This window comes from Mobula hypostoma, chromosome 27 (genome assembly GCF_963921235.1).
Source record: "Mobula hypostoma chromosome 27, sMobHyp1.1, whole genome shotgun sequence".
In the NCBI taxonomy this organism is placed as follows: Eukaryota; Metazoa; Chordata; class Chondrichthyes; order Myliobatiformes; family Myliobatidae; genus Mobula; species Mobula hypostoma.
This window is the reverse complement of record NC_086123.1, coordinates 21861777-22150134: the sequence shown is the minus strand read 5'-3', so window position 1 is coordinate 22150134 and position 288358 is coordinate 21861777. Positions and strand designations below refer to the sequence as shown.

At 41.8% G+C, this 288358-nt stretch overlaps 7 protein-coding genes across 11 annotated transcripts; 4 read left to right on the top strand and 3 right to left on the bottom strand.

Moving 5' to 3' along the window:
* Positions 1-26556: 26556 nt before the first annotated feature.
* Positions 26557-63685, top strand: gal3st1a (galactose-3-O-sulfotransferase 1a). 3 transcript variants are annotated; one of them, XM_063034288.1, is made up of 4 exons: positions 26557-26893; positions 41418-41480; positions 46454-46602; positions 58539-63685. In XM_063034288.1, the coding sequence occupies exons 3-4, from the start codon at positions 46478-46480 to the stop codon at positions 59692-59694; spliced, it is 1281 nt and encodes a 426-aa protein (XP_062890358.1). In that variant the 5' UTR covers positions 26557-26893; positions 41418-41480; positions 46454-46477; the 3' UTR covers positions 59695-63685. The 3 variants fall into 3 exon arrangements, with proteins under 3 accessions (XP_062890358.1, XP_062890356.1, XP_062890359.1); XM_063034286.1 differs by lacking the exon at positions 26557-26893 and adding an exon at positions 26910-27279; XM_063034289.1 differs by lacking the exon at positions 26557-26893 and adding an exon at positions 40378-40431.
* Positions 63686-83404: 19719 nt separating this feature from the next.
* LOC134338479 (zona pellucida sperm-binding protein 3-like) lies at positions 83405-91424 on the top strand. Of its 2 annotated transcripts, XM_063034318.1 has the most exons (10): positions 83405-83541; positions 83621-83805; positions 83896-84005; positions 84904-84995; positions 89031-89211; positions 89885-89996; positions 90216-90304; positions 90468-90562; positions 90639-90719; positions 90886-91424. In XM_063034318.1, exons 1-10 carry the CDS (start codon positions 83478-83480, stop codon positions 90993-90995), a joined length of 1119 nt encoding a protein of 372 aa, XP_062890388.1. In that variant the 5' UTR covers positions 83405-83477; the 3' UTR covers positions 90996-91424. The 2 variants fall into 2 exon arrangements, 1 of the variants encoding a protein (XP_062890388.1); XR_010016231.1 differs by lacking the exon at positions 89885-89996 and having other exon boundaries at positions 90886-91023.
* A 6659-nt stretch (positions 91425-98083) lies between these two features.
* mtfp1 (mitochondrial fission process 1) lies at positions 98084-117817 on the bottom strand. The gene is made up of 4 exons (XM_063034239.1): positions 117489-117817; positions 109259-109386; positions 105301-105533; positions 98084-100674 (listed from the first exon to the last, which is right to left on the bottom strand). The coding sequence occupies exons 1-4, from the start codon at positions 117559-117561 to the stop codon at positions 100608-100610; spliced, it is 501 nt and encodes a 166-aa protein (XP_062890309.1). The 5' UTR covers positions 117562-117817; the 3' UTR covers positions 98084-100607.
* Positions 117818-120206: 2389 nt separating this feature from the next.
* LOC134338420 (SEC14-like protein 2) lies at positions 120207-183312 on the bottom strand. Its single transcript, XM_063034224.1, has 13 exons — positions 183177-183312; positions 182582-182809; positions 169001-169076; positions 161985-162028; positions 158777-158839; positions 152867-153055; positions 150888-150983; positions 149895-149955; positions 144144-144227; positions 138308-138414; positions 135642-135781; positions 134318-134487; positions 120207-124392 (listed from the first exon to the last, which is right to left on the bottom strand). Exons 2-13 carry the CDS (start codon positions 182633-182635, stop codon positions 124229-124231), a joined length of 1248 nt encoding a protein of 415 aa, XP_062890294.1. The 5' UTR covers positions 182636-182809; positions 183177-183312; the 3' UTR covers positions 120207-124228.
* Positions 183313-185152: 1840 nt separating this feature from the next.
* On the top strand, positions 185153-218553 carry rnf215 (ring finger protein 215). The gene is made up of 10 exons (XM_063034570.1): positions 185153-185472; positions 202346-202480; positions 205093-205164; positions 205435-205520; positions 207779-207833; positions 209021-209125; positions 209807-209926; positions 210835-210972; positions 212722-212824; positions 214888-218553. The coding sequence occupies exons 1-10, from the start codon at positions 185185-185187 to the stop codon at positions 214908-214910; spliced, it is 1125 nt and encodes a 374-aa protein (XP_062890640.1). The 5' UTR covers positions 185153-185184; the 3' UTR covers positions 214911-218553.
* A 5206-nt stretch (positions 218554-223759) lies between these two features.
* ccdc157 (coiled-coil domain containing 157) lies at positions 223760-259419 on the bottom strand. 2 transcript variants are annotated; one of them, XM_063034203.1, is made up of 11 exons: positions 258886-259419; positions 252938-253277; positions 243196-243355; positions 240549-241260; positions 240188-240265; positions 238686-238876; positions 234259-234435; positions 231236-231404; positions 227226-227365; positions 226853-226947; positions 223760-224314 (listed from the first exon to the last, which is right to left on the bottom strand). In XM_063034203.1, exons 2-11 carry the CDS (start codon positions 253183-253185, stop codon positions 224068-224070), a joined length of 2217 nt encoding a protein of 738 aa, XP_062890273.1. In that variant the 5' UTR covers positions 253186-253277; positions 258886-259419; the 3' UTR covers positions 223760-224067. The 2 variants fall into 2 exon arrangements, with proteins under 2 accessions (XP_062890273.1, XP_062890274.1); XM_063034204.1 differs by lacking the exons at positions 223760-224314; positions 226853-226947; positions 227226-227365; ... (4 more) ...; positions 240549-241260; positions 243196-243355 and having other exon boundaries at positions 252773-253277.
* A 307-nt stretch (positions 259420-259726) lies between these two features.
* On the top strand, positions 259727-280152 carry sf3a1 (splicing factor 3a, subunit 1). Its single transcript, XM_063034246.1, has 16 exons — positions 259727-259860; positions 262571-262683; positions 262777-262969; positions 264090-264347; positions 264615-264689; positions 265765-265915; positions 268582-268778; positions 269022-269139; positions 270452-270637; positions 272059-272180; positions 272764-273006; positions 273912-274119; positions 274852-275000; positions 277197-277298; positions 278558-278629; positions 279665-280152. The coding sequence occupies exons 1-16, from the start codon at positions 259810-259812 to the stop codon at positions 279764-279766; spliced, it is 2340 nt and encodes a 779-aa protein (XP_062890316.1). The 5' UTR covers positions 259727-259809; the 3' UTR covers positions 279767-280152.
* The last annotated feature ends 8206 nt before the right edge of the window (positions 280153-288358 follow it).

The following is a 288358-nucleotide window of genomic DNA, read 5'->3' as shown; positions in this document are numbered from 1 at the left end:
ATTCAACCCACAAAAAAAAGGCACCAATAAGGGGCGGCTCTTTGCATGGGAATCATCAAATATTCCTGCTCAAGACTTCTACAGATGAAATCCACAGTGACCGCCATGGGTACTTCAATAAACAACATCATTTTAAGACATTGAGCTGATCTGCAGGGATGATTGAAATGCCAAGGCTTTCGACTCTCAGCCCCAACTATCCTGCTGGCAAGTGTGCACTCTCTGAAAAATAAAATCAAGGAGCAACATTGCTGTACCAGAGGAGCATCAGGAACTGTTGTGTACTTTGCTTCAAGGAAACATGGCTATGCCCTGCCTAGTTGAATGCAGCACTGCAGCTCGATGGCTTCATCATTCTCCACAAAGACGGTGCTCAGTGTTTTAAAGGCCGAGGAGGTAGAGTGTGCTTTGTAAAGGGCTCATCATAGTGCACAGACATTCACTGTCAGTGCTGCTCACCTAACCTGGAACATCTAATAGTCAAAGGTCATCTATTTTATCTGCTGAGGGAGTTTTCCGCTGTCATCCTGGTAGTGGTGTGTATTCTGTCTCAGGCCAGCATCACGCAGGCACTGGAGGAGCTAAGCTCTGTAATCAGCAGGCACGAAACAGCGCACTCTGATGCTCTCCTTATCATTGTGTGGGATATTCAACCAGGCCAGCTTGAATTCGTCTCTGAACAACTACCACCAACATATCACCTGTGGAACCAGAGGAGGCAAGACACTTGACCACTGTTACACCACCGTCAAGAACACTTACTGTGCCATACCTCACCCATGTGTTGGAAAGTCCAATAAACTGGTTATACTTCTACTCCAGATGCATAGGCAGAGATTAAAGACTGCATCACCAGTGGTGAATCCCAGGAAGGTACTGTATGGTCAAGAGATGCAGAGGAGCACCTACAGGTCTGCTTTGAGTTGATGGATTGGACAACATTCAGGGGTCCATCTTTGAATCTGAATGAATATGCCACAGTTGTCACCGACTTCATCAAGACCTGTGTGGATGTGTGTGTGCCTACGAGAACATACCAGACAATCCCAAACCAAAAGCGGTGGATGAACCAGGAGATTCATAGTCTGCTGAGGGCCAGATCTGTGGCATTTAAGACAGGTGATTCAGATCTATACAGAAAGACCAACGTGCACCTACTGAAGGCTATTTTGAGAGCAAAAAAACCAGTTCTGATTGAGACAGAATCAGATGCACATCGGCTCGGGTAGGGTTTGCAGGCCAGTATGTCCCACAAGGTGAAACCTTACATCATGAATGACTGTGATGCTTCACCCCCGGATGAGCTCAATACCTTTGATGCACGCTTTGACAGGGAGAACAAAACTACACCTGTGCGAAACCCTGCAGCATCCAGTGGCCCTGTGACCTCCGTCTCAGAAGCAGACATCAGAATGTCTTTCACCTGCAAGATGTCAGGCCCTGATGGTGCTCTTGGTAGGGCTTTGAAAACCTGCTCCAACCATCTTGTGGGAGGGTTCCAGGACATCTTCAGTCTCTCACTGCTGCAGTCGGAGGGGCCCACCTGTTTCAAAAAGGGTGACGATCATGCCAGTGCCCAAGAAGAGAAGGGTGAGCTGCCTTGACAGCTGTTGCCCAGTGGCACTCTCATCTACTGTGATGAAGCGCTTTGAAAGGTTGGTCATGGCCAGAATCAATTCCTGCCTAACCAAGAACCTGGAGCCACTGCAATCTACCTATAGACACTGTGACGGGATCCTGAATTATCCCCTATGAACTGTGTTTTTAAAGAGAGAGAGAGTTGTTCAACACAAGCACCTTGTAATTAAGATAGAGAGAGGCGAAGACTGCTTTGAGATGGTGTTATAGTTTCTCTGCAGCGTGTTTACACTTGTGCAAGGACACTGGCAGCTTCTAAGTTCCTACAGAGAGAGAAGGGAGGAGCTACTTGATGGACAGCTGATGTTCAGCGCAACAGTATTTAAATCAGCGTAATTGCTTGTTTCACGGGACACGCAGACGTACAAGGGTGTGGTGAAGTTACCACTATCCTGTTCAAGTGCCAATGAGTGTGGGACTGAGGATCGATTCTGAGGGATCAATCTGTGATTACTAGTGCATGAAAAAGCAACCTTGTGGGGTCTACTAGTGTGTCTAACCCTCGCCTGGGTTGGTAGACTATCACTTGAAGACGGTGCTCTTAAGTTGATTAAGTTTAGCTAACTTGGAAGTTTCGGAGGGCAACGGGAAGATCGACAGCATCAGCTCACCTGAAGAACTAAACACCTCTCTCTCTCCATGACTACTCAACTCAATACCACTAACTGAACTGAACTTTACTCATCACCGTAAGACTGTATCTATTTACCACTAGGCTTGAAGAAGCCTGTTTTTCCTATTTCTACACTTATATATATATATATATAATCATTGCTAACCTGTTTGATTTATCTGCAATTACATTACCATATTGCGTAGTTACTAATAAATACCTTTAGTTACTAGCAATACCAGAATCCAAAGTGTTTTCCATTTCTGCTGGTTCATTAACCCATCACGGGGTACGTGACACTACAATAGGTGTACAGTGGATGCAATCTCACTGTCTCTCCACTCGGCCTTGAATCATCTGGACAATAGTAACACCTACATCAGGCTGCTGTTTATTGACTAGAGCTCATCGTTCAGCACAATCATACCCCCGGTTCCAATCAGCAAGCTCCAAAGCCTGGGCCTCTGTATCTCCCTCTGCAATTGGATCTTGACCTCATCACTAGGAGACCACAGTCTGTGCGGATTGAAGATAACATCTCCTCCTCACTGGTGCAGCTCAGGGAAGTGTGCCTAGCCCACTGCTCTGCTCTCTCTACACCTGGACTGTGTGGCTAGGCACAGCTCAAATGCCATCTGTAAATTGACCAATGACGTCAACTGTTGCTGTGTGGCTAGGCACAGCTCAAATGCCATCTGTAAATTGACCAATGACGGCAACTGTTGCTGGCAGAAACTTCGATAGTGGCGAGGAGGGGTACAGGAGCTGGGTCAGCTGGTCGAGTGGTGTCACAACAGCAACCTTGCTCTCAGCGTCAGTAAGACCAAGGAACTGATTGTGGGCTTCAGGAAGGGGAATTTGAGAGAACACATGCCAGTCCTCATCGAGGGATCAGAAGTGGAAAGGGTGAGCGGTTTCAAGGTCCTGGGCCATCAGCATCTTTGAAGGTCTATTCTAGGCCCAACATATTGACCCAATTACAAAGAAGGCACAACAGCAGCTATAGTTCATTAGAAGTTTGAGACTTGCTAGGTCACCGATGATGCTCAAATTTTGACAGATGTACTGTGGAGAGCATTCTAACTGGTTTCATCACCGTTGTCACGGAGGGGCCACTGCACAGGATCAGAAAAAAGCTGCATAAAGTTGTAAACTTAGCTAGCTCCATCACTGGTACTAGCCTCCCCAGCTTCAAAGCACGATGCCTCAAAACGACAGCATCCATCATTGAGGAACTCAATCAACCAGGACATGCCCCCATCAAAGAGGAGGTACAGGAGCCTGAAGGCACACAGTCAATGTTTCAGCTTCTTCCCCTCCACCATCAGATATCTGAATGGACAGAGAACCCATGAAGACTACCTTAGTACCTCACTGATCCTGAAGAAGGGTCTTGGCCCGAAACATGCGCTGTTTATTCATTTTCATAGGTGCAGCCAGACCTGCGGAGGTCTTCCAGCACTTTTTTCTGTGTACCTCACTATTTTGTTTTCACCTCTTTTTGCCCCAGTTAATTGGGCTCGGTTAAACAGGGCAGCCCTTATTTGTGACAAGTCTTAAATAACAAGAACTAATGAGTAGGGATTTCCTTCACTTATTTGGGACAGTATTCTGTTGCTGACCAGCGCCAGTCACATGGACTTGTATAGTCATTATACAGCAAACAGTTTTTAAATAGCATCAGCTGCATGGTTTTGTGCTCAAAGAGCAATGATCTTTTGTCACTGATAGTTGCCGAGAAATAAGCAGTAAGACAATTCAGATCTGCTTTGCTCACTGGGGTTTCAAGCATTCAGGCTTGGAGAGGCCAGAAATGTCTGGGAGTGAAAATGAAACAATTCCACTACTACAGCAAGTTGGGAACTATGAAGAATTAGAGAATGCAACATTTTCTAACTAGCATCAGCGATGTGGACTTGTGTAGCTGTTAGACACGCACTGTGCTTAAAGCAAGCCGTCTTCAGATAGGGTCAGTTGCAATATGCTTGTGTTATGTTATTCATCTGCGCCGACAGACAACAAATTAAAAAGCAGTGATTTTTTACATTACTTTATGCAGGAAGGCAATGAAGACAACCCATTATCTGGACTAGGTGTCTGTGCTAATTTTGTTCATTTACAGTCAATCAAAAGAACACAGCAACGTATACTGGATGAATTCCCTCATCAATAACTATTTCAGTTTTATTGTAATGAGTAGTATTGATAGTGTTCTAACTTGTTCTCCATTTCATTTAAATACATAATTTGCTACTCCTTTAAATGATAGTTTGTCTTTTTTCAACTATTTCCATGAAACTTCAGCTAATTTGGGCAGCCGCTTAACTGGGTTAAAATGTACTAGTCCTGATGTCTCCAAATCACCATAATCCACTGTATACATTTATTATAATTTATTGTTTCTTTTTTTTACTAATGTTTTGTTTTGTACTGCTGCTGCAAAACATCAACTATCATGACAAATGTCAGAGATATTAAACCTGGTTCTGATTCGGAATACATCCAAATAGAACAGCGTTACTCTGGGGCCAAGTTGCAAAACGCAGTACCAACAGTCACACACAGCACAAAGCACACATAATTATGATACAATCACACAAAAAATAACATAGCCCAAGGCCCCAAGTGTCATGTCATGTAGATGGATGGTGAATGGGATATTGTCCTGGAACCACGTTTCTGCAGCAACAAGTATGCAGCAGTTCCTTATCAAGCACTAGTGCAGCCATGGACAAATGCACTCTGACTCGTTTTCCACCGGGTGAACATTGGAAGGCAGCACTGACAGGCCCAACCAACCCAACATAGATACCCACTGTGCCACACCTCCTCAGACATGTCCTCAACTGGGCAGCTGGAACAGGCAACCCCGCGGCATGAGGGCCCAGTCCACAGAACAACCAAGGCCACGCAGCTGCCCCGCCATCGGTCCCACCAATGAACCAGTAAACCAGACAAGCACTCATCTACATTACCAGTGTCCAACAGGGTCTTGCAATCTCAAGAAAAATGTCCAAGACAACTATTTTCACCATTTGTTGGATCGCGCAATGCTTCTGACGCCTTCTTCCCTGAGTTGCAAAAGCAACAACACAACAAGTCCAGCTCCACCACTATCCAGCAACTTGCTAGTGGGGTAAATTTGCTGAACTTGAATTTCTTAATACCCAGTGGTGTTAGATTAGATTAGATTATGAGGACACTCAGTCCTCATTTATTGTCATTTAGAAATGCATGCATGCATTGAGAAATGATACAATGTTCTTCCAGAGTGATATCACAAAAAAACCAAGACAAACCAAAGACTAACACTGACAAGACCACATAATTATAACATATAGTTACAGCAGCGCAAAGCAATACCATAATTTGATAAAGAGCAGACCATGGGAACAGTAAAAAAAAGTCTCAAAGTTCCGATTGACTCCCGATAGTCCCCGATAGCAGGCGGCAGAAGGGAGAAACTCTTTCTGCCATAAACCTCCAGGCACCGACAACTGTCGATGCATTGGAAGCACCTGACCACAGCTGACTCTGAGTCCATCCGAAAAATTCAAGCCTCCGACCAGCCCTTAGACACTGAGCACCGAACACCATCTCTGTTGAGTGCTGCGACCTCCGTCCCGGTCACCGAGCAACAAGCAAAGCCGAGGATCTGGGGCCTTCCCCTCCGGAGATTCAGGATCACACAGTAACAACAACAGCGAAAAAGGCATTTCAGAAGTTTCTCCGGATGTTCCTCCGTTCATGCAATCATTAAAAACTACATCTTCGTTTGGACCCAGAGAGGCTGCTGTTGCCATCTTACTGGAAAGATGCCATCAACTCCTCCCTGTTGATGTCATTATAATCTCTGCACTGCACGTCATAACTCATCCGCTCTAGCCTGATCATGTATTTAACATTTCTCAGGTTCCCCAGCCCAATTGTGTATCTGACATCCCCCAACACCATCCAATTGCACATCCAACACACCAGCTAGGGGTTATATCCTGTCCTCACGTTACTCATTCCACAAGCCCAGTCTGCTGCTACCTCTGATCACTTAGCTCACCATCATCATCATTATCATTATGTGCCGTATCGTATAACGTGGGCGATCACGGTCTTATTCCTGACCATAATTGTTCTTTTCTACAGAAGTGGCTTGCCATTGCTTTCTTCTGGGCAGTGACTTTACAAGGCGGGTGACCCCAGACACTAGGGTCAACTAGGGGCAGCAGGGAAAATCTCTCATGAAAGAATCTAGAAAAATAAGACGGGTATCGCATTGAAACCTACCAAATACTGAAAGGTCTCGATAGAGTGGATGTGGAGAGGATGTTTCTTATTGTGAGTCAGTCTAGGACCAGAAGGCACTGCCTCGGAATAGAAGGATGTCCCTTTAGAGCAGCGATGAAGAGGAGCTTCTTTAGTGAACCTGTGGAATTCATTGCCACTCACGGCTGTGGAAGCGAAGCCAAGGGTGATAGGTTCTTAATTAGTAAAGGTGTTAAAGATTACGGGGAGAAGGTGGGAGAATAACAAATTGGCCATGATGGAATGGTGGAGCAAACTCGATGGGCTGAATGGCCTAATTCTGTCCCTATGTCTTACGGTCTTTTAGGAACCAGAATGTATAGGTGAGGTCCTAAACGGATGCTTTTCATCAATATTCTCAAAGGAAACGGACTTTTCCAGTGATAAGGCAGGTGTAAAAGAAGGGAAATAATGCTGGAAAAGCTCGTTCATTTATTTTATATTTATATAAAATAATTAAGATATAATAAATAATATATATAAAAAATAAGTATTACATAAGTATTGATGAGTAAGTATAAGTATTAATAAATATTATATACGATATAATAAATAATTTTATATCCTGTGATACGTTGTACTTGAAGAATTGAAAGCTTATAATGTAAATATCTATAATGATCAAAATAATCCATGAATCCAAGTGGGATTAAAATTCCATTTTTATAGAAAAATTGGAAAATGCATTGAAAAATTGGAAAATCCCCACAGTTAACAGAGTTCTCATAAAATCACGGTAATCCCCAATTTTGCAACTTGTCAATAGTGTCAATTTGTTAATTGCAGGCAGAGTAAGCCAACTCCCAAGTTTCACTAAATGTTTCTACCACTCTGGCCGTGCTACACTCGCAAGTATGAGCAAGAGTACCTCACCTAGAGCAGGTAGCCCTGTCTGAGAAGCGACTGTCCTGTTTCAGAGTCTGAAAGTAATTTAAAATATTTGTCAGAGGAAGAAATTCTTTCTATTGCCTTTGAAATAAGGCTGTTCCTATCAATCCTATCTAATCTTGATCAGTATTTGTGGATGTAAACTGAAAATCAACAGCTGTCAGTTTGCTACACAGTCAAGTTAAAAATGGTTTGCACTCAATCTCCGCTGTGAATCATTCTCAATATACTCGGGACAGTAGCTTTCAACACTAATTAGTGATCACTGGGGCATGAACTGTAAATGAGTTGCATGTGTCACTATAGAATCATGTAGATGAGGGCACAATATAATTTAATATACTCACTGAGGTGAAAAGGTAAAATGGAAAAAAATTCTTTGCATGATGAGAAACCGGTGGCTTATTATTTCACTCAAACTGAGAAATTCAAACTGTGAACTAGACAACCATGGATCAAGGTGCTGCAACGACAGAAGGTACAGGGAGCACTCAGGGGGGTTAAGCCTGGAGGAAGGAACAGAATCAAGCTATCTGAGACTGTTTTGTTCATGGGTGCACGATGCTACGTTTTGAAGGGAGAAGATGAACTGACATCTGTGGCACACAATCAGTCCAGTGAAGGAGTACTAACAAGTGTAAGTGTTCATCCGTGTGCCCGTCATGATTTGCAATTAACAAGGCAATATTCCAATTAAAAAGTAAATGAGCAGGCTTCTCCGGAGCTGTCCCACTTCACACATCACTGGAAATATATACTTTTCTGTAAAATGTATAAATACTAAAATACAAAACCTGCCATATTAAGTCATCGCAAACCTACATGCTGTTTACATCTCGTACCAGTTTTCTAATTTAACCACGTGGTGATGAAATTTAAGGTTTACAAACATAGAAACATGGAAAACCTACAGCACAATGCAGGCCCTTCAGCCCACAATGCTGTGCCGAAACGTTGATAATATTCTGCAGCTACTCACACAAAACTGCTGGAGGAACTCGGCGAGTCAGGCAGCGTCTACGGAGGGGAGTGAACAGTTGATGGTGTGAGTCGAGGTCCTTCAAGTCCTGGTGAAACATTGACTGTTTGTCCTCCTCCATGGACACTGCCTGACTTGCTGAGTTTCTCCAACGCTTTGTGCGTTGTTCAAGATTTCCAGCTCCACTTGTATTTTCAATTCTGTACTGCCTTTTAATCTATATATTTATGGCCCTAGTACAGGCATAAAAACTTTTCCTTTTCAAATGCTTTCTGTTGGACAGACTAATTTAGATATTACTGATCTAAAGAAGTTCCCTATTCTAGATTAGATTAGATTATGAGGTCAGGCAGTCCTCTTTTATTGTCATTTAGAAATGATACAATGTTTTTCCAGAATGATATCACAGAAACACATAACAAACCGACCTAAAAACTGACAAAAACCACATAATTATAACATATAGTTACAACAGTGCAAAGCAATACCGTAATTTGATAAAGAACAGACCATGGGCACGGTAAAAAGTCTCAAAGTCTCTCGAAAGTCCCATCATCTCACACAGACGGTGAACCTCCAGCGCCGCAAACTTGCCGATGCAGCATCCTGGAAGCATCCGACCACAGTCTGACTCTGAGTCTGTCTGAAAACTCCAAGCCTCCGACCAGCTCTCCAACACCGAGCACCGAGCACCATCTCTGCCGAGCGCTCCGACCCCAGCCCCGGCAGCAGGCAATAGGCAAATCCGAGGATTTGGGGCCTTCCCCTCCAGAGATTCTCGATCGCACAGTAGCAGCAGCAAGGAAGCGGGCATTTCAGAAGTTTCTCCAGGTGTTCCTCTGTGCTTCTGACGGCTATCTCCGTCAAATCCGGATTGTGCACGGCCCCCTAGTTAACACATATCGATATCATTCGGAACGGCCGCGCGTGCTGCGTCACGCCACCATCTTCTCCTCCCTCCTTCTATCAAGTGTGAATCAGCAAGACATGATTGAGGAGCTCAAGTGGAGCATAGAAGGTGAACCAGGACCAGGAGTGAAAGGGCATCTATGCTTCTATGAAGCCTGTGCCTGCATGTGTATATGACAGTAAACTTGACCTTGTCTTTGAACTAAGCATGTAAGGCAGAGTTGTAATGGGGACACACAGTAGGAGAAGGGTGACTGGAAGTAGACCGCAAAAGGCAACGAGGCAGTGCACCGGTGGGCCAAGTGAGAGAACTGGCTTGAAGGCGTTGCGAAGCGAGAGAGTGAACTTCGACGGAGCGGAGACAGCCGGCGATAGGATGATCCGGAGTGGATCAGCGGACTGGGTCTAGGCCTGGCAGGCTCAAGTTCAAGCAGACCAGAAGGGGTGAATAGTGAAAGCCCCAGTGGAATGTGGAGGGTGAGCCAGGAACAGGGATGGAGAGAGTGAAAGGGCAGCTAACCATACGATCTTAAGATGTAGGAGCAGAATTAGGCTATTCGGCCCATTGAGTCTGCTCTGCTATCCAATCGTGGTTGATATATTTTCCCTTTCAACCCCATCCTCCTGTCTTCTCCTCGTAATCTTCGATGCCCTTACTAATTAAGTACCTCTGTTTTAAAAACACCCAGTGACTTAGCCTCCACTACCATCTGTGGCAATGAATTCCACAGATTCACCACCCTCTGCCTAAAGAAAATCCTCCTCATCTGCTCTAAAGTGACGTCCATCAATTCTGAGGCTGTGTGCTTTGGTCCAAGACTCTTCCACTATCGAATCATCCTCTCCACATCCACTCTATCTAGGCCTTTCAATATTCGGTAGATCCCATTCATTTTTCTAAACTCCAGTGAGTACAGGCCCAGAGCCATTAAATGCCCCTCACATGTTAACTCTTCATACCCAAGATAATTCTTGTATGTCTTAGTACTTTGAATTAATTCAATGGATTCACGCCGAAGTTCTGAAGTTGCTTTGTTAAGTCAACATTAACAATATACATTGAGAGTAAAAGTATTTTAGATTGGGTATATTATTACGGTGCAGTTTTAGAGATGAGTAACTCTAGGATTTTCGAAGTTTGCCACTGATGTATCAGAATAGGAATAGTGCTGGAGAAATGGCTTCATTTACTTTTAATTATAAATTTGACATTAATTAAAGAAAATGACAGAATGAATGGGGGGATATAGATTATATTCCCCATTCGTAGATTGATAGGTAAATCTGATTTTGCTGTTTTGGGTTAACCTTTCTTCTTTACGCTTTCCTCCACCAGGTCAGGTACAGTTATTACCCCTCAAACATCAGGTTCTTGATCCAAAGGGGATAATTTCACTCAACTTCACTTGCCCCATCATTGAACCGTTCCCCTCAACCTATGGACTCACTTTCAAGGACTCTTCATCTCATGTTCTTGATATTTATTTCTTATTTATTCATTATTATTTCTTTCTTTTTGTATTTGCACAAGGTCTGTCTTCTGCACACAGTTCGAACACCCAAGTTGGGCGGTCTTCCATTGATTCTGTTATTGTTATTATTCTAAGGATTTATTGAGTGTGCTCACATGACAATAAATCTCCGGGTTGTCTATGGTGACATAAATTTACTTTGAACTTTGAACTGCCGAACTTTTCAAAGAATAGCACTATCCATTCCGCAGTAACAGAACTACTTTGGACAGAGTTACAGTATTTTGCAGTTTTAGCGTGTCTATTATTAACAGAATGGCCGACAGTGTTCTGTCATAGTATGTTTTTGCCTTTCACCTGATGACCAATTGACACATCAGCAATTTGCTAATTGGAGATTCAAGACTGTTTAGTGTAAAGGAGAACAAAGTGATTGTTACTCTGGATCCGATGCAGCATAAAAAACATAATAAGCATTAAAAACACAATAAATATAAATAGAAAAGCAACTTTATAAAATACAATGAAGAATTAGCTGTTGAGTGCGGCTGTACCTACACAAGATTAGCTTATACGCACAGACTGGTTTTATAAAGTGATGTTAGGTGCAGGAGTATCTGAACGTTAGGTGACTCTGACAGGAAATGATCAGGTGACAAAGTGACTCTTAGCAAGAGCAATTCTTCTCGGCTTATGAACCCTCTGGCGGTGGGGTGGGGTGGAGTTGTTGATCAGCCTTACGGCTTGGGGGAAGTGACTGTTTCTGTGTCTGGTAGTCCTGGTGTGGATGCCACCTAGCCTCCTTCCTGAGGGGAGAGGGACAAGCAGTCCATAAGTAGGGTAGGTGGGACTTTTAATGATATTGCTGGCCTTTTTTCCGGCACCTATCTGTATACAGTGGCGTACAAAAGTTTGGGCACCCCGCTCAAAATTTCTGTTACTGTGGTTAGTTAAGTGAGTAGAAAATGAACTGATCTCAAAAGTCATAAAGTTAAAGATGAAACATTCTTTTCAACATTTTAAGCAAAGATTAGTGTATTATTTTTGTTTTGTACAATTTTAGAGTGAAAAAAAGGAAAAGAGCACCATGCAAAAGTTTGGGCACCCCAAGAGATTTGAGCTCTCAGATAACTTTTACCAAGGTCTCAGACCTTAATTAGCTTGTTAGGGCTATGGCTTGTTCACAGTCATTGTTAGGAAGGGGCAGGTGATGCAAATTTCAAAGCTTTATAAATACCCTGACTCCTCAAACCTTGTCCCAAACAATCAATGGCCATGGGCTCCTCTAAGCAGCTGCCTAGCACTCTGAAAATTAAAATAAATGATGCCCACAACGCAGGAGAAGGCTATAAGAAGATAGCAAAGCGTTTTCAGGTAGCTGTTTCCTCAGTTCGTAATGTAATTAAGAAATGGCGGTTAACAGGAACGATGGAGGTCAAGTTGAGGTCTGGAAGATGGAAATAAAAAAGTAATCTTGCTTAAAATATTAAAGAAATGTGTTATCTTTAACCTTATGCCTTTTGGAAATCAGGTCATCTTTTGCTCGCTTAGCTATTCACAGTAACAGAAATTTTGACCAGGGGTGCCCAAACTTTTGCATGCCACTGTATATGTCCCTGATGGTGGGTAGGAAGGTGCCAGGGATGCATTGGGCAGTTTTAACTACTCGTTGTCGAGCCTTCCTGCCCGCCACAGTGCAGCTTCCACACCACACAGAGATGCAGCATGTTAGGATGCTTTCAACTGCGCATTTGTAGAAGGTCCTGCGTACCGATATGCATAGTCCAGCTCCCTTCAGCCTCCTCGGAAAAGCAGAGGCAACAGTGAGCTTTCCTGACTGCAGAGGATGTGCTCTGGGACCACGAGAGGTTGTGTGAGATTTGCAATCGCAGGAGTTTGAAACCGCTCGCAGTTTCCATTGCTTGTGGGAAATTGTCCTAAATAGCAACGAGCCTTTTCACAAGACACAAGAGAGAGTGCAGACGCTGGAAATATTGAGCAACGTACACAAAATGCAAGTCAGGCAGCACCTACGATGGGATATAAACAGTAGATATATTGGTTGAGATCCTTCATCAGTACTGGAAAGTAAGGGAGGAGGCAGAAGCCAGTATCTTGTTTTTTCCGCCTTCTTTTTGCCAATTTATGGCTTCTGTCCCCTTCCTTTTCACAGGTTCTACAAACATTTAAATGCAGAGAGGACAGAATAAAAGCTTTTCAAATAGTTCTAAGCATTAGTACAATTCAAGATGACCTATTATAGTCCATGCCAATTCAGCATAGCAGGAACAACTACAACTCACCTATCGAAAATATTATCCATCGAGTCCAAGAGCTTTTCACTGAGCTTCTGACTTTGTCTTGAATCTGATTCCACTATTTTTTTCAAGTGTTGCACTTTGGATCATAAAAGGCATCCATTAGTCTTGCGAGACCATGGATCTGCGCCTGGAAAGTCTTCACTCGCCAGGGCGCAGGCCTGGGCAAGGTTGTATGGAAGACCGGCAGTTGCCTCCCCTCTTCATGACACCAATGTTGTCCAAGGGAAGGACAAGGGCCGATACAGCTTGGCAGCAGTGTCGTCGCAGAGCACTGTGTGGTTAAGTGCCTTGCTCAAGGACACAACACGCTGCCTCAGCTGGGGCTCGAACTCACGACCTTCAGATTGCTAGTCCAATGCCTTAACCACTTGGCCACGTGCCCACACTTTGGATCATAACTGCTTGTATAAAGATACTGTCATTGTCTTCTCAGTGAGGCTTTGTCTTCAAATTTACTTGGACCTGTGCCCTATGATCACTAATCTACCTACAAGGGTCGCGAAGAAGGGTCTCAGCCCAAAATGTCGACTGTTTATTCATTTCCTTAGATGCTGCCTGACCTGCTGAATTCCTCCAGAACTTTGTGTGTGTTACAAGTGAATATATCTGATTTGTGAGTTCCCTAAGCTCTATTTCAATTCAGTCATAGGACCATAAAACTATCAGAATTAGGCCATTCAGTGCATGAAGTCTGCCTTAGGATAAGATAGAATGTAAAGGTTTAAGGCTGTATTTAAGTTTGTTGGCAGGGAGGCATTCAGTCTTCAGGCTTTTCATCAGTTCATTAGTAAATTTATCACTGGAAGGCAGATACTATCATCTTAGGAGAGCTTCCCGTTATTTAAGTCAGCTTAATCGATGCTACCAAATGGTTTAGATTAATATCAGAGAATGTATAAAGAATACAACCTGAAATTCTTACTCTTCGCAGACGTCCTCAAAACAAGGAGCATGAATGATAGAAGCATTAGAACCCTAAAGCCCATTTTCCCCACCTTCTGCAACAGCAGAAGCTTCGACCCTCCCCCCATCTGTGCCAGCAGAAACACTGAACACCCACCCACTGCCCCCACCATGCAAGCAATAGCAAAAGCTACCCGAGAGACTTTGATCTAGAGCCCACCATAACCGACTGTCCATAACCCAGCACTTTGGTGTCTCAGACAGACTCTCTCTCCCTCTCCTTTGAAGATTGAGGAATATGTGACAAAAATCCGGTAAATTGTCACAGATTGGCCAAGATCTAACTGAGTAGCAAATCTTGGTCAAGGGGATCCAAACTCGCTAAAAGGAGGATACGACAGTACATCAAATAGTGTTCCCATATGTAGTGATAAACAGATTCAAGTCTTTCACATCACCATCGTCCTCATTTGCTTCTCTCCCTGATTCCCCATCACTTCTGACTGATTAACATGCTGCTCCCAAGTTGCTCTTGTAGCAGAGTATCTGGAGGATTGCTTTTCCATCTGCAAGTCTTTGTGTCTCTGAGTCGCGTCATCACACATGAAGTAAACTGCAGCCAGGAAGCTGTGCCACGTCAGGAGAGGCATGTTGAAACAGCCCTGTCAAAGTCCCCTGTGCCTTTTTCGTGTGGGCACCAGCTGCAATGACACCTGGTTTCGTGTCTTTCATAAAACTCTGAGCCAGTAAAACCACCGAACCCTCCCTTTCCCCGATCCCCCCATCATGCAATCAATAGCAAAATCCCCCAAAGAGACCTTGACCTAGAGTTCATCAAAAGCGACAGTCCATAACTCAGTACTTTGGTACTTCAGGCTGGCTTCATGTCTTTCTTAAAACTCCAGTTCCGAAGTTATGTGCTTACTTTTGCTGTTAGCACAATTTGTTGTTTTTTTCTCCCTCTTTGTGCACTGGGTATTTGACGGTCTCTTTTGTTTTTTGGTGGGTTCCTTTGAGGTTCCTTTGTTTTGTGGCTGCCTGTAAGGAGACTAATCTCAGGGCTGTATTGCATATCCTGGACATGATTTGATAGTAAATGTTACTTGAACTTTGAACTTCATGGTACCTGGCATAAGATTCAAGGTGTTTGTGGTGGAACAGGGCTATGAGGTTGAACTTGAATAAAGATCTTTTATCCTGTTGGATTGGGGTGGAGGATTGTTGTTTCTTGTAGTTTAACTTCAGGATCCAACAATCCTCTGCGAGTGGGGGATATCAGTCTAGCCATAGATCGCAGGAGCTGGTTATTGAGATCAGGTAGGACCTGGGATATGTTTGAGGGCATAATTAGGTGATGTTGAGTGGCAGGGTGGAGACATGTCTCTATCAAAGGACATGTAAGGCACTCCTTCCCCCAGCTAGCTTTCAAGTCACCTTTGGGCAAGGTGTAGCACCAGCTTGGCCCATGGCTAAATGTGACCCTGATCAGGCAGGAGGTGGATGGTGGTATGAACAGCTGGTGCAGATCACAAGTCCTGGTTATGCAACCACTGATGCCAGGCAGACAATCTCTGGAGAGTAGTGATAACGGCTGGGGTCACCCGTCTTGTAAAGACACTGCCCAGAAGAAGGCAATGGCAAACCACTTCTGTAGAAAAATTTGCCAAGAACAGTCGTGGTCAAGACCACAACTGCCCACATCATACGACATTCATGATGATGGGTCTTTATACTCCCATCAGCCCCACATTGCTGTTCCTACCATATGCTTCTTTCTTTTGTTTTCATCCAGTCTTCAACATCCTGGCTTCTCTGTGCAGTGAGACCACACCTGGAATATTGTGTACAGTTTTGGTCTCCAAATTTGAGGAAGGACATTCTAGCTATTGAGGGAGTGCAGCGTAGGTTCATGAGGTTAATTCCCGGGATGGCGGGACTGTCATATGTTGAAAGATTGGAACGACTGGGGTTGTATACACAGGAATTTAGAGGGATGAGAGGGGATCTGATTGAAATATATAAGATTATTAAGGGATTGGACATGCTAGAGGCAGGAAACATTTTCCCGATGTTGGGGGAGTCCAGAACTAGAGGCCACAGTTTAAGAATAAGGGGTAGACAATTTAGAACAGAGTTGAGGAGAAACTTTTTCACACAGAGGGTTGTGGTTCTGTGGAATGCTCTGCCTCAGAAGGTAGTGGAGGCCAATTCTCTGGATTCTTTCAAAAAAGAGTTAGATAGAGCTCTTAAAGATAGCGGAGTGAAGAGATATGGGGAGAAGGCAGGAAAAGGGTACCGATTGTGGACGATCAGCCATGATCACAGTGAATGGTGGTGCTGGCTCGAAGGGCTGAATGGCCTACTCCTGCACCTATTGTCTATTGTCTATTACTTGTTAGCCTTGACTTTCCCTCTTACAGGAACATGGCCTCAATACCTCTATGTGCAATTGGATCCTGGATTTCCTTACTTGCAGACCACCCCACCAGTCAGTTCAGATTGACAACGACATCTCCTCCACAATCTCCATCAGCACAGGTGCACCACAAACTGCAGCACACAGGAGGGAGACTGAAAATTTGGCTGAGTAGTGCCATAACGACAGCCTTCCACTTAACGTCAGCAAGACCAAGGAACTGATTGTAGACTCCAGGAGAGGGAAACCAGAGAATTTACTTTTTGGATTAATGATGAGTGATCAAGCAAGGTGGGTGTGTAAGGTTAAGGTACCTACTGCCTGTTACACTGTGGGCGTTTAGGGCGGCAATGAAGGTCTTCCATCTCTGGTGGCATTCAGGCTTTTTTCATCATGTCAGATGCTTGTTTTTCACTACTGTCAGTCATGCAGGTCCCGGGTGGAGACTCAGGAATACCGTCCCACTCAGATGTAGCAGGATTCTTCATTGCTGTTTCCGTAACAGTTCTGTTTGACCAGTCAGAGTTGTTAGCCCTGAGCTAAACCCCTGAACTTGGAGGACCAGTGGACCACACTTAGTCTCTCCTCTACCCTTTGACCTGCTCGGCGTGGGTGACCCTCCCAAAAGCCAAAGCACAAAGCCCTGATTCCAGCCGACATCACTCTCCAAACCCTACGACAAGGTTGTGGTCTACTTGGAGGATAACGTTAAGGTGTTGGGAAGAAAATAGAGGGGGGGGGGGAAAGTCAGAGGTAGGTTTTTTCACACAGAGAGTGGTGGGAGTGCGGAATGCGTTGCCGAGGGTGGTGGTAGAGGCAGATACATTAGGGACATTTAAGAGACGCAGATAGGAGAAAAATAGAAATCTATGCGGGGGTGGGGGGGTGGAGGGTTAGATTGGTCTTGGAGTGGTGCCCAGAGATCTGGAATATTGATCAGGAGAGGTGAGTTTCAATCCCTCTATGGCAACTAGAGGGTTTTAATTTCAACCAACTAAATTGATCTGGAATAAGAGCTGACACCAACAATTATCCACGATAAAAGAAACTTCAGATCGCATTTCTTTCCCATTCTGACATTTGGTCCGAACAACAACTGAACCTCTTGACCATGTCTGCGTGCTTTTATGCATTGAGTTGCTGCCTCGTGATTGGCTGATTAGATATCTGTAGTAATGAGCAGATGTACAAGTGTACCTTATTAAGTGGCCACTGAATGTGTACGAGTATAAATTACCCTGAACACTTTTTGTTTATTGTTGAGATACAGCACAGAATAGGCTGTTCTGGTGCTTCGAGCTATGCTACCCAGCAATCCCCCAGTAATCTTCTGGTTCGACGGAGACAAATTCGCAATGACTAATTAACCTTCCAACCGGTCGGTCTTTGGACTGTGGGAGGAATCTGGAGCACCCGGAGGAAACCCACACAGTCACCTATGATTTCCTTACGGACAGCAGCAGGAAGTGAACCCAAGTCCCTGGTACAGTAAAGCATTGTGTTCACCACTATATTACCATGCATTTGAGAATGCTGAAGTCCCTACTGAATTAAATACTAATTTAACAATCATTCAACTACATAAGCCCAGTATGTGTATGAGCAGTTGGCCATAAAGATGTTGTACGAGCAGCAGGAAGTATAGAACACTTTTCTAGCAGTGTAGGACTTGCGTCAATGGTCAAAATGATCACTAAAAGAACCAGAAAGTAATTCGTTTTTCTGCTGCTTCTGAACGTCTGCCCACTGTGTTACAGAAGTCCCTGTTTTCCACCACAGTGTTTGATGGATGGATGTGAAAGACTGGGGAGACTTGAGACTATTGTATTAATGCACAATGCTCACCTTCATGGCAGTGTCTTTTTCAAAAAAGTCATATTATTTGCTTGCACATGGACTGCAGAAAAAAATCTAGGTCAACATAATTAGCTGCAACATTTGATCAGCCTGAGAATGATAAGCAAATGCTATTTACCATAAATGTTTTACAATTACATTTTCATTAGTATATATTTTCCTTGATTTGTTCTCGTGGTTTGGCAATGCTGACTGTTGTAACATGAACAAAGTCACTGGACAGACACTGAAGCTGGTGAATGTCGAAGTGTTTTATTAACAAAAGTGAGCAGCAGGCATCATAGTGAGACTCTCTTGGAGGAAGAGGCCTCATGCCCCAGTATTACATGACATTTTATATGTTAAAGAGTGAAGGACATTTCTATAGTTGCAATGTATCTACAATGCTTCCTTTGAATTACATATAATATTCACACCTCTTTCTTTGCACCCACACTCCAGACACCCAAAATGAACGTTAATCAGCTTTGTCTGGTTTTCAGTTAACTAGTGTCCACAGCTCGAGGAAGCTATTGTCCAGGGCTGCATTTTAAATCTAATCTACATTCCACGGTCAGGTCTAAAGATTGGCTGATGAAGTTAATATTTTGCTATATAACCTAACTCTGGAGTACACCCTAACACTGACCAAGCATATTAATGTTTGCCTTGAATTGCTCTGAGAATGCAGTGAAGATATTTCTCCTCCTGTGTTGTTATACCTAGCCACCCGCATCCTGCATTGCTTGAGCTGAAATTTCCTCCCAACTAATTTAATCAAGCAAGATTATTACCAATGTTGATGTCAGTCCTACTTACTTTCCACCCTCCTCATTGCTAACTCTCCACATATTCATATTCTTGATTTCATACATCTGACCACATGGTCACATCATTACCTATCATTGCTTCCCCCCTCCCCCAAATCATCTGCTCTCTGAGACCTTCATCCATATCACTGTACCCGGGAGAGTGGACACTCCCTAGCCAGTCTCCCTTATTCTCGCATTTTCACATATATCAATGCAAAAATATGAATAAAGAGCACAAGTAGGCCATTTGGCCCCTCTAGTCTGCTCCACCATTCATTGAGATCGTGGCCTTTTTTGCTGTAACTCAACTTTATATTCTTGATTACCCTGTATAACTTTTCATCCCTGTGTTTATCAAGTATCTACTATTCTAAGACCTATGATCCTCAGGAGGAAAATGATTCACTCCATCTCTGTCTTCAGTGCTGACCCCTTATTGTTAAACAGTGACCCTTATATCTAGATTTTCCAAAAGAAAACATCATCTCTGTGTTCAATCTGTGGAGATTCTTACTGCCTCTCAGAGTCTTATATAGTTCGATCAAGTCCTCTCCCTCTTCTAAATCCAATGGACACATGTTTACCTTCCCTGACTCTTTCTTATAAGGCAACCTAGAATTAACCTACTAAATCTCTACATCCAACCTATAGTTTATTGGGTATACCTGTACACCTCCCTGTTAATACAAATACTGCATCTAATCAGCCAATCATGTGGCAGGAGCTCAGCGCACAATAGCACGCAGACATGGCTGGAAGGGTTTCAGATCAAATGTCAGAATGGGGGAACAAATGTGATCTAAGTGACTTTGACTGTGGAATGATTGCTGGTGCCAGATGGGGTGACTTGAGTATCTCAGCAACTGCCGATCTCCTGGGATGTTCAGCATAACAGTTACAACAGCGGTGTGCAGAAGACCATGTTGAACCTTCAAGTGAATGGACTACAGCAGCAGAAGGCCAGGAACACACAGAATGTCTCTCTGTGGCACCTCCTGTACCACTGACTGTACATCCTTTAAATGAGGAGACCAGGACTGTAAACTGTTCTCTAGATGTGATCTCATCAATGCCCTTTATAAATGAAGCATTGCATTCAAATCTCCCGGTGCTAACTTATAACATGGTGGGAGGCCCCACCAGCCTCTGGGTCCAACATATTATTCTCCGTAACTTCCGCCACTTCCAACGGGATCCCACCACTAAGCACATCTTTCCCTCCCCCCCCCCCGCTTTCTGCAGGGATCGCTCCCTACGCGACTCCCTTGTCCATTCGTTCCCCCCCACCCCCATCCCTCCCCACTGATCTCCCTCCTGGCACTTATTCTTGTAAGCAGAACAAGTGCTACACATGCCCTTACACTTCCTCCCTCACCACCATTCACGGCCTCAGATAGTCCTTCCAGGTGAGGTGACACTTCACCTGTGAGTCGGCTGGGGTGATATACTGCGTCCGGTGCTCCCGATGTGGCCTTCTATATATTGGCGAGACCCGACACAGACTGGGAGATCATTTCGCTGAACACCTACGCTCTGTCCGCCAGAGAAAGCAGGATCTCCCAGTGGCCACACGTTTTAATTCCAACTCCCATTCCCATTCTGTTATGTCTATCCACGGCCTCCTCTACTGTAAAGATGAAGCCACACTCAGTTTGGAGGAACAACACTTTATATTCTATCTGGGTAGCCTCCAACCTGATGGCATGAACATTGACTTCTCTAACTTCCACTAATGCCCCACCTCCCCCTCGTACCCCATCCATTATTTATTTATATACACACATTCTTTTTCTCTCTCTCTCCTTTTTCTCCCTATGACTATACCCCTTTCCCATCCTCTGGGTTCCCCCCCCTTCCCTTCTCCCTGGGCCTCCTGTCCCATGATCCTCTCATATCCCCTTTGCCAATCACCTGTCCAGCTCTTGGCTCTATCCCTCCCCCTCCTGTCTTCTCCTATCATTTTGGATCTCCCCTCCCCCTCCCCCTCTCCCTCCCACTTTCAAATCTCTTACTCACTCTTCCTTCAGTTAGTCCTGACGAAGGGTCTTGGCCTGAAACGTCGACTGTACCTCTTGCTGGGGATGCTGCCTGGCCTGCTGCGTTCACCAGCAACTTTGATGTGTGTTGCTTATAACATTCTAACAGCTTTCTTAATGACACAGCAAATTATCCTGTAAACTTGAAGCCTTCCGAAGCTCTGGAGTCGTAGCTCCCACCAAGTTCTGTAAAAACTTTGTTACTGTGTTTATTGTTTTAAGCATACATTGTTGCTTCTGCCTGGAGTAACAAAATAGCAAAATCTGTTACATACATTCATGACCTTTGATCAATTATTAACACATCAAGTGCATATTTTAAACGCTGTGTGTAGTACCTCGCTGTCGAATTGGCAGTGCCTGTATTTGTTAAGAGAATTCTGACTTCCAAAAGAAAACAGTCCACTCCCATTCACAGCCACAGATCATATATTCCTGCAACAGGCACGGCAATTCAGTTTGATTGAAAAACCTAAAACAACCTAAGGTAGATTGAACGGCCACCTTTTCCCCAGGGTGGAATACGAGAGGGCATAATTTTAGCGTGATTGTTGGAAAGTAGAGAAGGCATGTCAGAAATAGTTTTTTTAAAACTGAGAGTGGTAAGTACATGGAACGCATTGACAGAGGGGGCAGTTGAGGCAGACATATTAGGGAAATTTAAAAGATTCTTAGATAGTTCAGAGTTCGAAGAACATTTATTATTAATTATGTATACACTGTACAACCTTGAGGCTTGTCTCCTTACAGGCAGTCACAAACAAAGAAACCAGGAAGAATGGATTTCATAATCAGAATCAAGTTTAATATCACTGGCATATGTTGTGAAATTTGTTAAGTTTGTGGCAGTAATACAATGTAATACATGATACTAGAGAGAAAGAAAGAAAACTATGAATTACAGTAAATATATATACATAAAGTAGTTAAATTAATTAAGTAGCACAAAAATAGAAATAAAAAAGTGGTGAGGTAGTGTTCATGGGTTCAATGTCCATTCAGAAATCGGATGGCAGAGGGGAAGAAGCTGTTCCTGAATCATTGAACGTGTGCCTTCACCTTTGGTGAAAGGGGTGCTGGTGGTTTTGAAGGGCGCAAGGAACGAGCTTGTGAATCCTGTATCACACCCAGGTGGAATATGGTGCAGGTTCTGCAAGTGAATTTTCCAGTTTAGGTCCTGGGGAAACTCCAGCACTGGAGTCCGGTGATGAGGTGAGCCAGAAAACTGGATCTTTCTTCACTAATGTAAGATAAATGTTGGCAGTTCTCTGCAGAAATCTTGGCATTTCCCAGCATGGGGCAGGTACGTGGATAGGAAAGGTTCCGAGGGATGTGGGTCGAAAATAAGCAATGGGATGAGCCCAGGCAGGCACTTGGATTAGAATGAACAAATGGCCCAAAGAATCACTCACAACACGCTGGAGGAACTCAGCAGGTCGGGCAACATCCGTGGAAACGATCAGTCAACGTTTCGGGCCGGAACCCTTCATCAGGACTGAAGAGAGAAGGGGCAGAGGCCCTATAAAGAAGGTGGGGGGAGGGTGGGAAGGAGAAGACTGGTAGGTTCCAGGTGAAAAACCAGTAAGGGGAAAGATAAAGGGGTGGAGGAGGGGAAGCAGGGAGGGGATAGGCAGGAAAGGTGAAGAAGGAATAGGGGAAAACACAATGGGTAGTAGAAGGAGGCAGAACCATGAGGGTGGTGGTGGGCAGCTGGGGGAGGGGGCAGAGTGAAATAGGGATAGGGGAAGGGAGGGGGAGGGAATTACCGGAAGTTGGAGAATTCTATGTTCATTGAGACTACCTAGATGGTATATGAGGTGTTGCTCCTCCAACCTGAGTTTAGCCTCATCATGGCAGTAGAGGAGGCCATGTATGGACATATCTGAATGGGAGTGGGAAGCAGAGTTGAAGTGGGTGGCAACTGGGAGATCCTGTCTGTTGTGGCGGACGGAGCGGAGGTGCTCGACGAAGCGGTCCCCCAATCTGCGTCGGGTTTCACCGATGTAGAGGAGGCCACACCGGGAGCACCGGATGCAATAGATGACCCTAACAGATTCACAAGTGAAGTATTGCCTCACCTGGAAGGACTGTTTGGGGCCCTGAATGGTGGCAAGAGAGGAGGTGTAGGGACAGGTGTAGCACTTACGCTTACAGGGATAAGTGTTGGGTGGGAGATCCATGGGGAGGGATGTGTGGATCAGGGAGTCGCGGAGGGACCGATCCCTGCAGAAAGTGCACAGGGGTGGAGAGGGAAAAATGTGCTTAGTGGTGGGGTCCTGTTGAAGGTGGCGGAAGTTGCGGAGGATAATGTGCTGGATCCGGAGGCTAGTGGGGTGGTAGGTGAGGACAAGGGGATCTCTGTCCCTGTTGTGGTGACGGGAGGACGGGGTGAGGGCCGAAGTGCGGGAAATGGAGGAGGTGCGGGTGAGGGCATCATTGATGACGGCAGAAGGGAAACCACGATCCTTAAAGAAAGAGGACATTTGAGTTGACCTGGAATGGAAAACCTCATCCTGGGAGCAGATGCAGCGGAGACGGAGGAACTGGGAATAGGGAATGGCATTTCAAAGGATCTGTCTGTGTGTTGTGTGATGATATAACTAAAACTGGGGCAAATTCTAAGTCAGGATGCTGCACGACTAGGAGTAATTTACAATGGTTCTCTTTCTTCCCAAGTGTGTTGTCCTTCTAGTAAGTAAAGTTTCGGGGTTTGAGAAAGGAGTATACCTGTGTGGCCACTGATTAACTCTCTACATGCATGGCATGATGGGAAAAGAGGCCACCTTCATGTGTGTACCTGGTGACTGTGAAATCAGACAACAGAATAAGATGATTCTGAATCTGTGTTTATAAAGGTAATTAAATTAGGGAGAGGCAAATCCTTGGACAATGATCTTAGAATTATAAAGACATACCTCCACTTAGATTTTATCAATGCTGAGGTTTCTTCACAGAACTGCCAACATTTACTATGTTACTAACGTTGAAACAGTACAGAGAACACTTACAAGGAGTGGAGGACCTGTATTATGAGGAAAGATTGAATAGGTTAGTACTTTATACCCTAGAACATAGAAGTCTGAGAGGAGATTTGACAGAGGTATACAAAATTGTGAGGGGGTAAATGCAAGCAGGCTTTTTCCACTGAGGTTGGGTGGAACTACAACTAGAGGTCGTGGGATAAGGGTGAAAGGTGAAAAGTTTAAGAGGAACATGAGGGGAATCTTCTTCACTCAGAGGGTGGTGAGAGTGTGAAACGAGCTGCCAGTGCAAGTGGTGCATGGCAGTTTGGATAGGTACATGGATGGCAGGGGTATGAAGGGATGTGGTCCCCATGCAGGTCCATGAAAGTAGGCAGTTTAAATGGTTTGGCATGGACAAGATGGGCCGAAGGGTCTGTTTCTGTGCTGTACTTTTCTATGACCATGAATGCGGAAATCCATTTTTTCTCCTTGTTATGGGGAACTGTGCAACCTAGTTGACATGGTATGTCTGCAGCTCAAGTTAATGGAAAGCAATATCTAGCTTTTCTCCCTCTGTTCCACCACCTCCACCTCTTTATTCCGGTGTCTTCCCCCTTCCTTTCCAGTCCTGAAGAAGGGTGTTGACCTGAAACATTGACTGATAGTCCATTTCCGTAGATGCTGCCTGACCTGCTGAGTTTCTCCTGCATTCTGTGAGTGTCACTCAGAAAGCAGTCAAAGGGCTATGGGCCACATGGGACTTGCTTGCCGGGCAGGAGAGTTAGCATGGGCAAGTCGGGCTGAATGGCCTGTTGCGATGCTCAGTGACTCCGTGACTCTATGACTCACTCATGGAGGAGGTAGAGGCTGAACTAGTCCATCGGAGGTAAGGGAATGTGAGAAAAATAATCCGGCAGTTTAGTAGAAAAATAGTTCATGTATAGGAATAGCTCTCCTTTTGCGGAGATCAGTGGGGAAAAACATGCAAAAACAACTTTCATGGATTTTCTTTGTTTCGTGGCTATCTGGAGAAGACAAATTCCAGAGTTGTATATGGATACATACTTTTGATAATAAATGAACCTTTGAAAAAAGTTACATCAAACAAAGGCCGGAACAATAATCACAGAAGGACGACCTCGGAGATAAACTACAGCCCATCAGACCGGGTCTCCTTTCACCCAAGCGGTACCTTCGTGCCAACTATAAGCTTCGTAATTTCATGGAACAAGTAATGAAACAGTTAAAAATGAAGTTACCTCAAGGCAGGGGTTTCCGAACTTTTTATGCAATGGACTAATAACGTGAAGCGAGGAGTCCGTGGACCCCAGGGTTGGCAACTCCTGCTTTAAGTGGTTACAATATTAATAGGGACTGGGCCCTATAAAACTTGAGTTTCAGTACTTTCTTTGTCCAGTACGTCATCTGACATCTTGAGATGGCAAGAAGGTTGACTGACGGAAGGTACGGGGGTGCTGCCGCACAGAGCTGGTGACCCTGGCTCACTCCTGCCCTCATTGCTGCCTGTGTGCTTACACATCCTCCCTGTGACCTGAGCGGGTTTCCTCCGGGCTGCGGCGGCGTCCTCCCACACCCCAAGGACATGTGCACCGAGAGGTTCATTACCCACCGTAAATTGCCCCCGGTCTCTGAGTGAGTGGTTGGACCCGGGGCGAGTTGGTGAAAACGTGGGGAGAGAGAAAAGAAATCCAATCTTTTGTGAATAAAACGCAACGTCGTAACTCTGCAGGAAAGGAAGGACACAGCGAGTCGGGCAGCGTCTGTGCAGAGAGGTGGACGGTCGAGATCCTGCAACCAGATGCGGCCAGCTGCAGGATGTCGACTGTCCATTTCCCCTCCACAGATTCTGCCTGGCCGCCGAGTCCTTCCAGTGGTGGGTGGGTGGGTGGGTGTGTGTTGCGTGTGTGTGTGTGTGTGTTGCGTGTGTGTGTTGCGTGTGTGTGTGTGTGTGTGTGTTTTGCCCCAGATTCCAGCAATCCTACTCTCATTGAGTTTCTTTTCAAAGTGACTTCGCACACTTCCCGACACCGAAGCCCGCAGCAGGCGGCTCCGTGATATCCGCTTTTATTTCTCCGCGTCTTCGCCCATGGTTGTGGCTCTGTTGATTTTCCCGGAGAACCACCGCGGATGATATTTAAGACTCGACAGAGGGCGAGGAACTAATGAAACTAAATACGAGGAAATCTGCAGATGCTGGAAATTCAAGCAACACACACAAAAATTGCAGGCAGTAACTATAGGAAGAGGTAGAATCGACGTTTCGGGCCGAGACCCTTCGTCTATAGATGCTAGCCTGGCCCGCTGCGTTCAGCAGCATTTTTTGTGTGCGAAACTAAATCCCGTGGCGCGCACATCGCCTTGCTCCGAGTAATACAGAGATACCAATGAAGACAACTTTCATTGGTTGACATTGTGTGTGCTCGTTAAAGAGTCAGTAAATGGTACACGGGGGAGGTCTTTATTTAGCTCACCGACTAGCGAGTTGATCTGGTAACATGTTGTACCAGTTTTCGTTGAGCTCCGGATCGGGTTCTGCGCCTGAATTATTTCTGCTTTGCTCGACCCGTTCCAATTTCGGGAGCGCGGCTCCAGCGACTGCTCCGCGCCGCAATGAGGAGGAGGGCGGCGGCGGCGACGGCGGCTGAGGTCGCGACTCCAGCTCGCCAGTGAGGTGTGGGGGCCAGCTCTGCAGAGGCCCAGGATTCAGCAACAACACTCCGGAACATCCGGACGGCCCGAGCACCGACCCCGCCCCGGCCACAGTCAGCGTCGCAAGAAACTGCACAGGTAAGCAAGCGTCGGCTATTCCGCTGCCAGTGCCACCAGGCTGCGCTTTGGCTGCAGGGAGGGAGTGCATTAATTATAATTAAAGACTTCGCCTCAACTTCGTTTGGAAAGTGGGCAATTTCATTTGAAGCAAGGCTGCTTTCGAGCAGGAAATTTTAAAGGCGCGAGGAGTTCGGCATACTGTACAAGTCGGACGCCTGACTTTGTGGAGAGGTCCCGTATCAGTCTTAGGAACGAGAGGCAGATCGATGTAGGTCAGGCGCAGGAGTGGAGAATGCCACCGGGGAGGTGCGGACTCGATGCGGAGAAAAGTGTTTCCTCACCTGCTCGCTAGTTCGCATCGGAAGTTCACGGGGACGGGCAGAGCGCCCGAGGGCACCAAGACTGTGAGTACTTCGGGCGGGTTGGAGGGAAGGGCAGCGCGGAAATTTTGGAGGAACTAATCGGCAGGTGCACCGGCAGGCAGAGAGATTGAGTGAATCGGGATGCATCCCAATACGACAGCACCCAAGCAGGAAATGACTCTACATTCATAATATTTTTAACGCGATTCGCTCCTTTAAGTGACGGAGACGGGAACGCGGGGTGAGGGATTTGACCTCCAATGAAATGCCTGGATGCAGATCCAGGTCACCATTTGAACAGAAAATATTCGAATGTAAGGGAAAGAGCGGGGGGCGGGGGTGTTGCTTATTAGTAATGTAACTGGACTGATCTACAAAGATCCAGTTCAAACACTGACGGACCCAACTTGTCTCTTTTACGCGCCGATTGATCTTTGGTGACGAGAAATTCTTGATTGAGGATGAGAGGTAATCGCGTAGTGGTTGACCCGTACTGAGAGAGGGGAAAGGGGGGAGCAGTTTATCATTCCTCAGGGGTGACTTTGCTTTTCCGCGGGGACTGTCCTCATTGTGTTTCTGAGGCACAATGATCTCATTGTGCCCTTTCAAACCTCGTGCGGATATCACCCGGCTGCCACACAGCATCGCAGAATGGTTAGAGCGCGGTTCGTAAAAAAACAGTTCTGTGTAACGGCGCACCGTTCAGCCCCGCCACTACATCCCTGAAAATTCTTCTCTTTCAGATATCCCTCCTGCGTCCTTTGACCCCCGGCAGAGCATTGCAGGCCCTGACATCACCCTTTGCGCCACTTTGCTCAATCTTCTTTAGAAAATTAAGGAACTGTTCTAGTTTTGGACTCTGCCAGAGTTTCTCCCCGACTCTTCCGCCTTTCCTTTGCGATTCCACAAACTTCTGTCGGACCAGGAGCAGAATTAGGCCATTCGGCCCCTCAGGTCTGCTCCGCCATTCCATCGCGGCTGATTTATTATCCCTCTCAACCCCATTCTCCTGCCTTCTCCCTGTAACTTTTGACGCCCTGACTAATCATTTCAACTTCCGTCTATAATTTGGTCTGCACAGCCGTCAGTGGCAAAGAATTCCACAGATTCACCACCTTCTGGCCAGAGAAACTTTCCTCATCTCTGTTCTAAATAGACGTCCCTCAGTTCTGAGGCTGTGCCCTGTGGTCCTAAACTCTCCTACTGTAGGAAACACCCTCTCCACATTCACTCTATCCAGACCTTTCAATATTCAATAGGTTTCAATGAATGAATGAATGAAATTCATTTCGGTCAGTACAAATATAACAAAAAGCATCATTTTCAACGATGATTTCATAGAACAAAATTACAACAAAAAAAATATTCTTTAAAACAGACCGAAAGGGTGTAGGCTGAAGCTACGGCTTTTTACACCTACCCCTCTTACTTATACAAAAATATATCTGGTGTCAATCATCACATCTAAACAAAAAATTTCATAATCTTTTAACACAAATTCCAATTCTGAATATCATTTATCTACATTACTCCCATTCATTTTAAATCATGTATTTTATATTTGTTTATTAAATTATTTTAAAATAATTTTTAAACTTGTTAAGTGTGGTGCATGTTTTTAAATTCTCACTACAACTGTTCCACAGATTCACCACTCTGACTGAGATACAATGATTTTTTTTACTTTTGTTCTTATCCTTTGTTTTTGAAATATATTGTTCATCTCAAATCAGGTTGACTTTCTCTCATTTTAAACAACCTTTGGATACTTTGTGGTAGCTGTCCATTTTTTACTTTACACATAATTTGTATTATTTTAAAATCTACGAAACCTCTGAATTTTAAAGTGTTTAGTTGAATAAATAGTGGATTGGTTGGCTCATAATAACTTATTTACAATTTGTATGACTTCCTTTTGGAGTAGAAAATTTGAAATTGTATTTGTTTTGTACGTATTTCCCCACACCTCTACACAATAAGTCATGTTTGGGACGAAAGTGAACAGTATAATGTATACAAAGATTCCTGATTTAAGAAATCTTGCACTTTGTACAGAATTACAATAGATTTTGACATTTTTGCTTTGACATAATTTATTTGTGGTTTCCAGCTTAATTTACTATTACCACTCCTAAAAAATTTGTTTCAGATACCTTATCAAATTCAACATCATTTATTCTAAGTTTACTATATGAGTTTGGTATACGGTTTCCAAATATTGTGTGTCAATGCAAGGAGCATTCGTAATAAGGTGGATGAATTGAAAGTGCAGATTGTTATTAATGATTATGATATAGTTGGGATCACAGAGACATGGCTCCAGGGTGACCAGGGATGGGAGCTCAACGTTCAGGGATATTCAATATTCAGGAGGGATAGACATGAAGGAAGGGGAGGTGGGGTGGCGTTGCTGGTTAAAGAAGAGATTAACACAATAGAAAGGAAGGACATAAGCCGGGAAGATGTGGAATCGATATGGGTAGAGCTGCGTAACGCTAAGGGGCAGAAGGCGCTGGTGGGAGTTGTGTACAGGCCACCTAACAGTAGTAGTGAGGTCGGAGATGGTATTAAACAGGAAATTAGAAATGTGTGCAATAAAGGAACAGCAGTTATAATGGGTGACTTCAATCTACATGTAGATTGGGTGAACCAAATTGGTAAAGGTGCTGAGGAAGAGGATTTCTTGGAATGTATGCCGGATGGTTTTTTGAACCAACATGTCGAGGAACCAACTAGAGAGCAGGCTATTCTGGACTGGGTTTTGAGCAATGAGGAAGGGTTAATTAGCGATCTTGTCGTGAGAGGCCCCTTGGGTAAGAGTGGCCATAATATGGTGGAATTCTTCATTAAGATGGAGAGTGACATAGTTAATTCAGAAACAAAGGTTCTGAACTTAAAGAGGGGTAATTTTGAAGGTATGAGACGTGAATTAGCTAAGATAGACTGGCAAATAACACTTAAAGGATTGACGGTGGATATGCAATGGCAAGCATTTAAAGGTTGCATGGATGAACTACAACAATTGTTCATCCCAGTTTGGCAAAAGAATAAATCAAGGAAGGTAGTGCACCCGTGGCTGACAAGAGAAATTAGGGATAGTATCAATTCCAAAGAAGAAGCATACAAATTAGCCAGAGAAAGTGGCTCACCTGAGGACTGGGAGAAATTCAGAGTTCAGCAGAGGAGGACAAAGGGCTTAATTAGGAAGGGGAAAAAAGATTATGAGAGAAAACTGGCAGGGAACATAAAAATGGACTGTAAAAGCTTTTATAGATATGTAAAAAGGAAAAGACTGGTAAAGACAAATGTAGGTCCCCTGCAGACAGAAACAGGTGAATTGATTATGGGGAGCAAGGACATGGCAGACCAATTGAATAGTTACTTTGGTTCTGTCTTCACTAAGGAGGACATAAATAATCGTCCAGTAATAGTAGGGGACAGAGGGTCCAGTGAGATGGAGGAACTGAGCGAAATACATGTTAGTAGGGAAGTGGTGTTAGGTAAATTGAAGGGATTGAAGGCAGATAAATCCCCAGGGCCAGATGGTCTGCATCCTAGAGTGCTTAAGGAAGTAGCCCAAGAAATAGTGGATGCATTAGTGATAATTTTTCAAAACTCGTTAGATTCTGGACTAGTTCCTGAGGATTGGAGGGTGGCTAATGTAACTCCACTTTTTAAAAAAGGAGGGAGAGAGAAACCGGGGAATTATAGACCCGTTAGCCTAACGTCGGTGGTGGGGAAACTGCTGGAGTCAGTTATCAAGGATGTGATAACAGCACATTTGGAAAGCGGTGAAATGATCGGACAAAGTCAGCATGGATTTGTGAAAGGAAAATCATGTCTGACGAATCTCATAGAATTTTTTGAGGATGTAACTAGTAGAGTGGATAGGGGAGAACCAGTGGATGTGGTATATTTGGATTTTCAAAAGGCTTTTGACAAGGTCCCACACAGGAGATTAGTGTGCAAACTTAAAGCACACGGTATTAGGGGTAAGGTATTGGTGTGGATGGAGAATTGCTTAGCAGACAGGAAGCAAAGAGTAGGAATAAACGGGACCTTTTCAGAATGGCAGGGGGTGACTAGTGGGGTACCGCAAGGCTCAGTGCTGGGACCCTAGTTGTTTACAATATATATTAATGACTTGGATGAGGGAATTAAATGCAGCATCTCCAAGTTTGCGGATGACACGAAGCTGGGGGGCAGTGTTAGCTGTGAGGAGGATGCTAAGAGGATGCAGGGTGACTTGGATAGGTTGGGTGAGTGGGCAAACGCATGGCAGATGCAATTTAATGTGGATAAATGTGAAGTTATCCACTTTGGTGGCAAAAATAGGAAAACAGGTTATTATCTGAATGGTGGCCGATTAGGAAAAGGGGAGGTGCAATGAGACCTGGCTGTCATTATACACCAGTCATTGAAAGTGGGCATGCAGTTACAGCAGGCGGTGAAAAAGGCGAATGGTATGCTGGCATTTATAGCGAGAGGATTCGAGTACAGGAGCAGGGAGGTACTACTGCAGTTGTACAAGGCCTTGGTGAGACCACACCTGGAGTATTGTGTGCAGTTTTGGTCCCCTAATCTGAGGAAAGACATCTTTGCCATAGAGGGAGTACAAAGAAGGTTCACCAGATTGATTCCTGGGATGGCAGGACTTTCATATGAAGAAAGACTGGATGAACTGGGCTTGTACTCGTTGGAATTTAGAAGATTGAGGGGGGATCTGATTGAAACGTATAAGATCCTAAAGGGATTGGAGAGGCTAGATGCAGGAAGATTGTTCCCGATGTTGGGGAAGTCCAGAATGAGGGGCCACAGTTTGAGGATAGAGGGGAAGCCTTTTAGGACCGAGATTAGGAAAGACTTCTTCACACAGAGAGTGGTGAATCTGTGGAATTCTCTGCCACAGGAAACAGTTGAGGCCAGTTCATTGGCTATATTTAAGAGGGAGTTAGATATGGACCTTGTGGCTACGGGGGTCAGGGGGTATGGAGGGAAGGCTGGGGTGGGGTTCTGAGTTGGATGATCAGCCATGATCATAATAAATGGCGGTGCAGGCTTGAAGGGCCGAATGGCCTACTCCTGCACCTATTTTCTATGTTTCTATGTTTCTATTATGAATTTAGTTTTACTTAGGTTCAGTGACAATTTGTTAGTATCAAACCATTTCTTTATCATTTTTAATTCTTTCTCCGCTGTATCCAAAAGTTGTTTCAGATGTTCCCCACTACAAAATAGACAATAGACAATAGGTGCAGAAGTAGACCATTTGGCCCTTCGAGCCTGCACCACCATTCTGAGATCATGGCTGATCATCTACTATCAATACCCGGTTCCTGCCTTGTCCCCATAACCCTTGATTCCCCTATCCATAAGATACCAATCTAGCTCCTTCTTGAAAGCATCCAGAGAATTGGCCTCCACTGCCTTCTGAGGCAGCACGTTCCACACCTCCACAACTCTCTGGGAGAAGAAGTTCCTCCTCAACTCTGTCCTAAATGACCTACCCCTTATTCTTAAACCATGCCCTCTGGTACTGGACTCTCCCAGTATCTGGAACATATTTCCTGCCTCTATCTTGTCCAATCCCTTAATAATCTTATATGTCTCAATCAGATCGCCCCTCAATCTCCTTAATTCCAGCGTGTACAAGCCCAGTCTCTCTAAACTCTCTGCGTAAGACAATCCGGACATCCCAGGAATTAACCTAGTGAACCTATGCTGCACCTCCTCCACAGCCAGGATGTCCTTCCTTAACCCTGGAGACCAAAACTGCACACAATACTCCAGGTGTGGTCTCACCAGGGCCCTGTACAAATGCAAAAGGATTTCCTTGCTCTTGTACTCAATTCCCTTTGTAATGAAGGCCAACATTCCATTAGCCTTCTTCACTGTCTGCTGCACTTGCTCATTCACCTTCAGAGACTGATGAACAAGTACTCCTAGATCTCTTTGTATTTCTCCCTTACCTAACTCCACACCGTTCAGATAATAATCTGCCTTCCTGTTCTTGCTCCCAAAGAGAATAACCTCACACTTATTCACATTAAACGCCATCTGCCAAGTTTCTGCCCACTCAAATATAGTTGTATCGTCAGTAAATAATATACATTTTAATGTCTGAGAGACCATACATATATCGTTTATATACAAAATGAACAGCAATGGACCAAGCATTGAACCTTGTGGAACCCCACAAGTTACCCTCAAAAGTTTTGAATTCGAGTTGTTTACGTGTACATACTGATACCTGTCTTCCAAATAAAAACTTAACCAGTCATGTGCCACCCCTCTAATCCATATCTTTCTAATGAGATCCGACCTCATTCTCCTAAACTGCAGCGAGTACAGGCCCAGAGCATCAAAGGACGGTCCTTACATGCTAACCCTTCCATTCCCAGAATCATTTTCATGAAGCTCCTCTGGGCCCTTACTAACGCCAACACATCCTCTCTTAGACCGCCCACAATACTCCAAGTGCGGTCTGACCAATGCCTTACAGAGTCTCAGCGTCACATCCTTACTTTTGTATTCTGGTACTCTCGAAATGAAGCTAATGTTGCATTTGTCTTTCTACCCACCAACCCAAACTGCACCTTAACCTTTAGGGAATCCTGCACGAGGATTCCTCTGCGCCTTTGTTTTTTTAATTTTCTCCCTATTTACAAAATACTCCTTCTGCCAAACTGCATGAGCGCACACCATCTGCCCATTCTTTGCCCACTTCCCCAATTTGTCTAAGTCCTTCTGCAGACGCCCTGCTTCCTGAATACTATCTGCCCCTCCAACTATCTTCGTATCGTCCGCAAACTTAGCCACAAAGCCATCGATTCCTCATCGGAATCTTTGACATACAAGGTGGAAAGAAGCGGTCCCAATACCGACCCCCGCGGTACTCCACTAGTCACCGAACAGCTAATCAGAAAAGGCCCCCTTTATTCTGACTCCGCCTTCTGCCGGCCAGCGTGCCTTCCATCAATTCCAGTACCTTTCCCGTAATACCAGGGGCTTCTATCTTGTTAAGCAGCCTCATGTGCGGACCCGAGTTCAGTTCCAGGAGCCCCTCATCCCTGGAATGACATCGGCGAATCTCTCCGCACCCAAAACCTTCATGTTGACAGTGAACCTGCGGTATCCAGTGAATGGGGCGGGGGCCCTTTATCTGGTTTCTGGTGGCTATCCGGAGCTGTGCATTCTGTCCTATAGCACTCTTTCCGCGGACTGGATACTTTGCACATACCAGTTCATTTAATGCGCGAAGTACATTAAAACGGGGCTCACGGCAAGTGTTGTACAGCTGAGACAGACAGACACACACACACACACACACACACACACACACACACACAAAACGGGAAGCAACCGATCTCATCCTGGGAGAGAGCAGACACTGGAACGCCACGGCCCTTCTCCACTCTGGGGTTTGAAGTTTATGAAATCTCAATCTAGTCTGCCGCCCCCACAGATCATGTGCGATCATGTCTGCTGTTGTGTGCTGGGGCAGCAGGCTGAGGGTAGCAGACACCAACAGAATCAACAAACTCATTCGTAAGGCCAGTGATGTTGTGGGGATGGAACTGGACTCTCTGACGGTGGTGTCTGAAAAGAGGATGCTGTCCAAGTTGCATACCAACTTGGACAATGTCTCCCATCCACTACATAATGTACTGGTTGGGCACAGGAGTACATTCAGCCAGAGACTCAATCCACCGAGATGCAGCACAGAGAGTCATAGGAAGTCATTCCTGCCTGTGGCCATCAAACTTTACAACTGCTCGCTTGGAGGGTCAGACACCCTGAGCCAACAGGCTGGTCCTGGACTTATTCCTGGCATAATTTACATATTACTATTTAATTATTTATAGTGCAACTGTAACGAAAACCAATCTCCCTCGGGATCAATAAAGTATGACTATGACTATAGATGCTGCCAGGGACCCCGGCATTTGAACACAAGAGATTCTGGAGGCGCTGGAAATCTTGAGCAACGCACGCAAAGTGCTGGAGGAATTCAGCAAGTCAAGCGGCAGCTCCCGAGGGGGATAAACAGTCCGCGTTTCGGGCCAAGATCCCGCATCGGGGCTGGAAGGGGTGGAGGTGCGGAGAGGACAGAATAAGAAGGTTTGGGTAGGGGAAGCGGTACAAGTTAGAAGGTGAGACCAGGGGAGGGAGAAGGTGGGTGCGTGCGGGAAGATGGGATGGAGTGAGAAGCTGGGAAGGGATACGTGGATGAAGTAAAGGGCTGAAGAAGAATAGGAGAGGACAGTGGACCGTGGGAGAAAGGGGAGGAGAAGGGGAGCAAGAGGGAGGTGTCGGGCTGATAACAAGAGGAGTGAGAGGGTAACCAGAATGGCGAATGGAAGGGGGCTTTATTTCTTAATAAGCAGGCTTAACCATAATTGCCCTGCCTGCCACCATGTTCGCCATGATGCGGAACTTTTCTTCCGCCATCTCCGTCTTCGAGCCTACTTCTTCGGCAAGGACTCTTCCACCCCCACCGATGACCCCTTCTCTCGTCTTCAACCCTCTTCTTCTTCATGGACACCCCGCTCTGGTCTTCTGCCTGCTCTGGATCTCTTTATCGCTCACTGCCGATGGGACATCAACCGTCTCGACTTCACCGCACCTTGTTCCCATTCCAACCTCACTCCTTCGGAACGCTCTGCTCTCCACTCCCTCCGCACTAATCCTAACCTTATTATTAAACCCGCCGATAAGGGGGGTGCTGTTGTAGTCTGGCGTACTGACCTCTACCTTGCCGAGGCACAGCGACAACTCGCGGATACCTCCTCTTATTTACCCCTCGATCGTGACCCCACTAAGGAGCACCAGGCCATTGTCTCCCACACCATCACCGACTTTATCCACTCAGGGGATCTCCCATCCACTGCTACCAACCTTATAGTTCCCACACCCCGCACTTCCCGTTTCTACCTCCTACCCAAGATCCACAAACCTGCCTGTCCTGGCCGACCTATTGTCTCAGCTTGCTCCTGCCCCACTGAACTCATTTCTGCATACCTCAACACGGTTTTATCCCCCCTTGTTCAATCCCTTCCTACCTATGTTCGTGACATTTCTCAAGCTCTTAAACTTTTCGGTGATTTTAAGTTCCCTGGCCCCCACCGCTTTATTTTCACTATGGATGTCCAGTTCCTATATACTTCCATCCCCCATCAGGAAGGTCTCAAAGCTCTACGCTTCTTTTTGGATTCCAGACCTAATCAGTTCCCCTCTATCACCACTCTGCTCCGTCTAGCGGAATTAGTCCTTACTCTTAATAATTTCTCCTTTGGCTCCTCCCACTTCCTCCAAACTAAAGGTGTAGCTATGGGCACCCGTATGGGTCCTAGCTATGCCTGCCTTTTTGTTGGCTTTGTGGAACAATCTATGTTCCGTGCCTATTCTGGTATCTGTCCCCCACTTTTCCTTCACTACATCGGCGACTGCATTGGCGCTGCTTCCTGCACGCATTCAGAGCTCGTTGACTTTATTAACTTTGCCTCCAACTTTCACCCTGCCCTCAAGTTTACCTGGTCCATTTCCGATACCTCCCACCCTTTTCTAGATCTTTCTGTCTCTGTCTCTGGAGACAGCTTATCCACTGATGTCTACTATAAGCCTACTGACTCTCACAGCTATCTGGACTATTCCTCTTCTCACCCTGTCTCCTGCAAAAACGCCATCCCCTTCTCGCAATTCCTCCATCTCCGCCGCATCTGCTCTCAGGATGGGGCTTTTCATTCTAGGACGAGGGAGATGTCTTCCTTTTTTAAAGAAAGGGGCTTCCCTTCCTCCACTATCAACTCTGCTCAAACGCATCTCCCCCATTTCACGTACATCTGCTCTCACTCCATCCTCCCGCCACCCCACTAGGAATAGGGTTCCCCTGGTCCTCACCTACCACCCCACCAGCCTCCGGGTCCAACATATTATTCTCTGTAACTTCCGCCACCTCCAACGGGATCCCACCACTAAGCACACCTTTCCCTCCCCCCCCCCTGTATTCCGCAGGGATCGCTCCCTACGCGACTCCCTTGTCCATTCGTCCCCCTCATCCCTCCCAACTGATCTCCCTCCTGGCACGTATCTGTGTAAGCGGAACAAGTGCTACACATGCCCTTACACTTCCTCCCTTACCACCATTCAGGGCCCCAAACAGTCCTTCCAGGTGAGGCATCACTTCACCTGTGAGTCGACTGGGGTGATATACTGCGTCCGGTGCTCCCGATGTGGCCTTTTATATATTGGTGAGACCCGACGCAGACTGGGAGACCGCTTTGCTGAACACCTACGCTCTGTCCGCCAGAGAAAGCAGGATCTCCCAGTGGCCACACATTTTAATTCCACATCCCATTCCCATTCTGACATGTCTATCCACGGCCTCCTCTACTGTAAAGATGAAGCCACGCTCAGGTTGGAGGAACAACACCTTATATTCCGTTGGGTAGCCTCCAACCTGATGGCATGAACATCGACTTCTCTAACTTCCGCTAATGCCCCACCTCCCCCTCGTACCCCATCTGTTACTTATTTTTATACACACACATTCTTTCTCTCACTCTCCTTTTTCTCCCTCTGTCCCTCTGAATATACCCCTTGCCCATCCTCTGGGTCCCCCCCCCCCCCCGCCCCGCTGTCCTTCTTTCCCGGACCTCCTGTCCCATGATCCCCTCGTATACCTTTTGCCTATCACCTGTCCAGCTCTTGGCTCCATCCCTCCCCCTCCTGTCTTCTCCCATCATTTTGGATCTCCCCCTCCCCCTCCAACTTTCAAATTCCTTACTCACTCTTCCTTCAGTCAGTCCTGACGAAGGGTCTCGGCCTGAAACGTCGACTGCGCCTCTTCCTAGAGATGCTGCCTGGCCTGCTGCGTTCACCAGCAACTTTGATGTGTGTTGCTTGAATTTCCAGCATCTGCAGAATTCCTGTTGTCTGCCACCGATTAAAATGGCTTGTCTTAAAACGGTAACATTGGGACTGTCCGACCTTCATAACAATGTCGGTGTTGAATTTAAAGCGGCGGGGGGGGGGGCGGTGTTCTGCACTGGTAAACAAGAAAAAAAAACGCAGATGCTGGAATTCCAAAGCAACGCACACAAGATGCTGGCGGAACTCAGCAGGTCAGGCAGCGTCTGTGGAAATGGATGAATTCGGGCCGACTCCGTTCTTCACCGGGATCTGTGAGAGCCGGCGGAGGAGGAGAGCCCTGGATTGAGCGCGGGCTTATCTCAACACTTGGCAGTCACGGGATAATTTATAAGGGAACATTAAAATCTGCTCTTCGCTAGGTATGAAAACCACGAGGTTTCTGCACAGCGTTAGAATTCACTCTGTCTATTGTCACCTCACGCTCGCCACGCTGCGCGTTGTAAACACTTTGGAATCGCTGCTCCCTCCGCAATCACATCTGAACTGGACTTCTCCTGGCCAAGCGGGTGTTTCGGTCAGCCCCACAGCAAGACAAATCGGTTTCTGCATTTTCCGATCTAATTTTCTCCTCCGAAAGTACTCTCTCTGGTCTGGTTGTACACTTCCTTTCAATTCTCCCTCTCCCATTCCTGCCTTCCCCCAGCCTTGATCTCCCCCTTCACCTTACCTCTGAGCCACTCCTGCCGTTTTAAACCCGAAAGGTCCACTGAGGCGGCCATCGCTACCTCCTTTTGGACAAGAAATCTCAACCATCTTGGGAGCTGACCACTCAGGTAGTTTCCTGTGTGTCCACCTTGTTGCTATTCAACCAGCCCCAGCCAGTATAGGTTCTGTGGACCAATCAGTGAACGCCTCGGCGTTACCCCCTACCCTCACCCCCAATGTGCATTCACTTACCAGGCATAAGCTAATGTGGGATAAGGCACACAAAATGCTGGAGGAACTCAGCTGGCCTGGCAGCCGCTATGGAAAGGAATAAAGCGTCAACTTTTCAGGCTGAGGGTCTTAATTAGAACTGGGACGGAAGGGGGAAGAAGCCAGGATAAGAAAGTGGGATGAGGGGAAGGTGTTCAAGCCGGAAGGTGATAGGTGAGGCCAGGTTAGGAGGAAGGTGGGTGGATGGGGGTGATGTGAGAAGCTGGGGGGGTGATAGGTAGCAGGACTAAGAGCTGAAGAAGAAGGAATGTGATAGGAGATTAGAAAGGAACGCAGGGGAAGGGGAAGGGGCACTGTTATTCCCTCTCACCCTAATCATTCCTCCTTTCTATTACTCTTATCTGTGCTCCATTGAGTCAAAAGATGTAAAATTGAATGACTAAGGCAGAGCTATTTGTTCCCAGATTAGTCTGGACTACACAAGCCCTGTTTTTCATTATTCAGGGAAAATCTAGAATGCAAGGACAGCCTTTTTTTCCCTGAAAACAACCTTCATAATACCCTCTTCTCAGGCTCCTCCAATCCCACCTCCAGCAAGTGCTATGAGCCCATGACAACTTGTCACTAGATTGAGATCAGCCAGTGAGATGTCTCTGCTGTTTCCCTCTTTTCCCTGGTAGACTGGACCAAACTTTAAAATATTTCATATGACCTGTCCTTGAATTTACACCTCCCTTTGATTTCTCTCTATTCTCCTCTCATGGTCTCCACAAACTTCTCTTCCTTGATCGACTATGCCAATTCTTTGCCCACATTTGGGCTTGCATCCTTCTATACTTTCTCTCATTGAGGCCCATCTTCTTTGCCTATAAAAGGCTGAACTCCCAGCTTCCATTTCTGGCTTTATGTAGGGTGATATTGTTAAAATTATTTTCTCCTCAGATATGCTCTCTGTCCTTCAAATCTGTAGTCCCATTCTCCTCAAGAAACCCACCCTGACCCAATCTCTGCTTGTAAATTATAATCTCATTTCCAAACTGCCTTCCCTTCTTAAACTCCTTGAAGTGCTTTTGATTCCTTAATCATGATCCTATTTCCAAAATTCCTTCCAATCAGGTGTCCACTACTGCTGTGGTGACAGAATGACTCTCATCAATACAACATCCCATGCAAGTCAAATGATGAAGGCCATCTAGTATCTTCATCAGCTCTTCGGTTCTTGATGTGACTGACCACACCACCTTCCCAGTTCCTCTTTAATGTCTAGGACTTTACCCAGTTGATTGCATTCTGGCATCAGCACGATAACATAGTGGTGAGCGTTACATTTTACAATGCCAGCTGTAAAATCAAGGTTCAATTTGTGCAGCTGCCTGTAAGACATTGGTAAGTTCTCCCTGTTTCTGCAGAGTTTTTTCCTCATTTCCTCCCTCGTTCCAAATATGCACCAGTTAGGGTTAGTAAGCTGGGGCATGCTGTGTAGGCACTGTGGAAACATGGCAACACCTGCAGCTGTTCCCAGCTCACCCTTGATGCAAGTAATGCATTTTGCTGAGTTTCGATGTACATATGACAAATAAAACTAACCTTTAATCCTGATATAATCCTAATCTTTATCAGTCATGATCAGACAGCCGCTTGCTGATAGTTTCATAGGAGTAATAACTACTGAGATTAAAGTACTGGGGGAATATCCTTGCCACTCTCATATTCCACGTCCCCTGGCAGCACCTGAAAGAGAGTGAGATTCCCTATGAAACCTCTTGGCTTCTCTCTGCATCTCAACATCACCTCCCTCAACCCTAGCGAGGCTTGACAAGGGCGGTTCCAATATTGATTTCCACAGTGGTGCGCAGAAGAGCATCTCTGAACAAACAACCCATCAAACCTTGAAGTTGATGGGCTACAGCAGCAGAAGATATCGGACATACACTCTGTCTACTTTATTAGGCACCCCCTAAGTATATAGAACTCAATACAAAACTGAGTGTACATAAAACTCAGTTGAAAACCCCAATTAAAACCAGATATGCTTCATTTTGTGTTTTTGTAAAATGTAGTATTTTAAATCCTCCTACCCACAGTTCATGTGCACCTGTTACTGTAGCAAGGCTAGAGGAAATGCTAATAATTGTAGTTTGCAACATAATCATTTCTGGACACAGAAATTGAGTTTTTGTATTTCCTGACATGTTTTTACCATCTGGAAACGTGCTTGTGACTCTACGGTATCTTGGTAACACTTAGGGGTTGCTGTGTGAAATCCATTCGCACTGCACAACCCTTTGATAATTGCTGTTCTCTTTAAGAATGTTCATGTTAACTTTCCCCTCTGCCCTTGCAATTAACTCTGTTAATTTTCTATAACTAAGGTGGAGATTAACACCGGAATCCAGGAGGATATCAGCATGGACATCCTTTGATCACTGTTTAAGGTAGGAGGACCATTCCGCTTTTCACAGAATTGGAATCAGTATTATTATTGCTGATGTAGAACATGTAATTTCTTGCTTTGCAGCAGCTGTACAGTGCCAAGACATAAAAGCCTGTACATGTTGCAAACTATAAATAGTGCAAAACAGAAGGAATAATGAGATAGTAATAGGGTCAAGGGCCATTTAGAAATCTGGATGCAGAGGGGAAGAAACTGTTCCAAGATGGCAGTGATTGTCAGGAACACTACGAAGAGGGAGGTCACTTTCAAGTGGGGGATGCCCCAGTGCACTTGTTCCCAGTGATGGTAATGTCCTTGTGCCCTTATGAGACATGCCGGGGAGAAACTACTGCAAAAGGGGGGATGATTGACCGCTGGGTCATTCAACTTCGGGGACTCCCCGGTTCCTGCAGGATGGAAGTGGGTATTCTGGTTCCTTGTGGTAGCAGCAAGAAGAGGGCATGTCCCATATGTCCCATGTGGCAAGGGTTCTTAGTGACAGATTCCTGAGGCACCGCCTCTTGAACATGTCCCTGATGGTGAGGAAGCTTGTGCCCATGATGGAGTGGAGGACTGAGTCTGCAGTCCTCTGCAGCCTCTTGCAATCCTGTGCATTGAAGGCTCCATGCTAGGCAGTGATACCTGTCAGATCTTAGTACCTTTACTGCCTGGATCATAAACATATGAAGTCAGGAGTACGAGGAGGGTGGACACCCCACTCTCTCATTCAATGAGATCATGGCCGATTCAGTCTTAGTCTCAACACCATTTTCCTGCTCTCTCCCCAAACCCTTTGACTCCCTGGTAGTTTCAGTGTCTGTCCCCCCTCCATCTTGAATTCCAGCTCCTCAGCTCTCCAGGGTGGAGAATTCCAAAGGTTCACAACACTCTGTAAGAAAAGATTCCTCCTCCGACTGCTTTCAGAAACTACTACGCTGGTATCTACTTTCATATTCACCAGGCGACCAAACGACAAACCTGAATCCCTCCTCCAATTTAAATTACAGAAAATGCTGAAAGTACTTAGCAGATCAGGCTGTGTCTCTGGGAAGACGAACCGAGCTAAACCACAAGAGATTCTGCAGATGCAGGAGATCCAGAGCAAAACACACAAAATGCTGGAGGAACTCAGCAGGTCAGGCTGCAGCTATTGAAATGAATGAACAGTTGACATTTCAGGCTGAGACCCTTCTTCAGAATGGGAAAGGAAGGGCAAAGATGCCAGAATAAGAAGGTAGAGGAGGGGGAAGGAGGACATGCTGGAAGTTAATAGGTGAGTGGGGAAGGAGTGATGGAGCAAGAAGCTGGGAGGTGACAATGGAAAAGGCAAAGGACTGGAGATGAAGGCATCTGATAGGAGACGAGAGTGGATCATGGGGAAAAGGGAAGGAGGAGATACACCAGGGGGAGTTGATAGGCGGGTGCAGAGAAGAGGTAAGATGCCAGAGTGGGAAATTGAAGAAGTAAGGGAGAGGGGAAAAAATTACCAGAAGAAATCAATGTTCATACCATCAGATTGGAAGCTACCTAGATGAAATATGAGGAGTTGCTCCTCCAACCTGAGAGTGGCCTCATTGTAGCAGAAGAGGATTCATGGACCAACATGTTGGTATGGGAATGGGAGTAGGAATTAAAATGGTTGGCCACCTGGAAATTCTGCTCTTGGTGGATGGAATGGAGGTGCTTGACAAAAAGATCCTGCAACTTACGACGGGTCTCACCAGTGTAGCGGAGGCTGCATCGGAAGCAGCAGATACAGTAGATGACCCCAACAGATTCACAGGTAAAGAGATGCCTCACCTGGAAGGACTCTTAGGGACCCTGAATGGATGTGAGGGAGGAGGTGAATGCGAAGATGTAAAACTCCGACCACTAGCAGGGTTAAGTGCCAGGAGGGAGATTAGTGGGGAGAAAAGAGTCACAGAGGGAGTGATCCCTGCAGAAAGCAGAGAGTTGGGGGGGGGGTGTAAAGGTATTTTTGGTGGTAGGGTCCTGTTGAAGATTGTGAAAGTTGCAAAGACTGATATGTTGGATGTGGAAGGTCATAGAGTAGATGAGGACAAGAAGAACTCTATCCCTGTTAAAATGGTGGGGAGATGGGGTGAGCACAAACATCTGGGAAATGGAGGAGCTGTGGGTGAGGGCAGCATCACTGGTGGATGAAGGGAAGGGAAAGCATCATCCTGGGAAGACATGGCAGAGATGAAGGAACTGAGAAATGGGAATGCCATTTTTACACGAGACACATGGGAAAAGATATAGTCAAGGTAGCTGTGGGAATCAGTAGGCTTATAAATTATATTGGTAGACAGTTTGTCTCCAGAGGTAGAGATTTGGAGAAAGGGGAGAGATGTGACAGAAATGGACCAAGTGAATTTAAGGGCAGGGTGGAAGTTGGAGGCAAAGTTGATGAAATTGATGAGCTCAACATGGGTGCATGAAGCAGAACAAATGTAGTTGTTAATATAGCGCAGAAAGATTTGGGGAGCATTACCAGGGAGGGCTTGGAATGTGGGCAGTTCCACGCAGCCAGCGAAAAGCCAGGCGTAGCTGGGGCCCACGCAGATGCCCATGGCCGCACCTTGAGTTTGGAGAAAGTGGGAGGAGCTGAAAGAGAAATCATTGAGAGTAAGGACCTATTCCACAGACAGAGGAGGGTGGAGTTGGAGACCCTGTGGAGATACGTTCACAAAACCGGGAAGGAGACAAATGAAGCTTATTAAGCAGCCGGATGGAGGCTGTGACAGGGAAAACTCGGTTGACCAGGGCAGGAAGCTGCAAAGTGGGTTACCTGATCAATGGGTGAGTGGGAACAGACAAAAGAACAACAAGAAAAGGATGTGGGAGTTGTAAAATACAGAGCAGGAGGACAAACCTGGCACGGCTCAAACTCCCAGAAATAAAACCCAATTAGAAGAGGCAATATCACAGATGGATGACTGAAATAAACCAAGAACTCAAATTACCTGAAGTTGTAGAATTCAGTGTTGTGCATATAGGGCTGCAAAGTGCATTCAGCCTCATTGTAATATCTAATTTAAAATCACACAAGGCAGTTGTGCATCTATCTTTTCTTCTGAACTAAAAGAAAACACTTGTTTCAAAACACTGAAGAAATTCAAATGGTATAGTGCACCTAACCAATAGATGCAAGAGAAATCAACACCCTTGATCACCAAGTCTACCACACTGGGTCTAAGACCAAATGTAAATAAAACTAAAGTGATGAAAATAAGCTGCACCAGCAATAGACCCACAGTGATGAGAGATACAACCCTGGGAGATGTAAACCCCTTTATCTTGGAAGAATTGTGAGCATATATAATGGAATGGGTGAGGATGTCAAAGCCAGGAATAACATGACCAGTGCACTTTTCAACATCTTGAGGAAAGTGTGGACATCCAGAGTCATAACAGGGACGGCCAAAATCAGAACCTTCACTCCAGTGTTAAATCAGTGCTCCTATATGGTTCTGAAACCTGGAGAACAACAAACAAGACACTACAAAAACTGCAGGCTTTCATCAACCAGTGCCTGAGAAGGATCCCAAATATCAGATGGACCAGAAAAGTAACCAAACGGGAATCCACAGAGATACAAATACGCCAACAGAAATGGGGATGGATTGGCCACACCTTGAGGAAGCTGACCAATATCATCACCAGGCAGACATTAAAATGGAATCCTCCAGAAAAGAGGAAAAAGGGACATCCCAAGAACGCATGGAGGGGAGAGATTGAGGCTGAAGTTAGATAATGGGGCCACTCTGCTCCATCCTTGAGAAAATGGCTCAGAATAGAGGCTGATGGAGACAGGTGCTCATCGATGGCCCAAGAAGAAGAAAACCGCATCTAAGAATGTAGAATGAAAAGTTTTGCACAAGTGATATATTCCCATAATTTTACACCATAGCTGTTACAACAGCAATGGGATAACGGTTTGATTCCTTCATGAGTATTTTGAATTGTGGAATGACTACCACACCCTCTGGATTTCAGCCAGAACAGAGGGAGCCCATTCTGATAAGTTACTTTAACAACTTTCCATTTTAAGGAAAGGTCATCGACCTGAGGGGGATAATTCTGTTTCACTCACCCCAGCAGACGCTGCCTGACCTGATGAGGACTTTCAGCATTTCCCTTGTTTATTAGTGAAACATGTCGATGGCCAGGTGTTTGAACTGAGACCCTGCTCCACGACTGACACCAATACCCTGAGCAAGTGACAAGTCGTTTGCAGCCAGTTTGATAGCACTGCCAGATCACCTAGGAGAGGTGACGGGGTCCAGATGTTTAAGCCAGCTGTTTGGGGACTGTAAAAAGAGGAGAGAATCTTTGTTAGGTAAACCTTCATGCTGACTGTTGGGGAGAATGTAAGCTATAAGATATAGGATCAGAATTGGGCCATTCAGCCCATTGATAAAAGAAACCCGGAAACAAAATCAGCAAATGCTGAGAACACATCAATCTGAAAAGTGTTGTTCCTCCTCCATTGATGCTACCTGATCTGCTGAGTGTTTCCAGCGTTTTCTGCTTATATATCAGGTTTCTAGCGTTACTGGGGGAAGGGAATCTTATTTTGATCGGCCAATGCAAAACGACTGCCATTGCAGATCACTGGAGCGAAAAGGAAAGGGCGCCTGGGTCCGATTTACAGCCTCCAGGTACATGAGCTCCCTCCTTTCTAACTGGGGCACCTTGTGGCTCGGTGGAAAAAAACAACAACAAGCGGCTGGCCACCTGAGCGCACGCAGTCTCGGCGGGAGCTTTGCGCTCCCACCCATCACCTGGGCTTTGTGACGGTTCTCATTGTGGCGGCCGTGGATTCTCTTCTCTTACAGGGGTGGGGGGTGGGGGGAAGAGACAGCGATGGGGGCCAGGCGGTTGAGAGGAGAAGGACCCTCCATCTCCCTGCGGCGCTTCAGCTGCGTCGCGTCCAAGAAACTGACCGCCGGGCTGTCTTGTTTCCTGCAGCTGGGCAAAGCGCGGCTGCGAACCATGTTGAAGCAGGCGAAGCAATGGAAGTCGATGTGCAAGGGGCTCGTACTGGGGACGCTGCTCACCACCTGCATGATCTTACTGTACTCCTTTGCGGCGCCGCCCCACCAGTTCAGCCTCCAGGAGTAAGTCTCTCTCCTCACTTTTTCCCTAACTTGACTGTTGGGTCACGGTGATGTGTGCGTTTGGCGATGTGCGACACTTTCAGGATGATATATGGGAGGCAGGGTTTAAGGGTCGGCACAACATTGTGGGCCGAACGGCCTGTACTGTGCTGTACTATTCTATGGTCTAGTCTATATGACCCGTGTGAAATGGGGGTCTCCAAATTATTGGTGGCGGGTTATGTTTATTCTCTGCTTGCCTGAACTGAATGTCAGAGAGTATTCATCCCGACTTCCCAACGATTGGCGTACGTTTCACATTGACCCTGAAGACCGCGCAGAGACCGACCTCTGTCGGCTGGTGGGTTAAAGTTTACACAGGTCGAGAGAAATACAACTGGATGTACCTCGGGCCGGAATGCGTCTATTTCGTTATTGGTTCATTTCCAAGTATTTCTTCGCGTTAGTTTGGTTTAAAACTCTTTTTGAAATAAAAGCTTTTTATTAAAAGGCTTTTAAAATTAAAACTTCGCTTTATAATAAGGGTTGTTTTGTTAAAAGTTTTTTTTTAATAATGAAAAGCTTTGGATAGTTGAAGCGACTTTCATTTCTGTAATAATTTATAACTAAATTAATAACCTCACTCCAAGAAGTCCATAACCCTGTCGTGGGGTTCGGAGGCTTGTGTGCCTCAGTGACCCGGAGGGCTATGTTGGCTGGAGTCAGGGCTTTATCCTTCGGCTCTTGGTAGGGTCACCCATGCCAAACAGGTCAAAGGGTAGAAGCCAGACTAAGAGTGGCCTGCCGGTCCTCCAGGTTTGGGGGTTCAGCTCTGGGCTAACGACCCTGTCTGGTAAAGCAAAACAGTTTCGGTAACAGCAATGAAGATTCCTTCTACTTTTGAGTGTGACGGTATTCCCGAGTGTCCATCCGGGAGACATGACTGACAGTAGCTACTGACTTGATCAAAGAAGCCCTGAACGCCACCAGAGATGGGGGACTTTCATTGCTGCCCAAAATGCCAGCGGCGTAACGGGCAGATAAGAAAGTAAAATTAACAAAGGCGATAAATAATACCGACGCATTCAAAGTTATTTTATCTCTATTTTTATTTTTTTTGCACTTCCCTTACTCAGGTTACGGACAAGCGTATTCTAAAACATTTATGCATAGTATCTGGATTTTATAAAAATAAACGTGATATAAGTGCATCACAACACAAGGTGTGATCATGATAAAAACATTGTTATAAACAGTGCTTTCAGAGGGCTTGGGGAGAAAGTTGGAAGTATTCTTATACGCAAAAAACAAAAAAGTTCGAAGTAAATTCGAAGTATCTTTCTATCAATGTACGTATATGTCACCCTATATTACCCTGAGATTAATTTTCTTGCGGCCATTCACAGTGGATACAAATAGAATCAATGAAAAACTACTCACAAAGATGGACAAACAACCAATGTGCAAAAGGAAATAAATTGTGCAAATATATAAAAATATTAATAATGAATAAACAAGTAATAGAGAACATTCGTTTCAGAATCAGTGAAGGTGAGTCTGTCAGTTGTGGAATTAGTTCAGTGCTGGGGTGAGTGAAGTTATCCATGTTGGTTCCTGTTGGCATGATGGTTGAAGGTTAACAACTATTGTGGATACAATAGGGTCTTTTAAGAGCCTCTTAGATGGGTACATGGAGCTTAGAAAAATAGAGGGCTATGTGCTAGGGAAATTCTAGGCAGTCTGTAGAGTAGGTTACATGGTCAGCACAACATTGTGGGCCGAAAGGCCTGTAATGTGCTGTAAATTTCTATGTTCTTTTCCTGGACCTGGTGGTATGGGACCAAGCCCTGAAAGTACAAGGACTTCGTCTGCATTTTAACTTGCTGGTTTCAGTTTAAAAGTTTCAGCATAATTCTACCCTAACCTTAAAATTCAGATTTGACACCTTGCTTGTAGAGGAGAGGACCCCGAACAATTTAGTGAGCAAGTGAGTCTGAGGCATAGTACTGGGTTTGATAATGGCATTGTGCCTTTTCTGGGGATATTGAGGTGGATATCCAAGGAATGGGTCTTTTAGAAAAAGAAGGGTGGTAAAAGATGAAGAAAAGGTGGGTGTAGCAGCAGTTTTAGAAATGTGATATGAACAGTATAAATCACTACTGTCAGCAGACACAAGATCATTAGAATGAAGTGGGGATATGAATTGCCCTCACTTGAGGATAGGAAATGAGGGAGGGCAAACTGTTCAATTTAATATCAGGGAGCATATCAGTGTGCAACATGAAATTCTTACTCTTCACAGACATCCACAAGTCAGGGAAAAAAATGAATGAATGACAAAAACATCTGGACCCCAAAGCCCCCTCCAAGCACAAGCAGCTGTAGAAGCATCAACCCTCCCCCCCACCCACCACTTGCACCAGTAAAAGTACTTCCCCACACCCCCACCATGCAACGAATAGCAAAAGCCATCAAAGTTCACCACATCCATCAAGAACTACAGTCCATCCCAATACTTCAGTATCTTAGAAAGGCATCTGGGGGGAGGAGAAAGGAGGTGTATTAGAATAATTGTTTCAAGAGGAACAAAAGCTTGGACAGGAGTTTCAGAAGCACTCGAACCAAGGATGACCAATGATTCAGCAGGTGATTTTAGAGAAAGTGTGGATGACGAAGTATGATACTCGCCTCAGAGTTAGCACAACAAAGCTTACTCCAGACGGTGGAATAGAACAGATGATTTGGAAGCAGTTTGTAGTGAGAATGGAAGGCAATGGGATTTGTTGCCTCATCTTCATTTGGTGGAAACTTCTCATACATTACTGAGCCCTGCCCATCAGAGGTGGTACTGAGATCGAGCAGGGCTACATCCACATCTTTATATAATTTGACAATTTTGGATGCTGTTACTGGAAGCCTGTGTGTAGATGAGAAATAGGAGAGGTTCAGAGATAATAGTGCAGGAATCAGAAGAGAAGGGAAAAAAATCAGAAAACTGCTGGAAATCTGAAATAAAAATAAATATTTCTGGAACTACTCAGTGGGTCGGGCAGCATCTGTGGGTAGAGAAACATTGAGAGCTGAAGCACAGTGGTTGGATCCAGATCTGAAACTGCAACTGTTCTTTTTTCCTCAGATGTGACTGACCTGCCAAGTGTTTCCAGGATTTTCTGTTTTAATTTTTCAGGAAAGGATGTAGTAGCAGGCACTTCCGTGGCGAGAGCTAAATAAGTGAGAATGGAACAAGTCAGGGAGTTACAAGAGAGATGTGGAACAGTGTTGGAAGTTTTTAGGCAGCTTGAAGGAAGGGTCTTGAGTTTAATCACAGGTTTTTACTGAGAAAATACCCTTAGCTGCAATGGCTAAGGATGTTTTGGGTTCAGTTCATTTGCTCTCAGGTTCTTTGGAATAACAATGGAGGAATTATTTTCAGAGCTGTATCTAGTAACTCACAGAAAGAGGAAAGGTAAGTAGAGATGGCAACCAGAGTTCATTCATAGGAATTCCAACAAAACATCGGTGACTCAGCCAAGCAACACCGCGAGAAGTAACATTCTCAAAACTAGGACCCCGTGATTAGTGCTAATCAGGCATCCGCTTAAATATGCAAGTAACACAGAATTCCTGAGTCTATCAAAATAAACTTGTCAAGTCGAAACAGAAAGCATTAGGAGACTGCATTACAAAGAAAAAAAAAACATACAGAACTCCAAATGATTAATGATTCTCATTAAACAGCAGTTAATCAATTCAGGTGCTCTTAAAAACCTCATAGACCATTGCTGTCTGTCTCCCTGCACAAGCCTGAAGAGAAAGTTCAGTGAATTAAATGAAAACAGCATTGGGCTTAGCCTGATGCATCTTGCGTCAGATCGCTCCCTGTTTGTTTAACAGGATCAGCTGTTTGAAATAACTGTGGACAATCTTTCTGGTACTTTTTTTTTATGAGAATAAACAGATGAGAAGATCAGATTTGTCCTGGTTTTTGTTGGCAGGACATACCTGATCAATTATCTTTTTGGTTGGTTGGCTGCAGTGAAACACAACCAGTTCCAGATCCAAACCTCCTACACTATAGCCTTGCTACTTGTATATCCACATTTGCTTACAGTGTTGAAGACCATTTGAGTATATGCTGGCTCTCAAAGCTTTTCTATCCATCCATTTATGAATCTGTAATTAACTCCCTCAGAAATGCCCACTAAACCATCTGTATTGCCCACCATGCGCCCCATCTACGGGGAAATTTTACAACAGTCAATTAACCTAATAACCAGCTGACCTTTGGGATATGAGAGGGAACCAGAGCAGCCAGTTGAGACCACCGCAGTCACAGGGAGAACATGCAAACTCCACACAGACAGGATGGAAGGTCAGGATCAAAGCCAGGTCACTGGAACTGTGAGATCCTAAACTATCTGCAGCTGCACACTGACACCTTTTGGCCTCCTTTCAACCAGTGCCGTAGTCATAGAATTGTACCGCACATAAATAGAACTGCCAGCCCATCACCTCCGTGTTGACTATCAAGTATCTATCTAAACTAATCCCACTCACCAGCACTTGGCCACTGTCCCTCGCTATTTCACGTCATTGTCTGCTGCAAGAGACTTGGCCTCCACTATCCCCTCAGAGTCAGGAAATTTAGGGGGAGGTTTGGCCCTAATGCAGAGCAGCGGAGACAACTTCGCTGTGAGCGATAATTTTAATAATAAGCTGCAAAACAACATGCCACAAGGGGCCACAAAGCAGGAGAGAATGGATGCTTCAACACAACAAGGCCGCTGAAGGCTTGGAGCAACAGGCTGAGGCTGGCTGGTTCAGTGAGTGAGCAGGGATTGTGGGTGAGAACTGGGTCCAAATAGGCTGCAGGTGATGTGTTGGAAACGAGTGGCAGGTGATTGCTTTTAGCTGAGTGGAGATTGGGAAGTGCCTGTCTGTGCAGGCCTGATGCTCAGGTAGTGTTTTCTAAACTCTAATCACTCCCTTTGTGAAAACAAAACCCTCCTCGGATCCCCTTCGAGCATTTTGCCCCTTATTCTAAACTTATGCACTTGTTTTAGACATTGCTGATGAAAGATTAAGTTTCCTTCCATTTATGTCCCTCATAATTTTGTTTACCTTAAACATATACCCCCCCCCCTCCACTGTCACCCCTTGCTCCAAAGAAAACTAACTTGCCTATCAGGTTCCCAAAACACTCCATTCTGCTACCATCTACTCCACACATTCTCAGTACATGTTTCTCATATAGTGTGGCAACCAAAATTGTCCACAGAATTGCACCTGTGGCCTAAGCTAGGTTTAATGAAGTTATGCCATGACCCTGTTGCCCTCATATTCTGTAATCCTGTTAATAAAGACAAGTATCTTGTATAAAGACTTGAAAGTCTGCAGATGCTGGATACCCAAAGCAACAGACACAAAATGCTGGAGGAACTGAGCAGTCAGGCAGCATCTATGGAAGTGAATAAACTGTCGATGTTTTGGGCCGAGACCCTTTTTCAGGACTGAGAAGGAAGTGGGAAGATGCCAGAATAATAAGTTGGGGGAGGGGAAGGCTAGCTAGAACCCAGGTGGGTGGGAAAGGTCAAGGGCTGGAGAAGAAGGAATCTGATAGGGGAGGAGAGTGGACCATAGGAGAAAGGGAAGGAGGAGGGGACTCAGGGAGGTGAGAGGCAGGTGAGAAGAGGTAAAAGGTCAGAGTGGGGAATAGAGGAAGGCGGGGGTAATTTGTTCACTGGAAGGAGAATTCGATCAGGTTGGAGGCTACTCAGACGGAATATAAGGTGTTGCTGCTCCACCCTGAGGGTGGCCTCACCTTGGCACAAGAGGAGGCCTTGGAGTGACATATCGGAATGGGAATGGAAATTGGAATTGGAATTAACACGTTTGGCCACCGGGAAGTCCCGCTTGTGGCGGATTGTGTGAAGGTGCTCAACGAAGCACCCCCCCCACCCCCCAATCGGTCTCACCAGGCACAATAGAAGATGCAAGCAGATTCGCAGAAGAAGCATTGCTTCACTTGGAAGGACTGTTCGGGGCGCTGAATGGGGGTGAGGGAGGAGGTGTATGGGCAGGTGTGGCACTTGCAGGGATGAGTGCCAGGTGAGCCAGGTTAGTGGGGTGGCATAAATGGACAAGGGAGTCATGAAGGGAGCAATCCCTGCAGAAAGCAGAGCGGGAGAAGGTAAAGATATGCTTAGTGGCAACTTGTATGCCTTCTTCACTGCCTTATCTAGCCACGCTGCTAACTTTGGGGACCTTGGACTTGCTTCTATGTTCAATACACCCTAGGGCCTTAGGGTTGCAGGGAACCAATGCAGAGGAGTTAAGGCCAGCAGTGATCATACAGAATGGCAGGGGAGGCTTCATGAGTCTGGTGACTTACTCCTGCTCCTATTTTCTTGTGTTCTTGTGCCACTGGTCCCCTCTGCACTCCTCTGATTAGCCCTCCGAAAGAGCATCACCTCATCCTCACTAGAATTAAATTCCATCTGCTTTAAATTCTGCCCACCTTACAAACTGACCAGTATCTGCCTCATGCATCACCAGACAGGCACTGAAGCTGGTGATATGGAACGTCTTTATTCAGCAGTACAAGCAGGTATCATTAGAACATAGAATAATACAGCACACAGTACAGGCCCTTCGGCCCACATTGTTGTGCCGACCCTCAAAACCTGCCTCCCATATAACTCCCCACCTTAAATTCCTCCATATACCTGTCTAGTAGTCTCTTAAATTTCACTATTCTGGACACACAAACCCAAATGCATATCACAGTTTATACCCTTAAGATCAAAGGTTATTCCATGCAATTTCAATAGTTACAATTGCTTTGTTTACTTCAGTACTTTAGATTGACTAATGGTTCCTTTGGGATACAGTATATAGTGGAAGCACATTGTAGTTGATAAGACACCTCTGAAGGTCCAAACACCTTTGGGAGTAACTAATAAACACAAATATTCTAAAACCTTTTGAGGACAGAGAGCCAGACACCCAAAATTAATGCCAGGGCTGTTTCTGAGTGCACAAATATGATAACTACACGAAAGTATTGATTTTCTATATCTGTGACCATGTTTGATATGCTAAGTGACAACATCTGTCTGGTCTGCCAGCTTGCATTCAAATCACAATGGTGCAAATAACTTAGCCAGTGTTGCCTGGTTTGATGCAAGCCAATTAACACAGCCCCATTGTCTTAATATTTGGCTCTTGCAGATGCTATCTCAGTCAGTGGAGCATCTGTGCTTTTAACTTCGATTTACTGCTTGCAATTTACAATAAGAACTGAAAGCTAATTGCAAGCTTCCTAGATATTTACATTTACAATTAAAATGTAATTTTGTTTGAATTAATAGCTGCTAAATTCGCATAACACCAGAATACTCCCGAACACCACAGCTGGGGCCTTTAAAATGACTTCCTGCTTCTGTTGTTTGTGCCTATTTATAAAACCGATGATCCCACGTGTCTCAACAGAGATTAGACAACATCCGCTTTGGGATTCTCACTTCGTGAAAAATTCTCCCATTTTGCCCGGGTTACCTTTCCTGTCGTGGCTGATTGACGTGTGCTTAACATGTTTCTACAAAGATAAGTGTTGTATGATGTGGATGCAATTTCCATCTAAGGGACGAGGAGATTGGCTGAAGTCAAAGGAACTAAATTAATGCAAAACAAATGCAGTTGCCGTGTAGTGCTGGGGGCTGGGACAGTTCCTCATCGATAAATTTATGAGTTTTTCATTTCACCTTTTGTTTGATTTGTTTTGTTAACCATTGTCTAGATCAGCATGAAAAGTATTCCATTTGCAAAGCTCAGCTGGAGCAACAGAAGGACAGTTGTATTGACTTATGGCTTAAGTGTTTAAGTACTGTTGGGGTGTGTCGTAGATGGAGTATCCATCATACATAGCTTTTTCAGCTGCTTCTATTTTGTGCACAGTGTCAGGTGGGGTCTGGGTTGCAACATGCAGAATTAGTCTGGAGGACTTACTGGATTGAATTGCTGCGTTTCTTGGTGCTCCTGAGTCATAGTGATTTCATTGTACCCTGGTCCTTCAGAGGACTCAGATACCACCAGTGGCGATGAGGATGCAAGGCCACGAACATTTGAAGCGGAGGAAATGAGACCGAGTTAAAGAAAGCTGCGACAAGTCCAAGGGACAGAGCTCAGCAGGACTGGCGAATTACAAACAGAAATTACCCCTGGGGAACACGGTAGACCTGAATATTCTGGAACTTTAGGTAGAACATGTACCTCAAGGGCTAGACCCTGGCGGACTATAGTCCCAGCGCAGGTCGATGGGAGTAGGCAGTTTACATGGTTTCAGCATGGACTAGATAGGCTGATGGGCCTGCCTCTGAGTTGTATTCCTCTATGACTCTGAGGACATAGAACATTGTAGCATGTACAGGCCCTTTGGCCCACAATATTGTGTGACCCTTTACCCTGCTCTAAGATCAATTTAACTCTTCCCCTACACATAGTCCCCCATTTCTCTTTCATCAATGTGCCAATCAAATCTCTAAAATATCCCCAATGTATCTGCTGTACCACCACCCCTGACAGTGCATTCCATGCACCCACTGCTCTCTATGTCATAAAACTGATGCACTTGCCTACTTTCCTTCAAATACCCTAAAAGTATGCCCCCTTCTATTGGCCATTTCCGTCCCAGGTAGAAATCTCTGGCTGTCTACTCGATCCATGCCTCTCATCAGCCCGTACTCCTCTACCAAGTGACCTCTCATCCTCCTTCGCTCCAAAGGGAAAAGCCCCAGCTGGCTCAGCCATATAGCTGTGTCAAAGCACAAGACAGGTTCCAGTACATATTTGGGTTGAATGGAGGCATTTCCCCATGCAAGCAATTATATAAAATGAGCAGGAGCAAATAACTTCACCTAAACAAAGTGTTTTGCGAGTAGAAGAGGTATTACAATGGAGATGTCGTTGAAGAGTGTTTAGAAGTTATGTCGGTCTATGACCTCCTCTTGTGCCAATATGAGGCCACACTCAGGGTGAAGGAGCAACACCTTATATCCCATCTGGGGTAGCCTCCAACTTGATGGCGTGACTATCAATTTTTCCTTCCGGTAAAAGTATTTCCCTCACCCTCCCCTCTTCCTCTGGCCTTTTACCTCTTCTCACCTTCCCTTTCTCCTACCAGATCCCTTCTTCTTCAGCCCGTGACCTGTACTGCCCACCTGGCTTTGCCTGCCACCTTCCTCCTCCCCTACCCTCCCATCCCTTTGTTCTGGCTTCTCCCCACTTCCCTTTCAATCCTGAAAGGGTCTTGGCCTGAAACATCGACTGTCTGTTCATTCCCATAGATGCTGCCTGACCTGCTGAGTTTCTTCAGTGTTCTGTGTGTGCCATTCAGCGAACGAAGGAGACGTCCCATGCGTCGGTTGATAAACGTAGTAACAAGTGTAACCTCTCATTGGATTCCAAATCACATGAAAGGCAGGACAGCCTGCCACTATCAGCAGGACCACCCTTCATCTCAGTCCTCCCCAGATAAGGCAGCTCACAGTTCCCACCATAACAAAGAGGGATACATGGTGCAATTTTATAAAGGCAGACAAAACTCACGTCCCCTGTGAGGGTGGAGGGTAAGAATGAATCTGATGTCAAGTGAAACATCAGACAGCATGAATTACCAACAAAGCAAGGTTGTATTAAGAGGGGTCAGGTTCTCGTTGGACAGAACTGCTATCTTCTTCTACAGGGCATAAAATAAAGACAACCGTTAGTCTTGCGAGACCATGGATCTGCGCCTGGAAAGTCTTCACTCTCCAGGGCGCAGGCCTGGGCAAGGTTGTATGGAAAACCAGCAGCTGCCCATGCTGCAGGTCTCCCCTCTCCATGACACCAATGTTGTCCAAGGGAAGGGCATTAGGACCCATACAGCTTGGCACCAGTGTCGTCGCAGAGCAATGTGTGATTAAGTGCCTTGCTCAAGGACACAACACATACCCTCGGCTGGGGCTTGAACTCACGACCTTCAGGTCGCTAGTCCAATGCCTTAACCACTTGGCCACAAACCAACAAGACAACACCAGTGAGTATGACCCAGAAGAGATCCTGATGGACTGTTGGCTCAGAGTAGGCTTAAACCTGGTGAGACCAAACCTGGAGCAGAGAATGTTGAATTAAAGGAAATACCCAATCAGTACAGAAAATAAAAGGAAATCACTTTTGAGTGGTTTCAAAGATTCAAAGTACATGTATTATCAAAGTATGTACACAGAATACAACGCTCTGATTCGTCCTCTGGCAGGCAGCCACAAAACAAAGAAACACCTTGGAACCCGTCCAAAGAAAACATCAAACACCCAACGTGTGAAAGAAAAAACAAATTGCGCAAATAGTGAGTGGAGAATATCAAACATCCCAAACCAGGAGTCCAGGAGAAGTCAGTTTAGTTCAGTTCAGCACTGCACCGATAGCCAACTGCAGACCGCAGAGCCAGTCTTCGTCGAAGTGCCCCAATCGCCCCAAATGACAGGGTGTGACGATCTAGATCTCTTGGCCTATGATGGAAGACAACGACGAACACAGGCAAAGGACCTCAGGAAAACATAAAGTGAATCCTGAAGCTAGAGTGAACATTGCGGTGACGTTAGGTGTACAGGAACTGGTGTTAGAGTCCAAGAGCTGAAGTTTCAGATCTACACTTGTTGATATGTTTACTGCTCTTTTACTTAAGTTAAGGAAAGTAGTGTGATTTTTTTTTATTGATTGTAAAAGGGAAATAATTTGTTGGAGGTCCTGAGCCTTGATTAATTGAATTGAATTGACTTTATTACTTACATCCTTCATATACATGAGGAGTAAAATCTTTACGTTACATCTCTGTCTAAATGTGCAATTTATAGTAATTTATAATAAATATTATGTACAACTGGACAGTCAATATAACATAAAAATACAGTTGTGTCAGCATGAATTAACCAGTCTGATGGCCTGGTGGAAGAAGCTGTCCCGGAGCCTGTTGGTCCTGGCTTTTATGCTGTGGTACTGTTTCCCAGATGGTAGCAGCTGGAACAGTTTGTGGTTGGGGTGACTCGGGTCCCCAGTGATCCTTCAAGCTCTTTTTACACACCTGTCTTTGTAAAAAACCATGGACTTTTTACTCTCCTCCCATCCGGTAGGCGCTACAGGAGCCTCTGCTCCTGCACCAGCAGGCACAGGAAAAGCTTCTTCCCTGAGGCTGTGACCCTGCTGAACCTCACATCACAGCTCTAAGCAGTATAGCATCTGTATTGTACTGTCTCAGTACTTTTATATTTGTGTGCTGTAGCACCTACTTTTTATTCGCAGTTATTTTGTAAATAACACTATTTTTTGCATTTCTGGTTAGATGCTAACTGCATTTCATTGGCTTTGTATCTGTACTCAGCACAATGACAATAAAGTTGAATCTAATCTAAAATGTCAACACTTTTCATTCTAGTCAGTGAACCTAACTTCTGGTTTTAAAATTACTAGCACCTTATAGAGGAAACCGTGTTATTTACTTATTGAGATACAGTGCAGAACAGGCCCTTCTGGCCCTCTGAGCCACACTGCCCAGCAATCCCCCGACTTAACCCTCGCCTAATCACGGGACAATTTATAACGACCAATTACAAATTGACCTATGGACTGTGGTTGGTAACCAGAGCACCCGGAGGAAACCCATGCAGTCACGGGGAGAACGTACAAGCTCCTTACAGACAGGGGCAGGAATTGAACCCCGGTCGCTGGTACTGTAAAGCGTTGTGCTAACCACTACACTACCATGTTGCCCTATTGTAAAATTTTAAATATAGTGAAATCTTCAATGATAAATCCTTTTATAGAACAAATGGAACCTTACTGAAGATTTAATCCAGAAGGATGTTAATTAATATCAAAACTTGTAATATCTATTTCTAATAATATGTTTTGTCTCTTAACAGAGTTCCTGTTCCTTATTCCTGCTCGTATAAACCTGCACAATCCAGGAATTTACCCCAAATAAATATCTCCTCTTCCACCCAAGAGCTAAGAAAGACCTGCAGTCCCAAGGAAGATATCATGTTTATGAAGACACATAAAACTGCCAGTAGCACCATCCTCAACATCCTATTCCGCTTTGGTCAGAAGCACCGGCTGAAGTTTGCCTTCCCCAACGGCAGGAATGATTTCTACTACCCGTCCTACTTCGACAGGAGCCAAGTGAAAGATTACAGACCGGGTACTTGTTTCAATATCGTTTGTAATCACATGCGGTTTAACAGCGAGGAAGTCCACAAGCTGCTGCCCGAAGACACCGTCTATTTCACCATCCTCAGGAACCCCGCTTTTTTATTTGAATCGGCCTTTCATTACTTCGGCCGCGTGATCCCTTTCACCTGGAAAATAAGCGGGGAGGACAAGCTAGCCGAATTCCTCAGGGACCCCAACCGATACTATGATCCAAACGGCTTTAACTCCCACTACTTGAAGAACCTGTTGTTTTTTGACTTTGGTTACGACAACAACTTAGATTTTGATGACCCCAGGGTAGAGAAGCATATTAAAGCCATAGACGAAAGATTCGAGCTGGTAATGCTTCTTGAACACTTCGACGAGTCCCTCATCCTTCTGAAGGACGTGATGTGTTGGGATATGGACGACATTCTGTACTTCAAGTTAAACGTGAGGAAAGATTCCACCGTGTCAAGAATGAGCGGAGAGTTGTACGAAAAGGCGACAAGCTGGAACAAGATCGACTCCATGTTGTACGAGTACTTCAACGCTACCTTCTGGAGAAAGGTGGAAGAGTATGGTCTCCAGCGCATGGAGAGCGATGTGGAGGCGCTGCGCAAGCGCAATGACCACATGCAGTCGATCTGCATCGATGGCGGGCGCCCCGTGGACGCGAACGCCATACAGGAGGCGTCCCTGCAGCCCTGGCAACCGCTCGGGGAGCGCTCCATCATGGGCTACAACCTCAAAAGGAACATCAGCAGAAAGCACAGGAAGCTTTGCAGGAAGATGCTCACCCCTGAACTGCAGTATCTGACCGAGCTAGGAGTCAACTTGTGGATAACAAAACTGTGGTCCTATATCAGAGACCTGTTAAAATGGTAGCTGGGCGCCTCTGCCAGAAGGAGTCGCAGAGAATGATTGCTGCCACAGACCTATGGGCGTTACATTGCAGATTGCCCGTAATTGTAAGGCAATCATTAAAAATGTAATATATCAAACACAACTGGATTACAGTCAATTAATTTTCATTAGTAAAATAGTAATTAATTTGGAACTAAAGGTTCCACTGTACTTTGCTCTGTAAAATATCACTCCCTATTTACTGTCCCAGCGATATCTTGTGAATGATCAAAAATTAAATAACTGTGAATTAATAATGTAATCAGAGGAATCAGAACTTCAAGCTGTATGATAGGAGTGCTTAAAGATCTCTGGCTAGTGCCTCCATGTAGACCCATGAAAGGCAGCAATGAGCCATGAACTTGATTCTTAGCAAATAACCTAGACTTTATATAGTAAATATTTATGATGAATTTTCTACTGGCCCTTGAAATCCAGACTGCGTTTATAATTGCAGATAAGGCATTGGTGATTCGAAAAGACTGAATTCAAAACTGCTTTTCCACGTCTTATTACCAGTTTTGAAGGCTTTATGTTATTTCTATGTAAGATCATATCAGTGGCAATTCTATGTCATATGATTATATCTGTGGCAATTCTAAGTCAGATGATCATATCAGTGGCAAATCTATGTCACTTGATCATATCAGTAGCAATTCTAAGTCACAGTAGCATTGCATTACAGTTAACAACTCAGTGCATTCTTACAATAATGTAATTTTCCCTTGGTATGAAGTTCTCAAAAAAATAACTGAACAGATCAAGCTCATGTGCACAGGTCTCTTTTTAAAATTTGTTTATTGATATATATCCCAGGCAAATGTACAATATTTATTGCATTATCTGCAGAATAATTCTAAGGTTTCAGTTTGGCTCGATGGAAACATTGGGGATAAAATGCAACTCATTGCAATGGTGAAATATATATTTCTCTATTTTCTTTTTTTTTCCAAGGTTTGGATTAGCTGAGTGGCTAGGATTGATGAACTGGCTTAATAGGTTAGTCATTCATTCTATCCAGTAGACAGTGATACAAATTTACACTGTGCGGTATTAACCTTATCACTAATTACTTGCAGCTTAATTACATATAAATAGTTAGCAACAAAATGGAAATTATTTTCATTCATCCTTTTTCCTTATAATAAGTTATCAATCACTTATAAAGTGCATTTGACACAGTAAGCTCTTATCAGGAACGTAATCAAAGTTAAGAGTTTATTATCTAAAGTTAGCACTGAGATGAATGTCCCAGTCAGCAGAAATCAGCAAGGTATTCACCAGAAAACCAATACCCTTGTAACAGCAACACTCACAGCAACACTCACAATCATCTATCAGACCTTCATGTGGACCATAAGATATTGGAGCCGAATTAGGCCATTTGGCCCATCGAATCTGCTCCACCTCTCGATCATGTCTGAGACCAAGTTGTACATCTCAAAAGAGGAAACTTGATTTTGAAGCATTAATTTGCCTGTGCACTTGGAACGTGTTTGTATTTCAAATCGCGTAGCAGAAGCAGTGTTATTTTCATACAACTCAGTATTTTGTATTTCTTTCAAAGACTCGGATGTTGATTATATGTATAAAATAATTCCGGTGGAAAGGAGAACAGAATTTGTAAATGAACATCATTAGATTTGAAAGTAGTCTAGATCGATCAGTAGTGGCCTTGTCCTTGAATTAGTTCAAGAACCTGTCCAGATATTTAAGAATGAAAATGTAGTACAATCCTCCAAAGCTTCACGAAGGAAGTGCTGCTCCTTTGAATGGGTCATTAAACCAAATCCCTTCCGGTCGGCATAAAGACTCGCTAGGACAAGCTGAAAGGCCAGAGGAGCTAGGCAAGGTTCATTTGTCAATCAACAAGAGATGGTCAGGCCACTGCGGTTAGCACAACCCTGCTAGTTAAAACCTGCCACATTCCTTAAAATGCAGCAGAAGCTACACTTCGGGAGTAGTTTAGCAGGTGTAAGACACTTTGAGCCGTGAGATATGAATGGCTAACAGAAATGCAAGTTCTTTCCTTGTGCCTTGGTCTTTTAACAGACTCACCAACCAACTGCAGAGCGGATGTAAAACTGAACGTCACCCAAGTCTTTCATTAAAGGTAGAGAACACTGACAAGTCTCAGGGTCAGTCTGCGGAGTTTGTTATCGTCTGGAAGAGGTGGGTGGTGCACAGGGCACCTACTTATTCAGTGTTTTGTGCTTCCATTTCTGGGTTTCTGGTTAGAAATGGTTAGTTACTTTACGATAGAGATGTTCCAGTTTAATTTGAATGGGCATCCATTGAAATACTGAGGAATTAAAATGTTAAAGCAATTGAAATATGGCAGGATGAAGTAGAACAAGAATATTTATAAAGCAATTCTTAAACACTTCACAGTAAGACAGACTTAGCTCATGGTTTGATACTGAAAAATGATAGAAGGCATATATCTGTTATTATCATCATTATGTACCATGTTGTATGACATGGGCGACCGTGGTCTTTCCATGACCGTTCTTGGCAAATTCTTCTACGGAAGTGGTTGCCATTACCTTTTTCTGGGCAGTGTCTTTACAAGGTGGGTGGCCCCAGCAATTATCAATACTCTTCAGAGATTGTCTGCCTGGTGTGAGTGGTCGCATAACCAGGAATTGTGATGTGCACCAGCAGCTCATACGACCATCCACCACCCTGCTCCTGTGGCTTCACGTGACCCTGATCTGAGGGCTAAGCAGGTGCTACACTTTGCCCCAGGGTGACCACCAGACCAGCAGAGGGAAGGAGCATCTTACACCTCCTTTGGTAGTGACGTACTGTTATTTAAGTATAACCCCGCCTACTGTTATTTGAGTAGAACAAAGTATCTGTTATACACTTAAATAATCATATTGTTCATCAAGATAGTACAATTGTTTTGAAATAATATAAACAAATGGTGCTAATTTATCTCAAATTAAAAACTTCAGAATTATAGAATACATTGAATTCCTCTTCAATAAATACACTGAGAAGTACTGCTGTAGTCATGGTTACAAAACACTTAAAATAATAATAATAGTAGCTAGGTATCAGTTAATTAACAATGTGTCAGAGAGGATTATTGCCCTTTATATGAACAATTCAACAAGTTATTAAAGTATGTACATTGGCTGTGCATATTTACTCAAATGTTTTAAATACTGACTGTCAAATTGCATTGCAAAGGAATTTAACCAAAGTGAGCTTACAGAAGTGAATTAATAAATCAGCAGGGCCAGGCTACCATGCCCACATTCCCGCAGGATTTATCATTGAAAATTTGACTGTATTTCAAATTTTACAATAGGGCGACACAGTCAGCACAATGCTTTACAGAAGGGCCCAGCACTGCCTGTAAGGAGTTAGTACGTTTTCCCCGTGGCCTCGTGGGTTTCCTCCGGGTTCTCCGGTTTCCTCCCACAGTCCAAAAACATTCCGAGATATTACCTCTCACAGGTCACATTATACCTTTCATGCATTGGTTCCAAACCAACATCGACCACTGTAATGCTACCAATTCTATTTGTCTTCAACATTTCTTTAAATTTTAATTTATACACATGACAGTACACCCAGCTATGTAATAAACACTATTTATGGTGACACAGTTTCAACATCTGACAGCAGCACATTATTTAATAAAGGATAATTATTACCTACTATTTGTGATCAGACTTTTTACTGACACAAAAGGACTTTGCATTATGATCTTGTTACTGTTTCTTTGCTTTTAAGATGGTTTGATTTATATTTAGCAGAGAAGCTTACTAAGAACCAAGCAGAAATAAATACTCTGACTGTTCCTAGTCAGTGCCCAGCACTTTCATAAAGTGATTCCTGATAATAATAGGAGGAATCGTAATGAGACTTGTAAACAGTATTAATGTTTGTCAGCATTTGCTGTTTAACCACTTGGTATTTGCTTGTGTATTTGCAATGTAATTTATTCAATAAAACAATATTTTACAATAGCAAGCACCTGGAGAATGACTTTGAAAGTGAAATTGGATATTTCATTACAATCAAGACATCTGAATTCTTCCTTAAGTAGTTTGCTTCTCATACCTAATCGCAATATAATGTTCTCCTAATGATTACCTGATAGAGTATCAGTGCCCAGGTAACAATCAAAGCCAAAAAGCTACACAGCAAGTTGTTTTAATGAAGATATCAAGCTGTCTGTAGGACATAATCAAAGTTCAAAGTAAATGTATTCTCAAAGTACATATGTGTCACCATAAGCAACCCCAAGATTCATTTTCTTGTGGGCATACTCAATAAATCCATAGTAGAATAATAGCCATTGTAGAGTCAATGAAAGACCGCACCAACTTGGGCATTTAAGCCATGTGCAAAGGACAACAAATTCTGCAAATACAAAAAGAAACAATAATAATAAATAAATAAACAATAAACATCAAGAATGTAAGATGAAGAGTCCCTGAAAGTGAGTCCATAGGTTTTGGGAACATTTCAATAAAGGGATAAGAGAAGTTAAGTGATGTTATCCCCTTTGGTCCAAGACCCTGATGGTTGAGGGGTAATAACTGTCCCTGAACCTGGTGGTGTGAGTCCCGCGGCTCCTGTACCTCCTTCCTGACGGCAGCAGCAAGAAGAGACTGAATTCCCCGATGATGGATGCTGCTTTCCTGTGATAAAGTTTCGTGTAGATTGAAAAGAAAGATCCAAGTTGAGGGTAAGGTTCAATTTAATGTATAGAGATGTATCTGGGAGACAAGGCTGGCTGATGGCTGCAAATTTGTATCTGGGGGAAGTTGATGAGATTGAGTGGTGAATTAATGTGTAAATGGGTGGGTGATGGTTGTGCCAGACTTGGTGGGATGAAGGGCCTGACCAGACGTCACTAAAAGCATATTGCAAGAGTATTGGCTTGAAAAATGTCACACAAGAATGTTAGCAGATGTACTCAGGACTGAGGAAGGATGATCCAATAAGAGATTTGACAACAAATCTCATTTCTAAACACGGAGCTACAAGGGTCCTCAGAGGAGTGGTCCTGACACAGTTGGTGAAAAGCAATTCGTAATTGTTTAAGGCAACATGCACAAAGTGCTGGAGGAACTCAGCGGGCCGTGCAGCATCTATGGAGAGGGATAAACAGTCGACGTTTCGGGCCAAGATGCTTCCTCAGGACTCGAAAGGAAGATGAGAAGTCAGAGTAAGAAGGTGGAGGGAGGGGAGAAAGAAGTACAAGGTGATAGGTGAAACCAGGAGAGGGGGAGGAGTGAATTAAAGAGCTGAGAAGTTGATTGGTAAAAGAGATACAGGGCTGGAGAAGGGGGAATCTGATAGGAGAGGATAGAAGTCCATGGAAGAAAGGGAAGGAGGAGGAGTATGAGAGGGAGGTGATTGGCAGGTAAGGAAGAAGGTGAGAGAGGGAAACAGGAATGAGGAATGGTGAAAGGGGTGGTATTACCAGAAGTTTGAGAAATCGATGTTCATGCCATCAGGTTGGAGGCTACCCAGACGGAATATAAGGTGTTGCTCCTCCAACCTGAGTGTGGCCTCATCACGGCAGTAGAGGAGGCCATGGACTGACATGTCAGAATGGGAATGGGAAGTGGAATTGAAATGGTGGCTACTGGGAGATCCTGCTTTTTTCTGTGAGATGGAACGTAGGGACTTGGCGAAGCAGACTCCCAATCTACGTCGGGCCTCACTGATATACCGGGGGCCTCACCGATATACCAGAGCCCACACCAGGAGCACCAGATACAATAGATGACTCCAACATACTCTCCAGTAAAATGTCACCACCTACAGTTTGTGGCCCTGAATAGTAGTGAGGGAGGAGGAGCAGAATATTGCTTATAGCATCACTTTCAATGGCTTCAGTCCTCAGTTATCTCCTTGGGGATAGAAAGGAAGGAGAAGATGACAGAATAAGAAGGTGGGGGGAGGGGAGGGAGGCTGGCTAGAAGGTGATAGGTGAAGCTAAGTGGGTGGGAAAGAGCTGGAGAGGAAGAAATCTGATAGGAGAGGAGAGTGGACAATTGGAGAAAGGGAATAAGGAGCTGATAGGCAGGTGAGAAGAGGTAAGAGACCAGTGGAGAGGGGGAGGGAGGGGATATTTTTTACTGGAAGGAGAGCCATCGGGTTGGAGGCTACCCAAATGCAATATGAGTTGTTGCTCCTCCACCCTGAGGGTGGCCTCATCATAGCGCAGGAGGAGGCCGTCCAAAATGTTGGAATGGGAATGAGGATCAGAATTAAAACATCTGGCCGCTAGGAAGTTCAGCTTTTGGGAGATGGAGCGAAGCTGCTCGACGAGGCAGTCCCACTATTTACAACGGGTCTCACCAGTGTACAGGAGGCCGCATCGGGAACGTTGGACACAATAGACGACCCCAACAGATTCACAGGTGAAGTGTTGCCTCACCTGGAAGGACTGTCTGGGGCCCTGAATGGAGGTGAGGGGGGAGGTGTATGGGTAGGTGTAGCACTTTGGCCACTGGCAAGGATAAGTGCCAGAAGGGAGGTTAGTGGGGAGGGAATGGATGGACAAGGGAATCACAGAGGGAGCGATCCCTGTCGAAAGCAGAGAGCGAAGGGTAGGTAAAGATGTGTTTGGTGGTAGGATCCCTTTTGAGACGGTGAACGCTGTGGAGAATGATGTGCTGGATGCGGAGGCTGATGGGGCGGTAGGTTAGGACCAGAGGACAGATCTGTAGGGATTCCAGTGCGGGAGGCATGTGTTTCTAGTTCAGTCACAAGCCGCAGGCTTCATGCTCCTACATATTGGATTCAGACCGCTAACAGATGAAGACCCCAGTAAACAAGGCAATCAAGGTTCTCCCACCGTTCAACAAACTGAAGGCTAACTTATGGTTAGTTCTGTCTTGGTGATTACAGAACTATTCTGAAGCGGCTGCCTTAAAACCAAACTTTACGCGTTAACTAGCTGCTGGCTTGGGGAACAAGTCTGTATAACCTCGGGCACAGTGTGCTGGTGTTGGTAGGAAGGGCTTCACTCTCTCTCATTGGCCTAACGTGAGAGCTCACTGGGATGTGGGGATACTCAATCAGAATCTGTGACCTCGTTTTGGTGTTCTAGGGGCCAGAAATAACTACAGGAAGAGAAAGGGTTATGGGTCCAAAGAGAAAACAGCTCCGAGCATCCCCACTTCCCAGTTGGCAAATGGCCCCTGTTGTATTTACCTTCAATTCTGACTACCCAGAGGTACTGGGGATCCGGTTCAGAGAAGCCTGGATGTGCAGCAAGAATCGGCTAGAGTGGATCGACAAGGTGAAACAAAAACTGGGACAGGAGAAGTTTACCCTTCTGCTGCTCAGGTCCGATGGTGCAAGTCCTGCAGTATGGCAGTCACCCGAAGCATCCTCTGTTTCAACCGGAGATTCCAGGTGGAGTGTGTCTGCCCTGTTACGATGCAGAGGTTCCCAGGAAATGGGGAAAGAAGCGTGCCCAACATTGTCCCCACCCTGGTGGCCACCTTAAGGTGTGGCTGCTCCAAGCTGTGAGTAGAAGTGAAGAATGCCAATGCCAAGCATCACTACGTGCTGAAATTTTACGTGTTCCCGGTGTTGTGAGGGATGGGCCTGGCCTTGTTGCCACACAATGTTCTGTCCAGTCGGACTTGGCTGCGCTACCCACCCCTCGTAGAAAGGTTCCTGCAGAGGAGCACCGTTGTCTGCGAGTGCGTCAGGAGCAGTCAGCGCGACCTTCCTGCACAAGGATGCAGTCGAGGCAGTGGGATCGTTCCCCGATCAGACTGCCAAGGCCATTTTGCGGGACGTCCCATCGCCAGATCTCACCAACAAGTGCCAAGAGCTTGCCTGTAGCAGTAAGAGAGGCTGTCCCTTCCCGCATGGTGGAGGAGACCCGGACAAAGATGCGAGGTTCTTCATTGTGGTTCCTGTTCCCAAAGACGCACACTGAGGCAACCAGCAACTCAGCAAGAGATACTCTTGTTGGACTTCCTGTGCATTGGGATGTCCACACAATGAGCAGTGGATTCTGCTAACTGGAACTTCCTGGGATGCAGGAGGTGCTAAGGAAAGGTTGAACACTAAGGCCTGGTGCAGCCACTGAAAAGGTTTTGCAGGGAAGGACTGAAATCAGACATTTCACAGGCTCTGAACACTAAAGGGCTGGATCCTGTGTAACATCCTCTTAAACATGTAATGGGTGTATTGTTCAACACAGCCACAGAATGTATTGATTGGAATGATACAATGAATGTATTGACACTCTGAGTGAAAACAATGATTGTACTGTTTTTCTTCTGTGTATCTTTTTATGAATAACGCTCATTTTTAAAGGATAATCTCTTATTTATCTTCGACACCAGCTTATAGGAAGAGGTGAGTCTGAAACAAAGGGCAAGCTTAAACCAAGGAGAAGCTATTGTACAAAAGGTCAACAAATGGTTCTCATTTCATCAGGGGTGTTGAGTGGAGCTTTCTGATTGTATGGATTTATAATCCCATTAGGTATCTCTGTGTGAGAAAATGATTTGTAAAATTGACCCTCAAAGCACAATCTCAAGTGATTTATTTATTGAGATACAATGAGGAGTAGGCCCTTCTGGCTTTCGAGCCACGCCCCCAATTTAATCCTAGTCCAATCATGGGACAATTTACAACTACCAACTAGGTAGGTTAATTTGGACTGTGGGAGGAAACCGGAGCACCCAGAGGAAACCCACACGGTCACAGGGAGAACGTACAAACTCCTTACAGGCAGTGACAGGAATTGAACCTGGGCCGCTGGGACTGTAAAGCGTTGTGCTAACCACTATGCTACCAGGTCATGTTAATAACCAGCTAACACCGGTCCTTTTGTTCTGTAACCACTACATAAGAGTAAGTAATAACAATAGCTCCATTGAGTCTGCCATGTATGGTTGAGTAACCGTCTTGAACCTATATACCTGATGCCAGACAGTAGATTAGATGCCATTTTGCTTGGATGAATTTAGTGTTGGATCAGGGGATGTCCACCGATGAACTTAAGTTTTTTTCTTAGACAGTCCCTTGAGATTGAAGGTGGCTCACTTCATGTTCTGTGTGGGTTCGAAGGTGACGGGACCAACGTAGGAATCCAAACCTTATCCACAATGGGGCAGGAGTTGCTGGTATGGCGGGTGAGCGAATAGTTTGTGAAGTAGCCTACTCCTTGCGCCATTTACATAGGACGTTACACGGGGTCTAGCGTTAGGCGAGAAGGTATCTTGGCCGTGCCCAACACAGCTATTTGAACAACATACATCAAAGTTGCTGGTGAACGCAGCAGGCCAGGCAGCATCTATAGGAAGAGGCGCAGTCGACGTTTCAGGCCGAGACCCTTCGTCAGGACTAACGTCTCGGCCTGAAACGTCGACTGCGCCTCTTCCTATAGATGCTGCCTGGCCTGCTGCGTTCACCAGCAACTTTGATGTATGTTGCTTGAATTTCCAGCATCTGCAGAATTCCTGTTGTTTACAGCTATTTGAAGGTGGTTAGGGCCTCAGTCCTGGTGACTTTGGCCTAAAAGAGAACATTGACATTATCCTGACGAAGGGTCTCGGCCTGAAACGTCGACTGCACCTCTTCCTACAGATGCTGCCTGGCCTGCTGCGTTCACCAGTAACTTTGATGTATGTTGCTTGAATTTCCAGCATCTGCAGAATTCCTGTTGTTTACATTGACATTGGCTCACTTGTCCGTCCTGTGGATCTGGAGGATTTTGCCAAGTTGGATGTGGTTGCGTCTTTAGAGTAGAATGATCTCTGCAGAAAAAATACATTTGACCATTAGTCCATCCGTGGATCCAGTGGGTAGTTTTCCAATCTGACGGCAGGATGTCTCATTCCCAGAACTCACCAACAAGACCTCGCTTGTAGCAGTTAGAGAAGAACTCCCTCTCAGATCCTTCCTGCCTGGTCGAGGTGTTCTGGAAATAGATGCGAGGTTGTGTAATTTTCCAGTGTATGGGCTATTCCCAGAGAAGCCTGCATGCTGTTTGTGGCCCAGGTCTCAAAAGAACAGAGGAAGGCAGTGATCATGAGGTTAATGTCAGGTCCAAGGTCTTGAACCTCGAACACCTGTTCCCTTGATCTACCAAAGACTGTGCAGGAACATTGAAGACAATGGTAAATTTCATCATTGAAATCTGAGCTCTGGTGTGCTGTAGCATTTAAATCTAAGAAGGAGATTATGTTTTCCATGTTCTCACTATGAAATTTATGGTTGGGGGTCCATATTGTCCAGCAGGGACAGGATGGGAGAGGACCTTTGTATTGCTGATGTTTGTCAAGTATCAGGCCCATCCTTGACTTTGGGGCGGCTGGGTAGCGTAGTGGTTAGCACAATGCTTTACAGTACAGGCGACCGGGGTTCAGTTCCTGACGCTGCCTGTAAGGAGTTTGTACGTTCTCCCCGTGACCCCACAATCCAAAGACATACTGGTCGGTAGGTTAATTGGTCATTGTAAATTGTCCCCTGATTGGGCTCAGATTAAATTGGGGGATTGCTGGGCGGTGTTGCTGGAAGGGCCAATTTTGCGCTGTATCTCAATCAATCGATAAATGAATGAATGATAGCTTTGAGGTTGCAAATACTAGCATCATCTGCATCAACCATGGTGGCTCAGCTGCTGATGATCTTAGCCCCGGAGAGCAGTTTCCCACTGGTTCTGTTGATTTGTTCCATCCCTGTGGGAAGTTTACCGGCGGTAAGCATTGGAGTAAAAAAAATTGGAAAAGAAAGTGTCAGAGTAATAAGACTAGCCTTCACTGAGGTGGCTCAGTTGGTTAGCGATTAAGCGAGGATAAGATGAAGGATGCTGAACTGAGTGTACATTGCAATGTATGCTCTTCCAAATCGATGGAGTCAAAGGCTTTCATGAGATTAAAAGAAAATGGTCATGTACAGTGACTGGTGCAGCTCGCCGCCTCTCACTTGGAGTCGTGCACTGAAATCATGGCCACAGCACCTCTAGATGGGCAGAACCCGAACTGCAACTCGGGGAAGCAGCTCTTTTGGCCATTGGGTGGATGCAGTTGAGGAGAGCCTGGTAATAACCCCTCTGTATCGACCGGTTTCCTAGAGACGACGATACCTCAGAGGTCCCTGGTACTTCCTCCTCTTCCCAGGCAATGAGGTTGTAGATCTGTGATCTAATTGTTCCTCTGCTGGGTTTTGGATCCATTCAACTGATTAATTAGCATAATATTAAAATATATTTAAGAATTTAATATATTTATTATGCTAATCAATTAGAATAATCAATTCTACATAATAATATTAAAATTTAACATATGTTTGTATTTAAGTTTTGAACATTTTAATGCCATTTCAGCTGTACCATTTATAGAGTACATCTAACAGTGCCATAAGTGACACCTACTGGCCCAATTGTTTTCTTAATTCTCAGGATCTGGGTATCCCTGGAAAGGCAGGGTTTATTGCACATCCTTAATTTCCCCGGAGAAGGTGTGAGTGAGCTTCCTTCTTGGACAATTTCAGACCTGATAAAGGCTCTCCCACTGTGATGCCGAGGAGGGAGTAAGAGCGGAGACAGTGAAGAGATAGGAAGGGATTTTTCCGAGTAACAAGGAGTATACTCTTCAACAGAGCCACCATGTGGTAATGGTTTCATATACCTGGAACCTTTGCCCATTGTGGTGGGTGGCACCAACATCGATTTCTCAGACTTAATTTGGTTTATCACTCTTTCAATCTTTTTTTCGAAGTTTTAGATTTGATCAGAAAGTCTTTCTTTCTTTTTTTTTGGTCGTATCCTCAAAATGGACTGCCCAGTCCCTTTTTTTTTATATAGTGTAGTGGGTTTTATTTCTCTTCATTTAAAACTCAATGTTTTTTCTTTTCTCTTCATAAACTGATAAGAGGAGAATTGCTATTTTCATTTTTTTATTACATATTTTATACTACTTGAACAATATCTGTGATTTTGACAATGTTCATCTTAATCTTGGTTTATATTGTTACTGATATATATATTTGAGATAATTCTCCTCTTGATTGTATTTATGCTCCTTTTAAATCAATGAAAAGATTAATAAAGAAAGGAAGATTTCTCAGACTTCTGGTAATGTCCCCCACCAACCCCCCTTCACTATTTCCCATCCCCTTTTCCCTCTCTCACTTCATCTCCTGGCCCACCCATCGCCTCTCTCTGGTGCTCTTTCCCCCTTTTCTTTCTTCCATGGCCTTCTGTCTCTTTCACCAATCGATCTCCCAGCTCTTTGCTTCATCCCTTCCCCTTCAGGTTTCACCTGTCACCTTGTACTTCTCTCTCCCCTTTCCCCCACCCCACCTTTCGAACCTACTCCTCAGCTTTTTTTCTTCCAGTCCTGCTGAAGTGCTTTGGCCCGAAACATCACCTGTACTTTTTTCCCTACAAATGCTGCCTGGCCTGCTGAGTTCCTCCAGCATTTTGGGTGTGTTGCTTGGAGTTCCAGCATCTACAGATTTTCTCTTGTTTGTGGTACAGGCTGTGGGTTTTTAGAGATACTGCCAGGTAATTGTGGGCAAAGAACTGCAGTATTATTTTACCTGTGTGCATGGGGAGTACAGGGAGGGTTAACGCCTCTGGTGAAGGGGCTTGTTGTGCTCATTCCGGGACAGTTCACTCACCTTTGGCCCCCACTGGACACTCAGCTCTCTCCGGTGCGTCCAAGTAGCCGTTTGCATGCGATGGCGGCCACACCCCGGTACACCGCTGTGACAGGCGGGCCAAACCAGGTGAGGGCAGCCGGTGGACCTCATACCCCGGTGAGTTAGGGACATGCCTGTCCCGGCATGTGGCCGGCTATGGCGGATGAGATCCAACAGCTAGGAAGGTGGTACTGCAATGCCCCGTGGAGATCAACGGGCACGACAAGGTACAGAAGATGTCACGTTCTTCCACTGCAACCGAGGAAGTCCCCAGTTTGTGACGTTTGTTTGTACCACCGGACTTGGATTTCCGAGATCAGGGGAGCGAAAATGCCCCAGTGCAATGGCTTTTCCACTGTAAAATCCCTCCTATGCAGGTTTCCATAAGACCGTAAGATATAGGAGCAGAATTAGGCCATTTGGCCCATCGAGTCCATTCTGCCATTTCATCAATACTGATCCAATTTTCTACTCAGCCCCAATCTCCTGCCTTCCCCCCCCCCACCCCCCCATATTAAAAACATAGAAAACTTACAGCACAATACAGGCCCTTCGAACCACAATGCTGTGTCGAGCATGTGCTTACTTTAGAGATTACCTAGGGTTACCCGTAGCCCTCTATTTTTCTAAGCTGTATGTACCTATCCAAGAGTCTCTTAAAAGACCCTATCGTATCCACCTCCACCACCATCGCTGGCAGCCCATTCCACACACTCACCACTCTCTGCGTAAAAAACTTACCCCTGACATCACCTCTATACCTACTTCCAAGCACCTTAAAACTGTGCCCTCTCGTTCTAGCCATTTCAGCCCTGGGAAAAAAAGCCCCTGACTATCCACACGATCAATGCCTCTCATCATCTTATACACCTCTATCAAGTCACCTCTCATCCTCCATCGCTCCAAGGAGAAAAGGCTGAGCTCACTCAACCTATTCTCATAAGGCATGCTCCCCAATCCAGGCAACATCCCTGTAAATCTCCTCTGCACCCTTTCCTTCATAGTCCTTCATGTCCTGCACAATCAAGAATCTATTAACCTCTGCCTTAAATATACATAAATCCTTGGACTCCACAGCTGTTTGTGGCAAAGATTTCTGCATTCACCACTCTCTGGCTTAAGAAATTCCTCCTCATCTTCGTTCTAAAAGGACACTTCTCTATTATGAGGCTGTGTCCTCTGGCCTTAAATTCTTCCACCATAGGAAACATCCTCTCCACATCCACTCTATCAAGGCCTTTCACCATTCGACGTGTTTCAATGAGGTCACCCCTCATTCTTCTGAATTCTGGTGTAAACAGGCCCAGAGCCATCAAACACTCTTCATATGACAAGCCATTCAATCCTGGAATCATTTTCGTGAACCTCCTTTGAACCTCTCCAGCACATCCTTAAAGATAAGGGGCCTAAAACTGCTCACAATACTCTAACTGAGACCTCACCACTGCTTCATAAAGTCTCAAATTACATTCTTGCGTTTATATCCTAGTCCTCTCTCATTAAATGCTAACATTGCATTTGCCTTGCTCATCACAGACTCAACCTGCAAATTAACCTTTGGGGAATCCTGCACAAGCACTCCCAAGTCCCTTTGCAGCTCAGTTTTCTGTATTTTCTCTCCATTTTGCAAATAGTCAAACCTTTCATGTCTTCTACCAAACCACATGACCAAACACTTTCCGACACTGTATTTCATCTGCCACTTCTTTGCTCCTTCTCCTAATCTGTCTAAGTCCTTCTGTAGCCTCTTTACTTCCTCAAAACTACCTGTCCCTCCACCAATCCTCATACTATCTGCAAACTTTGCAACAAAGCCATCAACCCCATCATCTAAATCATTGACATATAATGTAAAAAGAGTCGGTCCCAACACAGACCCCTGTGGAGCATCACTGGTCCCTGGCAGTCTCCTGTCATTGTCAGGCACGACGGATAACCACCATATTTTATAAATCGTACACAATGCAGCCACTGTGCATTACTGGCAAAGGGAATGAATAAGCATTTATTCAATCCTAACCCAGGTGTTTTAATAACTTATACACAAAAATACCCAACATGTTATCGTTAAAGATATACGCTCCTGAAACCTCTTTCCCATATGGAAAGCATTTTTAATTTGGCATGAATTGTATCAGCTTATTTTAATGTTTTAAATACAGACACTTACTTTACCTTATACTTTACTGTCGCCAAACAATTGATACTAGAAAGTACAATCATCATAGCGATATTTGATTCTGTGCTTCCCGCTCCCTGGATTACAAGTCGATAGTAAATATTAAAAATCTAAATTATAAATCATAAATAGAAAATAGAAAAATGGGAAGTAAGGTAGTGCAAAAAAACCGAGATGCAGGTCCGGATATTTGGAGGGTATGGCCCAGATCCGGGTCAGGATCCTTTCAGCAGTCTTATCACAGTTGGAACGAAGCCGTTCCCAAATCTGGCCGTATGTGTCATTTGCCTTTAAACTCTCTTCAGTTAACCAAGTAATTAACGAACACCAATCTGCAAGAAGAAACTGATCCAACTAGTCGGAATAAAGCTAACAGCCCCAGTAGCATAGCGGTTAACGCGATGCTATTACAGTTCGGGCGTTGGAGTTCGCAGTTTAATTCTCGTGTTTTCTGTAAGCAGGTTGGTAGTTCATTCCAGTATACATGTGGGTTTCCTCCGGGTGCTCTGGTTTCCTCCCACAGTCCAAAGACGCAGCGCTTAGTGTTTATTTAGCGACAGGCCCTCTGAGTGGTGCTACCCCAGCAACTCCCCAAAACTCTGATTAAACCCTAACCCAATCACGGGACAATGCACGATGACTGACTGAGCTACCCGGTAGGCCTTTGGACTGTGGGAGAAAACCAGAGCGCCCGGGGAAAACCCATGCGTTCAAGGACATTCAGCCTCCTTACAGATGATGCCGGAACTGAACTCTGAACTCTGAACTCTGCCGCCCTGAGCTGTAATAGCATCACACTAACCGCTCCGCTACCAGGGCGCCCCGAGGTTAATCAGTCATTGTAAATTGTCCCGTGATTAGGCTAGGTTTAGATCAGTGGGTTGCTGGGTGGTGCTGCTTGAAGGGCCAGAAAGGACTGTTCCACATGGTATCTCTAAATAAACAAACAAACAAACAAATAAATAAATGTGCTATTAATAAGAAAAGAAAAAGAAACTGTAATTCAACTGGCTAAGCTGTAAAGTTGAAGGCATACTATTGGAACATTATACCTAATGATAACATCGGGACCTAGAACAGAAGAGCGCCTCCCAATACCGAGGCCTCTAAACCTGAAGGTCCAATCGTTTGAAAAAAGAGTGAACTGAATTCAGAGGATGGCAGAGAGATTCCTTTGGGCATGTTCATGTTCCCAGCTCTGCCAGCAGTAGAACCTAAGGTTGCTTTCTGTCCTGATTTCAGATAGCTTGCATCAAAGTTTGCACTCCTAGCAAAGGCACAAGAGTTCGATTTTATTAACCCATGTCTGTTATGTCACATTAACTCAAAGGGAGGAAAGGCTTTGGCATCGGCCTTCTGTGGCTGATGGCAGGCTCCACAGTAACACCTGACAGGTCCCAAATGCTGAATAAGTCTTTGTAATGAGGCAAATTATGTGTGGGGTAAAATTAAAATGAGGCATTGCACCTTTGCTGGTTCTTTGTAAGAATTTTCCGTGTGGGGTTTCGTGCCACAGCCAGCAGTGGCCGTCAAGTCATTTGGGATATTTAAAGAAGAAATGGATAGGTTTTTGACTAGTAAGGGTGTCAAAAGAAGGCAGGAGAATGGGGTTGAGAGGAATAATAAATCAGCCACGATTGAATGGCAGAGCAGAACTGATGACCAAATGACCTAATTCTACTCCAATATCATATGCTCTTACAGTCTTCCAATTGGCTTCTCCCTGTTGTGATTTTCCCCTTGTCTATTATGTATCCAACTCCTTTTTAAAGCTGTTGTTTTGTCACCTATTCTGGGAGTGAATTCCAATCTATAAAAACATGGTGCAACAAAAATGTTTCTTCCGAATCCTTCTGGTACATTTAATTATTAATCTAAATTGCCTCCTCTGGTTATAGACCCCCTGTCAGTGAAATAGTTTATCTTTATTTATGGAACAATTTATAACTTGGAGCAAAATGTCTTACAAGTCTCATTGTTTCACAAAATGAATTTGCCTCCATTTGTATGAAAAAAGGTGAAAAATATACAAAGAGCTGAATGAAAGGGGACGTTGGTAAGGATCTAGAAACACACGTTGATTACAATAAAAACTTCTATTTCTTGTTACTCTTGATTTTTCTCACTTATATTTTCTACTTGTTATCTCTTGGCTTTGATCCCCTTCACCAAAGGGTATGGTCTCCCATCACCCAACTCTTTACCTTTCCTACCCACCTGGCTTCACCTATCACGTTCTAGCTATCCTCCTTAACCTCCCCTCAACCCTTTTATTCTGTCACTTACCCCTTGCCTTTCCAGTCCTGATGAAGGGTGTCAGCCCAAAACATGGACTGCTTGTTCATTTCCATAGATGCTACCTGACCTGATGAGTTCCTCCAGTATTTTATGTGTGTTTGCATCGTCCCCTTTGTTCAGATTATCAAATACTCCCCCTCAGAATTCTTTTCTCTAAAGAAAATAGTCCCAGCCCCTTTAATCTATCTTTGTAAATAAATCCTTTTGCAACCTTCTTAAACTACTTCACAAACTTTCTATGAAGTGGGACCCAAAATAAACACAACAATCTAGCTGAAGGTGTGTTATAAAGGCACAGTATAACTTTGCTGCTTTTCCACTCTGTGCTTGTACTGATAGATCCCAGAGTTGTACATACCTTACCAGCTGTATTTTCATTCTGTCTGCCACTTATTTATATTTTTATATATTTTATATATTTATTTTTGTTTAGTGATGCAGCACAGAGTAGCCGAGCTGCCTCAGCACCACCCTATTAACTCTAACCTAATAATGGGACGATTTCCAACGACCAGTTAACCTCCCTGGTATGTCTTTGGAGTGTGGCAGGAAACCAAAGGACCCAGGGGAAACCCACGCATTCCATGGGGGGGACGTACAGAGACTCCTTAAAGAGTGGCCCTGGAAACGAACTCCGAACTCCAGTAAGTCCCGATCTGTAATAGCGTTGTGCTAACTGCTACATGTGTGTGTGTGTGTGTGTGGTGGAACCATCCATCCGTCCATTCCTACACCCCTGTTAGAAACGTACATTATATTCCGCATCGCCTCTCCTTCTTCTGTCCACCAAAATGCATCTCTTCATATTTTCCACTTTAAGTTTCATCTGCCTCTATGCCAGCCTATTGCACCCATCTCTTCATTTGGCTCCATTCAACCAATATCCTCTTCAAACTGCCAGGTTTTGTGCAGTCCAAATTGTATATATATTGGATGAAGCATTCTTGTTCCTTTGAATAATTCATTATGGGTTATATGTAGAGATACAGGATTTGTATATACCATCACATTACCACTTGATATGTGCAAGCCTCGCTTAAAGTAAACCTGAATTTAGACCGCATTTTGGACTCCTGTGTCTTCTTTTGAATTGATTTAAAGTTTTGAAGTTACAAAAAGCAATGGCGTATCTCCAGTCTCAGGGGAACACCACCAATTATCTTCCCCCATTTGGAAAGGTAACCATTAAACACCATTCCTGGCTATCTGTTACTTTGCCAATTTCCTGTCCATGTTATCAATGTCTCTTTTATGCATATACTTCAACTTCGTTAATACACTTCCAGGTGACAACTTATCAAAATCCTCTGGAAGCCCATATAAACCAATTCAACTGCATTTGTCTCATCCATTCTGTTGCTTCATGAAAAAAAATCAATTAAATTATTTAAGTCTGACTTACTCTCAAACCAATTCATACCATTTGCCTTATTTAATCTATTTTCCTCCAGATGACTGTTAATGGTATCCTGGATCAATATTTCTAAAAGTGTTCCAACCTCCAAGGTTGAACTGTCTAGTTTATAGTTCAACAAACTACCTTTATCCACTCTTTTGAATAAACTAACATTTGATAAGCTGGCACCACTTCCATATCCAAAGAGTTTTGGAAGTGGTTGGTCTCCACGCCTGTAAGTTCCTCCACTACTTCTGTCAAAATCCGAGAAGACATCCCTTCTGGTCCTGGTGGCCTAACTTAAGTTCAGCTAATTTTTCTAAAACCGCCAAGTGGTAACATTTAATGCATCCAGCATCTCAGCTATCTCCGTCATCAATAGTACTTTGAAAGTACTCTTAAAAAAGAAGAAAAGAAATAGGAACAGGACTATGCCATCTGTAAACTCAAAATAATCTGCAGATGCTGTTGTCAAAGGAACACTCACAATGTGCTGGAGGAACTCAGCAGGTCAGTCAGCATCAGTTGAAAAGATTAGTCGACGTTTCGGGCCGAAACCCTTCGTTGGGGTAGGTGAGGCAACACTTCACTTGTGAATCTGTTGGGGTCATCTATTGCATCCAGTGCTCCCGGTGTGGCCTCCTCTACATCGGTGAAACCCAACGCAGATAGGGGGACCGCTTCGTCGAGCACCTCCACTCTGTCCACCACAACAGACAGGATCTCCCGGTAGCCACCCACTTCAACTCTGCTTCCCATTCCCAATCAGATATGTCAATATATGGCCTCCTCTACTGCCATGATGAGGCTAAACTCAGTTTGGAGGAGCAACATCTCATATACCGTCTAGGTAGTCTCCAGCCCCTTGGAATGAACATAGAATTCTCCAACTTCTGGTAATTCCCTCACCCTCCCTTCCTCTATCCCTATTTTACATCACCTCCCTCATAGTTCCGCCTCCTTCTACTACTGCACATTGTTCTCCTGCCAATCACCTCCCTGCTTCCCCTCCCCCACCCCTTGGTCTTTCAAATTACTGTTTTTTTCAACTACCAGCATTCTTCAAACCCTCCCCAAAGTTCTTCCTTCTGTCCTGACGAAGGGTTTCAGCCCGAAACGTCGACTAATCTTTTCAACTGATGCTGACTGACCTGCTGAGTTCCTCCAGTGCATTGTGAGTGTTACTATGCTATCTGGTCGATCGAGCCTGCTCCACTATTTAATAAGATGATGGCTGAACTGGCCATGGACTTAAGCTCTACCCACCTGCCTTTTTCCCATAACCCTAAATTTCCCTTCTATGCAAAATATCTATCTAAATGTGTCTTACATATATGTAATGGGGTAGCCTCTACTGATTCTCTGGTCAAAGGATACCACAGTTTCACTTCCTTCTGTGAAAGAAGGTTCTCCTCATTTCTTCTCCCGAATTCATAAATCTATTTCCTTAAATTGTGAGATATGTCCCCTAATTCTAATCTTACTTACCAGTGGAAACAACTTTTCTGTCTCTGTCTATCCCTTTCATAATTCCATATGATTCTACAAGATCCCCTCTCGTTCCTTTGAATTCCAGTGAGTGGTAATCTGAGGCAACTCAAATCTCTCCTCATAGGCCAACTCTTTCCCCAGAATCAACCCGGTGAAGCTCCAATGCACTGCCTCCAAAGCCAGTATATCTTCGCTCAAGTAAGGAGACCAGAACTGGTGAATTTTCCTGGTGGAAAAGATGCAGAGTATTTACTTAGTACCTTAACACCACTCTCCACTCTGCATGCATGTTCACTTTCTTTTCCTTAGTGACTACAATCTTCCATGCACTATCATTTTACTGCTTCTAACTCTGTGCAGCACTTCTAAATTTCCATTTACATTGGCAGCTAATATGCTCTCTTTGCTTCTTTATTTACATTTCATTCATTTGATTCTTTTGTAATCAACTTGGTTCTCACTGGAACTTACAACTCAAAATTTGAGACCTTTTCTTGCTTTTTTTAAAAAAAAATGTGCATCTCTTTCATTTGTCACAGAACTCTAGGTTTGTTTGTTATTCCATTGGCTTTTATGAAACCATGCTTCAAATCCCTAAAGATTTACCTGTCCACTTTCGGTTCCAATTTACCTGGGCCAGCCCCACTCTCAACCTTTTGAACTTAACCATCATCCACTTAATTAACTCTTATTTTGTAATGCATTTTCTCCCTTTTTCGCTAGTGATCATAGCATCTTATTATGCCGTGATCACTATTCCTTAAATGTTCCCCAACCTAGAGTTTGTGTTCTTGATCATTTCATTTCCCATAAAGAGGTCAAGAAATGTCTTCTTCCCTGCTGGACTTGAAAGTTATCCTGATTGTATTTGAGAAACTGGTCACCAATACTTCAATACTGTTATTAACTAAGGTTGCATTAGGCTAATCAATGTCTCTTGTAACAACTACCTGAGAGTTTTTGCATTTCTCTACACTTTGCCTGTATGTTTGCTCATCTATATCTCTCCCATTTGTTTGTGACCTCTAGACTACAACCAATAGAGTAGTGTTCCCACTAACGTTTGTTCTTAAACAAACAAATTCTATCTTTGACCTCTCTCTGTGGATGTAGGGTGTTTGATCAGTAAGTCTGCAGATGACACAAGGATTGGCAGAGTTGTTGATGCTGGGGGTAATCTTGGGCTGCAGGGTGATATTGGTGTGTTGATGAAATGGGCTGAGAAATTGCAGATGAAGTTTAATCCAAACTGATGTGAGCTGAGTAGTCTTGGAGTATCAGTGAGGTAGGACATACACCATGAGTGGCAGTATTGTGGAACAGCAGAATCTTTGTGTAGAAGGTCCTTGAAAGTGGCAGCAAATGTAGTTAATGTCGTTCTGGAGGCTCCTGGGATGCTAGCCATCATTAGTTGGGGCAGTGATTACCAAAGCAGGGAAGTTGTGTCCCAACTGTTGGTCAACCCTCAGCTAGGGTGCAGCACGCAGCTCAGCTCGGCTCACCACACCACAGGGACGATGTGGTAGCACTGGAGGGGTTGTAGAGGAGATTCGCCAGGATGTTACCTGGGATTGCACAGGGAGAGGCTGGGGTTGTTTTCTCTGGCGTGGAGAAGATTAGGAGAGGACATGATTAAGATATATAAATTATGAGGGTATAAATAAGGCAAATTACTGGAAACGCTTCCCCCTATTACAGGTGAATAAAAGTAGAGGACATAAATTCAAGTTAAGGAGTCAGAGACATCAAAGGGATTGGGGGAGGGTCTTTTTCACTCAGAGAGTGGTGAGTACCTGGAATGCTCTGCCTGAGAGAGTGGTGGAGACAGAGTTGCTGACAGTATTTCAAAACAGTTGAGAGGAGGACTTGTGTGACCTCGGCCAAGTGCTGGAAGACAGGAATAATACAGTTGGGTACCCACTGCTAAGCTTCGACGCGATGGGCTGAATGGCCTGTTCCCCTGCTGTTCTACTCTCTGGGTCATGGCCTTTGACTCTTCACCCTCTCGCTTCAAGCTACGCAGTAACATCTTTGGGCCCGGCACCACTGGAGGCAACCGACCCCTCTGGGAGCCCAGGAGCCATGGCTACGGCTTGTAACACAACACACCGCCAGGCGCGTTAGCCCACAGTCATCAGGGTTATCGCTGTACCGGGCTGAGCCAATGTGGGTAGCGGAGCAACTCAGTCAGATCAAACTGGCATGAAGGGCAGTATTAAATGGCACCGCCTGGCAGTGTTCGGATATCCCGTGCCAAGTAAAGAAACTCTATGAGATGAGAGGCTACCCATTTTTTTCAGCTAACAACTGACACCGACAGGCTGGAAATGGTAATGAAGTAACTCATGAGAAAATAGTGGAGTATTTTAGGATGATATCTAACTACTCCCTTTCAATTAAAGTGTGCAAATCCTTCGTGAACAACACGATGTTAATCTCTGTATTACCTATCACTTTGACCTGGCACACTGTTGGCAGTATTACAACAGTAAGGCAACTGTTAACTCTTCTCTTTCCACCTTCTGACTACTTCCACGATGTGTTGGTGGTGGGTCTGTATCAGACCTTTTGCACTGGCTGTGCAAAGCCTTCTCGCTAGCCCCCTTACCCCCTACACACACACACCTTGTTATTCTGGCGTCTTTCCCGTCCTGAAGAAGGGTCTCGGCTGGAACTGCCGACTGTTCATTTCCACAGCTGCTGCCCGACCCGCTGAGTTCCTCCAGCATTTTGAGTGTGAGTGTGAGTGTGAGAGAGTGTTGCTTTGGAGTTCCAGCAAATGCAGCTTTTCTCGCGTTTCGAGGGAACGTGAGGCTGGACAAACTTGAGTTGTTTTCTCTGGACTAAGCATCGGAGGCCGTGGGGAGATCTGACAGAGGTTTATCAGATTCCGAGAGGCGTGGATAGAGAGTTTCTGTTTCCCAGGGTTGAAATGTCGAATACCAGGGAGCTTGCATTGAAGGCGAGAGGGCGCGGGTTCAAAGGGGTTGTGAGGGGCAAGTTCTCTACTCAGAGAGTGGTGGGTACCTGGTATGGTAATAGAGGCAAGTGCATTAGAGGTTTGTGAGAGGCGTCCAGATTGGCACATGGATGCGAGGAAGATGGAGGGATATGGACATTGTGTAGGTAGGAGATTTGTTTTTTTTTGTTGTTGGTTCGGCACAACATTGTGGGCCGAATGGCCTATTTCTATGCTGTACTGTTCTATGTACGCAAACACGAGGAATTCTGCAGATGCTGGAAATTCAAGCAACACACATCAAAGTTGCTGGTGAACGCAGCAGGCCAGGCAGCATCTCTAGGAAGAGGTAAGGTCGACATTTCAGGCCGAGACCCTTCGTCAGGACTAACTGAAGGAAGAGTTAGTAAGAGATTTGAAAGTGCCCACTTTAAAATCTCTTACTAACTCTTCCTTCAGTTAGAGATGCTGCCTGGCCTGCTGCGTTCACCAGCAACTTTGATGTGTGTTTCTGTTCTCTGTACAATAATCAAAAGTCCTGCGCCGTGAGAAAGGGCGACTTTCAGCGGCGACATCTCAGGGACCTCGATGCGCGTTGTCACATTAGGCATGATAGTGAATTAACCGAGGGAGAATTCCTGCGTGCCTCTCCTTCCATCCCTAGACTTAAATGTTTTTGATCTTGACTGGTCCAATAATTGGATCAGCAGCGGTCTAGCTCAGGAATTTTAATGAGCTAGTTAGTAGCGCCTGGTGTTTGCTTGCAATCGGCAGTCTACTCTTTGGTGAAGATGGGTCCGGTGGCGAGTTTAGCGGCGCTCTTGGTGGCCACCGTGATGGGGCAGGAACAGACAGGTTGTTTGGATTCTAGTGCTTTGCATCTTCAAACTGCGGCGTGTTCTCTTCTCCAGCGTCACTTTCCTTTTTTTTTCAGATCTTCCGCCAGGTATCACTTACTCCTGCGGTAACTCCACCCTGACGGTGTTTGTAGAGACAGCTGTGCTAGCTGGCGCTCCTGCCTCGCTTCTGCGGCTGGGAACCTGCCCTCCCTCGGGCTTTAAATCTCCCTACGTTCTCTTCTTCAAGTACGGGCTCCAGGATTGCTGGGGAGGTCAACTGGTGGGTGTCACCCTTCCTGCTTTAGTCAAACTCCAACTTGCGTGCCTTTCCTGACTATTTCCCATTTTGTGTTTTTTTTTCCCCGATCAGGTATCGGATACGGAGATAATTTTCTGGAATTACCTGAAATTTGAAGAGAGCCCAGCCCTTGGGATGGACCGGCCACAACTCAACGTTCTCCTAGAATGTCGCTACCCAGTGTAAGGGCTCTGCACGACAGTGAGACTCCCACCTTGACCAAGAGCTCAAGTTTGTCTGTCAGTGGCTGATTTACAACTCAGTGAGATAGAGGCAACTTGTGATGGGGCAATTTGGTTAAAAATGGGAATATTTATCCTGTTTTACTCAAGCACAAGGGATTTTGCAGATGCTGGGAAATCTGGAGCGTCACTGGCAAAGTTGGAGGAATTAGGCAAGTCTGACAGTGTCTCTAAAGGGACATTTTGGGGCGAGGCTCGTCATCAATCCTGATGAAGGGTCTTGGCCTGACATGTTGCCGATTCATTCCCCTCCATAGATGCCGCCTCCAAGAGGGCAACAACCTTGTAGGGTTTGGAGGCTGCGGACCTCAATGACCCGGAGTGCAAAGTTGGCTGGAATCGGGGCTTTTTTCTTCGGATCTTGATAGGGTCACCCATGCCAAACAGATCAAAGGGTCGAGGCCAGACTAAAAGTGGTCCACTAGTCGTCCAGCTTCAGGGGTTCATCTCAGGGCTAACAACCCTGACTGGTGAAGCAAAGCTGTTAGCGGAACGGCAATGAAGAATCCTTCTACATCTGAGTGTGACGGTATTCCTGAGTCTCCACCCCCGGGTCTTGCGTGACTAACAGCAGTGAAAACCGAGAGGAAGCTACTGACATGAAGAAAGCCCTGACCACCACCAGAGTTGGAGGACCTTCATTGCTGCTCCATAATGGGCATTAAGTTTAGATGTTACCTGACTTGCTGAGTTCCAACAGCATTTTGTGTGTTATCCTGTTTTAACCAGATGATCCATGCGTTTGATGACTGCATTTGCTTAAGTTTGAAATAATATTGTGTTTAAATTTGCCAATGAAACTCCCTTTGCATTGAATTGATGAATCCTCTCTCCCTAGGAATGAGATAGCAATGCCTGAGACAACGGTTCCAGTTATTGGTGTACTATCTGGAGATGGCAAACTGATCTTTTCCATGAATATAATGACAGGTGAGCTTTGCTTTAGATGGTGACATCTCTTGTACCATGTACCTTGAAGTGGCAAGACTTCAATTCTACCTCTTGCACTTCTGTGCTTGGAGTACCTGCCCTGTTGGTATTGCATGGAGTCATCCTCGTGGTCTTTAGATGAGTTTGATGTACTGATCAAATATAAGTCTTTCAAATAGGCCTATGACTGTGAGGAAAATGGCAAGATATAGACATGGTGTAGGCAGAAGAGATTAGTTGGCTGTTTGATTACTAATTTAATTGGTTCTGCACGGCACTGTGGGCCAAAAGGTCTGCCCTATGTAAATTCCCGACCAAACTCAAAATCAATTTTAAAGTTTATGATTGGGTGACTTCCAACCCTTGTAGGTGTTCAGAAAGAGTAATTGCCTAAAATGCCTGCCCTAACAACCTAGATTGCAGTTAATTAGTCTGTTGTAAAACATTAGTAACGAGCAGCAATCCTCCACCCCCCCCCCCCCCAGACTCATGCACTTGAACCCCATGAGTCTGGGCTGGTTCCTTGATGTATCAAATTCTGAGACTGGTGTGAGGGAAGAGACAGTCGAAGCTGGGCCCCAACTGTAGATCAACATTTTGGGTTAAAGATAATTTCCTGGAACTAGGAGGGAAAACCAGTTTTCTGCTGCTGAAAATAGAGTGGGCAAAGATTTGATGTCACTAAAAAGGTGATGAGCAAATTGGTGGACATGTAGATAAACCCCTTGGTCCAGCGTACTGAATGAAATGGCAAAAGTTGTAATAGATGCATATGTGACAATTTACCTAAATTTACTCGGAACTTGTTATTTAAGTATATATGTCACCATATACAACCCTAAGATTCATTTTCTTGCAGGCATACTCAATAAGTCCATAATAGAATCAAAGAAAGACTGCACGAACTTGGGCGTTAAGCCAATGTCCAAAAGACGGCAAACTGCAAATTTAAAAAAAAAATTAAATAAGCAATAAATATTGAGAACATGAGGTGAAGAGTCCTTGAAAGTGAGTCCATAGGTTATGGGAACAGTTCAGTGATGGGGTGAGAGGTTATATCCTTTGGTCCAAGAGCCCACTGGTTGAGGGTAATAACTGTTCCTGAACCTGGTTATGAGAGCCCTGAGGCTCCTATACCTCCTTCCTGATGGCAGTAGCGAGAAGAGAGCAAGTCCTGGGTGGTGGGGGTCCTGATGATGGATGCTACTTTCCTGTGACGGCGTTTCATATAAAAGTGCTCAGTGGTAGAGAGGGCTTTACCTGTGATGGACTGGGTCGTATCCATTACATTTTGTACGGTTTTCCATTCAAGGGCATTGATGTTTCCATATCAGGCTGCAGTACAGCCAGTCAATAGGAGGATGAGAGGAGACATGATAGAGTTGTACAAGATAACAAGAGGAATAGATAGAGTGGATAGCCAGCGCCTCTTCCCCAGGGCACCACTGCTCAATACAAGGGGACACGGCTTTAAGGTAAGGGGTGGGAAGTTCAAGGGGGATATTAGAGGAAGGTTTTTTACTCGGAGAGTGGTTGGTGCGTGGAATGCACTGCCTGAGTCAGTGGTGGAGGCAGATACACTAGTGAAGTTTAAGAGACTACTGGACAGGTATATGGAGGAACTTAAGGTGGGGGTTTATATGGGAGGCAGGGTTTGAGGGTCGGCACAACATTGTGGGCCAAAGGGCCTGTACTGAGCTGTACTATTCTATGTTCTAATATACTCTCCACCACACATCTGTAAGAAATTGTCAAGGCTTTAGATGTCACGTTGGATCTTCGCAAACTCCTAAGCAAGTAGAGGTGTTGCCAAAATTACCAGGGCCTGGCAGATGGGAAGACAGTGAATGCGAGGCCACTTTTTTTTTTAAAAAGGGATACAGGCAAAAGGCAGTTAACTATAGGCCAGTTAGCTTAATGTCTGTAGTCGGGAGGCTATCATTTAGGAATGTACAGTGAGCCGCTTGGATAGTTGTTCCAGCATGCAGAAGCAGCATGGATTCATGAAGAACAGCTCCTCTTTGACAAACTTACTGGGGTCCTTTAGGATGTAACGAGTGCAACTGGTAGTGAAACAGGTGGATATTGTATACTGTACCTGGATTTCCAGAAGGTGTTTAAATGCCCCGTGAAAGATTTATCCACGAGGATGCATGAAGTTGGCTGCAGTTTATTCGCATGGAAGGAGGATTGGTTCACCAGTAGAAGGCAGAGCTGGAAGAAAAGGCCGTTTCTCTCATCGAGCAGAGTGCTGCTGGGCCCCCCAATGGGCACAATGTACGTGATTAGGAAGAGGGATCCAAGTGTAGCCCACTCAAGTTTGCTGAAGACATAACATTTAGTGGAAAAACAAATCGTGAGTTATTTCTGGAGATAGGGTAGATGGGTAAGGGTCTTGAAGATGGAAAGGAAAAACAGATGGTCAGGTTTTTTAAATGGAGAAAGATTGCAGTATGCTCTTGTGCAGAGGGACTTGGGGATTGCATGAAAGTTGGCTTGCAGATATCAAGAAGGCAAACAGAATGCTGACTTTCATTACCAGAGGGATTGAATTTAAGAGCATGGAGGCTGTGCCACAGCTGTACAGGGTACTGGTTGGCCACTACTGGATTCATGTGCAGTTCTGGACAGATCCGTTATGATCTTAACCAATGGTGGAGTGGGTTGGATGGTCTACTCCTGCCATCCCTGTCCTTGAGGGTGGGGACTAGGGGTACCCCTGGTTTGGTCCAGTCGAGTAGTGTCCTTTTCTGCACTGCCTTAGCAGTAGAGAGGCCATGACTGCATTCTTTACCCTTGTTTGGCTACTTTCCTCTCGCAGTTGCGCTATTTGTTGTCCCTGCAGCTAGAAAGCTGAGTGATGAACACTGAGGGGAATTGCTAATCTAAACAGTTGGGTCTGGCTTGGCTTCTTGCTGGAAATACTTGCCTTGTGTCCAATTTGATGTATTTTCATCTGCAGCAACTAGTTTGTCTGGCTGGAACCAACACTTTAGATTAAACTCTGACTGATACTTTTTTTGCCCCCTGTTGTAGGGATAACTTGCATATAGCCTTGTAGCAAAATCCTAATGATACAATATCTGCTGCAGATGACACGAAGCTGGGTGGCAGTGTTAGCTGTGAGGAGGATGCTAAGAGGATGCAGGGTGACTTGGATAGGTTGGGTGAGTGGGCAAATTCATGGCAGTTGCAATTTAATGTGGATAAATGTGAAGTTATCCACTTTGGTGGCAAAAACAGGAAAACAGATTATTATCTGAATGGTGGCCGATTAGGAAAAGGGGAGGTGCAACGAGACCTGGGTGTCATTATACACCAGCATTGAAAGTGGGCATGCAGGTATAGCAGGCGGTGAAAAAGGCGAATGGTATGCTGGCATTTACAGCGAGAGGATTCGAGTACAGGAGCAGGGAGGTACTACTGCAGTTGTACAAGGCCTTGGTGAGACCACACCTGGAGTATTGTGTGCAGTTTTGGTCCCCTAATCTGAGGAAAGACATCCTTGCCATAGAGGGAGTACAAAGAAGGTTCACCAGATTGATTCCTGGGATGGCAGGACTTTCATATGAAGAAAGACTGGATGAACTGGGCTTGTACTCATTGGAATTCAGAAGTTTGAGGGGGGGATCTGATTGAAACGTATAAAATCCTAAAGGGATTGGACAGGCTAGATGCAGGAAGATTGTTCCCGATGTTGGGGAAGTCCAGAACGAGGGGCCACAGTTTGAGGATAGAGGGGAAGCCTTTTAGGACCGAGATGAGGAAAAACTTCTTCACACAGAGAGTGGTGAATCTGTGGAATTCACTGCCACAGGAAACAGTTGAGGCCAGTTCATTGGCTATATTTAGGAGGGAGTTAGATATGGCCCTTGTGGCTACGGGGGTCAGGGGGTATGGAGGGAAGGCTGGGGCGGGGTTCTGAGTTGGATGATCAGCCATGATCATAATAAATGGTGGTGCAGGCTCGAAGGGCCGAATGGCCTACTCCTGCACCTATTTTCTATGTTTCTATGTTTCTAATATCTGCTGCAGATGACTGGGCTGCTGAACGGCCAGATTCTCTGTTCTTCCTGGGAGCTTCCATCAACCTACAAGCCTCGGTCCTTGCCACATATCACCAGGCCCTTCGCCTCTACGTGGATGAATGTATTGCCACACCAACGAGCTCATTGGGAAAGTCTCCAGAGAACTATAGCATCATAAACAATCATGGGTAAGAGTGAAAAGATAGAATTACTTGATTGGTTATTAAATTGACCGTGGCTTGCATACAAGACCACAAGCCATAGGAACAGAATTAGGCCATTTGGCCCATCGAGTCTGTTCCATCATTTCATGATGGCTGATCCATTTCCCTCTCAGCCCCAATCTCCTGCCTTCTCTCTGTGTCCCTCTGTGCCCTGACCAATCAAGAATCTATCAACTTCTGCCTTTTAAATATGCTCAATGTTTTTGGCCTCCAGAGCTGCTTGTGGCAAAGAATTCCACAGATGCACCACCCTTTGCCTAAAGAAATTCCTCATCCGTGTTCTAAATGCACGTCCCTCTATTCTGAGGCTGCCCTCTGGTCTTGGACTGCCCCACCATAGGAAACATTCTCTCCATATCCATTCTATTGAAGCTTTTCGACACTCGCTATGTTCCAGTGAGAACCCCCCCCCCCACGACCACCCCCCAATCTTCATTCCAGTGAGTAGAGGCCCAGAGCTATCAAATGCTGCTCATATAGTAAGCCTTTCAATCCTGGAATCATTTTTGTGAACCTCCTTTGAACTCTCTCCAATGTCAGCACGTCCTTTCTTGCCTAAGGGGCCCAAAACTCAGGTGAGGCCTCAACAGTGCTTTATAAAGCCTCAACATCGCATCCTTCTCGTTCTCTTCCGCAGCTGTCTAATTGATGGGAAAACTGGAAACTCCAAGTTCTTGCCCAGGAATGATGGGTCACTCCTTCAATTTGTTGTGCAGGCATTTAAATTCAACAGTCAAGAGGATGCTGATGTGAGTTGGAAAAGTTGTTCAAGTCTCAAGGGTGAAGAAACTCTTTATTAGTCAATATAACTGACAGTGTTTGAGTTTGTTCTGGCATTGTATCAGAAGGCATTAACATTGATTAAACAGATTCTGACCACTTTATGAATCTGAGCAAATATAGTATTTCAAATCATTATATACACAGTGCAAGAGTTAACATGAGTGGCACTGCATTTAATCTTCCAGATTTTCATTCACTGCAAAGCCTTGGTGTGGGATCCTAAGTGGGATGACCTGTTGCACAAAGCTTGCTTTTTTGACCAGCAAACAAAAAGGTGACTAAGATTTTCAATTTAGTAAACTCCAGCAGGAAAGCCTGCTTTGAGCTTGGTATCATGAAGTGAAGTTCCCCCTGCCAACCCACCTACAAAATCACCAAATTGTCTTCCTCAAGTTCGAATTATTAACATTTTAAGTTTGCTTTATTTTTTTTCTTAGTTGGCAGCTTTTGGATGCCCCATTACAAAGCTCCTTGTGTGACTGCTGTAACGCAGTCTGCCAGCCTATCCAATCCCGTCATAAACGAGCCAAAGGTAATATTCCCATTTCTGATGATGGTTTGGATAATGGCTTTCATGACATTACAATAATTTCTCCACTTTTTTTTAGAAGCAGAGACTAGTGTTGGTCACGTAATCAAAGTGGGTCCCTTGAAAGTAATCAGCAAGCAATCTAGATCCAAAACTTTGGGTAAGAAACATTTAAATCTTGTTTAATATTAAATTTAATTTCATTTTAACCTAGTAAGCATCTGGGTTCATGGAATCAATGATGCTACTGTAAGAGACTTCACAAAAGATCAAATTTTGGATAGATCCATTAAACAATTCTTGACTGACTTTTTTTTCTTTTGTAGAAAATCAAAGGGTTCTGCTTTTGGCTACACCATTGATAGCTTGTGTTTTGGGAATTGTGCTTCTATTCCTGTATAAATGGAAGATCAGGCATGTACAGCGTAGCTGCTGAAACAGCAAAGGCTGAGCTGCAGACAATCTTGATCCTAACTGTGTATTTAATGCTGGTGTCTGAATAAAGTCTCATTTTGCAGACTTGTGCATAGTTTCCAGTGTTGGCTGTGTTTAATCAATCTACCTTTAGATCAGTCAGTGAACTTTACACTATTTGAACGGAGCCTTGTTTCATTACAAACTTGAGGCCAAAGTGACCGTCTCGGCCCGAAACGTCGACTATACCTCTTCCTAGAGATGCTGCCTGGCCTGCTGCGTTCACCAGCAACTTTGATGTGTGTAGGCCAAAGTACTGAGTACTTTCATCTTGCAACTAATTGTTTAATATTGGATTAGTTTTAAATAAGCAGTTCTTATGACTATTAGCAAATATTTGCTGTAAGGCCTAGTTTGAACATAATTTGACTCTGATCATGGCTACCCCTGGGCCTTGACTCCTAGCTACAAACACCAGGCCACCGTCTTCTATGCTGGCACATCTCTTGCACTGCAGGAGATCTCCCTTCATGATCAACCTTAAACTTCCTTCTCTCTCTCAGATTTACAACCAGAACTGTGCCGAGAGGCCCGTTGTTTCTGTCTGCTTCTACCACCCACCCCAACTCCTCTCATTCCTTAACTCCACCCTCTCCCCCTTCTTCCCCACCCCTCCCACTGTCTCTTCTTTACTGTGGATATCCACTCTAAAGCTAAAACCATCTACTTGCTGCAGTGAAGATCTGACTTGCCCTACCAATTACTCTTTTGATTCCTTTCCTACAAATCAAAGATGACACTGGGCCCCAGCTACATCTTTCTTTGGCTACCGGGGATGGTCTTTGTCCCAAACCTGCAGTAAAACTCCAACTGTTAACCGGCCACAGGAGTGGTACTACTGCACAGAACTTGTCAATTGTATCACCAAAACTACTAATGTCCACACTGCTCTCAATTTTGCTTGGACCATTGCTGGCACTCTTGTCCTCCTCCTAATCTTCTGCCACCCTGAGCCAAATTTTGGTAGATGAACTATCAACTGACAGGAGCTATAAATCCAGTTATCTCTTTTTGCCACAAGGGATGACGTCCTTCCTTCTTGGTGTCTGTCTTGGCTCCATCTACTTTCAAGTTGAGACCTTCCATTCCATACATCTGAAATGTAGTTCTTTAATAACTATGGCTATTGGTCTACAGTGAATGTTGCAGCATTCCCCCACAAATTTTTTGCCTGGTTCTCATGCTGCTCATTTCAGATTTCCAGCATTTTTTGACTGATTTCTTTTATTCTTTGATTTGTTACAATTTGTTACTAGACTGGTAGACCTACCAGCTGATGGGTTGATTCTTCATTGTAAATTGTCCTGTGATTAGGCCAGGGATTAAATTGGGGGATTGCTGGGTGATTTAGCTCAAAGGACCTACTCTGCACTGTACCTGAAATAAATAAATTTCCTTTATATTTAGAATTTTCTGGAATTGTATCTCAGCACCATTCTGATAGTGAACCTTGGGGAAATGGGAGATTGCAGTTGGGGCATTTTGCAAGCAATGGTGGACTTTGCACAATGATGTCCTGGTTCTCAGCTGCCCATTAGACCTGGCATATTTTACAACATTCCCTCTAAGTCCCAGTCTCTAGAGAATTCTGCTTGTCAATTGTGGAGTTCCTGATTCAGTAGATTAGGCTTTTTAAAGGCTTTAAATGATTGATGGAGTTGATTAGATTTTTGAGCTAGTGTAGAATCAGTGGGCTGAATGGCCTCTGATAGCATTGGGAGATCTACAAAAGTTGCTTTCAAGTAATCTTGTCCCCTGGGCTGCTGGTCGGTATTAGTGTTTTAGTATACGAACAGAGCTTTCAGCTCACAATGTCTAAGCATGTTGATGCAAATTAATCCTATCTGCCTGTACATATTGTATATACCATCATTTTGTGGTTGTTCATGTGTACCTAAATGCTTCTTAAACATTACTATTGTGCCTGTTTCTCACGACAGCACCTACTACCATGTATACCCAAAAACAAACTTGCTTTGAATCTCCTATACCCGCTAGTATTTTGTATTTCCACCCTAGAGAGGGGGGGAACACTTATCGACCCTTATCTGCGCCTCGTGATTTTTGTATTGTCTATCAGGTCACCGCTTGGCTACTGATGCTCTCTAGAGAAAACAATCGCAGGTTGTCCAACTTCCTCATAGTTAAGCAACACATAAAAATTGCTGCTGAAAGCAATTTTTATTTGTTACTTGAAATTCCAGCATCTGCAGACTTCCTTGTGTTTGTGTTCCTCATAGTTAAAGCTCCCTAATCCAGGCTACACACTGGTGAACTTTTTCTGTGCCTTCCCTCCTACAAAGACCCCATGTCCCTTGTGTAAGGTCGTGATCAGAACTGTGCACAATACCCCAAATGTGGCCTAAGCCAAAGTTTTATATACAGCAGCAACATGACTTCCCATCTTTTATACTGATGTGTATGTGGTATGCCTTTTTTAAAACCACACTATTTGTGCTGCTACTTTCAGAGAGCTTACAAACTTGCATGCCAAGATCCCACTATGTATCACAGCTCCTAAGTGCTCTGCCATTTGCTGTACAGGTTCTGCAACACCTCACACACTTGTCTGGAATTAACTCCATCTGTAATTTCTCTGCCCACATTCCTAACTAGTCCTTTGACAGCCTTCCTCACCATCTATAAACTCTTCCAATTTTTGTGTCATTTACAGCTTTCTAATCAGCTTATCTATGTTTCTGTCCAAATCATTCATATCAAGGTTCAAATATGCCAACGTAGTCTGGTGTGCTTATATTTAGATGACTCATTTCTCTCATTGAAACGACGTTGAAATGACTTCAACATGGCAAATAGCAGCATAAAAGTAACCTGGGACAATGTTTAATTACTATTTTAAAAAAAAACAATTGCACGTCAACATGTTCCAATTGCATAGTGTCATTAAAAGACAGCTGTTAGTCTTGCGAGACCATGGATCTGCACCTGGAAAGTCTTCACTCTCCAGAGTGCAGGCCTGGGCAAGGTTGTATGGAAGACCAGCAGTTGCCCATGCTGAAGGTCTCCCCTCTCCATGATACCTATGTTGTGCAAGAGAAGGGCATTAGGACCCATACAGCTTGGTACCAGTGTTGTCGCAGAGCGATGCGTGATTAAGTGCCTTGCTCAAGGACACAACACATACCCTCGGCTGGGGCTCGAACTCACGACCTTCAGATAGCTAGTCCAATACCTTAACCACTTGGCCACGTGCCCGCATAGTGTCAATAATCTGTGAATGTGGTTTCATTGGCCCTCTGCCTGGTGTCAGCTCCAATATAACCTGTCAATTTTTCAGAATCCAACAATAAGTCAATCAATATCATCAGAACTTTCACCTTCCTCACCTCACCTAATGCCTGTTAAGAGTCGGCAAGTAAATATGCAACTGAGTGTTCAGTAATACAAAAAGCAACACAGCAATGGTGGGAATACTCTGCAGTCAGGCAGCATTTGTGAAGGAGCAAATCTGAGGTAACTTAGACTGATGTCCTTTCATCAACCGGAGAATTTGAGCTGCGTTCCAAATGCATTTCAAGCATTTACATTTTTGACTATCTGCAGTATTTTTTGCCGCAAGCTCAATTTAAACACAAGTGAAAATGTAGAACACACTTTCCTGACATTAGTTCAAATTGTTACAAGTTAATGCATTAGGTCCATGAAATTATTGAGATTTGCTGAGGCTTAAAAATTGAAATTGTAGGCATGTCATCATTCATCATCATGTGGCTTGTCATATGACATGAGGGATCAAGGTGTCCATGATCATGATTGTTCTTGCCAAGTTTTTCTACAGAACTGCTTTGCCATTGCTGCCTTCTGGGCAGTGTCTTCACAAGACGGGTGACCCCAGCCATTATCAATACCGTTCAGAGGTTGGCGTCAGTGGTCGCAGAACCAGGACTTGCAATATGCACTAGCTGCCCATACGACCGCTACCCTGATCGGCAGGGGGAATAAGCAGCCGCTACTCCTTGCCCAAGGGTGACCCGTAGGCTAGCGGAGGGAAGGAGCACCTTACACCTTTTATGGAGACATATCTTCACCCACCACCTAGATGGATTTCCATATTAGGTTGTACTATAACACTGCATCCTCAACAGGGTAACTGCAGCTTAAGCAATTCTTTCCTGCTAAACATTAAAAGATTCCTTCCCTCGAGCCACACTGCACTGGACAGGAAGGACAGGTTGCTTTTGTATGTATCATGCGAACATTTCAGTTTCTTATATCCCTTTTTTTTTGCAATTTACTACTTTCATCTGTTTTCATTGAAAAATTAGTTTACAGGAAGCTATTGTAACTTTTATAAATCTCCATTTAGATTATCTTTTTAATAGCTTTCTCAGGATCTGGTTAGTAGGGGTGATACCCACACCTAGTGCCTATCCTAATTCTCCTTGAAATGGTGGTAGTGAACACGTCCTGTTAAATAGGAGGCTTCTCTATTTGAATGTTGCAATAATGGCTCAAAGGAGTAGATTAATGAACCGTTTTAGAATTCAACAGCATAGGATGGATCTGGAGCCAAATATGGATCCGATGGGGCAAAAAGAGCAAATTTCCTCCCCTAGTGCTGATGGAATACTTTGGTAGATTTGTAGTCTTGGTAACTAAGCAGTAGTTGTTTACAAAATTCCAACTTATGAATCAAATATAAATTCCACCGTGCCGGAGTGGAATTCAAAGTTCTAGTTCAAAGAAAATTTACTACCAAAGTACTTATGTTCCCATATACAACCCTGAGATTCGTTTTCTTGTGGGGCACGCTCAGTTTCCCCAAGAGCCATAATAGATTCAATGAAAGACTGCGCCCTACAGGGCGGACAGACAACCAACATGCAGAAGACAACGAGCTGTGCGAATACAAAAGGAGAACAGAAATAATAAATAAATAAGCAATAAATAGAGAACATGAGATGAAGAGGCCTTGAAAGTGAGTCCATAGGTTGTGGGAACTGTTCGGTGATGGGGCGAGTGAAGTTTGCCCCTCTGGTTCGAGAGCCTGATGGTTGAGGGGTAATAACTGTTCCTGAACCTGGTGGTGTGGGTCCTGAGGCTCCTGTATTTTCTTTCTGATGGCAGCAGCGAGAAGAGAGCATGGCTTGAGTGGTGGGAGTCCCTGATGTTGGATGCTGCTTTCCTGTGACAGTGCTCCATGTAGATGTGCTCAATGGTGGGGAGGGCTTTACCCGTGATGGACTGGGCCTTTTCTATTACTTTTTGTAGGACTTCCCGTTCAAAGGCATTCGTGTTTCCACACCAAGCTGAGAAGCAACCAGATAATATACTCTCCACCAAACGTCTAAAGAAGTTTGTCGAAGTTGTAGATGTCATGCCAAAATTTTTGCAAACTTCTAAGGGATTAGAGGATTTGCTGTGCTTTCATTGTAATCGCACTTGAGTGCTGGGCCAGGACAGAATCCCTGAAATGATACCATGGCCCTCCGTTTCCTCCTCCTGAAGTCAATAACCTGCTCCTGATCTTGCAGACGCTGAGAGAGAGATTGTTGCTGTGGCAGCACTCCCCCAGTTTTTCAGTCTCCCTCTTATATGCTGATTTGTCACCACATTTGATTTGGCTTATGACAAAGTCCCGAGTTCGAATCCGGCTGGCTCTCTTGCACGCTCTCCATCCGTGCCTGGGTTGAGTGTCAAGCTAACAACGCGACCTTGTAAAAAAAAAACCTGGAGAGGGATGGGGTCCACCAGGTTTCAGATGCCCAAGTCACACCGTACAATGAGCAAACCAAAAGCTTGTCATGACGACACCCTGACGACTCCACCAGGAGTAAGGGTACGCGCGTGCGCGCACACACACACACACACAGTGGTGTCCTCAGCAAACAAACATAAATAAGGCATTGCAGCTGTGCTAAGCCACACAGTCATCAGTGTAAACAGAGCAGAGCTGGGCTAAACACACAACCCTGTGGTGCACCTGTGCTAATGGAGATCGTGGAGGAGATGTTGCCAATTCGAACTGACAGGGGTCTGCAATCGAGGATCCAGTTGCATAAGGAGGTACTGAGGTCAAGTTTATTGTTTAATTTTGCAGGGATGATGGTATTGTCTGCCGAGCTGTAGTCTATAAACAGCATCCTGATGTATGCACCTTTTCGTTGTCCAGACGTTTCAGGGTTGAGTGAAGAGCCAAATGAAATGGCATCTGCTGTGGACCTGTTCTGCCAGTAGGCAAATTTAAGGAAATCCAAGACATCGACGTGTTTCAATGCCAAACTCTCAAAGCACTTCATGACAGTGGATGTAAGTGCTGCCAATGATAGTCGTTGAGGCAAGTTATCACGTTCTTCTTAGACACTGGATAATTGAAGCCTTCTTGAAGCAGGCGGGTACTTCAGACTGCCAAAGTGAGAATTTCGGTGAACGCTCCAGCCAGTTGATCAGTGCATGTCTTTAGTACTTAGCCAGATGCTTTCTGCGGTTTCACCCTTCTCCTATTGGCCTCGGTGACTGGAATCACAGGGCCGTCACGGGCTGTGGGAGTTCATGAAAGTTCCTCCATGTTTTGAAGGTCAAAACGAACATAAAAGGCATTGAGCCCAACTGGGAGCAGAAGCCTCTGTTGTCACCCGTGTTGCTTGATCTCACTTTATAAGAGTTGACAGCATTACAGCTGCCGAGTATCCTTCAATGATTCAAGTTTATCTGGAATTTCCACTTCGTATGTGAGATGGCTTTCTGGAGATTGTACTTGGACCTGTTGTATTTCACTTGGTCGCCAGACCAGAATGACACTGACCTGGCTCTTGGCAGAATGTGGATCTCATGGTTCATCCAGGGCTTCTGACTGGGGAGGACCCTGGATGATTTTGTAGGGACACACTCATCTGCAACTGTTTTTATAAAGTCTGTGACAATCAGGTTATTCAGCCACCACCCGAACCACTCTCACAAATCTCAACATAATCCTCTCACCATTCCTCCCCCACCCTCACATTATTCATTCCACTTGTAAATTAGCTTTTCATTGTGATTAATAAAATTGGTCACTGAAGCTCATTGCAGAAGTGAATATATTTGCATTGTAATTCTACTTGCAGTACAATCATAACAGCAGCTATAGGTGTTCAAGGTTTTAATATCAAGTTGTGTCTGAAGTTCAGGTACAGACATACAATCTCCCATTTTGACAATTTAGCTGAACAGAAGACAAAGTTCTACTTTATAGTCAGTGGGAAGTCACAGATAAAGACAAGCACTGAATGTTTTGACTTCAACTGCTGGCTTTTTCCAGACAGCATTTTTGTTTACATTTGTATGATGAACCGACACATCTGTTCATTAAAGCCTGACATAGAGGGAGTCCTGTCTGAATCCTTTTCATGAAATATAGCTGTCTAGAAAAGTAACACAGTCTGAAACTCAAGAATTCGGCTCTGTTCTGAAACAAAAAGTGTTGTCTTCTGATGTGCCTAATTTTATTAAGCTGATAAACTTCTGAGCCTAACAGGCTTTCCAAGGTATTATTGTTCGGAAACAAAATTCCTTCTTAGGGTAATTGTTCAGCACACTACGCTGCTAATAAAACACCTGGTTTCTTTGGCACTACCTAAGAATTTGTCTATCTCCAAAGCAATAACATTCAAACCAAGGGAATAAAGCCCTTCCAATGAAATACACTTAGAAATGTTAACTTTATGATCTTGTGGGTAAATGACTTTAAGATGAGGAGTTCATCAAAACCATCTTTCTCAAATGATATTAGACAAGGATATTGATTTGACTAAGAAACTAATATACATTTACACTAAGACTAAGACAAAACTCTACAGGCTTTATAAGGCATTGGTTAGACTACACGGAGTATTGTGAGCAGCTTTGGGCATTTTATCAGAGAAAAGATGTGCTGCCATTGGAGCGGATCCAGAGGGAGTTCACGGAAATGATTCCAGGAATGACAGGGTTAGTGTATGAGGAGTGTTTGATGGTCTGGGCCTGTACCCTCTGGAGTTTAAAAGAATGAGGGGAAGATCTCACTGAGACCTATTGAATATTGAAAGCCCTAGACAGTGTGGATGTGGAGAGGATGTTCCCTATAGCGGGGGAGTCTAGGACTCAGAATAGAGGGGCACCCATTTAGAACCGAGACGAGGAGGAATTCCTTAGGCAGCCGGTGGTGAATCTGTGGAACGCATTGCCAAGTCATTGTATATTTAACGCTGAGGTTGATAGGTTCACAATTAGTCAGGGCATCAAAGGTTATGGGGAGAAGGCAGGAGAATGGGGTTGAGAGGGATAATATATCAGCCATGATGGAATGGCGGAGCAGACTCGATGGGCTGAATGGTCTAACTCTACTCCTAAATCTTAAGGTCTAAACTTAGCTAAGAGAAGTTAATACAAGTTGATAGTTAACAAAATACCCATGATGAGAAAGTGACATTTTCTTAACTGAATTGGACAGATGTTGTCATCTCTTGAAAGTTTGAATCAATCTTTGGTTTGTTAATATATTGGACGCTAACTATATTTTTTATTCCAACTGCTTATAAGCACTTTGTGACGCTCAGATCTATGTCTGGTTTCTCCAAGGAGGGATGCTGTTACAGAGCAGACTTCTCCAATCATCTCCAGGCGCTACAAGAGTTACGTTTCTTCCAACTTTATTGAGGTATAAAGGCCAAAGTAGTTCATACTGTACAGTGGACAAATTGCGATTATGAGCAGTTCAGATTTACAACACAATTGTGGCATGCTGTTGTGTTTATTTTCTCTTTAACACATTAAATTGTGCACCTTTAAGATAAAGTACAGTTGGAAGCATACTTTATAGATCATAACTTGTGCAAGTTAAGATACCATTTAGAGGTCACTGAGTCTGTGAATTGCTTAAAAGGAATGGAGTAGCTAATGAGAATGGTACAAGATACTAGTTGTCTTTTGTGAAAGCTGATACAGTGTTTCCCCCATTAATAGGTTTGAAAGCATAATGTAGATACAATTGTTTCAGCAGGTTGCTTTGCACAGTGTTAAATCATACAGCCCTAACTGCTTCCATTTTTATTAACATTGGAGTTTTGATCCACACTCGCACTCGTGACTAGCAGCTCAGATGGGCCCCTGCCCCTGGTGTCAGACAAGAGACTGTATAAAACTTTAAAACGGATATGTGGCGAATTCAACAAAACTCTGGCAATTGTGCTTAGATGGTTAAAAGTAACCAAATCTGTACATTTGTTATTTTAATTGCTATATAAACAGAGTATCTTTTAAATAGAAGAGCTCTTCCTGTTCAATTATCTATTTTAAAAAATCATCTTTTCATGAATATATTATATATAGCATATATAATATATTCATTAGAGGCAAAGTTATAATATTATATATAGAAAGGCACATAATTCTATACTTTGGCAACAGACTTCAATAATGTATCAAGCACCCGGATCTCTATTATAAATCACCTCATACTCATTTGATTGGAAAAAATACAAGTCTCCAGAGTTGGAGAACAGGAATCAATGCCTTGTAATGTTACCTAAAGCTACCGTGTATACGAATCTCGCTGTTAAAATTGGCCCACGGCAAAAGTTCCAGTTGCCTTTGGTTATGGCTTGTGTTCTTCCGTTCCATACAACTTTCGTAATGTAGAATCCAAAAGAAAATCTACTGACCTGGAAGTAGCAATAAGAATGTATTTTTAAAAACGCACACACTGGAAGAAGCATTGCTGTAAACCAGGGGTTCCCAACCTTTTTTTATGCAACGGACCCTTACCATTAACTGAGGGGTTGTGGACCCCAAGTTGGGAACCCCTGCTGCAAACAGAGACACATTGGAATGAGGTAATATAATTTTCCAAAGCACTGCTTTCTTAAGGCTTAATAACTTGCAGAAATGACAAATAACTTCCCCTTACCACCACCTACTGGAATAAAATAACTGATCTTCTCAATAGCTATTTACCTGGGAGAAAATTGTTGAAGATACAATCCAAATGCATTCAGGTTCTAAGTGATAAAGCAGCATTCTAACTTCCATATTTATCAGGCAACTTCTGCTTCAAAGCAGACAATTCCAACTATATTTTCTTACAACATAGGGGGCCAGTTGGCCCGTCAAGTCCCTACAAACTCAGATTGATCCCCTTCTCCCACTAATGACACTGTAGCTGTTCTCTTCACGTGTTCATCACCTTCACCCTGACTTGTCTGTTACCCACTTTCACCAGAGGTCATTTACAGTAGCAATTAACCAACCAGTATGTCTTTGGGAAAGACCTCAAAGCTCTCCGCTTCTCTCTCAATAACTGAACCAGCCACCACCACCCTCCTCTGTCTGGCAGAACTGGTTCTCACCCTCAACAACTTTTTCCTTCAGCTCCTCCCACTTTCTCCAGACTTGAGGGGTTAGCCATGGGCACCCGCGTGCGCCCCAGCTACACCTGCCTTTTCACTGGCTACGTAGAACAGACCACGTTCCAAGCCTTCCGCAGTAATGCTCCCCAACTCTTCCTCCGTTACATTGATGGCTACATTGGTGCTGCTTCATGCACCCGTGCTGAGCTCATCAATTTCATCAACTTTGCCTCCAACCTCCACCCTGCCCTTAAATTCACTCGATCCATTTCTGAGAGCTCCCTCCCCTTTCTCGATCTCTCTGTCTCCATCTCTGGAGATGTCAATCGACATCTTTTATAAACCCGATTCCCCCAGTTATCTTGACTATACCCCTTCCTACCCTGTTTCCTGTAAAAATGTTATTCCTTTTTCACAATTTTTTGTCTCCACGCACCTGCTCCCAGGATGAGGCTTTCCTTTCTGAGACATCAGAAACGTCCTCCTTCTTCAAAGAACGGAGTTTCCCTTCCTTCACTATTGATGCTGCCCTCACACGAATTTCCTCCATTTCCCGAACATCTGCGCTCACCCCATCTTCCCACTGTCTTAACAGAGACAGACTTCCTCTTGTCCCTACCTACCACCCCATGAGTTTCCACACCCAACACATCAACACATCATTCTCCGCAACCTTCACCATCTCCAAAGGGATCCTACCACCAAATATATCTTTATCTCCCCCCCCCCACCCCACCGCCACCGCTTTCTGCAGGGATCACTTCCTCCATGATTTCCTTGTCCATTCATCCCTCCCCACTAATCTCCCTCCGGCACTTATCCCTGTAAGTGGCCAAAGTGCTACACCTGCCTATACACCTCCTCCCTCACCTCAAGTCAAGGCCACGAACAGTCCTTCCAGGTGAGGCAACACTTCAGCTGCGAATCCGCCGGGGCCGTCCATTGTGTCCGGTGCTCCCAATGAAACCTCCTCTACATTGGTGAGACCCGTCACAAATTGGGGGGAGCCACTTCGTCAAGCACCTCTGCTCCATCTGCCAAAAGCAGAACTTCCCCGTGGCCAAATATTTTAATTCCAATTCCGAGTCCTGTTCTGACATGTCAGTCCATGGCCACTCCTTGTGCCACGGTGAAGCCATGCTCAGGGTGGAGCAGCACCACCTTGTATTCTGTCTGGGTAGCCTTCACCATGATGGGATGAACTCAATTTCTCCTTTTGCTAATAAAAAATTCCATCCCCCTCCCCTCTTCTTCTATTCCCCACTCTGACCTCTCACCTCATCTCACCTGCCTACCACCTCCCACTAGTGCCCCTCCTCCTTCTGTTTCTCCTATGTCCACTCTCCTCTCCTATCAGATTCCTTCTTCTCCAGCTCTTTATCTTTCCCACCCACCCGGCTTCACCTATCTCCTTCTAGCTGTCCTCCTCCCACCTTCTTACTCTGGCATCTTCCCCTTTCCTTTCCAGTCGCAAAGAAGGGTCCTGGCCTCGACTGTTTCCTCATTTCCATAGATGCTGCCTGACCTGCTGAGTTCCTCCAGCAGCTTGTGTGTGTTGCTTTGGATTTCCAGCAGCTGCAGAATTTCCGGTGTTTTATGTCTCCGAGTTGTTGGAGGAACTGTCAGAAGTGGTTGAGGCATTGAAAGGGCACTCAGACAAGCGCACGGATAGGACAAGTTCAGTGGGTCAAATGCAGGCAAATGGGACCAGCTCAGTGTCGACGGGTTTGACTCAGGGGGCTGTTTGTGCTGCATTTCTCAACGGCTCCAAGGAAAATCTGGTTACAGGGAAAATGTGTAACTTCCACGCAGACAGCAGAGGTCAGGATTGAAAATGAGTCATTGGAGCTACAGAACTGTGACCTGTTTTGCAGACATCCCACCTCTCCCGGAAGTTCCGGGAGTCTCCTGCATATTGATAGTGGCCCCCTGATGCCTGGAAATCAATTTTTTGAGAGAGCGAGAGAGAGAGAGAGAGGGAGAGAGAGATGGCACAGTGGTCCAAGAAAAGAAAATATAAAACGTACGTCACCCCAGACTACACTAAAGTGTACCCCTGTCTAATAGGGGTCAAAAATAATGACAGTGTTGCTCGCTGCACTGTTTGCAACGATGACTTTTCTATTGCCTATGATGGGTTAAGACTGTAAAAGACATGTTGAGGTGAGTTTAACAGGTGTCATTCGTTCATTAGCATCGCTAACATTATTTAAACTAGCTGGCTAGCTGCTAAGGAGCTACTCTATTGCAGACATCCCACCTCTCCCGGGAGTTCTGGGAGTCTCCCGCAAATTGATGGTGCTACCTCCCTGAAATGAGTTTTTGCAGGGTGGGATGTCTGTGTTTTGCCACTGTTCCCAACCTGGGGTCCACGGACACTTTGCTTAATGCTCTTAGTCTGTGGCATAAAAAAAAATGTTGGGAACCCCTGTGTTAAACGGATCCTTTCAGGCTTTGAAAAGCAAAGTTACCAGCTGAATGGGAGGATGGTTTATATAACGTACTAATTAGAATTCCAGTGTGGTTGTGAATAGAGCTTTATAAGGGGGCTGATGAGAGTTCACGTTACATGTGGAAACTTCTTTCAAACAAAAGACAAAATCAGACAATTCCATGTAAATTCCATCACCCATGTCTACTTTAAAAGCCAAGCCTCCTTTTAAGCTCCAGGTCTTTGATCTTCAATTTTTATGATTCAGACAGAAATGTATACCCTTGTCCCTGGTGGCAACTGTAGAAGGATAATGATTCTATTAACAGCATCTACTATTGTCACCTTAACTCGATGATTAGCTGCACTGAGACAACTTGTTTAGTGAACCTGTAACAACAGGATAAAAGACAGAAAAAGATATTCTGTATCCTGTTTAACCCAATTCCAGAATCAATCTATTAAAAGTTTTCAAAACCCTGTTTTGAAGGTTAAAGACCTTGGTAGCAAACCAGCTACCAAGTGGAACGTGGGAGTAAAAATTACTCTGGCATCAGTAGGGAGGAGCTTCATAAGAAACTGAGCATGTAGCAATGTTAGAAATGTAACATGGAATTTCAGCACATCAAGCACATACTTTGGTCCCTCCAGTTTTTTTTTGCCCCTCTTCTGAGCTTAGCCTCCAAGAGGATTACAACCTTGTCGTGGTTTGGAGGCTTGCGTGTCTCAAAGACCCAACAGCTATGTTGGCTGGAGTCAGGGCTTGATGCTTTGGCTCTTGGTAGGGTCAACCATGCTAAACAGGTCAAAGGGTAGAGGCCAGACTAAGAGTGGCCCACTGGTCCTCCAGGTTTGGGGTTCAGCACAGGGCTAACAGCCCTGAATTGTTACGGAAACAGTAATGAAGAATCCTTCTACATATGAGTATGACAGTATTCCCGAGTCCCCACCCAGGACTTGCATGACTGACAATAGTGAAAACTGAGCTCCCAACATGCTGCACTGTAACGCCAGTGGCGTTACGGGCAGTAGGGAGAGTTTAGGTTCTGCGAGTTGGCGAGTCCAGAGTCCTTGAAGATTGAGTCTGCAAGTCCCAGCCAGGGGCTGGGGGCTGGAGGCCCGATGTCTGCGTGTTTGAGAGTTCGAGACCAAGGACTGGAGGCCCTGAGGCAGCCTGTCCGAGGCTGAAAGAATGGGTGATTTGGAGGGTGGGAAAGGGGCTTGTTTTCTTGTGGTGGTCTTGTTCTGTTCTGTTGTTGCTGCTCGTGTTGTTCTACTGAACACTGTGGGCAAGCTATGTTGATGCCAGAATGTACAGCAACACTTGTGGGCTGCCCCCCACAAACTGCTTGGGTGTGTTGGTTGTTAATGCTAGCCATGCACTTCACTGTATGATACATTATACGTGTGAAAAATGTGTCGGAATCTGATGGTAACCTCCGCCAAAAAGCCAAGCTTCGTGGTGGGCTTTAGATTCGTGAGGTCAAGAATGACACAAGACAAGGCCTTACCTATCAATGGGAGTTATAATAACCGGAATGGCAGACAGCCCAATAGCCGTGGTTGTCCACTTCCTCACAGGCAGTGGCCACCTTGTAGTTTTCCCCAGGAGGAAAAGGGAAGCTGCACACAGTCGATTGATGGTGAAACCTGGAATCGCAACTGACGCCAAAGCCTGCCAGATGAAGGTGTCCACGACCGCCGCGCCGACCTTCACAGTTCTCCCAGGCCTGTCTCCGTGAGCCTGGGGAGGGTAGAGCGAGGATGATTAGGATCAGAAACACTATCAAAAATATTAAACCTTCAATCAGTTTTTTTTTGGCAGCAGCACATTGTGACTCTGTGCTACATTATTGTGACTGCACTGCAGACGTTAACAACAGGGAGCTTTAGGATTCCATTACTGTTGAATGGTGTCTATCTTTACTTTCTCCCAGTATAGTGCTTACTTATCAATTGTCTCTTTCCTCTCTTTTAAGCTGGCCCCATCTCATGTTCTTGCTGTGAGGTTGTGCGGCACTGAATATCCCAGTCACTCAGTTCCCTTACGTACTTCTCAAACTTCAATCACTCTCAAGTTAGCTCTTTAACTCTTTGTTAGTCAGCCGCTGCAACAAATCACCGACATTGCTTCTGTGACTTAGCTCACAAAACAAGGAGAATTTGTGAGCGCTATCTCCAGATCAATGTGATTCCCCCATTACATCTAACTCATTACCAGGTGCTGCATGAAAACTGTACAGAATGTCCCATGCCATTGCTGCATCAGTTAAAGACACTACAGTGCGGCAAAGTAGCGGTTAGCCTAACGCTATTACAGAGCCAGCTGTAAGACAGGGGTTCGATTCCTGCCGCTGCCTGCAAAGAGATTGAATGTTCTCCCTGTGACAGAGAGGGGTTCCTCCCACATGCCAAAGACATACCGCTTGGGGCTAGTAAACTGGGGGCATGCTACGTGGGTGCCAGACGCACGGCGACACTTGCTCGACACAATCCTCGCTGGTTCGAGCTGACGTAAAACAACGCATTTTGCTGCATGTTTCAATACAGCAAGTACCGCTAATCTTTAGATATTCTGTGTGGGGTGGATTGTTCAAAGTCAGGTTCATTGTCACTTGAACAAGTACCTGTATGCAAAGGTGCAATGAAAAGTTGCGTTCCTTACAAAATGGTTTGATTTCTTTTTCTTGTGAATGCTGCTTTATGAGTCTGCCTGTGATGCTTAGTGTGAGAGTCCCTGTATCCTGGGGTTGTTTGCTCTTATTTCCCCTGATTTTATGAATTTTCCTACATAATTAAGTTCTGTCTACAACCTATCGTGAAAGACTGTAAGTGTTACAGTTTATGATGAATGCATAAAGCTACACAGCTTTATGTTCACAACTTTGCTTATCTAGATCAAAACCTGTAATGAGCTCAAGTACAAACCATACTCACTGCTTTCAAAGTGTTTAAATTAAAATATTTTAATGTTTTATTAAGATCTATGTTTAGAACCACAGAGAAAAACATTAAAGTTCAAAGAACATTTATAATCGAAGTTTGTATACTTTATACAACCTTGAGATTTGTCTCCTTACAGGCAGCCACAAAATAAAGAACCCATATAGAACCCATTAAGAACAAAAGATCATAAAACACCCAATGAGCAGATTAGATTAGATTAGATTATGAGGACACTCAGTCCTCGTTTATTGTCATTTAGAAATGCATGCATTAAGAAATGATACAACGTTCCTCCAGTATGATATCACAGAGACACAGGACAGACCAAGACTAAAACTGACAAAAACCACATAATTATAACATATAGTTACAACAGTGCAAGAATACCATAATTTGATAAAGAAAAAAAAAGAGAAAGAAAAAAAAACAAATCATTATTTATCAAAGCTAAAATATTAATGGGAATTACCCCCAACACTCTTGAATTTCTGGCATACTGCTGGTGTCTTCCACAGTGAAGACTGATACCAAATACTTACGTTTATCTGTTATTGTTTTTGTCCCCCATTAGCTCGTCTCCAGCGCCATTTTCCAGCTGTCAGACATCCATCTCATCTCTCTTTTACTGTTTATATATCTGAAAAAAACTTTTGCTATTCCCTTTCCCCCATGACATTGACCCATCTACCTGCCTCCTGCATCTCAGGAGTGACTACCTCCCTGTAGCTCCTGTCTATCACCTCCTCATTTTCTTGTATGAGCCGAAGGTCACCCAGCTGCAGCTCCAGTTTCTTACCGTGGTCTCTAAGGAGCTGCAACTCAATGCACCATGCAGATGCAGTTATCACAGAGGCCGGAGGTCTCCTCAAATTCCCACATCTCACACAGAGAACATACCACCAACCCTGGATCCATTCTCAACACACTAGCTATGTGCTAGTAGACAAAGAAAGAAAAAGAAAAACTCACGAGAAACTTATGTAGAGCGTTCACCTGTTCTCACTAAAGCCTGTTGAGCCAAAGCCTCTCACTCCAACCCTACTGGCCCTTGCTAAATTACTAATAACCCAAGCAATCTTCCGCTCCACAGACAAGCTACGCTTGTAGGTTACGGCTCTTCAGGAGCTTGTCTACTTTCTGAATACAACAGGGATTCCTACCAAACCCTCAGCAACTGTTTTTCCATTAAATTAATCACAAGAAGGGGAAACAATATCAGATGGTATACTTCTCTCATCTTGAATGCCTCTTGTTTGCACCAAGATTGGTTCTGGGCAGAGCAAATTTCTCTCTAATGCAGAACGGAACCTATGGCCTAAACCGTTCATGCTGGCTCTCAAGGCTATCAACGCTAATCCCATTTGCTTACAGTAGGCCCAAATTCTATCCAAATACCTTTGTAAATGCTGTGATTTTACCTGCCTCCACCCCTTTCTGGCAGGTTGGTTGGGGATCTTTATTTTGAAGGTGTTAACTGCAAAGTCCATCCTATAATTTGTTTATAGGGAGTAATTTGTTGAGTTACCACACCTCCAGGTTCAGGAGCAGTTATTATCCTACAGCCGTCAGGCTCCCCAGCCAGCAAGAAGTATAAAAAGAGTTTGGGGTCTTTCAGCAGGCTTCAATCATAATGATCTATAAGGCGCTTGGCAACGGCCAATAAAAAGAAATGAGGTGTAGGTGGAGCGGCCATTGTGGGAGTGGACTAGTGTTAGAGTGGTCAGGCTTTTGCTCAGCAGGGAGGTAAATTTGAGACTCTAGTTCCTGTTTGCTAAGGTTTGGAATGTCAGTGGGGATGCCATTGGCTCCCAGTCTCTTCTTTACATTTGATATATGGCTTTTCACTTCCTTGTCAGTCACAGGTGACAGCAAGGCTGGACAAGATAGTTTGCAGAGGGGATAGAGTCAGGGACACATGTAAAGGTCAGTAACGATTAAGGATGTTTTCACCTTCCTTTGTCCTCCAAGTTCACTTTCATTCACGGGTCTCAGCAGAATGAGTCCCTGGATACTTGGACCAGAGACGGCCTTAGAAAATCCATGTACGCCACTGCAGAACCTGATGCGGAGCTGTGGAACTGATCCTGTCGGGATACTTTGAGGCCAGGGTCGGAAGTGATGCAAGCCACCGGAAAGGTGTGTTTGACAAGGAAGTTAGCTCGAGCTGGAAACTCTAGCAGCATTGAGGGGAAGAAAAAGGGCATCTGCAGGCTGAGGCCCAGCAGAAGGTCTGTGATCTAAACAATATACGGTGGAAGAAAAGAGACACAGTAACTTACCGAGTAAACCTACTGAAAAAACAAATGGAATCTACTGAGGTAGAGTTTGGGGACAGGTTCTAAAGTGTGAAACAGTAGGTCCATAGGTACCTCATTTGTACCTCAGTCGCAAGCATCCAAGTAGCAGATGAACAGAAAATGCTGAACCTTGGCCAACCTAACTTAAAACAGCTTGCTGATAGGAATATAAGAAGAAAAACAATAATGTTCAACATGTTAGAATTTGTACCACATCAGTACTTACGGCAGCTGCTTTCTTTCCCTTGTCCACTGCATCAGCTGTCACATATGCAGTTGATATTCCATAACTGGCCCAGACCAGACCTACAGGTACCAGTGCCCGGAATGCTTCACCAACTTCATTAGCATATCCTTAAGCAAAGAGAAGACAGTAAAAAAAAATTGCTGCAATGAACAGCTCTATATGCCTAATAAAATATATTCTGCATTCATGGAGTCACAGAACTGCAACCATCACCACTAATCTTGTTCCCCAAAACAGAAACCAGGAGATGCAACCTCTTGAAGTCCAGGACTGTGGCATTCAAGTCAAGCGACCTTGACCTTTACAAGGAATCGAGATATGACTTCCATAAAGCTATCAGGGAGCCCAAGAGACAATGCCAGTCCAAAATAGAGTCCCAGACCAGCGGTCAGCTCTGGCAGGGCTTACCTGCCATAACGGGCTACAAAGCAAAGTCAGACAGCATTGCCGACAACAGTGCATCGCTTCTCGGCGAGCTTGACGCATTCTACATTCATTTTGAACAGAAGGGGATTGGAACGTCACCACCTGCCCCAACAGCTTCCATCGTGGACCCAGTCTTTCGGAGAATGATGCTACAGAAAGCCCCTGGCCTGGATGGCATTCCTTGATCTTGTTTACATCCGCATGAGGATATGCAGATATTTTCAACCTCTCCCTGTTTCAATCTGTAATTCCACCTGCTTTAAGACCATTATTACCTCGGTATCCAAGAAACACAAGGTAACCTGCCTTATGACTACCACGCAGTGGTTCTGACATCCAACATCCTGAAGTGTTTTGAGAGGCTGGTCACAGCATGCATTAATTCAAGCCTTGCAGACATTCCAACCCTGTCTATACTCCTCTCTGGAGCATCTGGACAGTAAAAGCACCTGTGTTAGAACACTGTTTATTGACTACAGCTCCAGCTTCAAGACCATAACTCCAAGCAGACTCATCTCCAGACTCCTAAACCTGTTACTCAAAGTTCAAAGTAAATTTTATTATCAAAGTACACATATGTCACCTCATACAGCCCCAAGATTCATCTCCTTGTGAGCGTACTCAATGAATCTATAGAATAATAACCATAACAGGATCAATGGAAGGCCACCCAACTGGGACGTTCAACCAGAACTGCTCAATAGCTCCCTTTGTAACTGGATCCTCACCACCCTGAGCAAGAAACCACTGACACGTCCACCATGATGATTCTCAACACTGATACTCCACAAGGCTGCATCCCCTACTCACAATAGATCCCGTTCTAACTCCATCTACAAGTTTGCAGGTGATACCACCACAGTGGGTTGCATCTCAAATAACAATGAGTCAGAGAACAGGGAGGAGATTGAGGCTACGTCCACACTAGATCGGATAATTTTGAAAACGCCGGTTTCGAGTAAAAACGACAGGTGTCCACACTAGGCGTTTTTCAAAATACTTCTGTCCACATTAAAACAGATATTTGGGCGAATCTCCTCCTACTGGGCATGCACAGACACATCTACAGAAAACAAGCAAAGAGGAAACAGTATAATATTTACGTTTCCGCGGCGGTGTTGTGTTATTTCCATTGGTCAAAAACTAGAATACCAAAAACAACAGCAAAACGAAGTTTTCAAAAATGTCTTCGAGGAATACAAAGAAAACCTCTGCTGGAGAAAGCAGACCGGACTTCTTCGTTTAGACAGACAATGAAGTCGAGCTGTTTCTGCGAGTTACAAACAACTACAAAGTCAGCAAAGCAGTGGAGATGTTTAATTCCAAACAAGCTATTAATGTAGACAATAAAGTAAAGAACACATGCATGAAGCCATCCTCTATCCAAGATCAACATTATCAACAATTACAAAATGTTAAATGGTCATAGACTACCAATCCCACATCAAACCCAAATCTATTAGGAGCAGACGAGGGCACTCAACTCAATTTGAAATACTAACTACTAAGTCAAATGTGTACAGCAATTCATTTGTCCCCTGCACAATTAAAGCATGGAATAATCTTAATCCTAACACAGTTACACAACCAAACCCAATTACATTTAAGGCAGCTTTTCTTCTTCAAAAATCTCCTTCTTAAGCCCTCCCTCCGCCACCTCCAGTTTAAATTCCATGCGGAATATTTTGGAGGATCAAGAACCAAGAACCAAGAACAGCTGTCTGGCAGTTCTTGCACAGTCCCAAGCAGAAGCAGAAAAAACATTGTTGCTGTCGTGTTGTCATGACAACGTTTTTAAATCTCTCCGTTTACCCTGTCCACACTACAACGCGAAACAATCGTTTTCAAATTTACACACTCTGGAGAGTGTTCTCGAAAATCTCCGTTTTCGGGAGATGAAAACGCCATTTCAGTGTGGACAGAAGGTCAAAACGAAGAGAAAAAGCTTTGTTTTCAAAATTATCCGGCGCAGTGTGGACGTAGCCTGAGAGCCTAGTAACATGGAGTCATGACAACACCCTTTCCCTCAACATCAGCAAAAAAGGGCTAGTCATGGACTTCGAGAGAGGGTCGGGTGTGGGCAGAGCACATGCTGCTGATTATGTCAACAGCGCTGATGTTAAGAGGGCTGAGTTCCAAGTTCCTGGCAATGAACATTACCACATTACTCTTTACCTATGCTGCACACTTCACATGTTTTTTAAATTACATTTTATCAACTGATTTGTGGTAATATTTTGTTCATGTGCTGTGCATGTTATATGTCGTGTGGGTGCACTGTGATAAGGAGGCTGGTCTGGAAAGGCAGAGCAAAGTGACACAAGCTGTCCTGGGAAAGAAAAACAAAATGCACAAACCACTTCCAATCCTTTTCATGATTAGAAAGACACATTATGTTCCGAAAAATACTTTGGCATACAGTTTTGGGGCTGTAAAGGATACCTCAGAGATTTACATAAAAGCCATTTTATACTTGTAAATTTAGTATCAAAGTAAGTATTTGTCATCATATACGACCATAAATTTCATTTTTTTTGCAAGTACTTCCAGGAAAAAATAACTGCAATATTGCCACCGTTGTCTGTACGATTTCCCCGTGACTGCGTGGGTTTCCTCCAGGTGCTCCAGTTTCCTCCCACAGTCCAAAGACGTACCGGTCAATAGGTTAATTGGTTCATTGTAAATTGTCCCGTGATTAGGCTAGGGTTGAAATGGAGGATTGCTGGGCGGCGCAGGTCAAAGGGCCAGAAGGGCCTCCTCCGCACTATATCTCAATAAATAAAATAGAAATCAATGCAAAACTATACGTAAACGTAAGGAGGAGAAGATGGCAGCGTGACATCCGGTGAATGATATCTGTAATCCGTCAAGTAGGGGACCATGCACAATTCTGATTTGATGGAGACAGACGTGAGAGTACAGAGGAACATCTGGAGAAATTTCTGAAATGCCCGCTTCGCTGCCACTGCTACTGTGTGGTAACCGGAATCTCCAGAGCAGAAGGCCCCGAATCCTCGGCTTTGCTTGTTTCGGCGGCCGGGGTGAGGTCGAAGGCGCTCAGCAGAGGATGGCGCTCGGGAGGCTGTATCGGAGAGGCTGGTCGGAGGCTCGAAGATTTTGGATGGACGGACTCGATGTCGGCTGCTTCCAAGGCATCAGCAGTTGTCGGTGCCTTGGAGGTTTAGGCAGGGAGTTTCTCCCTTTTGCCGCCTGCTATCGGGGACTCGGGAGTCGATCGGGACTTGAGTCTTTTTTTTTTACCATACCCATGGTCTGTTCTTTATCAAATTATGGTATTGCTTTGCACTGCTGAAACTATATGTTATAATTATGTGGTTCTGTCAGTGTTAGTCTTTGGTTTGTCCTGTTTTCTGTGATATCACTCCGGAGAAACATTGTATCATTTCTTAATGCATGTATGCATTTCTAAATGACAATAAAAGAGGACTGAGTGTTCTCATTATCTAAGACCGAAAAACAACCAATGTGCAAAAGAAGACAAACTGTGCAAATAAGAAGTAATTCTGAGAAGTGATATTACTAACTTCAACAGCGGCTATTCATATAGAAGTAATATTTTGTACAAAACTTAGGCATACAAAGTTCAGCTTCTTTAATGAAGATTAATATCTTCAATCAGGAGTTTGAATTAACGTAAAAAAATTATCGATGCTGGTGTTCTAAACTAAAAGCAGAAACAGCTTGAAATATTTACAGTTTTAAAGAGTAGATAAAAATTAATGACATTTCAGTTTGGTTAACTTCTCTATTTCCAGGACGTACCTTAACATTTCATTCTTTTGTATGAGGCACTAAACCCCAAACAGATCAGATACATAGATGTTCTGATGCTGCTTCAAGTTGTTAATTGCAATTGTGCATAGGTGTATTTGTACATTTGACAATAAATGACTTCTGATTTGACTTACTTATGCAATGTAAACTGCTGATGTGATGTAAATTAGTTTGAAAATAAGAGAGGGAACATGAACCGTTTTAAAATCGCTGTGATCTATCGCAAGGGTAATGCTATCTGATTCTATGATAAACTTGCAAAAGATAAATTGGACATGTAGTTAAAAATGATCAAATTATAGGCACATGGAAAAGGTGAAAATTGCATTTTTTTTCCAGTCAGAAGCAAGATTCAAACTTATTGGGTAACTCACCTGATGCACATCTTAAATTGATATCACTTATATCACCTTAGTATCTGGGTATTTTTAGTTTATTTCAGTATTCACCACATACTGAATGATCACAAGGTAATGATGACAGAGGAAATAATTCAGACTATTTTAATTCAAGTATGCAGAAATACCCTAAGTTTCCTCATTGTGCAACTAACTGATTCTTCATAAACACGAGAACGTCTGCAGCTACTGGAAATCCAAAGCAACACACACAAAAAGCTGGAGGAACTCAGCAGGCTGCCTGAGCCATTGAGTTCTTCCAGCATGTTGTCTGTTGGCTTACTTGGTTCTTGAAAGATTCCAAGTTTTCCATTTTCTACTTGGAAGTTGGTGTATTTGTGATTACTTTGTGCCAGGAACCCGCAGAACTTAAATATGAAATTTGCTTTTTATTAGGATGAAGTTCCAAATTAACTTTTGTTTTGTTGTACTTCTAAGATGCTGTCTTATTCTCTACGACTCCCTTAAGTTTCTCTTTAACTGCGATCTGGCTTCCACTGGCAAAAGCGGCAGTTATTTTCCATCCTCAATTGCCATCAAGGAAGCAGTTAAGCAAGTATTCCCAATCTGGGGTCCACGGGCCCCTTGGTTAATGGTAAGGGTCCATGGCAGATAAAAAAAGTTGGGAACACCTGCAGTAAACTTTGTTGAACCTATAAAATAACACAAAAATGAGTTGGTTAAATTATACAAACGGGTTTTCAGTTAAAGAACCTCAAGTTCCTTTGAAGAAGATTCTCTGACAATGCTACTGGATAGGAAGTTCTAGTACTTAGAACAGCTGTAACAGAGGTATATATATATATATTTCCAAGTCAGGATAATGTGTGACCAGAAAGGGAACATGCAAAGAATACTGTCCCCATGTGCTTGTTGAATCTGTCCACACAAGTGGACGATGCCATTAGAATATCACCTGGCTAATTATAGTTTGCTTGTGAAACCTTATCTTGTAATTATACCGTCAGCAGAACTGTGTGGTGATCTTCAAAAATGGGATCACAGATATAGACTATAAATTAGTTAGCATCGTTAACCTGCTTCTTCCAATAACGAGCATGTGGCACCAAAGGTTAATCTTGGGACCACAATCAATATAGCAGGTTCATTTTGGAAGCATCCCAGTGCAAGGGCATTAGAATCAGAAGTGCAGAGAGCAAAGTTGAACAACGTGTACAAGTGGAAAGGTTCTGTTAAAGAATGCTAGAAAAAAATTGCTGGTGTGTTTTGTAAAATCCACACTGCAAATAGATAGATAGATAGATATACTTTTTGATCCCGAGGGAAATTGGGTTTCGTTACAGCCGCACCAACCGAGAATAGAGCATAAATATAGCAATACAAAAACCATAAACAATCAAACAACAATATGCAAACTATGCCAGATGGAAATAAGTCCAGGACCAGCCTATTGGCTCAGGGTGTCTGACCCTCCACGGGAGGAGCTGCAAAGTTTGATGTTTAGTGTGGAGGATCAGGGAGCTGCAAAGTTTGATGTTTAGTGTGGAGGATCAGCTGTTGTCCCCTATAATTCGTAACTCTACAAATTACATTTATGATTCTTCCATGTATTGCACCAGGACCTGGAGAAGTCCTTTGCCTCTCAGCGACAGCAAAGAGACACAGGCAAAACTAATACTACATGTTGACAAACATGAGAAAGTCTGCAGATGCTGGAAATCCAAAGCAACAGACAGCGTCTATGGACGTGAATAAACAGTCAACGGTTCGGGACAAGACCCTTCTTCAGGACTGAGAAAGAAGGGGGAAGACAGGAGAAAAGAAAGGTGGGGGGAGGGGATGGAGGCTAGCTGGAAGGTGATAGGTGAAGCCAGGTGGGTGAGAAAGGTTGGGGGCTGGAGAGGAAGGAATCTGACAGGAGAGGAGAGTGGACAATAGGAGAAAGGGAAAGAGAAGGGGACCTAGGGCGAAGTGAAAAGCAGCTGAGAAGAGATAAAAGAGTGGGGAATGGGGGGGGTTTCCTATATATTTAATATTCTGGCTTTTATGTTTAGCATTGCTGACAAATGCTATTAACTGAGCATATCAAACATAAAACTGTTGCAAATTTTGAGGCCTTTCACGTCTCGAAAAATGATGTGTACCACCCACTCCTCTGAGCTATCCATAGACTAAACACTCAAATTTTGTCTAGTGTTTACTTTTTACAGTATTTCACATCCACTCCTGGTTTTTGATGCAACAAGAGGTCCAGAAAGCCACCTCATGGGCGCATTGTTGTAGGGAAGCAACATCTAACATCAGAGAACCCCAACCATCCAGGTCATGCTCTCTTCTCGCTGCTGCCATCGGGAAGGAGGTACAGGAGCCCCAGGAATCACACCACCAGGTTCAGGAACAGTTATTACTCCTCAACCATCAGGCTCTTGAACTGAAGGGAATAACTTCACCCAACTTTACTTCCCCATCACTGAAATGTTCCCACAACCTATGGACTCACTTTCATGGACACTTCATCTCAAGTTCTTGATATTTATTGCTTAATTATAATAATTCTATCTTTCTTTTTGTATCTGCCCAATTGGTGTGGTCTTTCACTATTCTATTATGGTTATTGGATTTATTCAGAATGCCCACAAGAAAATGAATCTCAGGGTGGTATATGGCGACATATAAGTACAGTAATTTGATAATAAATTTACTTTGAACTTTGACCTGGAGTTTAGTATTTTTGCAAACTGAAGTAAGTTGTATTGACTAGTGGTTTCAACAAGCTTTATTTTGATGCTCCCACACTTAAACAGTTTGCCTCAACAAACATTTTAAACAGCTGAATATACTGCAAAAGGTATCAGTAGATAAGTTTTATTTACTGACTAACACAGTGTTGTTAACTGATACACACAGCTTTGTACTAGTGTTCAGTTCTATCCCAGGAACAGTCATTTTGCCTAAAATATTTAATTTCTCTCTCCATTGATGCTTCCAGACCTTTTGAATCTTTTCAACATAAGCTGTTTTGATTTTTTTTTAAATTCATTCTCTGCTGAGTAACAAGACTCCAGAATTTATAATTACTAGGGAAGCTAAAATAATTGAGGGTTTTAGTTCTGCATATAAAGAGGAAAGAGCGGGATTCTGGGTCGGACAGAGCAAGTGTTTGGTGAAAACCGAACTTCTCAATCACACAATACAGGAACTTTTACACGACAACAACAAGACAAAGAACTGGGATTTCAGAGAAACTATTGCAGATCGCAGATTAACTGTCACTGATGGCTGCTTTCACATTATGTCTTATTAATACATGTTTGTACGCAGTGTTCGGCGCACACAACTGCAGGCAATCTTTGTACGTGAATTACTGTATACAGGGGATGCCGGAGGGCAGGAGGATCGATATGAATTATCCTCTGATTTGCTAGCTGAGGCCGCCAAGGGGTGCGGCGTTGCACTAATTTTACTTGAGGACATTTACTGGGCAGGATTGGGCCGTGAATAAAAATTAAAAGGCGTCCCTTCAGAGGGGGGACTAGTGTTTAGTCAGGCCGAGATCAGCCTGATCTATGACGGGTTCCCTCTCCGGGAACGCCGATCCTTCGCACTCAAATTGCCCCAGCGCCCCTTACCAAGGAAGCGGACCCACGTGTCTCGGTAGATGTCGACCTTCCGCTCGCTAGCCGCAGATTCCGGGCCGTCCATCCCGGTTCCTTTTCACTGGACTCCTCGTCCGGCCCGGAGGGAGCGCCGGTAGAGAGACGGGGCGGGGTGGCGGGGACGCCAGGAAAATGCCGGGGCCGTGGTGACTTCCTGCCCAGCGGCTCACGTCAGAAATATCTCCGCTCTGGAGTGCCGGGGCGTCTGTCTGTCTGTATCTTGTTTTACGGCGGTCGGCAGGTTGGCATCCAGCTTAATGGCGCATTACCGCCACCCTCTGCTCCAGAATGTGCACTAGACATATATTCTAAATCACTTCACCCAATCACGCACGCACACGCGCACACGCACACGCACACGCGCACGCACGCACACACACACGCGCACGCACACACACACACGCTTCACCCTCCCATCTTTGACCATCCTAGTATCCTATTCCTGTTTATTCGTCATATTCTATATAAAAAAAACCCTGTACCCCTTGTGCCGGGGCGTCGCCGAGCTCCCCGGTTTAAAAACTCGGGTGAGTCACGGCGCCAGTGACCCGATGCTGGGCCAGGAGAGCGTGATCTAGTCCAGTCGCAACGTGCCCGCGCACATTTCATCCAAATGACCTTGGTAAACGCACACATGCTGCTCACACACAGCAGCAGCAGTAAAAATAAGACTCACTCAGGACAGCTCGCTGAATATCCTGCTGCAGGAAACGTCGTGTGTCCTCCCTCCCTCCCTCCCTCCCTCATCCCCAGCTCTCTTCCATTAGTGCAGTGCTTGCAAGATCAGTGGAAAGTTACATGCCAACCGGCACCTCTGAAGCTGGTCCAGGGCAATTTCTCCATCATTATTGCACCAGTTATAGGGATGGCATCTCTCACTCGTTTGCTTCCCATTTTCTTTCGTGAGGTAACTCACTCATCGTGGTTGGCATCATTGCCATGACAAGTCAACCTAATTAACACAAGCAACACGCTCCAAATGCTGGTGGAATGCAGCAGGCCAGGCAGCATCTATAGGAAGAAGTACAGTGGACGTTTTGGCATCTGCAGATTTTCTTGTGTTTGCGTAATTAACACAAGAATGCCACTCTTCCCAAGTAGACTTTCCAGCTAAATCGTTGAATTTGTTTCAATGCAGTAGATAGTGTCCGTTGCTCACAATGACACTTCTTTACACCGAGGCGGCCAAACGCAGACTGGGTGGGTTGCCTGTCGTTTGCAGATGTGATTGAGGCGATTTTAATCCGCCGAACACTTCTGCAATCTCAGCAACACACGCAAAATGCTGGCGGAGCTCAGCAGGCCGGGCAGCAGATAAACAGTGCAGTCGACGTTTTGGGCCGAGACCCTTCGGCATCCTGGGAAGAGTTAAACTTCTTCAGGGTGGGCATCCATGAAAGGGACTTAACAGTGTGGTAAACCATCAACTTTGATCTCTCTATCGTCACTCTCCTGTACTACAAAGTTGCCATGAAGATCAACCTTGGGACAATATGTCATCTTTTGACTGGACATTTTGCAGTCCTTTGGGCAATAATGAGTTCAGGAGTTTCGGATACAACCAATGTCTCCATTTTCTTTCAGACTCAACTACTAGTATTTCCATTTTCACCTCTTCCAGGCCTTTACTGTGTTTTAACCAATCTCCCTTATGACCTTTTGCCTTGGAGGATCATGAGCTTTTGAGGTTAATTGAAGTATCATGGCAGATATTTTCTTTGACTGCGACTGAGGTTAAAATCATATTCTGAAATGCACAATAGTACAGGCAGCATATTATTTCAGTGAAATATTTGATGAACTTCCATCAGAATTGGGAAAAGCTAGAAGTACATTAGTTTAAAAGTAAGTTCAGGGGACGTGTCTATCTTGTATTGGTGGGTGGGGGTAGCTGAACACTGGTTCACTCCAACAATGGCCGCTCTGCTTGTCTCTGCCTTGTGTTTATTTGCCCTTGCTAATGAATCGTGATTTGATCGGGCGACCGGAAAATGCCTAAAGTCCATGAACGCTTCCTCTTAAATGTCACTCATGGACCTGTGAGTCACCTCCTCTCTTGCTCCTGTTTTGATTGAGTTACTGGAAAAATGCCAAAAGCCTGTGAAAAGTCCTTTTAAACCTTACTAGCAGAATTGTGAGTCATCTCCTCTCTATCAGCCTTGGGTAATAAATCTAATATTTACACAATGAATAAAAGATTTTTTAGGGGAGTGGTCTTGGAATATTACAGATTCAAAGACTGCCGAATTGTGAGAAGAGTTGAAATTATTGTGATCATACTAAAAACGCAAAATGTTCAAAGTAATCCTAAAATGCAGTAAATCCGAATGGTAAATGCAAACTGATCTATAAGGAGGGGAAAACAGAGGTCATGGCTAGATGTATGGAGAAAAGCTATAAACTAAATGGTCCTGACGAAGGATCTCGGCCCAAAACATTGACTGTACTTTTTTCCATAGATGCTGTCTGGCCTGCTGAGTTCCTCTAGCATTTTGTGTGTGTTGCTTGAACTAAACTCAGCATAAAAGGCAGCATCCTTGCATTTAAAATTGTCTTATTTTGACCAAATACCATCTATTGGATATATTTCTTTACATATTCTTATTTAGAGTAGAAGATTAAAATCAGGAAAATAATGTTGAAAGATTTGATCCTCCAGGGAAAGGATATTAGAGGCCATTAGATCATCTGAATAGTTTTTATTCCACTTCCACATTCTTGTTTTGGTAATCAAACCAGATACAGTAATGATTAATCCAGATCAATTGCATATTATTTCTCTGTAAACAGCAGCACAGATATGACAGACTGATAACCCTTCTGTGACTGTAAAATTGACATACACATACTCAAAACAGCAGTAATTCAGAAACTGGGTTATTTTAGATAAGAGTAAACTCTTTGTGGCTAATATATTAATTAACTGACTAACATAATCCAAAAATGAGTCCAGCAAATACTTTGAAGAGTACATTGTCATTCAACTTTGCAGACACAAGATCATGATACAATGGTTAAGATAACAATTACAGATAACATTACTCAGCCTTATTATAAGTAATGCATTTAAGGATCTGGAAAAAAACAAGCTCAGATTTTTGGAATTCTAATAAATTATTCTTGATATCTGTGATCTTATAAGAACCAAGGCTTTTATACCACAGTATTTCAAAATTACCTGATGTCAATAATCCATTCATATTGTCAAGTAAGAAAGTAAACCTGGAGAAATTCCAAAGTCTTTTTTAAAAAAAAATCTCTTCATTACAAATTACTCTTCAGTTATTTTTAATATTAAATTACAAAGTCTCAGTCTTGATACATAAATATTAGGTACTTATTCTTTTGTAGATTTTGCATTAAATAAACTCCAAAATTAATAGCACTTCAAGTAACAGAGGTACTGAGATGAAAACAGTTATGTATAATGGGATCCTGTCAGTACTGTGCAATGCACATCTGCAGCTTCAAATCAATATACTGACGCAGAACCAACTGTTGTCAATCTTCTGCTCCCATTCACCTGAAGCAAACTTTTGGTTACTTTGGAATGCAGTTGCCAATAAAGAAAATGTTGGCATAAATAATGTGTGTTGTTCTTGCAGGGAGAACTTGTATTCAGAATGAATGGTTACAACATGTTAACCCAAATTAGTGCTCCTGTTAGATGAAAGGAGAGCTGGAAATTTATTATCAGTAGTCTATTTCTTTAAAGGTAATGACTGGCATGCAACTTGCATAAAATGAGGGAAAGTAATAGCCTTTGATATCCCTGGTGTTCCATTTTCTCTTAACTTCTTGATGTTGTGGATGCAGGCTGAACAGACAATACCATGGATACAATCCTTCACCACCTTGCCCCAATGGTCATTCAGTTATGAATCTAGATAGGAAGGTCAGCGGGATAAACAAATAGAAGTGCAATGAGGCCAAAGCAAATCAACTGGCACCATCTTCTGATTTGAGACCAGCCAACTCAGTATACTGCAGAAGAATACTTGAGAACTCCTCTGGGGAAGACCTGAACCATTGAGATTGATAGAATTTTCAATTTGGCCCCATTGGAGCACCAGCAAATTAAATGAACTTTCTCTTGGAAAGGCACAGGCTATTGTTGCTGATTTATATCAAGCAGTTATCAGTTACATAGTCTTGATGAGTAAACAAAATTAGTGCAGGTGTAGATTTAAAGACTTTGAGTACTTGAATCATCTGTGGCAGTCCACTGTTAGAACTTGGTGCACGAGAGTAAACTTTCTCAATCTTCGTTAACCTATTCATTGCAGATCAGCACCAAGGTAAGTATACTATTAGTGCAAAACAAAGTCTGGCTTCCCTTGGAGGTCTCAATACAGCTACAGACCCTGGAAGTTATTAATGCTGTTTGTGCCGATCTACATAGCCTCACCTATCATTTCTTACTGAACAGAAGTAGAGAAAGCTCAGTAAATATTGATGTATCAAACCTGAAAACTAAATCCTTACAGTTTCTTAAAAAGGAAGACACTCAAAACAATAAAGCAGCTTTAAATGTCTACTGAACTAAAATCCTTCATATAGAATAATTCATAGCTAGAGACATGTACTTAAGTGCAGGCTTGTTATGGAGTTAATTCAATACATTTAGTATACCTAGTCAATTATTTCTCATGTTGCAAGCTGTGGGTCCAATAACAGATTTAAATTTTTTTCAATGTATAAAGTTGAGAATGTGAAGATTTTAATGCAGTGGATAATTAATGTAAAAGGTCATAAGTCTGAAGGACCAACTCCAATGCTGCCTGACATTTAGACGGAGACGTAAAGATTTTCACTCCTCATGTATGTGAAGGATGCAAGAAATAAAGTCAATTCAATTCATATCTATGTTTTTTTCAGCATTTCTGTTTTTCAGATCTCCAGCATCTTGGAATTTTACTTTTTGCAAAGCGAGAGCAGATTTCCTAAGGAAAGATGCCTGATAATTTAATCTAGTTGGCATTCATTAAGACTTCAAAAGACAACTGAGCGTATTGTGTATTGCCAATGGTACTGGTGGGTAGAATAAATGGACCAGGCAAGTGCAACAAATAGGTAAGAGGGCAAGCAATATATTGGCCTTTATTGTAAAATGGTTGGAACTTAGCAATAGGGAAATTTTGTAACTATTGTACAGGGTGTTGTGGTCCCCTTACCAAAGAAAGGATGTAATGTACAGTAGTAGCATTTGAGGTGGTTCAGAGATTCACTCAGCTAATTCCTGAGGTGAAAGTATTGTCCTGTCAAGAGAAGCTAACAGGCTGGGCCTGTATTCTTTGGAGTTTAGAAGAATGACTTTTTGAAACACATAAAATCCCAAGAGAGCGTGATAGTAGATATTAAGATGCTTTCACCGATGGGACAGTCTCAAATAAGGGGACGTAGTTTCAAGATAAGGGGCCAGTCATTTAAAGTCAAGTTAGATAGACATGTCTTCTTGCAGAGGGTAGTGAATCTCTGAAATTCTCTACCCCAGAGAATAGTGGAGGCTAAATCCTAGTAAGTATTTAAAAGTAGAGGTAGAGTCTTTTTTTAACAAGATCAAGGGATTTAGCATAGAGGAGCTGAGGCCTGGAGTGGATGAGCATAATATATTAACTGGCATAATAGACTCAAGGGGCTGGATGGTCTATTCTAGGTCCAAGTTTCTTGTGTGACATTGCAGTTACAGTTATTCATGATCTGAAATTTGACAGCAATAAGGGGCATTGAAAGACATTAAAATGAGCCAGTGAATAGGAAAGTTCTGTATCAATAAAGAATTTGATCTATGTGGAAAGATATGTTTATAAGTTACTAGAAATCCATAACAATTAATTGTGGTCATATTTTTGTTCATACCTCCAGACCAATTCATAACTGCCCATTTAATTTGACACAGTAAGATGCATCACTCCTCAGTAATCTTTGTAAATCCTTCTACCTTGGATCATAGGTAGGCCTTCAAGAGAAATGAGAGAGAGGCAATGGGATTGATGCAGATGGCTGGTTGGTAATTAATGGATGGAAGAGCCTATTTCTATACTGAACAACTATGACTGTGGCATTAAACAGTCCAAAAGCCAAATATTCTAATATATCCATAACTGCAGACCAATTTGGCCATTTAGATAAAAATAATAGACTCCATGAAGAACATTAGATGAAGAAATACTTGTCAAAATGGTTTGGTGTACCCTGTTGGTCCTATTTATGGTACAATTAGCATGCATAATTTATATATTCCAATTTTGGCTCGATCTTTATAATCCCTAGCTCTCCCATGGCCGGCCCCAAGCCCAGCTGCAGGAGGAGGAGGGTTGACCATGGGGCTAGCAACTCTATCCTGTAAAAACTCGAGAGCTGCAGGAACACCAACCAAAGCTCCAAAGACCTCATCCCTGGGAGAGGAAGCTCTTTGCCTCGAAGACGTATGAAGTCGCATGGTGAAAGCGGAAGCCACAGAGCCGATCAACCTTCAGCGCAGGACAGGGGGCCCTGGCAAGTTGCTGTCAGCAGCCTATGCCCCAAACAGGGGTGATGTGCTTCAAAAGAAGAATGATAACCCATGGATTATTCAACGGCATCCCATTTAGGACAAAATGTACACGTTACTGATAGCTGTTCATGAATCATTACAACATACCATTGCGTTCACTGTCCACACAGCACTAAAACAAAAATCAATTCATTATAAAATAGCCTCACAGTCTCCTTTAATCATGACTTTGCAATTTTTCATTGACGTCCATTTCTTCCATCTTCTTCCCAAGGTCATCCATCTGTGCTTCCGACCCCTTATCCGGGAGCAGCACTTCCACCGAGTAGCTAACCTTCTTGGAATGGATGATGCTGTATGTATTGTCAAACCTTAAAACATCTGGGGAAAATCAAATCAAAGTGACAATAAGATAAATGCTCTAATTTATCACTTGTAAGGTCATCCAAATAAATCAATGAAATTCTGCACAGTTTTTATTAGGACTATTTATTCCTTTAGTGATACAGCACAAAGTAGACCCTTTGGGCCACGTCGGCCCAGCAATCCCTCAACCCTGATTAATCCAGGCCTAATCATGGGGCAATATACAGCGACCAATTAACGTTAGGACTGTGGGAGGAAACCAGAGCACCCAGGGAAAACACACGTATTTCACGTGGAGGACGTACCAAGACACCTTACAGAACGGCGCTGGAATTGATCTGCAAACTCTGGAAGACCCCGAGCTGTAATAGCGTCATGCTAACTGCTACACCACCATGGCAATAATTTAAAAAAGGAATAGAAAATGATAGTTGGTAAAGTATTATTCTTAAATAACTTGAGTAGTGTGCATAGATTGATGATTAATTTCAATAGTCATACTGTTTGTACTGGAGAGGGTAGGCAATGGTGGTGCATTGATATAGGATTTAAGCTCAATTTCAAATTCATTTTATTGTCATTCAGCCGTACACATGTATAATCGCCAAATGAAACAACGTTCCTCTGGACCAAGGTGCACAACACAGTACATATAACTCACACACAGCACAAAGTAACATTACCACAAATAAATGAATGAATAAATGTATATACAAGTTAAATATAAACACCGTAACACTAAAGATGCTTCATACATGATGAGACGTGGGTGGTGGCTGGGAGTGCAGTAACCCTGTGGGCCGGGGCAAGAAGCTGTTTCCCTTCCTAACAGTTCTTGCCCTAAAGCCACAGTACCTCCTGCATGATGGTAGGGGGTCAAAGAGATTGCTGGACGGATGGGAGGGATCGTTGACAATGCTAAGGGCCCCGCATAGTTAGTTCTCTTTGTCAAGCCCCTGCTCATTTCCTTAAATAGTTTCTTTGATAGTTGGTTTGCCATCACAATGGAGGTATACCTATGCCATATCTACCCATCTGCAGTAATTTAGAATACTGTGCTAAAGCCAGTGATCAATAAACAAAGCAAGAGAAATCAGGATGTAAATCTGTTGTGATGTTAAAATCCAGTTGGACTTTTTCCAGAGGTGCACATTAAATGGCAGCTTTTTGCTGGCAGTTGAGAGGAAATAAACAAAGGTAACTAGAACAAAAAAATATTATTTTAAAAATATTGGGGATGATGTGCTGGTTTAATTATCCTATTAACTGAAGTTCACACCTCGGTGTACTTTGAGAAATTGCAAGATGAAATTTACATTTGTAACCAGCCCCTGAAAAACTTTACTACCTATAAAGTTCAAACTTAATCAGATGTAAAGAAGCATGTTTAGGAAATGGTGCAGGATCTGAAAATAATGAACATCCTGCATCATCATGATTTTCAGCACATGGTGCATTTGGTCTCTATACATCAATGTACAGGAAAATGAAAAATAACAATGAATATCTGGAATTTGGAAAGTAGTGGATCAAAAATGTGCTAGAGACAGTATGCACTGAATCTTTTAGAACACAGAAATGTACAGCTTAGGAACAGTCTGCACAGCCCACAATGTCCACACCCTAATCCTGTCCTGCACATTTCTAACTCCCACCCAACATTCACAAACAGAACTGTTCAGGTAGGCCCATTGTTTCTCTCTGCTGCTGCCCCATTTAACGCTTCTCTTCATAATCATGTCTTGTAGCTCCTTAAATAGTCCCTCCCAGCCCACACCAAAAACACCTCACATGCTCTCCACTATTTCAACAACTTTCAATCCCCGGGCCATCTTTCCCATCCCTATACACTTCCATCCCTCATCAGGAAAGATTTGGGGCTCTCAGATTCTTCTTAGAACATTTCTTCCACTTCAGATGAAGGGTCCCTCCACAGATGCAGTCTGACCTCCTTTCCTCTAGCAGTTTGCTTACTGATCAAATGTATGCAAATTGTTCATAATATTTACATATTATTTGTTTCCTTCCAATCAAATGAATAGAATTAGTTTGACATTATCAGCCAAATGTATGGCAGCTTTTCTGTGGTAAATCTGGGCAACTACTGCAGTTTGATAATCTGATGCTGAACTCCAAGAGGTGTCCTATTTACATATTGACATACCCCCTTTCCAGCCTCTCGAGCCTCATCACCCAGCAATCCCCGATTTAATCCTAGCATAGTCACCCCACAATTTACAAAGACCAATTAACCTACCAACTGTACGACTTTGGACTGGAGGGGAGGGGGGAACCCACACATTCACGGGGGGAACGTACAAACTCCTTACTGGCAGCGGCGGGAATAGAACCTAGATCAGATTTCAAGAATACCATTTAAACCCATTTCCTCATCTGTAGCATAACCTGCAGCTTAAACATTCTACTCCGAGCATTAAACAGTAAACAAGGGATTTTATTGATACATCCCATAGTTCACCCAACCTTAATCTAGTTAATTAAAAAAATTAATTACATTTACTACCAGCAGCTCCTCTGCGCTTGCCAGCACAAGTGAAACTATACACCAAGTGAAACAGAAACTAGATTGAACATGGCTGTGGAATCACCTTCAGAGGTTCCTCTTTCACTTCTTCCCTTCATATTTGCATTTTCCTTTGTTCTATTCACACCCTCTGCAATTTAAAACAAGCTTGTTTCCTCTCTTCCCAATTTTTGACTTGAAATCTTAACTAGATTTCTTTTTCAACATCCGCTGCATAACCTGATGAGTCTTTCAATCATTTTATTTTGTATTAGATTAACATATCTGCAAATATTTTTTTTTCAAATGAGAGAAGAAAGTTGCAGAGGGAGATACAGACGTAAGGACAAAAGGAGTCATCTCTGTGATCGGGTGGAGACCAAAGCTGCTCAAGTGACACAATGCTTTTGCAACACTCACTACACGCTGGAGGAACTCAGCAGGTCGGGCAGCATCCGTGGAAACGATGAGTCGACGTTTCGGGCCGGAACCCTTCGTCAGGACTGTAGAGGGAAGGGGCAGAGGCCCTATGAAGAAGGATTAAAGTGACAGGCAATTGGAAGCTGAGTCACCCACATGGACTGAAAGGAAGAATTTTGCAAAATGGTCACACCCAAGCTGCATTTGGATACTCCAGCGCAGAAGCTCATACATTTTGAGTACTGAATGCAATACACTAAACAGAAAGATGTACAAGCTGCTTCAGCTGAAAAGACTACACAGATCCTTGGATTGTGGGAAAGATCTTATAACTAGTACAGCTGCGTGGAAAGTGTAGAGACAAAGGAAGTAGCTGGTGATGATGGAACAGCAAACCAGGGAGACAAAGTGAAGGGTCCTTTTGGAATGCTGAAAGAGGAGGTGTTTTCAATGAGAGTGAGGTGAATTAGGGAGGATGATTTGTTGAACTTGGAGGCTGGTGGGCTAGAAGATGAGGACAGTGGGGAACCCTGGCTATATTCTACATGAGATGTCTGGAGAGACAGAAGAAGTTGATAGCAGAATTGGAGAAATAGAGATATAATTGAGAGACAAGTTAAGGAAAGGTGAAAACATCTCAGAGACACTGAAAAGAGATATGATGCAGAGAGAGAACCTGGGAGAATAGAGTCTTTACAAGAAGCAAGTGCAGGGGGAAGATGTTATTGAGATGCACATTTCATATTCAATCCTTTTATAATGAAAAAAGATGAGTGGAGTTAAAGGAAAAGTTATTCAAGATATGAATAAGTTCAGCAGATGAAGGAATGTAAAGGATGAAGTGGAATGGCTGGCTGTTGAATGAGTAAGTAAAGGATCCTCAGGCCATCTTTGTGTAGAATAAAGGTGTAGTCTCAAGAAATAGGACATCTTGTGAAGGTAAGCCAATTGCATCCTGAGAAAGGTAAAATGTAGATTGGTGGAGGACATCACAAATGCAAATGAAACAATGACCTCTCCTTGTCCCAGAAAACCCAATACCAACAATAGTCCCAATACCACATTTTATGCTAAAGTTTACCGAGCATTTTCCTAGGAGTGGTCAGATATCCTATCAATTAAATGAAGGCATTAACTTGTAAAACAAGTAGTTGGCTTGCTTTAGTAGTTCGCCCAGCCTTTTGCCTACATTTATGAGGTCACTACAGAAAGAATTAATCAATGAACTGGTCAGCAGGCTAAGGCCTAGGTCCTAACTAGTATGATGGCTGTTTTGACAATTAGATTGCTTTCACAACAGAACTCATTACAGAAAAGAGACGCTCAGCCCAACATTAAATAAAATTAGGGTTGAGCTATGATTTAACTCGCATCATCATGTATTACTTTGGTTAACAAAAATCTACCAGATTCATGCTTAAAGTTAAGAATTGATCACTTGTCATTCAGAAAATGCTTCCCCAGCCTTCGCTACCACAAATTATACCATGCTTTGCAGAATTATGCTCTAAATTCACTTCTGGAAAAATTAACTTCACTGTTTAGACAATGAATTCTAGCCCCAGTGTTTCAGCCAGTGAAGTAGATCCATTGTGTTCTATCAATTAAATCACACCACAATCTTTTACACTCTAAGGAATTCAACCTAAATTTGCATATTTTTTTTTGTAATTTGACTGCTAGGATTCTAAGTATTTTTCACAAATCTACGTCACACTTCCTCATAAGACCAATAAGGTCTGGCACCTAAAACTTTTCCCTGTTCACAGGATATGGTCTAATCATGGCTCTGGATAGTTGTCACAAGAACTTTTTTTTCATTTATTCTAGTCCTCTAAATATATGAATGGCAGTATTCCTTTCCTTTTGATAATTTTCTTTTCCAGTCCATGATCTTCAAGTTTCTATGGATCTCCATATGTTCCAGTTATTTCTCTAGAAAGTATCTGTTCTATTTGGGTCCAAGGTGGATGCCTTTGCACATTCCCATTGACCAAACTGTTCAATATTTATCAGCAGTTTTGCAATCTGCTGTTTACAACATCATCTTTCTCGTGTTGTTAACAAGGTTGGATCTGCAGATTTCTATCCCATCATCCAAACTGCTAATACATGTGGTGTCCCCAGGGAGACCCCATGACTGCAGATGCTGGAATCTAGAATCAAACCCAAATCCTGGAAGAAATCAGTGGATCAAGCAGCATCTGCAAAGGCAAAAGGTGTATGTCGATATGTTGGGTTAAGACACTGCATCAGGATTGAAAGGAAAGGGAACCCCTTCAGACACCAGATAGTTTCATGATGTAATGAGGAAAAGTTATCATTAGTGTCAGTCTTCTATCACTCAGACAGTGTTCCAGCCAACCCATGAACTGGCATTCAATTCCATGAGCTTCAACTTCATCTAATAGTCTCTTATAAAGGACTAGATTAAATATCTTCTAAAGGTTCATATGTATTTATACATATATACACAATGGATTCCAGTTAATCTTGACACATTAGGACCAATACATTTTAGCAAAATTAAGTGACTTCCCCAATTAGCCAAAGTTTCATAGAAATATTTAAAAAGATGTAATAAAACTACTGTTTAACTGATTAACAAATTGTTCATTTAAATGAAATACAGAATAAATTAGAACACTACTGAAACTACTACAGTAATATAAAGTTGTGTATTAGTTCCCAACAATTTTCACTGGAGGAATTCATCCAGTGTACGCTGCCGTGTTCTTCAGATTGATTGTAAATTGACAAAATCAGCGCAGACACCTAGTGCAGGTAGTGGACTACCTTCAAACACTGCTTATGACGACTGCAATCTTCAAATCTTCATTTTCATTTAATGTTCAGCTGATTATCGATACCTTCACATTCTTTGTAGTTTCCAAGTTGAAGGAGTGCAATCGTTTCATTTTCACTCCTGGCCTTTTATGGTTTCTTTAGGAGGGATAACGGCGCCTAACAGCAACTCCTCTGCTTGCATCTTCGGAAGCAGCTCTAGTTTCACCTTTAATATCTTTATTTTTTCCCTTTCAGGGTTCTTTTGAAGACTCTGACCTGGAGTTACACACAGGCTTCGGTTCTTTGTGGGAATAGGACCCGTTATCGGGGTTCCACGACTGGCCGTTATTTGACATGCCAAGGGTTTGGCCTGAGAGTCTCGATCGTGTTCGGAAGCCTAAGATCTTGGGGCTCCGGAGTCGGGCGGATGCGAGGATCGGTGTCACAGCAGGAGACTCGTGCGTCGTCAGGGAGGCTGGAAGATCTTTCGTTGTGGGCCCAAAGACCCGAGATCTTTGCAACCTTTGGACACAGAGCTCAAAAAAAGCGACGAAACGGACTTTTAACATTGTAAACCAGCGGGTTGTTGTTATGTCTCCCGCTCGCTGTGAAAGTGGGGGACACCTCCCTCTCCCTTATTAAGGAGAAAGAGAACCTGTGGTTTGTTGAATGTCGGAGAAATGCGAAGCCTTTGGTCTGTGTCTTTGCTATTGCTTAGCACATGCACGGGCTCGGTGATGGTACCGATGCGCTTTTGTTTGCTGGTGGGGGGAGGGGGGATCGTTGCTCACTGCCGCTTACGCACGGGGGGGGGAACTGGGGAGGGACTTTGGGGCTCTCACGTTTAACTGTCGTTCATTCTTTGGAGCACTTCTCTGTTCTTGTGGATGTTTGCGAAGAAAAAGCATTTCAGGATGTATATTGTATACATTTCTCTGACATGAAATTGGACCTTTGACCATTAAGCCTGAATGCTTGAAACACAGTCAGCAAACCAGTTCTGAATTGTCTTACTGCTTATTACAGGTTGAGTACCCCTTATCCAAAATCACAAAATCCAAAAACGTTTGAAATCTGAATTTTGTTTTGAGCACTGATTTGATGTTACAAATGGAAAATTCCACAAGATGCTGGGAAGGTTGCCGGGACCCTGCACATCACAGACTGTTCTGAGAAATGACTTTGCATATGTAATGAACAGAAGTTAACGAAAAATAAAAAAAACACTGCATAAAGCAAAAAATGAAGATCTTGGTCGTGTATCCTCCACATCAGACTGAACCTATGCCTCTTAAAGGTATGCTGATCATGAAACATGCAAAGATCTATCACAACAAACTGAAAATTGAAAGTAATTGTGAATATTCAGCAGGCTGGTTACAGAAATTTAAGAAAAGGTACAGCATTAATTTTTCAAAGCATCTGCTGACCATGAAAATCTAGTACCAGAACAAGTCTATGATGCTGATTATTTTTATACTTAAGTGTCGTTGATTAAAATCTAACACCAGAACAATTCAACAATGCTGATTGATTTTATACCTTACATAAAACCTAGAAAAAAAAGTAAAATACAAATGCTGTATACTGTAATCTTTTAATAAAAGCACAGTATCATAGGTGGAGACAGAAAACCTGTTGTTGTGTGTTATTGTTCAGGTATTCTCCCGATGCTTCTGTGCTGCTTTTGTTACAATGCATACATTATATTTTCATTCTATTAGTGGTATGTATTAATTTTTACTGTTAAGTACATATGTGTACCAGTGTAAGACAAAGACTTCCTACCAGTCGCACAAAAATTCAGAATCAGAAATGGTGGTGATCCCAAGCTATCTCATTATATGTTCTAAAATCCAAAAAATCTAGAAATCCAAAAGAGCTCAGGCCCCAAGCATTTTGGATAAGGGGTTCTCAAACTGTATCTACCAAGTATCAGTGACAAAAATCACGGCTTTTTGAACACATACACACGCAAGTGACACTATTTAAAAACTGTTCAGTTCAGGTGAACTTCAGGAAGGTGAAAACACCCTGCATTCCCATCTCCATCAAGGGAATGGATATGGAAGTCGTCCGGGACTTTAAATACCTGGGAACTCACCTGGACAATAAACTGGACCGGACTATAATACAGAGGCTCTGTACAAGAAGGGACAGAGCCGACTGTACTTCCCACCATTCAACGTCTGTAGTACTATGCTGCAGATGTTCTACAACTCAGTGGTGGCCAGCATTCTATCGTACGCTGTAGTCTGCTGGGGCAGCAGGTGAGAGCAGCCCATGCCAAGAAGATCGATAAGCTTGTCAGGAAGGCTGGTTCTTTTCTGGGGATGGAACTGGATTCCCTGGTGGTTGTGACTGAGTGGAGCTGCAGAGGCTATGGAGCATTATGGACAATTCCTCTCACCCCCTCCCTGACATACTGGACAAACAGAGGAGCACCTTTAGTACAGACTGATTCCACCAAGGTACACCACAGGAGATCCTTTCTCCCTGTGGCTACAAGACTCCACAACTCCTCCTCCTTAAGTATATAAGTATATGGTTTCAGTGCACATCTGTACTTTGCACGATGACTTTTTAATGCACATTTTGTTTCCTTCGTACCACAATGCTTATATTTTGTATTTTAAAGTATGTATTTCTGATGGTGCAACCTTGCAACAATAATTTCCTTTGGGACAAATAAAGTTTTATCTTATCTTTTCTTCACTCTAGGCACGATGTAGTGTCTACCAGCCACACGACCTGCAAACAACTGACACTAATTAGAAACTGTTAGACAACGGTCTCCTGTCCCAAATGAACAGAACCCCAGCTATTTGCTTCATTCATTTTTGTTCTTCAAGAGTTGTCCTAAATAAGTGACTGCCCCAATTAACCGATAGCCCAACTAACCAGAAACCACTGCACATACAGTGGATTCCAGTTAATTGGGAGACCTTGGGACCAATATATTTTGGCCCAAATAAGCAGCTGCCCCAAATAACTGAACCTTCATGGAAATAGTTTTTAAAAAGCTACCATTTAACTGAGTAACAAATTAAGTATTTAAATGAAATACAGAACAAATTAGAACACTACCAAAACTACTACAATCCTATAAAACTTGTGTATTAGTCCCTAATAGTTATCGATGGCAGATTTAATCTAGTGCATGCTGATGTGTTCTTTTTGATTGACTGTAAATGAACAAAATCAGCATAGCATAGATACCTAGTGCAGATAATGGACTGCCTTCAAACAGTGCTGTCGACAATTGCATCCTCCAAATCTTCACATTTATAGCAACATTCAAGGTGATTGTTGGTGCCTTGAAGTTCTTTGTAGTTCCTAACTTGAAGTAGTGCAGTCATTTCATTTTCACTCCTGGCCATTTCTGGCATCTCCATACTTGAATGCTTGAAACTGCAGTGAGCAAAACAGTTCTCAATTGTCTTGCTGCTTAATGCTTGCAAACTATCAGTGACAAAAATCTCTGCTGTCTGAACACAAACATGTGCAAAAGACACCATTTAAAAACTGTTCACTTTAAGCACAGTGTCTAATGGCCACAGAATTTGCAGGCAAATGATGCTAGTCAGAAACTAAAACACACAAAATGCTGAAGGAACTCAGCAGGCCAGGCAGCATCTACGGAAAAGAGTACAGTTGACGTTTTGGACCCTTGTGTCCTGTCTTAATTAAGTGGCAGAGTGTCCCATATAAACAAGGCGAATCCCAGCTACTTTCTCGATTTTAGTTCTTTAAGACTTGTCCCAAATAAGCAGGTGCCCTGGTTAACTGATAGCTGAATTAACTGGAATCCACTATATATAAAAAACCAACCATAGATACTTCTTTTTTCAATTAAAAAAATTAAAAGTACAACATGCTTTGTCAACTGTAACAATAAAGAATACAATCCCATTGCCACCTTTGACTACAATGGAATCAAAGTTATCAAAACATTACCATAGGTCCAAGAACAATCCCCTGGACGTGCTTTGCTATTATAAGCAGTTAAGCATCAGTGGGAGAAAATGTTTAGAAACTGTAAATGTTGATGATCAAGTATTATCAAATTTTGTAAATACACTATGTCTGGACATTATAAATACACTCAAAAGTTTTTAGAAGTACTACAGTAACTGAGACCTGAAAACACTGAAAGGATCTGGTTTGGAATTGAAAGAAGGCACATCATTGTTAAGCTTACTGACGTACAGATTCCAGGTTCCACGCAAGTGAGTGTTCCATCCTCAGGCACCAGGTGACTATTGTATCGTTGGTTGGCAACCATTTCCACCATTTCACCAGCCTTCTGTCGTTCTCCAATCTTTGTCTTCAGATATACACCAAACCCAATGTCTGCATTCTCAGTCATGAACTGCCACCTAGAAACCCAGAATAAGAAGTCAGAGGCCATGAAACAGCCCATCGCTTTATATTTACAATTTCACCACTGTATTTCAAAACTTCTCTATCCCTTTAGTATTCTTCAGTTCTATAATCTTCCATGAAATGCACTCTTCTAACTCTGTCCACCTGTGCATCCCATAATCCTGTTGCCACACCATTAACAGATATTCATGGATATTTGACTATCTGCAACACAAGTTCTGGAATTTCCCATCAATACACCTACTACTCGTTTTTTCAGAGTGATTCAGTTTTTGGACATTTTCCTGTCATCTCCCTTAATTTGATGTTGACTTTTCTCAATTATAGTACTAATTCAATAAAATATATTTTCAGAACTACTGTATTGACTGAATAAAAACAATGTATAACAAATTAAAAGTCATTGTGTAAATATAACCATGAGTTAAAGCTGTAGTAAATAATAAATTTGTAATTTGAATTCTACTGACACTCCAGTCTGCTACTGTTACTATTCTTCCCCTTAGCAAGAAGTGAAGAATTCTTTGCTCAGAGCTGCCAGCTCTGAACAGTTTTGCAAAAATTTCCATCCTATCTGACTGCGCAATAGGTGTCTCACTATCTAACAGATAAGAACTTTAACTGTGAGAGGTGCTAAGATTCAAGTGTCAGTGTAGGGTAAGATTCAAACTCAGCCACTGTCTATGAGCATTCAATAGCCTTTCAGGGAGTTGAATGGTATTTCTATGGGGGGGGGGGAATGGAAAAATATGTATTGAAAAACAAAGCAACAATTCCAAGCAATACACATCAAAGTTGCTGGTGAACGCAGCAGGCCAGGCAGCATCTCTAGGAAGAGGTACAGTCGACGTTTCGGGCCAAGACCCTTCGTCAGGACTAACACTTCCTAGAGATGCTGCCTGGCCTGCTGCGTTCACCAGCAACTTTGATGTGTGTTGCTTGAATTTCCAGCATCTGCAGAATTCCTCGTGTTTGCGTTTTTAAATTCCAAGCAATATTTAGAGTTTCTCTATCATTTTGATATGATCTTCAGGAAGAGTTTTCATTGTTGATACAGGATACAAAAAACATACATTTTGAGTATCATGGAAGAACATTTATTCTGCCAAGAACTTCAATACAAATAATACAATAGGCTTAATCTCACCTCAAAACACAGCCGGGGAAGAGAATCTCATATTCAGATTGAAAAGAAGATCCTCTGTTCACTGTGACTATATTGTCATATTGTTGTTTAATAGAGTCAAGGATGTAATATGACTTTGGTACATCACCACCAAAGTTTATCTAATTAAAGAAACACAGATTTTTAATTGTATACATTTCGATATTTTTAGAGTCAACTTTTAAGTGAGCATGCATGTTTGCTAATCTGAACACTGTACACATACCATCTTATTGTCCTGTTGCTTTGGGCCTATCTTCTAATTTAAAGGAATCATGTAAATGGAAATCATTTTTTTTAAATACTATTTCTACATTTTTATTAACAGCAATGTTAAAAGTTCCTCACAAAAGAAGCTTATTTGCATATCCATGCTATTTACCAGATTGAAATACTTCACACGAATGATCTTCCTGCATCTTTGGCATTCGGTCTAATTTTTGCTCTAGTTCAATTAAGAGGCTTAGGGTTTTTGTTAAACATAATATCGAAGAATAGTTCCAAAGAAAAAGGAATTAAGCTACACTGGCAATCCGATGCAATGCTAAGGAAGTGCTGCACTGTTGGAGATACTACTGTTTGGATTAGGTGTTGAAGCTTTTTTCTCCCCACTTTCAGATGAATGTAAAAGATTACATGGCATTATATCAAAACCAAGGAGAGCTATCCTTGATTTCATAATCAATATCAATTTCTCAAGCTATATAATTAAAATAATTGTTGTATGGGAACTTGCTATTTGCAAACTGGCCACTGCATTCCTGCACTACATGAATGTAAATCGCCCACAACTGCTCCTTTATTAACTACAGCAAAATGTTATGGTCAGATTTAGTTATCAATAACTAGTATTAAAAACTAATCTGTTCTAAATATTAACCAGAACATGTTTTCAACCAAGTCTACTTTTCCTTCCATTTCTAAAGATAGTACTTTCAAAACCAACAGGTCTGAAGTAAAGTGAGAAAGTTTCAAAGATGTTTATTTCCTGCGAGTTTATTTTATGGATTTCCTAATTTACATTTCCGTACATTCACCATTGAGCAGGCATTTAATTTGAACATCTGGCTGCAGTTCTCTGATAATGTTCACACGAAAGCCATTGGTGCTTCAAAATTTAACTTAAGTATTTAAAGTTCAAACTAAATTTATTATCAAAGTACATGTGTGTCACCATATGCAACTCTGAGATTCATTTTCTGCGGCATGCTCAATAGATCCAATAACCGTAATAGAATCAATGAAAGACTGCACCAATAGGGTGGACAAGCGGTATACAGAGACAACAAACTGTGCAAATATTCAAAGAAAGAATAAATAAATAAACAAACAAACAATAAAGATCAAGAATATGAAGAATCTTTGAAAGTGAGTCATAGTTGTGATTTGAAAAGATAACTTACATATACATAAATTTCCTCTAAAACTAATCAGAATTCCAGTGGATAATTCTTTATTGGCGTGGTTAAGGAGTTTTTGTCCAATCTTACACTCCATCATAAATCTCAAGTTTATATGTTTCCTGATGTTGACAGCTTTGCCCCAGAGACAGAAGGAGTAATGTACAATTGGTAAGTTTAGTCCTCTTTTTCTCATCGTGGGACAGAATCAGACCTCTGCTCACCTAGTGGCACAATCAAAATCTGGAATTCATCAACTGATGAGCGACTGTGTAAATTCCCGTTTTATCACTAGATAAGTTATTGCATCAGTGATTCTGTGACAGACAATTGCATGCTTCCTATCACCTTTTCATTTATATAACTAAATTTTATTGAAACTGTTAGTGCCTATTCTATAGGATGTAAGATTACAGTAAAATTAACTGAATTTAAGGATTAAAAGAAACACTAAAACTTGTTCATAAATGTATACATTATTTAATGAGTTGTCAATTTCTACAAAATCATTCCAAGGAGAAACTAGGTATTTACAGGAGTGAAAAGTGAAAGTTGAAATGCTAAAGTGGACAGAATGGAACTAGACTTGTGAAAAGTTAGGGTTAGACAGAATATAAATACCAGCCAGACTGGTTAGACTAAACGTACCAATTTCTTTGCAGAGACAAATACAAACATATCAAACACTAATGATATTTGTTAGTTTTTGTATATTGAAATACGACACAAGAACAATTTTGGATGCACTACACTGACACAACAAAGGTCTTAGTTTAAACTATTATGAATATTGCTTACCCAACGCATTCTATAAATCTCCCTCTCCACCCACCCCATAAAAAGGCATACCAACACAGGCAATGCTTATATACACAGCTTGGGAAGTGTCATTTCTCAGTTAACTAACTTATGTTGCACAGCAAATGTAGAATACAACATTGAACATCTTTTAAGATCTGTGTCAGGGACATAGTGTATTAGAACTGACTGGACTCTGAGATTTAATTTAATGAAATAACAGGACTAATACGATAAAAATAACAAGGCATAAGGAGTATGGGTTTGGTAACTTGAAACAAAGATGAACATCAATCAAGTCTTTTTCAGTAATATTAATATGGATTTTATTGAGGAAAAATGTACTATTTTGGGTTAGATTCTTCAAAGAGTACAACATAGATAGCACTTCTCAAAATCTGTGGGTATTCTTCTGTCCACAAGGAGCTCCAAAAGGAAGAAAGAAATTACCTTGGATGTACACCGAGGATTGCCATCTGGATCTGTAAGAGTTCCACCATAATAAAGAGGAAGTTGTTCTGCGTCAATATTTTGTAATAGGACCTCCTTCCAATTACCTAACAATCAAACAAAGTACACAAGGACTGAGAACTGGGCTGCAGGTCTGCACAGATAAAACAGTGTCACTTGTTTTTAAATTAGCTGTAACACATTCCTGCCAGAGATGAACGTGCTCACTACTGAGCCCCCATCTGCCTGGAAGTGTTGTTGCCCAGGAGGAGCTGTTCGTATGTTCAAATCCCAACATGAGGTGAAGACATTCCAGTGTAAAAGGTTCAAAAGAAAGGGAATGATTGTTAATGTTGCCTAAATATAAAACTTAAGTTATTGTATTACAAGGTGGTCACAGGCCTCTATTGGATTGTGAGGATTTTATAACTCAGGATTGGTATAAAACTAGATTACACTCTACAATTTCACAAAGAAACAGTTTCACGTTGCACTTCTAGAATCCATTTGACATCCACATGAAACCCAGCTCTCTCTGACTGACGACCTGAAGCCTCAGGTACGTTACCACATGAGCCTTGCCTAACACCTGCTCAAACAATCCTCCCAATAATTATCACCCCCATGGAGTAGGATAAGGCCCAATAACACACAGTTATTCTTGCACTATCCATCCCATCAATCCTCACGTCACACGATCTGGATTGACCTCACCGCACTTTTTTCTTTTTGGGGGACATGGGTATCACGTGTGTTCCCCATCGAAGTTTGGCTCTTTATATTGCAAATGTCAGACCACCTTCTCTTGTCTCCAAGGGACTGTTTGCAAAAGAACAAAGTGACCCTGTGGCCAGCAAAACAAGTCTGTGGCCTGCAGCACTTCTTTTACAACATGACTTAATTTACTCCTGACCCTGCTGAAATGGAACGACTGAACTGAATCATCATGCTGCACTTTCACTGATAGTTCTACACAAATTAATCTGGACAATATATTCATAACGGGTTGGCTGTCAGTTTGGGTAATGTTTTAGCTTCCTTCCATTCCTCCAATCCAGCTTGTTGGTGAAACTGTCGATTTACTGACTGATGGCTAATTGGATTGAGAACATTGGGTGTAACAGCAATGTTATATACAGGAGCCTGTGGTTAAAAGACTAGAAGCCAGAAATCAAAACATTGGTGGAGGGACATCACACACAAAATACTGGAGGAACTCAGCAGGTTAGGCAGCATCTCTAGAGGAGAATAAACAGTTGACATTTCGGACCAAGGCACCTCATCAGGCCATGGGTTTGAATCTCACCATAACAGCTAGGTAATTTAAATATAAATAAATGAATCCAATTTTCTTAAAAAACATGTATTCTCAATAATGGTGCCCATTAAACCTCAGATCGTTGTGAACAAAAACTATCAGGTTTCATAACATCAATCAGGGAAACTAATCAGTAAATCTGTGATACAGACCCCATCAGACTTACAGGTGACTGTAGACCCAGCAATATGTTTGACTTTTAAAAGTTCATTTCAACGGTGGCATAAATGAAACAATCTTGAAAGTTAGATTAGAGACTATATAGAATAGAGTAATTGTGAGAACTAATGGTAAGAAAGTCTGAAATACTTATTGCACAGAAGTATTGACCAAACGGGTTATAACATTTTAGTCCAGCACCCTTGCATCCCACTGGTCCATTGAAAATTCAGACCATAGAAATTGCCTGTAATCATCTTCTACTAAGTTGGAGAACTGTTCTTTTGAAGTATAGCGCAGGTGAGACTTGTGGCCGTAAAGCAACCTCAGGTTCTGGACCTCCTCTGTGGTGCTTGTAGGAGATGACTCTGGGACAGTAGGAAGTGGTTCTGACAGTGCTGTATACCTTTCTTCCAGACGTGCTGGCATCCCAAAAGGTGCATGGCAAGCTGCTCGATCTGCTGATCTATACCCAGGCCACCAGACAAAGCTTTGAGCCAACACTTTCATCTACACACCTAGATGACCGGCCTGTAGCTCCTCTAATATGTTGGCTCTCAGCTTGGATAGTACAACTCGCAATCCCCACATAAGGCAACCACAGTCAAGGGCGAGTTCATCCTGATACTGGTAAAAATAGGGGAAACGGAATTTTTGCTGCACATGGGTTGTCATGTAGACCTCGAACTAGATCACTAGAAGAATGCCTTAACCACTTGGCCACTCACCAACACACTGTATAGATGTACACCACAGATTTCAAAGCATGTCAGACCACAAAATGTCAGTACTGCACTGTACTGTACTGCTCTATGTTATATGTGGTGTTCCAGATGCTTTTTGTATAAAAGCAGTGGTTTGTGCCCCTGACATCAGAGGTCACATTTCCACTGAGAAGGTGGATACAGAAAAAGTAAAGGGAAACCAGTCAGAGTCAAGTCAATTAAGAGCATGAGACATACGAGTAGAATCAGGCCATTTGGCCCATTGAGTCTGTTCCACCATTTCATCATGGCTGATCCATTTTTCCTCTCAGCCTCAATCTCCTGCCTTCTCCCCGTATTGCTTAATGCCCACACCAATGAAGAATCTATCAGCCTTTGCCTTAGATATACCGAATTATTTGGCCTCCACAGCCTGCTGCGGCAACAAATTCCACAGATTCACCACCCTGTGGCTAAAGAAATTCCTTCTCAGCTCCATTCTAAAAGGACGCCCCTCTATTTGGGGGCTGTGTTCTCTGGTCCTAGACTCTCCCACCATAGGAAATATCCTCTCCGCATCCACTCTATCAAGGCCCATGTTGGGTCTTATGAAAGGAATCGTCCAACCAGGATATACTTTGACCACTTGAGTAAGGCTGTATACTCTAACTACATTGTAAAGTTAGGGAGCAATTATTTAGATGGCTGGTAGTTGGCCGTTTGTGCTTGGTTTATTAATGGAGTGAAATAATTAAGAGAGTGATGGACAGACTAACTCTTCAAAATTGAGCATTTAACATCATGCAAACATGATGAAAAGAGCGCAGCCACTTTGGTGCAACTAATGCTAGTTTTGCGTTAACAGTTTAATGGAAATTAAAAGGATTATCAACAATACCATTGTTGCTGCCTCTATTCAACACTGAAAACCAGCAAACTTAATCAGAATCAGATTTAATATCACTGCATATGTTGTAAAATTCCTTATTTTGCGGCAGCTGTACATTGATAAACAAAAAACTATAAATTATTAATATATTTTGTATATAAATATTTATAAGTAGTGCAAAAATAGAGCAAAAAGTGGATGGGTTCATAGAAACAACTATGACAAATGCATTATATCACAAACAAGAGAGAATCTGCTGGAAATCCAAGTAACATCCACAAAATGCTGGAGGAAATCAGCAGGCCAGGCACTCTCTTCTATGGAAGATCCCGAATTCTATGGAAGATTCTATGAAGGATCCCGGCCCGAAATGTCGACTGCACTCTCTTCTATGGAAGAGAGTACAGTCGACATTTCGGGCCGGGATCCTTCAGCAGGAATGGAGAGAAAAAAAAGTATTATATTGTACTGTTAAATTCTGATGATCCACTGTCTAACTACTCAGATATCTCCGTGGTTTGGCATCAGGCTCATCAAGTGAAGTTGGTCACACTCACCATTCACTCACTGAGTCCCAGGTCCTCTGCTCCCTCCCCAACCTCTAGGTCCCTGGTTTCATTATCCCTTTACATTTATTTCTTGTCTTGTTACATATACCTGCTTTTTACTGTGTGAACTAAAGCGTGAAGTGGTAATAAAATAACATCCAATAGTCTGAAATATATTTGGTCCGGTACACTAAAGTCCCAAGCATGCCAGATTAACTGAATCTTACTGTATTGTGATCATTATTCTAAACGTCACTTCTTCATGTAAGCAAATAAATCACTGTATTTCTTAAACCTTTGGATAACCCTTGATCCTTTGTAGAATTAAGATCTTAGACATGACTATATACAATGTGATTGCTGCTGTTCCGGATATACCTTGGCAATCACAGTGTTTACTGGGTTATTTGTTCCAATTAAATCAGATTTTACTTAGAATAACCCTTTTAAGGGGTTTGTCCAGCAGAGTCTGCTTCAAACACAGCAAAATAAAGGGAGCAGATTTCCATGATGAATAATTAATAATGCATTGGAAGGCATGTAAGAAGAACTGTTATTTATTGTTATGCTACTGTGCTTTAAAGTAAGTTCAAGATATCCAGTAATGACAGCAATGTGACCATGAATCCTACATCACAAACTGCTCTACTTTTGACATACATTTTGGCAATGCTCCAACTAATTAGGCCACATTTTATAATGTCACACTGTGTATAAGTAGGCCCTTTGGCCCATCAAGTCTGCACTGACCATCAAGCATCCATTTATGCAACCCCAGTTTATTTTCCTCATATTCTCTTCAATTGTTCTGGATTCTACCACTCACCAACACCCCTGGGCAATTTACAGTGACCAGTTAACGAAATAACCTACATATCATGGTGTGTTGTGGTGTACTAAATTTTGTAAAAATATTAGACTCCGCAGGATTTTGTAAAAATATTAGACTCAGTCCAAAACATCGACTGTACTCTTTTTCATAGATGCTGCCTGGCCTGCTGAGTTCCTCCAGCATTTTGTGTGTGTTGCTTGGATTTCCAGCATCTGCGGATTTTCTCTTGTTTGCGATTTCTTGCACTCTAGGTCTGTTACATGTTTGCTAACAGCGGCTGGATTCTTTTTGGACTTGGGCATTAGTGGCATGAGAACAAAAGACTGAAGAGCTTATCTGTCTCTGCGCATCTCTCAGTGCTGGTGGATTGAAACCCAATTTATTGAGGCATATTCGCTTGGTTCTTGGGACTTCACCTCGACTGAGAGATCAAGACTGGTGCCTTAGATGGACCCGGGGTGATTTCATGGGTCAGAATTTGGCGTTCCCCCGACAACAGTGATAATCGGTTTCCCCCTGCCACAGCAACAATCAAGTGGATACTACGAATCGTGAGCCTGAAATTTTTGTAGCTTGCTACATAGTATTTAGTGTGGTTTATTTGTACTTTCTGTTTTATGATAATAAATTAAGCTTAAGTTAATTTGTTGTGCTGGTATGCTTATTACCACATTTCCTGGACACCCAAATTGGTTTAGGTCTTTAGGGTCTGATCAACACAGCCCATTACATATAGTTAGTTATCTGCGAAGAAACTGGAGACTGCAGAGAAAATCCATGCGGTCGCAAGGAGAATGTGCAGACTTCCCCTGGTCATCACCGGAAGTCAGGACTGGATCTGGGTCAAAGGATCAGTAAGGTAGCAGCTCTACAACCTCCGGACTAGTCTTTGTTCACTCAAAGGAAATGGAGTACTTTGCATTACGGTCCTCTGTGCCTCGGAGGTGGTGAAGAATTTTGTGAGTCACTCACTACAGTCGGCCTTTGGCATTTTCTGCCTGGTTATTAATGGTGGAAGATGTAACAATGATAATGCCAATGGACTGTAGCAGGGTAAGTGGCGAATGGGATTGTTTGAAGTGTCGGCAATTTCTCAATGGTCTCTTGTCTTGATAAGAAAGCCTGATATATGAAATATGAAATAATGAATATGAATGCCATGGGGTGGCATTCATTGCCTTAAGAACCTTGAACATTCATTACCCTACCATTAACACTGCATACCTGGGCCAGTACCTTGCTTAAGAAGCACTACTACATCTTCCTAAGGCTTCTTCAATAGCTCCTCCAAATACACCTCTAGGATACAGGATAATTTATACCTTGACATTCAAATGAAAAGACTAATATGTACAGTTTGCAATAACCATCGCATAAGAAGCTTACCACCTAGAACCTGGATTTTCTTGCGCGTGTCTTCACTAAGAAAATGCTTTATAAGGTTGTAGGCCACAGGGAAAATTTTTGGTGCTGTTAAAAAAAAACACAGGAAGAGTTAGTAACCAAAACACTGAAAATCCGTTAATAATTCAAACCAACATAACATTTGTCTCCTCATGTCTCCTGAAAACAGCGATTCCCATTAGCAACTGCAGTTCAGCATTATTCTCCAGACACTGGACTGGATTTTAAGTGAGCTCACCCAGAGTGGGATAGCTTAGGGCTAAAATTGTTATTCTCTTTCCCAGTTTCTCTATGCACAGATTTCACGTTACCCGCTGATAGTTTCCAAAATTTTCTGGTTTTATTTCAGTTGGATTCTTTCTGCCGTTGATAAACCCCAAACAAAGTTGCACTCATACATGCATCCTAGTTTGCACGCAATATCAACTCTAAATCAAAGAAAGCTCAACACAGCCATGGATTGGAAATTATGACAAGAGGAGATCCAAGTCAATATTTTCGCTTGAAATTTAATTCTGGGCCAGGAATGTGGTTTTCTCACAGCATTTCTCAGACAGCAACAGTACCAGAGGGTGGAGACTTGAGTGAGGAGGGTCATAGAGTAATAGAACATAAATAGGCCCTTTGCCTCAGCTTTTTGAGTGCCTGCTCACATTTGCTTGAATTAGGTCCATATGCTTCTATTCAAATGCCTCTTAAACATTGTAATTCTGCCACTTTCAGCTATCAACTATTCTCAACTTTAACCTATTCCCTCTTGTTTTTGATACACCTACCATGGGAAAATGATTCTGATCATCTGCCCTATTGATAACTCTTATCATTTTATGTGCTGCAGCATCCTTTGCTCCAGCAAAAACAAACCCAGCCTATCCAATCTCTCCCTATAACTAAAATCCTCCAATTTCAGACTGCAGTCTGTTGAATCACCTCTGCATCCTCTCCAGTGCAACCACATTTTTCCAACCAAAACTGCACATAACACTTCAAGTGCTGAATAAGCAAAGTTTTGTAAAGCTGGAAAGTAATATCCCAACTTTTACATTTCATGCCGCAACTCATGAAAGCAAGCATACCTTCTTCACTAGCCTAGTTATGTGTGTTGCCACTTTCAGGAAACAATGGACTTGAACCCAAAGGTCCATCAACGTGCCTTAATTGTCATACATTTTAACAATTTTTTAAAAAGAATTTAGAAAGTAAGATTTGCAGATGACATAAAAATTGCAGTTGGTAACAGTGAGGAAGATTATCTTAGGCTACGGAGCAATATTGCTGAGTTGGTAAAATGGGCAGGACAATTGCTGATGGAATTTAATCCTGATAAATATGCAATGACACACTTTGGGAGGACTACAAAGATAAGACATACACAGTGAAGGGTGGGACCTTAGGTAACAGAGGGACTTGGTATACAAATACTAATATTCTTGAAGGTGGTCGCACAGGTTGTTAAGGTACTGAAAAAGCATATGGGATGTTTGAATTCATTAGACAGGGCAAAGAGTACAAGAACAGGAAAGATACGGTATAATTCTGTAAAGCATTAGTCAAGTGACACTTGTAGTATTATAGACAAAGCTGTACTAGAGACCTATTCTCCATTGTACACATTCACCATTCTATGAGGTGGATGCATTGGACTGCAGAGGTGATCCATCAGGATGTTGTCTGGGTTGGAATGTTTCCTCTACAAGGAGAGACTGGACAGACTGTATTTGCTTTCTTTAGGGCAGAGGAAACAGAGGGGGACCTAATATCATACAAAATTATAAGGGGAATAGGTAGATAGCTGGAGACTTTTCCCCCATGGACTCTAGGGTAAAGGGTAAGAGGATTACTGGGGTTCAGAGGAGCAATGATTTCTATCCAGAGAGTGGTTAGATATTGGAATGCATGGCCTGGGAGGGTAATGGAGCAGGTATCTCACAATGGTGAGAAGTATCGAGACGGGGACTTGAATTGCCGGGGCAGAGAAGGATATAGACCAAGTGCTGGTTTAAGGAATTAGATGGGTACTTGATGGTGAGATTAGACATGGTGGGCTGAGGGGCTTGCTTCTGTGCAGTTTGACTCAATAAGTAGTAGTAGTCCAATAAACAGTTTAACTTATCTTTTATCCATGCCTGATCCGCTCACATTCTGGATCATTGCAACAATGTGCTGTCTCGTGTAAAAATAATCAGCAGAGTTACAGTAATTCATCTTGAGTGAGCATGTAATAACATAATGAATAGGCACAATCACTTTTACATCCTCAAGCTATCCCAAAGAGCTTCACAGTCAATAGAACTGTTGACGTTTAATCAATGTAGGTATTTCATAAACAGCAAGTGAAATCAATTATCACAAAATCTTTTCTGAGTGAGAATGACTATCAGCCCATTATTGAAAGAACACCCATGGGACTCTTACATGATCCATCAAAACATTGTCCTGCAATCCCCATTCATCATAAAAGATAATCGTGTGCTTATTCATTCAAATAACACTGCATGGATTGGGTCAAATAAAGCCTATAGATCTCTTTGACAATACAGTATTTTGATTCTCACTATTCTTGATATTAGCTTTTAAACCTGGATTATATAGTTATTTAATTTAATTTCACCTGTTGCTCTTGAGGCATCTGCCAGTCTCTTAATCTAATAATTTAATCACTTTGTTTGTTATGTGCCATGGTGTATGACATGGGCGATCACTCTCTTTCCATGACTATGATTGTTATTGGCCTTTTCTTCTACAGAAGTGGTTTGCCTTTGCCTTCTTCTGGGTGGTGTCATTACAAGACAGGTGACCCCAGCCATTATCAATACTCTTCAGAGATTGTCTGCCTGGTGTCAACGGTCACATAACCAGGACTTATGATGTGCACCAGCTGCTCATACGACCATCCACCACCTGCTCCCATGGCATCACGTAACCCTGATCGGGGGGCTAAGCAGATGCTACACCTTGCCCAAGGATGAACTGCAGGCCAGCAGAGGGAAGGTACACCTTACACCTCCTTTGGTAAGAATCTATCTTCACCCCACCATCCAAACTAAACTAGCCAAAAGCTCCTCCAATGAATAAATCATCTGAGTGCACTATGTATAAAACACAAACTTTGAAGCTGCTCTCTTCAACAACAAACATCATCCAAGGCAAGTAGCACAGCTGATTAGCAGCCCATTCACTAGTTACACATTCATTACCTACACTGGTTACATACTATGGCTATAGTGTGTACCACTTACAAAATGCAGGATTTGATCAAGTCTTTGACAATTCCCAAACTCACAATCTCTACCTTCCTTGAAAGGCAAAAGAATGGGGTATATGGGAATGCTGTCTTTAGTTGTTAACCATTTTAACTTTGTTTAGCACTGTACTGAAGTTTTATTTATGCATTTATGCTCCGGGAACTTCAGGATATTCTAATGCGTAAGTGATACTACATAAATGTAGGCTGTTATTGGAGGCAAGAGATGCTATTTTCCATTCAGCAGGCTGACACTTAAATTTGGGTAGTAGCTTAAAGAAGTGCTTTTATCTAAACACCAATCAAAGTTTATACACCTTCCGCTGTATGTAAAGCACTGAGGAGCTTGGAACATGGCTAAATCCCATCGTTCATATGCAACTGTATTCATACAGTTCACATTTCTCTTCTCACTGTTTCCGACTCCACCACAAACCTAGTCATTGGTTTATAATTAAACTATTTCTTTTTTCATTTTCTACAGATGGCAAAAGCTTTATTTCCAGTAGGAATGATTCAGTAATGCCCAAAGCTTTTTGCCACTAGTGCTATAGAAATTACAAGTGGGCACTTACAACCAAAATGGTCATTGTCCTACTAAGCAGCAACCACTTAATGAGCTTACATCACTCCCACAGCCCCCCCCAGTGACCCTGTGATTTCAGTCTCTGAGGCCGACGAGAGATCACCCTTCAGGAGGGTGAACCCACAGAAGGCATCGGGCCCAGATGGGGTACCTGACTGAGTACTAAAGACCTGTACTGATCAACTGGCTGGAGTGTTCACCAATATCTCTAACCTCTTGCTTTGGCAGTCTGAAGTAGCCACCTGCTTTAAGCAGGGTTTCATTATGCCAGTACCCAAGAACATGGTAACCTGTCTCAATGATTATCATCCCATACGACTTGCACCTACTGTGACAAAGTGCTCTGACAGGTTGGTGATGAAGCACATCAGCTCCTGCCTGAGAAGTGACTTGGATCTGCTCCAATTTCCCTACCATCACAACAGGTCCTCAGAAGATGTCGTTTCATTTGATTCTTCACTCAGCTCTGAAACACCTGGACAACAAAGGTGCATACATCAGGATGCTCTTTATCGACTACAGCTTGGCACTTAACACTACCATCCCCTCAAAATTAATCAATGAGCTTTAAGGCCTTGGCAACACTATATCCTTATGCAATTGGATCCTTGTTTTCCTCACGTGCAGACCCCAGTCAGCTCTGGTTGGCTACATCTCCTTCACAATCTCCATCAGCCCAGATGCACAATAATCCTGTGTTTACAGCCCTCTGCTCTACCCACCTTATACTTACCACTGTGAGGCTAAGCTCCATTGCCATATTTAAGTTTTCTGACAACACCACTGTTGGCCAAATCAAAGGTGGTGATGAATTAGCACACAGGAGGGGGATTGAAAATCTGTCTGAATGGTGCCAAACAACAACCTTTTATTCAATGTCAGCAAGACCAAAAAGCTGATCGTTGACTTCAGGAGGGAAAAACTGGACATGAGCCAGTCCTCATCAGAGGTGGAAAGAGTCAGCAACTTTAAATTCTTCAGTGTTATCACTTCAGAGGACCTGTCCTGGGCCCAGCACATAAGTACAATTATGAAGGAAGCACGGCAGCACCTCTACTTCCTTAGAAGTTTGCGAAGATTTGGCATGACGTCTGAAACTTTGACAAACTTCTATAGACTTGTGGCGGAAAATTTATTGACTGGTTGCATCGCAGCCTGGTATGGAAACACCAATGCCCTTTGACATAAAATCCTACAAAAAGTAGTGGATCCTTCACGGGTAAAACCCACTCCTCCACTGAGCACAGCAACATGGAGTGCTGTCACAGGAAAGCAGCCTCCATCATCAGGGACCCCCATCACCCAGGCCAAGCTCTCTTCTCACTGCTGCCATTAGGATGAAAGCACAGGAGCCCCACCAGGTTCAGGAACAGTTATTACCCCTCAACTATCAGACTCTTGAGGCAGAGGGGATAACTTCACTCGACCCATCACTGACCTGTCCCCACAACCTTTGGACTCACTTGCATCTCATGCTCTCGATATTTATTGCTTATTAATATTACTTATTTTCTCCTTCATATTTGCAGTTTGTTGTCCTTTGCACATCTATTGCTTGTCCAGTCTTTCATTGATTCTGTTGTGTTTCGTGGATTTACTCTGTACACCCGTTAGAAAACAAATCTCAGGGTTGTATATGGTCTCATACAGTATACAGTATGTACTTTGATAACAAATTCACTTTGTACTTTGAGTTTAATCGCATTAGCAAAGAATTGTGTTGCACCCTGGTTTATAGGACAATAAACCAATCTGAATTTCTGTACTCACATGAGAAATCTTAGGAATTCATACTTCTTAAAAATATATTTATTGTAATCTAGACTATAAATAGGCACAAATTTAGAAAATTCGCAAGCATTCTCCACCCATGTGGGAATGTAGTCAATCTAAAACGGCTTACCTTTGATAATAAACAATGACTTTAATCCCTCAGGGTAATTGTCCTCAAACATGGTAAGTACCTGGTTAAATCACAATAGTTATGATTGATTAGCTGCAGTCAATGTCTGTTTAGGAGACCAGTCCGTTCACTTTTGCCTCACAATAGACCTAGAACACTCCCTGTTGTAGCAGGGATTGTACACCCAGCCTTTTTTCTTTAATGTATTGCAACATACAGCAAAGAGATCAAGCATTGTTGAGGATCCCCACCACCCATCCCACAATCTCCTTGACCCACCACCGTCAAGGAGGAGGTACAGAAGCATCAGGACTAGGACTGCCAGACTGGTGAACAGCTTCTCCTCACAAACTGTGAGGCTAATGAATACCCTGCCACCACTGAGGTCTCGTCACTGGGACAGCGAGTTGTTTACTGTTTACCTGTGCTGTGCTTTGCTACATGCATGTTGAATATTTTATTAATTTATTCATAGTATAATATTCTGTTTTGTGTGCTGTGTGTGATACATCTTGTGTCGGTGCATTGTGGTCTGGAGAAACGGTTGTTTCATTTAGTTGTATATATGTACAGTCAGATGACATTAAACTTGAACTTCAGGCAGCAAGTTACATCCTAACACCTTTGTGCATATTGATAGTCACTGTATGACATGATAATTCTATACCAGGTAAAGCAAGTTCAAACGGAACTCACCAACAAATATTAGAAAACTATAGTACCATTGTAATCTGACCTCCAGAATCAGGTGACAAATTATATGTGGATTAATACAACACATTATTTCCCATGATCCACTCAGTTACTATCATTGTCACCTTTCTCAAAGAAATTACCAGTCACAGCTACTGGATTACTGCCTATGAACACATCACCTTTTAATGCATTAAGGTTTATATAACAAGCTACCAGAAACCTTGGATTAGTATCGTTTAAACGTTATTCTTCAGTACAAATTGATTTTTTCACATGCTGAATTATATGTTGCCTTACTTCTCCGTACAGTTCAACTGCAGGTTTCCATAAATGCTTCATTCCTAGATTCTCACAGTCATAGATCATTGTGATTGTTTCAATATGCTTCCCATGCTGCAAGAAAAAAAATCACAGAATCAATATTAGCTGGGAAATTAATTTGTCAACCATGTCATTTTCTTATTATACCAAACAAGAACTCTCTTTTGGTGTTCAAGTGTAATTTAAATTAATGACTTGCTTTTGGCATAATGAGATTCAATATTAGCTCAAGACATTATAACTGACAGAATTGGCAATATTTACAAACACAGGAAATTCTGCAGATGCTGGAAATCCACAGCAACACACACAAAACGCTGGAGGAGCTCAGCGGGCCAGGCAGCATCTATGGAAAGGAGTAAACAGTTGACGTTTCGGGCCGAGATCCCTCTTCAGGACTGAGAAGGAAGGGGGAAGATGCCAGAATAAAAAGTTGGGGGGAGGGGAAGAAGGCTAGCTGGAAGGTGAAGGGTGAAGCTGGTTGCGTGGGAAAGGTCAAGGGCTGGAGAAGAAAGAATCTGATAGGAGAGGAGAGTAGACCATGGGAGAAAGGGAAGGAGGAGGGGACCCAGGGAAAGCAATAGGCAGGTGAGAAAAGCAAAAGGTCAGCGTGGGGAATAGAGTAAGGGTGGGTCGGGGAAGAATTTGTTTACTGGAAGGAGAAATTGAAATTCATGTCATCAGGTTGGAGGGTATCCAGACAGAATACAAAGTGTTGCTCCTTCGCCCTGAGGGAGGCCTCATCTTCGAACATGAAGAGGTCAAGGATCGACACGTCAGAATGGGAATTAAAATATTTGGCCACCAGGAAGTCCCATTTGTGGGGGATGGTGCGAAGGTGCTTCATGAAAGTGCCCCTCAACTTACAACAGGTCTCGCCAATGTCTAACAGGTCAAAAGCACAACTTTAAAACCAAACCAAAAGAGATTTCAAGGATCATACACAGCCAAGAAGGCTACAAAGACATAGGCTCGACAATTAGATACAGATTTTATGTATGATCATAGCAGGAAATAAACAATTTTTTTCCACTTCATTCACTATGATCATATTTTCTTACCCTAGACACTATTGACTTGTACGGTAAACATACAGCAAAAAAAATAGTTAGTTCACAATTATAATAACAGAAATCTGAAGAGGCATTTCTTTAAAACATTTAAGTTCACAGTGCAATCTACAGTTAAGTTGGACTGAACTATATATGACTACACCTATACATGAAAAATTGTGCCTTAGTTACCAAATGTCAAATTTTAATCTATGCTGAAGAGGAGAGAAATTGAGATGAGGATTAATGAATCCCAACAATGTTATCTACTTTCACTCTCACCTCATTGTTGCTTTTATTTTGCTGTTAAGAACCTACAGAGAAACTGGGTACTTCTCTCCTGACAGATTGTAAGGGTGCCTGACCAAGACAGTAAATAAAGTCATACTAAGAATAAAATAATTCTTAAATTGTAATGGATCAGATTTGCCTGCATTTAGAACAATGCACCAGATCCCTATGATGCAACCAGAGTGCTGTGACTTTGATTAACGAATATTCTTTCTTAAACTTATGAACCTGAAACCTCCATTCATTGATGTTATTATGTGGAGATTTCATCATTTCCGAAGCATATTTAGAACGCCATATTTTCATAATCTTTTATATGATGATTTTGTTCTGTTGTTTTAAACTCCTTCACTAGAATAAAAATAACTACTTAAAGTTTACTTTTAAAATCCTCAATTGCTCAATATTCAAAACTAAAATGATTATTCCAGCATTAATAATAAATGAAAATCAATGTACTAGATTCCTTAAGAGTTAAACATAATTCAACTTTTAACCTGGAAGAGTTCCAAATTTCTAACGTTATGCCGAAATTCAAAAAACTAGGAAGTTTCATGATTCTGCACTGCTTATCCAGATGGTTTCTATTTTCAATTCCAACAGACTCCTTACCTTTTTTGATTGTTTAATACACTCATCTCGCAGCCGTTCACAGTCTCGGATTTTTGTTTTTAAAAAATCCTGTTTAGAAGCTGAATGCATCAACCCTTTTGCATCCAGAGGGCCAATTACATCATACCATATAGGGCTGCCATCTTTGTCATAGCCACACATGCCTCCAGAAAAGTAACGAATGATAACCTGCCAAAAAATATCCCACAGTCAACATTCTTTTAAAACATTTTATCTACTTTCCCTGATTGCCAATACTTTCCTACCCATCTTAAGATCTCCCAGAAAGAAGGGGGTTTAGCACATGAACTTCTGCATTGGTAAGTCGAATGTGTACAGAACTAACATAGTTAATGCCAGTTACTTTACTTTTAAGAGGAGATCAGTTTTTTAAAGCTGCCCTTTTTAGTTTTTAAAATGGATTAAAAACCAGCAGATGTGGCTCACATTTGTCTAAAAATGCATTAAACTAAAAATCCCTCAACAGGATTAGAAAAGAATGCACAAATTAGGAGGACCTTCCAAACACCTAACTAATCTTTCCATATTAACTTGAAGAGCTCCTCCCTCATTAATCTACCTTTTATGCAATCATGAACTTGTCTTATTATTAATCTTTCTGAATGCATTCATGTTCTTACTTCTTATTAAAATCATTAACAAGATACATTTTCTATTGCTTCTTGTAACTCAGTCCTTTGATACTTATCAGTCAATGAGCTGATGGCAGCTCTTTTATGCCGCAAAGATGAGATAAAAATCACAAAACATACAAATTAAGCACAACTTTTACTCTTCATCTACCACCATCACATGGAAACTATTATTCAGAAGTTTCATTTTAATTCCTGTCTAATTACTCAGAGTACACACTACCATTTTTACACTTGCCTGTTTGATTTTTTACTGCCACTGTCATCTAACTTCTAAGTTGCTTGCCTAGATACTAATTTATGATCATTTATTCACATCAAAAACAGTAGCAGCTATTAACGCCGGGTTCCAGAACAGTTAGTTTACTTCATTGCCCCAGTCCAACATCTCCTCCGTAAACGTTACTTCTGTTTCAATTATTTCTCATCCATTTCATTTCTTCTCTGTGATACTCACTGTATTAATTTCAAATAGTAACCCTTCACAAGGAACTCAAGACCTTATCTTTTGCTAGTGGTATGACTTCCTCAATTAAAACAACACACACAAAATACTACAGCTTCCCCAGCATTTTGCGTGTATTGCTCCGGATTTCTAGCACCTGAAGAAATTCAGAGGTAAAGCCACTTCTCACCTGCCTATTACTTCCTCGTGGGACCCTCCTCCTTCTCCAATGGTCCACCTTCCTCTCCTATCAGGTTCCTTCTTCTCCAGCCCTTGATCTTTTCCACCCAGCTGGCTTCAACCTAACGCCTTCCAGCGAGCCCCTTTCTCCTCCCCGACTTTTGTTATCTTGAAGAAGCGTCTCGGCTCAAATCGTCGCTTATCTGTTCATTTCCATAGATGCTGCCTGACCTGCTGCATTTTGAGTGTGTTGATCTGCAGAATCTCCTGTGTTCCTCAATTAAAGGATGCCAGTCAAATAGAAAATCCCCATTTTGAAATCAGATTGGCCACTGTTTGTTTCTTCTTTTTGATGAAAGTGCTCCTCAACTTTGTTCACAATTACAGGTTAATTTGCCTGGTCAGTTTATTGCTTTCCTCAAACGTTGGTAACCTGTTTTATTCATGACTCATTTCTGCTGCCAGAATTACCAAGAAGAGCAAAGATCCTACAAATTTTATAGCAGCATTCAATAGAATGTTTTGTTCCATTTCACGTCCAGGATCAGACCAGACTGTGGAACTAACTCAAAAGGTTGCCGCTGCCCGTAAGAAGTTTGTACATTCGCCCGTGACTATGTGTGTTTCTTCCGGGTGCCCTGGTTTCCTCTCACCGTCCGAAGATGTACCACTTGGTAGATTCATTGGGCATTGTAAATTGTCCCGTGATTAGGCTAGGATTAAATCACGGGGGACTGCTGGGCATCGCGACTGGAGATGAGAGGGACTCAGTAAAGATGGAGGTTTACATTGCACAGAATATGTTAAGATGATGGAGGGGATTGTATCATGAAAGGGTTCATGAAGAAAGCACAGACAGGTAGGGATTCCAAGAAGCAAGAGAACATAGATGAAACAAATGTGCATGGGGGGTGGGGGGGAGGAGTGAAAATGCAGGAGTGGCAATAATTGAAAGCACCTCACTCAGTATCTTTCCCAGCTGTTATTGCAAAGAGCTCCCAAACTTGAAGAACAGAGCATCCTTACTCACTGCTCCACAGATATATCTAAAACCTCTACAGTTGAAATGGAAGACAACAGATCTGTGCTGCACTAGCAAATTTCAATTTAATCCTCAATCCACTTGTGCTTATCTTGGAGGCGGAGTGAGTTTGTGCATTGCTATGCGGTGATAAATATTTCTCCATTATCATGCTGTTTAGGATTTAGACTATATTTGGACTAAGAGGGTACCCATTTAAAACAGAGATGAGGAGAAATTTTTTTAGCCAGAGGGTTGTGGATTTATGGAATTCATTGCCGCATACAGCTGTGGAGGCCCGATCATTGAGGGTGTTTAAGGAGGAGATTGATAGGTATCTAATTAGTCCGGGTATCAAGGGATATGGGGGAAAAGCCGGAAATTGGAACAAGATGGGAGAATCGTTTAGCTCATGGTGGAGTGGCGGAGCAGACTCGATGGGCCAAATGGCCTACTTCTGCTCCATTGTCTTGTGATATTGTGAAGAAATTATTTGTCCTCTAATATATGCTTTAAAGGTATCCCATATGACAAGGCTATAAGTCTCATCCACTGTATTCTCTTCAAAAACAGAGAGTAATTTGCCTCTCCAAGAACTTTAAGAAATCCTTGTCAGATAACAAAGTTAAATTAAAATGCCAGAATCTGTTTGTCTGAGGAAAACCAGGAAGATTTATGGATAAAAGCACAGGAGCATGGTCAGAAATAGCAATCTCTTTATATTCACAAGATCGAACTAATGGAATCATTTTACCGCCCAATAAACTGAAGGTACAGTGCATATGTAATAGATATGTTCAAAACAATAAATAATTGAAGAAGGGATACAAGGATAAAGCGGGAGCTTGGCTGCTCTTCAAGTTCACAAATGTTGACTCAATGGACCAAATGTGGCCCTTCCATTTGCAGCATCCAATGAGTCTGTCATTGCTAGTTCACCACCAATATCCCCACATTCATAAATTTTACTTCAGATGACTTTGTTCAGGCAAAAAGCAGTACAGTCAAAATATGCATTCTTCGCCCATTATCTGCCAAGCAGGCATCTATAGATCAAAAAGGGAAGAGAAACTGCAGATGTTGGAAATTGGAAATAAAAAAATAGAAACCACTAGAAATGCTCAGCATATCCATAGAGTGAAGAACCAGCAACAAACAAAGGTTAAGGAAGAACTCAGCAAGTCAAGGAGTATTTGTGGGAGGAATGGAGACCTGATGGCATGAAGATTGATTTCTCTAACTTCTAGTACTGATGTCCCCTCCCCCTTTCTCTCTTTTTCCATTCCTCATTCTGGTTACCCTCTTACCTCTTCTCCTCAGCTGCCCATCACCTCCTCCTTCCCTTCCTTCTACGGTCCGCTGTTCTCTCCAATCAGATTCCTTCTGCTTTAGCCCGTTACCTCTTCCACCTATCACCTCCAGCTTCTTATTTCATCCCCTGTCACCCATTCAGCCACTTTCCCCTTCGCCTAGTCTCATCTATCGCCTGCTAGCTTGTACTTCTTCCCCTCTCTACTTTCTTATTCTGGCTTCTCCCCTTACTGTCCAGTCCCAATGAAGGGTCTTGGCCTGAAACGTCAACTGTTTATTCCCCTCCGTAGATGCTGCCTGACATGCTGAATTCACTAGCATTTTATGTAATGTGATTTAAAATTTCAAGCATCTGCAGAATCTCTTGTGTTGATGGTGAGACCTTGATAGTTGCAGTTGATCATTACAGCAGGCAGAAGGATGAGAACACAGGGGAAAGGAGGAAAAAAAGATACTCCTAGAATCATGAGTTACAGAACAAAGTTCAATCATTGAATCTGATGCTGACTTTGTAATATGCCTAGGAGAAAGATGAAGTGTTGATTTTTGATCCTATACCATTCCAATCAATCTGATCTAAGATGCCAAAGAGAGGACTCTGTTATCAGTCCTCAGTTAGATTTTCAGCAACAAGTATTTTCCAGAAAATCTGGAACTTATGTGTTTGAGCAAATGACTCTCAGAAGTGATGCAGATCTAGCTGCCCCTAAAAGTGCCACTGGGCCTCTGTACCTCCCTCTGTAATTGGATCCTCGACTTCCTAACTGGAAGACCACAGTCTGTGCGGATTGGTGATAACATATCCTCTTTGCTGACGATCAACACTGGTGCACCTCAGGGGTGTGTGCTTAGCCCACTGCTCTACTCTCTGTATACACATGACTGTGTGGCTGGGCATAGCTCAAACACCATCTACAAGTTTGCTGACGATACAACCATTGTTGGTAGAATCTCAGGTGGTGAGGAAGGGGGCGTACAGGAGTGAGATATGCCAACTAGTGGAGTGGTGCCGCAGCAACAACCTGGCACTCAACATCGGTAAGACGAAAGAGCTGATTGTCGACTTCAGGAAGGGTAAGATGAAGGAACACGTACCAATCCTCATAGAGGGATCAGAAGTAGAGAGAGTGAGCAGCTTCAAGTTCCTGGGTGTCAAGATCTCTGAGGATCTAACCTGGTCCCAGTAGTCATAAAGAAGGCAAGACAGCGGCTCTACTTTATTAGGAGCTTGAAGCGATTTGGCATGTCAACAAATACACTCAATAACTTCTATAATTACACCGTGGACAGCATTCTAACAGGCTGCATCACTGTCCAGTATGGAGGGACTACTGCACAGGACCGAAAAAAGCTGCAGAAGGTTGTAAATCTAGTCAGCTCCATCTTGGGTACTAGCCTACAAAGTATACAGGACATCTTTAGGAAGCGGAGTCTCAGAAAGGCAGCGCCCATTATGAAAGACATCCAGCACCCAGGACATGCACTTTTCTCACTGTTATCATCAGGTAGGAGGAACAGAAGCCTAAAGGCACACAATCAGTGATGCAGGAACAGCTTCTTCCCCTCTGCCATCCAATTCCTAAATGGACACTGAATCTTTGGACACTACCTCACTTTTTTTAAAATATACAGTATTTCTGCTTTTGCACTTTTTAAAATAATCTATTTTGATTTACTTGTTTAGTTATTATGTTTTATTTTATTTTTTGTTTTTTTTTTTTCTCTCTCTGATGGATTATGTATTGCATTGAACCGCTGCTGCTAAGTTAACAAATTTCACGTCACATGCCGGTGATGATAAATCTGATTCTGATTCTGAAGTACTGCCCACCACTATTCCAGATTCTCAATTTAAGGTCTTTGAGGATGCAGCTAGAGGATTTAAGACCTACAAACCATAAAAGCAGATTAATACTCATACCAAATTTAGCATGGGGAGGATAGTTATAAAATTTTGAAATGTGACAATACCATTTGTGATTCTCAGTCAAAGCAAGTTATCACAAAAAAGGTTTGTGGTTCCTCAAGTCACTATGCTGCTGGACTTCCCATGGCATTAATTGTATTCTATTTCATTATAAAACAAGCAATTACTTTTCCATAAAGTGTAGACTGAATCAGGTAGTTCGTGCTAACCTTTAAAAATCTTTATAGCATTTAATCAGAGTTAGGTAATGTAACTTATAAAATTGCTGATTAGAACGTTGAATTTCTTGTTCAAGGTTTGCAGATCTGTTTAATCAGCTTTAAGTCATATCATAAAGTTCCCTCTCCCAACATACACAGTACTTCAGTATTACCTCCGGAGGTTCCCAACCACTAGTGAGTGTGTCAACTTTCATTTGTCTTCTGAACTCTACATGCTAAAAATAAACATGAAGACAAGTTAACATTCAACACAGCTCCATGTCAAGCAGTTGAACTTCATTATCCATTAGCATAAAATTAAATAATTGAGTCAAGCAGCTTTGAGCTTTCTGTAGCATAAATTTAGTATTTCCTTAGGTAATGAAACAAAACAGGGATAACATTTAGGTATGAGTATGAGGTGGCAAATAAAGTTCACATCACACAAGTACCAGGTACTGACCAATCTAGGAAATGGAAATTAAGTTGGTTTATTATCGTCACATATACAGTGAAAAGCTTGTCTTGCATTACTGTTCACACAGATCAAATCATTACACAGTGTATTCAGTTAGTTTGAAGTATGAGTGCAGAATAAAGTGCACCAGCTACAGAGAAAATGCAGTCAGGTAGACAATGAGGTTCAAAATGAGTAGAGCAGTGGTGAGTACAACGCTCTACAGTACAGGTGACCCAGGTTTAACCCTGCTGCTGCCTGTAAGGAGATTGTATGTTCACTTCATGACTGCATGGGTTTTCTCCCACAGTCCAAAGGAGTACTGGTTGGTAGGTTAATTCATCATTGTAAATTGTCCCCGGTTAAATCAGGAGACTGCTGGGCAGTGCAGCTGGAAGGTCCTGTTCCTCACTGTATCGCAATAAACAAGCACATATCTAAATAAATCAATCTTAATGCGCTAGCGTTTAAAGCAGCATAACCACCTTCTCTTGATGTTCACCACTATAACCATCAGCATTCTGGGAGATCATCACTGATTAGAAGCTAACAGAATCACTCACAGAAATATTTCAACTTCTCACGAACTGCTCAGAGCCTGGATACTACACGGGGAGTGACTCATTTCCTGGCTCCTCTAAGTCATTCCAATTACAAGGCAAAAAAACAGGACCATTATGCAATACACTCTAAAAACTGTTTTACATTAGATCAACTCTATCCAGGCAGGCAAAAGAACCCATTCACCATTCTAAACGTTCTTTCATCACCAGTGCAACATGACTGTAAGCTGTACTAACACGGTGTCAGCACCTCCAAAATCTGCAATATGCATCTTGAATCATTGAGCTGTGCAACACAGAGACAGCCTCTTCAGCACACTACATTCACGCTATCCTTTTTGGCCATCTGCACAAATCTCATTTTCCCACATTAAGTTTATATCCTTTTTTGTTTTAATCACCTGAACAAATGTCTCTTTAACATAACGATAAGTATGATTTCATCAACTCTACATGCAGCAAGTTCCAGATACCAACTACTCTCTAGGTAAAAAGCTTTCCTCTTAAATCCCATTTAAAAATGCTACTTCTAACATTTGAATGTATGCCCTCTTCCTCTTGATACACTTATCATGGAAAAACGATACCAATTTTATACGTATCAATTAGGTCACCCATCTGCCTTCTTTGCTCGAGGGAAAATAAGCCCAAGCTATCCAAACTTTCCTCTGTAACTAAATTTCTCCAGTCAAAATCTTAGTGAATCTCCACTACACTTCCATCAGTGCAGCCACATTCTTCCTTTATGGTGGTGACCAGAAACACATACAATGGTCCAAAGTTCGAAAGTTCAAAGTTCAAAGGAAATGTTATTATCAAAGTACATCTATGTCACCATATACAATCCTGAGATTCATTTTCTTTGGGCATACTCAACAAATATATAGAATAGTAACTACAACAGAATCAACGAACGGACACCCAACTGGAGCACTCAACCAGAGTGCACGAGACAGCAAACTGTGTAAATGCAAAAAGAAGAACCAACAATATCAATAGGTAAGCAACAAATATCAAAAACATGAGAGGAAGGATCCTTGAGAGTGAGTCCATTGGGAACATTTCATTGATGGGGCAAGTGAAGTTGAGTGAAGTTATCCCCTTTGTTCAAGAGCCTGATTGTTGAGGGGTCATAGCTGTTTCTAAACCTGGTGGTGCATGAGTCCATGTGCAAAATAATCAACGTCTTATAAGGTTACAACATAATATCCCAACTTCCAGACCAGATGAAACGTCTCAACCTGAAATGTCAGCTGTCCATTTCCTTTTACAGATGTTTCCTATTACAGTTCGTCCAGTGGATTGTTTTGTTTTTGCTCTAGATTTCAACATCAGCAGTCTCTTGTTTCCCAGCTTTTATATCTTATGCTTCAAGCACAAGGTAAACTTCTTCATGGCCCTGTCTACCCATGTTGCCACTTTCAGGGAACTTAGAACTTCAACCCGAGGATCTTCAGTTTGCAATATTTCTTAGCACCCTGCTACTTTATGTATATTTATATCACTGACTGAATGACTGAAATGCATCACCTCACACCTAAGATTAACTTTAATCTTTTTATACTCCACTCAACAGACTGAATATTTTGTCTTTAATTTGTTATTTCTGAAATTGATGTGAACATTTGCAAGTAGAGTGAAACTGTGGTCTTGTTAGTAAATGTGAAAACAAACCCTGATTTAATACGATCTGCGTGCCTACCAGATTTATCACAACGTTCAGTGAATCATTTAAGTAACCAGCTAAGAATTTGATAGAGTCCTGAAACAGCTTTGGAAAATATGAAACTGGAGATCTCCGATGGGAAAGATGAAGCTACAAAATAACTTGATATATGAATCTAATCAGTGTTAGTGCTCATACTTTGCAACACATGATAGGATAAAGTTATGAATCTTAAATGACCCAAACAGCAAGCTAATGATTTTGGCCAGTCTAGTGACTAGAGTTTCAATCATGGAGTAATGGAAATTTGAAACAACCAGGGCATGCGCAATTAACTTACAAGAAAACTAAATAAAAGGATAAGGTACTAGGAGATGAACAATGTCCTTTCAATAGGACTCAAATCTGTGTTAAGGTTTTTACCATTTAGCATTCTTTCTCTCCTTTTAGAGTCCAAAGTAAATGATTTTAACATTGGTTTAACAATTAAATCCATTTGCCACTTTTTTTAACCACTCTTTTTTTTCAATTTAATCACAGCTTTGGAAATACAATATTTGCCAATTCCTCCCATCAGATCTAGGAAATGAATTGAGAGGAATGGTTGCTTTTCCCAAAAAAAAGTAGGGAAGGTCTGGCTCCTATTGAAGAAAATGAGAAACACCAGCAGTAATATATTTAACAGATTTTCCTACCTTGCGAACCATATGCTCTGCCTTCTGAAGATTGAAACTCCTGGCTGTAAATACAAGCTTACAGTTATTTTCTTTTATTTGCAGATTAAAACATATTTCTTACTTGGAATGCAAATAAGATGAAGCTTTAGCTTAAACAAAATAGGTGAGCAGTTTTAACTTATAAAAGTCTTTGGAGGTTTAAAGTATTTAAAGTAGTAAAGTAGCATTTAAGATAGTAAACCAGGTAGAACACACTTCATTTCCTCAGCTTTGTTAGCTAGTCACTATTTTAACTCACATATTCGGCTTCCTCAACCTAGGATTACTGGCCATTTGTTCCCTACTTCTGCTCATATCCACTGCTCGTCTAGAAATCCAGCATCACTTTCACTCACCTGATATTTACTTTCCTCTTCTGATCTTAAAAATTGTGAAAATCTAAGAATATATTTAAGGTAAAAATTCACTTATTCACAAATCCCATTTTACATATTTCAAAGCATTGGAGCAAAATATGTTTAATGGAAGTTGTAATTTTCTACATACTACAAATCCCATTAATTGGCAATATGTTTCTGCCATTATTTTAATTTTATGTTATAGAAAGTAAATGCAAAGAATGTCACTTATCCCACATTATTTTTTAATATCAGTGTTCCATATTTATAATTTTCTTGGTTGCTGTGATAGTCACATATAAAATATATAAATGAAATATTTGCCGCATGAAAACATTGCCGCATTGTCTTTTCACTTGCTCCAAACTGTTCAAGCTCAGAATTATCATTTACCCAACTAATGTGACAAAATTCATTGTAAAACTTAGTCACTTCTTTATCTTTCACTTTAAACCATGTGTAATCAAAATATCTACATGCACATAACTGATATCATAATCAGTGCAAAGGTCAACCATTTATCAATGTACAGGAGAAATATGGAAAGAAAATGAAGTAACACAACATTGCTTTATGGATACTCTATTCGGCATAGTTTGGACAATTTTAATGGCATTAGGCAGAAATGTATTGAGGAAGTTTCTATGAATCACCAAGCACTCCACTATAAGTAGTGATAATTATTTATAGATTGCAATTCACTTATTCAGGTACAAAGTGCAGACTTTGACTCATGGTATCAAAGGGAAATGCCTGCATTCAGCAGATCCCACGTACTTAAGTCCAAGATTTACATGACACATATATTTTTTTAAAAAGCTGTAGCTCTGCAGTAAAAACAGAACACATTGAATGCTTAGGAAGTCTGGCATGATCTGAAGAAAGAAAGAAAAATATCAACGTTAACATTTCTCTTTCCACAGATGCTGCCTAATCTGCTGAATATTTCCAGCATTATCTGTTTTCATTCCGGATGCACTGCAGGTCCAGAATGTATCCTGGAAGGCAAATGCTACTGAGTTTTCACACATTTTTAATATTTTTTGGGGTTTATATTTTTATTAAAAACTGATAAAACTTGACATCATCTTGGACAGAATGCGCAACTCTAACCCAGTGTAATCTCCTGTCAATCAGGCTATTCTTTGGGTGGGGCTCAGGCCAACTCTCAGCAACAGAGTGTCAGCTCAATTTTACCCACCTTACTGAAACGTGCTTTAGACTTTTATTCAATAATAAGTCATATAAGCATATCTACATCAATAAAGCACTTCATCATATCAAACCTGCTTTTCTCCATTTATTGCGTTTTTGGAATCCGAATCAGGATGGTGCATCCCTTGGAAACTGCAAGTGGAAGCACACCCACACGCTTGCTGCCTTTGTTCCTCGAGGTTTTGGTGGTGCTGTCAGAATAGCCAAGGCTAGTCACTGCAGTGCCTCTATAAATGACACGCATTGCGGCCACGTGCATTGGAAGTGGAGGGAATGATTGTTGAGGTGGTTTGATGAGGTACCACTCAAGTTCAAAGCACTGTACGTATGTCATATACAACCCTGAGATTCACTTTCTTGCAGGTATATGCAATAAATCCATAATAGAATAATAACTAAAACAGAATAATGACCATAATAGAATCGATGGATGACCACACCTACCGGGGTGTACAACTAGTGTGCAAATACAAAAATAAATAATAATAATAATAAATAAGCAATGAATATTGAGAACATGAGATGAAGAGTCCTTGAAAGTGAGCCCACATGTTGTAGTGATGGGGCAAGTGAAGTTGACTGAAGTGAGCCACTTTGTTCTGCGTGGATCAAATTTCTTGAGAAACATGGGAACTGTAACCATCCTACTGCAGATTGTTTCAGCAGACTCCTGAAACGTGCCTCGTAAACAGTAGAAAGACATTGATAAAGATGACCTGAATTTGCATTGTACCTTTAATTAAAAAGCTTCTTAATTTTTCATAAGCTCCCCAGACTCGCCCAGCTAATTCATGATACTTTTTCATCTGACCTGGTCTTCTGTTATGGTGGACTTCAACCTGTTTCCTAAAGCCCTACTGTATCTCAATCTCCTGCAGGTACCCATGCAGAAAAAAAAGATGTCTTTAATCAACTTGTTTTTTAATCACTTTAAGTACAACACCTGTCATTTTAGCAAATACAACAGTTACTCTTCACCCTCAGTCCAAAAGAGACCAGTTAATCTATTTCTGATGCAGCAGGTTGAAAAAGGCATGCAAACCAAGATGGTTTGTTCCTCTTTGATTCATACCATGAGAGCTTAAGCATTTAACTAATCAGGTAAATACAATGCCATCTTAACTAAAGTATAACGTGACATATTGTCAATGTGCATTGCTAAAGCAAATTGAGCATCTGCCAAACACGTTCAGTTAAAATTATCTACCAAATGCCTAATGTTGGGTTCAAGTACGAAAGCAGCCTACTTGATTAAATTGTGTAGTTGTTTTCTCACAATTTCTATAGATGCACCGTGGAGAGCATGCAAACTCGCGGTGTCACCGCCTGATATGGGGGTGTGGGGTGTGCTACTGCACAGAATCGAAATAAGCTGCAGGAAGTTGTAAATTTAGACAGCTCCATCATGGACACTAGCCCCCACATAGTATCCAGGACGCCTTCAAGGAGCGATGCTTCAAAAAAAAAAGGCAGCATTCATCACAAAGGACCCCCATCACCCAAGTTATGCCTTGTTCTCATTGCTACTGCCAGGAAGGAGGTACAGAAGCCTGAAGGCACGCACTCAGCAATTCAGGAACCGCTTCTTCCCCTCTTCCATCCGATTTCTGGACAGATATTGAACCCAGGAACACTACCTCACTACATTTTTATTTTTGCACTACTTGTTTAATGTAACTATATATTGTTTTTCCACTGTTTTTGCTCTATTATTAAGCATTGCGCTGCAGCCACAAAGTTAACAAATGTCACGACATATGCCGGTGATAACAACCCTGTTTCTGATTCTCATTGTGTAGATTGACTGAGTGACTGTGATTATGAATGGGGCAGTATGGCAGTGTTTGATGAATGGTTATCAATCAAGAAGCCCATAACACTCTCCTTAATTTCCATTTCAAAGAATATCAGAGAAAACAGAAGTGTGACACGCGTGCATTAGCGTGATGTGCAAGCGCTGCTGAAGGTTGATGAATGTGATGAAACCTTAAGGCAATGGTTTTCAAACTTATATTTTTAGGTGACCCTGTTTAACTAAATGGCTCATAGAAGAGGACACGATAATAATAATAATAATAATAGTAAGTTCTCTGGTCAGCAGGCTAGCACTTATTTGGAGGGGTGGAAATAATTAAGCATTTTTTAAACATCTCTCATCCTTCCTGTTCCCCTCCATATTGAAAAGTCACTGTCTTAAGGTCAACTATTGCAACTTTGTATGTACTATGCTATTAGCAATAGAAGTCAAGTGTAATAAATAGATGTTTGTGATAATAAACTACCTGGTACAGTCGCACCACACTCCAATCAACAATCAATCATACAAGTTGCATGCTAATTAGAAATAAGGGAGAAGACATTGTGCCTCTTGAGGTTCTGAAATTTGGTGAAGAGAAAATCCAATCACAAATTCATAATTTATCTCCATATCTAGGAAGACAAGGGCACAAAAGGGGAACTCAGATACCATTAATCATAAAAGAAAGAAAATGAATTCAATTACACTACTGTAATCAAAGTCATCACAGCAAGAAAGATCATTGCCAGGGTCTTCCTTGGTCACCTTCTTTCGGCAGCTGAAGAATTGTCCCTAATATTACAAAGCGGGTTCTATCCAGAGGCAAAAGGGCAGGGGGTCCATTACATATTAACTCCAAGAGAAATGCAGGAACAGGATACATGGCCTTTTTTTCCCACCTACCAATGTATTTAATCCGTCATACAAAGAGTGTTCAATTGCACGTGCAAATTTATCTCTGCTTCAGGTCTGCTTCATGGATTGCATGCAAGCAGTGAATTTCTCTAACAATGTCAGTGCAAGGTTGCATTGCGTCACTGCCCCAATCCCATCCTCAAACTTTTGCAGTGTAAAGCTACACCTCATCTTCAAAAAGCTGCTAAATGAAATAGAGCTAATCCTCAGGACAAATGGGAAACAGTTTAACCAACACTCAGTCCACCTCGAAGCCAAAATCATCCCAACAAATTGCAGCACCGTCTCAGGTAAACCTTGATTGCACTTCTGTTGCATGTATATCTTTCCATAAGAAGGGAAACCTGATCTACACACAATATCCATGTGCAGTTTTATTAGGGCCCTATTTAATTTCAGCAATCAACACCAACATAGTGTTAGTCTTCTTAGGTGCTTACTGTACTGCAGATTGCTTTAAAATGATTCCTGGAACAGGATAATCAAACCTCTCTGAATAGCAATACTTTACAAATTCTCGCCCTTTAGAAAATACTCCATGTAGATGACCTTGCATTTTTCTACGTTATTTGCAATCTGCCACATCCTTTCACTGAGCCAGCCTACATCCTCCTCGTAATCCACAATCTCACTCATTCGTCATGGCTTCCGAAGCCAAAATGACTTTTCTTTTTATTTCCTGTCTGTTGTCCATTACTACAACCAACCAGTTCATTATCCCAATCCAATCCTCTAGTTTTGTTAAATAATCTCTTAGTTGGCACTTTACCTGTATTTGCATATATAGCTTATCCATTTATTGTCCATCAATTCTGATTAAACCTCAGAAAACCATAAGCAGATCTGTCAAACCAATTTCCTTTTCATAAATGTATGTAAACTCTGCCCAATCATATTTTTAAATTTCTGAAGGTTCCAATTATTGTCACAGTTTTGTACTGTTGCTGTTACACAAATAGGAGGGAGAATGAAAATCTGGTTAGGTGGGGACACAACGACAGTGTCAGCAAAACCAAAGAGCTGATTACTGACTGCAGGAGGAAGAAGTCAAAAGTCCATAAACTAGCTTTCATTTGGGGATCAGTGGAGAGAGTCAGTAACTTTAAATTCCTTGGTATTAACATACAAGAGAAACTGTCCTGGGACCAGCAATTAAGTGTCATCACAAAGAAGGCATAACAGTGCCTCTACTTTCTTGAAAGTTTGTATAGTGTCACCAAAAACTTTGACTAACTTCAATAGGTGCACATTGGAGAATGTCCTAGCAGGTTGTATCACTGCCTGGCATGGAAACACCAAAGTCCAAACATGGGGGGAGAAGAACTACAGTAATTGGAAGGTACAGCCCAGTCCATCACAGGTAAAGTCTTCCCCACCATTGAATATATTTACTGTACATGGAGCCATTATCAAAGACCACTGCCATACAGACCATGCCCTCTTCTCACTACTACCATTGGGCAAGAGGTACGGGACCTTTATTCCCACACCTGGAATAGTTACTACTCTGCAACTACCAGGCTCCTGAACTGGCATGGGTAACTTCGTTCACTACTCTGAACTGATTCTACAACCTACTGATTCATTTATAAGGACTTTTTTAACAACTCATATTCTCAGTATTATATGTCTTGCACATTGATTGTTTGCCAGACTCATCTGTTACTTCCATTTTTTTGTAAAGTGTATTGTATTTCTTTTTTCCTGTAAATGCCTGGAAGAAAATTAATCTCAAGGTAGTGTATGGTAACGTATACATACTTTGATAAGTTTACTTTGTACTTTTGAACTTTGAACTTGTTTTCTGGCTATAGGACTATACAAAAGCAAGTTATGTTCCAATAACTTTTCCAAAAAATGGTAAAGATGTAGTGGCAATTGAAATATTATGCAAAGTACAAGTTTATATTCCAATAATGTTGATTATATTCATTGGGTTGTGCTTAGCTCTAACACTTAGTAAGATTTTAGCTATTTAATTAGTTATTAGAATCTCGGTAGTTAATGAAAAATCTAGATGACAAACATATATTGATGTGACCTGCAAAATCACGCAACTGACAGAAATGCTGAACAAGCAGATTTGTTAGCATTGCATTGAAAAGTGCCCTGTAAACCCACACAAATGATTCAGTGGCCTTCAACTATAAGGCTTGCAATAGTGTCAAAAGAATTTTCTATACAGTCCACAATAATAACAATACCTCACAGTAAAATAGACTGATTGTCAATGAAACACAGTCTGGTATTCTCCAATGTTGGCAAACCATTTAAAAAAAGCAAATATTTAAGTAGGTTGGCTAAAATTAACTAACATAATGGGATAAATTATGATGACGAGTCATTTAGACTTTTAGAGATTATAAAACAAAGTGTTTGAATTGCCTAGAACCTGAGAAAGCAAGTTGAGCCCGACTCTGCTAACACTTCTAGCCTTTTTGTTTCTGAATTATGTGGATGCTGATCCATATTTTCCCTGAGCATGATAAAGTATTGATAGTTTATCCAGCACCACATACAGCACGAGGAGAACAGTCTCACAGCTTAGGCTGGGGCCTCTCGGTTGGTTATTTTTTGAATTCTTGGTGTACTGTACACTTTGGTGAAAACTAAATCTATGCACAAATCTATGCGCAAAGCACGGGAAAACAAGAAGGAAAGAAACAGCATAATTTGCTATTTTTAATATATTTGCTAAAAGTCGGCACCTCTAAGCCATCGCAGCAGGAAGTGGTCATCCTGAACAGGAAGATTGGGCAAGATATCTTGAATATTCTCTCGGAACTGTAAACATAGAGAAAAAAATATATAATCAGACCGATATCATATTTATAACTGTAAGTCCAAATGCACAACAATCAGCAGTATGTAGTGTTTGCTAATACATGCAGAACTTAAAGTGTAGGACAAACAACAGCAATGCTTCACAAGTACTTGGCCCTGTAATATAGCTAATTCCATTAAACAGCATGCAGATAGGATCTCTTAAGCTTTGATAAATTGTTTTCTATCCACACCATAAAAAGTTCTGTGTACACACTGTGCACACTCACCTCTGTTTGGCAAGCACCACAAATATTTGGAATCAAAAAAAAAGTGCTCTATCACGGCCCTTAAGAAATATAGAACTTAGCGTAAACTGATGATGTCTACATGTATTGTATTTGTTACCATATGTAAAACAACAGTCATTAATGTGTTTCTGACTATTTGAAGAAGGCGTCTAAGTAAAACATTGGAATCTTAAATTAATTATAATTAAGCACAAACCAGTTTGTTACAGTGAAAGACTAATGAAGATAAACTAGTGAGCGCAGATTTGTGAGAAGATTAAAGTCCAAATATTTCAGTACACATGCAAATTTAATTACAAATTAGATTAATTCCTATATGTTTTTGGGACATTTGTTATGGCTGGAGGGTGCATTTTCAAAATGTTCATATGACCTTCAGTTCAATGAAGAATTAGCTCTATTGCATAAAATTACATGCTGATTTTCTGATACAGAAAACAGTTATAAAGTAAAAGGAGGTCAGGTAATATTTATGGAAAGAAAAACAGTGATTGTTTCAAGTCAATTGTGTATTTAATATTTCAGTAACATTTGAGTAATATTGTAAATATATTGTTTGATTAAGCATTCTTTGTTGTTTACATAATTCATTACAGATTATATGTAAAAGCACGTGAACGACATACGTCATTATGCCATCACGTCATAAATGCACGTGTCACTAAAGTGATAAAAGAAGTACACATGAATTTCCCAGCTCCGCGTTTTTCTTTCAACTAGTTTTATGTTTTGGAGTTACAAAACTTAACAGCAATGAGCTTCTGACAGAACATTGAAAATTGAGCAAGTTGGTTAAAATTGTTGAGCATCAATGTTAATGCTAATAATTATTAGTGATAATAATAAATAAAATTGATCAAACAAAAACTGATGACCTCCTCTATTCGAAAACTACACTTTCACATTTTGTTATTTGGAATTTAAATCAGTCCAGATACTTCTGAATGATCAACATTTCTTCCACGCTAGTTGAAATTTCAGATACTTTTTGGCTTATGGCATACATGGGCAAGACTGTAATGATGGGCTGTGCATGGAAAGGAAGCACCACCCAGATGCTGTGAGTATGCTCCAGGTACTCTAAGCTGATGCCTTGAAGAAGTATAGGATGGACTGTATGCAGTATATACTCATTCAGCACAAGCTCTAGGAGTTTTCAAGGCTGAGATGAAAACAAAAATGTTTCTTTCCCAACACTATCATCTCTCACCAAGATCAGCATAAATGGGTTCCTTCAGCCAATTTTGTATATTTTGTTCAAGCCGATCTCCATGATTTCCAGGAGTTGCCAATGGGTAGAGTTCACATTTTGCTTTTCTTCACAACTACACTATCTTGTCACACAATTAAATGGAACTCTACTGCCCAGAAATCACTGTGGTAGAGATACTCGCGATATTATAAATGCAGCTATTGTACTTGTCTGATATTGTACTTATACAGTAAAACTGCATTTAGGTCCAGAAAAGTGTTGGGCTGAAAACACATCTTACCATGGCAACTGCAAATTGAAATTCAAATAATTAAATAAATCTGGAATGAAAAAACTGATTTTAGAACTGTTGGCTGTGAAATCTTTTGGGTTGTGCCATCTGATTTACTAAGATTTAAAGAAAAGGAAGTCTGTCGTTTCCACAACAGAGTGGTTAACTCTTTGATGGACCTCATTAGCTCCTTTATCACCCAAAGGGTATTTCATGACAGATAATAAATTTTGGCCCTGCTGGAAAATTGTAAGTGAATTAAAATGCTGGAAATGTGAATTATAGTTGTGTCATGTATGAAAAAAAAGCACCAAGCAGTGTTCATTTGGGAAAGGCCAAGTGTGCTTTTTGTGTTTTGCTCTTTGTGAATTCTACCGCATAGAGGGACAATATCACAATTGTAAGTTTGCTTGGAAACCTAATGCTATTCTTCCAACTATGGATGAACGTTGTTGCCATGCCATAGGTGCTGAATACAATAACCTCCCGCAGTTATGGTCAACTACATAAAGCAAGCAGAGTAAGTGGTAGTGAGTATGGGAATCAGAGAGTAAAGATCAGATGAACATGTGCCTATTGCTTTAGTCACCTGGATCAGTGGGACCCAGTTCAAAAGTTCATAGTTCAAAGTAAATTGTATTATCAAAGTACATACAGTTGAAGTCATCAGTTTACATACACTTAGGTTGAATTCATTAAAACTCATTGTTTAACCGCTCCACAGGTTTCATATTAGCAAACTATAGTTTTGGCAAGACGTTGAGGACATCTACTTTCTGCATGACACAAGTAATTTTTCCAACAATTGTTTACAGACAGATTATTTCACTTTTAATTGACTGTATCACAATTTCAGTGGGTCAGAAGTTTACAAACAAAATCAAAAGAAAACAGCCAAGACCTCAGAAAAAAAAAATTGTGGACCTCCACAAGTCTGGTTCATCCCTGGGAGCAATTTCCAAATGCCTGAAGGTACCACGTTCATCTGTACAAACAATAGTACGCAAGTATAAACACTATGGGATCGCGCAGCCGTCATACCGCTCAGGAAGGAGACGCATTCTGTCTCCTAGAGATGAACGTACTTTGGCGCGAAAAGTGCAAGTCAATCCCAGAACAACAGCAAAGGACCTTGTGAAGATGCTGGAGGAAACAGGTAGACAAGTATCTATACCCACAGTAAAACGAGTCCTATAGCGACATAACCTGAAAGGCTGCTCATCAAGGAAGAAGCCACTGCTCTAAAGCCGCCATAAAAAGGCCAGACTACAGTTTGCAAGTGCACATGGGAACAAAGATTTTACTTTTTGGACAAATGTCCTCTGGTCTGATGAAACAAAAATTGAACTGTTTGGCCATAATGACCATTGTTAAGTTTGAAGGAAAAAGGGTGAGGCTTGCAAGCTGAAGAACACCACCCCAACTGTAAAGCATGGGGGTGGCAGCATCATGTTGTGGGGGTGCTTTGCTGCAGGAGGGACTGGTGCACTTCACAAAATACATGGCATTATGAGGAAGGAAAATTATGTGGATATATTGAAGCAACATCTCAAGACATCAGCCAGGAAGTTAAAGCTCGGTCGCAAATGGGTCTTCCAAATGGACAATGACCCCAAGCATACCTCCAAAGTTGCAGCAAAATTGCTTAAGGACAACAAAGTCAAAGTATTGGAGTGGCCATCACAAAGCCCTGACCTCAATCCAATAAAAAATTTGTGGGCAGAACTGAAAAAGCATTTGCGAGCAAGGAGGCCTACAAACCTGACTCAGTTACACCAGTTCTGTCTGGAGGAATGGAACAAAATTCCAGCAACTTACTGTGAGAAGCTTGTGGAAGGCTACCCAAAACGTTTGACCCAAGTTAAACAATTTAAAGGCAATGCTACCAGATACTGACAAAGTGTATGTGAACTTCTAACAGTGTGATGAAAGAAATAAAAGCTGAATAAAATCATTCTCTCTACTATTATTCTGACATGTCACATTCTTAAAATAAAGTAGTGATCCTAACTAAAGTGATCCTAGGACAGGGAATGTTTTCTAGGTTTAAATGTCAGGAATTGTGAAAAACTGAGTTTAAATGTATTTGGCTAAAGACTATGTAAACTTCTGACTTCAACTGTATATACCACCATATACAACCCTAAGATTCTCTGCAATTATCTGCAAATCTGTAGAATAAGAACTATAACAGGATCAATGAAAGATCAGCTAGGTGTAGAAGACAACAGTCTGTGCAAATGCAAATATACAGTAATAAATAACTAGAACATGAGATAACAAGATAAAGTGTCTTTAAAGCAAGATCATTGCTTGTGGAACAGCTCAATGGATGGGCTAGTGAGTGTAGCTATCCCCTTTTGTTCTAGAGCCTGGTTCTTGAAACTCCTGGTGTGGGTGCTGAGGCTCTTGTCCCTTCCACTTGGAAGCAGCAATGGGAAAAGAACATGGTCTGCTTGGTGTGGACCTTTGATGATGGATGTTGCTTTCCTATGGCAGCATCTCATGTAGGTGTGCTCAACAACTGGAGGGCTTTACCCATGATTTACCGGGTCAAATCCACTACGTTTTGTAGGATTTTCCCTTCAAAGACATGGCTGTTTCCGTACCAGTAAAGACAGGACGGGTTGCATCTGAACAAAAATGGGACTAATGCCCCAAGAGGGAGATTTGCTAGTACTGTCGGGAGAAGTTCAAACAACTTGGTTGGGGGAATGGGCCAGAGGAGAGATGTAAAGTTGAGGAGATGGAGCAGTCAGAAATGGAAATTAAATTCAGTCCAGTAGTCAGGGCAGTCGTGGGGCTGATAAGACTTACGGGAGAAATGCAAGACTAAATTGCATTTATTTTAATGCAAGCAGTCTGATGAATAAATAAGGCAGAGATTGTTAACCAGCACATGGGTAGAATTTAGGAACAAAAAGGGAGGCCAGGTACCTAATAGAGGAGTAGATGGAGGAACAGTTACATAGATGAATTAGAGAGATGCAAGTACGATTCAAGTAATAGTGGGTTTCAATATTGATTTTCAGTGTCAGAGGGGATGGAATTTTTAAACTACATCCAGGAAAGGTATTTGAGCCAGAACACAGACCAAAAGAAGGGCTAATATTCCCAGGACAGAAATTGGGAGTCCATTGGAAGCTGTAGGGCATGGCAGAGAGATGTCTCTGCCACTGCTCCGCCAACAGATGTACCAGGGCTAAGGGAATGAAACGTCACCGTCATTGAGCTGGCTAATGGGGCCAGCTGGTGGCCTAATGGCATCAGCACTGGACTTCACGGCAGATGAGTGCAAACCCAGCCGGGTCCCAACCTGGGCAGCAGCAATATCTGCGCGGAAGAAAGGCCTGGCAATCTGCTTCCGTATCTTGCTGTGAAAACCATGAGGTCACGAAGAATCAGACTCGACTGAACGACTGAACAACACCAAAACCTGGCTAATGAGCCTGCAGCTGACCCAAGGGCACTAATGGAGGTGCAGCAAGCAGCAATGCCAATCAGGAATCAACGTCCCGTAAATCTCATTGACCAAATCGTAGAAATTATAGCCAGTGAGAGAGTTTATCTGAGACAGCGACTATAGCTCAAACACTTTAAGTTAGTTATGGGACAAGATAAGGATCATTTAAAACTAAGGGCCTGGTTTGTGGAAGGCTGTTTGCCAAATAAAAAGGTAGAACCCGGCAAAAGTAGATTGGGGAAAGCTATCTGCAGCAAGGTCTACACTGACAGGTGGAGAGCATTTATATGCAAAACTACGAAAATTCAAGGCCAATGTGCTCCCAGAAAGATGAAAATACAGGGAGCCCTAGACATCAAAGAATATCAAAATCTGGAAAACGAAATATTTGGAAGCATACAACAGGAATGAGAACTGAAAACAGAGGAGGCCCTTCATGAGAACACGAACTTAATAAAAGGTCAGGGCAGCAAACAGGGTGCATGAATTATCATATTGAACAGAATTAAGAAAAAGTACAAAGAAAGGTATAATTAAGGCCAAATTGGGTAAACAGAGAATAAGAAGGGCCCATTAGAGACCAAAACAATAATCTGTGTGTAGTGTTCAGAAGACATACTTTAGGTGAAGTTGTAAATGAATACCTGTCATGTTTACTCACTATGAAGAAACATAATGCAACTTGAGAATTCAGTGACAGGAAGAGTGAAATTCAAAACATTACCATCAAAGAGGAGGTATTAGGTGTCTGGCATGCTTAAAGGTTGCTAAGTCCCCAGGGCAGGGGTAGAGATTTTGTGGGCCCTGATGGAAAATTTTAAATCTTTGCTGGACACAGATCTCAAATGACTAGAGGATATCAAATGTACTACACTTATTCTAGAAGGGCCCCACAGACAAGTCTGGTAACTACAGGCCTGTGAGCCCAACATCAGTGCTAAGGCAGTTATTAGAAATAGTCTGTGGCACAGGATTAATCCACACATGGAAAGACAGAGTTAATTGATTATAGTCAGCATGGTTGAGCTATGGGTAGATCCTGTCTGACAAAGTTGACTGAATTTTTTGAAAAGCTAACAAATTAAATTGATAATGCAGTTGAAAGCATACATAGACATAAGTAAAGTCTTTGACAAGATCCCATAAGAGGCTGGTTACAGTCATTCTGAGACCGAACAGATTTGATACTGCTTCCCCATATCAGCTGGTGGAAATCTTGCTAGTAAATCAAAAGGTTGCCGCTCAGTGCGGTATGCTCAGAGGTGAAAGAAATGAAGTCCACCCTACTTTTTCAGCTAGACAGAAAAGTCCAGGACAATATCTTAAAGAACAAGAGTTATCCTTTGTTTCCTGTCTAATACTATCCCTATTTCTTATTTAATAATTTCCCACTCTGGATCAATAAAATATTTACTATTGTTATTATTTTATCATTGCTAAAATAGTCTATTTTAAAAGAAGCCATTTTAAAATTCACCCTACTCAGAAACAAATCACCTGTCATTATGTGAACATACATTTTTTAAAAAAATACATAAAATTTACTTGTATTCTAATCTAATCACTTACAATTTTAAGGAGTTCATGAATATTTTAATGATTTTTTTTTGTGTGGATTCTTCAGGATACAGTCATAACACTGGCTGTGGCTAGTTCACACTGTGACAGTGGTCAAAGAACTGTCAAATATACAAATTAGATGGTATTATAGACTTTGGGTAAAGCTATACAAAAAAAAATCACTTTTTTTTAAACAGGGAACACAACAGAGTTGTGAATCATCGCAGGAAATTCTGGTATGCTATAATTACTAGTCCATGTCATTTGGTCTTACTATCTTGGAAATGGCATAGAGTGTACCATAGAGGACTTTATAGGCAATCCCTCAAGATTGAGTTTTGTGGGATAGGAGATGGCTGGTGAGCACTAAATGGGAACTGCCACCCATGGGGCTGCTGGCATTTGATGGGTTTTGAGAAATATTATTTATACCTTCTATTGTTGTGTGCACATTTGTTCCTTGTTCTTCTGTCACAGAAATTCAAGGCACTCAGTATGTTCACATATATATCCCTTTTCCATGATGAAACTTTAATGTAGTTACAGGTCAAGATCAGGGCTTTACAATTGTTTCAAGGGGATTTTGAGAACATCCTTGAAGCAATTTTCTGTTCTGGGGAGTTCTTGCTGAGATGGAACTTGAAGTAAAATACTTTTTCAAGATGGTACTGAGCTGAGGTCTCCATTGAGGTTATAGCTCAAATTTAGTTGGTTTTTTTTGGTTTGTAGGATTGGTTTTGGGGACAGAAAGGAGGTTAAGGTTTAGGGACAGGGACGTGGGGGAATTAGAAGTCAGGCCGGAATCTAAGCCTCCACTCTGCACTTGAAGGCCAGCAATGTGGATGTGGGACATCCATGGTCAGATATTGGGCTGGCTGATCAATGTGGACGAGGGTCAGCGATTTGTCGGCAAGTTTTGGAGTCAGAGTTCAATGCAGACAGGAGTAACCAGGTTCGATGTCCCCCCTCCACCCCCACCAGGTATGCAAATTGGGGAGGTTGGAGTCCAAGGCCTAAGCTCAGAGGGTCCTGTCATCTGCAAGTCTGAAGTTCGACACCTAGTGTTCGCAACAGGGTCCTGGGAACAATGTTGAGTATAGAGGTCTGAGGGTCAATTCAGAACTTCAGAAATCAAGGCAGATTTGATAATCAATTCAGGGAATGGGACAAATGGATTTCCCGCTTCATTTGGCAAGGAAGGAAACCTAGAATTCGATATAACACCTTACAGTTAGGGAAGGAAAGAGGAGGTATGGTTCTTCCTTGCCTGAGAAATTATTTTTATGCCTCACAGATAACCCCTCTGTTATATTGGTGTAATAGGGAATATAAGGCTAGATGGAAGGAAATAGAATTTGGAATAGTTGACAGTTTTCCTCTTCAGGCCTCAATAGCTGACAAAGGATTGATGGCCCAGTTGGAAAAATTTAATAATACTTGGATAAATCTTACATTAAAAGTATGGCAGAAGGTGGTTAATTCATGTGGAATTAATAACATGCTAAAACTCTTTAGATGGTGTGCATATGATACCGAATTCCTTCCCAACAGAGGAGATAAAAGATTTGAGCTATGGATAAAGAAAGGTCTTACAACCTACCTCTCATTTATAGATAAAAGAGTATTACAAAGTTTCCAAATCCTGCAGGACAAACATGGCCTAGGACATAATGACTTTTTTAGGTACCTTCAAATACGAAACTATGTTAACCAGAGTTGTAGATATACAGACCTATCAACAGTAGAATTAGAATTTTTCAAGATTCTGAATTCGGCTTGCAGTTTAATACCTAGTAAATCAGTTTCTCGCCTATATAATGCACTCTCCCATGCTAAAAATGTAAATACACTGTATATTAAAGAGAAGTGGGAGAAAGAAGCGGGGTTGGTACTTTCAGAGGAGGCTTGGGGGAAAATCTGCAGCTTTCAATGGTCCTCGACTAATTCTTTGACTTGGAGAGAACATTGTTGGAAAAACATTATAAGATACTTCAAGACCCCATATCAGGAAAAATATAAAGATACAAATGTGATGTGTTGGAGAAGGTGCGGCTCCAAGGAGGCAAATCATTTTCATATTTTCTGGGATTGCCCTAAATTAAGTCTATTTTGGGAAGGTATTCATAGAACATTAGTTAAGGTACTTAGGTCCCAGATACCTCTGAACTTTGAGACGCTCTATTTGGGGCATGTATTGTTCCTTGAACAGAAGGAAGATATAAAGTTGCTGCAGGCCCTCTTAGCGGCAAGTAAGAAATCAATCACTAGAAAATGGCTAAATCCAATACCACCTACATTAGAAGATTGGTACGAAATTATCTTGGAAATATTTAAAATGGAAAAGTTGACCTACTCCCTGAGAACTCAAAAAGAAACATTTTATCAAATCTGGAATAAATGGATTGAATATATAACCCCAATGCGAGCAGACTTTAGATGACTCTCCTAATGATTTATATTGCTCTTCTCATCAACACAGTAATATTGCTAACGTAAGCACCCCTAGTCTAAATGTTTGTTGTTTTTGTTTGGAAAATAGAGAATTATCACAAGTAAAGGGAAAGATTTGGGAAAGGGATAAAAAAAAAATGAAAAAATTAAGTAAATAAGTACATAGGGATTGGATAATTATGTCTGCGGGCAGGAACAAGCACGAACAAATTGGGATATAAACACCTACAATGGTTGGTATATAGGCTTGTATGCAACATTTTGGACCAGTGGAAATGGTCCAGAAGGGTTGTATGGAAACTATTATTACCATTTTTCTTAACAACTAATTTCATTACTTAGCCTAATAGGTTAGATTTACCACAGTGCATAATTATCTATTTAAATGTTTATTTTGCTTTTATATCATCTCAATGTGTACTTAAGAATGTATAAATAATTGTAGTTTTATACATATTAAAAAATGGAAAAGGTTATATGTGTGAAAAAAGTACATGATAATTGTGAACTCCTTATCCAAATAAAAATAAAATTAAAAAAAAAAGAAATCAAGGCCAATAGCCTGAGTTTGCAAATCTCTGCAAGTCTAATGGGGAGGTCAAAACCTGTCAGCGAATCTGTGTCCAGGTCTGCTGGAGGCTGCAAACAGCCTGTCCTGGGATTGGGGGACTGTGCATATTCATGTTTTGCCTTTGTTGTTTTGTCACTTGTTGTGCTCTATGTTGTTCTGCCAAGCATTGTGGGCATGCTATGTTGACGCCAGAATGTGTGGCCACACTGGCATGGCTGCCCCCATCACATCCTTAAATGTGTTGGTTGTTTACACTTAAGGGGAACATGAAGGGAAACTTCTTCACCTCGATAGAGGGTCATGGGAGTATGGAATGAGCTGCCAGCACAAGTGGTGCATGGAAGCCCAATTTTTCACCATTTAAGAGAAGTTTGGATAGGTACATGGATTGTAGAGATATGGAGGGCTATGGTATCGGTACAGGTTGATGGGAGTAGGCAGTTTAAATGGTTTCAGCATGGACTAGATGGGCTGAAGGGCCTGTTTCTGTGCTGTACTTCTCTATGACACATTTCACTGTATGTTCTGATGTACACACGATAAATTAATTTGAATATTGAATCTTGGTTTGGAAGTCTGCTGTCATGGTATAGCCAGTACAACTGAAAAAAAAACAGCACAACAGCCTCACTGCTGAAGCTGGTTTCCCTAACCTATGAAAGAACTTGTAAAATTATGCACAGAGAGCATAAGTGCTTTAAGGTTCCTACTGTACATTGTCTATGCCACTGAAGCAATCACTAGACCACTAGGCTTGGTGTCCAATTTGAGGTCTTGACCTTTGAAAGCATGTCCTTGACTGACTGCTGAGAATGGTGAATTTCATCATCTGTTGAAAAGACCACATTAATAGATGACTCCCAAGACTGGAAAGTACCCCATGTTTTTGAGTCTCACCATTGCTGGGTGACAGTATTGCATGGTGGGGGCAAAATACAGAAGACCTCTGTTTAGTGTAAGATCCATCCTCGTTTGTTTCTCTGAAGGAGCCAACAATGACTCAGCCAGGTCTCCAAATGCGTGTACAGTATGCACAAACTTTGTCCATGAACTGTAAAGCAATGATCGGATTTGAAGTGATTTTTGGGGTTTCCACTTCAACGTGTAGACCAGCTGCACTCCAAGGGAAGTTTGTGGGAGATAGAGTGTTGTGCAATAATCCTGGTGGAGAGAATCCTATTACATCTCAAAACCTGTGCCATCAGCTGGCTGGAGAGTTCAAGGACATCTTCAATTGTCACTACTTCATCGGGGGTTCCCAATTGCTTCAAAAGGACATCAATCATGAAGGAGAGCAGGGTGAGTGAGCTTTTATAACAGCTATCGCCTAGTAGCACTCACGTCTACTATGATGAAGTGCTTTGAAAGGTTAGTCATGGCTCGAATCAACTCTTGCCTGAACAAGGATCTGGATCTGTTGCAATTTGCCTACCGCCACAACAGCTCTACAGTGGATGCGATTTCACTGGTTCTCCATTTGCCCTTGGACCACCTGGCAACATTGGGCTGTTATTTATTGAATGCTGAGGCATGATCAACACCAGCACCCCCTCAGTAGCTCCCTCTGGACTTCCTTATCAGGGCACCTCAGTGCAGAAGGGAAATAACATCTCTTCCTCATTGACAGTCAACACCGGCACACCTCAAGATGCGTGCTTACCCCACTGCTCTGTTCTCCCTACACCGACAACTGTGGCCAGGCACAGCACCAACACCATCTATAAATTCACTGATGACTCAACAGCTGCTGGCAGAATCTCAGGTGATGACAAGGAGGCGTACAGGAGTGAGACAGATCAGATGGCTCACTGGTGTCACAACCACAACTTCCCACTCAGCATCGGTAAGACGGTACACCATGGCAGGGTAGCGGTTAGTGCAACGCTACCACAGCTCGGGGCATCAGAATTCAGAGTTCAACTCCAACATCATCTGTAAGGAGTCGACCTCCTCCCCATAGAATGCACAGGTTTTCTCTGGGCGCTCTGGTCTGAAAGATGCACTGGTTAGTAGGTTAATCAGTCACTGTAAATTGCCCCCTGATTAGGCTAGGGTTAGATTAGGGGGTTGCTGGGCAGTGTGGCTCAAAGTGCCAATTCCACGATGGGTGGATGAATAAATAAAAGACTAAGAAATTGACAGTAGACTTCAGGAAGGGGAAGGCAAGGGAGCATACAGCAGTCCTCATTGAAAGATCAGCAGTGAAAAGTGAGCAGCTTGGAGTTCTGGGTGGCAACATCTCAGAGGATCTCTCCTGGGCCCAACATATTGATGTGATCATGAACAAGGCACGTCAGTGGCTATATTTCATAAGGCGTAGGAGGAGATTTGGTATGTCACCACAGACTCGAGCAAGTTTCTACAGGTGCACTGTAGAGAGCATTCTGACTGGCTGACTGGCCGAATGGCATGGTTCCAAAGGCAGAGAATCAAAAAAAAGCTGCGGAGGACTGTAGTCTCAGCCAGCTCCATCATGAGCACTGGCCTCCCCACCACAGAGGACACCTTCAAAAGTAATACGCACAACCTGCCGGAGGAGCACAGCAGGTCAGGCAGCATCCACGGATGGTAATACTGTAAACAGTAGACGTTTCGGACCGAGACCCTTCATCGAGACCGGAAAGGAAGGGGGAAGAAGTCAGAATAAGAAGGTGGGGGGGGGGGAGGAAGAAGGGGTGGTACCTCAAGCATCTGTTATTAAGGACGGTCAGCACCCAGGAGAATGTCCTTTTCTCATTACTACTATCAGCAGGGAGGTACAGGAGCCTGAAGGTGCACACTCAATATTTTAGGAACAGCGTCTTCCTTTCCACCATCAGATTTTTGAACAGTCCACGCGCACTACTCCCTATTTTGTTCTCTGCTTGCCCTATTTTATACATTTCTTATTGTAACATGGGAATTTATTCCGTATTGAACTGAACTGCTGCCGCAAAGTAACTAATTTCGTGACATATACCAGCCGTAATAAACCTGATTCTGATTTATGGATAATTTTCTTCATTTCGAATTACTGATATTTTATGATACCATAACCAAATATCTTTAGATTTAAGTAATGACATACCAATCGACACAAAGAAAATTATGCAGCATTGATTGCATGGCTAGAGGCAATACTTGCTACAACAAGGACAATAAATTAATTACGTAAAGCCAGATTTGAAAGCGAAGGGATAGTCATGACCTTCGGTCGCCTCCAAGCTAGTCTCGTTCCCAAAACTTCCAGTTCAGATCTCAGCACGGGGAAAGCAATGCCATCTCGGATGTTATCAAAAGCGGAATGTGTGCAAACATTTGAATGCCGTTCCAGGACCACAGATGACCTGTACTAACTTCCGCCCTTGCGTTTTGCTCATGAATTCTTCTATCTCGCAACTGGGTTTAGTAATCTTAATCTGATTGATGTAGTATTGAACTCTGCACGCACAACACTTCCAACCTTAATACTGTCAAACCGATATTCTCGGTTTACTTTCCATTCCTACAAGGCCTGGGGATCATAGCCGGTATACAGTACATCTTCCTAGTTTTTCAATTAAGGGGTGAGCCGTTATTCGCCAGAAGGTCCCTAACCCAGCGTGAGAGGATCTAATGTTGGGTTATACACACAATATAAACCCCGTCCTGACCGAAGCTGGTTGGTTTGATTCATCTCTGAGCCGCACTCTACTTCACCCGCTTACCTTAGCGAGAGTTTCCGCCTGCTTGGGACTTAGGTCGCCGACTCTGCCGCTCATTGCAGCCTCTGCGGTTGAAGTGACAACGCGCTTCTGGGTGAAAATGTAGCTACGCTTCGCCTCGCCCTTGACGCATCGCGCCGCCTCTCCAATCTATTCCTCCCTCTGCTGGCCTGACCCGAGTGTGTGTATATAAATGGAAAACGTCACGCTGGATTTCTCAGCAAACAGAATCTGTTCCAAAACACAAACAGTGCCATCTATTTAAACTGAAAAGATTGTTAAAGCTGCAATTATATCACACGGCGGGAGAAGAAGAGCCTCGGCGTTTCAAAACGAAATACACGGGGCTCAACTGCAAATATCGCGCTGAACTATTTAATAACAAGCAGTCAGTCAGCTTCCACAAATATGCTGGTGACACCCGGCTGTTTAAGCCGCCGCTTCTCCGCTTGTCCAATCCAGGATGAAATTCAATTACCTAATAAGGGAATAACGAAGTAATTGTCTTTGTACCACAACATAAAACGCTGTATCATTGAAGTCAACTATTTCTTCCTCCACAACATCTATCTCTTTTATTTCGAGTGGGTGTATCTACCTCTGAAAGTCCTCTCCATCTCCGGTTGACTATTACAATGCTCATACAGTCTGCAAATTGATGGTAGCTCAAATTCCTGTGCGTTCACCAGCCCAATACAGTACCTGACTCGCATTTCCGCCGTTTGCAATTTAAAGTACGCAATTTACATATCGAAGTACCCTCTGCCAATCTATCGACCTTTCACGTCAGTCCTCTCCTTAAACCTACTTTTTGAACCAGTCTTAGTTCCACCCTTCGTTGATTACACATCTCACAATCGGCATTTGTCGTGAAATTTGTTAACTGTACGGCAGCAGTACAATGCAAAACATAATAGAAACGAAACTGAATTACAGTATATATATAATTTAACTATTATATATAGTTAAAGTATATGTATAAATTTTATGTCTGTTTTTGCACTACTTGTCTAATTTAACTATAATTAAATTAGACAAGTAGAGCAAAAACAGATATGAAAAAGTAGTGAGTTAGTGTTCATGGGTTCAACGTCCATTCAGAAATGTAACGGCACAGGGGAAGAAGCTGTTCCTGAATCGTTGAGTGTGCGCCTGATTAGTCTTGGAGCACTTTGTTTAATAGAATGAGTGATTGTTAACATCGGTTGTGGCATTGTCGTGGGCTACCATTGACTATTGTCTACCCTGGAGTCAATAGGAACAGGTGCGCTGTGGTGCAAAACGAAAGCGCTCATTTATTCTTTCACGTATGGGGTAGGTTCATTTCCCCGTCCATCTGGGTGACCCAGCTGTCCAATAGGAGCAAGTAAATGTTTTTAGTACCACCGTTCAAAGATTTCTCGCAAAGCAAAACATTTATGTAGACTTCGGTTTGCACCGCTAGCAAACCATTCCCTATGTTGGTTTAGTGGTTAGCGCCGCGCTTTACAGTACTAGAGACCCGGGTTCAATTCCTGTCCCGTGAAAGTATGGGGTTTCTTCGGGTGCTCCAGTTTCCTCCTACCGGTTGGTCGTTGTAAATTGTCCCGTAATCATATAAAATAATGAAATAAAAATATTGGTTAAAGTTAAACTCTCTGTATACGGGTATATCTTTAAACATTGGCGGTTCTTCGATGGTATACTGCAATTGGTCTATATTGTATTTCCATTTTTTTGCCTTGATTTACCCTTAATACACTGTATCAGCCTAGTCCCAAAGTAGCTTGAGACATGCTAGGCCGACCCTTTCTCTTCGTGGAAATCTGTTTACTCTGAATCTCCTTACAGTATTCCCACAAAAAATCTATTATAATGTTTTAAGTTAGATGTCGCAATTGAGTTTAGTGTAAATTATTTAGCTTAAATATAATTTTCTTTCCTAATTTTTTTTGCCCTAGTTCGGATATCATGTTTTCTTCATCAATATCTGATACATTCTGAAAATGCTCCCTTAGTTCCCCCATAAAATGTGCAAACGCATTATAACAAAAAAGAATTTATGTGAGACGAATGAAATCAAATAGACTAAACAAAAACAGAAGATGCTGGAAACCCTCAGCCGGGTAAACTGCATCTGTGGCAAGAGAAACAAATCTCTAATGTTCAGTTTCACTTTCTTTCCTCGCCAACAGTTGCTGCTGACTTGTAGCACCCTCCCTTTTTTTGGTTTCAGTTGTGACATCGCCGTTTGCTCCGAGGGAGCAGGTGAAGCTCCATCGCCTTTCGAGGCCAAACTCTTTATCGCACCTTATGTTGCAAAGATTTTGATCACTTGCTTCCAAAGGGTGTCCGTAATCCGGCAAAACGGTGACATCTTAATATTTATTCATTTGCGGGTCTCTGATTCCAACAAAAGACCAATTTGGCCTAAGGGGGGACTTTTATCTTCCTTGATCTCTCTAAAGCTCCCTTAACTCTAAGTAAAGAGACCGGTCCCGGGAAGCCCAGGCTGGCTCGCGCCGTTGCTCCGGTAACGGGCGACCTCATCCGGTGTCAAGCGCCGGTGACCCGGAAGGCGTTGTGCTTTGATGGGCAGGCGACGTGGGGTTTGGGGCGGAGGGAAGATGGTGGTGGGCTGTTGGAAGCGGCACGGCTTTTATTTACTGTTCGCCGGCTGCTTCTTACGCTGGTGCGCGGTGGCAGCCGAGAAGGTGGCGTTGGTGGACGTCTTACTGATGGATTCGCAGAGAGGCTGGTCCGCGGAGCTTGGCTTCAAGTCGGGCAGCAACTACCGCCTGCAGGGTACCGTGTTAGCCCTTGGCAGCGGGCCTGACAACCCCGGCCAAGGTAACAAGCGGCTGGGCGCCTTTCCCAAACATAACCAGGACAGCTTAGAAGGAAGCTTAATATTAGTAAGTGTTGCATTGCGTCCCTTTGTGGATGTCCGATGCATAATATGTTAACGTAAATGCTCTCATCTTGGTGCCTGTCTGTATCCTCCGCCCTTTCTCTCTTCACCCAGTCCTCTGAAATCTGTAGTTTTATTGTGAGTTGGCTAACCTTATCCCTTCTTCTTAAAAAAAATCCCAGAAGTCATCCCCACACCCTATATTAATACCTCACATCAAAAGTCATCTTATTAAAGCTTTGTTGGCACATTGTTATCTGTTGCAATTTGTGGGTGCATCCCGGTCGCTGCATTGGGGGAGGGGGCGAATTGCTGTACTCGCCAACGAATCCTCATTGTTTGTCAAGTTGCTTTTGTGCAATACAGTAGTGAACGTAAGTCTTTCTTTCTATAACGGTAATGCAATTGCTTAGAGTACTTTGACATGTCTTCGCCTTAGAGATCTTGTAAAATTTGTGTTTTGTTCGGATCACGTTCGGAATACCCGAAGGAGCATTAGGGTGTTTACGTTAACAGACAAAGAAGCGTGGATTTTTTTCCTCCAGTAACTGCAATTTTTATTGTAGTCAGAGGATGTCCTTTATAAATTGAGGATTGTTTGTTTGTTTCATTGATTTTTGGAATCTGCTGTCACTAACAGAGGCAGCCTTTATAGACCATCCTAATTGCTCACAGAATAATGGCGAGCTATCTTCCAGAGGTGGGTTGCAGGGGATTCGTTGCAACGCCTACGACCAGTCTATTGAAGAAGATGGGGGTGAGGGGTCACTCCCTTCAACAAGCAATCAAGTCCTTGTCAAATGCAGCAGAAGAAAGCAGCAATTGGATTTGGATTAAAAGGAAAGCCAACAACTGGGCTGCAAGATGAAGACAGGAGAGTATGGAACTGAGGGGGGTGTATCTGGGACACCAGGTAGCACCGTTGAGCCCTCTGGAGACGTTGTGGGCTTATCAACGAAACGTCAAAGAAGGAGGGTGCCCACCTGATGACCCTGATGATGTACCTACCCTCCTTGTCACCACTCCAAGCCCACTGCCAACATCGAGAGTGCCGACTTACCATGGGGATTGAAACATCAAGTCCTAGTAGCTCTACTCTACTACTGAGGTGGACTCTGTGGCAGAAATTGACATAATATTTAGATTCAGTGATAATAAAGGAAGTGCCACATATTGCCAAGTTGGATCAGTGTGTCATGAAAGAGAACTTGCAGGTAGTGGAGTTTAGATGCCTTTGTCCTTCTGGGTAGACAGTTGGAACTGTTGTTGACGAAGCCTTGGCAAGTTGCTGATTGTACATGTTGTGCTGGCTGTGGATGGAATACGAGTCAAATGGGTTACTTGTGTTGGAAAGGTGTTGGGTTTCTTAGACTGTTGTTGAGTTGAACTCCTCGAGGCAACTAGAGAATATTCTCTTTCATTTTTAATTTGTAGATGATGCATTGCTTTCCATAGAATATCTTGTTTCTGCTATAGTCAGCTAGCCACCTTTTCATGCAATTATTTGTTCGTTCATTATGTGTCATGTTGTATGACATGGGTGATTGTGCTCTTTCCATGACCATGATTGTTCTTGGCAAATTTTTCTACAAAAGTGATTTGCCATTGCTTCTTTACAAGACAAGTGACCCCAACCATTATCAATACTCTTCAGAGATTGTCTGCCTGGTGTCAGTAGTTGCATAACCAGGACTTGGGACGTGCACCAGCTGCTCATACGACCATCCACCACCTGCTCCCATGGCTTCACGTGACCCTGATCGGAGGGCTGAGCGGGTGCTACACCTCGCCCGAGGGTGACCTGCAGGCCAGTGGAACGAAGGAGCACCTTACATCTTCTCTAACTGGAAAGGTCAGTTACAAGCCAAATTGAGACAGCCAGGTCCAGGCACAGACCATAATGATTGGAGTGAACTTGATGTTTGGACGGAGAATTGAGCGCTGTGCCGCATTGGAAAGGTTGGTTACAGGCTGAATCGAGGTGGTTAGGTCCAGGCCCCAAAGCGTATCGAGGCTCTTGAACCTGATGTTTAGTCATCGATTTAGGCAAAAAGGTCAGGGTGTTGGGGCCCTGAGGCTGGGGGTGGGTCAGTTCAGATTGCTTCTCTGCGAGGCTTACTGGGCTCTGCACTGAGCTATGGGACTCTTGCAGGCTTCATTTCAGAATGCTATTTGCTTGAGGTTTTTTCCCTCTGTACATTGGGTTTCTTTGTTTCGTGGCTGCCTGTTTGGAGACGAATCTCAAAGTTTTATAACTTCGATATTAAATGTATCTTGAACCTTGCTGGAGATGTATCTCCACACCACCACCCATGCTTAAATTATTAACCAGTGATAATTTCCAGGATGTTTCTGGGAAGTCCAGTCTTATTAAATTCAGAGATCCCGTCTGTGCTCAAGCTCAAGTGGCTTCATATGTGGAATTAAATCTTAAATCATTTGCAATTATTCTCACTTGTTGTATATGATGACAGATAAGTCTTTATTTAAGAAGCTTAAAATGATTGGGCATAGGACACTGCCTTGAGAAACTCGCGCAGCAATTCCCTGGGGCTCCAGCAGTCCTGTGCATCTTATAAACCTGAGAAAGTCAGCAGATGCTGGAAATCCAATGCAACACACGCAGAATACTGGAGGAAATGAATAATCAGTCGACGTTTTGGGCCCATCCTGAAGAACGGTCTCGGCCTGAAACGTTGACTGTTCATTCATTTCCATAGGTGCTGCCTGACCTGCTGAGTTCCTCCAGCATTTTGTGTGTGTTGCCCTGTACATCTTACTTGCTAATGAACAAATTATTTTCAAGCAGCAATTTACTGGAAAAGGATAGGTTTTGTCCTACCTATATTAGAATGTACTATATTGATGTAATATAATTTGATTCAAAAGATTTAAAATGTCCCGTGTACAAAGGGAAGTGTAGCCACTTTGCTGTTTTATGACCTTAGATGGAATTTGAAGTATTTTGTTTTCTGTAGAAATTCACCATAATTTCAAATTTTATCTTTTGCTTACAATGTAGGAGGCCATTTGGCCCATCAGGTCTGTGTTACCTCTTGGTGCAATCCCATTCTCCTACTGATTTCCCTGTAAACTATTCTATCAGATATGCCCAGTAAGACCCTCTCCCTCCGTTCTCCCAGACATCTACACAAGGGGTCATTTTTGTCACGTTAAACTGGCATTCAGCATATTTTTGGGACATGGGGGCGGGGTGGGGGGAACCTTAAAGACGTAAGGAAAATACGCAGCCTTCACATAAATGGCTTTTCTGTTCTGATCCTGGGGATTAATGTTTCCATACCAGGTTGTGATGCAACCAGCTAGGATGCTCTCCACTACAGAAGTTTGTTGAAGTTTTATATGACATGCCAAATCTTTACGAAAGTGGAGGTGCTGTTGTGCCGTCTTTTTGATGACACTTGGGTGCTGGTCCCAGGACTAATCTTCTGATACGACAACACTAGGGAATTTAAAGATACTAACCCTCTCCACCTCCAATCCCCTAAAGAGACTGCAGGCTAAAAACGGGCACATTGGAAGCTACTTAGCCACATTACCACCTATCTGTAAGTTCAGCTGCTCAACCCTTTTCATCTTGCACAATGTAATTGCCTTTTATTTAAGGTTTTGGAACTGCATTTGCAACTCTGAAATAGAATATGAAATTCTATCATGTTGCTCATGAAGATTTTTAATCATGTGATTGCTAGTTCATCCAATCTCATTACACGTGTTACAAGCAAGAGAAAATCTGCAGATGCTGGAAATCCAAGCAACACACACACAAAATGCTGGAGGAACTCAGCAGGCCAGGCATCTGTTGTGGGGGTTGTGGGGGTGGAATTACAGTCAACGTTTCAACTGCCAAAGGATTTTGGCCCGAAACGTCAACTGTACTTTTTTCCATAGATGCAGTCTGGCCTGCTGAGTTCCTCCAGCATTGTGTGTGTGTGTTCGTTGTATATGTTAAATTTATGTAAATTATATTTGTCATGTTTTTAATGTACTGCGCTGCTCTTCAAAAAGCTAACTTTCATTGCATTTATATTTGGGATATGTATGCTCATAGCTGACCTGTGGCATCAGCACTGGACTTCGAGGTGAGTGACTTAAGGTTTGTCCGGCTCCTTGAAGGCTTTCCATCTGTGCTGGGTTGAGCGTTGAGCTAGCAACTCGGCCTTGTGAAAAAAAAACTGAGCAAAATGCTAAAGGCACGGAGAGACTCGTGATGAAAACTTTGAAGTTGAGATGTACAATAGACTGTCTCCTGTTGGCTCCACAACATCAGTTGTAGATACGGGTTGATGTGAGTTTTCTGGTTACTGCAGTCCCATCATCTGTAGTCCCTTTTCTGTGCTGTTGTCTCCAATCTTGCAGACTTCATTAAAAAAAATTACTTCAACAATTAGGCCAGCCGTGATGATATTAATTTAATTTTAATTGCAAAGTAAGCTCTTATGAATTCAAAAACTTTTTGGGAGCCCTGCATCAATCTCCCACTGGGCTGTAGTGTCCTGATTTAATTGGCTTGTGGACTTTATTAGCCTGTGGGAAAACATGAATGTATTTTTTAATATAGTTTAATGGTTTATGATTAGATTATGAGAACACTCAGTCCTCGTTTATTGTCATTTAGAAATGCATGCATTAAAACATGATACAATGTTCCTCCAGAGTGATATCACAGAAAAACAGGACAAACCAAAGACTAACACTGACAGAACCACATAATTCTAACATATAGTTACAGCAGTGCAAAACAATATTATAATTGATAAAGAACAGACCATGGGCACGGTAAAAAAAAAGTCTCAAAGTCCTGAGTCGATCGACTCCCCGATAGCAGGCAGCAAAGGGAGAAACTCCCTGCCATAAACCTCCAGGCACCGACAACTGCCGATGCATTGGAAGCCGCTGACCACAAACCTTCAATGCATAATGAGAAACTAACCCACCTTGACTGTCCATCAGACTTGTAATACTTCCATTGTGGTTAATTCATTGCAACTTGCTGATCTCAAATCAATCAAAAGCCTGCACTTTTCGCCTGTACCTAGGACAGACTCTGTTGCAGGGGTTCCCAACCTGGGATTCGCAGACCCTTGCTTAATGGTATTGGTCCATGGCATAAAAAAGGTGGGAAGCCCGCTCTGGTGTGTGTTCTGCAATATGTGCATTGTGTTTAAAAATGCTATGAGAATTTGATAGCACCTTAAGGCATTACTTCATCTGCCATTTCAGAAGAAAGCAATTAAAATTGGCTAGAAGCAGCTGCTTTGCGCCATGTAACTGCAAGGTTAATTAACCAGAGTATAACAGAATATGTTTGCTTGTTCTGGTTTATCTAAAAGCAGGTCACAGGCTATCACTGTGCATCCTTTGGCTGATATATTGTAGGTCGGGTTTTGATTAAAGGACAGTTCTTTTTATTCAGCCTTTGGAATAAAGACAGTGGATTCTAGTCAATTGGGACCAGTACATTTTGGCCCAATTAAGTGGCTGCCCCAATTAGCCGAAGTTTCATGGAAATAGTTAGAAAGGTATAAAAAAGGCAAACTGTCGTTTAATTGAGTAACAAAATATGCATTTAAATGAAATACTGAACAAATTAAAATATTACCGATATTATTATAGTACTATAAAACTGGCATGTGGGCACGTGGCCAAGTGGTTAAGGCGTTCAACTAGCGATCTGAAGGTTGTGAGTTCGAGCCCCAGCCGAGGTGATGTGTTGTGTCTTTGAGCAAGGCACTTAATCACACGGTGCTCTGCAACGACACTGGTGCCAAGCTGTTATGGGTCCTAATGCCCTTCCCTTGGTCAACATCGGTGTCATGGAGAGGGGGGACTTGCAGCATGGGCAACTGCCGGTCTTCCATCCAACCTTGCCTAGGCCTGCACCCTGGAGAGTGAAGACTTTCCAGGCGCAGATCCATGGTCTCGCAAGACTTAACGGATGCCTTTACTATAAAACTGGCATAAGCGCTGGCCTGATGGGCCACAAGGCTCGTGACAGACTTTAAAATAAAAATAAAACTATGTATTTGGGTTCCTAATAGTAATTGACAGAGGAATTCATTCAGTGTATACAGCCCTGTTCTTTTGATTGACTAAACAAACAAAATCAGTGCAGATGATGAACTACCTTCATACAATGCTTTCGACGACTACATATTGCAAATTTTTTATTTTCATTGTAACATTCAAGATGATTGTCAATACCTTCGGATTCTTTGTAGTCCCTAACTTGTTGAAGTAGTAAAATGGTATCATTTACTCTCATGGTTGTTCCCGGCATCTCCTGAGCAAAACGGTTCTGAATTGCCTTACTGCTTATTTCTCACCAACTATCAGTGACAAAAATTCACTGCTTTTTGAACACAGATGTCGCTTTTTAAGAGCTGTTTGCTCTAAGCACAGTTTAGTGTCGAGCAGCCACACAAATGCACACAACTAGTTAGAAAGTATTCAGCAAGTCTCCTGTCCCAATTAAGTGGCACAATGTCCCATATAAATGAAGGAAATCCTGGCTATTTTCTTGATTGGTTTTTGTTCTTTAAGAGTTGTCCCAAATAAGTGGCTGCCCCCATTAACCATTGGCCCAACCAATTAAAAGAAATCTGCTCTGTGTGTGTGTGTGTGTGTATGTAAATGATTAAACCTCTCCGTATTAGGGCAATCAAGTTATGAAGGTGGCTTGGTATTTCTACATAAAGTGTGAGATTATGTTTCGTAGAGCTATATATAAAAATTTCTTGTGTAGATGCTTCAGAAAGTTACTTACCAGACAATGTGTTTGCTTTTCAAAGGGAAACTGCCTTGAATTATGTCTTTTTTTTATTTTTATTGAAGGAATGACACAATACAGAATATATAATGGATTACATTTTCCTCCATTTTGCTTTAGTATCGTACCCCCAAAACAAACCTCCCCCCCCCCACCCGCCCTCCCCGAACATATCATGGCAGCTAATATATTAACAACACAACAATTCACAAATACAAGTACGGACATTTCACAGCCGTACCCCCACACTACTTCAATACGACGGCTCATACAGATCTGCAACATGTCAGATGATCCAAAATACACCCATATTTACAATTCATCAACCATCCTGTGAGGTAAATTATAAGCGTGTTAAATGGGAGGCAACTTCCCAAGTGCAATCAAATGCCCTCAACTAGTAGGTAATTCCTTAAGACTCCCAAAATATGATAAGAAAGGTCCCCATTTCGAATAGAACTTTTTCACAGACCCCCTCCAAAGTGAATTTAATCTTTTCTAATTTCAGAAAAAACATTACATCTTCTAACCAAGCAGCAGCAGTTGGGGGAGTGGCAGATTTCCAAACCAGCAAAATTCTCCTACGGGCCAGTAGCGGTGTAAATGCAATGATATCCGACTGGCTTGCATTTAAACCCAAATCATCATCTGCCACACCAAATACAGCTATAAGCGGGCAAGGTCTCAGTGTCACCCCCAAAACCTTACTGATAATTTTAAAACCAGTGCCCAATAGTCATCAAGCCGAGGGCATGACCAAAATGCATGTACTAAACCAGCCGGAGAGAAGGAACACCTGTCACAGCCAGCGTCTGTCCCAGGGTGTATATGTCTGCAAGTCTGGCTTTACTTAAATGTACCCTGTGTAAAACTTTAAATTGTATGAGCCCCAGTCTGGCACATGACGATGAGAAATGAACCCTATTCAATACTTTTGCCCAATATTCCTCAGCCAGATCCATACCGAGATCGTCCTCCCACCTACTCTTAGTTTTGTTTAGATCTTGAACTCCCAAAGACATCAGCTGAGAGTATAGTTCAGAAATCAGCCCCTTATTTTTAAAGCTAAGAGTGTATTTTTCCCATAACATAGCAGGTGGTAGAACAGGAAAAGAGGGAAATTTTTCCTTGACAAAGTGGCGAATCTGCAGGTATTTAAAAAAATGATTATGCGGAAGGCCATACTTACCGTGCAGGTTATCAAAACTATCAAATGTGTTATCAGTGTACAAATCCTTAATGCGCATAAGACCGTTCAAACCCCATTGTCTGAAAGCTGAATCGAATGTGGAGGGAGGAAATAAATGGTTTTTATGAATGGGGCCCAAAACTGAAGCTGATATGAACTTATAGTGGCAGCGAAATTGATTAAAAATTTTGAGGGTGGAGAGCACGACCGGGTTAGATGTGAATTGAGAGGATTTCAATGGTAAGGAAGAATACACCAAAGCTGGGAGAGACGAGGAGTGGCAAGACCGTGACTCAAGCAGGCACCAGATTATATCTGGCCGGTGAAGCCAAAATAATACTTTTTGAACAGAAATATTGAATCAGCCATGATGAAATGGTGGAACAGACTCGATGGGCCAAGCGGCCTAATTCTACTGCTATATCTTATGGTTTAATTTTATTTCTTATTCTGAGCATGATGATTCTAAGTAGATTTTTTGTGAGGTGGCTCATTAAACTAATTGTTCTGTGTTGTCCACAGTCTGTTGCATCTGGTTTCTTTGGCAGCGCAATAAATACTGTCTTTAAAAGATCTTATAGACAATAGATAATAGGTGCAGGAGTAGATCATTCGACCCTTCAAGCCAGCACCACCATTCACTGTGATCATGGCTGATCATCCACTATCAGTATCCAGTTCCTGCCTTATCCCCATAACCTTTGATTCCGCTATCTTTAAGAGCTCTATCCATCTCTTTCTTGAAAGCATCCAGAGACTTGGCCCTCCACTGCCTTCTGGGGCAGAGCATTCCATATAGCCACCACTCTCTGGGTGAAGGGGTTTTTCCTCAACTACGTTCTAAATGGCCTACCCCTAATTCGTAGACTGTGGCCTCTGGTTCTGGACTCACCCATCAGCGGGAACATGCTTCCTGCCTGCAGTGTGTCCAATCCCTTAATAACCTTGTATGTTTCAATAAGATCCCCTCTCAGCCTTCTAAGTTCCGGAGTATACAAGCCCAGTCGCTCCAATCTTTCCACATATGGCAGTCCTGCCATCCCGGGAATTAACCTTGTGAACCTACGCTGCACTCTCTCAATAGCAAGAATGTCCTTCCTCAAATTTGGAGACCAAAACTGCACACAGTACTCCAGTTGTGGTCTCACCAGGGCCCTATACAGCTGCAGAAGGACCTCTTTGCTCTTATACTCAATTCCCCTTGTTATGAAGGCCAGCATGCCATTAACTTTCTTCACTGCCTGCTGTACTTGCATACTTGCTTTCAGTGACTGATGTACAAGAACACCTAGATCTCATTGTGCTTCCTCTTTTCCTAACTTGACTCCATTTAGATAATAATCTGCCTTCCTGTTCTTACCACCAAAGTGGATAACCTCACATTTATCCACATTAAGCTGCATCTGCCATGCATCCGCCCACTCTTCTGGTACTTTGCCACTGTTATATATACTATTCAATAAGGTTGTTAATTTCACTACACCAAAATCTTCTAGTGCTTCATACAGTTCAACTGGAATGTTATCTGGTCCTGATGATTTCCCCTTTCGTATTTTCTTCATAGCATGTTCCACTACTTCTTTCAGTATTGCTGGGCCCTCGTTGTTGTTGCCAGTGCCAAAGTTGTCCTCTCGGTCTTTGTCGTTGCATAGGTCTTTGATGTATTCTGACCACTTTTGCATTACTTTCCCTTTTTCCATAATTGTAGAGCAATCTTTTGCTTTTATACATCCTGTTTTTGCCCCGCTTTTCTTCCGATTTGTGATGGCATGAACATTGACTTCTCAAACTTCCGCTAATGCCCCTCCTCCTCCTCATACCCCATCCGTTATTTATTTATATACACAGATTCTTTTTCTCGCTCTCCTTTTTCTCCCTTTGCCCCCCTCACTATACCCCTTGCCCATCCTGTTTCTCCCCCCCCCTTTGCTTTCTCCCTAGGCCTCCTGTCCCATGATCCTCTCATATCCCTTTTGCCAATCAACTGTCCAGTTCTTGGCTCCATTCCTCCCCCTCTTGTCTTCTCCTATCATTTTGGATCTCCCTCTCCCCGTCCCACTTTCAAATCTCTTACTAGCTCTTCTTTCAGTTCGTCCTGACGAAGGGTCTTGGCCTGAAACGTCGACTGCACCTCTTCCTACAGATGCTGCCTGGCCTGCTGCGTTCACCAGCAACTTTGATGTGTGTTGCTTGAATTTCCAGCATCTGCAGAATTCCTGTTGTTTGCGTTTAAATTCACTACTGCGAAGCCTCTTCCGGTGATGCCTACACCGAAGAAGTTTAGATCCTCTCTTCGACGGGAGTTCAGTGAAACCATCTCTCACTGCTCCCCATCTGTAATTTCTTCGGCCCTTCAACTTTTCGACCACACTTTGACTCAGACTCGCTATCACAGCCATATATCCTTTCTTGGAACGTGCCTCCGTCGCCAACTTACTCCAGTTGGCTTTAGGATTCGTTTCCAAGCCTCTCAATTTGGACCTTCTGAGGATCCCAGGTACTCACATTTTATTGACTCTGCCTCTCGCCGCTTCTCCCGTCAAGCTCTGAAGGCGACTCTCTCCGCCATGAGGAGGTACTTGGTGTCCCTATCCCAGACCCTTCCACACCTTCGGGAAACTTTCTTCGCCGTCTGTAATGGTCCTACCCGTTATTTCATCCTCCGTCGGATTCACGCCTGCAATCGCCGTTTTTTTGACTTTGTCATGTTAGGCAAAGATCGCAAGATCCTACATCTACGGACTCCAGAGCCTGCCGGCCCCGACGCTCGCAGGCATGAACTTCAGATTGCGGCCTCTGCCATTGATCTCGGCGGCTCCAACACCTCAGGGCATATTCAAAACCCGGACTCCAGCATCGACCATGGACACCTTCACAGCGATTGCGCAACCACCAACTGCAACTCCAGCCTTGAACTCCAGGCCGGGTCTTTATGTGCTGCTGTTGTGACTCCCGTCTCCCCTTCCCCCACCACCACTCCGCAGCCCCGTCTTCCTCAGATCCCACCATCAACTCCTGGGCCCTCAGAGGCTCCATCTTCCTCTCAGCCCAACCCTCCCCTCTCCATTGACACCCCCAGCCTCCCCCCTCCCCCCTCTGATCCCAGCTCTCATCCGTGCCGGGTCTTTACCATCCCCTCCGACCTTCAACTGTCGGAGGCAGAACGCTCTGTCCTCAGTAAGGGCCTCACCTTTGTCCCCCTTCGCCCACACCTCAGCGAGTTCCGTGTTCGCCATGATGCGGAACTTTTCTTCCGCCATCTCCGTCTCCGAGCCTACTTCTTCGGCAAGGACTCTTCCACCCCCACCGATGACCCCTTCTCCCGTCTTCAACCCTCCTCTTCTTCATGGACACCCCGCTCTGGTCTTCTGCCTGCTCTGGATCTCTTTATCGCTAATTGCTGACAGGACATCAACCACCTCGACTTCACCGCACCTTGTCCCCATTCCAACCTCACTCCTTCGGAACGCTCTGCTCTCCACTCCCTCCGCACTAATCCTAACCTTATTATTAAACCCACCGATAAGGGGCGTGCTGTTGTAGTCTGGCGTACTGACCTCTACCTTGCCGAGGCACAGCGACAACTCGCGATACCTCCTCTTATTTACCCCTCGATCGTGACCCCACTAAGGAGCACCAGGCCATTGTCTCCCACACCATCACCGACTTTATCCGCTCAGGGGATCTCCCATCCACTGCTACCAACCTTATAGTTCCCACACCCCGCACTTCCCGTTTCTACCTCCTACCCAAGATCCACAAACCTGCCTGTCCAGGTAGACCCATTGTTTCAGCTTGCTCCTGCCCCACCGAACTCACTTCTGCATACCTCGACACTGTTTTATCACCCCTTGTTCAATCCTTTCCGACCTATGTTCGTGACACTTCTCACGCTCTTAAACTTTTCGATGATTTTAAGTTCCCTGGCCCCCACTGCTTTATTTTCACCATGGATGTCCAGTCCTTATATACTTCCATCCCCCATCAGGAAGGTCTCAAAGCTCTACGCTTCTTTTTGGATTCCAGACCTAATCAGTTCCCCTCTACCACCACCCTGCTCCGTCGAGCGGAATTAGTCCTCACTCTTAATAATTTCTCCTTTGGCTCCTCCCACTTCCTCCAAACTAAAGGTGTAGCTATGGGCACCCGTATGGGTCCTAGCTATGCCTGCCTTTTTGTTGGCTTTGTGGAACAATCTATGTTCCGTGCCTATTCTGGTATCTGTCCCCCACTTTTCCTTCGCTACATCGACGACTGCATTGGCGCTGCTTCCTGCACGCATGCTGAGCTCGTTGACTTTATTAACTTTGCCTCCAACTTTCACCCTGCCCTCAAGTTTACTTGGTCCATTTCCGACACCTCCCTCCCCTTTCTAGATCTTTCTGTCTCTGTCTCTGGAGACAGCTTATCCACTGATGTCTACTGTAAGCCTACTGACTCTCACAGCTATCTGGACTATTCCTCTTTTCACCCTGTCTCTTGCAAAAATGCCATCCCCTTCTCGCAATTCCTCCGTCTCCGCTGCATCTGCTCTCAGGATGAGGCTTTTCATTCTAAGACGAGGGAGATGTCTTCCTTTTTTGAAGAAAGGGGCTTCCCTTCCTCCACTATCAACTCTGCTCTTAAACGCATCTCCCCCATTTCACGTACATCTGCTCTCACTCCATCCTCCTGCCACCCCACTAGGAATAGGGTTCCCCTGGTCCTCACCTACCACCCCACCAGCCTCCGGGTCCAACATATTATTCTCCGTAACTTCCGCCACCTCTAACGGGATCCCACCACTAAGCACATCTTTCCCTCCCCCCTCTCTCTGCATTCCGCAGGGATCGCTCCCTACACAACTCCCTTGTCCATTCGTCCCCCCCATCCCTCCCCACTGATCTCCCTCCTGGCACTTATCCGTGTAAGCGGAACAAGTGCTACACATGCCCTTACACTTCCTCCCTTACCACCATTCAGGGCCCCAAACAGTCCTTCCAGGTGAGGCAACACTTCACCTGTGAGTCGACTGGGGTGATAAACTGCGTCCGGTGCTCCCAATGTGGCCTTTTATGTATTGGTGAGACCCGACGCAGACTGGGAGACCGCTTTGCTGAACATCAACGCTCTGTCCGCCAGAGAAAGCAGGATCTCCCAGTGGCCACACATTTTAGTTCCACATCCCATTCCCATTCTGACATGTCTATCCACGGCCTCCTCTACTGTAAAGATGAAGCCACACTCAGGTTGGAGGAACAACACCTTATATTCCGTCTGGGTAGCCTCCAACCTGATGGCATGAACACTGACTTCTCTAACTTCCGCTAAGGCCCCACCTCCCCCTCATACTCCATCTGTTACTTATTTTTATGCACACATTCTTTCTCTCACTCTCCTTTTTCTCCCTCTGTCCCTCTGAATATACCTCTTGCCCATCCTCTGGATTCCCCCCCCCCCTTGTCTTTCTTCCCGGACCTCCTGTCCCATGATCCTCTCGTATCCCCTTTTGCCTATCACCTGTCCAGCTCTTGGCTCTATCCCTCCCCCTCCTGTCTTCTCCTATCATTTTGGATCTCCCCCTCCCCCTCCAACTTTCAAATCCCTTACTCACTCTTCCTTCAGTTAGTCCTGACGAAGGGTCTCGGCCTGAAACGTCGACTGCACCTCTTCCTACAGATGCTGCTTGGCCTGCTGCGTTCACCAGTAATGGCATTATTAATCTCTTCCTGCCCAAGAGCCCAAGATAGGTTCTCCACTTCCTCTGGTTCAAGAGTTGGTATTTCCAAATTATCTAAAAAACGTTCCATATTTGTTTTATCTGAGGGGTACTCTGAGGCATACAGAGAGGAGTAAAAAGTTGCAAAGATGTTGTTAATCTCTTTTGGATTGCTTGTCAAGTTCTGGTGCGTGTCTCTTATCTGGGGAATAAGTCGTGATGCAGCTTGACGTTTCAACTGATGAGCCATAAGCCGGCTCGCCTTGTCGCCATATCCATAATAGAGCCACGTGTCTTAAGAATTAATTGTTGTGATAGGTTTGTGGATAGAAGATAAAACTTCGCTTGCAAATCAACCCAGCTTTTATATAATTCCACAGTGGGTGCTTCAGAGTATTTTCTATCCAGGTCCCAAATAGATTGCAGTAACACTTGCATTTCCTTCCTACATTCTTTATTGGCATGTGAAGTATAAGATATTATTTGACCCCTCAAGTAAGCTTTTAAAGTTTCCCAAAGTAAAGAGTACGATACCGACTCAGTTTTGTTAGGGTCGAAGAATGTGTCAATGTTAGCCGATATATAACTACAGAATTTCTCATTAGAAAGCAAAAGGGGGTTAAGTCTCCACAGAGGCCGTTCTCTAACGTTTAAAGGAAAACATAGGTCCAGTTTCACGGGCGAGTGATCAGATATAACTATAGCAGTGTATTCAATTTGTCTAATCCTGGGTATCAAGGAATTATCTATAAAGAAATAGTCTAGCCTGGAATAGGAGTGAACATGAGAGAAGAAAGAGAATTGCCTAACTGATGGATTCAAAAAATCTCCAAGGATCCATATAACCATTTTGTTGCATAAACATCGAGAAGGCCTTTGCCATACCAGAAAATGTTCCCCTAGGGCAAGACCTATCAAGCAGTGGGTCAATAGCACAGTTCAAATCTCCGGAAAAGATTAGCTTATGTGTATTCAGGTTAGGTATTAATGACAAAACCTTATTTGCAAATTGGACATCGTCCCAATTAGGAGCATAAACATTTACCAAAATAACAGGTATCTGAAAGAGAGAACCAGAGACTATAATAAAGCGACCATTAGGGTCACTGATTACATCAGATGGTGTGAACTGCATTCTTTTGGTGATTAATATTGCCACCCCCCTGGACCTACTATTAAATCTGGAATGAAAAACCTGACTAATCCATGCTTTACGAAGTCTATTATGGTCCTCCACTCTTAAATGTGTCTCTTGTAGAAATAGTATATCTGCTTTTAATTGTTTCAGATGAGAGAAAACTTTAGCTCTTTTAACCGGACCATTGAGCCCCATTACATTCCAAGAAATAAACCTCACAGGGTGGCCTCCATCAGCAGCACTCACGTTAACCAAAAGGCACACAGGGCCTACAATCCAAAACAGTGCGAGGGCATAAGTTGCACACAATAATGCACAATGAAAAGAAAGTCTGATCAATCCGTAACACACAAAAAAATAAACTGCCATGGTAATCCCCCAAAACACTCCCCCCACCCCTTTACACAAACAACAAAAAAACCCAATTAACCCCCGAAACCTAGATCTACCTCCCCAATTGAGGATGATCGCAGGCAGTACCCGACAAAAAACTTCCAAGGTGTTCCCCATACAGCCCAACTTTCAATCTAATCTAGGGTGGCTCCTCTCCTTAACATTTATCCTATCACTTATACTACCTTTAATATAACATATAGGCTAAAGATGACATAGGTCAAGCTAAGCATTAAAAACAAAAAAAAAACACTAGGCAACTTAAACGCCCGAGATACAAATCCCAAATATTTACATTTTGCTGGTTGAAAGTTTTTGTTAATCAGTTTCGGCAGCATAGCAGTTCGACCCAATCGCATTCCACAAATTAAACTGGAAAAAATGAACAAAGAAGTGGATTGTGAAAAACATGAGGCCCCTTCAATGCTGCATAAATAACCTAAAAAAAAGTCATTGCTCTTCTCGTTCTTCCTCTCCCCAGCGCGAATGGTAAAACTCTTTGGCCGCCTCTGGTGTATGGAAATAATGCTTTTCACCTTCATGCACGACCCGGATCCGGCTGGGCAGGATACAAGAGGCCAAACCTGACCCCTTTCCCGTAAAGCAGGGATTTCACCTCCCTGAAAGCTGCTCGTTTTCTCCCCAGCTCCGCACTGAAATCTTCATAAAAAAAACACGCGGTGTCCGCGGAAATACAGCTCCTGCTTCCGTCTATTGATGATATGTTGCTTATCTTGAAAGGAGTGAAAGCAAACCAGGAACGTTCTTGGTCTCGTTTGCTTGGCTCCAGAGACACCGGATGGTTTACGTCCGACTTGGTGAGCACGCGAAAGTACGAGAGGACTTGGGAAAAAATCTGTCCCCAGCACTTCGTCAAAAAACTCGGTCATAAATTTAACAGGGTCCGAACCTTCCAAATTTTCAGGAATGCCGACCACTCTCAAATTGGATCTCCGCGACCGATTTTCAAGGTCATCTAGCTTTCCCTTCAGAAATGCGTTTTCGTTCTGCAACGCTGCAATGGCGGCTTTGGCGCTCACCAGTCGGTCACTGTAATCATTCAGGCCGCCTTTAACCCCACGAATGCGTTCGTCGTGTGACTCGTAAGCAGACATAATTTGTTCCATGGTAGCAGTCACTGGTGATAAAGCATCTTCAAGTTCTCTTTTTAAGGCAGAATGCACTGCTTGCATCATGTCAGAAATAAGTACTAAATAAAGCCTCTCCAAGTCATCGGGTAGGGCAGGTCCGGGTCCAGCTCCAGGAGCGTGCACCGACGCCATTACTGTAACATCAGTCTGCTTGCTCGAGGCTTCGCTATCTTTTTCCCCAGTTTTACTTCGAAGGTACATTCTACTTGCCATTTCAATGTCCAGCTATGTCCGCGTTGTTCACAATGGTAAATATTCAGTTATCTCGAGCATACGGCAAAGATAAACAGGTAGATTTTCAATAAAAATCGGGAGCCACACTTAACACACACCAACTCACTCCATTCTCGACCCCGGAAGTCCTGAATCATGTCTTTTATTGTACTAGAATAATATTGAGCATGTATGGTGAAGTATTATTGCATTTCAAATTTCTTAAAGCATTATTTTAATACAATTTTCCCCAGCTTTCAGATTTTTTTTTTGTAAATAAAGCGGAGGTTATTGGTTATTTTAAGGTTAAAGATGAGCCATTGGATATCCAGCCAAACAAGGGAGAGAAATGGATTGGAGTTGTTTCTGTTGATGAAGACCAGGTTGAAAAAAAAGGAAGTAGCAAACAGGAATCATTTGCTGCTGCAGTTATCAGTAAGGCAAGTATCACAATATGTTTTTAATTTTGAAATAAGCTTGCTAAACCATATTTTGTAATTCATAAGTGCAGAGTGGTATACTATGTAGAAATTAACCCTCTGGACTTTCATACTTATATAAATACTGTTCTGAACTCCACTCCAGTAGATATTACAAACAAATGAACATCTGAAGATGCTATACACACACACACACACACAGGAATTCAGCAGGTCAGGCAGCATCTATGGCAGAGAAAAAAGTACAGCCGACGTTTCGGGCTGAAACCCTTCGGCAGGACTGGAGAAAAAATCTGAGGAATAGATTTAAAAGGTTGGGAGAGGGAAACACCAGGTGATAGGTGAAACTTGGAGGGGGAGGGATGAAGCAAAGAGCTGGGAAGTTGATTGGCGAAAGAGATAGAAGGCAATGGAAGAAAGTAAAAGGGAGGAGGAGCACCAGGGGGAGGTGATGGGTGGGCAAGGAGACAAGACGAGAGAGGGAAAAGGGGATGGGAAATGGTGGTGGGGGCATTACCGGAAGTTAGAGAAATCGATGTTCATGCCATCAGTTTGGAGGCTACTTAAACAGAATATAAAGTGTTGTTCTTCCAACCTAAGTGTAGCCTCATCACAGTGGAGGAGGCCATGGATGGACATATGGGAATGGGATGTGGAACTAAAATGGGTGGCCACTGGGAGATCCCACTTGTAGATAATTGCACTTGTGTTCCTCCTTGTCTTTTAGCTTTAACTTATATGTTGTAAGAAATCAGTCATACAGCCTAATTCTAAGATAATTTCATTACAAACGTTATTCTGTATCAAAAACACTGTCATAAGTTACAAGATTCAATAGTTATCATATACTTTAACAAATGACCCTTTTAAAGTGCAATAATTAGAAATAAGGTACAAACACTTCAAAAAGACAATACTTGCATTAATTAGCAATTTTATTTTAGGAATTCGGTTCAGGGTGCAGTTTCATCCATAGGTTTGGAGAACTGTCTAATTATGTCTTTTGTGTATGGATGGAGTTTACCGTCATAGTTTTGACTGTGACATCTCTAAAATACAGTTGAAACTAATAGAAGACTATAAATCAGTATTGTTGGTGCAAGACAGTTATTAACTCTCATTAAACAAAATTATCTGTTATTTGGACTATATTTCCATGAGATATTTTTCCATTCTGTTCAATGTTCTCACTTAAAGACAACATTTGAGGATCTTGGCAAATCCTGTATCATATGTGGGAATTTGGATGCCATTTAAAAATGGGTGTTCTTATGTTATTAGCTCTGTAAATGTTTGTATTTCAATACTGCATTCATATTTGGCATGGAATATGACAGGGAAGTTACTGGAGAAGATTCTTTGGGATAAAGTATACCAGCATCTGGAAAAGTGTGGATTTATTAGGAATAGTCAGTATGCCTTTGTATTGGGGTGGTGATGTCTTACAAACGTGATAGCTTTGAGAAGCTGACGAGGATGCTTGTGAGGATAAGGCAGTGGCTATTGTATATATGGACTTTAGATTATAGTAGACTGATCCAGAACGTTACAACACATGGGATCGAAGCAGGTTTGGTAGATTGGATTAAAAAATTGACTTGGCCTTAGAAAACAGAGTGTAGTAATGGAGAGATGTTAGTCTGACTTGGGGTCTTTGATCAGTGATATTCAACAGGGACAACTTTTATTTGTGAGATAGAAATGATTTGATCAGAAATACAGCTGAGCTGATTAGTAAGTTTGCAGACAACACAAAAAAATTGTTAAGTGTTGTGGATAGTGAGGAAGGTTGTCAGGAAACAACAAGGTATAGATCATTTGGAAATACAGGAAGATAAATGGCAGATGGAGTTTAATCTTAGCTAGTGTGGAGTGCTCTACTTTGGGAGATCTTATTTAATGTGAAGTATGCAGTAAGTGGCAAGGGCTGTTAGGATCATTGATGTAGAGGGGGATCTTCGGGTGCATATCCATAGCTCCTTGCAAGTGGGAATGCCAGTAGATAGGGTGGTAAAGAAGACATACAGCTTATTTTCCTTCATTGTTGTGGGGCATTGATTATTAAAAAATTGTTATGTTGCACCCTGGTTGGGCCACACGTGGAGTATTGTGCGAATTTCTGATCACTACGTTCCGGAAGGATGTGGGGGCTTTGGAGAGAGTGCAGAAGAGGTACACCAGGATGTTGGCTAGCTTAGAGAGCAAAGGTAAAGGTTGGACAAACTTATCAATGTTGAATTGATAAGCTGTAAACACAACTTTGCCCCTGCAGAGATTTTTAATGGCATAACTTTGCATAAATGGTTAAGGACATAGGTCTATTATTTTAAGTTTTCCTAAGATTGAATTTGCTTCTTTGATCATTTATTATTAGCTTGTATATTAAACCCAATTCTTGTTCAGCGGGTTATATTCGTCACTGAATCCTTACCTGAACTTCAAATTTCAAGAATAGTAGAATCAAAGAATCAGCAGATCTTTCCAGTTAAATATATATTACAGCAAAGCCTAGAGATTGTTAATCTGATGTTTTATAGATGTGTATTTTGTCAGACTTGATGCTAAAATGTGCTTTCTAATAGTTGAAGTAAAAGGTGACTTTTTTGTTGCAGATGAAGAGAGCCCTTGTTTTGGGAGCATCAGCTCTGTTTATTTTGGTTTTAAATCAAAACACCTTCACTGAGGTAACTTTTTTAGTTACACAGATTTTATTCACAGTGATCTCCATATTCCAGTTGAATTGTCTAATTATGCAGTTATTTAGTTTTGCACTGATTTGTTTTAGTGTTACTTGATAAATCCAGAAACACATAGCAATTCAGCCTTAATTTTAAGAAGTGTAAGAAGATGCAGCAATTTTCTAATCAGATGGTAGTTGTGAAATGTTCTGAAATTCGTGTATTTCATGATGCATGTTGTTACCGTAATGAGAGATTTTAAAAATTCTTATTAAGATGGACATCTCTCAAGTGCTTTCGAAACCTGTGGTTGTAATGCAAAGCTCTGAAAATGTAACCAAACTTCTGGGAGCCTTATTAAGGTGAGCCAATACATGATGGTGTTCAGTTGTATTAAGTGAATCTCATTTACATTTAGCATTGTGGTCAAGTCTGCAATATTTTCATATTATGCTAGGAAATGTTTTTTCCAAATAAGTCCATTTATTTAAGTACAAGATAACTCCAAGACACGTTTTCTAATTTTTAAGTCATTATATAGTTCATCTTATGACTTGCACCTTGAAAAGTTAACACGTTAATACCCACATTTTGCTTAATGGTATGTTTTTTTTTACTGGTACAGTGCTACTATTTTCCCCCTTTCTCACTTCACTGGTGCAATGACTGTATCCCACAATCAACGCCTTACTAAGTTCATCTAGGAAGTAATGAGGATGGCTGAAAGAATACAGTGGATTGCAGTTAATTGGGACACATCAGGACCCATTTTGGCCCAATTAAGCAACTGCCCCTATTAGCTGAAGTTCCATGGAAATAGTTAAAAAGGTATATATATTTAAAAAAAGACAAACTATCATTTAACTGAGTAACAAATTATGCATTTAAATTAAATATGGAAGAAACTATAATACTATCAATAATACTACAATACGATAAAACTGTTAGTTTCTAGCAGTTATTGATGAAAAAAATTCATTCAGTGTATGCAGCCATGTTCTTCTGACTGTAAATGAACAAAATCATTGCGACACCTAGTGGGACCGCCTTCATACAATGCTTTTGACGACTGGATCCTCCAATTCAAGATGCTTGTTGATACCCTCAAATTCTTCGTAGTTTGTAACTTGTTGAATGAAGTGTATAATCGTTTCATTTTCACTCACAGCTGTCTCTGGCATCTCCAATTCTGAATGCTTGAAACCACAGTAAGCAATAGAGTTCTGAATTAGCTTTCTGCTTATTTCATGCCAACTGTCAGTGACAAAAATCACTGCTTTTTGAACACAAACACATTCAACTGACAATATTTAAAAACTGTTCGCTCAAAGCATTGTGTAGTGTCTAGCAGCCACACAAGTGCATGTGACTGGCTTTAGAAACTGTTTGGCAACAGTCTCATGTCCCAATTAAGTGGCATAACGTTCCAAATATATGAAGGATATCCCGCTATTTATTTAATTCTGATTCTTTAAGAATTGTTCCAAATAAGCTGTTGCCCAAATTAACTGACAGCCCAATTAACCGGAATCCACTGTGTTGTCTTTTCTTGTAATCTCAAATACTGCCCTGGGATAAATTTTCTTGTTGGTTAAATTGAAATAGGAAATAAAAATTTGCTTGAGGAAATTTATGTGAGGAGAAAAATAACTAAATAAATATGAACTGTGAAAGAAGCAACAAATTTTGTCAGTTTTTGTCATGGGTTCGCATGATAAGTCTTCTCGGAACGCAACCCCTCTGTACCACGGTGTACAGTACAAAGGAAGAAAATGTGTTCTAGTCCTGTCTGCTCTGAATTGAGAAGCAGGAAGTATTAGTTCATCGATGAGTTTCTGTATGGGTAATCCTGAAAATTTAGCACTTAAGTCAAAACCTTTGAGTCGTTACATATTCTCCAAACAGCAGAAAAATTTTGATTTTTATAGCAGTGTCAACCCACATCTCAACCTACAAATACTAATTTTGCTTTTGAGATCTGTCATATTTCAAGAGTATCAATGGGTTATGAAATTACTGTTTTAAAGTTGGGAGTTCACTATTGCATTATTGAAGATGTACAGTTAAGTCAAGTTTATTGTTATTTAACTATATACATGTATATAACCATATAATGTATATAAAAACCTTTCTCTGAATCAGGGTGTAAAGCACAGTGGTGCATATAACACACAATAACTTATGGAGTTAAGGATAAAATCTGCAGATGAATCAGACATGAATAACAAACTAAAGTGCATTAATGTTAAATATCGCAAGGAATGGAACAGATTAACCAGTGACACTTCGAATACGATGCGGCAGGGAGTTCAGAAGCCTAATAGTCTGGGGGAAGAAAGTGTTCCCCATCCTGACCATTCTTGTTTTTATGCATCGGAGTCTCCTGCCTGGTGGTAGAAAGTCAAAGAGGATGCTGGATGGATGGGAGGGATCCTTAGTAATATTAAGGATATTCAGTAGAATTCTTGCTGCTCTTTAATGATGCAGCAGATATCTTAACAGGAGGTTAGGGCAAATTATGCTGAGCATAATGTCCTAATTTTTATGCAAATGAACTATGATCATAAATAAATATTAAGCATACAAAAAGTGTTTTTCATTCTTTTTTTTCCAATTGCAGTGGTCTTCGTGCATCTGCTAAAATAACTTTTAAAAGCATAATTCAGAATGATCTGGTATGTTAATTTATTTCATTTAGAGATAGCAGTTTAATTCCTGAATAATTATAAAATGATTGTACCTATTTATTTTTATTTGTGTCATGAATTTATCTAAGTTGTTGCAAGTGCCTTCAGATGAAATGTCTTCAGTTCTGTATTTTTATCAAATTACTATCTCCTCTACACAAGACAGTGAATTCTAATGCTTCTATATACTGTCTTCTGACAGATTTTCATTATCGTCATGGAATTAATTACCCACTTATCTTGTACTTTCCTTTTTGCTTTCCAAATTTTTCACTCACCCGAATGCCCTCTGTGAAATATATTTACAGCCTGGATGCTGCTCCAAATGTAATTCAAAGGAAATCCATCCCAAAGGAGCGGTTTCCTCTTCCCTCTGTACAAGGGCCAGCTTCTGCCACATCAATTTTTCTGCTTGTTTAGCACAACATCCTTTTTCCTATCTCTGTTATTAGTTTTCACATGGAAAATGATGACTGGATCCGCCCCCTTCCACTCCATGTTCCTCTCCTGCCCTGAGATGCCCTTAAACCTAGCACGGGGCAGACAAATCACTATCTTCTTGCCTCGTACTCCTGGTTACGGAAACCTGTGTCTATCCATCTCAATAGACATATATACTAGATTCCTTTCTACTGCTGAGTAGTCCACGTACCACTTATTGTTCTCTGTGGATCAAGGTGGTTTTCATTAACTGCCACGGAGTACGTTTGCAACACATAAGTTGCCCTGCTGTATATGTCTTAATTTAGTAATTGAATTATTTTAATGTAAAACTACACCATTGCCTTTGGCTCAAGATCCACATTCTGTCAACAGTGCATTCTGTAGCCAAACGTGAAATGCACCAAACCTGAATTTGATCATGACCAGCGTTGCTGAGTTCTCCTCACAAGCGTGGAGACTGGTTTGCCTCTGCTACTAAAGAGGCAGTGAACACCTAGTAATCCCACTAAATGTAACCTCAATGATTTGGAAATGCATAGCTCTCCTTCTGAAGCTGAAGAACTCCCTCCCATTTGCAACAGAATGTACCTTAGCCAGAGGACTGCAACAAACCACTGAGCGGTTCACCTTTAACTCTGAGGAGCAGTTATAAGTGGACAATAAACTTTGGCTTTGTCGAGATGCCTGTCAGGTAAAGTGGTTTTTATAATCATCTTTCTCATCACTATTAGGGAGTAACATTAACACTGTGGTCAACCTGTGGGCGTTCACGAGGTGGACTTTATGGGGAATGGCAAGGAGTTATTTGTACAGGAGAGAACAGCTCTCAGGTTCAGGTAAGGAATGGAATAATATCCTTGCAGACTTGCTTGAAGAAGATACTCACTTCTGGTGCAGCACCCATTTCAGTAAAAAGTAAGAAAAACCAAGAGACTGTGTGAGATTATAGTGCTGTCAAACAACATAAAGATTGGCTCTATTCGTCACATATACATCAAAACGTGCAGTGAAATGTGGTGCTTGCTTCAGCAACCAACACAATCCAAGGATGTGCTGGGGGCAGCTTGTAAGTGTTACCGTGCTTCAGGTGCTAACTTAGCATGCCCACAACTTACTAACCCTAACCCTTGTGTCTTTGGGATGTGGGAGGGATCTGGAGAGAACCTGCAAACTCCTTATAGACAGCGGCAGAACTGAAGCTGGGTTGGTGGCGCTGTAATAGCGTAGTGCTCACCATGTCGCTATTAGTAGTCATTTCTGAATTATTATTTGTGTGGATTATAGATCTCTCATCACTAGTCCACTGCATTGGTTGATGAGATGTTCAGTAAGAAGCCAAAATATTTCAAACAAATAAAAAATTGAGAACAACTTAATAAAATGAAATAGAAGCTGACTCACAAGGTGATAAGTGAGAAACTTAATGCATTACAATCAAACAAAATATATTGTTAAACTATAATTAACTATGTTGTCCCATTTGTGGTTTGAGAAATGTATTTCATTTTCCTTTGCAGAAATATCTACATCAGCTGTGGAACACTGTCCTGTTGGTGGGTTTAATCTTGTGTACTGGAGTTATTGTGCAGGCCCAGTGGCAATATAGACACTATGAGTCAAGCGCTGAAGATTTGGAGGTTTGTGTTGCATCCCTGTGTAAACAGAGTAAGCTGTGCTTAAAGATGCAATCATGTGAATGGATTTTATAATAAATTTTTTTTAATTTTTGAGTCGGAGAAAATGGGACTTTAAATATGTTCAGAAATATAAAGATGAGAAGCTGTGTTTAGTACTTGGCGATTTTGTGGAGTTTATTTGAAGTAATATTAATGGGCTTTAAGGAATTAATCTGGCCTGTCAATCACTTTTCGTACCACCAAATTTTTCTCACAGCTTCCTGCAGTTCTGATTGAGCTGAAGGCCTGTCTGTCATTGCCATAGCCAACCTACGAAAACAGAGTTGGCAGCAAGCAGCCACCTAGAGGTCCTGTTCTTGACTGCCTTGATGGTTATTTTGCTATCTCGTTGCCATAAAAGTCCTTTGCACTGTTTTGATCTCTGATATTCAAATAGATAAAAGTAATTAAAACACAAACTGTTGAAAGAAATTTACATTTACTTAATAATTAAAGTTTAAAATCAAAACCAACACATGCCCAGACTTAGCTTTACAGTCAAGGTTGATGAACCCATTCAAATGAATGGTTTAATGCCATATTAACCATGCCTGGTGTAATGTTGAGGAGCCAGATGCGAAGTACTTCCTACACATTTGTAATCAAAGTCTTCTGTCAATGCAGAGTCAGGGAGTGATGAAGGAGGTCAAGTGTGCTAATATGACCTCCAGCTTGTCTCTAATCTCCATGTAATAATGTACAGGTATGGAAGTTAGAGATCCGTTAACGTAAGAAACGATCCTTGCTTGTAGTTCTCTGCTGAAGTAAAGGAGAGGATAAATACTTTTCAGGCCAATGAAATCTGCTTTACAATTTAACTAAATACTATTTTAACGAGAATAATGATTTCTCTGTTCACATATTTATAGATGAGCTTGAAGCAACAAATATTAAAGCAGTTATCAGCACTGAAAACAAGGAAATATTTTCCAAACAAAAGACAGAAAACACAGTCACAAGAACATGAGAATTGTGCAGTGTGCTTGGAAGAATTCCATAAAAATCAGGTGTGTTTCATGTTGTGATTATAAGGACACAATTGAAATGTTAACTTCTCTTTCATATTTTTAGATTTTTAATTTGGTTACATTTTGCTGTTGAGCATCACAATGGGTTAAGAGCTCAGTGACTTTAAATTGAGAGTTAAAACAGTAGCTGTGGTTTAATAGTAACCTGTGAAGTCAACAATGGCCTTGTATTGTGAAACCAACATACACAGTAGAGTTAAATATAGAAATGTTGATGTTTCTGGCAGTGATCTGCTACTCCTTAGGAGATGGGAGTCGGTTCCTACTAGTATTTTCAGTTGTAAGTTCTAGGAATCAAATGAATCGATGAGAATTAGAAATATAATACAAATAATTCTCACTGTAAGGCATTATGAAAATGCTATTCTTTATTGTATGTAGTATGAGTTTTACTAAGTCATAATAATCGATTGACAGCCCCTTTTTAATTATCTGTGTGTGGAAATACTTCCCTCAGATCAATATTGTAAGATTGATATTTTAAGTTATTTCAACTTTTGCCTTAATCTCCTGTATGTTTCGGTTTTCTCACTATAAGATATTATTTGCCGTCTATAAGCATTCTTCACTGCATAAACATAAGATTCTGCAAATACTGGAAATCTTGAGCAACATGCACAACACAGTGGAGGAACTCGGCACGTCAGGCAGCTTCTACAGCGGGGAATTAACAGTCACCATTTCCGGTCCTTCATGATTGGAAAGGAAGGGGCAAGAAGCCTGATAAGAAGGTGGGGGAAAGAGAGTACAAGCTGGTGGGTGGTAGATGAAAGATGGGTGGTTGGGGCAGGGGGGGAATGAAGTAAAAAGCTGGGAGGTGATGGGTGAAAGACATTAAGGGTTAAAAAAAGAGGAATTTGATAGGAGAGGACAGTAGACCATGGAAGAAAGGGTTACCAGAGGAAGGTGGTGGGCAGGTAAGAAGAAAAGGGCTGAGAGGGAAACCAGAATGGGGGAAGGAAAAAGAGAGAAGGGAAGGGGGTGAAATTAGCAGAAGCTTCATGCCATCTGGTTGGAACCTACCCAGATGGAAGATGAGGTATTGCTCCTCCAGCCTGAGAGTGCCCTCATTGCGGCAGTAGCAGAGGCCAGGGATCGACATGTTAGAAAGGGAATGGGAAGTCGAGTTAAAATGAGTAGCTACCAGGAAATCCCATCTTTTGTTGCAGATGGAGCAAAGGTGAATTCTTCAAGTGATTTCTTCACTCGTTAATTTACTGTGAGTGTTCAATGTGATTGGCTTCTCAAACTGGGGAATGGAGATCTCCTTGATCTAAATGTTAGAAAAGGGGAAGTCCTTGGTACAGAGAATGAAAGCTATTTATGAAAAGTTTTCTTCAAGATCAGCAATGAGTGCTTCTAACAGCAAAATCCTGGACATTGGTTTCTGGTTGAACCTTCAGACCACTTTGAAAATCTGATTTTTCTGTTGAAATATCAAAAATCTCTGAAATTTTCAAATTATTGTGTGTCTTTATTTGATATTCACACCATGTAAGTCTTCTGTATATCTTTTTATTCTTTATGATTTGGCTTCGCTTAACTGGATGAGATTATGGTACAAGCTAATAATGTAATTAAGCCAGACTAAGATGTTTGAGGGTTATTTAGTAAATTTATTGAGCATAAGTTAATTGATTAAAATTATTGTTAGAAGAAAATTAAGAATGTTTGATTCAGCTTTTTTATTCAAAAGAGTAAAAGGAGTTTGATTTTTTTTATTTCTAGTGTTTGCGAGTACTACCTTGTCTACATGAGTTTCACAGGGACTGTGTTGATCCTTGGTTGCTACTTCAACAGACTTGCCCCCTGTGTAAGCGAAATGTACTAGGTAAGTGTCCTTTATTTGTACAAAGGTTATCAAACTAATATTAATAAAGTAGTTGAGAGGAATGTGTTGGATTGTAGGTGGCCAAGGTAATTCAATTTAAGGCAACTTCTGAAAAAGACTGTGTGACTCCTGGTTTCTGAATAATGGTTACGCGATACAGTGACACATACAAAATGCTGGAGGAACTCAGCAGGCCAGGCAGCATCTGTGAAAAAGTACACAGTTGATGTTTCAGGCCAGGCCCAAAACATTAACTGTACTCTTTTCCTGGGCTGCTGAGTTCCTCCAGCATTTTGTGTGCGTTGCTTTGGATTTCCAGCATCTGCGGATTTTTTCTTGATTGTGATGGGATGCAGTGACTTATTTCCCTTGCCTCTTTACTAATAATGCAGACTTAAAATTCACCATACCATTTGTAGGATCGGCTGTCAATGAACAAAGCAATACCATGACATATTACATCAATAGTAGAAACCATTATTAGCTAAGAAGTCAAACAAGTAGTTGATTTTCTTCCAAAAACTCTTATTGTTACTGCTCTCTGGTGGGCAGAAGAAAATTTTTAAAGAAATAGGTTGAAGCAGCACACACAAAATGCTGGAGGAATTCAGCAGGTCAGGCAGCACCTATGGAAATGAATGAACAGTTCAACATTTGGACTGAGGCCCTTTTTCAGGACTGGAAAGAAAGGGGGAAGATGACAGAGTGAAAAGGTGGAGGGAAGGGACAGAGGATAACTGGAAGGTGTGTATGAAAGTTAAAGGGCTGGAGAGGAAGGAATCTGATGGGAGAGGAGAGTGGATCTAAGGAGGAGGGGACCCAAGGGGGAGATGAGAAAAGGTGAGAGGCCAGAGAGGGGATTAGAAGGAGGGGGAAGGTATTCTTTTTAACCAGAGGGAGAAATTGATATTCTTGCCAGCTGGTTGGAGGCTACACGGACAGAATATAAGGTGTTGCTACTCCACCCTGAGGGTGACCTGACCTCATCATGGCACAAGAGGTGGTTGTGGGCCAACCAACGTGTTGGAATGGGAATGGGCATTAAAATGTTCGGCCACTGGGAAGTTCTGCTTTCGGTGGATGGAGTGGAGGCCCTTGACAAAGTGGTCCCCCAATTTATGATGGGAACTAATACTAAAAAAGCCAGCTGGTGGTGTAGTACATCAGCAGCGGACTTTGAGGCAAATGGTCCTGGTTCAAATCTGACTGGTTCCTTGCACATTTTCCATCTGTGCGGGGTTGAGCGTTGACTTACAACTTGGCCCTGTAAAAAAAAGAAGAGACAAGTGCTAAGGAAATGCCATGGTGCTGCACAGTGCGCCACATGGCACGGAAAGGAATACGTATACTTTTTTAAATGGGTTCATTGATCTGACTTTTCCTGTAACTGACAGAAAAAGTCAGTTGCTAGCTTGACGCTCAACTTCACACGGATGGAAAGCGTGCAAGGAACCGGCCAGATTTGAACCCGGGACCATTTGCCCCAAAGTCTGGTGCTGATGGTACTAGGCTACTGGCCAGCTTTTTTTAGTATTAGTTCCGATCATAAATTGGGGGACCACTTCACTGAACACCTCCACTCCATCCACCAAAGTGGAACTCACCAGTGGCCAAATGTTTTAATTTTGACAAATGTTTAGAAAATTCTGGGGTCTTGTTTCATTTGTTAAAGATACAGGTGCTAAATTTACAATGAAATTGCTTCTCTTTGGCTCATTGGTAGCTGGGAATAAGTTACTGAATTCTACAGAATAGCAGCATCCCAGACTTGGTCTACATGTCTTATGGAATATTGGGATTATTGCAGGGAGCCGTGGCATTCCTGAGTTAATACTGTATTAGGTCCCTGTTCTGTCTTTTTACTATACAAAATGACCAAGAACAGTGCCATTTCTCCTTTGAAATTTGCCGTCCTGCATTCTCTTGAGACCTGTACACAGAAGAATTTAATTTATGGTCATACATCTATCTGAAGTCCTGCAATGTTACAGTATTCAGCAAAGTTCCGGAATAAGGAAAAGTTCACAAAATTAACCTTCACCTGTTGTCTTTTTTTTAACAAGGTGATCCATATGGGAACAGCTGACTTTATTCTTCATTTGAAGAGAAGGAAAAGCAGGAAACTACCTTGACTCCATTCCTGTAAACAATTTGAAACCTTTTATATTGCACTTTATTTGTATAATTCTGCACAACCAATTAAATTTGGGGAATTAAGTGAACATTTGAGCTTAAAATTCAGAGCAAGATATTCTCTGTAATCGTGTTTGTAATTCTAAGTTTATTGACTTGCACAAACATGATGTGAAGTATACCAGCTATAATAAATCTGTGATGCAAAGTTGACCTGTTTTGGGATTATTCAGGAAGAGCTAGTTAGTGTGTACTTTTGTGACTCGTGGTTAAAATTTTGGAGCACTGTAAATATATTCAATGTTCACACTAAAAGTAGAGATGCTCATTCTGCCCTTTATATCGTGTATGCATTCTTTATAGCTAATTTTGTATTGCAAAAATGCACTGAAATTTATTTGGTGTGTATTGATAAACCAACAGTGGGTACTGTTGGAGAAGAATATAACCATCTGTCTAAATCCTTACAGACAGATGATGGACACATCTGCATCTGGAGCATTAAAACCTCTGAAAGCTGTTATTAGTTTTTAGTAATTTGAGAACTGGGCTTGTGGTTTAATCGTTGCTGTACCCAAGAGTTAATACTGAACAATTAGTTTAGTATCCCCCTAAGAAGGTTGTATGTTATTATTTGCAATCTTCAAAAATAACATCAAGTTACTGAGAAGCTTGTAGTTCACCATCCAACCCTCTAAAATTTACAATACAATTGGTAAAGAACTTGTTAACTGATCTTCCTCATGACAACTTACTGCTGTAAACTGATCAGGCACTTGTAGAGTTAACTACACGACCACTGTGATCTGGATTTTAAAAAAATAGAGGCTCACCTGAAGAAGTTGTTCTGAGGTTTCTTTAACGGATGATAAAATAGAATTGGTGGAGCATTCCCTATCTGACCAATTATTTTTCAGAAAGGGTTAAAAACATTCGATAATAGTTGAAAGCATTTATTTTGACAAGAAAATACAAATTCCCAAAGTATGCATTTTGCATTGTAACACATTGTTAAATTTTGTGAGCGGAGGCATTAACAAGTTGACGATTGTGATAACAAAACGTTATAGTTTCTTGTTGTTACCTGAAAAGTACCTGAACTCAAACATTTAGTGCCTCTCAATATGTATTTTTCTTCCGGTTCCTCATTTTCTGTCATCTTCTGCCACTGATTCTCCACATTTTTGGAACGCTTTATATTTTGTGGTAACCTACCCTCAAACAGACATTAAATGAAGTGAGCAGATCAGAGAAGAATGTCTTAAAAGTAATTCTTTAGAACTCAAATATGGTTTAGATAATTTAAACAGTTGCAGTTCAAATATTATTTAAAATTCTAAAGGACTTTGATAATGTAGCAAAGGAAAGGAATGCAGAATTTCAATGTAAATTGAGACCACAAATGAGCACAAGAATTATTGATTGTGGATTTAATTTAAAAATACCATAGATATCTGTAATTTGAGTTTTTTAAAAAAGTAATAAATGCAAACTATTCTGTTCATTAAATGGAATGATTCTCTAAAATTATACTCACATCCCATTTACCTTCTTGCTTTTCAAATATTTACCCACTTCTCAATGAAGTAACCAATTGTGCATAACTTGGCACTTGCTTTTGAGCTCATCATCTGCAGGTTGTTCCTAACAGTTTTGTGATGCCATAGCTAGATAAAAACACTAGATAGAAATGTTAGTGGATGAAGGTCAGGCAGCAGATCCTGGCCTCCGCTCCCTGCATCACCCCGAAGGCCTTCTGACAGCTTGTGCTGTCTTTCTATTCTTTCTAATCACTTTTAAAATGCATTTGATTAACGGCACACAGTAGTGCAGCAGTTAGTGCTGTTGCCTTGTGGTTCCAGAGACCTGTCTTTTCACCATAAACTTGATTCCATTTCTGGAGTTTGCATGTTCTCCTGCAAAGATATGCTGGATGGTAAATAATTGGCTACAATTGCCCCTATTATGGTGACGTGTCGCAGTTTATATAGATAGTTGTTTGATCATCAGTGCAAACATGATGGGCCAGAGAGGGCTTGCTTCCATACTATTTGGTTCTGTGATATTAACATAAATGAATTAAAGAAGAAGAAAATCGCAAAATACCTGTCCTTTTCCACCCAGGTTGGAGATTCCATTTGGTTGAATGAGCTTGTGCAGATATGTCAGTTGTGGATATCGTGAAGCTGAAACTTACTTTCTGCCCATTGCCCTGCTGGCGTTTAGGGCAGCAATGAAGGTCCTCTATTTCTGTCTGTCCATACCATAAAATTTTCTTTTTTCACCCGACAGGGTTGTTGGCCCTGAGCTGATCTCCCCCCCCCCCCCACCCCTGCGCAAAACCTGGAGGACTGGTGGACCACTCTTCGTCTGGCCTCTACCCTTTGGCCAGTTTGGCATGGGCGACCCTACCGAGAGCTAAAGCACAAAGCCCTGACTCCAGCCAACATAGCTCTCCGGGTCACTGAGGCATGCAAGCCTCCAAACCCTATGACAAGGTTGTGGTCCTCTTGGAGGATGAAGCTGAAAGGCCAGAAAAAAATCTGCCCCACCCCTTAGCTTAGCATCTTACGGAATTTACAGTGACATTTTGCTGAGGCCACGTGTACAGAAGAGGTCAGATACGCCAGTAGAAATAAGCAAAGCATTAACAGGTCATCTATAGATCGGTTAGCTCAACACTAGTGCATTCCAGACATTGTATTTGCCATCTGTAGCTTTTGATCTTGTTTGTACTTTGTGCATGAAAATAAATCCATAGATTTTGTGATTTTCTTTGCCAGGTTTAGGAAAAGCCAGTCAAACAAATGTTTGATTATTCACCCTGAAAACATTTCATAATTTTACCAAGTTCTGTCAGATCTTTATGAGCAGTTGGTAATTTTTGTACCTTTCTCTGTGTATTTCATTTCTGTTATTGCTCTGCTGACTATTTGTGTTACTTTCTTCATATCTTTAATAATACTTAATATGTCCCATGAAGCTTAAAATAAAGTTTCAAATGTAACTTTTTATTTGTTGTCATTATACATAGATATAGAGGGAATCAATTATTTTCTTTACCTTTAATTTCCAAGCTTCTTTGAGCTAACTGAATTCTTTTTATTTCTGGGATACAGTAACAAGCTAAAAGAGCGATGTTCTGAATTAGGATCTCTGTTCAAATACATGTTAACTTAATGAAACAATGCCGTTTGAAAATCCAGAGCATCACACAAAATGCTGGAGGAACTCAGCATTCATTTTTAAGGAATCCATACATGCTACCATCCACTAAAAATTCCTTGGGATATACAGCGCTGAGAACATCAGCAATTTATTATGCATGCTCTTGAACGTAAAGAGTCAGTTTCTTGAACCACCATTGTAAATTTAGTGAAGACACTTGTATGGTACCATTGGTCAGAAAATCCACAACTTAGAGCCAATGACAGAATGACTCAAAATTTTGTAATGCAGATGTTGAATAAATTATATTTGGTGTTAATATGTGATTGAAGTACAAAATGCTGAGTTATTCTGTCATTATCATTGGTTCTAAGTTGTCTAAGGGGGCTTCTTCTCCTCTGCCATCCAATTCCTAAATGGACATTGAAGCTTTGGACACCACCTCACTTTTTTAATATATATTATTTCTGTTTTTGCACATTAAAAAAAATCTATTCATGTGCATAATTGATTTACTTGTTTTTTTATTTTATTAATATTTTTCTTTCTGCTAGATTATGTATTGCATTGATCTGCTGCTGCTAAGTTAACAAATTTCACGTCACATGCCAGTAATAATAAACCTGATTCTGAACTCTCCACAGAGTACACAACACAGTAAATCTTGCATTAAATTGTCAAAAGAGATTGCATGAATATTTGTTTTCTAATTGGTCATTTGGGTGGCAAATAGCTGGTCATTTTCACCAACTAACACTACAAAGGCAAAGCAATTTTTCTTGAAACTTATTTACATCTTTCTCCAGTCTTACTGATTTAATTCACTCGACATTGTACAGCATAGTTGCTGTATTTAAAATAGGATCAAGTTGCATCATTTCATATCAAAAACAAATTGTTTCTTTTGGGTTTGGGACCATGAGCCAACTCTTTTCAGACAATATATACTTTCAAGTTGTTTTAACAAAGGACATAAATTGGGATTTTCTCCATTTTGTTGTTGTACCTTGTATAATACAGTAGACTTAGAAATGGTAATTTTGTTTTATCATCCAGTGCTTAATGCACAATATTTTGGTGAAGGTAAATTAGTTTTGCAGATTTTTATTGGCCCAGGATGAACTTCATTTAAGATATTTCTATTTCTGCTAATGAAATTTGAGATTTGTTTTCTTAAGGGTTGGAAAAATGGGAAACAATATAGGTCAGACAAGTTCTGGGATAATCCGTGAGCAGGAGTTGGTACAAATACCTGAGTTTTAGGTGAAGTTGTGAAGAATAGGAGGCCAGCCGAAAAACATTTAAGTAGGTCTGGGAGTGCGAACAGAAGATAAGAATGCAGCTTTTGGGATGCAGAATTATTTTATATATAGGCATCTGTTAGTCTCATGAGACCATGAGACTTGTGCCTTGGAAAGTTTCCAGGGCGCAGGCCTGGGCAAGGTTGTATGGAAGACTGGCAGTTGCCCATGCTGCAAGTCTCCCCTCTCCACGCCTCTGATGTTGTCCAAGGGAAGGGCATTAGGACCCATACAGCTTGGCACCAGTGTCGTCGCAGAGCAATGAGTGGTTAAGTGCCTTGCTCAAGGACACACACGCTGCCTCAGCCAAGGCTCGAACTAGTGACCTTCAAAGCACTAGACGAATGCCTTAACCACTTGGCCACATGCCAACTCTGGGAGGCAGAGTAAATTAGCTCAGACTAATAAAGACAAATAGGTCAGAAATGCTCTAATATTTACTGCTGGTTTGGTAGCTTACTTGCAGCCAAGATGTCAATATACAGTATTTATTTTTGTTCAAAAACTGCAAGTGATCACTGCAGTTGCTAGAAAACACGGATTTTCAAAGTTCCTGCATTTTATGGCCTTGTATTTGCAAACTAGCATCTCCGTTAAGTTCAGAAAATTGTTCCAGAATTGTCAACCTGGATGGGTAAATTCTGGTTAGTAAGAACATAGAAGCCTAAGCTACCTTCTCACCCAGCATCAGTTCAGAACATGATCATTAGTTGGAAAATATGTTTTCAATGGAAATAAGTAGGTAGCACATTGGGGCAGCTAGTTTCATAGCTTCAAAAGCCTGGCTCCAGTTTCTTCCTACATCCAAAAGGCTGCAGTTTAGCAGGTTAATTGGTCATTGTAAATTTTGCTCCTACTGTGAAGGTGAGTGGTAGAATCTGAGACGGAGCTAACGGGAACGTGGGGAGAATAAAGTGGTGTCGGGTAGGATTAGCCCACTTTACTTAACCTGTAGTGGTTAGTACAATCCCTTTGCATTGCCATTAATCACTGCTTGGGGTTCGATCCCTGACACTGCCTGTAAGCAGCTTGTATGTTCTCGTGACTGCATGGGTTTCCTCCGAGTGCTCCAGTTTCCTCCCACAGTCCAAAGACATATGGTTAGGGTTAGTGAGTTATGGCAGGTAATGGTGGTGCCGAAGGTATGGCAATTCTTGGGGGTTGCACCCAGCACAATCCTAACAAGATAATGTAATTCACTATGTTTCAATGTATGTATGACAAATAAAGTTTGTCTGTATCTTTATAACCGTGTAAAAATGGGTGTTTGATGGTTGGCATGGATTTGCTGGGCTGAAGGGTCTGTTTCATAGCTGTTTCTGTTTACATCTGTGTGGAAGGATGTTAAAACCTGTCGATGCATTTAAGCACAAGCTGAATAAGGATTTGGGTGGGTGGGTAGGGAGGGGAGAAAAGAAATAGAGAAGTGTATTGGTTTGGTTAAGGTGGCAATAGCATCCTATGAAGCATTAATGCTGTTGACAATTGGGCTGAATGTCGCCTCTGCTGTAAATGCTTCATGGCACTTAATGTTAATCTTGGTGCATTTTATTTGCTGCAGATTGAACTTTATCCTGTGTGATTCATCCAATAGTTTTGCAGTTGAACATTATTCAAGATTTAAGATTGTTTAATGACATTTCCACTACACAAATGTAAAGGAGAATGAAATAATTGTTACTGTAGATATGATGCAGCACAAAAAAATGCAATAAGGTTAAGAGCACAATAATTTAAAAAATACTGTACATAAGATAGCTTATATACATTGATCGTATGTACATAGGGAGTGTCTGTACATAAGGTGACTGACAGGAAATTATAAACTAGTGGTAGAGGGGTGGGTGAGTGGGTGGGGATGTTGATCCGACATACTGCTTGGGAAAAGTAACTGTTTTTGAGTCAGGAGGTCCTGATGTGGATGCTACATAGCCTCCTCCTTGATGGAGTGGGATGAACAGTCCATGAGCAGGGTGGGATCCTTCAAGATATTGCCGGCCTTTTCCGGCATTTTTCTGTATATACATCCTTGGTGGCGGGCAGGCTTGTGCCAGTGATGCTTTGGGCAGTTTGACTATCCATTGTGGAGCTTTCCTGTCTGCCAGAGTGTAGTTTCTGTTCCATGCAGCACATGAGGATGCATTCTACTATACATCTGTAGAAGACCGTGAGTATTGATGTGCTCTCTTCAGCCTCGTCAGACAGTAGAGGCAATGGTGAGCTTTCTTGGTTGTGTAGGATGTTTTCTGGGAACATAAGAGGTTGTGCAAGATGGGCACTCTTGGGATATGTTACTTTATTCTCATATTTTCCTGTCTTAGCCAACTATTCAAACTATATTCCATTTAAATCTACTCGATGAAGTATTATATGTGAACTCCAATACGTATGTATTAGCTTATTTCATCAGTGATCTGAAACACTTTGAGATCATTGCTACTTTAAGTATTAGTTTGACTGCTCGAGTATTTATCTGAAATTCAGTGAAAAAAAATAAGGCAGGTATAACTAGCAAGCAGCCAAGCTCTTTATTTTATTTGATAAACTAAAAACAGATTTTTAAAACATGGATAAATCCCACCAATTGCTAGTGTTTGACAAGCATAGATTCAATTTTTGAAATTCCGAGTAAAATACCAAGTAACTATTTGTATGTGTTTAGAACAAACTGGCATTCTCAATTGCGCTCGAGAGCATTCAGTTTTAGTGTAGAGGGCAGAATTTAGAATGGTTATCATGTGATTATCTTCTGATCTTGATTGGGTCAATTGAAATGCTTGTTCAGCAGGTTATAGCAAATAAAAAGCTGTCCTAGCACCAGAGCTGCAGAACCTTGACAATTGAATTTTCAGGCTAATTACGACTTTGCCCCAGAGTCATGGTATAGTACAGAAACAGGCTAGTTAGTCTACGCTGGCTTTCTAGCCCATCTACACTAATCCCATTTGTCCAGATTAGTTCTGTATCCTTCTATACCTTGCCTCCTGAAGTGCCTGTGTAAATGTCTCTAAAACATAGTAATTGTGTCTGATGCCACCACATTCTGTGGCAGTGAAGACAGAAAACTCCTTCCTCTCACCTTTAAAAGATTTGTTTTTGATAACCCAGCCTTCGGGAAAAGATTCATACTATCAATACTGTCCACATATTATAATTTTATATACCTCAAGTCACCTCTCTTTTACTTAAGGAAAACGAACCCACCCTATCCAGTCTCTCCACATGACTGAAGTCCTCTAACCCAGACAACCCTGGTGAATCTCCACTGTGTTCCCTCCAGTTCTGCCATACACATCCTATTGTGTGAGAACAAGTACTGTAGACAGGACTCCAAGTGCAGTCTAACCAAGTCACAGCAAGTCAGAACTTCGTGGACAACCGATAAAGGCAAGCATGACCAATGGTTCTTCACTATCCTATCTACCCCTGTTGTCACTTTCAGGGAACTATGGTCTTGAACCCCCTAGAGGTGCCATGATATTGTAGTGGATAGCACAACGTTACTAGAGATCGAGTAATTCCAGAGTTGGCAATTCAATTCCGGTGCTGTTCTATAAGGAGTCTCTGTACGTCCTCCCCGTGGAATGCATGGGTTTTCTCCAGGTCCTTCAGTTTTCTCCCACAGTCCAAAGACATACTGGGTAGGTTAATTGGTTGTTGTACTATAAATTGTCCTGATTAACCCGTTAGAGTTAATTGGGTTTATTGGGGGTTGCTGGGATGGGGTGTCTCGAAGGACTGGGAGGGCCTTCTCTGCGTGATATCGCTAAATAAATAAACAAATTTCAACTTTGCTTAATGTCCTGCCAATTCCTCTATATCCAACCCTTACTTGACTTTTTAAAATACATCATCTCACACTTTGCCTGATTATTTCTCCAACACTGCCCAACTCTCTCTGATCCTGTATCCAGCTGTACTCTTTGACATCCATTGAGGTGTTAGATTATCCACATAATTGATATTGTATATATGACTTCATCTGTATTATTTAGTGAAAGTCTCATGACTTTTCTAGCACTTGATGCTAATGCCAGACAGCTATGCATGGCACTAACTCTGGAAATTCCCACTCCACTAACTGTAACCAGATTTAGCTTTAACATATAATTTCCAAGATATCAAACAACCAAATAATTATACCTATAAATTTTAATTATATAAATATTATAAATTGACATATTTTATTCAGCTTCCAGAAAATTAGTTAAAAATCCTAAAAATGTTTGTTAAATTAAGCATTCCACAACAACTTCAAGTCAACTTTATGTCCCTTTGACATGCAAGCCACCTGTGGACTACCGGGGTATGCATGTTTAAATCAGTTTCTTCGAATAAAATGTTCCAAGCATACAGGCAGTGGATTTCAATAAATGTAGAATAATCATTTATGGCCTTTATTTTACATTAGAAAGAAACAATTAGCCAGCAGCCAACTTCGGCAATTTCTTCCCCTTCAATCTTCCATTCTAAATTTTTGTCGAGTATAACAAAAAACTTATATTACACTAGTTATTCTCTAGATCAGGGGTTCCCAACCTGGGGTCCATGGACCCCTTGGTTAATGGTAAGGGTCCATGGAATAAAAACGTTGGGAACCCCTGTCCTATGTTACGGTATTGTTCACATAATTACATAACCCTAATGTAATTTTCTGTGGTGGTTCTTCGTGTTGTCAGATACAGGTTTGTTACCCATTAAAGCCCCAACCTTTCTGAGCCTTGTATAAACACCAATAGCAGATATTTCTGGTGGATTGAGGACATTTGTTGCAGGCTCATTTCGCTGTTTGGTAGGAGGGGAAGTTCCCCTTTGCTCATTCCAGAATCTTTGGTTGGATGGTGGTCTGGTATTTACATCTTCACTTCTTGTAGCTTTTGATGTCCCTCTGTAAAGTTGATATTTAAATTGTTTACATTTTGTTATTATGTCAGAAAAGTGCCTATCTCTTATTCAGATTCTAGCCACTTCAGCTAGTTTCAATATTGTCCTTGTATTAAGCCTGCTGAGTTCTCTATGAACTCTCAGATTTAATAAAGCCTGTGGAAGGTCTGGAGGGAGAGTCCTTGTCTACTCAGTCTCTCCTTGTACAGCAAATCCATCATCCATGAAACCAATTTAAGAAATCACCTCTGTACATCTTTTTCAACAAATATATCCCTTATTAGCTAAGTAGATCAAAAATGGTACATAATTCTCCAAGTGTCATCTCACCAGTGGCATATATAATTGCAGTATTACACTTTTACTTCTGTAGTCACATCTTCTTGTAATGCAGCCCAACATACTGGATGCCTTCCTAACTGATTGTTATATCTGCATGTTGGCTTTCAGTGACTTGTGTACACAACTAAGTCCTTTGAAAAATCACCATTTAAATAATGCCTTACTTTTCTGCTTTGTACACCAAAATGGATCATTTTTACATTTTCCGAAACTAGATTGTGCTTGCTATGTTCTTGCCAATCGTCCACTTTGTATTGTCTTTAAGCTTCTTTACATCCTAGACTGCTTCTCAAATCCACCTGATTGTGTGGATCATCAACAAATTTGATGTTTCCTGTAGTGCAGAGGTCTAGGACCAGAGGACACAGGGATACATAGGAGGTTATCTCTTTAGAACAGAGATGAGGAGGAATTTCTTTATCCAGAGTATGGTAAATCTGTGGAATTCATTGACACAAATGGCTGTGGAGATTAATTAGGGTGTCAAATGTTACAGGGAGATGCAAGAGAATGAGGTTGTGAGGGGTAATAAATTAACCAAGATGGAATGGCGAAGCAGACTTGAGGTGAATGGCCTAATTCTGCTCTGTCTTTTGGTTTTTTTTGTAGAGTCTCCTTTATCAAATTGTTGTTATATACTGTGAATACCAGGGCACAAGGACCAATTTCTATGTTACTATAGTAGTCACAAATTCTCAATATGAGAAAAATATGTTTCTTTGCACTCCTTGCTTTCTGTCCAATCGCCAATAATCTATGACCAGCCTCGTGGGAGACCTTATCAAAAAGCTTCTAAAAATCCAAATACATCACATCCATTGGTTAACCCTTGTTTAATGTATTGTAATATCCTCAAGGAACTGAAATTGAGTCATTATACATGACTTTCCTTTCACAAATCCATGCTGGCTCTGTTCAATTCCTCTTTTCAAGGTTTTCAGTTATTATATCCTTCATTATAGAATCCATCACCTTCCCTATCACAAGTGTTAGGTCAATAGGCTAGTATCACCTATTTTCTCCCTTATTTCTTAAATAGCAGGGTCATATTTACTAATCTGCAAGAACAATTCTAGAATCTACAGAATTTTAGACAGTAGCCAAAGAACAAGATTCTAGGATCATTAGATCCTTAAGATTCATCATCTTTTAATCTAAATAATCTATCTAGCACTTTTCTTTTACTTAAACTCAAATCCTTCAATTCCTTGTTCTCACCAGACCTTTGGTTCTCTGATATTTCTGGGGTTTGTTTTCCATGAATATAGATACAATATTGGAGGAACTCAGCAGCTCAGGCAGCCTCTATGGAGTGGAATAAAGAGTTGATGTTTCGGGCCAAGACCCTTGTTTAGTTATCTCCCATTTACAGATACCTATAGAAGCTCTTTCAACCCATGTTCTCACCAGTTTACTCTTTTATTCTAACTTAAACTTCTTCATGAATTTGTTGGTCCTGATTTGCTGAGTTCCACACATCCAAGGAAGAGTGTCAAACAAAACTAGAAGTTGACACCTGTTGGGTTTGTATGTCTTAAAGGAATATATATATTTTCTGAAAAGTGCTAGCCACTGCCTGTCTAAGTCATGAAGAACTGTTCCCTCATACCTTTATTGTTTCCTTTCTTTAGATTTAAGACCCTAGTTTCAGATTGAACTACATCGATGCAAACTTAAATTTGAAAAATTATCTTATTATGGTCACTCTTCTCTACTAGTCCCTTTACAAGATCAAAGCTGACTTTCTCATTGCATAAAACCAGATCTAAAATACTCCTTACCACAATATATTAATATAAAATAAATACTGATATATGTTCCCTGGATTTGTCCTCTAGCTTATTACGAATGAATTTGATTTGTCTAGCTCAAATGTAGATTAAAGTCCTCATGTTACTTCTGTTACATGTTCCTCTAATTTTCCTGGTTTCCACTCAGCCCAAAGATACAACTAATTAACTCCTACTTTCTTCCCACTTAGCTGTTTTGTAGCACGATATATTCTCCCCACTGGACTGGTTGTTTGAGGTTTTGACTTCTCACAACCTCTTAACACTTGAATATATTCATATTTAATTAGTTTGAAATAGTGATGCTAGTATTTTGCAATTGTTAAATTGTAATAAAGAATTTAATGGACCCATGATTTCCTCCCTTACCCACCCCAACCACCCTGGAAAGTGGAATGTGGTTCTCTTACATTGTGTTATGTCTGTTTCTCTCTTCACTCCCATCTGGTTTTAGTCCATCTTCTGATGGCTCTGTGGATGACCAAAGTTTTGTCTGTGGAATGACCTTAAACCATGAGAGAAGAAAAAGTTCATATTAAAATGAACAATTTTTATATTATGTATATTGTATTACAGTACATGATGTAAAATTATTACAAATATTATGCAAAGAAATGGTTTTATTTTGCCAGGAATAAGTTTCCAGTAAGGATACAGCGCCATCTCATTAAACAAGGAGATTTTCTGCAGTTTTATTTTGATGATTGCACACTGAAAATTTTTTTAAAAGGTACTATATAAAGGACTGGCGATTTTGACTGATTTAGAACTGTTGGATTTCACCTTCAAAGCTCCTTGTTGTGTAGTTTTTTGCAGCATTGTGAGAGTGTTTCTCAATCGAGAGTTCTCTTCTTCCAGGATATTGATACGTAAGCTGTTTGCTTGCAATTGCTTCTCCATGTCCAGTGCAATATCACCGGTACCTAACAGGAATAAAGTTAAAACGGCTAAACTGCATTTATATTTTAAACTTAAACCACATCATTTTTCCCTGTTTGCAATATTTATGGCTCCATTCTCATGACACCTTTGGCCCAATTAGTGGAGTTGAGTTGCACAGGTCAATCATCCTCAGGAACCTCACCCAGCTGCCTGTTTCAGTATGTCAGCTTTCTCACTGAGTATCAGTGGGACATGCAAATATTCAGAATATAAGGATTGAAAATCAATCACCCTTTCACACATCTTCATTGACTTAATTAGCATTGCTGATGTGCCAATAAAAAATAAAACAAAATTTTAAAATTAAAAAGCTTAGGACAAGATCTTTTAATAAATGGTGAAATGTTGCACCCAGAAAAACTGCTCAAAATATATTTGACAGATGGCTAATCCATGCCACCTTGCATGACCAAATGTGAAAATTCTCCAAAACACCACTTATGAATGTTTGACATTTGAAAACAGCCTTTACAAATAAAAATACTTAAACATAATTATAACATCACAGCACAGGTACGGGATTTTTGCCCCACTATGTACAGGTACATGTTGACCATTGTACTTAAACTAGTCCTATTTACACACTCTGGTTTTATAACCTTCTATGCCTTGGCAATTCATGTGCTTGTTTAGATGCATTTTAAATATGTGAGAGTACCTGGATCCATTACCTTAGGCGGCCTATTTCAGGTCTGAATCATCTGTTGTGTGTGTGGGGTGGGTGGGGGTGTTGATGGAACTCCCTCAGTTATCCTCTAAATCTCCCACCTCTCACCTTATACCCATGATCTCTTGTTTAAGGAATTTCCACCAAGCAAAAGCACCCCTGTATTTTTCTTTACCTCTGTTAGAAAACCTCTCAGCTTCCTCCACTTCAGGATTAATAAACCCAGTCCATCCAATCTCTCCAAGTGAGGCAACATTCTGCAGAATCTCCTCTGCAACCTCTCCAGTGTAAGCTAAGGTGTGGTTACTGGAGCTGCACACAACACCAGTGTGGCCTAACCAATATTTATGAAGTTATAACATGATGTTCTTGCTGCTATATTCAATGCACAACTGATGAAGGCAGCATCACTTGGGGAGCATGCTTTATGAGAATAAGTTGAGTGAACTCGGCCTTTTTTCCTTGGAGCGACGGAGGATGAGAGGTGACCTGATAGAGGTGTATAAGATGATGAGAGGCATTGATCGTGTGGATAGTCAGAGGCTTTTTCCCAGGGCTGAAATGGCTAGCATGAGAAGGCATAGTTTTAAGGTGCTTGGAAGTAGGTACAGAGGATATTTTGAGGGGTAAGTTTTTTACGCGGGGAGAGGTGAGTGCGTGGAATGGGCTGCTGGCGACGGTGGTGGAGGCGGATACAATAGAGTCTTTTAAGAGACTCCTGGAAGGGTACATGGAGCTTAGAAAAATAGAGAGCTGTGGGTAACCCTAGGTAATTTCTAAGGTAAGGACATGTTTGGCACAGCTTTGTGAGCCAAACTATCACACATGCCCATTCTCACTAGCTATACTTCCATATTCAGGGACCTGTAGACCTGTACCGCAAGGTCCTTCTGTTCACCAGTTCTCCCTCAGACTCTTATCAATTCTTATCCATATTTGACCTTCTAAAATACATCCATTTGCAATAACTTAAACAAAATAAGTACATACGAACAAAAGTGATTAAAAGATTTATATCAACTGTTAATGCAGAGGAAATTGTTGATATTCTATTATTGTTTAACACTATATTAACTAGTAAAATAGACTTTTTAATTGCTTGATGGGCCTTATTTTTCTGTAAAGTAACACCTTTCAGTTTTCCATTCACTTATCAAAGGGCTTATCAAAGATTGATGCTCCCCATCCACATAATCAAATTTACCTGATGCTTTGAACCTCCATGGTTTAAACATCCTAAATTTAACGTAAACAACAGGAATTCTGCAGATGCTGGAAATTCAAGCAACATACATCAAAGTTGCTGGTGAACGCAGCAGGCCAAGCAGCATCTATAGGAAGAGGCGCAGTCGACGTTTCAGGCCGAGACCCTTCGTCAGGACTAACTGAAGGAAGAGTGAGTAAGGGATTTGAAAGCCGGAGGGGGAGGGGGAGATGCAAAATGATAGGAGAAGACAGGAGGGGGAGGGATAGAGCCGAGAGCTGGACAGGTGATAGGCAAAAGGGGATACGAGAGGATCATGGGACAGGAGGCCTAGGGAGAAAGATGGGGGGGGGGTGACCCAGAGGATGGGCAAGAGGTATATTCAGAGGGACAGAGGGAGAAAAAGGAGAGTGAGAGAAAGAATGTGTGCATAAAAAGGAGTAACAGCTGGGGTACGAGGGGGAGGTGGGGCCTAGCGGAAGTTAGAGAAGTCAATGTTCATGCCATCAGGTTGGAGGCAACCCAGATGGAATATAAGGTGTTGTTCCTCCAACCTGAGTGTGGCTTCATCTTTACAGTAGAGGAGGCCGTGGATAGACATGTCAGAATGGGAATGGGATGTGGAATTAAAATGTGTGGCCACTGGGAGATCCTGCTTTCTCTGGCGGACAGAGCGTAGATGTTCAGCAAAGCGGTCTCCCAGTCTGCGTCGGGTCTCACCAATATATAAAAGGCCACATCGGGAGCACCGGACGCAGTATATCACCCCAGTCGACTCACAGGTGAAGTGATGCCTCACCTGGAAGGACTGTTTGGGGCCCTGAATGGTGGTAAGGGAGGAAGTGTAAGGGCATGTGTAGCACTTGTTCCGCTTACACGGATAAGTGCCAGGAGGGAGATCAGTGGGGAGGGATGGGGGGGACGAATGGACAAGGGAGTTGTGTAGGGAGCGATCCCTGCGGAATGCAGAGAGGGGGGGGAGGGAAAGACGTGCTTAGTGGTGGGATCCCGTTGGAGGTGGCGGAAGTTACGGAGAATAATATGTTGGACCCGGAGGCTGGTGGGGTGGTAGGTGAGGACCAGGGGAACCCTATTCCTAGTGGGGTGGTGGGAGGATGGAGTGAGAGCAGATGTACGTGAAATGGAGGAGATGCGTTTAAGAGCAGAGTTGATAGTGGAGGAAGGGAAGCCCCTTTCTTTAAAAAATGAAGACATCTCCCTTGTCCTAGAATGAAAAGCCTCATCCTGAGAGCAGATGCGGCGGAGACGGAGGAATTGCGAGAAGGGGATGGCGTTTTTGCAAGAGACAGGGTGAGAAGAGGAATAGTCCAGATAGCTGTGAGAGTCAGTAGGCTTATAGTAGATATTAACGTATTGGTTGAATATGTGTTCTTTCACATTAACCATAATAGTTGGACTGCAATCGTATCAAGCACATATTAAAAATTCATTCATAAAATATAGATCTCCAAGTATCATTCATTGTTGGGAAGGGGAATGGGCATTCAGCAACAGTATCAAGAAAGGAGGTCTAAAACTTCCTCTCAACTATCATGGAGAACTGGATTTATCCAAGAGTAAAAAAAATGCTGGAGGAACTCAAGGGGTTCAGCAGCAACTGTAGAGGCAGAAGGATAGTCAAATGGAGACACGAGACTGCCGCAAGAACACAAACTGTTTGCAGAACTTGGTGGGAAATGGCTTTATCCAATATGTCCAAGTCAAGAAGGTATGTGACTTGAGGATGGTAGTGTTCCCACATACCTGATGGCACTGTCCTTAGAGGTTATGGATTTGGTTTTTAATATATGAATTGTTTATGATGTCCTAAATTTGCTATCTGTATTTCTCAATTTGGCAAAAGGTTTTATTGATCAATCAAAGTAACAAATAATTCATGTTTCATTTTGAATACATCATTCTTCAATATTCAGATGTTTAACTTGCACTGCTATTTGAATATTTAAAATAATCTCTTACTCTCACACTGTGCTTCCTCTGGCATGTTCAAGTCTGGAAAAGTGACTAGAAGCTGTTGCTGCTCTTTGTATTGTTGAACCTGATTTTCCAGCTGGGTCAGGTTATGTTTCAGCTCCAACATGGTTTTCTCCAGACCATGCTTTTCTTCCCGTAGGTGCTCTGTGTGCTGCTGTGATAAGAAAGGGAAGGAAAAGCAATTAATCTGCAGAGTGCACATTTGATTTTCACTATGTAGTAGTGTCTGGTGGATGAAATAATCCTAGGAGAGGTATTAGTACATATCGTTTAAACGTACTGTATTTAGTCCATCTGACATGAAGATTACAAGTAATTCCACAAAAGGATTGTGTTCATTTAAGGTTGGGCTAGAATTGAGGCACAAGTGAGACTCTTGCCTTCCCCACATTTGATAATGGATACAAATTAATTATGAGTGAACCTTGATTCAAAGGCTGCATTTCATCGTAACTTTTAAGCTACCAGGTGTGAGGATATCTTCTAGCAGTAGCAAAGATGAAATTGCTATAGTAACACTGTACCTAATAGAGAGGCATGGCAAAGTGGAGAAATACAGCAAGGATTCAAAGTACATTTATTATCAAAGAGTGTATAAATTATACAGCCTTGAGATTCATCTGCTTACAGGCAGCCACAAAGCAAGAAACACCAAAAGAACCCAATTAAAGAAAAGACCAACACCTAATGTGCAGAGAAAGAGAAAAAAAAACACAATCATGCAAACAATAAAGGCAAGCAACAGCATTCCGAACTGGATTGATTCCATAGACCCAGAGCGGCTGGAATAGGCCCGTAGCCTCAATCTCAGTTCATCAGTTTGTGGCAAATTGTCGCAAAGCTCGGAGATACAAAGCGCGTAGCAGCTAGAACAGTCTCACAGCCTCAGTACTGCAAAGAGAGGAGTGAACATCACAGAAGAGTGAGTGGAATTGGCCCAACTTTCACCTCTGGTCCCAAAACCCTGTCTTTTCTGCCTACCTGGGCTGGCGTTTAAATCGTTCAAACACTGGGTCGTGCCCCACACTAGGACCCGGGCCCTACCACCGTGATGCACATTGAAAGCGATTCCAAGCATCCACTATTACTCTAATCCTATCGTGACCCATCTCATTCTCCACCCATTCCCATTAACTCTGCCCACCAACCGCCCTCCACCCCACCATATACATTCGAAGTAATTTACAATGCAATGGCCAATTAGCCGAGCAAGCTGCATATTTTTGGGATGTGACAGGAAAATAGAGCATCCCGAGAAAGCCCACACAGTCGTAGGAAAAAACAGTAAACTCCGTGAACCAATAGTCACTCTTGAACCAGGTCACTGGAACTGTGAAGCAGCAGTTGCCCTGCCACTGAGCTGGCCGAGTGCACCACTGTGTTGGTGATGCACCTACTTACTGCCTGTTACACCACTGGTGATTAGGGCAATAATGAAGGTCCTAAATCTTTGTCTGCCGTTGGCCATCTTCTCTACTGTGCCTCAGGTGTGGTTCAAGGTCCTCATTTCTGCCTCTCTGGTACAGTGCCAAGTTGTCTTTAGTCTCCCACACTTCCTTCACCCTTCAGGGATCCAATGAAGTGCTGGCTTGATGGCGTCTCTTCTCATCATGTGCCCAATCCATCTCCAACATTTCCTCATGATGATTGTGGCCATGTCCTCTTAATGACACTGGAAAAGTAGGGTGTAGTTAGAGATCTTTCTTGGCCAGAAAATATGGAGGATCTTCCAGGGGCTCATGGTGTGGAATGACAACGACTTGGCAAGGTCGCTCTCTGTCATTCTGACCCATACAAGAATGTGGATAGAAACCAGCTCTGGTACAGCTTCACCTTGGTGTAGATGCTGTACTTGGTTAATCACCAGTTGATCTGAAGACATTTCTAGCTCTGATGAGACTGCACCGGATGTCGTCCTTGATCCCACCACCCTGCTGAAAGATGCTGTCCAGGGAAGTGAATCTGCTGGTGCAGGGTAAGTCGATGCCGTGTGCCTTGACAGGAGGAGGAGACTTTGCATCGAGGGTCATGGTCTCAGTCTTTCTCTGGCTGACTCTGAGTCCAGCCCGTCCACCAAAGGTATACAGGTACCAAGTTTTCTCTTGCATTGTGTGTATGATAATAATGCAAGGTCATCTACAAAGGCAAGGTCTTCTAAAGTAGCAAATAGAATCCACCTAATGCCTCTCTGCTTATCTTTCTTTGTTTGCCTAACCCAGTCAACCCCCAGGTTAAATAATATCTCCGACATCACACAGCCTTGCTTGACTCCTGAATTGACTTCAAAGCTCAAATTGCAGACCCCAACTGTACAGGTAAAATGAGCATAGAAACTCGTTGCCAATGTCCTTGGATAAAGTTTTCTAGATATGTTATGCATTTGCCAGTGAAGAAAGAACAAAGTACGCCACTGCTCCGGAATGTTCTGAGATGCCATTTAACATAATCTTTATTATGATGGAGGCAGATACACTAGTGAAGTTTAAGAGACTACTAGACAGGTATATGGAGGAAATTAAGGTGGGGGGTTATATGGGAGGCAGGGTTTGAGGGTCAGCACAACATTGTGGGCCGAAGGACCTGTGATGTGCTGTACTATTCTATGTTCTATAATATAGAGTTATGTTGATAGCAAAATGCATGGAGCTGCAGGGTGTTATATCATAAAATAATACAAGTGGTACATGGGATTAACTTTATGTACTCTGAAACTGTAGTTTGCAGGGAAACTTAAGGAGAGGAAGAAAATATCAGAGGATTAGTAACCCCACCTGTGACACATTGTTCTTTCCTGTTGTGTGGTATTGTGTTAGATGAAGAACATCCTGCATATTCAGAGGAAGATTTTAGAAGCCTAAAGGGTAAATAACCAAGATAACCCGGGGGGGGGGGGGGGGGTGGTTGGAGATGGAAAGATACCCAATCCAAGTAAAGAAATTAGTTTAAGAGTTTGCAACAGGAAGTAAATTCAACATTATTAAAAATAACCTCACAATCTGTGCACCTACCAGTTGTTCTTGGAGTTGGCGCTGTAGGTTGCTTCTCTCTTCATTGACTGTCTTTAATTGCTCCTCCAGTTGATCAATTCCGGCTTCAGACTCGGCTAATTTTGTGTTCAGCCCTACACGTTCTTCATCCAATTCATCAACTTGCTGTAGCAGAGCTTTAATCTTACCTTTCAGAGACTATGAAATAAAATAAAACAAACCACAAATACTTTTCTCTGCATCCCTAATGGCCTTTTATAAAATTTGTAACAGTTTTTTCTATTTAACAATACCTTTTCAATGTGAATATTATTCAAACTGTAATCATAAGAATACTGTATTTTCTTAGGCCAAACTTTTCCAAGATAAAGCCCACTTTTTCAGATGTTTAACCTCTTTCCTTTCCCACCAAAACAAATTCCTAGCCTACTTCATGCATTGTGTAGTTGAAAAAGGTAGAGAGGTTAGAGAAGAGGAGAGAATCAAGACTAATGTCAATTTTGTAAGATTTTTAATAGAAAACTGACATGAACTCTGTGTGAGAAAACAGATGGAAGTAGAAAGGTAGATAAAGATTATATACATATAGGACCATGAAGTCCATTAACTGAATTCACAATTCACCTTCACAGCAGTGGTGTTTGGTAATGACTATGCTTTTGAAGTATTCTTCCTCTAAGGCATTTCTTTGGGATCAGAAATAGCATGTTTCCCTGCTGGGAGAGAAGAGTTTTATTTTTTAAGGGTGGAGTTTGTTACAGCAGTGGATGCATGTGTTAGCAATCTGAGGTAGCTAATGAAGACAATGTGGAAATCACAACTGGAGCTCGTGGCAGATAGGATGGGAAGAGTAGGAAGTTAGTGAGGTGGAACATTCCTTCCATTGCTTATTCAAGGCTTCAGTGAGCTTCCAGTGCCTTAAGGTTGCTAGTACCATCCAAAATGGACTTTCTCTGTATTGTGCTGTCATTGGACAGAGGTTCCCAGATGTCACTGCCAGGGATGTTGCATTTCTTCAAGAATTCTTCCTTTAATCTTTTACTTTGTCTGCCTAGTAATCTTCTGCCAATGAGGAGTTAGAAATAGTGTATCTGTTTTAGGAATCTGGCGTTCGGCTTATGAACGATGGGACTGAGAGTAACCATGTCTCAATGCTTTTGATGGGGGAGAATTCTCACATGGTTTATTTACCTTTTAAGTGAATGTGGAAGGTTTTGGAGTGGTAGTATTGGTGGTGTTTTTCCAACACCTCGATAAGCTGCTGTAGGCCATATATGTCTCAGAAGAACATAGGAGAAAGGGATCACTGCTATCCAACCAGTGGTCCATGAAATTTGCGCCAGGTCTGAGGTCCTGATTTTCATAAAATCAGTTCCTCAATCAACCAAAGGTTGTGCTGATGCATTGGGGACAATGATGAATTCCATCATTAATGTCTGCTTAGGAGCTGGTTCTCAACATGTGGGAAGTGGTCCACATTTTCCAGGGTCTTATTGTGAATTTTTATAGAATCAGGGCATCATAGTGAGAGATTGGTAGAGGATCTTTGTCATGTGAATGCTGAATGTAAAGGCCCATCCTCGTGTATGCTGTAAACAAGTTGATGATGGATCAGAACTCAGCTCCTGAATATGTACAGTACATGTATCATCTTCGTACTCTAATTTGATGGTTGAGGTTTAGGTATCATTGGCTCTATGTGTAATTGCCACAGGTTGACCAGTGTCCCATTATTTCTAAAGATAAAACCTACTCCCACAAGAAGTTTGTCGGAGGTCAGGTGCACCATCACAGTGATCAAGATTGAGAATAGTGTGGGAAAGTGATGTGCTCCTGTTTGACACCAGTCTGCACTGAAATTAATTCATCTGAGGTAGTGCCATGGTTAGTGAGGTTGAAGAATATCATGTATTTTTCTTAAAGGTGAATATTATGTTAACGATGCATCTGGATAGAGAGATCCCTACTGTGATGTGGGAAGCAGTGCTTTGTCCTCTGGGATTGGGTGGTTGAGGAAGATCCTGTTGTGACGAAAGAGGGTTACAAAAAGTACACATAGATTAAGATGTTAACTGTCCTGTGCTGGCACCAGTGGGATCAACAGTTGATCTGCCACCTGTCTTCAGGAGAAAGAGAGATAAGGAAGACAATGGAGCAGCATTTGGAAATGTTAATGAAGAGACGAGAGAGTTTAACGGAAGGAGACACCGGTCTGAGAACTGTCAAGATCGGCTCCTTTTTGAAACCTGAACTGTTTGAAGAGTGATGGACAGGCGATACCCTAGCAGGGGGATAAAAAGGGACAGGTTCGCTAAGGCAGCACACACGACACCACGAGGTAACGAGACCCTGGAAGCGGTGCGCCTCCCACAAGTCGGTGGGAGTTTTTGGAGGGCTGGTCGTGGGACCAAGCCATAGACGCACAGGGTGGAAAGGTACGATCGGCGGGAACCTGGTGTGTGTCCGCCCTTGCCTGGGTGCCAGGTTCACTGCAGAGGAACGATCGTATCTGAAACGGAGGGGTCACAGTCGGTGACCTCAGAAGACATTACAAAGGGCTCGCCCGAAAGCTGACTGTGAGGAATATCGAAGGTCTGTTTGGAATCCGATTTGAATATTCATTTGCTCTCTCTCTCTCTCTCTCTCCCACGGTGACGGCGATTACTGCGAACTGAACTAAACTGAACTCTGTCACTTTGAAACTGGTCATTTACCCCTAGACGATGATAGAGCGTGATTGATCCTATTATCCTAGTTCTGTGTACATGTGTGTTTATTCATTGCTAACCTGTTGCATTTATATCCTTACTATTAGAGTACTGTGTTGCTTATTTCTTTAATAAAACTTTCTTAGTTCCAGTAATCCAGACTCCAACTGAGTGGTCCATTTCTGCTGGTTTGGCAACCCAGTTACGGGGTACGTAACACTGTCAATAAATGAGATCACTTTTCATGTGGAAACAGCAGCAAGACCCCTTTAATAGTTAGCACAGTTAAATCAGTTTCCTTTCTTGAAGATCGTCATGATACAGCAACTCCATGATATACCCTCTTCCCAGAAACGGAGAAGGAGATGGTGGGTTTCTGACTGAAACAGCTCACTGCTATGCTTTAAGATTTTAGCAGGATTCTGACTGCTTTGTCATTTTTTCAGCTGGAAAATGGCATACTTAACTTCTTTCTAGAAACAAATAGTAGCAACACAACTCAAATAAATTGTTGTGGGATGGAGTCCAGGGTGCTCATGTTAAGCAAAAAAGTTGTGGTTAAGGAGCGCTGTAGTGTTCTTTACCGGGGCATTGACTGACTTTCTGTTCTTTGTGAGTTCACCCTGCACTTGGCTGTCAGTGGTGAGGCCTGGGTGTTTGGACCATAGGTGACTTTTACAGTTCATGTTACAGATGTTAGTGATTTTCTGAGCCTTGGTGCTTCCTTCATCAACCACTCTTTCTTTAGTCCAAGGGTTTTCTGTCTGACTTCAGTCTTCAGGTTCTCATTGAGCTGTTTCTTTTCCTTTTAATAAAGATGGAGCTTCCAATCCAGAAAAAAAAGGAATCATCTTCTTGTCATTCTCACCAAACCAGTCCTTGCTCTTCTGGATAGGGAAGCCGAGAGTCACTTCACAGGTGCCATTCATGGTGAAGCCCATGATCCGTGGACATTCGGAGATGACTCCGATGGGCTGGGATTTAAAGAGTAGGTTGCTGCAATGATGCAACAGCCACCATGATCTAGCACGAGCATTTTACATTTTAATACATTATTAATGATATCTCTCAGATACAAATATGATTTATACAGGTGAAAATTATCTCTAACATATTTTAAAATAAGGGCTATCTATGACTCTCAATGAACCTGATTTTAATATAACTGAAAATAACTTTTTAAAAACTTAAACGTTATCTTAGAATACATTTGTAAATTAAAAATAAAAGTAATTTAGAACACTTCAATGTCAATATCCTTGCTCCCGAAAGTTCCAGTTTGATTTTGGAACCTCCTTAAAGGCCCAAAAATAAACCCAAGAACCCAGATAATGATTGATTCACACTGAAAATAGTGGTAGCTTCTAATAATGATTACATTTTTGTTTGCTAACATTGTTTTTTATTATTTAGTGCACGGAATATATAACTTGGTTTACAAATGTTTGACTTAACTTTCTTGAATCTTCAATTTACAAACTTCTTCTTTGCAACAAATAGCATGCCACTCTGTGCGTAGGAATACACTGTACAGGACTAGTCTGTTTGTAACCTTTTACTAAATTAAATGTTACAGGAATGTAATCTGTGTAGATCAAGTGATGTACCCATGTGTACAATTCCGGGATCGTTTACATAGGTTCTTCAAATATCAGAAAATGATGCCAAAGAATAATCAAGAAAATGGAGCAGAAACTCAAAGTAATCACAAAGTATTGTGCTTTTTATATTTCCATTTACCTCTTCATGTCTCAGCATGTTGTTAATTTTCATTTTTTCCTTTTCCAGTTCTTTGTTAATCATCTTAAACTGCTCTGTTGTCCTCTCTAATTGATTAGTTGTTAGTCTAAGTTGTTCTTCAAGAGCCAACACCTCACTTCTATCTGCCATCTTGGTTCTCATTTCTTCCAGCAAACTCTGCTTAGCATCCTCTGTCCAAGAATAACAGCCAAAGTAAGAATAATTTCTCCTGTATTCCTCAGAGCTTAGTATTACTGAATACATTCTTGGCATAAGTAACTAAACGCTTGATCTCACACAGTATTATAGGCACATAATACAGGTTACATCTAAGATGATACCATATTTAGCAGTGTAAATGCAAGGAACTGGTACATAGACGCCAGTATTCCCCGACTAGAAATTAAAAGGCACATTATAAATATTGTTAACTATTAGACAGTTTGTTCCAGAGAGGAATGATGGATCTTATTTAAAAGCATTTTTATAAGCTTCTAATCATTTTTGGAGTACGGGGATCTCTAATCAAGATTAGGAACCAGCGTAAGTTTCTATCAATGATGATAAGGTATCAAATTTTTAAGAGACATTGATACTTAATATTGTCCTGTTTTACAAATATCCCAAGTGCTTCTTTAAGTCTGTTTCCTGCATTAATCAGGAAAGCCATATTCCTTGGGTTTATTTAAGAAAAACATTTCCCCTTGATTACCTTTTAACATTTTTGCTGTTTATAGTCTTCAGGCATAGCCTCTAGAGTGTGTTTATAAGGAGTTAAATTGTAAAGTTATCCTCACGTTTCTGGCCAAACATAATCCACAACATAAATCACCTTACGTACAGGCACTCCTGTACCTGGTGTCACTTTAAGCACATTCAATCTATATATATACACACTATCTTACGTATTTATATTTATTGTGTTTTTATTATTGTGTTCTTTATCTTATTGTGTGTTTTAATTTGTGGTGCACTGGATAATGGAGTAACAATTATTTCATTTTCTTTTACACTTGTATACTGGAAATGGCATTAAGTAATCTTGAATATGTGTACTGGACTTTGTAAGCATTGGGTCTGTTGCCAATCACTGCAGGTCAATCAGAATATCATCAGATAATGTCCATAATCATATGGTGATTCAGACTTGCTGTTTTGGAGACGTGGGCTTTGAAAGTAGTGCAGGCATTACTAAATGATGCCCACTGGTATTTCATTAGATATGCTGCCATCTGCTTGATTTTAAAGCTACGTAGGTGGTAACTAGTTGTACAGAAAATTATGGAGCACAGGTGAGCTAATGGTGAAAATCAGATGATATCAAAGCAGCACTGAGGGAATGAGAGACCTTATCACCAGGTATGCACTGATGATCGGGTCCAAACACACACATCCCACAAAATCTGATAAATCAAGAATTTTTTTCTTAAATTTCACTCATAGCTGCTTCCTCCCTAAAGAATCAAAAAATATGAGAACTTGTACTTTGCTTGCAGACTTACCAAGCTCTCTAATGAGCACGTGTTGTGCCTGGATTTCCTCCTTTAGAACTGATAACTTTTCTTCCAATGTAGCATTTCCTAAAACAAAGCTGTAGAATTAACATCAGGGGATCTAAAGACAATAGTTCATAGATTTACAACCTACTAGACATAAATTATTGAATACCAGACTACGAAGGGAAGCAACCTGTTTTTTACTGTGGGAGCGGCAAGCAAAGTGGTTTTAAAATGACAGTATTGCTTAGTGGATTTGCCCAATGCATTAAGTTGAATAAAGATTAATGCCAAATGATTCCCACATTATTTAAAATATATATTCTATTTTCTCACCATCCAGTAAATATGTCAAATCTTGGTTTACCTTTTCTGAGTGTCTCTTTATCTTTCTCAAGTTTTGCGACTGTCTCAGAGTTGTTCTTTTTAATTTCCTCTATTTGGTTGTTAAACTCTTTTATCTTCAAGAGCTGCTGCTCTTTCTCCTTTTCAAGTTCTTTATTAAAATTATCTACTTTCTTCTTCATTTTGTTTTGCTGCTCTTCGGTGGCTTGTAGCTCAGCCTTTAGTGGGTTAATGCTGTTCATGAGCTCAGTGAGATGTTTGTTGATTCGTGCTAAGTCTTTGTTCTGCTCAGAGGCCCAGTAAGCCACGTCAGTTGCTGTCATTATTCCATCCCCAAGGGTTTCCTTCACCACATCCTGAAATCTGCTTACAGCAGATGGAATATTCTGGTTATGGCAAATAGTGATAATGGAATTGCTGACACTTTTAAGGGTTGCTTGTGTGCGGGCACAGGCATCACATGGTACCAAGGCTGATTCCACTGTCTGCGAGCCAATGCTTCGAGTGTCCGTGGCTATACCTGGTACAGAATTCCTTGGAGTTCCACTTAGTGCAGAATGAAGGGTGGGTGTAGCAGACATCGGCAACTGTGTCATCACAGCAGATTTCATGCTGCTGGTGGTGGAAGATGAACCGGGAGATACAGGTGAACAACTCTTCAACCTTTCAATCTCTGCCTTGGAGTTCATTAAATCACTTTGTAGTTTAGCAATGTCATCCACCATTAACTTTTTCTATTAATAGAAGGCATGATTCATCAGATTTAGAGGCAGGTGCAGTACATCCTATTCAAATTCAACTATAACAAATGCATAATATAGTACTTTGGCAAGGTGGGTAATGTTTCACTATTTATGTAAAAATAACGCAAGACTAGCCCTTCACAATTCTTTAGCCGGTAGGATGGTCTAATAACAGTACTTTTGTGCGTTGTTGTGAAGTCTGCCACATAACCCCACCTTGGTAATTCCACTCTGAATAAAATTCTTGACTGATACTCTTACCATTTCCAATTCTCACATCAGGTAAATGCAATTCTTCCCAAACGAGATGCTATCAAAATAAGTGGTTACACCATCAGCATAGCCTAAGAGAAACAGTGTAAACTTGATTTTATTTGCAGATTGGGAAGACTTGTATCTGCTGGAAATTGATGTAAATGTGGGAAATTGCAAATCAGTTTCTAATCAGAGGTATGTTGTCTGCATGGATTACCAAGAATTTTGGAGAGCTATGTGGTTAAACTCTAGATATTTCACATAAATTAATCTGTCATGGCGCGCAATTGAGATGCTGCAGTTTTAGGGTGATGTCTTTCTACTAAAATGTTAAAAGGAATCCTTAAGTGTCTCCCTTATAAAAGATTTCATGGCATTGTTTCAAAGAAGAGCAGAGGGTGTTTCCCCTGTGCCCTGTCTATATGATATTTATTTCTTAACCAAATTCTCCATTACACCAAATGTATTTGTATCATGTCACTACATGGTCACTATACTTTACAAGGCTGCAAAGAATTTTGAGGTACCAAAAGTGCTAAATAAATACGTTTTTATTTCCTTTTTACTGCATTGTCGAAAACAGCTACAAATTTCTGCAGATCCTTGTAAGTGGAACAAGTGCTACACATGCCCTTACACTTCCTCCCTCACCACCATTCAGGGCCCCAGACAGTCCTTCCAGGTGAGGCAACACTTCACCTGTGAGTCGGCTGGAGTGGTATACTGCGTCCGGTGTTCCCGATGTGGCCTTCTATATATTGGCGAGACCCGACGCAGACTGGGAGATCATTTTGCTGAACACCTACGCTTTGTCCGCCAGAGAAAGCAGGGTCTCCCAGTGGCCACACATTTTAATTCCACATCCCATTCCCATTCTGATATGTCTATCCACGGCCTCCTCTACTGTAAAGATCAAGCCGCACTCAGGTTGGAGGAACAACACTTTATATTCCGTCTGGGTAGCCTCCAACCTGATGGCATGAACATTGACTTCTCTAACTTCTGTTAATGCCCCTCCTCCCCTTCACACCCCATCCCTTATTTATTTATTTAATATATATACTTTTCCCCCTTTTTTTCTCCCTCTTTTTTCTCCCTCTGTCCCTCTCACTATAACTCCTTGCCTGCTCTCCACCCTCTGGGCTCCCTTCCCCACTTCTCTCTCTCCCCAGGCTTCCCGTCCCATGATCCTCTCCCTTCTCCAGTCTGGTATCCCTTTTGCCAATCAACTTTCCAGCTTTGAGATCCACCCCTCCCCCTCCTGTCTTCTCCTATCATTTTGGATCTCCCCCTCCCCCTCCTACTTTCAAATCTCTTACTATCTCTTCTTTCAGTTAGTCCTGACGAAGGGTCCCGGCCCAAAACGTCGACTGTACCTCTTCCTATAGATGCTGCCTGGCCTGCTGCTTTCCACCAGCATATTTTGTGTGTGTTGTCTGCAGATTTTCTCTTGTTTGTGATTCAACAACCTAGGTACTTTGACCTTAAAACTGTACCTTTCAGAAGAGGTTAATGTCAAGGAGAAACACAAAATGTTATGTTGGAATACTATACATTAAGAATTTATATTTTCAGTTTGTATTCAATTTTCATCTTTAGAGTTTATGAATTAAATGCAAAGGAGTTTTACAAATATTGTAACAATGAATCCTAAGTTACCTCAGTGCTTACCTGCTGGTAGAAGGAAGCAAGTTTAAGCATGCTGTTCCAATACTTTTTTACTACCAGGCCCACAGACATAGACGGACCAACTGACTTGGAAACAGGGATAGTCTGATCCTTTATTAAAACATCAACATAGTGTGTGAAACTCTGAAGCAATAGCACCAACCTAGAAAATGAAGTACAATTATATTAGTATCCATTCTAATATAATTTTATTTCAGTATTAGTTTGTTTGATTAAGCCAGCTATATGCAAATAATGCTAAGTTGTAGAGTGTTGTTACATTTATGAACAAGGGTAACTAAAAATATGTCACAAAATAATTTTTTTTGGTTAATGGCTTGGAAAAATGATAGCATGTTGATTACTGTTTTAAATAGGTGCTAGTATCTAATTAAACAAATTCATTCCAAGTTTTCTGCTTATCCTGTTGGTGAGTTTCCCTTATCTGTCATATGTTTGAAAATTCCTACTACAAAAGGCAAATGATCAGAATCATTTGAATATTTCATGTGAAGTAGTGCTAGCAGATAAGTCTTTTTAAGGATTTGAGGATCATGTCCATTTAGATTCGTTTTAAGAAATCTCTAAAGGGGAGGAATGTCTAGATGGTAAACTTTCAGTACAAATCTAATTATTGGGAACTACTGGGTCAAGTGCCTCTGGGGATGTCAAGAATGGCAACTAGTTCCACCAAATTTTGAATGGCTTCATCGGGAAAGAGAAAGCATGTTCAGATTGATCTGATAGCGATTTCAGAGAATAATGTTATATATCAAAGTCTGCAACCCAAAGTGTTAAGCAAGTTTAAATATGATACTGACCTTCGTCCTCCTCTACTTCCATGCAGTACCAGGTCATCCCACTCCAAACTGCTTTCAGCCTTTTTGAATGTTCTTATCAGTTTAATTTATTATTGAGTGCAGGAGTTTTAGATATTTAATGCTAACTTCGCATGCTACCAGTGGTTTCTATAATTGTTTGCTCAATTTCTCTGAAACTAGTGAGTATAATCACATGTAGAGGGGACAGAAATCTTATCCAAGTAGAAAATGCTTATCAAAGTTCAAAGTAAATTTATTATCAAAGTATGAATATGCCACCATATACTACCATGATATTTATTTTCTTGCGGGCATTCACAGTAGATGCAAAGAAACGCTATAGAATCAATGAAAACCGCCAAATGACAAAGATGTGCATAATAAGGCGATTACAAAAAATAATTAAAAATAAATAAATAACAAATAATACTGAGCCCATGAAAGAGAGTCCACAGGTTGTGGAATCAGTTCAGTGTTGAGGAGAGTGAAGTTATCCACACTGGTGCAGGTTGAAGGGTGATTAAGGCTCCTGTACCTCCTTCCCAATAGCAGCAGTGAGAAGAGACCATGCCTTCGATGGTGGTGATCCTTGATGATGGATGCTGCTTTCCTGTGGCAGCACTCCCTGTAGATGTGGGAGGGCTTTTCCTGTGATGGACAGGGCTGACTGTATTCACAACTTTGTATAGGCTTCCCTGTTCATTGGTGCTTACTTAGAAGAATTCTCACCAGATTGATTTTAAGATTCCTGTGCAATGTGATTATTTCCAAGCCATAAAATTACCTGGAAATGCTATTTTTATTGGTTTAGTCTGCTTTTGTACATTTTACTGCAAAATCTGTTTCAAATATTTACTTCTCAGACACATTGGCAATATACTGTGGAAATTTTGAGAATCTGAAACGTAAGCAAGAATTCTGGAAACACATTTAATGATCCTGTCAGCCGTGAGTGTTGCCAGGTCTCAGGAGAAGAAAAAGCAGCACACCTGTTGAAATCAGGCCTCAGTCAGCACCTTGACTTCAGATGCTCCAGAATTTAAGCCAATGTTTTCCTGACAATGTATCGAAACTTTTTCTCTTTAATTAAAAATGTTCAGTTGGAAGGCAAACCAGCTGAGTGACTGGAGCAGCACTGTATCACAGCAAAGCTGTTTCACAGATGAACAGGTGAGAAGGCAGCTGAAACGTCTCAACCCAAGCAAGGCTGCATGACTGGATGGTGTCAGTACCAGGGTGCTCAAAGCCTGTGCCCCACAGCTATGTGGAGTACTGTGCCATGACTTCAACCTGAGCCTGAGGCTCCGGAGGGTTCCTGTGCTGTGGAAGACATCCTGCCTCGTCCCTGTGCCGAAGACGCTGTGCCCCAGCGGCCTCAATGACTACAGACCAGTGGCATTGACCTCCCACATCATGAAGACCCTGGAGAGACTTGTTCTGGAGCTGCTCCGACCTATGGTCAAGCCACACTTAGATCCCCTCTAGTTCGCCTACCAGCCCCGACTAGGAGTTGAGGATGCCATCGTCTACCTGCTGAACCGTGTCTACACCCACCTGGACAAGCCAGCGAGCACTGTGAGGGTCATGTTTTTTGACTTCTCCAGTGCATTCAACACCATCTGTCCTGCTGTGCTGGGGGAGAAGCTGACAGTGATGCAGGTGGATGCTTCCCTGGTGTCATGGATTCTTGATTACCTGACTGGCAGACCACAGTACATGTGCTTGCAACACTGTGTGTCCGACAGAGTGATCAGCAGCACTGGGGCTCCACAGGGGACTGTCTTGTCTCCCTTCTCTTCACCATTTACACCTTGGACTTCAACTACTGCACAGAGTCTTATCATCTTCAGAAGTTTTCTGATGACTCTGCCATAGTTGGATGCATCAGCAACGGAGATAAGGCTGAGTACAGGGCTACAGTAGGAAACTTTGTCACATGGTGTGAGCAGAATTATCTGCAGCTTAATGTGAAAAAGACTAAGGAGTTGGTGGTAGACCTGAGGAGAGCTAAGGTACTGGCGACCCCTGTTTCCATCCAGGTGGACATGGTGGAGGATTACAAATACCTGGGGATACGAATTGACAATCAACTGGACTGATCAAAGAACCCTGAGGCTGTCTACAAGAAGGGTCAGTGCCGTCTCTATTTCCTGAGGAGACTGAGGTCCTTTAACATCTGCCGGATGATGCTGAGGATGTTCTATGAGTCTGCGGTGGCCAGTGCGATCATGTTTGCTGTTGTGTGATGGGGCAGCAGGCTGAGGGTAGCAGACACCAACAGAATCAACAAACTCATTCGTAAGGCCAGTGATGTTGTGGGGATGGAACTGGACTCTCTGACGGTGGTGTCCGAAAAGAGGATGCTGTCCAAGTTGCATGCCATCTTGGGCAATGTCTCCCATCCACTACGTAATGTACTGTTTGGACACAGGAGTACATTCAGCCAGAGACTTACTCCACCGAGATGCATCACTGAGCGTCATAAGAAGTCATTCCTGCCTGTGGCCATCAAACTTTACAATTCCTCCCTTGGAGGTTCAGACACCCTGAGCCAATAGGCTGGTCCTGGACTTATTTCCTGGCATAATTTACATATTACTATTTAATTATTTATGGTTTTATTACTATTTAATTATCTATGCTGCAACTGTAACGAAAACCAATTTCGCCCGGGATCAATAAAGTATGACTATGACTATCCATGTTACTAAGTTGAAGTCAGTTATTAAAAAAAACCATTAACAAACTTACGAATTTAAAGAAATGTATTTCTCAAAATATCTGAAGTGATTTTTCCCTTTCAAAATTAAAAAAACTATGGGCACTATAGTAATGTAGCAGTTAGTGTGACACTATTACAGCTCAAGTCATTTTGGATTTCATTTCTGGAACTGTTCTGTAAGCTGTCTATGTACATCCTCTCCCTGGAATGTGTGGGTTTTCTCCAGGTCCTCATATTTCCTCCCACAATCCAAAGACTACTGGGTAGATTAATTGGTCATTGTAAAATACCTGTGATTAGGTTAGGGTTAATTGGGGTTGAGATAGCTGGGGCAGCGTGACTCAAGAGGGCCAGAAGGGCCTATTCCGTGCTGTATCGCTAAATAAAAGAGATAAGTAAAATAAAAGTCGCAGTATCATTGAAGCAAATTTTAAATGACTATGGAAGCTGTGACCTGGGGAAAAGAACATAAGAAGTAGAAGATGGAACACACCATTTGACCCTTGATTGCCTATTCTGTCATTCAGTGAGAAATATGTGATAAGAGGAGGGGAGGGAACGTCGACTCAGATCATGAGAGAGAGGCCTGCGTTGGGCATTTTCATGCCTTACAAGGCGCAGATTGGAAGTCTGTGTGGGGCACCACTCCTCACACAGACTAGAGCAATGTGTGGTTAAGTGCCTTGCTCAAGGACACAAACACGCTGCCACAGCTGAGGCTCGAACTAGCAACCTTGAGGTAACTAGACAAACTCCTTAACCACTTGGCCACCTGATAAACTGGAAGATAAAAGAGATGGGATGATGAGGCAAGGAAAGTGAGGAAGGCAAACAAATTAAAGATGCATCAGGAAGTGTAAATCATTACTAGACTGGCACTATTCTTTGAGTTTCATTGAAAACGTATGAAAACTTAATGATAGAGATGAAGGAGCTGGTGAATTAAAATGTTAAGGGATTGGTAGCTTGGGAACCAAATAGAAGTGCAAAATGCTTGCCTATGTTTCTTTGGTTTTCTCACCGAGGAGGAAACCATATCATGAGCATTAAATAGAACAGTAGTACACAATATACAGACAGGGAGTTGGATCCAACTACACACATTTATGGCCTGTCTCTGTCCAATACTCCCTTTTGCAGTTATCAATACAGTACTGGCAGTTTGGTTCCTGAAGCCAGCCCGTGATCGGCGAGGCCCAGTGCAGGAAACTGTTTTTATACTAAAAATAACAAGGTTCCCCAGCTTGGCAACAGTCAAAAAACTCTGACTACATATCTGACTGCAAATGTCTGTGCGATTCAAAGACAATCAAGAGTAATAAAATATTTAAATGTAAAACATTTACGAGAAAGAGTTATGTAATACCTGGAATTTACCCCATCACTTGGAACCATCTCTCCCCATTGAAATAAATTAAGTCAGGTTCAGAGAGTAAATTTCTCAGTTAAAGCAAAAAGAATCAAAACACTGTTGTCAATTCAACCTGAACATAACTCTGTTTCCCTTCCCGCAGATGTAGCCTGATCTGCGGAGTATTTCCAGCATTTTTTGTTTAAACTTCGAGCATCAGCAGTTTTTAAAGCATATGTATGTGCACTTCTGGAACAGAGTACATTAAAGTTTCATCTGGAAGGGGAACTTTGGGTTCACGATAGTAAGAAAAGAGGACGTGAAAGTGTGGATGTCTGATCTCCTGCCTCTGTGTGGATGAGTATCAAGAGAAATGGAGTGGGCATTGGGAGTGCTGGATGAGTGGCCAAGATGTTTGTTGTGCAGAGAATGCTAGGAGGGGAAGAGAGAAGATTTCGTGCTTATGCAGAAATATTGGAGAATATTCTGTTGAATTTTGAAACTGGGAGCAGAGAAGGGTCAGAGGTAGTTGTAGCTGGTAGTGCAAGGTTAGGGTAGGGCAGGAAGGGGTGAATAAAAGTGCAGTGAGGCAGAAAATGGTGCCCTTCTTAAATCTGGCCATTGATCTGAAACGTTAGTACTATTACTCATTCCAACATGTTGTTTATTTTTTTAGCATTTTCAGTTTCTAATCTATCTTTCAGAACCATAATATTATTAATCTAGGAGGTACTCTTGGAAAGTAAGACACCGGACCCTACTTATTTTGCAACCCAAGCCATTTTCAAACTGCAGCAGTGACATCTGCTGGTGAGAAAGCACATTAAAATTTTATTCAGCAAAATGTATTGGTGATATAATCAAAATCAGGTTTATTAACATTGACATATGTTATGGAATATGGTAACATATAATTCAAAAGTATTTTAAATTCAATAGATATTCTTGATAGATGCATGAACATGCGAAAATGGAAGGATATGCACATTGTGTAGGCAGAAGGCATTAGTTTAGTAGGGCATTTGATTATTTATTTAATTAGTTCAGCACTGCATTGTGGATCAAAGGGCATGTTTCTGTGCTGTACTGTTCTACATTCCATTTCATAAACATTTCATATTGGTGAAATGTATATAAAACATGAATAAAAGAGCTGAAGAATTGGAACAACATACATCAAAGTTGCTGGTGAACGCAGCAGGCCAAGCAGCATCTATAGGAAGAGGTGCAGTCGACGTTTCAGGCCGAGACCCTTCGTCAGGACTAACTGAAGGAAGAGTGAGTAAGGGATTTGAAAACTGGAGGGGGAGGGGGAGATGCAAAATGATAGGAGAAGACAGGAGGGGGAGGGATAGAGCCGAGAGCTGGACAGGTGATAGGCAAAAGGGGATACGAGAGGATCATGGGACAGGAGGTCCGGGAAGAAAGACAAGGAGGGGGGGTGACCCAGAGGATGGGCAAGAGGTATATTCAGAGGGACAGAGGGAGAAAAAGGAGAGTGAGAGAAAGAATGTGTGCATAAAAATGAGTAACAGATGGGGTACGAGGGGGAGGTGGGGCCTTAGCGGAAGTTAGAGAAGTCGATGTTCATGCCATCAGGTTGGAGGCTACCCAGACGGAATATAAGGTGTTGTTCCTCCAACCTGAGTGTGGCTTCATCTTTACAGTAGAGGAGGCCATGGATAGACATGTCAGAATGGGAATGGGATGTGGAATTAAAATGTGTGGCCACTGGGAGATCCTGCTTTCTCTGGCGGACAGAGCGTAGATGTTCAGCAAAGCGGTCTCCCAGTCTGCGTCGGGTCTCACCATTATATAAAAGGCCACATCGGGACATCGGGAAAAGGCCACATCACCTTTTATATATTGGTGAGACCCGACGCAGACTGGGAGACCGCTTTGCTGAACATCTACGCTCTGTCCGCCAGAGAAAACAGGATCTCCCAGTGGCCACACATTTGAATTCCACATCCCATTCCCATTCTGACATGTCTATCCACGGCCTCCTCTACTGTAAAGATGAAGCCACACTCAGGTTGGAGGAACAACACCTTATATTCCGTCTGGGTAGCCTCCAACCTGATGGCATGAACATCGACTTCTCTAACTTCCGCTAAGGCCCCACCTCCCCCTCGTACCCCATCTGTTACTCATTTTTATGCACACATTCTTTCTCTCACTCTCCTTTTTCTCCCTCTGTCCCTCTGAATATACCTTTTGCCCATCCTCTGGGTCACCCCCCCCTTGTCTTTCTTCCCGGACCTCCTGTCCCATGATCCTCTTGTATCCCCTTTTGCCTATCACCTGTCCAGCTCTCGGCTCTATCCCTCCCCCTCCTGTCTTCTCCTATCATTTTGCATCTCCCCCTCCCCCTCCAGCTTTCAAATCCCTTACTCACTCTTCCTTCAGTTAGTCCTGACGAAGGGTCTCGGCCTGAAATGTCGACTGCGCCTCTTCCTATAGATGCTGCTTGGTCTGCTGCGTTCACCAGCAACTTTGATGTATGTTGCTTGAATTTCCAGCATCTGCAGAATTCCTGTTGTTTGAGTGAAGAATTGGAAGTGGGTTTCTAAATGTAGATATCGTAGAAGCTGAAGAGAAATATTAATGGAGTGGAACTTAGGGACTCAGGTTACGAGAGCATCTTGGTCATTTAAGGTTGATATGAAAGAATCCTTCACATTATTATTCGCCAGTGTTGTATGATCAAAGGGTACAGGCTGATATATAGATACAGAATCAATAATCGCAGGAAATATTCAGCAATGTTTCAGATTAATGTCAGTTTTCTGCTTTTTTAAACTGCAAATTAGGTCTAAATGTATTTAGAGAAATAGGCTGGGATAGATATGGTGCACTGAAGTTGTTGACAATTAGGTCCCTGTATATGACTATACTGAACTCCACCATGGATGGTCCCTAGCCCAACTGCAGAAGGAGGAGGGTTAGGCATGGAGCTTGCAACCCATTCCGTGAAAACTTAGAGATGCAGAAATGCCAACAAAAGCTCTGAAGGAGAGAAAGGATCTTCGCCTAGAAGACATATGATACGCTACACCTGGGGAAGGTTGAAAGACTGACCCAGGACCGAGGATTCTGGTGAGCTGCTGTCAGCAGCCTGTGCCCCAGTAGGGGTGATGAGCTTAAGAAGAATATGAGTATATTGAGCAAAGAAATCTATTAAGGGCTTGCATGATAGAAGGGCTGGACTTTTCTTTGGGGCCAAAATGGAGACATGATGTTTGTGCATGAAAAAGTTAAGGAAGAGGTCAATAATTTAATTGAAAAAAAAACTCTTGACATTAAAGGAATGCTGGTAAGCAATTCAGCACTATTAGCCGAAGCCAAGGCAGAAATGGCGAAGCTGCAGAGAAGGTGATAGACAGAATAAATGTTTTGAATGTGAATTTGTCATTGAATAGTAAAACTCAATAAAAGATTTTGGAAGGAGCTAAATTATGTCACTTTAGTCTTCCCAATTTTCTCTCATCCATAATAAAAACATGCTGGAATCACTCAGTAGGTCAGACTCACCACCTTCTCTGCAACTTAAAACGTATTTTTCCCTTTCTCAATTCTGATGAAGGATCTTTAATCTATTTCTCTTTTCAGAGTTGCTGCTTGACCTACTGAGCATAGCTGGCATTTTCTGTTTTAATTTCACATCTCAGGCATCTGCTTTTTTTTGGTTTTCATTTACTTTCTTATCCATTATTTGAACGACATTGTTATAAAGGCACGTACTTGCTCATTATGTGCTGTATTGTATGACAAGAATTTTACTGGCAAATTTTTCTACAGAAGTGGTTTGCCATTGCCTTCCTCTGGGCAGTGACTTTACAAGATGGGTGACCCCAGCCATTATCAATCCTCTTCAGAGATTGTCTGCCTGGTATCAGTGGTCACATAACCAGGACTTGTGATCTGCACCAGCTGCTCATATGACCACCTGCTCCCATGGCTTCATGTGACCCTGATTCTGTGGGGGGGGGAAATAAGCCCACACCTTGCCCAAGGGTGACTTGCAGAAGGAAGGGGCACCCTAGACCTCCTTTGGTAGAGACAAATCTCCACCCCAGCGCCCAAAAGGTATGTAATAGAGATGCTAGAATTTTTTTTAGTTGAATGCCGTCTTTTATTTTCTTAGTTATACAAGGCTGTTCTCTCCACCCTTGTTTTTTTTTAAAGTTTTCAAATGTTTTTTATTGTGAAGCAACATCAGCTTAACCACAACTGACAATGTCCTAAAGTACAATGCTTCTTTTTTTCTTTTCTTTCTTATAATAAACATAATGAAGGTCAAATGAACATATGTAAACAAGCAAAAAGCAAAGGAAACCCTACCACCTCGTCTCCTTTCCCCTTCCCAGCCCTCCCCTCCCCTCACCCCTCCCATATGTGCTGTTTAGGTCCTACTCCCCCCCCCACACTTAGTTCAGCTGTCGGTCCCTTCTAAATACAACAGATACAACAGGTTGCCAGATTTTTTCAAATTCCTTGAGTCTGTGAGATGCTAGAATTTTAAGAGAACAATTTTAATGATAGATGAAATTTACAAAATAGCTTAAATGCTTTTTAAATATATTGCTTTTATTAGGGAACTATAAAGCAAATCCCCATTTGAAAATAAACTGTTACTGGAGACCAGAGCTAAAGAAATAGCTCTAGAACTTACGTCATTGAGTACAACCTTATTTCATGAAAAATAGAAGTAACTTCTTGCAAAGCAAAGGCACGATGTGGGCATGAAATAAGTCCTTAAAGAATAGGCACTGTGTGTACATTGGTCAGAATTCCATTGAAACCCAGTGCATTCTGAAGAGAAAAGCCAAAGAACAGATTGTATTTTACCTGTCAATCACTAGTTCAAACAGCACAACATGAGAATGCTGTGTGAATTCTGGGTCATCTTCCATATAATCAAAACGCTCCAATAAAGTAACAAGATCCAAATCACATGAAATTTTGTCTGGAAATTTCCATGATGGATAACGAACTGCACCAACCCGTGAAAACACATCTACGATTATTCCTTGTAGATCTGTGACATCCTTGCGCAGACCATCCAAACAGTTTTGACTTCCTAGAAGTAGTGTCATTTTAATTATTCTCTGACACAGTTTCACCACAAATTTAGATTATTTAGTCATAAAGGAACTCCTTATGCAGCAGTTGAACAAGCACGATTAATCTGTAAGAAATAGAAAATATTTTGAACAAGAACGTTACTTTCAGTAAAACAAGTTGGCATTTCAACAAAACAAGATCATACTTTCCTTATTTTCTCCTACACAATTTATGCACAAAAATTTAAGATATTTACAATAATTAAAATAATCTATGTTTTCTAAAAGGCTATTAGAATATGCCACAGTAAAATCAAAGGCAGTCCTTTAGGAGAGAGGAATGACTTGCTTCCTCTCCAGTTCTGTGGGTTCCATGGTGGCCGATGAGGCCAGTGTGAAACCTACAGGCTCTATTACACTGGGGTAGTGGGTCCACAATGGGACAGGGTGATTGGTCCTCAAATTAATATTTTCATATTTCCTTAATGCTATTTGGCCCTCACAGTACACCTGTCAGTCCCATTCCAACATTTATTTCCCTGAAATATCTTTTGTCACATCCCTGTCAACTCTCTCTAGTTTTCCTGACACCCACCTGCACTATAGATAATTTACAATGGTCATATCTTTGAGATGTGGGAGTAAACCCAGACTACCTAGGGAACTCCATGCAGACACAGAGTGTTCAAATTCTACACAGACGGTGGCAGAATCAAGCCCAGCTTACCGGAGCTGTGCAGCAGCACTAGCTGAAGAGATGCTGCACTCTGTCTGCCACTTTTGCCGGACTTTTGGTGCTTCTGACCCATGACTCTGAGAACCATTCCAAATGCACACTCACAATGCGCTGGAGGAACTCAGCAGGTCAGTCAGCATCAGTTGAAAAGATTAGTCGACGTTTCGGGCCGAAACCCTTCGTCAGGACTGAAAGAAGAACTTTGGGGAGGGTTTGAAGAATGCTGGTAGTTGAAAAAAACAGTAATTTGAAAGACAAAGGGGTGGGGGAGGGGAAGCAGGGAGGTGAATGGCAGGAGAACAATGCGAAGTAGTAGAAGGAGGCACCTCCCTCATAGTTCATCACAGACAGCCACGAAACAAAGAAGAACAACCAAACCCATTCAAAGAAAAGAAACATCAATCCCCCCCCATGTGCAAAAAATTCATGTAAACAGCAACAAAAAAATGAGTGAAAGCACAGGATATAAAACACATAATCAAAAGGCATATTTCAGTTTAGCTCAGTGTTCATTATCAGCAGGTAGCCCCAATCAAAATCTAGAAAGCTAGAACACATCATAAATGTCCACAATCCACAAACCGTCGATTAAACCTTGTTCCAGCACCATCCTCCTCGAGGGAGAGAGAAAGAGATAATTTGAACACAACGACCTTCCCTCAGGAGCAGTGAGTGAGAGGGAACAAAGCTCAGAATAGAGTCTCTGTTTTGGGAGTCTGCTGTCAGCCATAGGAGTGAAATGGTCAAGCCAAAAGAGTTGATTGAATGTAATTAGAGTTTTGATGTGGTTAGGGCAGCAGTGAAGGTCCCCCGTCTCCGGCAGCGTTCAGGGCTCCCTTCATTGTATCAGTAGCTTCCCGTTGGTTTTTAGTACTATCAGTCATGCAAGTACCCGGTGGAGATCCAGGAATACCACTACACTCAGGGGTAGTTGTTTCATTGCTGGTTTCCATAACTCCTGGTGTGGGGGCCTGCTGACTTGGATTTGCATCACTTAACGGTTTCTTTACAGCATCTTAAGTTGGCCGCTATGAGTACCCCAATTCTCTGAAGCCAGAATCACTGCTGCCAGGCAGACCATGAATTTCTCCTCAGACGAATAAATGTTGTATTGATGTTCTGAAGACCATGGTGTATTTCAACACCAACATTTATCTTCACTGATATCTGATTGTCTTCCTACGGATCTTTATCGTGGGGGCAAATCATTTGAGGACCTCTACTTTTTGAGCATTGAGCATAAGACATATTCTTTCACATGCTTCAGTGTACAAACAGTGACAATGACTTAGAGCCCAACCTCCAAGTGCAGGCAAACTCAAGCACTGTTTGCATTCCTCCAACGAGACGACTGCGAATGCGGTGATCTTGGTTCTCGAGGAAAAGTAATGCAAGTGAGCAATTTCCCATCAGTTGTTGAGATTAGTTCCATTCTAGCATGACGTTTGCTGGAAGAGAGATGCAGCATTGTGGTGAGAAACATTGACAAAAGCGTTGGGCTGTTGATGCAGCCCTGCTTAATGTCTACTTACACCAAGATTAGTCCTGTTGTAGCCAGGGGTTCATGGCTTGTTCGCTATCATCAAGCACAGAATTAGGAAATGTCTGTGGGCAGCCAAATTTGAGGAGAATGATCCGTGATATTTCCTAATTAATGGAATGACAGATTTCAGTAAATTTGAAGAAACCCACATACTCTGGATGTTTTACTTCCTGCATTTCTCCTGGAGCTGTCATCTGATTAAGATCAAACGTAATGTGCCTCAAGATAGATGGAATCTACATGAGATTAAGGTAGCAGCTCGTTAGTCACTGGGAGGATTTGTTCGAGAAGGACACTGGTAATGAAATTCCCAGTGGTATTATATTCATTGTAATAGTAGTGTTTCCAAAAGATGTCTGACAGAATTTTTCTGCCCTCAAGAATATGGCTGGAACCTATGTTGAGCTTGGGGTTGGTAAGCCATTATGTATCCTTTGTATGGGGTATCCAGGGAGGGGCAGCACCTCTGGTGAAGGGGCTTGTCGTGTCCATTCTAGGACAGCTCACTCACCTTTGGGCCCCTCTCACCTGTGACTCCCAGTAGCAGGCGACAGCGACCACAGCCCAGTACACCACTTCAACAGATGGGCTTAATCATGTGACGGTCACCAGCGGGCATGATACACCGGTGAGATAGGGACATGCCTGTCCTATCATGTGAAGTCAGCTCTGGCGGACTGGGAGGAGGAGATCAACAGTGAAATCCAACAGCCAACAACCTCTCCCCCAGCTCCCTCATGGTTCCACCTCCTTCTTCTACCACCCATTGTCTTCAGGGCTATGATGTCAATGCTTCCCCTCCCCCACCCCATTGTCTTTCAAATTACTGGTCTTTCAACTGAAGCTACAAGCATTCTTCAAATCCTTCCCCATCTTTCATTCTTCAGTCCTGACGAAGGGATCTGGCCCAAAACGTCCACTCATCGTTTCTAACTGATGCTGCCCGACCTGCTGAGTTCACCCAGCGTACTGAAAGTGTTGCTTTGATCACAGCATCTGCAGATTATTTTGTGCTAATGAAGGCAGTTGTGCAATGCTCCATGGAGAGCGAAGAGCGTGTCAAGGCACAGAAGTGGTCATGGCCATCTACTGCAACCAAGGAAGACCCCCAGTTTATGATGACTACTCATACTGCTGCATCCGTACTTCTGAGGTCAAGAAAGTGGAACTGCCCCATTGCGATGGCTTTTCCATTTTAAAAACTCTCCCTCACAGGTCTCCAGTCATTGTTGGACATGGTGAACAACCAACATGTATCCTTTACACAGAGGGAGTTTATCTCAGCATCATTGCAGTAAATTTGTACCAAAATCACAATTGTTTACGTGGTCCACAGTTGGATAAAAATTTCCTCTGGAGAAAGATCTTATTTCTCACTTAATGCACTAAATGTTATGACACCCCTGCTCCGATCAAGTCCTAATTAAACCTGACTATTCTAAATTTATGAAACCCAAGGCATCTTTTGTCAGTGTTGAAATTGATTGTCAAAGGCGATTGGGACCACAAAGGTATCCTTGAAACCATATGGCAAGTTGGAGTTCAGGGAAAGCTCAACGAATGGCATTTACCTAAGCTATCATAACAGTATCCATACCAAAATCAACAGTTCATATTGTCACTGAACACATTAAAAATAATCTGAACCTTTACCTCTAGTTTCATTGTTCAGTTTTACCAGATTGATTAACAGAATATAGGTATATGGAAATGCAAATCGCCAATTATTACTTATACCGTAAATGTAAATTAATTTGCTAGCACCCTCTATAAAATAATTGTTCAGCATAATTTTGTAACAGGATGCACACAACTCTGTCTGAAGTTGTAAACAAATAAAATTAACAGCTTGGTCATAACTATAGAAACATAGAAACATAGAAAATAGGTGCAGGAGTAGGCCATTCGGCCCTTCGAGCCTGCACCGCCATTTATTATGATCATGGCTGATCATCCAACTCAGAACCCCGCCCCAGCCTTCCCTCCATACCCCCTGACCCCTGTAGCCACAAGGGCCATCTCTAACTCCCTCTTAAACATAGCCAATGAACTGGCCTCAACAGTTTCCTGTGGCAGAGAATTCCACAGATTCACCACTCTCTGTGTGAAGAAGTTTTTCCTAATCTCGGTCCTAAAAGGCTTCCCCTCTATCCTCAAACTGTGACCCCTCGTTCTGGACTTCCCCAACATTGGGAACAATCTTCCTGCATCCAGCCTGTCCAATCCCTTTAGGATCTTATACGTTTCAATCAGATCCCCCCTCAATCTTCTAAATTCCAACGAGTACAAGCCCAGTTCATCCAGTCTTTCTTCATATGAAAGTCCTGCCATCCCAGGAATCAATCTGGTGAACCTTCTTTGTACTCCCTCTATGGCAAAGATGTCTTTCCTCAGATTAGGGGACCAAAACTGCACACAATACTCCAGGTGTGGTCTCACCAAGGCCTTGTACAACTGCAGTAGTACCTCCCTGCTCCTGTACTCGAATCCTCTCGCTATAAATGCCAGCATACCATTCGCCTTTTTCACCGCCTGCTGTACCTGCATGCCCACTTTCAATGACTGGTGTATAATGACACCCAGGTCTCGTTGCACCTCCCCTTTTCCTAATCAGCCACCATTCAGATAATAATCTGTTTTCCTATTTTTGCCACCAAAGTGGATAACTTCACATTTATCCACATTAAATTGCATCTGCCATGAGTTTGCCCACTCACCCAACCTATCCAAGTCACCCTGCATCCTCTTAGCATCCTCCTCACTGCTAACACTGCCACCCAGCTTCGTGTCATCCGCAAACTTGGAGATGCTGCATTTAATTCCCTCATCCAAGTCATTAATATGTTCTGAATTTCCAGTGGAATGAGACTAGAACGTCACAATGAGCTGGTACTGATACGATGGGTCAAATGGCCCCGATTCTGAAATGCATTCTACAAGTCAGTGAATAGTTTTTTTTAAAAAAAGAGGTTATTAGATAAAGCTTCTACTCCTGGTTAGTATGCATGAACCTCCTACTTTCAAGTGTTTCGGGTGGATGAGAATGAGGACAGGATTATGTTTGGCTTGGCTTGATACCTAGCCATTATAATTGACTACGGAACACATTTTAAAAGGAAAGAAATGAGGTAGTGAGGGTTACATTACATTCCTGGTCTTCAGTTTTCCTCAGCGGGGTGTCATTATGCAATAATACACTTTTATATTTCTGAGCAGAAACAAGAGAAAATCTGCAGTTGCTGGAAATCTGAGCTACACACACAAAATGCTGGAGGAACTCAGCGGGCCAGGCAGCATCTATAGAGTACAGTCGACGTATCAGGCCGAGACCCTTCTCTTTCCATAGACGCTGCCCGTTCTGCTGAGTTCCTCCGGCATTTTGTGCGCGCTGCTTTATATTTCTGAGACAGGGACTACCTTCAGCAGCCATATCAAAGCACTTGAAAGATATTACCATTAGGTTCTTCACAAAATCTTCCAAATTGTTTGGAAGAACAAGTAAACCAACGTCCTCTCCGAGACCAAAATCCTTATTCAATTCAATCGGTTGCTTTAGGCAGATCAGGTTGTTTGCGTGCTCCAGATCAGACGTTTTATCTCGAGTTCTGTCACAGGGCGAGATGGCCAGGCCGAGGAAAAGACTGAAAGATGCGCTGGAAGTTTATTTGAAGAAATACAAGATTTTCCTTCACTTCTGGGGATCTCTGACCCATGGCTGTTCACAGCTGCACCGGGAGCACACTGAAGCCCTGCAGAGGCAGCGCACCAAACTTACACGGGCCGCCTGACATCTGCTGCTTCAGGCGTGAAAGATCCTCATCGACCCGCAAGAACCAGAGTGTCGGCAAGTCATTCTCGACCCAGAGGAACTAATCAAGGAGAATAAAACATGTTCTTCCCTCCAAATTAACGAAGCACTCAACTGCCCGGCTCCTATTAGGCGACCGTTCAATAATCATCGGGACCGTACGACAAACCGTTCTTTTGCCTCGATGTTTGGGGCGCGTTGTCATGGAAGCACGCAAGCGTGTAATACGAGATGACGTAGGCTCGGTGCGTTGATCGTCAGGGTTGTACCATTGAAATCTATGATACACTTGGAAAGGTGGGGATGATTATTTCAAACCCTAGTTTGTAGCAAAAGTAACACTAGAAGAGAAAATTACAAAATGAATTCTTAAAATTCTCCAATTATAAGTTATTATTGGAGGCTGCGACATAAACAGTGCGGGCTTAGGTACTGACTACATAAGAAATGCTTCCTGTTCCTCCCCGTGTTCGGGGAGCGGGTGGTGCAGCCGGCGGTCGCCATCTTGTTTACGCGCAGGTTTGTGGCTGGCGGACGAGGTTGGTTTGAGGCCGTCCAGCTGCATCGACGATGCCGGCCGGACCGGTGCAGGCGTTGCCTCCCCCTCAGACTGAAAATCAGGTGTGTCCTTCAAGCAGCAATGAAACGTTTGGCACCGGTGCCGAGGCCGGACCAGGCACGGGGGGGGGGGGGTGAACCTGACAGGCCGTGGTGGAGGGTGAACCTGACAGGCCGTGGTGGAGGGTGAACCTGACAGGCCGTGGTGGAGGCCCAGCGTCTGTACTCTGGGCCCCCGTGGCCTGAGACCTGCAAGGAGATTCGGGGTTAAAGTGACGTGCAAAAGCATCGCACCAGTGCCCTACTAGTTTATTACTCTGCGAAGTTAGCCATTTCTGCCGCCCGAGTTGCGCTCAACGCTTCCCGGTCACTGAGGTTCCCTGAACCGTTGGGTCCCTCTGACGATTTATGCGTTGATTCGGATTCCAGCAATTGCAATCCCTTGTATCTGGTCAGCGAGGCTCATTTGCACTTGCGCCTGTGCTCTATCTTTCCGTCCATATGAAGGGCCTCAACCCGAAATGTGGATAGTCTGTTTCTTTCGGTAAATGCTGCCTGACCGCCTGAATTCCTGCGGCCTTTCATATGTTGCTCCAGGTTCCAGCAGCTGCGGTCTCTTGTAACAGCATCAGTGCATTGCTGTGGACAAATCTATGGACACAGAAGTACAAGATCTATTATTAAAGAATACGATCAGAGGTCTAAAGTGAAATGCATTATAGAATCGTTAAAACAATAATTCTGATGGGAAATTTTTTTCTTTACTGAACAATTGCATAGTTTCAGTGACACTGGAGTAGATATGAATATACCTTACAATAGAGAAGGAAGGAATCTTAGAGGATTTGAAATAAACCTTATTGATACCAGTCAAATTGTGATAGAAGTAAAGCAGTTGTGAATGGAGTATGCATCTTTGAAAGCAGCAGTTTCAACTCGAGCGATTGTTTGCTGCACCGACTTGTGGGGGGAAAAAAGGATGTGAAGGACCAGGAATTTGTTTTGACAGTAATTCGCGAGTTAGAGGAGTGTTCTGGTGTAATGGATTGGGCTGAAGGGGGCTCCTTTGGAAATCCAAAGACTACTGCAAGATCTGGTGGCCTTCCACTGTAAAGTGTTGTAAAAGATAAAGATGAACAATCAGGGTGGAAGAAACTGAGAGGGGAGATCTTTTGTGGCTGTGTGAAAGGAGAAAGATGAAGGAGACACAGTGGAAAGGAAATTGAAAGCGTTTGTACAAAAAGTGGCATTGTTAGAACAGTTGCAGTAGAGAACTTGGAAGAATGGCTAAAATCCTTACTGGAAACACGATTAAAGGAATCAACATAGTTGAGAGTTGAATGGATTGTCGTCTTGTTCATTTGAGATGGAAGAAGACAGGAGTTGGCCAAATTAGAGAAAGCTTCAGGGAAGATGGAAATTGAAGTGTTTTTCTTTCATGCAGTTGTTGGCATTTTCCAAATCATTGCAAAAGTATGAATTGCCATTGATAGTCATCATGGTGCTGAGAAAGGTGAAAGAAAGTTATGATTTGATCAAAGAATACTCGATTGTTAAATGAAAGGCTCAATATACCATGGCTGAGGTGGACAGATTTTTGAACTTGGGTGGCTGATGATATGGAAAACGGGTGGGAAAATCGAACTGAAGCCAAGATCAGATCAAAGTGATCTGATGCAAGAGCTGGTGTGGAAGGACGTATGACCTCTTCCTCCTATTTCATGCTATATTAGGCTGGTAGCAATTCACTCGACTTGTTAGATGACATGTTAGTTACATTGCTATTTGAAAGAAATTAATGGTGTCTGCTATTCACATGAGAGCTCAGATTTATGCTTGTGCGGTTGTTTAATTGTTTTTAGGATATGGTTGGAGATGAATTTTGTTTTATGATCACTGACCTGAAAAGAGAAGTGGAACCTACTTTAGATAACTCAGTTTGCTTCAGAATGCTTTTGCTTCAATTGTTTTTTTTTCAATTCTCTTTTCCATTAGGTGTTGGTCTTTTTTTATGTTTTACTTTCGGGTTTCTTGCTTTGTGGCTACCTGTAAGCAAACCAATCTCAAGGTTGTATGATTTATACATTCTTTGATAATAGTATACTTAGGATCTGAGAATAATGTACAGTAGTGTGCAAAAGCCTTGGGCACATACAAACGTTTGTAAATGATAATTGGGCAAACTGGTCACTGTGGTACAGAAAAGTTCTTTACCGTGCTGTAATTTGTGCATCTAAGTGGGACTAATAAAGGAACGAATTTTATAGTTGAGTAATTTTATACTTTTAGCTAATTAGAATTTAGAAGCATCCCAAAACATGATAGAATAGTTTCAGCTCAGGGGTTTGAATAAATCTATGTTTGTAGGGAATTATATTTGTTTCAGATCAGGCAGCCAGCTAGCATGGGATTACCATGATCTTAAACACAGTAATCGGCTGGCCAGTGGTGTAGTGGCATTAGCAATGGACTTTGAGGCTAGTGGTCCCTGGTTCGAATCCAGCCGACTCATTGCATGCTTTCCATCCATGTTGGGTTGAGTGTCGAGGTGGCTATTCGGCTTCATAAAAAAACAGACAGAATGCTAAAGAAACAGCCAGATTGCTGCCGGATGTGCCACAGGCACGGAGAGGAATAATAAACACAGTAGTGGATTTACACACACAAGTGCCTGGTTTAATTTTTTTTTTGAAGTACTTGTATGAGTGTGGAGCACAGCTAGATTATATAAATTCTGGAATTTTTAATTTTGTGTTACATCTTTATTTTAAAGATACCAGAAGAAACAAAAGATGAAACCTTATCTTCCAAACCAATTGTTGGTATTATCTACCCTCCACCTGAGGTCAGGAACATTGTTGACAAAACTGCTAGTTTTGTCGCCAGGTAAGCAGTAAATTCAGTCGAATGTACGTATGCATTTGCTGTAGTGCTATTATAGGCCAAGTTTAAATGTGCATGTTCTTTTGTGTTGACCAGAAATGGCCCTGAATTTGAAGCCCGTATTCGTCAGAATGAAATAAACAACGCCAAGTTTAATTTCTTGAATCCAAATGATCCTTATCATGCATACTACCGACACAAAGTTAATGAATTCAAAGAGGGAAAAGGGCAAGAGCCTTCAGCTGCTATTCCAAAGGTTATGCAACAACAGCAGCAGCTGCCACAGAAAGTAAGTAATTTCACTGGCAAGAGTCAAATGCACAACTAATTTCTTAATATGTTAAAAATGTAAAAGACATGAAACAAACAGTGGAAGTTGTGGTCAAACAGCCCTCAATGGTTGGTGTGATATACATCCATTTATGAGGTATAAACACAGAAAATACACAGGTAGCAAAGGCAGAGGATTTAAAAGCAGCCATTTAATGGAGGATTGAGACAAGATCATTGTTGAAAATTAGTACATTTATTGTGTGCACTACTATTTTCTAGAGGATATTTTCACAAGGAGGTTAGTAAGCCAGTGGCATAGGTGTTAGCATGGCACTTTACAGTACAAGTGATCCAGCTTCAATTCCGGCTGCTGCCTGTAAGTGACCGGGTGGGTTTCCTCCCGCAGTCCAAAGACTCATCAGTTGGTAGGTTAGTCGGTCATTGTAAATTATCCTGTTGTTAAGCTCGGATTAAATGGGGGGCTGCTGGGCAGTGTGGCTCGAGGGGCCAGAAGGGCCTATTCTGCACTGTATCTCAGTAAGTAAAATAAATGAATATTGCTGCACAAGTTGAGATTTGTTACATTAGCACAAGGAAAATAATAACATTAAGGAGGCATAAATGGTTTCATTTCATTGTTTTAAAAGGAGTGCTTGCAAATATTGTTGAGGTCCTAACTGATTTTCCAAAATTGTTGCAGTTGAAAAATTCAGCATGTCACTGCATTTTGTAACCAAGGCGAGAGGATAAACCAAGAATGAGCAGGAATTTTTAGAGTGTGCATGTCAAATGTGAATAACTTATGTAGTAGTCAAGTGAATGTTTAGGAAATGTCAGTGGATGTTATTTCAAGACATTTGATAAAAATCTTCTGAGAGGCTTGTCTTAAAAGTTGAAGCTTGTAGAATTGAAGGCATCTTATTCATTTGGTTAGGAAACTGGCAGAGTGCAGGAGACAGAGAGCAAGGATAATGGTCAGGCACTCTGATTGGCAAGAGTGACTAGTGATGTCATGCAGGAATCTTTCTTGAGGCCTTTCTTATTAGAAGCCACATAGCCAAGTTTGTTGATGACATCATGATAAATGATCTTACAAATTCTGAGATTTTTTTTCCTCTTCCATGAACATTAAACAGGTGCAAGCTCAAGTGATTCAGGAAACTATTATCCCCAAAGAACCACCACCTGAATTTGAATTTATTGCTGATCCTCCATCTATCTCAGCATTCGATCTGGATGTCGTGAAGCTAACTGCTCAATTTGTTGCACGAAATGGTCGTCAGTTTTTGACTCAGTTGATGCAGAAAGAGCAACGAAACTATCAGTTTGACTTTCTGCGACCACAGCACAGTTTGTTCAACTATTTCACCAAACTAGTGGAACAGTATACAAAGGTAAAAAAACTAAAACACAATTTGTTATATGTGAATGAAGTCAAGTACAGTGAACTAAGCCACACTAATAGATCATGCTCTTCATAGGATTGACCTTTGAAACTCGGGTTATGACTTGAAGGGTTGGGTATTTCCAAATATGTGGTCATTCTTAATAAAGGAAATAAATTCTACTAAGTGGGGATTGTTAATGAATTGGTGAGTACTGTGATCAACTGGCAGGTATCCCTTATTGCCAGAAATGATATTTTTTCTTTATTTTTACAGATCTTAATACCGCCAAAGGGCCTACTTCTAAAGTTGAAAAAGGAAGCAGAAAACCCTAAAGAAGTTTTGGATCAGGTGAGGCATTAGTTTTTTTTTGTTGATAATATTTAACTAGCCACAGTGATTGCTTAAATATTTGAACCATCTGTTACACATAATATTTATAATTCATTATAAGGTATAAATATCTCAAGTAATTTTTTTTTAGAAGGTTAATAGTCCCTTTATTGGCTTTTGAAGTATAATACTTTGTAAAAAGGTTTAAATATTAGTTGTATTTGGTACACTGGAAGAAGTCCCCAGGCTTTCTCATCTATACATCTGTGATTTAATTAGAGATGAAATAAAGCAATAGATTTCTCAAACCTTTTCTAGTGTTCAAATAAACCAACCTTTTTTATGCCATGGATCAATACCATTAAGAAAAGTGTCCATGGACTTCAGGTTGGGAGCCTTTGTATGAACTGTATCTTTTCATCTACGCAACCTTGTGTCTTATTTAGTTTATACCTTTGATTTGGACATTTTAATTGATCCAGTCTCAGTAGCTTTTTTTGCAAAGTATATTTTATATTTTGAATTGATTTTCTTGTAAGCAGACAAGTTTGTATTTGAAGATTTCTAATATACCCCTCTTTCTAGATTTCTCCACCTGACTAAACCAAAATTTAATCTAAAATACCTAAATCAGATCACACAGTAAACTTCTACACCTCAAGAACAGAAAGTTGATCTCTAACAATCTGTAACCATCTTGATCTTTATCTTATTTATGAGACTGCTGCACCATCTCCTTGATCAGCATTTATTTCCTGAAGTACTTTATATAAGACACATGAGCAAAAGGTCTTGCTATATCACAAGGCCTTGCTGCTGAGTTTAAACATGGTACTTTGCGGTAATCCATCACTAAGGGATTATGTTTGCTGGTTATCATTCATTAAATCCGCTTATTCCTGAATGTTAGTCATAATTAGTTTTGTCGCTCTACTATCTTTTAGCTCCCAAGTTCCTAAACCTCAGCTGCCTGCCTTGTCATAAATACCTTGTGTGTTATGTATGAAATTATTTTTTATGAACAAAAGTTTTTTTTCCCACTGGAATGGAAGGCCAAGTCTCTCAGTTGTGCATGAATTGCTTTCCATGACAGGTGAGATACAGAGTTGAATGGGCCAAATTTCAGGAGCGTGAAAGGAGGAAGGAGGAGGAAGAACGGGAAAGGGAAAGAGTAGCCTATGCACAGATTGATTGGCATGACTTTGTGGTGGTGGAAACTGTTGACTTCCAGCCAAATGAGCAAGGTAAAGATTAATACGATAATCATTTGATTTTGCATTGGAACCCAAATAAGTATGTTCTAGTGACCATATTTCCCTTAGCCTGACTTGGATATCTTGCTTAAACTTGTTTTGGTTTTGCATTAAATTGGTTTGAAAGACCAATGTTCTAGACATTTTGGGTCTGCTTGTTTCAAATATTTAAATACAAACATTTCTAACCAGTGATGATTTTAAACATAAGTTGCATTTTTTTATAAAGTGTAATTATGCATTTAACTTTTGTTGCATGAAACTTGCCCAGTTACTAAAATTCAGTATGCCTTGTCTATAAGAGTTAGAAAGAATCTTTGTACAAATCAATTATTTTCAAATGTTTAGTTTGAATTCCATAAAGTCTGATTTGTTTTCATTCAAACAAAAATGCAATTTAAGTTGTATATCACACCAAATTGCTGTACAATATTATTAATTTGTGCTTCATATACAATCTTGGAGTTTGGCAAAAATGAGATTATAAACCTTGGAAAACTTTGGCAATGAAGGTCGGGTGATTTTTTTTTTATTATTATATGTTGTTTTCTTCCGAGATTTGTAAATTTGGAATTCCTTACCAGATGATTCTGGGTGCTTGGTTGTTGAGTATTTTGAAGACTAAGATAAATAGATATTTGGACACTAAGAGATATAAAGGATCTAGAGACTAAGTGGGAAATGAACTTGAGGTAAAAATAAGTCATTATATTTTAAATGGAAGAGCAGGCTTACAAGGCTCTAAGGCCTACACTTTTGTGTGACTACATTTTTTAGGTAAAACTCCAAGTCAGTCCTTCCAAGAATGTAAATTGATACTAAGAAATGTACCTTGGACACGTGAAGCTCTGCTAGGTTGTACTATTCTATTGAAACCATCCATGACCCTTTGGTTGCTTTGGAGGTATTGAAGCAGGAACCCTTTGTATATCACTTAACAGCTTTCTAATCCAGTTAGCAATTCACGGAAAGATTGCTGCCTTTGCTTGGCAACGTCGTCCTTGGTTCTCTATATATCCCAACTCCATACTTCTCTAATTTATCATTGTTATTTTCAGTTCTCCAACATTTGCTTATCGATAAATTTGACCCACCCTTGATTCCATTGGCATTCAGCATCATCCCACAACTCACATGCTAGGTTATTTTGCAAATGACTCCTTTTCCAGTTTACAACTGCTGACACTAATTTTCATTTTTGTTGTTCATGAAAAGCTAATTCTTTTGCTTTCTAACCGTATTAACAACCACTCACCTTCCTTCTCATCAGACCCAAGATTCCTAAGTATGATATTTATGATACACATTTGTGCTAATTTCCCTTGCCTTTCTGTTGGAGTCTCTACAATCAGATTTCCTTCCCTCCTACATATATGGAAATATCCCGACCAAAGTTGTTGAATGTTTTCTACTATCTTTGGGCATAACATGTTTTCTGCTATCTTTAGGCATAATTGTGCTTATACTTGTTTGTGATCTTCAGTGTAGAAAACAATTGCATCCTCCTTTGTTGTCTAGTTTGACACAACTACTGTTTGTTTTATTTTTGCCCGGTTGAGTGTGATCTCCTCTTAGAAATGTTTTCTCTTGTGCCATCACCTCAGGAGTCCATTAAATCTATTCCTCTGTCCCTTATTACTCTTCGTTAATACTTTCTTGTATGTTAGTGATATCTAGCTCTATAATTCAATGCTGTGGTTATCTCTGCTACCAGGTGGCTCTCTCCTGGGTGAGCATTGCTTTCTGTGAGCTAAGCATTAGGATAACACAATAGTATCATCTTCAGCCCTGTATAAACTGCATTATCAGCAGTAACAAGGCGTCACCTTGTCTATGGTTTTAGAAGTAAATTGTTTATACCCCCCAAACTCAGTCCATATTTCTGATTTTCTGAACATTCTGATACTTCTCACTAATTTCAACCTTAAACATAAATAAAAATCAGTCCTTTTATTTTCTTCCTCCTTTGACCTTTCTTAAAATCTACCCATTCAATTATTTGTTGTCTCCATTCCTTGGAAGAATTCAAACTTTTCCTTGCACTTTTTTCCCCCCACATTATGTCATATAAGCAGGAATTTGTTATAGTTCATGCAAATCATTGAATATATTGTAATTGTCAACTTAATTCTGGAGAAAAGTTTATTATGAAAACAGCCATCAGTGTTCAGTTTGAGTTGACAAGGCAGTTGGTTAATTGTTCAAGTGGTGGAAGATGTCTTGTGCGCATAATCTACATTGAAGAGCCATGGCTTGTTTTTCAACAACCAGGGCTTTGCCAGGTTTGCCCACTTCCAATTAGTGAGTAAGATGAGACGTTAAACTGCTCTTTCCTGATGCTGGAAGGCCTATGTCAATATTCATTGAGAATTGGGAAGCCAGGCACTTGTTCTCTCAACAAAATTTTCCATGAAGATGTGGATAAATTTATCTACTACTATAAAATGCAAAATTTTAGCAAATGATAATTGAGTTCCATTCTCCTGAAATTCCCCATGTAACCAAATAATGGAATGGCATTTTCTGCCTTGAAGAAAATAGTATAATTTGAGATGGGTCTTTTTGTGAGGGGGAGGGGGAGAGAGAGAGAGAGAGAAACAGATGAAGTAGAGAAACAAAAGGCATGCAATATTAATAATTAACCTTTCTACTCGAAGGACATTTCCCTCCACCGACTACCCCAGAAGAACTTGGAGCGCGTATTTTGATGCAGGAGAGATACGAGAAGTTTGGTGAGAGTGAGGAGGTTGAAATGGAAGTTGAATCTGATGATGAAGTTGAAGAAACAGAAGAGAAGACAGAAGAGGCTCCAGCACAGTTGGATCAAGATACTCAAGTACAAGACATGGATGAGGTGTGCTTCTAAATTTGATCATGTTGTATGTTTAACCTGTGCTTTATAGTTGAATATTTCTAGTTCACTTTCCTTATCTAAGAAAGGGATGCTAGCAAGTTGATGTCCACCAGTGGAATAGCTGATACAACTAACTGTTAAAAATATGGATTGATTTCAGTCTTCAAAATAGGAACAGAATATTAATAACTGTGAAAACTGCAAACATTTTTATAATTTTGTATCTGTATATGTTTCCCTTAGGGATCAGATGAAGAAGATGAAGGTCAGAAAGTGCCTCCACCACCTGATAATCCAATGCCTCCACCTCTTCCTCCTACTCCAGATCAGGTTATCATTAGGAAAGACTATGATCCAAAGGGTGAGTTTGCAAACACTAGAGGAAATTTAAGTTACATGGATCTAAAAGCTACTGATCCATCTGAAATGGTTGTAGTCGTTCAAGTGCACTGGTAGTTTGAAATAAGTTAAGGGAATGGAACACAGGACACAATATATTTTTCCCACAAAACTGCTGATTTTTTTTTTCTGCATGTATTTGGAATATCATTAAGTTTCCATTCTAAAGCTAAAACTTAAGTTGATCCTTTTTCTGCCGGCTCGATAATGCTAAATGCCAATTTCTCTTGTAGCTGTGTAATTTTGTATCTTTTTGCCCTCATCCATTTGACATTGGAAGCATAAAATTAAAAAAGGGGAAATTGGTAATCACTGAATTCTGTCAAAAAGCACAGGAGAATGAAAGCCCAGAAACAATTGCTTACTTTTGATTTGTCCTGCACCATGTTAACTACATCCACAGTATCAGTAAGCTGAAAAAAAAGGTGGTTGAATAGCAGTCATTGACTTGTGTTTTTGTGGTCTGTAGCCTTAATTTAATGGTTTTATATTTTGAAGAATAGTGTGGCTTTCTATCACCACCATTTCTGATCCATCTATCTTGAGTATAACTATCCCCATTCCACAAAAGGTAGATCTTGTATGAACGGGCAACACGTGTAGTCTTGGTTTATTGCACCTTCATTTTGAACCAGAAGATGAATTGTTCAAGTAGTATTATAAAACTTGATTTCATAGCCCAGTATTCGATAGAAATTGTTTCCTAGCCAGAGGAACAGTCCTGAGTTTGCTCTTTTGGACATGTGCGCCAATTTTGATGCCTTGCATACAGTGTGGGTAATACACTTCATTTGTATACTTAGCAAATATCTGGTTTTATTTAGTAACAACAAAGGAAACAATTTATTTTTAAAAATTCTAATTGGCCTCATGAATAGTGATTATTACATTGGGCAACATTATCTCCTGCTTACTCTGGGTTCTCAAATATATATTAAGATGGCATTGGCAATACTGGGTTGAGATGGGAGTTCTACCAAAATGCAAAATTGTGAAACTATCTACTATCAGGCAAAGCAATTTGTCATTACTTTTGATTTCTACCATTTAAAAACATTTATTCTCAGTACTCCTGGAAAATTTGTATAGTGTTAACATTGAAAGATGTTCATGCAAAACTACAGATCAACTGTGTTCAGTGGGATTGGTGTCAGAGGTGGGCACTTGTGTGCATGCATGGGCACACACGCATACACCTTTTCTTAACTTGTATTAAATTGTGTAGTTTGGGTTTGGAGAATGTATGCTTATTTTCTTATCTTGGATTCACTTAGCTTCTAAGCCAGTGGCTGGCACTCCTGCACCTGATGAGTACCTCATCTCACCAATCACCGGAGAAAAGATTCCAGCTAGCAAAATGCAAGAACACATGCGAATTGGGCTGTTGGATCCACGTTGGCTGGAGCAGCGTGAACGCTCCATCAGAGAGAAACAGAGTGAAGATGAAGTATATGCCCCAGGTGAGTATAAGTAATGATCAGTACTCTGGAGCACTGCCTAAAATTTGGAAAAGGACTTGTCTTTATTGTGTGGGTGAAGGTAGGGGGGTGTCTTTCCCATAGCTCACCATTGTTCACACTTGTAGTTGAGACAACTTATCCAGCCTTTTTTTAAATACAATTTACGCATACAATGATGGATACAAATCAGATAGTTATTTTTGATCCCTTTGTATCAGCTCATTGAGAGCTCTCAGCCCAGGTTTCTGCCAATGATGCTGTGTGGACAGGCTGTAAGGATTTAAGAGTAGCATCTGATCCTGACCACCTCATGATATCTCTTGATCAAAGAAATTGATTTTGTCAGGGGGTTATGGGAACTTTGTGCTTTCATTGAATTCTCAAAAATAGTGTATCCTGTGAAAAACCCTAAGTATTTTGATATTTTCAGTGTTCACTGCTTGTGCTGTGGTCTACTGTGCTTTAGACAAATTACTGGAAGCATAGTAACATATGTTTTGTGTAGACTGGTGTAGTGTCAATTTGGCTTTATTGGTTTTATTAACGGGAGACATAGTGACATGAGAGAGGGCTATTTGGCCCATTAGGCCCATGCTGGCTTCCAGCAAAGCAATCCTGTCTGTTCTAATTCTTTCATTTCTCTATAATCCTGCAGCTTCCTCATTATCAATTCCCCTTTTGATTCTTTTGACATTTACCTGCACCAAGGGGTAATTTACAGAAACAGCATAACCTTTCAGCCAATCTTGAATTCAGGCAAAACACAAGCAATCACAGTAAACACGAGTTAACTCTGAATCGAAACCAGATACCTCTAAGTTAGTAACATTAACTGCTGACAGCCCATACAGATGCATACAGTCGACCTTCACTAATCCGACTACCTGTAATCTGGTTCCTCAATAATCCAGCACTGATTATGCTTAATGTGATCCTTCTGTAATTCGGCATTTTCACTAATCCGGCTCTCCTCAGATCCCAATAGTGCCGGATTAGTGAAGGTCGACCTGTAGTAACATACATTCAGTGGCCAATTTATTAGGTACACATTAATGCAAATATTTAATCAGCCAATCATGTGGCAGCAATTCAATGCATAAGAGTATGCAGATGTGGTCAAGAGGTTCAATTGTTGTTCAGATCCAACATCAGAATAGGGAAGAAATGTGATTTTTGTGACTTTTCCAATATTGGTGCCAGATGGGGTGGTTTGATTATCTCAGTAACTGCTAATCTCCTGGGATTTTTCTAGCACAGCAGTCTCTGGAGTTTACAGAGAATGGTGTGAAAAGCCAGAAAAACTTTCAATGAGCGGCAGTTCTGTGGCTTTGTTAATGAAACAGGTCAGAGGAGAATGGCAAAACTGGTTCAAGCTGACGGGAATGTGACAGTAACTCAAATAACGTGACTTTGTTTAATAGGTCTGGATATTGAAAGTAGCCTGAAACAGCTGGCTGAACGACGTACTGATATCTTTGGTGTGGAGGAAACAGCTATTGGAAAGAAGATTGGTGAAGAAGAAATACAGAAACCAGAAGAGAAGGTATGAATTCCCATCATTGTACAAATTTTAGGTATCATTTCACTGCTTGTATAGTATTTTGGGGTTGCTTGTTAATTCTGCAGTTGTATAAGAGTAAGCAAAAACTTTTTCTTGTATAATCTCCACAGAAATAAACACTTAAGACTAACCTAAATTCACCGACCACTCTATACTCTCACAAAACTAGTACCAGAAATGAGTGGCAATATTGTAATTGAATGTCTTTTCCAGTTTTCAGAGAGGTAGTTATATTTAAGGTAGTTAGCAATGTAAATTAAACTGTGAAAATGCTGTCACAGTATAGAGAACAACATATATAAAGTTTGCTTGATTAACTCATTTAGAACTCATTTAAATGAACTCATTTAGAAATCAAACATAATTGTCAATTGCCTCAGTTAAAGGAGGCAGAAATCGTAATTTATGTGGATAAATTAATAGCAAATTGATTTGATATGAAATTATTCTACTCTAAAGTGATTTTTTTTTAGCATGTGTGGACGTAGTTTTTATGTCTATTACCTTAAAAATGTATAAATGCATGAGTAAACTTGGCTTGTGTTTGTTCTTTCTTGTGGTCAAGGTTACTTGGGATGGGCATTCTGGCAGCATGGCACGTACACAACAAGCTGCACAAGCCAACATCACACTGCAGGAGCAGATTGAAGCTATCCACAAGGCCAAAGGATTAGTTCCAGAGGATGACACCAAGGAGAAAATTGGGCCCAGCAAACCTGCTGATTTACCACAACCCCCACCACCTTCATCTGCCCCAAATACTTCAATGAATGCTCCTCCAATCACATCAATGCCCAGACCACCTTCTGTAAGTTTGGCAGATATTTTGAAAATGTTTGCACGTTGTTTACAGTTAAGTTGAGATGCTTAGGATTGTGAGAAACAGTAAGGCACACAGAAGTATTATTGCCTCTCTAACATGAAATTCCTCTGCATAGTTGGGGTTTCCACATGTGGCAAAATAGCCACAGCTCCAGTATTTATTAGTTGTAATTATATTAAATAAGCAGTTGAATACTACTTTCCCATCTGTTTTGTGGTTTCAAATATGGGACTATTTCCAGTACGTATTTCTATTTCTGGTACTGCATATGCTGAGCAAATGAACTACATGATGCAGTGTAAGCAAGCTACAATTTTACTTATTCCTTTCATCAGCAACAGGAGAGGAAATCGATGAGAGTAACCCTTTAAAAGAATATCGTTGAATCGCTTGTATTTTTCCACCTTTTCAGGTTATTTAATTATATTAATCGTAGCTATTTCAATTACCTTACACTACACTATTGTGAGCACAAAATGTTTTGTCAGCTATTGAAAATCACCTACCTGTATAATATCAATGTATAAGAAAATGTGAAAGTTAAGTAATTTGACCTTAACAGCATGGCTAAATGTTAGACTTGTCTCAGTGACACAGAAAACAAAATCAAGATTGTATGTAGTTTTATCAGACCACCCAAATTGTACTTCAGATCCTGTTGTTATGTGTATACATATTTTTCACTTAACATGTTGATTAATATTATTTATATTCAAATACAAGTATTAGAAGTGCTGCTGAACCATTACAGGCCTGATGTGATTACAGCATGATCAGTTCATAAAGAGCATAATTCTCCACAGACGGTGAAAATGGGAGAACTGGGCATTAAATTATTGTATTTTGGACAGTAAGTGAAAGTGCAATTATGTTGTTTTTTGTTTGTTCAGATGCCACCACCTGTGCGCAATATTATGTCGTCAATGCCTGTTATCCCCAGGCCACCGATGTCTCCTGTTATCCGTTTAGCACCAAGTCCTGTTTTATCAGCTCCCATGCCACCAATGATTCCTGGACCACGAATTAATGTAGTACCTATGCCTTCTTCGGCGCCACCTGTTCTGACTCCCCGACCACCACCAATGGTGGTACCATCTGGTAATGTTATTTTGGACATTTATGAATATGCATCTAAAACTTTGGTTATCAGTCATACCGGCAAGTGTAAAATTGGTTCACATGAGGAACGTCACATCGGTGAGATGTGAATCTGACATCAAACTGTAGTCCTCTTTACAGATAGATTAAGAATTTTGAAAAGAAATGAGGAAATAGGAAGTTTTTTTTTAGTCTTGGGTGGCAGCAAGGGTTATTAATAAAAGTTGCTCTTTTATCAAAAAAGTCTTTCAAACTGTATGGGGAATGGTTGGAGGGTAGAGGTGGGATGGTAGTGGGGGAAGAAGAAGACTTGTAAGCCCAGAAGTAGGGACTAGAGTCACATTATCTAGAGTAGCACAAGTGTACATTGGAATGCTGGGTTCTGATTACACAATGCAGTGCCGGCTGATGGACGTAAAAGACTAACGGGGGAGCCAGATAGTGTTCTTTCCAACAGCAATTTATTTCAGCCAACTCTACCCAACCTGGGGCTCCCAACCTTTTTTGTGCCATAGACCAGTACCATTAAGTGAGGACCCCAGATTGGGAACCCCTGCTCTGAGCGATAGGTTGCAGATAGGATAGTAATTTTCTACTAACTCCCCTTGCATAAAAAATCACATGGAAAGATGTGACCTATTGATTTTCTTTAAAACACCTTTTTAAACATTAGAGAAGTTACAATTTAAAATAAGAATTATGAAGTTCTAATGTGTTTCTTTCACGTTACAGCTTTTGTACCTGCACCTCCAGCAGTTCCTGCCCCAATGCCTTCTGCAATTCCACGACCACCTCCACCACTAGATGATGAACCAGCAACAAAAAAGATAAAGAGTGAGGATAATCTTATTCCAGAGGAAGAATTTCTACGAAGAAACAAGGTATGTCATACCACTGATTAAAGATGAAGCTCAATGTCCTTACATTTGAAGGATATTGGGCAATAACTCCAAACTGTCATATTTCACACTGTTGCTCAATCATTCATGTTTTTATGAATCCCCATCGATATTTCAGTAAATATTCATGCTTTATCTATGATTGTCTAAAATTTTCATTTGAATTTTAAGCTAATTTTATTTTTGATTTTTTTTAAAGCGTAAAGGCATCGTGTTAGAATTGACAGGTTCTGGCTAATTATTTTTTAAAAATTCCAGTGCTGGAGGGTGTCATCCCCTTAGCATTGTCTCACTGTTGGTCTGGGAATTTCCCAGAGCCTTGTCCTGATGTTGACCCAGATGCCCCAGCAGTACTCTACTTCTGGCTCTGAATTGGTGGTTACTGGAGGGCACCATTTTGATAATTGGGTATTTATTGTTTATATTGTTAATTGAAGTGACAATTAGTTAATAACAATATGCTAAATTTTCTCTAAATTGTTTCTTTTTATCTTTACCATGTTCATTTTCTTAGCTAAAGAACATGCATTACCTGGATACGTTGGTGAATCAATGCGTTAATACATTAGACTAATCAAACCTAAATGAGCCTCATTTACCTTTTTTTAAAAAAAGTATGATAGAACCGTACGATAGAAGTCTAGAAAGAGGGAATTCATCTCCTTACAACTTTGATTTCATGGAGTAATCTGACAATTTGTTTTTATTTCTTTACGCCATGTTACCCACCTAAATCTCCATACCTTGTCCGTCCTGAACTCATCCAAATTTTTAGAAAAATACAATGATCTGTACTTCAACAAAGCACTGCCAGAGAATTAACAACGACTTGCCTTCCCAGCCCTTCATGTTTTTTGTTCCTGTTGTGCTCCATAAGTATCTGTCCTTGGCTCGCTTCTGTTTCTCGTTCATGTGAAGTACCTTCTGCTTCATTATGTGAAGACAGTGTCAGTTTTCCTGTGTGCACTGACAGTGTCTAACTCTCCTCTATTAACAGATGTTGACCTGTCCTCTGTCACTAAGTTGTCAGGCTGCTTCATCAGTACCCAATACAAGGGAATCGGAACATTTCTGTAATTCGATATTTGGAAAATCAATCGTGTTATCTTTGATCCCTGTCACAAGATCCACTCCAAATCTCTCTTTATGGCAAATGCCTAAAATTGAACCAGGCTGTAGATATTGTAAATTTAATATATGTATTTAAAAAAAAAACAATTACTGGAAATGCTCTAGTCTGATAACATCTGTGGACAGAGAATAACAATTAGCATTTCAAGTTGATTTGCTTTCATTGGATGCAGTCCCAGCCAGGTTTCTTCTTTTTCTACTCCTCTTGAATCTGAGATGATTGAAAACTTTTATAACCAGGATAAAATCTTATTCATATAGTCCCTAGTATGGCAATATCTTCTTTAAAACATTCACCCTTGTTCTCAATCTTTCTAAAACTTTACTTCTCCCTGCCTGCGTAATCTGTAATGTAAGATATTTTGATCTGTTTATCTTCTCTGAAAATAATTATGCCATCACCTATGATTCTTAACACCTACCAAAGCTCTAAATTCAAATTCCTTTCATACACCTGGTGCCTGTTTACCTTTTCTCCTAAAAAATCTTACCCTGGGGATTATGGAGGCTAGATCTTTGGGGGCTATTTAATGATTTTTAAAAATCAAGGAATATGGGGAACTGGAAAATGAGGCCTGGAGTAGATCAGCTATGATTATATTGAATGAGGGGGCAGCTTGGGGAGTTAAGTTGCCCCCTCCTGCTCCTAAATTCCTAATATTATGTTTTTAGTCATTTATTTATTTGAATCTTGCGGTGTCTTGACCTACCTACATTCTTGTATATACTAATTTTTAAATCTTTCGGCAGCATTAGTACTTGTTTTTTTAATTTTAAATGTAACATTATAATGTGGTAAGTACGGCAGCATATTAAAATAGATTTATTAGCAGAAGGTAAAATTCGTAATCCAGATTTGTCTGTTTAATCTAATAGTCATGGAGATCACATTATACAACTGTTTCTATTGTCATAGTTTTGAATTAGATGAAGAATTGTTGAAGTGTGATTATAGGTCCATATGAAAAATTATGATGCACACAATGTGAATCTTTATATAAGAAAGTTAGTTGTAGCTTCAATTGTATCCCCTTGTTTTTCTTTCAGGGCCCAGTCACGGTCAAGATACAGGTACCTAACATGCAGGATAAATCGGAATGGAAGTTGAATGGCCAGGTCCTTGTTTTCACACTTCCTCTAACAGATCAGGTACGGATTCATTGGGTAAAAAGGAAAATGCATCAACTGTAATAAGGATTATAATACTAGCAAAATAATGAACATTAATATCTTACTACCTTTTGGTTTTATGCATGGCCACTTCATCCATTATTTCATTTTATCCAGTCATCTCATATACCTCTGGTAATACCAAGTTCAAAGGAACTTGGTGTCAATTTTTCTGGTAGGAAAGCCCAGGTTAACAGGCAATTAAAAATAAGCATCTGACAGCCTGCTGCTGGAATGCAGAAATCACATCTTTCTAATGATTTCTTTATTGCTGACACTGACTTTGCTCTGATACTGGATTCTTTATCTGGTCCAGCAGCAGATGCCATTCTTCAGTTTCCCAGCAGTTGTACTGGCAAATTTGCCTGCTGAACCTGGGCCACAATAGATGTTGCCTGGGTTCGACAATGGCATTCATTGCAATTGAAAATGAAAGGCTCACAAGGAAAGTAAGCTTTGTTTAATTTATCTTTGAATTAATTAGATCAACATGTTTAATTGTTAATTTAGATGTATTTGAATGTCTTTAATTAGAATTATATAATGATGCTGACAATGAAGCCTCCATAACAAGTCTATGCTGACTCTTCAGTAATAAGTCCCATTCCTCCACTCTTTTATTTCCCATTGCCTGCAAATTATCTATGCTGTCAAAAGATTTGTCCAGTTCTTAAATAAAATGAAAAGATAAAAGAGCTTTTTTTTTTACTACCTTGCCAAAAATTTTAAATCTGTGTCCCTGGTCCATTAACCATTTGTTAATTGGACAGGCCCCTTCTACTACCTAAACCAGTCATGTATTACTTCACCTCTATCTTCGCTTCAAAGAAAACACCTCTCCATGTCCATTCTAATTTGAAACTAAATATTAACTTTTTTTTATTTGTAATGACTTTTGATTATTTTCATTATACCAGAGATACTCCCAAACACGTAACATTTGATGGCCATTCAGACAAGGGGCACAAGTTTATTAGCTGTCAGAGCATTTTCAGGGATAGGGCTTGCTGTTTTCAGCAGGAAGCACCATTCAAAGCCTATCTGCAGGGGCAGTAAGTGGTAACGTTAGGTTGCTTGTCACTTACTAATGCTGAACGGGCTATATCCTCTGCAAACTTTAGGATCAGAGGGTTCCCCCCCCCCCCCCCCAATTCTTGTGCATTATTTTCCAAAATAAATTGTATCATTGTAGTATTTTGTTTTGTATTGTAATTAGAAGTGTTGAAATAATTTTTCAGGTGTCTGTTGTCAAGGTGAAAATCCATGAAGCTACAGGAATGCCTGCTGGTAAACAGAAGCTTCAGTATGAGGTACGTATTGGATTTGTTATTTGTGCAACAACATACTTGTGGAGTCTGCACTTGTTTGGGTAAACATAGGGACATGTATGTTGGTATCATTGATGGCCTGTTTCTCTCTACATTATGTTCTTTTAACTTCTTTCTAGCAGAAATGTTCTTAAATGATTGAATTGATGAGAGCTTTGTAAACGGTTCCTTGCTTTTAAGGTTTCTCTCAATAGCCCATTAACTAAAGTGCTTATGCTTTTGAGATGAACAATATCTCTGATACTAAAAACTAATTTAAAAATTACTCTAACTCCCTCATCTTTTTCCATAATTAAACTTTCATTTTGTATTTTTTAAGTTTGCTTATTTACATCTTCTAGTTTAATTACGTGTTTTCCTTCCCCCTCCAAAAGATCCATATTCAATTCAGTTCAAGATAGAGGAGTTTTTTTTTGTTTCTTGGGTGTGAGGATTATTCAGTACTAGTGAATGGTATCATTGTTGCTGGGTACTATAGATCCTCCACAGCTGAGTTATCACAAAGATCATTTGACCTTCTAATCAGCTTTCATTGAGGATAACAGCAAGTATGGTTACTTTACTCCTAACTATTCATAGTTGGATCTAAGACATTCTTGGTCTTTGCACAACAAACAGTAAAAATGCCCGCTTGTAAGCATGCCAGCCAGAGTAAGGGATTAGTCCATTAAGTTGATTCAAAATAATGATACACAATACTTAGGTTTTTATGCACAAGGTTAAGGTTTTTCTGATTCTACATTCTTAAGGTAATTAGTTCTTGGTGATGCCACTATTTCTAGTTCTGCCTTACCTTTTTTTTTCTCCTGAGTACTGCTGTTGAGTGAGTTCATTAGAAGATCTTAAATAAATTGGGACCTCAACATGTATCCTTAAATGCTTCCATATATCCAGCCTGACCTGTTTAGTGCATTTTGTGTATTTGTTTCAGGTTTCTATTATCTACTTTTTTTCCAATTTTCATTTCTAATTTGTTAGACTCTGCTTAGAAGTTTAACTACTTTTTTTTTGTTTTAGGGTATCTTTATTAAAGATTCGAACTCTCTGGCCTACTATAATGTTACAAGTGGTTCGGTTATCCACCTTGCCTTCAAAGAACGTGGAGGTCGAAAGAAGTAGCAAGTTACTGCAAATTATCACAATCTTTCTACACATATATGGGAATTTGAATCCATGCTATTCATTCTTAAATTAAAAATATTAACTTGATTAGCAGGCTATTAGTATGTGTTTTTTTTTTGTTTAGAAAATAAAGCTATAGCGGAAATTAAAGAAACAAGAATTTTAAATTATATTTCATGTAGTTTCTTCGGTATGATAGCCTGTCATAAAGTCTGAAAAGATGTGGCAATTGAACTAAAATTTGGTTTGACTTCTGGTGCAGCTCCATTCATGACACCTGAATTGGTTATGTTTTCTTCCCTGTTCCTGTGTAAAATTGTTGCATTGTGTTTAGCTCTGAATATTTTTAATAAAACAATATTGTTACTTGTGACTGTAGATTATGATTTGTGTGAACAATTTTATAAATTGTCTTCCTTTACTGTACTTGAGTTATTTTAGCCATTCCATGATTCCAGTGCCCTTCGGTTGCAAAATCTAACCACACTAAAATGTTTTTGGAACTTTTGCTCAGCCTCTGACTAATGCTTCTATGTTTTGAATATAAATTTTCTTTCAGTCCTGAAATTGCCTTGAAGTTCCTTATCCTGATTCTGCAGTTTAAAGCAATTTTCTGAATTAATTTTTTGTTTTGATCAGTATGTTGAGTATATCTTTCTATGTTACTCTGTTCCCATTTGCTTTTTCTCTTTAGATACAAGTATTAACTTTTATTTTTCCTCCATTATATCCCCTCATTCTGCAGTTTAAGACGTTTGTATACATTCCAGTCTTCCTTTATACCACACAGTAGCTTCATGTAACAATTATTTCAGTAATATAAAATATACCCATTTCTCATTATTAGTGGATTTATTTGGAAGTTGTGACTTTTCACACCAGCATCTTTGAAATTCTGGAAAAATTATTCCTGTTATTAATCATTGTCTGTATAAATATGGTAATTAGTTTCCAGACTACTCTTCTAATAATGGCTGGATACTTGGGGGACTGTGCAGCCCAGTTAACTGATGTTCTAAAAGACATCAATATCCCTCTGGAACAGTCTGCTGTCCCTTCAGGTGATCATAATTCTGGTGCCCAGGGCCACAGTAATCTGCCTCAACGGCTACCGTCCAGTGGCACTGACCTCAACAATCATGAAGTGCAATGAGCGGCTGTTCATGGATTGCATTAAATCCCACCTTCCTGCTACATTAGGACATTTCCAGTTCACTTATCGCTCAAATCAGTCTACTGATGATACCATAGTCTCTGCACTCCGCTGTCCTGTCCCACCTGGGGAAATGTTGCCTCATCTGGCAGGATGCTGTTATACCTCAGTGTTTAATATGATCATCCCTCAGAAGCTGGTGGGTAATCTGCCCTCATTTGGTCTCAGCACCTCAAGTGGATCCTAGACTACTTGATAGCGAGGACACAGTCAGTCTGTGTTGGCAGAAACATCTCTAGCTCCAGCACTCCCCAAGGCTGTGTGCTCAGCCTGCTGCAGTTCAGACTGTTGATGCATGACTGCATTGCTAGATCCAGTTCAAACCGAATCGATGTTTGCTGATGGCACAACAGGGTTGGCCTTACCAACAATGATGAGATGGTGTACAGCAACTGGTAGAATGGTGAGATCACAATTTGAGTCTCAACATGGACAAGACCAAAGAGATAAATGTGGACTTTAGGAAGGTGAACTGACCACTCCTCACTGCACATATATATACGGCTCCTCCTTGGAGAGAGTTAGCGCCAAGTTTCTGGGAGTGCACATAACTGATGATCTCACCTGGTCCCTCAATGCCACCTCTTCGGTCAAGAAAGCACAGCAGCAGCGTCTCCACTTCCTGAGGTGATTAAGGTGAGTCCGGCTCTTCCTCCCACCTCACCCCCCCCACCCCATTTTAACTCAGTTCTTACAGGAGCACCATCAAGAGTGTCCTGAACAGCTGCATCGCCATCTGGTATGGGAATTGCAAGGCATCTGACTGTAAGTCCCAACAAAGGATTGTGAGGACTATCAAGGAGATCATCGGGGTCTTTTTTTCCACCCATTAGAGATGCTTATCAGGAGTCCTGTGTATACAGGGCCCTTGGCATTGTCAATGTTCCCTCCCATATGTCCAATAATCTCTCTGACCACCACCATCAGGTACGAGGTACTGTAGCATTAGGACAAGAATAGTTGGGTGGGAAACATGGAATGGGGAAGCTTATTGAACTCCCTGCCACCACCCAGGTCTCATCACAAATGAAGCGCCAGTAGTGTTACATGATTTTGCTTTTTAATTTGTAGATGCACCTTATTTATTAATTTATTTTGTGGTAATATTACTTTGTGTTGTGTGTGAGTTATACGTATTGTGTGTGCACGTTGGTCCGGGGAAACATTGTTTTGTTTGGTGGTATACGTGTGTACAGTTGAATGACAATAAACTGAACTTGAACTTTGTTTGCACAGCTGCACATTAGATGTCAAAACTTCTCATTTGTTTCAAGATTCAATACATTCAATGGAAGTAGTTACGTTGTTCTGGCTTATATCAATGATTCCTATAATAACCATGTGCCCTCTGACTATTGCTCTCTACTCCCTAATGGGCTGCACCTACTATTAAAAAGAAAGCTGGTTCACAGATACTGCCTAGTTTTTCCAAACCCACACACTTAGTATGTCACAAGTTCAAAAAGAAATAGTATAATTGTGTATGTACTGTATTTAATAGCTTATTTGGGTATTAATAACTATGACCATTTTAGTTGTGGGCATTAAAATGGATTTATTTAGGCTAAAATTATTATTTATCGAATGTACTAGTCAAAAGCATTTCTGGAATGTATCTCCTGTGAATAAGAGATTAATCCAAAATGAATATTTAAAGAAAAAAAAACTGAATGGATAGGAAGAAATAGGATGAAGTAATAAATTGAGGTAAAGTAGGTCAAACAGCTTTTCGCTTATGAAACTTGAGAGCATTTCCTTGGTCCTTGTTCTGCAATAGCCTCTTCAGATCAAGTGACGCACCTTCAACAAGCCAAGGTCATAACCGGCATTGTCTCAGTCATACTGGAATTTGTTTATTATTGTCATGTGTACTGAGGTAGAATGAAAAGCTTGTCTTGCATACAGATCAGTTCAGTACACAGTACATCAAGACAGTACAGCAGCTACAGAGAAAGAGTAGTGCAGGTGCAAGATCATAACGAGGTAGCAATACACACAAAATGCCAGAGGTGCTCTGCAGGCTGGGCATCTATGGAAAAGAGTAAACAATCACCTACAGGCATAACGAGGTAGACTGTGAGGTCGAGTCCATCTTATCGTACCAGGGAGCCATTGAATGATGTTAAAATGTTAGAAGTTGTCCTCGAGCCTGGTGGAATATGCTTTTAGGTTTTTGTCTCTCTGCCCAAATGGAGAAGGGAGAAGAGAGAATGTCTGCAATGGGTGGCGTCTTTGATTATGCTGGCTTCTTCACTGAAGCAGCACATTGTATAGACAGAGTCCATCAAGGGGTGGCTGGTTTCCATGATCTCTGTCCACGACTACAATTCCTTGTCGTGGTTGGCAGAACAGTTGCTATAACAAGCTGTGATACAGCCAGATAGGACGCTTTTTATGGTGCATCAGTATAAATGGGTAAGGGTTGATAGAGACATGCCAAATTTCTTTAGCCTCTTGATGAAGTAGAGATGATGGTGAGCTTTCTTTCTCGGCTGCGACACCAACAGGACACACTATTGATGTTCACTCCTAGGAACTTGAAGCTGTCAATATCAGCATCATTGATGAAGGCAGAAGCACACGTTTTGCCCCCTTCCTCAAGTCAATGACCAACTGTTTTGTTGACATTGGGAGAAAGGCTGTCATGACATCATATTACCAAGCTCTCCATCTCCTTCCTGTACTCCAGTTTACTTGAGATACAGCCAATTGGTGGTATCATCTGCAAAGTTGTTTTAGATGGAGGTGCAACAGAATCTGGCCACACAGACATGAGTGTATGGAGCTGAAGCAGTTGTGGGCTGTCAGTGTTGAGAATAATCTTTGTGAAGGTGTTGCTGCTGCTTATCCTACCTGACTACAGTCTATTGGTCAAGAAATTGAGCACTGAATTCCAGGTGTTGAGTTTGGTGATGATTTTTGATTGGAATTATAGTAATGAAGGTGGAGCTGTGATCAATAAACAAGAGTCTAATATAGATTTACTGTCCAGATGCTCCAGAGATGAGTGCAGGGGCAGAGAGATGGCACTTATTGTAGAATTGTTCTGGCATTAGAATGCTCTAAACTGACCGGGAAGGGATGTGCTGTTTGCAATGCTGGCCAATTTAGTTTTGTAGCCCATTATAGGATGCTACAACTGGAACTCAGTTTTGGATTTCTATTATCTCTAGGTATCCCTGACAGCTTTATGGAGGTTATATCTCAATTTCTTGTGAAGGCAAAGTCAGCTGTTTTGAATACTGGATTTTATGGAATAAGTTGTGAGCTATCTCCCCAGTCGCTCTGAGAACCTGTCTTTTCTTGCCACCTTAAAATCCAGCTCTGATCTAGTAATTGTACCCAGATGATTGAAATGTGGGGGTGGGGGAGGGAGGGTAGAGAATGGGACACTAAAAGCAATCATAAGACCAGGCAGCACTAACAGGCAACATTTCAGGACAAGGACCCTTCATTAGGACTGGTTTAATTAGCAGACATGAGAGGAGCTGGAGTGACTGGGGAAATGCCACAGGTATAGAGACAAAATTTGTCAAGATTACAAATACTTTAGAAAGCTGCAGTTGGAGATAGAAAAAAGGAACACACTTTGAAAAGGAAGTTACAACTATAGCGGGGAGAGAAAGAAAATGCGTGTTCAAACTGTACAGAGTCAGGGAAGTGATATGTATCCCCTCATTTATTGACATGTATCGTAGAGAGTAGAAATGTTTTCAAGTGGCTGAGTTTTGTTTCAATTTGGATTAATTATCATGTTTTCTTTTGTGAGAAAATTATATAATGTAAAAGGAGATGCGCTTTATCACTTTGCTATGAGGTAAGAGTTCAAAGTAAATTTATTATCAAAGTGCGTATCACCATATACAATCATTTTCCTTTGGGCATATTCAATAGATCCATAATAGAATAATCTGCAATTACATCCTGTGCAAAACCAATAAATATAGTAGTTTTGACATTTGATACACTATAGTTAACAATTTCTGTATGTGTTAAATACGTACATTATTTGACACACATAAATGCATTAGAATAAAAAAATATGCACAAGTTTGGAATTACATTATAACTAGTGTACAATCAGCTGCTAAATACTGTGAGAATACAAGCACCTTAAATGTGATGACAAATTATTTTCTTTTTACTTTTTTATATAATATTTTTATAATGAGTTCTTGCTGTTATTTTTTTTACAAGCACATTTCATTTCTTTCCTCAATATAGTTGCTAGGTTTTACAGTGTTCAATTTAAAAGAGACTCTTAGAACACCATCAAACCAGGCATATAATATGAACTGCTGATGGGAAGGATTGGTTTCATTGAAGAGACACAGCTGTATAACGTTCCTGCACATACAAGTTTAAAAAAAAATAGACAAACTGGTGTCTTCTGGCAAAGGGAGAGAAACAAAAAGAAAATTTAAAAAAGGTTTCTATTGTTTTCCCTGAGTTTTTTTTAAACTTTGTGGCAGGAAATGGATATTTGCATTGTTAGCACTGGATGAGAAAACAGACAGTGGATTCTTGATGCCAATTATGCATATTCTTCCTTGCCTGAAATAGACCAGACTTCTGCAACAGATCTTTATGTCTGTTATTATTGGAATGTACTGTAGGAGGAGCTAAAAATCTGACTAAAACCAAAATATACTTTGCCAAACTGTTCATTATTTCAGATTCACATCAATTATTAAACCAATGAATAATTTATTAATGAAATTGCTCTATACAACTTCAAGCAATATTTTGAGATGCTTGAGTGAAATTGCTTTATTCCGGGCACTTGGCTTTCTCTTCATTCACAACCTTGCCCTCAGATATAAAAAAATATATTTGCTGGTAACATCTTGCTCTACCTCTCTGCAACTTGATCCAACAATCACTTTTATTCCTGTGGTGTCTATTTTATAATAAGTTATGATGAAATCAAAATCATCTCTAAATTTTGCAAAACCTAAACCTGTTAGTGTTGGGTTACACGAATGTTCCCTGTCACTGACAACCTCGCTAACTGTTCGTCCTTCCACCTTTTCTAAATTGCCCACCTTCACTATTTTTTTACACCTCATACAATGTAAACTCTCATTCACACTTGTACAAATTTTACACTCAATTCTTCATTAATCTTCGCATTGGTATTCTAATATTCTACAAGTTGCCAATTTCTCCCAAACTCTATTCTGCCCTCAATGAATCAAAATTGTTCATTACCCTGTTTTTCACAGACTTAAGAGATGCTATACAAGGGTAGAATCTTAACATCAAACACAACTTTCATTGATTCAATGCCAGCAGATCCAATTGATGCATAAAAGTGGCAATTTATCTTGATGTGAGCCTACACAAGTCTATATCTGAAAACCGTCCAATTTTAGTTCAACAAAGGAAAAATCAAACCAAATGGACTGTAAAAAAAATCCTTCTGATGATTTAGTTCATTTCATTATTTCAAACAAACAAGTCTGAGTGTCTCTCAATAGATCTTTAATTCAGCAACTGACTTTGCATATTCCGGTACTGAAATACCTTTTGAAGAAGGGTCTCAGCCAGAAACATCAACTATTTAGTCATTTCCATAGATACTGCCCGACCTGCTGAGTTCCTCCAGCACCTTATGTGGGTAGCCTTGAATTTCCAGCAATCTGCACACTTTCCAGTGTCTTTAACACTTGCATTGCTTTTATTTCTTTTCATAACTATATGCAATGATTTTGACATTACCAGTAATATTTGATAGAAACAATTCTTGTCCATTGTTTGATTTTAATTTATTAATAGACTATCCACAAATATACCACCTTGCTACCTTATTTTCAAGAATTGCTGGCCTCTCTCCATTGTGCAAAGGGAAATCATTAGTAGAATTATTTCCTGTACAATCCAATCATTCCTAGTAACTGGCATTGGTTTTGAAAATGACACCAACTCTTCATCTTAAATTATATGGAATGCTATCTGGAAAGCCAATTATAGCAACAATGTATGAAGTAAAGTATAAATGAGTGATTGCATCTAATGCCACCAATTAGATTATGTAATTCTACTGTGATCTAACTGTGCCACTAATCATTCAGTGGGACTATTTTGATGTGCTTCCCTCACACATACCATCCTTAGCGTTCTTGGTGGGAGAAGTCTTGGGTTTGGGAGGTGACAATGGATTTGCTTAGCTATGTAACTGCAATGCATTTTGTGGATGGTACACCCTGAAGCTGCAGTGTGCCACTGCTAAAGGCGATGATTGTTTAGGCTGGTGCATGGGATGTCAACCAAGCAGGTTGTTTGATCCTGAATGGCATCCGGTCTTCCTGTTCTCCAACTCTATAACTTCACATAAACACCAACTTATCCTTCTCCCCCTTCTCAATGTATCTTGCCTTCAAACTTAAAACCTTTAATTTCATTTGTGATCCCATCTCTGCCAGTGAACTCTCTCCCAAACGCATGAAACTTCCTGACGTTAGCCTCTTTTGTATCCATTGCTCTTATTCCATTCAAATTAGCAAATCTCTCGCATGCTAATCCTTCTCCTTTCTTTTCTCTCTGAGTAAAACTTCCTCAATGCATATTTCATTAACCAAGCTTTTAATCATCCACCAAGTACAGTGGATTCTGGCTAATTGAGACCAATACATTTTCGCCCAAATAAGTGGCTGCCCCAATAAGCCAAAATGGAAATTGTTAAAAAAGTATAAAAAAAAGACAAACAACTGTTTAACTGAGTAACGAATTATCTATTTAAATAAAATATAAAATAAATTAGAACACTACCAAAACTACTACAGTACTATTAAACTGTTTATTAGTTCCTTAATGGTTATTGACGGAAGAATTTGGTGTATGCTGCCGTGTTCTTTTGATTGTCTGTAAATGAACAAAATCAGAGCAGACACCTAATCCAGTAATGGACTGCCTTCGAACAATGCTATCAATGATTACATTCTCCAAATCTTTGTTTGCATTGTAATGTTCAAGATGATTGTTGATACCTTCAAATTCTACATAGTTTCTAACTTGTTGAGGTAGTGAAATCGTTTCATTTTCACTCCCGGCCATTTCTGGCATCTCCAAGCCTGCATACTTGAAGCCGCAGTGAGCAAAATAGTTCTGAATCATTTTACTGTTTATTACACACCAACTGTTAGTGACAAAAATAACTGCTTTTTGAACACACACAAGTAACACTATTTAAAAATCGTTCGCTCTAAGCATGGTTTAGTCTTTAACAGCCACATGACATACATGCCAGTTAGAAACTATTCAGCAACAATCTCCAGTCCCAATTTAGTGGCACAGTGTCCCAAATTAATGAAGGGCATCAGGGCTATTTTCTCGATTTGTTTTTGTTCTTCAAGAGTAGCAGTTAGCGAGATGCT

Coding starts and splice junctions, on each gene's coding strand:
- gal3st1a (XM_063034288.1), top strand. CDS start 46,478: ATGTTGAAGCAGGCGAAGCAATGGAAGTCGATGTGCAAGGGGCTCGTA. Junction 46,603..58,538: donor CACCAGTTCAGCCTCCAGGA/GTAAGTCTCTCT, acceptor GTCTCTTAACAG/AGTTCCTGTTCCTTATTCCT.
- LOC134338479 (XM_063034318.1), top strand. CDS start 83,478: ATGGGTCCGGTGGCGAGTTTAGCGGCGCTCTTGGTGGCCACCGTGATG. Junction 90,305..90,467: donor TTTGACCAGCAAACAAAAAG/GTGACTAAGATT, acceptor TTTTTTTCTTAG/TTGGCAGCTTTTGGATGCCC. Junction 90,563..90,638: donor CCGTCATAAACGAGCCAAAG/GTAATATTCCCA, acceptor ACTTTTTTTTAG/AAGCAGAGACTAGTGTTGGT.
- mtfp1 (XM_063034239.1), bottom strand. CDS start 117,561: ATGGACGGCCCGGAATCTGCGGCTAGCGAGCGGAAGGTCGACATCTAC. Junction 109,387..117,488: donor CACGTGGGTCCGCTTCCTTG/GTAAGGGGCGCT, acceptor TCTTTGCTTAAG/GATATGCTAATGAAGTTGGT. Junction 105,534..109,258: donor AGGGAAAGAAAGCAGCTGCC/GTAAGTACTGAT, acceptor TACCCTCCCCAG/GCTCACGGAGACAGGCCTGG.
- LOC134338420 (XM_063034224.1), bottom strand. CDS start 182,635: ATGAGCGGCAGAGTCGGCGACCTAAGTCCCAAGCAGGCGGAAACTCTC. Junction 153,056..158,776: donor GTGGTTGGGAACCTCCGGAG/GTAATACTGAAG, acceptor ATTTTTTGGCAG/GTTATCATTCGTTACTTTTC. Junction 150,984..152,866: donor GTATTAAACAATCAAAAAAG/GTAAGGAGTCTG, acceptor TTTTTCTTGCAG/CATGGGAAGCATATTGAAAC.
- rnf215 (XM_063034570.1), top strand. CDS start 185,185: ATGGTGGTGGGCTGTTGGAAGCGGCACGGCTTTTATTTACTGTTCGCC. Junction 202,481..205,092: donor CTGCTGCAGTTATCAGTAAG/GCAAGTATCACA, acceptor TTTTTGTTGCAG/ATGAAGAGAGCCCTTGTTTT. Junction 209,927..210,834: donor CAAGCGCTGAAGATTTGGAG/GTTTGTGTTGCA, acceptor ACATATTTATAG/ATGAGCTTGAAGCAACAAAT.
- ccdc157 (XM_063034203.1), bottom strand. CDS start 253,185: ATGACACTACTTCTAGGAAGTCAAAACTGTTTGGATGGTCTGCGCAAG. Junction 243,356..252,937: donor TTTGAACTAGTGATTGACAG/GTAAAATACAAT, acceptor TTCATTTTCTAG/GTTGGTGCTATTGCTTCAGA. Junction 224,315..226,852: donor AGAAACAGACATAACACAAT/GTAAGAGAACCA, acceptor TCAACTTTACAG/AGGGACATCAAAAGCTACAA.
- sf3a1 (XM_063034246.1), top strand. CDS start 259,810: ATGCCGGCCGGACCGGTGCAGGCGTTGCCTCCCCCTCAGACTGAAAAT. Junction 259,861..262,570: donor CCCCTCAGACTGAAAATCAG/GTGTGTCCTTCA, acceptor TTTATTTTAAAG/ATACCAGAAGAAACAAAAGA. Junction 277,299..278,557: donor CACTTCCTCTAACAGATCAG/GTACGGATTCAT, acceptor ATAATTTTTCAG/GTGTCTGTTGTCAAGGTGAA.